The sequence below is a fragment of the Lampetra planeri genome, chromosome 50, assembly GCF_965212315.1.
Source record: "Lampetra planeri chromosome 50, kcLamPlan1.2.h2, whole genome shotgun sequence".
NCBI classification, from domain to species: domain Eukaryota; kingdom Metazoa; phylum Chordata; class Hyperoartia; order Petromyzontiformes; family Petromyzontidae; genus Lampetra; species Lampetra planeri.
In genome coordinates, this window is record NC_136156.1 from 1201851 (window position 1) to 1476811 (window position 274961).

The 274961-nt window shown below is 47.2% G+C and overlaps 3 protein-coding genes and 1 long non-coding RNA gene across 13 annotated transcripts; all 4 read left to right on the forward strand.

The window, feature by feature from the left end:
• The first annotated feature begins 2179 nt into the window (after positions 1-2179).
• LOC144734253 (rho GTPase-activating protein 20-like) lies at positions 2180-45122 on the forward strand. 3 transcript variants are annotated; one of them, XM_078616375.1, is made up of 15 exons: positions 2183-2659; positions 7175-7245; positions 12522-12773; positions 14557-14703; positions 22585-22626; positions 24461-24545; positions 29323-29400; positions 30412-30478; positions 33274-33495; positions 34062-34249; positions 35706-35867; positions 37813-37922; positions 40032-40221; positions 40530-40653; positions 41731-45122. In XM_078616375.1, the coding sequence occupies exons 1-15, from the start codon at positions 2588-2590 to the stop codon at positions 43302-43304; spliced, it is 3384 nt and encodes a 1127-aa protein (XP_078472501.1). In that variant the 5' UTR covers positions 2183-2587; the 3' UTR covers positions 43305-45122. The 3 variants fall into 3 exon arrangements, with proteins under 3 accessions (XP_078472503.1, XP_078472501.1, XP_078472502.1); XM_078616377.1 differs by lacking the exon at positions 14557-14703 and having other exon boundaries at positions 2180-2659; XM_078616376.1 differs by lacking the exons at positions 2183-2659; positions 7175-7245 and adding an exon at positions 7730-10706.
• A 12950-nt stretch (positions 45123-58072) lies between these two features.
• Positions 58073-68478, forward strand: LOC144734250 (uncharacterized). Its single transcript, XR_013588496.1, has 3 exons — positions 58073-58594; positions 67633-67840; positions 68002-68478. It is a non-coding gene; the product is annotated as an uncharacterized LOC144734250 (long non-coding RNA).
• Positions 68479-75960: 7482 nt separating this feature from the next.
• Positions 75961-140911, forward strand: LOC144734209 (radixin-like). Of its 2 annotated transcripts, XM_078616312.1 has the most exons (14): positions 75961-75988; positions 76105-76291; positions 98766-98849; positions 104699-104794; positions 113205-113479; positions 117200-117283; positions 124217-124363; positions 126737-126833; positions 128593-128756; positions 131558-131688; positions 132409-132569; positions 134905-134997; positions 136306-136734; positions 137694-140911. In XM_078616312.1, the coding sequence occupies exons 2-14, from the start codon at positions 76280-76282 to the stop codon at positions 137856-137858; spliced, it is 1938 nt and encodes a 645-aa protein (XP_078472438.1). In that variant the 5' UTR covers positions 75961-75988; positions 76105-76279; the 3' UTR covers positions 137859-140911. The 2 variants fall into 2 exon arrangements, with proteins under 2 accessions (XP_078472438.1, XP_078472437.1); XM_078616311.1 differs by lacking the exons at positions 75961-75988; positions 76105-76291 and adding an exon at positions 95256-95886.
• Positions 140912-149100: 8189 nt separating this feature from the next.
• On the forward strand, positions 149101-263089 carry LOC144734199 (kelch-like protein 9). 7 transcript variants are annotated; one of them, XM_078616285.1, is made up of 14 exons: positions 149101-149304; positions 164325-164444; positions 175704-175798; positions 181754-181974; positions 238131-238305; positions 241508-241640; positions 242893-243089; positions 244194-244676; positions 245934-246059; positions 247714-248028; positions 248735-248891; positions 249702-249815; positions 251283-251560; positions 256352-263089. In XM_078616285.1, the coding sequence occupies exons 5-14, from the start codon at positions 238171-238173 to the stop codon at positions 256718-256720; spliced, it is 2307 nt and encodes a 768-aa protein (XP_078472411.1). In that variant the 5' UTR covers positions 149101-149304; positions 164325-164444; positions 175704-175798; positions 181754-181974; positions 238131-238170; the 3' UTR covers positions 256721-263089. The 7 variants fall into 7 exon arrangements, with proteins under 7 accessions (XP_078472411.1, XP_078472413.1, XP_078472412.1 ...); XM_078616287.1 differs by lacking the exon at positions 175704-175798; XM_078616286.1 differs by lacking the exon at positions 164325-164444.
• Positions 263090-274961: the final 11872 nt, after the last annotated feature.

Sequence of the window (274961 nt, forward strand, 5' to 3'; positions counted from 1 at the left end):
ATTTGGACAAATTCTTGTCACGAATTTTGGCAGCGCGCCAATTTATTTCCCTGTTGTCCATAAGATGAGCATCAGCAAGGGGTCGTGGATTCTCTCTCGGCCACAACGCAATCCCACCCGCTCACTCACTCACCCACAGCGAGGTTAGGGTTCGGTGTGGCCGCGCAGATGGAGCAAGGTCGAACGTGATCCGTGGATTGAAAGTGGTTGAGGAAGCACTTGCCCTCTGATCCACTTCTTCAAGTGGAAAGTCACCAAAAGAAGCATCAAAAGGGTGGCTGGATATTGAGTAGACGGACTTTTTGAAAGTCGTAAGCAAATCTTCTTGGTTCTTTCGGTAAAGTCACGTAAAAGGGAAGTAATACAATAATATTTTTATTATTATTTTATTACTTCCCTACGTGACTTTACCGAAAAAACTAAGAAGATGAATCCCTGCAGTCACGAAAGCTTTAAATGGAAATCGTAAGCAAATGTCACAATGCAAGTCAGCGAATAATTGCGCATATTAGTCAGAGACATGCGGGGAGTGGTCGTGTAGTGGTTTAGCGCGCCGCGCGACAAACCCGGACCACCCTCGTACGGTGCTGAAAATCTGAAGCGGTCCTGGCCCTCCCCTCGGTAGACTCAGCCTCAAATAAATAGTGCTGTGTTTAAAGCTGAGCGCTGGGGAGTCAAAGTCGGCTGGGTGTGTGCCGTCTCGGCCTTCACAGGTGCTCACAAACAGCACTTGACTCAGCAGTCGTGTTAAGGATATAGAGGGGATATGCCAGCACATGTTCCTCAATGCACATGCAAACGCTCTCCCAAATCTGCATCATTTTTACTGCAGTGCAGTTCGCCAGATTTCATCGAAAATATCGTGTTTTATACGTTGGAAACACTGATTTGTGAGGGTCACCGCGATATCGTTTTTGACGATACGATATCAGATGTCACGATATGACGATTATCGCAAAACTGCATCGCTTTCCCACGACTTTATAATTGTGTTTCTCAATTTTAATGCGCCCTTTTGTGCTTTTGTTATTGTACTTCAAGGGCCGAATATGGATTGTTTTAAACGTTATTCAACCTCCTTTCACTCAACATAAACCTCCCATAAGCATTGTTAATCATTAACATCAATAACTCTTATCACGCCCATCATCCTGTCAGTTGCACGAATGTAATTATAATCAAATACATTGACGTATTAAACTGATGAAAGTCATACAATGCCCTTGCTTATTACTCCAGAGCAATATTTTACAACGCATTAATTTCACGGATCTATCAGAGTATGTGCAACTTTATTTTCAGAGTTGTTACATTAACGTAAATATTTTTTTCAAGAAATTAAACATTAAAATAGAGCAACGAGCAACGCCGACATTAGTAACAATATTAAGCGAAACAGATGATTAGATTATTTATTGGTGGCCCTCATATCCTAGGATAATACATCATTTGTACGGGCTTACATTACGTATTTCTGCGACAACCCGAGTTCCAGTTCGGGGAGCAGTGCTCTTGAGTAGGAAGCGGTAAACCACACTGCCATCTCTGGCCAGATCGCCTTCATGAATGTAAAACATAAAGATACCAGCCACGGCAGTGCGATTGTGGACATGCACCCCAAACCGTGGACCATTTAGTAAACCCACTGTAGCCTTTGCTCCTTCAAGATTACACAAACTCTCTTCTTAAGCCATCTCGTGGCTAGCAGACCACGCCATTTGTGTCTAGCTCCTAAACATGTTGTCATACGCAAGAATAAGAATGCTCTCTGGACAATGTTAGTCTGTGTGCAACGTAGGTCTATGGGACACATAGAGGAACTAGCAAAACTACACGAGCAATCAACTCCTGAAAGTCCTCTCGTCGTGGCGAACAGACCTCGAACTTGGCATCTGACCCCCCCCCCCGGACTTACTACGCCTGCCAATTCGCAAGCATAGACACCTCTGGGCGTGGATAACGTTTATAGCAGCCAGCTGGTAGCATGAGCAGCTGGTGGCTGGGTATGTAGGTAAGCAGGCAGGCGGGAGGACGTTGTTGTTGTTTCACTCGTCCAGTCGTTTCTCTCTCATTGGGGAGGGGTGGGGGTTGCGACTTTGCCTGTGGTTGGGGACTTTATGGGCGTGAGGGTCTGCGAGCGAGAGGAGGCAAGGCACAGAGAGAGAGAGTGGCGATATCTGCAGCGGGCAGCAGGGTGGACCGCACAATGTGCGGGGCGAGATAAAAGTCGCCGGGCTTCCACGCGGACTGGCGGGGTGCCGCTCGGCTCGAGGCGTTCCACAGTCGCCAGCGAAGGGGTCGTGCGTTGTGCGCGCGACGTTTCCCGGATTCGTTGTACTTGGTTCAAGTGTGTCACAGTGCCCCCGGGGATGTGATTGTGCGTCGTTAGTCATCGTTTTTGTGTGTCCCAAGCGATTTGGTGCGGTGTGGTCAACACTGTGCCGTGTGTGCGTTTCCACCACCACCACCACAGTTTTGTCATCCGTGTGGATGTTTAAGCATAGTACAGTACTGGAGTAATACTCGTACAGAAATGGCCCAGAGTGTACGTGTGGATACTTTGTAAACAAAAGACGTTGATGTCCATATGGAGGTGCTGGTGCCTCTGGATATGCATACGTTAAGCAGATCTACACATGGACACAAGATTACAAGCAAGGTGAGAGTGTTCATTATTATTGATATTATGCATCACTTATACAATGTTCTTGGGTCTTTCGGTAAAGTCGCGGAGATAGATTCAACGAAAATAACAAAATATAACAAAAAAACTACGGCGCTTGCGATCGAAACGTAGTTTTTTTTGTTATTTTATTTGAACCTATCTACGTGACTTTACCGAAAGACCAAAGAATTTGAATTCTTGCAGTCACGAAAGCTTTAAGTCAACACTTTTCCAATGTCCACAACTTATCATATTTAACGCTTATTCTAATTTCCAGAAAGGCATGTTGTACAAATGCAGCATTTACCGACTACCACTTAATAGTGGATGGACCACGGCTGGTGATAATGATGATGGGTAATCATTGCTGCCAAATTGCATCTTGGTTACTGTATTATGACTTTAAATCGGGTCAGATTTTGTGAGTTTCTTGACAGCGTCCATTGCCAATCCACTACTGAATTGTTACTTGGAACCTGATGTTGTTTAAGCCAAACGCCGGCCTCGACTCTAGGGCCATGTGGCGTAACAATGCCACCACATTACCGTTGTCTATATTATCTACGTTGTTAAATCGCTAGGGAACAACATTGTTTGGAGTGGGACGGTAGCCAACGAGCCAAACAAATTTGTGCTTTATAGGCAAAAAAAGTTTGCACGGCGGTAACTTCACGTACACACACAAGTGTCACGCGAAGCGTGTTTATGTAATGGTCGCGTGAATATTCTGTCACTCCCAAATGCGGCTGAACAAATTTTGTTTTGTGTGTTCGTCTGCCAAGTTCTCGCGCGTACAAAGCCTAACTGCGATGTACGTTCTAGGAAGAGAAGCGTAGTAGCGACGCGACCTATACCCATCACGACAAGCGTGTTCTTGCTGCGTGAGCTCTTAGCCACGGCATGCCTTTCCCAGATAACGACAACGAACAGCTCGCTGGCAAGGGCCGTGACAGATATAAAAAATAATTTCCGTTTGTGGGAAAGTAGAAAACAAAGAACTCCGATGGTTAATGGGCTTAGGAGACGTAATTATAGAGCACATATCAACACAAACAGCTTAGTTGTCATCTGCATCATCGAATGCCAGATGAGATCGGGTTACCCAGATTGACAACTTGAGTGGTTTCCAATTAAGTGGGCGAGCTTGGAGCGCTGTCACAAGCTAACAACGCCACTTAACCGGGTACAACTGTAGACTACACGGGAGGACACGTTCTTTGTGAGGGTGTCTGCGAGTATGACACTCAAATGAGTACCTGGTGCGGTGCGTAGAAAAATGTCCACTGGGGAGACAAAGGTGGCCGGGCGTGGTGCTGGCCACTCACCCCCTCGTGTGTGCCATTCTGGCCTGCGTAGGTGCTCGCTAACAGCACTTGCCGCAACAGTGGGTTAAGGCTATACGGGGGATCTTTGTCTTTGTCATTGTCAGGTGGTTAGCGCACTGCGCTACAAACCCGGCGACCCGTTGTACATATCAACAAGTGTGCACCAAAACATTAAATTATAATGATCAAACAGCTCAGTCGGTAGAGTGGCTGTTACCCCCCCCCCCCCCATTGGCAGAGTTGACCTGGCTCCATCATCATCACCACCACCCCTTCAGGGTTGCCACGTTGAGTAACCGCACGGTGAGACACTGAGAAGGTGCCTGCAGTGAAGGATGTTGCAGAGTGACGTCTCGCGACGTGGAGCCACAGCCACACGTGGAACACACAGTAAACACGTCGACTGTGTCTACCACCGTATACCATATACCTGTCAACACCTTATCAGTGGCCTACTTTATTACAGATCAAGTAGACCTTATTGCTCACCCTGTGCCCCTTATGAATCTCAAAGTTCATCCTGCAAAGCCCCATCACAATCAAATAGACCTGAAAACTCACTTTCCCTGTACAAAAACCACGGGCTACACCGCGTGTGTGTACGCGCCGTGGGCTTTCGCGTGTTCGGCCTCCATGCGTGTTCGGCAAGAGCACACGCGCGCCTGGAGAGAGGACGCCACCATCGCGGAGATGAAGCGATGGGGTCGGCTGCGGGAGCGAGACGGACGGTCGCGTCCCGAGACCGCGAAGCTCGTCCAAGAGGCAGGGGGGGGGGGGGTACGCCCGGGAGATGGAGCGGTGAAATCGGGATCATGTGCGCGAGTTTAGTTTTGTTGTCCTGTGCTGAGTGCGTTGCTCCTTCCCCCGCACCTCCGCTCAGCACGGTTGGCTACGTGCGGTGCGAAAGAAGTTCAACGTGCACCAGGTGTTGGGTGGGTGGATCGTTACACTGCGGAAATGTATTTAAAGATGCGTCGACCGCATGGGGGAGGCCTTCATCCAGCAGTGGATTGGTCATGGCTGCTGGTGGCGATGGTGGATGGGCACCCCTGTATTTGTGAACACGTTGTATACGATGAATTGTAATGTTAACTCGCCGATAATTATATAATCTGGCTGTCCGCTGATGGTGCTTGTTGTAAATACTGGCGAAACGTCGTACTCGGATTGTAAATGTGTATTTGCTCTCCAACACACCGGTGTGCTGTACTCATAACGAATTGGCATGTTCTGTGAACGTGACAAACCTTATTAATTGGCTGTGTCGGGTGATGGCGGGTTTAACGACACATTTATATTTACGCGATCTAACCCCAACAAAAACTATATGATGGAATATAATTTCCCTGTATTTTAATTATGAATTATTGTGCAAGGCATGCATTTGCATTGACGTCATTAGGTGTTGCACTAAATAAGCTGTCGTATGGAAAACCATCTGCGTGGATACAATTTGTGGGACTGCAGTTTCTATGTTATTTTATTATTTGCCCATTCCACATATGATCACGTGACTGGGAATGCATCCGACAACGTCAGATCTCCGAATGCTGAAGCCTGGATCGCGCTTGGATGGGTGATGACCATGTACAACGGGGCATCATAGCTTTTGAGACTATATTGTGAGCAGTATAAATTAGTGCGGCAAAATGCCATTGTTGTCATGTGCGGTACATGTATGCTGTCATGTCTATGCTGCCCGGTTTTGCCAACCCGCAAGTAACCAGCGTGGTGAAGTATAGTCACACCGTCATGGCGTGGGGAAGGCCTTCATCCAGCAGTGGATTAACAACAGGACTGTACATGGAGAGTACTGTTTATTCAAGTGGTCTCTTAGTATTGTGTCACGAGACATTAATGTTGGCTGAAAGCAACAATCCGTCACCCCATGTCAGGGTTACGGGCCTGAGAAAGTGATGTTACAGAACGACTTCTGAGGGCACCTCAAAGGCACTTTTTAATCCACCACTTTTTATGCACTCGCCTTTTGCCCGTCCAAGGACGAGTGTGTTTCAGTAAATCTGAAACTTGCAAGCGAAAAGCAGACCGCGACGTGAGATATTCATTGCATCAATTCGCGTGCAATTTGTAAGGCCGCGGTGACACAGACCTATTTCATTTTAAGGTTATAATCCCTTGTTCATCATGACGTCCTTTTTACTTCGATGTCTCAACAGCGTCACGGAGATCGCGTGACGTAGTGAGGGTTCTGCCTTTGTAGTGAGGGTTGGAAGTTGACGCCGAGGAGGGGGGAGGAGGCGCCTCGCCCCCCCATGTGGAGTGACGTCAGCCGCTAATTAATATTGATGGCAGGGGTGTCCATTTGGAAGACGTCACCTGCTCATGATTATTAATGAGGGGTGCTACATGTGGAGTGACGTCACCTGGTCACCTGCTCATGATTATTAATGAAGGCGCAGTCTATGTGGAGAACAGGAGAACGTCACCTGTTCATGATTATTAATGAGGGGGGCTGGTCGACGTGGAGTGACGTCACGCGCGGGACACAGACATTATTGGCTCATAGCAGTAAATTCCTTGCAAATATTGATTGCCCCGTGAAGATGAGTGCTAACAAACCAGTGAGTAGTTTTCTGTTAGTCACTATCTACACCAGAAGCTAACCCATAATTTATTCCCAGTGATATGCCATACAGAACCATTTGCTACACACTACGATGCACGTGTGCATAGTAAAGGTGCAGCCCTTCAACTGCTTTCCCGCGCCTCTGCTGACGGAAGGGCCTCCACTTAGAGGCAGATCTAGAGAGCCCCTGTAGACTCTCTAGTGTGCGTTGGTCTTCTCTTCCATGCTGGCCAGACAACTTGGAGGATATCGGAGTAACCGCACTTTACCCTACCAAAGGCAACTTGCCAATGGACTAACTGTGGTGGTACTCGAACCGGCGACCTGACGATCCCAAGTCCAGTGCACTGACCACTGCACCGCAGCAGCATCCCAAGAATACAGGACATGCTCCTTAGGCCTCCTCTCTGAACATTTGTACTTGTCATAATGCTACCGGCGGCTTGTACGTACGTACATTGAGCTTCTTTCGCAGCATACGTAGCCAGCCGTGGTAATCGCAGGTGCGGGGGGAGAAGGATGACGAACTGCGTTGGCTCCTGTGGTGTTGGTGGTGATGCGCTGCCGTGCCGGTGTTGTCTGCGTTTGTTGCACAAGACGAGGAAGATGCTGCTGCAGCGCCGGAAATCGGCACCCGCGCTCAACGACAAGCGCTACGCCGGCTTCAGGCAAGCCTCTCCACGCCGTCACGCACATCACACAGCGACCCGGCTGGCCACCTCCAATTTAATTTCGATAATTTGCTAAGTCTCCATCTCGTCTGGGGACGATTAGTCTTATTGAGCCGATTGATTGGGCGGAAAGATGAATAATGTATTAGTTTTTTTTATTCAAGAAAAAATGCGTGGCCACTAGCTTGGCAGTGGTGCAGAAGCGTAGGTCGCAAACACTTAACACTGTCGTCACTAACTCTGCCCTAAAATAGGAAAATATATTGAATTAACAATATATATATGATTGGTGCTGTTTTTCTTCTTGGTTTTTTCGGTAAAGCCACGTAGAAGGAAAATAATAAAATAAAACAATAAAATAATTCTCACGACGTTTCGGCCACAACGCAAGCAGCCGTCAGGTGAAGAACAGGTCTGTCGGGAAGGTGAAGAACAGGTCTGTCGGGAAGACAGAGTCTGTCTTCCCGACAGACCTGTTTAATTTTTATTATTTTGTTATTTCCATTGTACATGACTTTACCGAAAGAACCAAGAAGATGAATCCCTGCAGTCACGAAAAATGGTGCTGTTTTGTTTCTTTAAATGACACGTGTCATGGTTGATTACTCGGGGGCCCCTTTAAAAATGGCGGCTTCCTTTGGAAGCCACGCTCGGCATGACGTGTGTCCGATGATGCCAGTGACGTGATCAAACGCCCACCCATCACCTCCCGACCAGCGGCACACATGGCAACGGACGGACGTGAGAATTTTTGTTCCCAAATATTTTCGTGTTATCCGAATCAATAATCAGTAGAGTAATCGATTAGGTAAATAATCTGGAGTACCCAACTCTGCGTTCCGTTGACAGCCAACTCGGGTTCAGTTAAGTGCACTTGAGTTGACTCGACTCGAGTGGCCTTTTCGTGGTGGTTACTTGAGTTCGTACTCGGGTTCGTAGGCTCGCGGAAATATACGGTATGAGAACGCGCAAAACTACCGCAATAACATATTTAATTGTAACCGCCTTTCCGTTCGTTATCTCCACGTAACGGTGAAACAACTGAATGTCTTGTCGGCCATTGAGGCTTTTGGACTTAGGTTAAACAGCAGCATGTGTTTGACCAAGAACATTCCGGAGCGGCCTCTTCCTGCTGGGTCTCCCGATGATAAAGCGCCCTTAAACTGCGTCATTTGTATGGGTTAGCATTGTCGAAGAGTTCTGGTAGAAACGGGAGGTTATGAGTTGAAGTCTCGGTCAAGGTCAACCCAGCCCACTATCTCATCCCTGGGGTCAGTAAATGAGTCATATGAATAGACTGGCCACTGCCATAGGCACGTGGAGTTCACACAATCATGGCCACAAATCAAATCCGTCGGCATTCTTTCATACAAATAGCTCGTGAAGATCATTTGGAACAGAATAATGAACAAGGCTAACCGACCAGTTGAACAAGCCAGATCCATACTATTAATCAAATGCAGGAAAAGACCAAATCAATGGAAATCAAATAACATTATTCATAGCCACTGCAGACTATAACTTGGCATTTTACTCTGTAGAAAATGATGCGGTCGTCCAAGCTCTCAAAACCATGGCTTAAATAAGTAAATAAAGTGTTGGGAAGTTATGAAACAAAAAACATTTTGTCTCAAGCAAATTGCATATCAGGGGGGAAGTCAGGCAAGGAGATACGCTGCTGCCTCAAAGTTATTCACGGCAACATTATAAGTTGTTTTGTGAAGAATTAGTTTAGAGCTACGAGGGCAAACACAAACGTGTAGCATTATGAACCATCTCATTTGCTGATAACAAAACAATCGTCAATCTGGCAACCTTTTGGGAAAACATTTCTGGGGATTGATCGAAGAACTCGGTTATGAAGGCCGTCCAGTTGGGCTCAAGATGGAACCGCTTCGTGGAACAAATGAAGGTCATTGTTGGAGGGCCGCACCGAGCACACCACGTGGCTGGGCCTTGAAGGCATTTCCGGATCAAATTGGCGAAGTAAAGGGGCGGATGAGAACAAAACATCTTCTTGGTTCTTTCGGTAAAGTCAAGTAGAAGGGAAATAATAAAATAATAAAAATACAACATAATAAAATAATTCTCACGACGTTTCGGCCACAACGCAAGCAGCCGTCCTCAGGTGAAGAACAGGTCTGTCGGAAAGACAGCGTCTGAATGAAACACCACCAGGCTTGGAGCGTATATTTAAGCTGGGTTGGAGGGGGAAGAGCGCCTTGACAAAAGAATTTGCAAATCAAGAGAACAAAACACTCGTTTATTTTTTTATTTTACCATGGAAGGGCCACTGAGCGATAGAGCTCTTTTTCAGAAGCGAACCCGTCACAGATTATAGCTCAACGAAGTGGCTTATCACGTGGAAATTTATAGCTGCAAAATTCTCTAAACGCGTGTTTCTAAATGTGGAAGGAAAACCCGGAGGACCCGGATACAAATCCATCGGATGGGGGGGGGCGAGAGCGACGCAAACTCCAAATACACAGCAGGCATCTGGGTTGAGATGGAACCCATGACCTCCCGTATACCAGGCGAGGTAGTTAACTTCTCGCCACCGTGGCGACATGTTAACAGGTTGGGCAGTTTCTTAAAATAAAAAAACTTGAATGGTAACCATGAATGTGTATGGCTGAAGCAGAGTTACTTTTAAACTGGCTTCTTCATTGACCAACAATCGACGTTACCTTCTTCCTCAAAGAACAGCCTCGACCGGGTTTTGGGTAAGAGTGAGTTGATAGGGTTGCAATTAATCATATTATTGTCAGCGCAGCAGCAGCTCGGTTCAAATATGAGGCCATTTCAGCTTAATTAGGATTGTGGCAGCGGTTAAGTTGAAACACGTAGAGAAATAATTAGAATTGTTGCGCTTGATTGGCGGATTGGATGAACAAAAAACTCTTATTGCAGCCTAATTATCCGCTTGCCTAGAATTAATAAAGTACCGCAGGCAGATCCATTAGTCAAGTTAATGGTATATTTAAACCACGACAAGCATTTTCATCACTAGTATCAAGACGACTACATCGCCTTGTGCATTTTTACACAGGGTTATTAAAGGGTGATTTAAAGGCAGGCGAGTGGCTTATAATTCTTCAAATGTGTCTTTTGTTGCACAGTTTGCGCCTTGATGTGTGGCGAGCTCGTTATTCTTTTTTTTAGTTTTTATAAATCCTGTGGCTCTTGGGGGCGGTTAGAAGGCGGTTTTACAGAGAGGCGTTGTACCCTGCCGATAACCGGCCTCGCACAAGGAAGTCACGTTCCTGCAGGCCCCGACAGAAACGCAATCGTGAACGTTTGCCCGACGCTCCCACATCTGCGCGTGCCTGCCGTCGTTTTGAGACGTTCCCGGAGCCGTTTGCCGCCATGTGTCGCTCCTCGCACTGAACGTTGCTGTTCCCTCACTGGATTTATTCTCGATCGATCGATCGGACGAGAGTTGCCTTCATTACGATGAGGTACGTCTGAAAGTTTGTGGGGGGGGGGGGTATTCCTCGCTCATTATCGTGCTTTTTTTTTTTAAGGAACAGAGCTGTTTGTTAAATGGATTTGATCAAAACATTATGGAAAAAGGCAAAGGTGCAGCCCTGCAATTGCTCGTCATTGCTGGCGGAAGGGCCTCCACAACAGTGTGAGTTGAGGGCCCCTCTACAGGGTTTTCTGGCCTAATTCACACTATCCAGATGTGGGAATTACCCACACTATCCCATCTAACTTGTCCTGCCAAAGCACAATGGGCTGAAGTGGCCAAGACAAATGAGTGGTGTGTCGTTTTCATTAATCCCGAGGAAGCCCAGCTATTTAGCACTGCAGTCAGCCAATACAAATATTGCATATTGGAAACACAGGTGTCTGTGTCAGTGTGGCTTTCTTGCATTACCCACATACACAGAGTCTTTGCTAACCTGGCGCCTTTCGCAACCAAACCTTGTTACTCAACGCGATCATAAAAAATAAAATTATGCAATATTTAAAAGGAAATATTGACACTTGTTTAAACAAATATCAACATTTTTTTGAATGCCAAATTAAATGAACACAAAGCAGATATATGTGTATATGTCATAGTTTTTAAAATAAAGTTAAACTCTGTGCAGTTGCGCAGTCGTTTAAAAATATTGTTGTACAAGACTTTAATATACCTTGTCTGAGTGTACACATGTATATATAATGTGTTAGTTTGCCAGTGGATTTGCACAATAGATTGTGGGAAATTACAATGAAATCCCACACTTTTCCGTCTGCCGCTGAGTAAAATAAGATGTTGATGTTTTGACTGATTCCTTGCTGAGAAAAAAAAGATCTTCCTTTCTGCTGCTTTGTGACAAAATCCTGTTTTCATTTTACTTCACCTCTTACTTATTCCATACGCGTTATATGTAGACATGAAATATGCATGCAATTCTCATTTCTTTAGCATAATACTTCTGGGCTTAAATTATCACCGAATATTTTGCGGGTTCCTGGTCGACTGGAGGAGGCTGCATAGTATGAGCAGCCTCAGCCGCCTCTGAGTAGTATACTGGATGTGGTGTGCAGGGTGCTGAACGTGTTTTTCTCTCTTAGGCAACCAACCCAGGCAGACCCAGCTGAAATTAAACCCCGATCACACTTGCAAAGCATTTTGCGTATATCTGTACATTTGAAACGGCTGCACTAGAATAAAATAAACAACATTCGTTTGCGACGCACCCTTAACGTTACAAACATCTCAGGATTTAGAATTACACCCAAAGCGTGGCAGGGAGTGGGAGCGGGAGAGCATGGTAGCAATGAGCGGAGTCCAAAGGCACCGTTGACGAGGTCGGTTCTGTGGAGAGGCTTGAAAGCAAGAGAGAGAGAGGGGTGGGGGGCACATGGAGTGAACTGAGGAGGGTGCTGCGGTGATGAGAAGTTCACTACCTCGCCTGGTATACAGGAGGTCATGGCTTCGATCCCAACCCAGACGCTTGTATATATGGAGTTTGCGTGTCTCTCTCCCCCCGGTCGCTTGGATCTTTCTCCGGGTTTTCCCTCCACATTTAGAATCAACATCACCACGTGTTTAGAGTATATGGCTGCTACACAATTCCATGTGATAAGCCACTTAATTGAGCTATAATTTGTGGTCAGATCGCTTCTAAAAAGTAGTTGTACAGCTCCGTGGGCATTACATGGTAAACAAAAAGGTAATTCCAGAGGGTGGGAGGCCATAATGGCTAAGAGAGAGTGGCCACGAGCATCATGATTTGCTAATCTTAACTTCTTTGACCTTCTGATTAATTCGCTTGCAGCGACGGCGTCCTGTCGCAGAGCTCGCCGCTCCAGTTGGGCCCGTGGAGGCTTGGGGAGGCCGGGACCACGGCCTCGCCTAGCAGCCCTCTCCCCAACAGCGTGAAACCGCGCTGGACGGACCTCCTGGCGCCGATGCAGCCAGGGGTGGACGGAGTGCGGCTCGTCAGCCACGTGACGCTGCACGTGGGCCTGCAGTCCCAGGAGCGGTGCCTCATCCTCTTCCCCAGCACCTTGATCGTCGCAAAATACAAGTAAGCGAAGCTGGTCATTTCGGATTGTGGTGAATTTGTTTGTTGTTGTAGCCTCTAGAAGCATCCAGCAGCATCCCGCCTCGTGTGATGTTACACCGAGGCAGCCCAACAACCGCTTATTTCTACTGGCGCGACGTAGTTCTGTTCATTCAATCGCGTTATATCTAATTCGCATCCGCGTTATAAAAAATGTGTTCCCCAATAAATCCATCGCGTTGTGTTAAATTCGCATAATGAAAACGTGGCGTCATAGGGGAAGTGACTGTATGTATGTGTGTATGTATGTTGAACTTCTTTCGCACTGTACGTAGCCAACCATGCTAATCCGAGGTGCGTGGGAAGGACAACAAACTAAATGCAAAAAATCACTTGTAAGGAAACGAGTTGTCAATCCGAGTTGATTTAAAAGTGCATAGCTCCCTGTGGCTTCCTTTATATCGGAAGGAAGAGCGTTCCAGACGGCCGCAGAAGCGCACCTCAAAGCGCCGTGTGACGCGGTGCCCGCCATCTTGCTGCTGCATTGTTCGTCTTGACCAATCATCTGTCCCTCATAGCTATCACGTGTCCCACCTAAGCTCGCTTACATGTGAACAATGACGTGTTCGTTCCTGTGCTGTCTCTCAATGCAATTCGAAGCTTGCAATCTCGCCATTGAATTTGGCTTCTGAGCACCAGTCTTTTCAAGTGGGATGGTAAAGCGGCAAGGTCAGTTAATTAGAAAATATTACATTATTCTGAATAATTAATACTCTGATGATGTCCATCAGGGAGTCAGTGAAGTCCTTTGCGAAATGCTGACCATGCGGTAGAGAAGATTAGGCTGCACGAAAAAACGGGCTGTGTAAGGAACGCAAGTCACCGCATCGACCTTTCATAACGATGACGATGATTAAATAAAATTGGGGCATTAATCATTGGCTCATGTTAAGAGCATTGTTGCAGGCTAAGATGTTCAGGAATTGTGCTCAGCACTGTACCACCGGGACGACAAAACAAATGATAGTGTGACCCTGAAATCTCTGCCAACTCTGCCAATTTAAATCTTTTTATAATGGCGTAGCAGTTTCTCAAAGCTAAAATTAGAACAAAAAATGTATTATATTTTTTTATATATACTGCGTATATAAAGCACTCTCATTATCTTTGAAAATCGGTGTGCACGAAAAGGGTTTAAAAATCTGCAGCTTTTTGCTTCAATTGTTTTGGTTCACAGCAAAAGGTTAAAGCCGCAGCCATGCAACTGCTTGCTCGCTCCACTGCTGGCAGAAGGGCATCCACCAGAGGGAGCTCTTGAGAGCCCCTGCCAGCACCGTGCTAATCGCACCTCCGATTAGCACGGTTCGCTCCATACAGTGTGAAAGAAGCTCTACGTACATACATACTGAAGGAGGGTGTTTTTCCCTAGTCTTCCACACTGGTTCAACATCTTTCACCCCACCACACGACTCACTCTGGTGATCGACTCACTCCGGTGGACACATTTATACTGCTCGGTGGACAGAGGCGGGGGAGTTAGAAGAAAAAAAACTCCTGCTGGGGGATCCACCCGGCCAACCTCTGGATTGCGATTCCATTGCGGGAGACCATTACACCTCCACGGCTGTCGTAACTCGCTGATCCACCCATACTGGACGTCTGTGAAAAAAAGAGCTTCTTGGCTCATCGGATTCCTCCGGCCTAAATAATCATCTCTGATCCTGAGGTCACGGTAATGGCGCTAACAAGGGTTTACAACAACAACTGGATCCCGTGCGTTGCCGGTGTTGGGGGACGATCTCTGCAGGTCGGGCGGCGTGAAGCCCAAGACGGCCGTGCGTCTCTGCGAGATGTGGACGGCCTCCTGCCTGGGCGACGTGTGCGAGGCCACCGTGCCGCCGCTCGCCTCCTTCGTCATGGGGTGGCCCACCACCAACCACGTCGTCACCTTCAGGTTTGGCGACGCTCACGGAGAAACCCGCCGCGTCCCTGGGGATCTCATCCGGGACGCGCGTTGAGCTGTCGGCTCCCTCACATCGTCTCGGTTGTTTTTTTTCAAGGTTTTTATTATCTGGTTTTTACGGCTTTTTTTTTTGGGCTTCAAAGAAATTAACGTGAACGCCATTGTGTACTGCTACTGCTGCGTTCACATACACAACAACAAAAACACCCTCAAATACCCATCCCCTGCGTCAGCCCCATCACACACGAGAGCATCTTCTGTGGCCCAACGCGTCAAAAAGAATGGAACGCTCCCCCCCCACCGTCCCCCCCCCCACCATCCCCCCCCACCATCCCCCCCCACCTTCTTGTTACCTCCCGTCAACTGAGCGTGGCGAAATTCCAGCCAAATTATAACATCTCCCTGCCCACATTTACACTCAATCACGAGCACCGCGCACACAGTGAGCGGCGGCCTCACTCTCTCTGATGTTTGCTACTCCAATAGGCCCCCACTTACGCCTCTGCCATCCCCACCCCCTACTCGGACAGCCCCTCCCTTGGCCCGTAGCACGAGTCGAGCACTAGGCCAGAATTGTCAAACCGGGGCAAATTTCCGCCCGTGAAAATGGGACTGCCAAAGCCGGGATATACCTTGCCACGCTTTAGCTCACACCGCGTGAGACCAGGAGTCTAGTTGACGGATTACTCTGGGTTTCTTAGCGGTTACAGTGGGTTGTCCTATTGACTTACCCCTGTCCATAGGAATGTGGAGTCTTCACTGCCAGGCTCGGGGTTGTAAACATGAGATGAGATACCCTGCCTGTGTTCACTTGATTAGGATATCACTTCGTCTTTTCACTCTCGAATACGTAGTTCCAGTTTTCAGCGTTTGATTGTGAATAGCTAAGGAGAAGTTTGGTTAACCGCAGTCACCCCTCGCAGTGAGGTGACGCACTGAGAGAGCCAAATTACGGAGAATCGCGTGTGAATGTTCACGTCTGTAGTAATAAAAACAACACACACACAAAGTGGTGGGAAAAAACTGTCAGCGGCCGTCCACTTCTGCCGGCCACTTCGTGGCTCTTTGTTCACCAAGTTTACCAAACACAGGCCCCACATGCCAAGCGACCGGCAACATCAAACAGCACTCTCCAAGAAGATTTATTGAATGACGGATGATCATTTGCTTACATTTGAGCCAGGTTTATTAAAATAATTTGAGGAAAAAGAAGCGATGGGTGGGAGTGGATCGGTGTGCGGGAAGCAGGAGAGGTGTTGCTGCCGACAGCGGGCATGGTGGTTCGAGGCAGTCAGTCTGGTAGACCGTGTTCTCAACTTGGGTGGAAGAATCGATGAGCGAAGCTCATGGGAACAGGAACCATGATCGTAGCGATAGAAGAGTGATGAGGCGAATGACCGCCCGGTTGAGTGGATGACCGCATGGAATTGGAGTGAACAGTCTCGTTTCTGTATATGCATTGCATGTGACCAAATCATCACCTCCGATTAGCACGGCTGGCTATGTACTGTGCGAAAGAAGTTCAACATACATGCATCCACACTCCAGGACGCGTTCCATCTTGGTAACACGTTAATATCAAATTGGAGTGGAACAACGCGGACGCCCAGACAAACACATCATTCAAGACCCAAACATCTCACCTCCTGGCTTTCACTTCGTTCCTCAGAGTCGCCGGTGGTGGAACCATCAAGGGCATCAGAACATCAACAGCCCACTGCGCACAACTCCTTCACGATAAGAAAATTAAAGATACGAGCCACAGTAATTTAATTGTGGCCATGCAATCAAAACTATTGACCGTATAGTAAACCACTGTAGTCTGTGCTCCTTTACAATCAGAATATTTATTTTATACCGGAGGAATCCGATGAGCTATGAAGCTCTTTTCCACAGATGTCCAGTAGGCGCATGGGGTAAGAACGTTGTTATAACAACAAACAACACAAACACACGATGTTAGTGCAAAGTACAAGAAAGGTAAACAAATCACCCAAACACATTCAACGGAGGAGGAAGAGCAAAACTACACATTCTCTGATGCAGGCCTCTCGTGGCTGGCAGATCTCGACATTGGCATTGAGCTCTTGAACATATTGCCATCGTACGCAGGAACAGAATCGTAATATCTAATTCAATCTCAAAGCAAGTCTCCTTCTCCACAAGCTGTCGGGATATTCACCACCCCACTGCGCCGCTCAGTGCAGATCCGCTGTTAAACCATGGAAATACTTTGCCTTGGGTCAGTTTGCGGTTAATTAAATTGTGTTCTCGCCATCTGTGACGAATCGCATCCTGCAGTGGGCACGCTGTGGTATGGCGAACGTTGATATCTTCGTTACGGATCAAAAAGTTGTTTTGACAAACTCTCGCGCTATTTTTCGCTGAAGCTAAACCATCTTTTTCCTTATTTATTGGTCAGGAACAAAACAAAAAAAGCAAGCCAAAACAAGCATTCGTCTTCGACGGATAAGTTAGCCTGACCTTTTTACGTATGATATTTGAGTCTGCGGTAAATATTTTGGGTGCGTTCTCACTTGTACGGCGCACACCCTCCAGCGTAAAATGCGCTTGCCAAGTGGACCGGGTGTGCTCATAACGTATCACTTATCACGGTTTACTTTCACGTTTCTCTCTCGGAGCGCCGATCCACCAGAAATCCATGTCATGCGACTTAATTACACTGCCGCGTTTCTCTCAACCGTGAAGGGAATGGCGTTGGCACGTCTCTGCCCTTGTAAACGTGTCCGTCTGTCACAGCGGGCGGTTGCTCTCTGCCCGGGAGGGTGTCGGGATTGGCGATGCGGTCATGGAGAAAATAAATGTTGGAAAGAAGCAGTGAGAGAGACGCACGCTTGAAATGACATTGAGGAAGAGAGAGAGAGACGGAGGGGCACGCAGAGATGAGAGAACATACCCCGGTTGCCTTTGTTTATTCAGAATCAGAATCTTTATTTAGACTCCAGGAGGAAATCCGATGAGCCATGAAGTTCTTTTTCACAGATGTCCAGTATGGGACAGGTCAGCGAGTTACAACAACAATCAATACAACAAAAACGATAGAAGTGAAAAATAGAGAGAAAGTTTAGATCACTAAATATAAATACATAATAAATAAATTGATGTTTGCCACGCTTGGGCAAGGCAGCAAAAACAACAACAAAACATTTGCAGACCTCACCAAGATACCGCCACATAGCAGTAGCAGTCCCTCAATCAAGTGGCACATTCACATTGCACTGTCCATATTACACAGGTCGGGATCACAGTTATCAATCACTTGCGCAAATGTGACGCCGTTCAAAGCTTGTGCAGGGCACACATCGCGAGAAGGGATTGGTGGCGGGCGCTTTACGCGGGAGAACGCGCCAGAGAGGATGCGTCGCTGCGGGGATGCAGCGATGGAACGAGGTCCTGTGCAGGCGTTGCATCGCAGGATTCGTGAGAGATGGTGGCAGCCTTGGGGGCGAGCCTTCATCCAGCAGTGGATTGACCATGGCCGACGAGAATAATGTGCGCGCAACTACGGCACCGAGTGGCTTTCTCTTATTTTTGCCGGCAACATTTGTCCACCTGCGTTGGCACTGCTGGCTTTTAGCGCCCGTTCATGTGTGTATGTTGAACTTCTTTTGCACCGTACGTAGCCAACCGTGCTCATCGTTCAGAGGCCGCAATATATCAATGGAAGTAGCCGCAGTGTAGCGGTGACAATTTTGAAGAGATTTTGGAAAGGCAGGCTCTCAGTTTGGTAAACTTTTTTTTTTTGGCGATAGCCGGTGCACAGTATACAGCGTCACATGGCCCATATTTCGTTTTCATGGCCCTTAGTTGAGTAAACAGCGTTGCCTTCTGGGTCACAATCAGAATGTCTGCGGAAAATTATCGGTCGTGTGGGGTTTTTTTTTTCTCGGGACCTACTCGGGGTTCGAGAGTCTGCGGCTTGTGACGTCAAAACTTTACCGAAATCTGATCCAAACAAAGCGAGGCGAGGCGGGGTGGGTTGGGCTGTCGTAAAAAAGAATCGCACGTCAAAGAGAAATATCCGGCGGGCCTGTAAACAGAGCCCCGGGGGAATGGAAGGGTTCAGCTGTAAAGAAGATGAAGTTGCAGAGAAGGATCAGTGCTGGGGGTGGCGGCAGTGGTGGCGCTATCCGAGTAAAAGCAGCTCGATGGACTGCGGGCTCACGAAAATAGATTGTGGGTGAATTAAATACCAGGGTCGTATTCAAACATTCGTATCAACATACTCAACACATGCATCGATAGTGCTGCTTTAAAAGGAATACTACACATATGACAAATGTCACTTCAGGCATTGGCCCCCCCAGCAGAGAAATATTATTGGCTAGTTTGCCCAATTTATATATGTGGTATATGTGTATTTTTTTCACTTTTAGTTGTTAGCGCATGTGCTGAGTTGTGTTTTTTTTTGGTGTTATGCGCCACTGCCAATGCATTGTTTGTCCCATACCAGTAACGAGGTAATCAACTTGAAAAGAAAAGGAAATGCCCTCATCTCGAATCTTGTCCGCGTCTCTCTCCTCTCACCTCAACTCATCGCCACCTCTTGCCGATAGCTCTTCTGTCTTCTCACTAAGATTTTATGATTTTTAAGGGTAGTGGGGCTGGGGGGGGGCTAGCCCCCCAAAAGGAATCTCTGCCTTAGGGCCCCCGATGGGCAACGCGCAAACACCGCGTGTGTCAGCTGCTGCCCGCCCCAAACGGTGTTTTTGCGAAATCCTCCTCCTCCTGACTCGTTTTTTTTTCTCTTCCCTCCAAAAGCAGTGCTACTTTAGAAATGTGGACGTGAAACGGGGCTTCCTAAGTAAACAGCAGCAGCTGACTTTTTTGTTATTTTTGATGAGATCCCATGGAACAAATTGCGCCCACCCCCACCACCTCCATCGCCACCGCCGTCTCCATAATAGGAAGAGAAAGTGAACCGACTCCAAGAGCAACATCGCCGGGCTCCGGCATTCCGCGGCGTTCACGGATCGAGCGGCGTTGCGACTGTCGTCTGGTTTCCTGCGATAACGGCGGGACTAAAAAAAAGTCCCCCTGGGAAAGGGGGGGAGGGGTGGGGGTGCGAGGCAGGGGGGCACTGGGGGGGGGGGGGCACGAGGTGGAAGAAGAGTGGGGGGGGGGTAGCAGCAGAGAAAGGGCTTCAGGGTTCAACAGGACAGGTTTCTGCAGCTGCCTGAATTTCCCTTGAGAAGTGCGATTGCAAGTATGGCCATGGTGCTCTCTCGCTCACTCGCACGCTCTCGCTCACACTCTCTCACTCGCACTCTCTCACTCGCTCTCTCACTCGCACTCTCTCACTCGCTCTCTCACTCGCACGCTCTCGCTCTCATTCGCTCGCACTCTCTCACTTTCTCTCACGTGCTCTCTCTCATTCGCTCACTCGCACTCTCTCGCTCGCACGCTCTCTCTCATTCGCTCGCTCTCTCTCGCCTCACGCTCTCATGATGACGGTGCTGTCGGTCCGAATTGCAATTCCAATGGGCGGAAGGATTCCGCGGCCCGTGGGAACAGTTTGTGGAATGAAGCGGACCAGGCTCGGAGCGAGGCACGCAATCTGCCGCGTCAGCGACGAGCACACATCCTGGCCACCCTGGCAACCAATTCAGTCATCGTTAATAATAAGAAATCGTTATTAACAATAATACATCGTTATTAACAATAATAGAGGCACTGGGAAATTGAACGCGAGCGTTATGCAATCGCACGGCGATGTGTTTTTGTTGTTGGTGATGAAGCAATGCTCATAAATTAAATCAATTGAAGCGAATCAATCTCTGCATAAGATTGAATTCCATTCCCTGAGGCCAGTCCAAAAGAAGCATTGCGGTTATTTATGTTTTAGAGGTTTCATTATTTACTCATGTTGTGCATGCTGACGTGGTGCGGTGGTGAGCGCGCTGGACCCAAGTCCAACAACATCGAGTCCAAACTCGATGTTGTTCGTTCGATTTCCTGGCGCGGCAGCTGAAAGAGCAGTAGTTGCGGTGGCTAGGAGATGTTAACTCCCTCGGCTGGTATGCAGGAGGTCGTGGGTTCGATCCTGATCCAGACCCTGACGCCTGTATATTTGGAGTTTGCGTGTCTCTCTCACTGTGGTCGCGTGGATTTTTTCCGGGAGCATTTGACTGCTAAAAATTTCCACGTGATAAGCCACTTCGTCGAGCTATCATTTGTGATAGCCATGTCACTTCTGAAAAAGAGCGATACATCTCAATGGGCTGTTACCTAATAAAATAATAAACACAAAATTTAATATTCTTGGTTCTTTCGGTAAAGTCACGTACAAGGGAAATAATAAAATAATAAAAATTTAACATAATAAAATACAATTCTCACGACGTTTCGGCCACAACGCAAGCAGCCGTCCTCAGGTGAAGAACAGGGCTGTCGATAGACAGCGTTTAAATCGAAAAAGTTTAATAGTTTAGTCTTTTAAAGGTAATCAACGCATTCACCGCAGCGAGTCGATCGGTAGGTCGCGCATGTGGTGGGGTAAAGCGTGGGTGCTCCCCACCTCCTCCACGACGTGTGTCCCTGCGTGGAAGAGTAGGCCACAGATACCCTCCAGAGCGGCTCTCGTGAGCTCCCTCCCTCTCGAGGTGATCACGTTTTGTCAGCAGTCGCTGGCATCGCTCTACCTTTCACGTTAAAGTGATTCCGTGACGTTTTAACAAACAGGGAGTACAGGTTATGTCCCTAATCAAAGGCTTCTCATGATTTGCCTCAGCAAAGGTTTCTTATTTTGTATATACGTATGTGGGGAGCGGTGGTGTAGCGGTCAGCGCGCTGCGCTACGAACCTGGCGACCCGGGTTCGATTCCCGCTCACGGCTAACACCAGTGATGATTATCTGAACCGGTCCTGGGCCTCCCCTAGGTCGACTCACCCTTAAATGAATACCTGGTGCGGTGTGTAAACATCACCACTGGGGAGACAAAGGCGGTCGGGCGTGGTGCTGGCCACCCACCCCCTCGTGTACCGTTCCGGCCTTCATAGGTGCTCGCTAACAGCACTTGCCCCCTCAGTCTTTTAAAGCTATACGGGGGATCTTTATCTTCATATACGTATGTGCGCGGGCATGTTTACCTTCTGGCACATGTTTGTTGCTGATGCATGCGAATGGTCTTCTTGCACCGATCACCTATTTATGAATACTCCAGTAAGTTTGTACATGCCTGTGCATATTTGCATCTGCGCTCGTGGGTGCATGTGTAAATTCACCAAGGATTTTTGTTCACAAGAATATTCGCAGACAAATGTCATTTCCACTCAATATCACGGACACGTGTTTTTTTTTTCCGGCGGAAGTGATGATGTGGGAGCTTTCAACGCTTCGGCTGTGACATAGAAACCGGACATTAATCAGCTGTTTTCACAGGTATTGAAGCATTTTGGCGGAGGATATTGTGGTTCATACCATTGCACAGCGCTTTTGCCCTTGGGAAAAGATATGTTGCCAGTGCTGATTCAGTCAACATTTTATTTGTATTCTAGTTTTAGCCTGAGTCGAGTCGAGGACAACCTATTGATTTTTAGCCAAGTCTGCGCTTTAAATTGAGTCATTCCCTTAGTCCGTGTACGAAGCGCATGCCTTAAATGACTCTGAACCAGGCAAACTGAGTTTGATTCCCTGCCAAGGCGAACATCAGTGGTGAGTGTTATCTGAACCGGCACTGATCAACAGGATGACGTATCATCACATGACCCCCGTGACTGAACACGGATTGGGGAGATTTTCTTGCAACAGCAGCAGCAGATTGATAAAGGGCTGCAATTTATGACGACGGTGATGATGAGGATGACGACGACGGTGATGATGCATGCTCCTCTGTGTCGCCTACCCGATAGGTCTGAAGAGGACAAAGACGTATGGTTCGCCGAGCTCACCAGGTACGGCAGCTCTCACCGTTCGTGCCTCATACCCCCCCCCCCTCCCCCATCGGCAAGGGGAGCAACCCAGAACTTCGTCCGCACGCTTCGGTGCGTGAAGTTCGGGCAAGACTCGGTCGTCCGCCAGAAGCCCGAGGCTGTGTGCGTGATCGACACCACGTGATCGACACCGCGTGTGATCGACACCACGTGATCGACACCGCGTGTGATCGACACCACGTGATTGACACCACGTGATCGACAACGCACGCGATCGACACCACGTGATCGACACCGCACGCGCAAGGATAGATTGTCGTCTGGCCGACCGCGCCACCAAGCCGTGTCACCTTTACCTCTGCCCGTGCCCCCCACTTCACGTCGCCAGCCGTGTACTCGGCTGCCCCGTTTCTCCGACTCGTGAACGCAGGTGGAGACGTTTCCTTTGCCGTTGCCACTGCCGCGAGCGCGGATCAAACAAACAGAACGGCCGCCGCGACGTTTGCCGTCTCTCTTCTCCGCGCCGTAGCTGCGCGGTGAGGTAGCCGTGACCCCGCTAATTGGCGAGCTCGTTAGCTCGGCGGCGTGAGTTATGGCCGCGAGAATTGAGCCGACTCGCGCGCGTCGCGTTGCTTATCGCCGCTCGGTGTTAGTTTCAAACCAAAGCGTGCATTGCACCGATTTGGCCAACTTACATTTTATCCGCTAAAACACTTTAGATGCCTACAAAATATACAACGATCGTTAGATGAGTTTTTATTTTTATTTTACAACTTGCTGTGGGTATTTGGAGTTTTTATTTTTTTTAATGTGGGTTAAACAAAAAAATCTCGCGTTGGCCTTTCGCCGTCGGTATCCTGTTTGCCCAGACTAACGTTATCTAATATCCCCCTATACATTTACTGTAGATGAAAAAACAATGACCCTCCCATATATCCGTACGAGACTGGAGGGGCTGAGTGCTGTTCTGGAAGCCCGCTGTTAGGACCACTCCGCCCCTGGAGGTGGTACTCACACCGCTGATTATCACGGTTCGCTATATACAGTGCGAAAGACGTTAAACAAACACGATGGGATAGCACGGTCAGCACTGATATCACCACATTACTCATTTTAGTCTGAAATTGACATCGAGAGAGGTCCAGGACGTGAATCGACGGTGGTCGCTGATGCGTGCGGCTCGAGATGGAACTCTTGATCGCCGGGACCGGAGCGCAGCATGCCAATCATCGTAACGAGTGCGACAGCTCTGTGAGAAAAGGACGAAAGTTTCCCCCCTCTATCTCTACAGACTGTTGGGGCAAGTGTTGTTATCGATTATATCGACGAGGTACTCATTTAAGGCTGAGTTGACCTTGAGAAGGCCCCTGACCGGTTCAGGTATCCGCCGCTGATTTTAGCCGTGGCCTGGAATCGAACTCGGGATGTTAACAACCGTGCACTAATCGCTACGCCACCACTCCCCACAACACATATATGCACACGCGCACACACACACACTTATCAACCACTCTTACAAGACGTCCGGCTAGCGTTTCAGAGTCGGCCATATACCCTTCAGAGGGGCTCTCTGAAGCTCTGTCGAGTGGAAGCTGCACCGCCAGCATTGGCGTAGGCGAGCAAGCGCACACCTGCACCCTCTACATTTATATCCACTACTATTTTAATTTTTTTTTACCAGGTAAGGCTCACCGAGCTATAAAGCCCCTTTTTCAGAAGCGACCTGACCACCAGTGATAGCTGAACGAAAGTGGCTCATCGCGTGGACATGTGGGCAGGGCAGGTATTGAACACATCCAACCCACGTGTGCTCGCATGCAAACGTTAAAGGGCCGCGCTCATTTGCTGCCCGCAGGAGAATTGAAGCGGAGAAAGCCAAAGAGGAGCCGAAATCCATCCCGCTGAAGATCCTGGTGCAGGACATCCCGACGCCGGCTTTTGTGAGTCACCCAGCGTCTCTGTGCGCGATCGCGTGGCACAGCGTGCGATGTCTGCTGCTGCTGCCGCTGCTGCCGCCTTCGCTTCGCTGGACACGCTCTGCCTGGGTATCTGGGGACTCCCTCGACCTCGAAGACTTTGTGGTTTCGCATAACAGGCTGCGGCCTACACATACGGAAAAATTACGGATAGCTTTTGCACATGTAAACTAAACTTACACGACAAGATTTTGTATTTTACCAGCGAAGGCCCCGTTGAGCTGTTATAGTTCTTTTTCAGAAGCGACCTGGCCACAAATGATGGGTTACCATCACGTGGACATTTACGGCAGCCAAATACTCTAAACGCGTGTTGATTCTAAACGTGGAGGGAATGAAAACGGAGGACCCGGATATAAATCCACGCGACCACAAGCAGAATATGCAAACTCCAAATATCAAGGCGTCAGGGTTGGAATCAAACCCACGACCTCCTGCATAGCAGGCGAGGTAGTTAACATCTCGCCACTGCGTTGCCCCCGGAGGCTCAAGGACACTCCACGGTAGTGCGGTTGATGCGGCGAACATCTTCGCACGGTGGAACATCGAGTGAGCAACTCTGCACTGTCGCTCATTCCCCAGAAACGTCGGTGACGATCGCTCACTCTGTGCCTCCTGAAGCTCTTGGCTGGATGTCAAAACGTGTTGCGTAAAATGTTGTTGTTCCTCCAAACGATGTCATCGCCTAAGTGAAAATATGATGGCACTGGCTTGCAATTCAGTCTTAGTGCTATGAATAGTTGTTTTTGTCTTTTACCACATTTACAAAGTTGTTTGGGGAGTGGTGGTGCAGTGGTAATTGCATTGCGTCGTGAACACGACGACCCGACTTTCATTCCCGTCCGTGGCTGACACGAGTGGCGATTAATGTCTGAACCAGTCCTGGGTGCCCCCCCCCCCAACACTTAACCAACCTGCACTGACCAGAGTGGTGAAGTATGTTCAAACAACCCCCATGACCAACAGTGCATGGGGAGACCTTGTATCCAGCGGTGAAATAACAATGGCTGTGGAGAAATATTAAAAGGGAAAAAAATAATGCACATCAGCTATGTTGGCACCTTGTCATTTGGAACTCTGGCAGAAAGCAGCCGCATCTGCCAACCCACGTGGGAAGTACGGTCTCTGAAGGGTGATGTCACACGACTACTTCCGAATTCCTCGCAATTGATTCTACTATTGGGAACGTCCGTCGCACGGCGATGAAACTTGAAACATTTTTCGTCGAGTGAAGTCAAAGACGACGGTTTGCCATCCTTGGTGGCCGGGCTGAGACCACCATTAGCTCGTCGTCTTTACCGATCACCGTGATCATAGTGCCATCATCCTCCTCCGTCTACGAATCATCAGTGTCATCTTTGTTGACCATGTGACCATCCCTCCATTGTGGTGTTTAGCGTATAAACGTTAGAAAAGTCATTTCCTGCCCTAATGAGCATTCAGGCGTTGCTCATCTCCGGTTTACAGTGCTCAGCACAGTGGTGGAAATCCCACATTCCTATGGCAGGGCCGGGGGGGGGGTGGGAGTCTACGGGGAAAGTTTATATAACCAAGAACCTCATGGAAAAGTTTCCAACTTAATAACCTGGCTTGTTCATGGGGAGCAGAAATCCGGATTCCACTCCGAATGCCGATCCAGGTTTTCCAGCTTTGCTGGCGCGGTGTTCTCACGCATCAGATTATCCATCTGAGGCACGTGGCTGCCACCTCCATTGCAGATGTTACATTTTTAACGACTGCTGGCCATCGTCAAGGAGTCTGCGGCAGCTCCATGAGAGCCACAGGGCAAGCTGAGTCAGCCAGAGGCACCGCCGGTGTGAACAATGGCAACGTCTCTTGACAAACACCAAAATATTTCCCATTGTGGCTTGAAGATATGAGAAAGGTAAGCTGTAAATAAAGCACCCATTTTCTTTGAGCTAGTAAGTACATTTAAGGATAAACTTTAGCATCTCTCATGCCAATGTGACATTACAGTTGTCGATAGATCGCCAGGTTTATTTCGGTCGTTTCTTTATTTCGCCCCCCCTCCGTCCGCCCCCTACCAATGACTTTTGCGGCGCGTTAGTGCTCCAAGGCTGCCATTGCCCCGCGGTCTGCGTAAACACCCTCGCGCGATAACACCGCGTCGGCTCGACGTGGGCTGCCAGTGGCGGCAGGGGGCGGGTCGTCCTCAACCTCGTTTCCCTGCCACCGCTCCCCCCTGCTCTGTTGTGGCCGTGGCCGTGAGTGCGAGACGCTCAAGTCCGCCGTCAAAAACACTGCGGAGCCCGAACCCACTTCCTGCCGGCCACAAAGGGGGGAATGAGCGGCGGTGAATGCACGCTGACTCGCGTCAAAATTCGCCTTCCCTCCGTTTCCCTCTTTGTTGGCGTTCGTTTGCACTAACCTTCGGCCCCATGGCTGCCGGCGCGGGTCGCGTGGAGTCGCCCACGCCGACACGCCGACCCGCAAGTAGGCAGCGAGATGCCTGCAGGAGGCGGTGCAAAGCCGTCGGTGGCCGACCTGTCGTCGTAACGGGGAGCTTTTGATTCCTCGTCATGAGAATGGAATGTTACCTTACTTGCGCACGTGTGGGTGTTCTTCTGGAACTCGAGTTTCACGCCATTCTGAAAATATACTCGAGGTGGCACAGTTGCATTTTGGATGCTTGGTCAATCCAAATTGTAGCGTTGCTGTAATGAGGCATTGGACGGACATCTCGTGAAGAAGAGACTTGGCAGCCATTGAGGCCTTCCTGGATGAAGGACAATTGTATATGGGGGGGGGGGAAGAGGCACAGCAGGGGGGGGAGTGGTGGCACAGCGGTTTGCACACTGCTCTATGAACCCCGGCAGTCTTGAGTTGCGTGCATGGCTGACATCAGTGGCGAGTGATAGCCGAATTGGTCCTGGGGTTCCCCCTTGATCAACCTGGGCTGACCAGCATGGTGAAGTATGATCAAACAAACCTCGAAAGCATGGCCTAACAAGATGCGATTACCGATACGACATTGGGAGGTCTTCATACAGCAGCAGATTGACGAAGGGGCAGTAAATGATAATCGTTAATACGGAATGTACCAAACATCCAATAGCAGAAACTCCCTGAAAACGAGTCTTCAGACCCAGTTTTTTCTGGGTGAAGTACTATTTGTATATATGTACTGTTAATCGACAGACCCATGCAGCATACAGATTGCCATCCTCATCATCGACAGCCATTCTCTACCCGCTGATAGATGGAGGCCACACCAGGTTGCTGCGGTGGCGCGATGTTAACTCCCTCGCCTGGTATGCAGGAGGTTGTAGGTTCGATCCCGACCACGATGCTTATATGTTTGGAGTTTGCATGTCCTCCCCATGGTCACGTTGATTTTTCTCCAGGTCCTCCGGGTTTTTCTCCACATTTAGAAACAAGCGTTTAGAGCATTTGGCTGCTATAAATTTCCACGTGATAAGCCACTTGATTGAGCTGTCATCTGTGGCCAGGTCGCTTCTAGAAAAGAGCTGTATCGCTCATTGGGCTTTACCTGGTATATAACATTAACATGATTTAGTTGAAAGCAGTGTTCAGTGCTGAGCGCGTGCAAACCCTCACACTCCCTGCCCATTTGCGCTCTGCTTGTTTTCATTCCTGCTCGAAGGTTGTCCCCTTGACCCTCTTTCGGCTGCTGCTTTGTCATTGTATTTTGTCCGTGGTGTTTGGTTGTTGACGGTCCTCCGTCTGGACAAAACGGGAAACTCCTCTCTGCCGCCCCGCATGGCTCATTTACGCCGTCATTAAAGAGGGTGTGAATGTGAGGCACCGCATGACGACCACGTGTTCGGTAGGGGCCGATGCCTGTTGAAATAACACTAAAACTATTTGTTATTCTACCAGGTAAGGCCCACTGAGCTACACAGCTCTTTGTCAGAAGAGACTTGGCTGGAAGTGATAGCTCAACGAAGTGGCTCAGCATCACCTGGAAATGTAAAGCAGCGGCCAAATACTGTAAACGCGCGTTTATAAATGTGGAGGGGTAATCCGGAGGAGCCGGATAAAAATCTACGCGACCACGGGGAGAGAGACTCGCACACTCCAAATATACAGCAGGTGTCAGGGTCGGGATCGAACCCACGACCTCCTGCATACCAGGCGAGGTAGTTGACATCTCGCCACTGTGGCGTCCCCATACAAGTGTATAGGCGTTTAGATGTACCCTGAAGCTGGACGGACAGACAAACATGCAAACAGCTGTACGATAAAATCTTGATTTGAAGCTTTCGTGACTGCAGGAATCCATCCTCTGTGGTTCTTTCGGTAAAGTCACGTAGGTAGAAAAAAGCTGTACGAGAACCGGATTTCTGAATGTGCATTTTGAAACCGTACATTTACTTGGCTTCTGTATTTCTTTTCGCTTCGTTGTTGCGCTGGACTTGTGTTTATGTTGTTGCCTTTGTCCTATTTGTGACCCAGGTCACTCTTGCAAATGTGAGACTCATCCTGGTCTCGTGAGTTCTCACCTGTCTTCTTGGTTATTTCGGTAATGTCACGTAGAAGGGAAGTAATAAAATAATAAAAATAAAACATAATAAAATAATTTTATGTTTTATTTTTTTATTATTTTATTACTTCCCTTCTACGTGACTTTACCGAAAGAACCAAGAAGATGAATCCCTGCAGTCACGAAAGCTTTAAATCGAAATATAGTTCTCACCTGGTTCAACGAAATCAACTTGAAACCTGAAACCTTGCCATCATCGTCCTCCGTTGTCTGCAGGCTAAGACCCTGTGCGTTGGCAACACGGACACAGCACAGGAGGTGATCGCCATGGCCCTCAAGCAGTTCTCCATCACGGTGAGCGACGCGCACGCATTACGCACTTGGAATGGGCAGACGAACGCCACGGTACGATGGGCTATATTCAAGTCCCGTCTTGAAAACTCGCCCCTTTCAACTGGCCTTTACCCACAAGTTCTGAGCGTGAACCCTGCAGTTTCTGTTCATTTTCTGCTTTCTATGCATGGCACATTGGGATCTGTGGATGAAATGCGCCACTTTACAAATGTAAATTATTATAATCATTGTTACGATGTGGCCAAATCGCTTGGAATGCGCCCCTGATCTCGTCAGATTTTGGAAGCTAAGCCGGTTTGAGCCTGGATAACGCTTTCAAAGGGCGACCACTGTGTATACAGGGTTGGTGTAGGCTGCTGTGGAATTATGCGGTGCACAGGAGAGGGTAGTGCAGAAACATCCGTTGTCGCACCATACTTCTGTGCTCCCCGCCTTCGCCAACTCGCACTGACCCAGAGTGGTGAAGTATGGTCGAATAACCGCTCCGATCCGCACATTGTCCGGGACCTGGAGTCAACTTACACATTCCTGCGGAGGGAGCTGGTAGGAACGTTGGGTTGCTCGGTCAATGGCCAGGGTCAACGGCGGCGTGGTGTATTCCGCAAATATGCCCGACTGTGAGGGCGGGCACAAGCCGGCGTGAGTAGGTTAAACGTTGAGTTTCATAAGGGCACCACGGGGTGACCAGCCCCACCCTCCCCACCCAGCCCCTCCCCACCCTCCCCACCCTCCCCACCCAGCCCCTCCCCACCCTCCCCTCTTCACCCAGCCCTACCCCTCCCATTTTTAGATGCACGACGGACGGACACAATAATCCCCTGTGGGCTGGTGGAACCAGGTGGTTCCTACCAGTATAATTACTATTACAGCAGCTGGATTATCTAATATTGCCCTCATGTTGTAATTGCAATCTCATTACGAATGGCACAGTTAGGATGGTAATTGCGCTGTCGCGTCTGCTGGGGCCTGGGTGTGGTGGAACGTGCTGACGTGTGTGCATATTCTTTTCAGGGCCAATCCAGCGATTTCAAGCTGTGGGTTTACTCTGGCAAAGATGGGACTCCTTATCCACTCATAGGTAACGTTTGTTCTTTTCTATTTATAGCACCTGTTTAAAATATCGGACAGTATGACATGATTGCGATTTTTTTTATTCTATTTGCAGTTTGTGTACAAGGGTAATTCGAGGTTAAACTCTACCTATTTGTTCTAGATAATCGTAGGAGGGTGACGTCTTGATCATGTCGGCTGAGCGCTAGTGGCAATATTTATTAGCAACCTCTGTGTGAAATGATGCCACAGCTGCTGTGCAAAGCAGTTTGGGTATTTCCGAGATGACATTGTAGTGAAATTGTGATTCTACTAAAAGGATAATTTGGAAGAAAAAAATGAAAATTTTTAAACATTTTTGTATTAATGTTTGTGAAACACTTTAGTATGTAAATTCATATAAATTCAACTTGTTGACAATGTTGTTATCAGCGTTTTTGAGTGTTTACCCCTGGTGCCGTGGCTCACCCTGCAAGGGGGCAGGGGGGACGCCACTGCCACTTGTTGCAGGGGTGGCTCGTCACGTGGAGATGTCTTACAGCCAAATACTCAAAACGCGTTGTTCTAAATGTGGAGGGAAAATCCGGAGGATCCGGAGAAAATCCACGTGACCACGGGGAGAACATGGAAAAGCCAAATATACAGTAGGCTTCAGGGTCGGGATTGAACCCACCACCTCCTGTATACCGGGCAAGGTAGTAAACATCTCACCACTGCAGCACCCCTACTGGCAGACCATGTCCACCTGTTAAACATTGTGCCTTCGTGATAGCCTCTGCGCCACAGGACTGTTTGCATGCTCCTGAAAAAGTGGTTTTACTCTCTGGCATGCGCTAAATTCTCATTCAGAGTTCAGCCCAACATCCCAACGCAGTGTCCCTCGGCAAGAGAGCCTTGAAACACATTACAAGACTTGCTGGATAAATTAGAACCCCGTGGAGTGTTTCTGAATAAATAATGCGTTTGTGTATTCTCAAATTTTCCCAACACTGCACTATAACTGCACTCCCGCTCTCAGGCACGGACAGGTTGCGTTTTGCATTGTTAATCTTGGAGTCATTTTTCAATTCCGTATTCATTCTCTCCTCCCTGTAGGCATTGAACCACTCGCAGCCTTCTCTTGCAATGGTTTATATTTAGCATTAATCTAACGTTTTATCGCTTCGAAAAAAAAGAAGACAAAAACATTGCAAGCTGCTGCAACAGAGCGGCAGTAGAGATGCGCGTGTAATTTAGTCGATGTAACAAACGTTGGGCAGCATGGGCGATGGCGCAACGTGCTGCGCGCAAGTCACCACAGCCACCGCATTCGATCGCAACATTTGTATGTTGAACTTCTTTCGCACCGTACGTAGCCAACCGTGCTAAATTACTGGATAATAATAATGTTTTAACCAGGTTAGGCCCACTGAGCTTTTTATATATCCAGAAGCGACCTGGCCACGGATGATGATAGCGCGGCGATGACGACGGCACCCTCGTCGTTGTTGCGCAACCCCTGGTGGGGGCCGTGGAGAGACCGGGGGGGGGGCGGGGGGGGGGGCAGGATGTGTGCTCTCACTTCTTGTTCCTCTTTTATTTATTTTTTTGCTTTGCTTATCAAAAACAACGCACGCTTGCGTCGTCGTATCGGAGTATGTATGTATATTTTTTAAACGACCAAGAAATGGGGGGGAGGGGGTGTGTGGAGGGGCAGTGGGGGGAAGGGATGGGGAAGAGTAAAGGGGGCACGTGACAAGTAGACGCACAAACGGAAAAGAAATATAGGGCAAGTGTGATGTGATTAAGGAATCAACATCTGTTACAACACAAAACTCAGAGGCTCCAAGACCCTCTAGACTAACCAAATTTCCTTTTTTTATTCAGTAAGGCGCACTGAGCTACACGGCTCTTTTTACAGAAACAACGTGGCCACAAGTGATGGCTCGGCGAAGTGGCTTTTCAAGTGGCAATTTATAGCAGCCAAATACTTGATTCTAACGGTGGAGGTAAAAAACGGACCACGGGGAGAACGTGCAAACTCCAGATATACAGGCGTCAGGGTCGGGATCGAACACACGACCTCCTGCATACCAGGCGAGGTAGTTAACATCTCGCCACCGCGGTGCCTACAAACATTCTATCTGGGTGTTTTTCGGGTTGTGCCGTTGTTGCGCGTCATTGTTCGCGGTTGACTTCTGACCATTTCGCTCCCAAGTGCTGGCGGCTTCTTTCGGAACCGAATTGAAAAGCCTTGCAGGGGGTGGGGTGGAAGCGAAACGTCGGGATGGCACGCCGAGCGACGCAGGGGCCCGACCGGTAAAATGCCATGGGGCAAAACCGTAGCGAAAACCTCTATGCAAGTGGTTCCCGAACTGTGGTCCACGAAGCTCTAGTGGTCCCCTCATGAGCCCCTCGTGGGCCCCTCGTGGGCCCCTGGTGGGCCCCTGGTGGTCCCCTGGTGGGTCCCTAATGGGCCCCTGGTGGGCCTCTCGTGGGCCCCTGGTGGGCCCCTGGTGGTCCCCTGGTGGGCCCCTGGTGGGCACCTGGTGGTCCGCGGGCCTACTACCGGGGCAGGGGGGCCCACTGAAAAGAAGACAAACACTGTACTATCATCCTCACCAGGGAAATGTACAGCTTGAAACAACTAGTCGGACGCGGTGGTCCGCAACATTTTTGGAGGTTGAAGAGGCGGTCCGCGCACTCGACGAGGCTGGGAACTGTTGCTCCGCGCGGTCGCGTTCGTTGAGTAGACACAACGCCCACAGACCTCCAGTTCCCCTAAACGCGTTTCCGCGTGCACCTTCCCCCCCCCACCCCCCTCCCCCTGCTGTGCCCCACCAGGGCACGAGCAGCCGTACAGCGTGCGCATGAGGCACGTCCGCGACGCCGTCCAGTGCCTGGGCTCGGACGTCCGCGTGGGCGGCAGCTCCTTCCCCGTGGACGCTCGCTTCCCGGACGAGAGCCTGCCCCCCGACCTCCGCTGCCACTTCGTGCTCCGGGCCACGCAGCGGCGGCCATCGCAGCCGCCGCCAGCCGCGACCTCCGTTCGGGACGAGGCCGTCGGTGAGGGGAACGTGCGACCGCCGCTCGTGTGCGTGCGTGTGTGTGTGCGTGTCGACTTGCCGTTGGTCGACTCGGCCTCAATTGAGTACCTGTGAACATCGCAACCGGTGAGGCAAGGTCGGCCGGGCGTGGTGCTGGCCAACCACTCCCTCGCGTGCCGTGCCGGCCTTCGTAGGTGCTCGCTAACAGCACTTGCCCCAGTAGTCTGTTAAGGCTATACGGGGAGGATCTTTGTATTTGCGGTGGCGTAGAGGTTAGCGCGTTGCACTACGAACCCTGCAACCCGAGTTCTATTCCCGCTCACGGCCAACACCAGCGACGATTATCATGGGCACCGACACCAGTTCCAACACTGTCTGGCCAGCATGCCAGAGGAGGCCAAAATTCCCTCGACAGACGGGGGAGAGGGCTCTCTGGAGCTTCGTCTCGTCTAGGCCCTTCCGCCAGCAGTGCAAGTGCAGGGCTGCCCCTTTGGGCCTCGTACGTACGTGGAACCCCTTGCACGCCGTACGTAGCCCAACCGTGCTAAACGGAGGCGCGGTGGCGGCCTGCGTGTGTGCGCGCAGACTCGAGTGGCGGCAAGCTGAGGAGGAAGCGGTCGCTGATGTCGTGGACGCTGCGACGGAGCTCCTCGCGCTCCGACTCGGACGCCCCCCTCTCGCCCCTCTCCCCCGCCGCCCCCTCCGCCGCCGGCGTCTTCGGGGTTCCCTTGTCCCTGCTGTGCCCGGATGGGGCGCCCCCCAGATCGATCATGGTACAGTCCACGTTTCAGTTAAACCAATGCCACGAATGCACGCGCTTGTTTAATAGAGTTGAAAAGAAAACGTCAAAAAAGATTAAAAGAAATGCAGGTAAAATATTTTGTTTGCAATGGCTTTAATGAAAGAATGACACTTCAGGCATCCCACTGTTCAGCTATTGCTCTTCTCGGGAATGTTTTGTCTATCCAATCCACCTGTCCGTCCTGCCGAGCACACCTCAGATGGGTTCACGAAAAACCCCAAGACGAAACGCTCTCCACCTTACTGCAAAGCTCACCAATAATAATAATGCCCACGTCGGTTTATGTTTTTTTTTCGGACAAGATTCGCAATTAACTACCGTAAAAAAACTGCATACTTTTTTAAAGAAATGTCAAGCTGCCGTAGCAACACGGATACAACTCGGGTACATTTATCACTGCAGTGGCAAGGACGCGGCCTTGTCCACGGGAGTGATAAACTTCTCTCTCGGATTCGATTTTAAAATAAAGAGATGGGACTGTAACCCGGACAGATTTAATCTGTTTTAAGCAAATAAAGCAAAGTGGGGACTCAAGATAAATACGAGTAAAACAAAAGTCACGTACAAACATTTTTTCGTGAAACATTTGGGAGGTATCTCTCCAAGATACACGGCAACAACGAGGAAACACACCAGACTATACATTATATACACGTTACATTTGAGGTGGAAACATGATGGGGTTATTTGTTAAGGCTGGTGGCCTTTGCCCATAACCCTGACCCTCTTACTGTTTGAAGGAACAAAGCGGTTTAATTTGACCGTGTGAAGTTCTACAACAAAGCGATGACGCGTATAAATGTGTACACAATAGCACTCGCCCCTTGTGCATTCTGCAAAGAGCATCGAAAGTTTCTAAAGAACTGCATTGTGGTTCTTCTTGTCTGAGGTCACCCTCGAAGAACGCTGAGCAAATGTGACCGACTTACAGGTAGCAGTTAGATGGAGACACAACTGTCGACCGGTTTTGTCCCTTTTAGGACTCATCAGCTGAGTACCATCACCAGTGCTCGCTGATGCAAAGTCTGCCTCTGGGAACCATATATGTTGCAGCACCCACTTCTACAGACTTGGGTCCATAGCTTGGCTAATGCCAACCAACATTACATGTGTACATGACGAGAAAGCCCATCATAATTGCGTTGCGATGGGTTTTCGTGTCATCTACGGACACGCTCAATCGCGACGACACTGGTCTCTGTGCCGCAGCTAGATGGAGAGTGGCATTGCGGTACTGTGAGAGACGGCTACTGCATGGGGAAGCCTTCATCCAGCAGTTGATAAAGCTTGACTGATGATAATTTGAATGAAGACGGAAAATTAAATCGATCGCACGTTTAGTTTTTTCTTATCCTACGTAGCGCCGCAACGTCACGAGTCCCTTTAACGATGGCTTTACTAATCCCCCCCCCCCACCCGAAACTTAGGCCTTGCTGTCGGCAATATTCCGGGAGGGCCCCTTCACCCGGGGGATTTTCCGGAAGTCTGCGAACATGCGGCACTGCCGGACGCTGAGGGAGAGGCTGGCCTCTGGGGAGCACGTGGATTGGACGCAAGAGACGCCGCACGTCGCTGCGGCAGTCTTCACGGTAACTGGGAGAGAGCCAAGCAAATACTGGCCTGGAAGGATGCCGAGAGGTCGATGGACTAAAATTTGCAATTACGGGAAGTCGTACCGCACCCCCCGCCCCCCCCCCCCCCCGATTTAGGAACGGGTTCCGTTCCCCCGAGAGCCGTTCGTAAGTCGGAACGGTCCGTTAGTCGCAACAAAACCACGTGCCGTATTTAAATGCACGTGCGGTCAGTGTCATAAAATGTGTTACGGTTCAACAGACAAAAGTGAAGGATTGTTAAACTCATAAATAAGGAGAAATATTTAACAATTGCACGTTTTCCAAACCAAATAGTTCCACGGTTCGCAAGTGTGAGTTCACGTTCGCAAGTCGGATGGTTAAAAAAGAGTGTCTCATGGTAGCTCGTTCGCAAGTGTGGATATTTGTAAGTTAGGCGTTTGAAATTCGGGGACTGCCTGTAATACCTCGGTATACAAAGTAGATGCGTTCCCAGAGCTTTGTTCGTATTTTGAAACCTCGTAGATAGAATAAATTATAACATAAGTACTATGAGGATGCATTCCCAGCCTTCGAGACTTACCATGTAATACTGTAACACTTCGTAAATTACCATTCATATTGTAAACAAAGACAATTAATATGGAAAATAATATAATATACCGTACAGTATTTTATATTTAGATGTTTTTTACAAAGAGTGCAGATTTGATGGTAGTTCCTTTATAGTTGCTTCCAGGTAACAGGGGTTAGTTTAGAAATTAATATTTTTTTTATGTCGTATTTGTTAAATTCAATATTATTGAGCCCTGCGGCCTTATTCATAGCAGGTGCTTTTGGCTTCACTACACAGGAGGCATAGTTAACCTAGGCGCCTGGCAATAATTAGCTCTGTGATTAATAATTGCACAGCTGCGTAAACAGACGTTGATTCATGAGGGAATGTCGGTATTTTTATGCCTCGTCACCTGTAAACACCTCCGCTGATTCAATTTGGTCACCACATCTAGAGGTAGGCTGCTTATTGCGGTGATATTGTGGAAATCATTTCGGATAAATATCGGCCATAAGAAGTGAGTGTGGGAGACAGAGAGAAGGTCACGTGGATTGGAGAACATACACCGGTGACAATCTTGCTGACCATTCAGAAAATACTCATCGGCTTGGGGCAGGGCCCGTTGTGGGCTGGGACGATGGCCGGTGATGGTCAAGACTGACGACAGTGGCATCCAAAGGAGGGAACGTCGCAGAGATGGAGCAATGAGATCAGCTCGTGCGTGCAGGAGCTTGGGGAGGCCTTCCCCCTGCAGTGGCGAGATGTTAACTCCCTCGCCTGGTATGAGCCAGGGAGGGGTTAAGTAGTGGAGCGTGGGTTCGATCCCGACCCTGATGCCTATATATTTGGAGTTGCATTTTCTCCCTGGAGTCGTGTGGATTTTTCTCCCGGTTCTCCGGTTTTTCCCTCCACATTTAGAAACGTGTGTTCAGAGTATTTTGGCTGCAATAAATTTCCACGTGATGAGCCACTTCGTTCAGCTTGTATTTGTGGCCGGGTCCCATCTGAAAAAGAGCAACATAGCTCAGTGGGCCTTACCTGGTTAGAATAGAAATAGATGGTGGCCGACAATGATGATGAAAGGCCACAAATTGCAAACAATTAATAACACTCAGGGTTAAGATAATGTTGCAGGAGGATTATGCTTCGGATGTTTGAACCAAGTTTTTATTCATTCATTTTTGCTTGTGCGAGTGCCTGGAGAAAAGCCACGCATAGGAGGCGATGACGCCACTCAAAACCTGCGCATTAATCGCGAGGTACCTGCTCCACTGCCTCCTACAGGAAGATGCTGTCCGTGGTGGAACGTCCATCCCTGTGTTGACTCGACGCTGGTTCCCCGTGTCGTGTGTCGTGTGTCGTGTGTCGTGTGTCGTGTGTCGTGTGTCGTGTGCGCGACCGCCGCAGGACTTCCTGCGCAATGTGCCCGGGAGTCTCCTCTGCTCGGAGCTGTACCACGGCTGGCTCGAGGGCATTTCAGAGGAGCACCCCCAGGAGAGACTGCAGAGCGTACAAAGGTAAATAATTACAACCCTGGCCAAGTGGCTCAGGGGTTTAGAGCACTGAGGATGAAACTGCTGAAACCCGGGTTCTAATCCGTGAAGCCGCCTGTCGTTTAACCAGGTTTTTAAGTGTATCGGGGTAATGGACTTTGCCTGGTCACAATTTATTACGGATGATGGCGATATGTTTAGGAGCTAAATGCCAATGTCCAGGTTTGCTGGCCACGATGAGGGGGCTTCAGGAGAGAGTTCCTGTAGTTTTGCTATTCTTCCGTTGAAGGAGCGCAGACTGCAGTGGGTTTACAACATGGTTCGTAGTTTGGGTTGCTTGGCCACATTCCCACTGCTATTGTTTGTCTTTCATTTTCCATTCATGAAGAAGGGCGCATCGGCCTGTTCTGATGGGGGTTGATGGTTACGCCACCAGAGTGTTCGATTAGCAATGTCAAAGCCAGGAGGTGCGGTGTTTGGGTCTCGAAGGACGTGTTTATTCTGGTCAATGACCGTACAATAAAAACATCCATCAGGTAATCTACAATGTTTGGTTTAACTGCCATGTGACATATCTCCATAATGGGCCATATTTGTGAAAGTGCAGTGCCCCGAGTGTGGACGAGGCAAAGGAATTAACCTCAGAAGCAGTTCTGCGTTATGGCTTTTTTCAGGTTGTTCTTTGACACAGGGCGATGCACCATTGTCCGCAGTCGTTCCAAATGGATGTGTTGCATCTCATGACGTAATGCCGATGAGCGTAATTGGAATGTAATTCGGATAAAGTGGAATTAAATTGGTCTATCCCCTAAATCCATTATTAAAAGTGTCAATGTCAAAGTGTTTACACTCGTAAATGAGCAATGGACAGCGTATATCTCCAACATCTGTTCTGAGGCAGTAATACGAATTCCACGTAACTGTGGCAAGGGCCAGTCTCTCTCCATATGCAATACCCGCTGCTGTATACCCACAAAGCGGTCGTCGTTTTATTGACCAAGCATTGGCTCAACGTGCCGAGACCTCCGAAATGATTTCCTAGCAACATCTGAAGGCGTGTTTACGGAAATGGCAGTTTGCTATCGCTGCGATCTGCTGGCTCGCAATAAATTTTATAAACAAAACATGAACAGATTAAATACCATTATTTTTTTTCTACTCCAGATCATTTGCTACGTTTTGCCGACCCATTATTCGGTTTGCCCTGCCGGGGTTGCCGCGACACCGTTTTTCACGACGCCACGCGACACAAATGTCTCTTAACCCGGCCCGCCGCCGCCGCCGCCCCCCCGCAGTCGGTCTATCAGCAGGTCACGTGCGGTGGGGCAAAGTGTGGGTACTCCCACCTCTTCCAAGACGTCTGGCCAGCGTGGAAGAGTAGGCCAAGTTACGCTCCAGAGCGGCTGTCTAGAGCTTCCGCCAGCGTCGCCGTGAGCAGGCAATGCAGGGCTGAAATGGGGTGCCGCTGTGGCCAGATGTTAACTCCCTCGCCTGGTATGCAGGAGATCGTGGGTTCGATCCCGACCCTGACACCTGCTGTATATTTGGAGTTTGCACGTTCTCCCTGTGGCCGCGTTGTTTTTTCTCTGGGTCCTCTGGTTTTCCCCTCCACATTTAGAATCAACATCGCGTTCAGAGTATTTCGCTGCTATAAATATCCACGTGATAAGCCACTTCGTTGAGCTATCGGTTGTTGCCAGGGTGCTTCTGAAAAAGAGCCATATCGCTCATTGGGCCTTACCTTGAAAAATGAAAATTAGTTTAGTTTCGAGGGTTTTGGAGCCCCTCAGAGTTTAGTTTTGTTACAGATGTAGTATCCTTAATCGTTGACCTTTTATTCCTCCAATTACCACGGTTGGCTACGTTTAGTTTTATTTTAGCTCACGTTGAGCTGAAATGTGGCCTGTACACTGTCCGATTCGGGGGTTGGTGGCGGTGGAGGAGGGGGGTGGAGGGGTGGGGATGTGCTCACGTGGGACCGTAGTACCACGATCGATTAGTTGAGATTAACCTTTTCATTCATCGCTTTCTTCCGCGAAGTATTCGCCACCGTTGTCGTGCAAACCAACCCGGAGTGAGTTCAACCCCCCTCCCTCCCTGCCCCCCCCTCCCCCCTCACCGCCCCCGGCGCAGGCTGCTGCGCCGCGTGCCGCCGTGCCACCACCTCTTGCTGCGTGCGCTGCTCTGCGTGCTGCACCACGTCGCGGCGCTGGCGCAGCACAACCACATGACGGCGGCGAACCTGGCGCGGTGTGTCGCGCCCAGCCTGCTGTGGCCGAGCTGTGGGGGGGAGCAGCAGCAGCAGCGCAGCGACACGCTGCAGGTAACGACGATGACGACGGCGGCGGCGACTAGGAACGACGTCGACGACAACATCGACAGCTCTCTCCGCGTGCTCGCATCGTCGCGTTGGCTCCCCCCGTGTTCCCTCCAGACGAGTGGAATTCAAGATCGTGCTGCTTGTCTTCGTAGGCCTTACGGAGGCTGTGGCTCCACGTTGTGTTGAGGAGCTACTTGTCAAGTGGCTTCACACAAAAACGAGGGACTACTTTTCGGTTTCGTGCCTTCGGTTTTTACTCGCCGCCGTCGCCGCCGCCGCCACCGAGCGTGTTCCGTGTGCCGTGTTGCCAGGTGGTGGAGCTGGTGGAGTTCCTGATCTGCCACTGCCAGGAGCTGTTCGGAGAGGACGTGACGACGATCTTCGGTCCTTTGCCCGAGCCGAGCCAAACGGACACCGACAATTCCGACTCATCAGGTTTGGGGAGCGCGCGAGTAATTAGAAATTTTCAACTATAGAACAGAGTCGGCCATATACCTTTCAGAGGGGCTCTCTTGAGCAAGCTTGCTCCCTCTACACTTCTATCCACTACTATCAGGGAAGGCCACGCTGAACTAGACAGCTCTTTTTCAGAAGCGAACTGGCCACAAATGATAGCTCAACTAAGTGGCTTATCGTCATGTGGAAATTTATTGCAGTCAAATTCTCTAAACGCATGATGTTGATTCTAAATGTGGAGGGAAAAAACGGAGGAGGACCCGGAGGAAAGTCCACGCCACCACGGGGAGAGAGAGAGAAATGAAAATTCCAAATAGACAGCAGGCGTCAGGGTTGGGATCGAACCACGACCTCCTGTATACCAGGCGAGGTAGTTCACATCTCACCACCATGGCACCAACTGAAGGGACAGTTTCACATCTTGATGAAAACAATGCAAACACACGGCCGTGGCTATTTGCGCCGTCATTGGTAAGGGACACAAAAAAGGGACAAAATAAAACATTCACCTAACGCCTGAATTGGGCCTTGTTGTTTCTGCAGGGTTCGTAGTCTGGGCGTTGACGGCGTATGTCTTGTAATGCACGGGCCTTGAAAACATCAGATCTGGACATTGCATTTCAATGAGTTATAATGAAGTGTTAAATGTATACGTGTGTGTGTGTCATTCAGTGGGGAGCGGTAGTGCAGCGGTTAGCGTGCCACTACGAACCCGGCGAAGCAAGTTCGATTCCCACTCAACGATTATTTGAACTGGTCCTGGGCCTCTCCTAGGTCGACTCGGCCTCAAATGGGTACTTGGTGCAGTTTGCAGTTAAAAATCGCCACTGAGGAAACAAAGGCGGCCGGGCGTGGTGCCGGCCTTCACGGCCGCTGCTCGCTAACAGCGCTTGCCCCAACAGTCTGCTACAGGCTACACGGGGGTGGACCTTTGTGACATTCGGTAAGCCCGCCTCTCGTCAGATGTTCCGAACGACGTGAATTAATTGTAAGTGGCACGCTCCCGCTGACGCCACCGGCACGCCGTCTTCTCCGTGTCCCCCGTGACCGCGCTAGACGCCTCCTCGTCCTTGCGCCAGCGCGACTCGTTGTGCGACGGAGTGCCCGCGGACCTTCACGACGACGGCCGTGGCGACGACGACTCCCAGCTGCTGTCTGAGTGCCTGCGGGCGCTCAGCTTCAGCCGCACGGCGCAGGCCCTCTTCCCCGACATGCTCTGCCACCTCGGCGTCAACCGGTGGCCGAACGCCGGCGGCTCGCGGCTCGACGCCTCCCCGGTCGGCGGCGACGACGGCGATGACGGCGCTCGCGGCCGGAGCCTCGACAACCCTAACAGCGGCGACAGCCCCGAGAAGAGCGGGCGTCGGCGCGTCGTCGGCAACGACCGCAACGGCAACGTGGAGTACGGCGACGGCGGCGACGACGACGACGACGTGTTTCGCGCCAACGGCATCGGGGGCCGTCCCCCGGCGAGCGCGGACACCCCCGCGAGCCGGGCGGCCAGGAGCCGCGTGCCGTTGTCCAGGCCGGCGTCGCTGAGGCTGAACTTCCCCTCCTACGGGCCGGGCTCGTCCTCCAACCTGTCGACGGGCGGAATGTCGACGTCCTCGCAAAGCTCGGCGGAGAGCCTCCTCTGCCTCTCGACGTCTCCCGACTCGCCGTCCGCGCCCAAGCTCGCCGACGGCCGGACCCGGGGTCGCGACGCCGCCGCAGCCGCCGAGCCGCTGAAGCGCTCGCTGTCCGCCAGCGGCCCCGGGCTCAACCTGTCGTTCGACTCCGCGTCGACGTTCTACCGAACCGAGAAGGCGGCCGCGTGGCCCGTGACGAGCGAAATGCGGAGGCGGCTGTTGAAGTCGTCGCAGAGCCTGAGCCCGGGGCCGCACGAGCCCACGCGGTCGGCCATCTTTTACCGGAACCGCTGCACCCCGCCCCCCTCCTCCTCCTGCTCCGTTGATTCGCTGCACTCCGACCACCCCGCCGCCGACCGCCCCCGCCCAGGAGCGAGCGTCGCCGGAGAGAGACGGCACGCGTGGTCCGCGGGGGCCTTGAACTCTCCCGAACGGCGGAGGACGCCCGGGCAGGATGGCTCCATGCAGGGCGTGGTGGAGTCGCTGCTCAGCCCGCTGGTGAACCGCTCCTGGTTCCGCACGGGCTCTTACACGTTCAAGAGGATGCCGAGCGGAGACGGGCGGCGGGGCACGGTGGTGCCGCGACGGGGGGAGGAGTCGCCGCTCTTCAGGGGCGACTGCGGGATCCTGGAGGCCGGAGCGGCCGGTCGCAGCGCCGGGACGCGCCCCCTCCCCTCGCTCTCGGATTCTCCCCGCAGGGGGGCCGCCCGTGGATTTGCCCCAGAAGGGTTGTTCTTTAGTGGACAGCGCTCGCCTGACCAGGAGTTGGACGCTCGTCTCCTGGCGAGCGGTGGTCGCGGTGGCGGTGGTGGCGGTGGTGGCGGTGATGGTTGCGGTGGTGGTGGCGGTGGCGGTGATGGCCGTGGCTGCTGTGCTCGGTGTCAGGACGGCGGATTGGCGGCCTGCCGCGGGTCGCCAGCGTGCGCCGGTTGTGGCCAAACGTGGACGGACGGCCCGGGCGACGGTGCAGTGGAGAGCCACGATTTGGAACGCAAAGCTTAACCCCCCCGCCGCAGGTGCATTGAGCATGCGGTGCATTCCTAGGCGTGTATACAACACGTGTGTTCTCACACACGTGTGTGTATACATACACACGTCCAGTGAAAGGTGAAGGCGCAGCCCTGCAGTGTCTTGCTGAGGCCACTGCTGGCTCAAAGGCCTCCGCTTGAGGGAGCTCTGAAGAGCCGTCTGGAAGGTAGTTTGGGCTGATCTATCGCTCTGGCCAGACTTCTCAGTGGGGGCGAGAGTACCCACACTTTACGCCACCTGCGGACCGACTGTGACGTACCTGTTTCATGCCGCAGAACGACACACGGTGATGTGTATGCTTGTGTGGTTTTTCAAGAGTGACACGGCACTGGGTGCACGGCTAGCTTGTGCGCTCACGCTTGTGCCTTCCAAGCCAAATCAGGTTGTTGGCGTGCTCGGCATCGGCGCCTTCCTTGGAGCGCAGCGCTCACGCGAGCGCAATCTATTCCGCAGAATTGTGGCGTCTGCGGTAGTTTAAAAGGGACGGAGCGATGTTGCTAAGTGACTTCACCAAATTAGGTAACTTGTGAGGTTTTTTTCTCTCCCAAATCTGGCAAATTTGGGCTGCGGCACCAGCATACACGGTCTACGCGCATGTACCTCTGAGTGAAAATCACTCGCTTGGGGCCAATGTTCCGGTGTCTTTGCAAGATCCAGCCCTTTTAATTTAACAATTTGGCGGCATTGTACATTTTTGTCAGGATTTTATGAACCATTGTATTTTCATTTCAAGCTTAGCCTGAATCCAGTATTGTTGTTCTAAGTGTTCGTAATTATTTTTCTTTATTACGAATTGACCGCATCAGAACGTCAACTGGCCGATGGACACAACTCCTTCGTGAATGGAAGATTAAAGACAAGCCACAGCATTGCGGCTGTGGCCACGCAACCCAAACTGTGGACCATTTAGTCAACCCACTGTCGTCTGCACTCCTCCAATGTAGGAGGAGCAGCAACACGACACAAACTCTCTCCTGAAGCCCTCTCACTGCTGGCAGATCTCAACATTGGCATTTATCTCCTGAACATATTGCCAAATGCAAGAAGAAAATAATGACAATTTATCGGAGGCACGTAACAACAGTCTTTAAAACTTGGCAAATGTCATGTCAATTTAATTAACGTCTTGGAATTAAAAAAATGGCATTTACCATATTTCAGTTATTTTGTAATTGCCACAGCTGCGCTTGACGATTAAAATGTAACACACTTTGGATGGTATTAAAAAGAAAATAACTTAAGTAACTAGAAAAGAACGTTAACTGACTGTGTCAATCCACTGCTGGATGAAAACCGTCCCCTGCTGGGTGGATGAAGGAGATTGTTTGAAGGGGGAATGCCTGGGACCAGTGGTTAGGATATCACTCGCTACTCACTTGACCCACGGCCAGCAATCAAATTTCTGGTCACCAGGTTTGGAGCGCAGCGCACAAAACCACTGCATCACAAAATTGCAACTGCAAGATTTGTATAACTTTTTAAATCACGATTTGCTTTGAATAGTTTTAAATATGGTACTGTACATTTGCGTGTTTTACATAAATTACAAATTGTAATCTATGCGGTTTTGAAAAAAGCACGCTTGGCTTGAATGTTTAAGTATCTCTTGTTTTACTTAATCATGGTTGGCTGGTCCAAGAACATTTATATTCACGATATTTACATTTAAATGCTTGTGTTAATGTTCATATTTCGAGAAAATGTAATTTGCATAAATATATTTTCTTACGTAACTGTAAGTCATATTTGTACTACTTTAAAGCCAATAAATCCTTGTTTGAACCTTTGAAATTAGAATATATTTTAAATGTGAATTTGCATTCCGCGCCATTCCACCACTACGTAGATCCGGGCCGGCGTTTGCAGCACGCTCTCGTATTCGGTAAATCCTGGAATGGAGACTGTTCTTTACAGAGTGGAGTTGTGCTTGTCATACACGTGTGCGTCTTTCCTCGGGTTTGAAGTTGCTGTGTAGTGCTCTGCGTTGTCAGAGGAGGGAGCCATAGCATTGTCAGGCTGGGTAAGTTCACACAGATCACACCAACGCCCGGCCGTAACCAGTCAAGTTGAAGGCATGAAGACTGAAAGTAGTCCCTCGATTAAAAAACACGTGTTTTAGGAGACGGTTGCAATCAGATAAAGTCGCCATCATCAGTCATGGATGAAGGCCTGCCGCTTTTCCCTTGCGAAATGGAGTCATTGTCATTTCATGCCCATCAATAGGGGCTACTGTACTTGTTTTTTTTCCCACTGCTGCTGTTACAACTCTGTGTCGTCATGTTGCTTATTGTTCACCCGGGTGTCTTGAAGCATCTCCGTTGCTCTGTTTGGACATTCCGAGTGCCGTTTCTTGCTCTCATCTCTTTCATTGCCCTCTTTACCCTTGCGACGGTAATAACCTCTGCCGTGTTTTACCATCTTCGTGCATGCGATGATCTGTGCCTTGTAAATATCGCAAACTTGTGTCCGTTTGCCATGGTTCTACCTGGGCTTGGACTGCTGGTTTTAAATATTTGAGTTTGAAATGGGTTTGTATTTTTTCATATTTAAGTTTAAATCCCGGGTAGTTTCCTGGGTTTAAACTCAGGATCTCAACGGAACTTGTCAAGCCACCCGGCCGACGCTGACGTGGATTGTTTCAAACAAGGGAGTGTTCCGCCTCTTGTTGTCGATGGCTGTCAACACACGCGATTTGAATGCGTGCCTTTTAAAGCCACCGGTTTACCGTCAATGTCGCCATGTCTGGGGACACTTTGTGAACCCCGTCGCCCTCGTAAACAGGGTGGAACCGCCACCTAAAGTTGACTGTGTAGGGCCGAGTTGCTTAACAAGTGTTTACAAAAAAAAATATTGAATGTAGGTGTTTACACGGAGATGTCAATTGTGTTTTACGTCTTGGGGTGGAGCGGTGACGCCGCGGTTATTTTCGCATCATCGCTGTCAAGATGAACGTGGCAACCCCACCAAGGCAGTGCTGGATTAGCCTCGTAGCACAAGTAGCTACACGTGTAGTAGCTACACGTGTAGTAGCTACACGTGTAGCAGCTACAACACGTGCAGCAGCTACACCACGTGCAGCAGCTACACCACGTGCAGCAGCTACAACACGTGCAGCAGCTACAACACGTGCAGCAGCTACAACACGTGCAGCAGCTACACCACGTGCAGCAGCTACACAACGTGCAGCAGCTACACAACGTGCAGCAGCTACACCACGTGCAGCAGCTACACCACGTGCAGCAGCTACACCACGTGCAGCAGCTACAACACGTGCAGCAGCTACACCACGTGCAGCAGCTACAACACGTGCAGCAGCTACAACACGTGTAGTAGCTACTATATAGTCGCTACGGCCCCAGCACTTTCAAGGGCCCCGCGCTAAATGCTTTCAAGCTATCAATTCCGGTTCAGTGATTATGCACTTGCTCTATTATTATAGTACTATACCGCCTTCAACTTTGATGAACGACTGGGTGTTTAAGGTCAGCGATTTGTCATATTATATGGCTGTATGCCAAATGAAAAAAACACAATTACTTTACTATGCAAGTGAAAAATTTGTGTTTTAATATTTGTGTTATTTTTATTTAGGGCCCCTTTAACACATTCCTGTGGAGGGAGCTGGTAGGAACGTTGGGTTGCTCGGTCAATGGCCAGGGTCAACGGCGGCGTGGTGTATTCCGCAAATATGCCCGACTGTGAGGGCGGGCACAAGCCGGCGTGAGTAGGTTAAACGTTGAGTTTTATAAGGGCACCACGGGGTGACCAGCCCCTCCCCTCCCACCTCCACCCTCCCCACCCAGCCCGTCCCTCCCCACCCAGCCCCTCCCTGCACGACGGACGGACGGACACAATAATCCCCTGTGGGCTGGTGTAACCAGGAGGTTCCTACCAGTATAACAAACTCGCCTATAGCCCGTCCAAGCACGGGTGGACAATGCAGTTAATCTGAAATATGCAATCGACAATAGTGACTCGCTCATGATTATTAATGAGGGGGTGCCCCATGTGGTTTGACGTCACCCGCTCATGATTATTAATGAGGGGTGCGGCATGTGGAGTGACGTCATGCGCGGGACACATTCTTGGCTTATTACCGACTACACCCAGAAATGTCTCTCCGTCCTGCGCGTGACGTCACTCCACATGAGCCCCCCCCCCCCCCACCATTAATATTCATGCCCGCGTGGAAATTCACACTAACGCACAAGAAGGTCGCGCACTGCACATGCCGCACCCCTCCCCTCATTAATAATCATGGTATGGTGACGTCACTCCACATGCCGCACCCCTCCACAATAACGATTAGCGGGTGACGTCACTCCACATGCCGCACCCCTCCACAATAACGATTAGCGGGTGACGTCACTCCACATGCCGCACCCCTCCACAATAACCATTAGCGGGTGACGTCACTCCACATGCCGCACCCCTCCACAATAACGATTAGCGGGTGACGTCACTCCACATGCCGCACCCCTCCACAATAACGATTAGCGGGTGACGTCACTCCACATGCCGCACCCCTCCACAATAACCATTAGCGGGTGACGTCACTCCACATGGGGCACCACCCCCCCCCTCGTTAATAATCATGAGCTGAACAATTTTTCTGTTGAATATTTCAGATTGACTGCAATCTCCACCCGTCCTCGGACGGGCACGAAAGCTGGTGTTAGTAATGCTCCTGGCACCGCACGAGATGAATCCGGCACTGCACCAAGTGGCGAGTGATGTCTGGACTGGTCTTACCTCCATCCCCCCTTCTTTTCGCCCCCCCCCCCCCACTCGCTAGCTCATCATTGCTTCCAAAATGCACGCTGTTGATAACGCACAAAGGACGTGTAACTATACAAACGTTTAACTATTGTTTATTTTACCAGGTAAGGCCCACTGAGCTATGTAGGTCTTTTTCAGAAGCGGCGACCTGGCTATTACAAATGATAGCTCAACGAAGTGGCTTATCACGTGGACATTTCAAGCAGCCGAATACTCTAAACGCGTGGCGTTTATTCTAAATGTGGAGGGAAATACCGGGAGGTCCTGGAGAAAAATCTACGGGAAAAACATACAAACTCCAAATTTACAGCAGGCATCAAGGTCGGGATCGAACCCACAACCTCCTGCATACCAGGCGAGGGAATAAACGTCTCGCTTACACGCGATCAAGGACGTCCACTAATTGTGAAGGGGAAACCCCCGTTGATCGCAGAGATTTAGCGATGAGATCGACTCTCACTTGGAGCGAGATGAAATTAATAATCGTAACTGCAATGTATACAGCGTCTTTAAAAAAACACCGTGGACATCTCCAAGGTGATGTCCCAGGCAGTACGACAGCACGCACATCACGTTCAGATTAAAGAGGTGAAACGATTCAAAACGAAAACAGGAGCTGGGCAGATGGACCGGTGGCGCAACTCCCCTGTGGCACAAGCCCTATCAACCACCAGATTGTAAATGTTGCGGGTTTACTCCCCAACACACCGGTGGTGCTGTACTCGTAACGAATTTGCATGTTTTGTTTACGCGACAAACCTTACTAATTGGCCGTGCCGGGTGGTGGCGGGTTTAACGACACATTTATTTTTAAGCGATCTAACCCAAAACACTTCTTATCAACCACAATAGCTCGAAACAAAACTTTTATTTTACCAGGTAAAGCCCACCGAATTATTAGAAGCTCACTGCGCTGTGACCCTGACGACCCGAGTTCGATTCCTGGCCCACGTCTCGCATCAGGTGGGGAGTGAAACCGGTGCCAGTGCTGGCAGGGCCCTGCCATCGAATTCCCCCTCCACCGACCGCCACTTGCCGGCCAGGTGATGTAATGATCAAAGAAACATCGCTCATCCAGCAGTGAATTCACAAAGGGGCTGAAAATAGTAAATTTATATCATGAATATGCCACTGGTCGAAACAACGATTCATTCAAGAGGACACAAATTTTTTGATAAATTGTGTTTATGCCCGAATAAGTTGTCTACTCTCCCAGGTTGCGGACAACAACCCTGGGCTCCAGTCAACTACTTTTATATGGGTGCAGTGATTAGCAGAAAAAAAAGTCAGAGTTTCTGTGGGGCGAGCTGAACTGCACTCTGGCGAACAATCCTATTAGGACGGTCACGATAAAGCCACCCCCACCCCGTGACCTAAGAAACCCCAGGGTTCGCGATTAAATTCAAGAGTCAATTACTTTGTGAACATCGTGGTGCATAGTATCCTTGCGTTTACGCACTGCAGGATCGCCTAGGAATCGCAATGACACTGGACCTTCGTGAAGTGGTGGATAGATGGTGGATGATGATGATGATGAAGACGACAGGTTTATTCTGTTTGTGAGTAGGATGCCTTGTGTGGCGATACTCTCAACTCTTCCAAAATGCATGAGCCAGCATGGAAGAGTAGGCCAAATCTCCTCTGGAAGGGCTCTCCAGAGCTCCCTCTGCTCGTGGAGAGGCCCTGATGGCAACAGTGGGGTGAGCGAGTAATTTAAGGGCTGCACCCAATACATTTGTATTTGTCCGACCAATTTCGAAAGCAATGTATCTATGCATGAACGGAACTTCCTCGAATAAGAAGGTGAAATGTATTTAGTGTTGACATTATTCACCTACGAGTAGAGTGAGTGCACTTGCACTCAGTCGAGTGACGGTGTGGGTAAATATCTGCTACTTCTAACCAACCTGGGCAGAATTGCAGGCAAATTATTCAGACCACGCCTTCAAATCCAAACTGGTGTCCCTCGATTTGACGAACGTTCGGTTGAATAAATTTCGCGTTCACGCAGTTTAACGAAATCGAATTTCCGCGTGAACGAAATTTCCCCACGGAAAGCTGCGGCGTCAATCCCTCCACGATAGCGTCACGGTGTCCCTGTGGTGCCACAGGGAACAACACCTCCACATCGCCTTGCCAGTCAACCCAACATGCAGCCGATCGTTTGGTGACTTCCCTGAAAAAGGTCAACTATTTTTTTGTTTTAAACCTTAAAATGGATATAGGTGTACAGGAATATTTATATGCTATAAGAGAATAGTTGGAATGTAAGTCAGAAACACATTCCTAATGTTTAATGTGACATGAATAGGACATTTCGTTTTCCACGTTTTTTTTTATGAACGCATCCCTTTCGTAAATCGGGAGATGCCTGTATACTCTACATGCTCTCAAATATCTTAATTGCCATATATGTTTTTGAATTGACACATTAATTATGTGAACGGCTATGTTGCTATGTTTCTCATCGAAAACCTACGCAACGGACCGATCTAGCAGTTGTGCTTTAATATTACACGTTCAAATGTCATCCTTTGTGTCAATCCACCGCTGGATGATGGCCTCCCCACGCCGGATCGGTCACGGATCGGTCACGGGGGTTGTTTGACCCTACTTCACCACGCTTGTCCGTGTGGGTTGATGATGGGAGGTGAGAAGGCCGAGACCAATTCAGATTTCACCTGTCACTGATATTATCCGTGGCCAGTAATTGACTTCAGGTACCAGGTGTTCGTAACAGCGTCCTCACCGCTACGCCAACGCGGTCCCATGAGTATACTATTAGGCTTGTAAAAGCAAAAAAAATACCGTGCAAAATCGGAATTAAGTTTTTATCCAAATCTAGAATTACGTCTGTGCCACATGAACTGCAATGGATAGGAATCAATTGCCATTTCAAGGGGGAAAACATAGTTTTGATTATGTTGAAAAGTATACTACAACCATTTGATGGAAACATTTTAGAACTCCAAGGTACAGCGAAATATTGCTGCGGGAGGGAACTTTGCATTTTCAAAGGGCATACGAGATGGCATGTGGTCACATGTCGAAACGTCCCAGTGCTAACCAGGTGGGTGCCCTTTGATATACAAATAGTTCTTCCAAAAGGCATGTGGGGGTCTTCCAAGCACAATCAATAGATTGATTTCTTTATTCAAAAAGCAAGTTGCGGCTCTCTTTGGATAGAACATCTCATTTTGCAAGAGAGATACCTGAATCTTTTATATAGACTCGATCGATTGTGTGTTTTATTCACAGAGAGGCATGTGTGTGCTTTGCAATCGAGATAAAAGGGGGTGGGGGTGGGGTGAATACAATATATAAAAAACCTTTCAAATCAAGCAAACTCGGATGACCCGGCAGTATGAACTCACTCTCACCTGGTCTAACCCGCTCGAGGCAGTCATTGCCCGTGTCACGTTTGCACGATCGTTTGCCGATTGTGCTGTCGGCATCGCGCCGCGAGACGCGGAATTCATCGCGATCTCTCGCCGAGAGGTGCTCGCTGGCACGGTAAGGGAACGGCCCGTGGAAGTGGACATCAAAGAGCCACCTCTCAGATCTCTTCACGTCACCGGCTGGTCTCTCGCTGCCCTTCATATAAGTAAGGATTGTCACGTGACATGTCAACCCGATATTCAACGTACCACAATTAATGTTCGATGCTTATATGTCTGATACAGTCGTTGGTGACCTGGCCGAGACCATCAGCTCGCTGACACTTGAGAACCCGGCTTAATCACGGGCGGCTGAAACCTGGAATCGAACACCAGTTTATCAGCGGTGCTGGCTGAGCGTATCACACCTCTCATAGCCGCACAGCCACATTGCGGGAGACATTCATCCACGTTTCTCTCGCCGATTGAGAGACACAACGCGGTTGTTTACCGTCGCCGTCTCGCCCCGGTGAATGCGATCTGTCGTAATTAATCTGGGACCTTCAGTGGCACATCAGCAGCAAGGGGAGGTAGGGGGCGTCATCTCACGACGTGATAGATTTTTTTCTTCACTCACTCGTTTAGCTCGCAGTGCAAAAGAAGCAAATTGTCGAGATAAGAAATTCAAAAACAACATATATATATTTTTTATGGGGTATTTTTTTCTTATCTCTGTTATTTGTGCGGGTTGTACCGTGGTGTCGTTCGGCATGATGTCACGAGTATCATTTCACATGTCTGGTTAGCGCTGGGATGTTGAACGGTGACCACATCACGCCACCTTATATAAAGTAAACAAAAATAACTTTAATATTTTACCAAGTAGGGCCCACTGAACTATACAGCTCTTTTCATAAGCCACCTGGCCACAAATGATAGCTCAACGAAGTGGCTTATCATCGTGTGGAAATTTATAGCAGCCAAATACTCTAAATGTGCAGGGGGAAAAACGGAGGACCCGGAGAAAATTCCACGCGACCACAGGGAGAGAGATGGACACGCAAACTCCAAATATACAGCAGCTGGTGTCAGGGTTGGGAGCGAACCCACAACTTCGCGCATACCAGGCGAGGCCAGCATGGCGTCCCTATATGCCCCTTGAAGAAACAATTTCCCTCCAGCAGGATTGTTTTTCAGTTCCCTGGAGTTATAATTTGTTTCGGTTTTTTTCTAAACGGTTGTGGCATACTTTTCAAAAGAACAAAAAACATTTTTTCTAAGAATGCCGTCATGCCACTGGATCCCTAACCATTGCGGTTAATGTACCACAGATGCAATTATATATTTGCATAGAAACGTAAAACCGTTTTCGCATCGTAATTGTTTGTTTTGCTTATTGCGTGATAATGTAACATGCACACACACGCACACAAAAACACGTGGTAAATAAAACCTTCTCACGGTCGATTCGTTCGCACGTTTCAACGGATGCAGACCGTTCACGGCACCACTTTGTCGACGCGGAGGTGAGGATGTCAGCAGCGTCAACCCGTTTAGGGCCGACACATCACCACCCCGCGTTCTCCGGGAAAACACGCACCACAGAACAGCGCGGTGGGCCACGTACGGTGGGAAAGAAGTTGAACATGCGTACAGCGCAAATGTCCCACACACTGCCGCGTGCCTCGAGCCGTCGAATCGACGCCTAGATCGTAAAACGTTCGAGTGACTGAGGTATCCGGACGGACGCCAAAACTGGGGGCGTTGATTGGTTGACCATGTGGATAAGTCGAGGAACGGGGAGCGAGGGGTCCGCTGGAGTCAGTGTCAGGGGCGAGCGCTGAGCGCGAGATGAATGGACGCTGGGGTTTTGTGTTGAGGTGAAATAAAAAAATGAAGAGAGTGCGCGCGCACAGACATGGAGGGCGACTAAGCATCCTTAAGTACAATACCAAGGCGGGAAATGTTGTAGAATTAGTTCAATAAAGAGGGAGGGGGTGATCATTAGGGACCCAGGAACGCAATCCTCTTTTCCCCATAAGGTCTATCATTCTCTTTGTTTTTTTTAGGTAAAGTCACGTGACTTTACCGCAAAAAAAACAAAAAAAAACAAAGAGTATGAATCCTTACAGTCACGAAAGTTTCAAATCTAGGTCTATCATTATTTGTCGAACGCGGTTTTGCCCAACGCGGCGTTTTACAGGAACGTAACCCCCCGCACGATCGGCGAGGTATCATATCCAGGACCTCAAAGGTCGCTGAGTGCAACATTAACTGTGCCACGTGATCCCTGGAGCTGATTCTGCATTTAGAGAAATCATGGCGCGCACACAATCAAACAACAAAGATCCCCCATATAGCTTGAACAGACTACTGGGGCAAGTGCTGTTAGCGAGCACCTATGAAGGCTGGCACGCGACACGAGGGGGTGGGTTGCCAACACCACACCCGGCCGCCTTTGTCTCCCGATGTTTACACACCGCACCAGGTACTCATTTGAGGCTGGGTCGACCTAGGGGAGGCCCATGACTGGTTCAGATACTCGTCACTGGTGTTGGCCGTGAGTGGGAATTGAACCCTGGTCGCCGGGTTCATAGCGCAGCGTAGCGCTCACCGCTACACCGCCGCTCCCCCCCACACATACAACCACACACAACCACACGCACACGCTAAATGTTAAATGACACCGTCCATATTCACCGCGACAACATCTGTCGGGCCACGCGCGAGGCGTCTCGACGACACGGCGAGATGTGACCGCGCGAGGACTGCGTTGTGCGTGGGGAGGGTCCTCCTGTCGGATCCAACCACGCCCGCGCATCATCGTCTGCCATCTGCCTACGGAGGGCCCCGCGGGATTGACACGATATGCCGGTTTGTGTCACATTCCTGCAGATGCTGGACATTCCTTGAGCTTTCATTTAAAACGCCGGAGCCCCTTTGGGGAGCTGAGATCATCGTTAAGTTCCCCGCCTGCTATGTGACCGGCCGCAACCCCCGTCCCACTTCTGCGCAAAAACAACAAAGAACAACAAACAACAAAATAAAACATTTCTACGCGTGTCCAAAACGGTACCGGAGCGACGGCGTGTCGAGAGATGCGCGCAGCCTGGAGCGGAGCGTGGGTCTCGCTGTGACCTACGAGCCGGTGACGGAGCGGCTCTGCACTTCTGCTCCTTCGACTGCTGCTGCTGCTGCTGCGAGGGCGTCTGCTCGAGCAGTGTCTCTCGAACTTTTGAGTTTGGGATGCCGGCCGCTCGGCCGATGCAAAAGATTTCCCCGGACCACCCAGCCAGCCCCACACCCCTGGTGACAAAGCGCATTCAACTTCTCTCTCTAAATACCACTCATGCAAAATTATTCATATAGCCAAACACGGATATTTTTTAAACACGGAGATACTTTTTTTGTTAGGGGTGGCATGTAGATCTTACGATGAGGGTAGTTTACTCAGGGTAGTTTACACCGTTTGAGACTAGGCTCGAAAGAAAGCTGTCTCTGGTGTGGACCAATCAGTTTCAAAGACAATGCATATACTGTCAGAGTATGTTTTTGTTTGCATTCTGGCCACAGGCATTGTGGTAAATGCAGACATGATTCCTTGTAAAAGGTTTCAGTTTGGTGTTTTAACATCTTAACACCTGTTTTGTTTTCAGAAAAAAGTGGAAAACCTCATAGTTTACCTAACTTCATTTTTTTTAAAGATCATAAATTTTATATTAAATAATGTCCGAAACAAAGGGGGGTATTAACACGTAGGCTTTCGCGACCAATATTATTCATAATAAACGTTTATGGGTTAGATCGCGTTATTTATAAATGTGTCGTAACCCTCCACCACCCGACACGGCCAATCAGCAAAAAAGTGTCACGTTGACAAAAGACAAATAGTTCACTCCTCTAGCCCACCGGTGTGTTGAAGAGTGAAACCATGTTGTCTTTGTCAACGTGCCACTTTTTTGCTGATTGGCCGTGTCGGGTGGTGGAGGGTTACGACACATTTATAAATAACGCGATCTAACCCAAAAACGTTGATTATGAAGGGGGGTATAATAATATAATCGTTGCCGCTGTTGTCGGGATCAAGCTGCGTTCGCATCGCAGCCCCGCGGACCACCTGGAGGAGGCGTCCACGTGGCCCGCCACCCGCCCACTCTGTCGGCCACGCGCGTCGTGTGAACATTCTTCATGCGGCCCAGCGCAGGAGACCTCTGGGTTTACTCTTCCACGAAGCTCATGGTCCACCCTAAACCGCATCCACTGCACAAACCGTGACGGCAGATGCGGATACCTGATGATGCACAAATGGAAAATTAAAAACTCTCCAGCAGCAGTGTGCGACTTTAAACATCCAGACTAAACCGTAACAGCTTATAACGACACAATGCTCCGATCAACAAAGACAAAGGAGACATCACAGCGATGATGATACACTCCGCTACTGCTCCTGACGCTGTGGTTATCTGGGTCCTGACCACCCGAATGTGAATCACTGTAGTGGCTGCTCGGCCAGACGCGTGTTCCTGGCGCGATGCGCTAACCACTGTGCCACCACTCCACCGCCTTCCAAATTATCAAATCGAGATGGAATTTCGGTCGGGGATGGGGAGGGGGGGATTGTGTCAGCCAATCATCCCTCAAGGGTCGATAAAACGCATACCATCGTGGGGAGTCAACGGCGGTCATCCTATACATAGACTTGGCTCCTATTAATAGACGAGAATGTGGAACGCTCACGAATGGCTCAGAGACACCAGTGACTGAGTGCCTCCCTCTTGGCTGCCTTTGAACCGGGGAGCCACTCTGCCACTTTCACGAACTTCTCAACACCAATTTTTCGATTTAAAGCTTTCGTGACTGCAGGGATTCATCTTCTTGGTTCTTTCGGTAAAGTCACGTAGAAGGGAAGTAATAAAATAATAAAAATAAAAATAAATTGTTTTATTATGTTTTATTTTTATTATTTTATTACTTCTCAACACCAATCGATCTGCAGCGATCAACTCTCTAATTAGCCGGTTCACCTAATCAACTGTGGCTATACCAGCGAAACATACAATACGCACATCGCGCTATCTATATAAATATAAAGACCTTAATCTGTGTGTACGTCTCTACAACCTCGGGGATGCTTGCCGACAAGGTAGCAAGCTGAAATTGTGCACATAGGTAGCTGTTAGGACACAAACAACAGTAGGGGAAACCAGAGGTGTGGACTCGAGTCATGTGACTTGGACTCGAGTCAGACTCGAGTCATGAATTTGATGACTTGCGACTCGACTTGGACTTGCATAACAATGACTTTGTCCCACCTATGAGATGTGGACTCGAGTCATGTGACTTGGACTCGAGTCAGACTCGAGTCATGAATTTGATGACTTGCGACTCGACTTGGACTTGCATAACAATGACTTTGTCCCACCTCTGGGGGAAACACATACTAATTGACTGATTACTAACGTAGTTCTAGATTTGAAGCTTTCGTGACTGCAATGAGTCATATTCTTAGGTTTTTTCGGTAACGTAGTATACAATTACAATAACCCCACCTCCGCCACCTCTGATTTCTGCACCTGATTGGGTTTAGTGATTGGGTTCACTAATTAAATAATACACATTACGACTAATTACTAATCTACAACTGATTACTAATCATACCAATTAACCGATTACTAATCTATTATATAATTACAATATCCCCCCCCCTCTCCACATCTGATCTCTGCGCCTGATTGGGTTAAACGATGACGTCACCCTGCTGCTGCTCTATTTAAGACCGGGAGCAAGTGGAGGGCTTCACTATTCTGGAAAATCGCCTGATGATGCCGGATGTAATTACCAGCGAAACGTCGTACTCAAAAATTGTAAATGTTGTGGATCCACTCTTCAACGCACCGGTGGGCTAAAGTAGTGAACTATTTGTCTGTTGTCAACGTGACACTTTTTTTACTGATTGGCCGTGTAGGGTGGTGGAGGGATACGACACATTTATAAATGACGCAATTTAACCTAAAAACCTTTATTATGAATAATATTGGTCGCGAAAGCCTACGTGTTAAACTGAGGACATCTGAAATTTCGAGATTTTTCATTTTAAGGTCCCCAAATCTCGATTTTGTGCCCCATAAACAGGTTTGTGCGTGGTGTCATTCAGAAATCGTTCAAAATATAAGATTGCGTGTTTTGTTTCGTTTGATAGAGCGTTAAACCGCAAATAAAGTGACAAACATTGTTCTATCTTTTTTGAACGAAAAGATACGCATTTATGATATTCAAATCTGAATAATTCGAAAACGGTAAAAAGATAGGAGCCTCCCCTCACAGATTATTTAAGTTGATAACTTTTTGTTCTTTATAATAAAAAAATAACGGAATCTTTAAATTGAGCGGTTTCCAATGGGTACGTCGTTAAATATAACAAGTTGAATCAAGTCGTCAAAAATGTGTTTTCCGTGGAAAAATACATTTTTGGAGTAGTTGTCAGTGTCTGATTGCAGATAAAAATAGTGAAGAAAAGTCACAAGGTTGCTTATTACATTAAAACGTTTTCGTGTCAAAGACAGGCTTCGTGAACTCGTATATTATTTATTATTATCATATAATATATCGTTCTTCCCACACGCAAGGCTGACCATGACCCGGGGTGCAGGTGGGCTGGGATCGGTGAGGTCACCACCACCTTGCCACGTGGTGACGTCACCTTGCCACGTGGTGAGGTCCCCGTCACCTTGCCACGTGGTGAGTCTCCCGAAAGTTTGGAGGCCGGTTTCGGCCCCCAGGACGCGACGTTTTTTTCGTTGGCTTACGTCGGGGGGTGGGGGAGGTTTAACGTTGCTTGAACGTTGCTTGAACGTTGGGCCGATATCAACCCAATGTTGGAACCGACAACGTTTGGCACGTTCACTTGAATCGTCGCTGCTGCAGGGTGCTCGGTTCGTTTCGCGCGCGTCGTGGCGACGAGACGCGTGCAGGTGAGACTCACCCGGCCCGCTCGAGTTCCCGCCCGGCTCGGCCGAGATGAGCGTGAGACCGCGCTGCCTTTGTCCCGGTGGCAGGACGGCGATAGGACACTTCTGGTGACATCCACAGCTCGCCCTTGCTACCAAGGTATGTGCGGATATTCAGTTTCTACCGTCATAAAACACACACACACACTTTATTGCAATAAATATAAACCGACCGTTCGATTTAACCGAGTGTTTGTTTTAGCCCTACTCAACAGATGGCAATCAATTCACCTTGAACACATTCCTGCGGAGGGAGCTGGTAGGAACGTTGGGTTGCTCGGTTAATGGCCAGGGTCAACGGCGGCGTGGTGTATTCCGCAAATATGGCCGACTGTGAGGGCGGCCCAAGCCGGCGTGAGTAGGTTAAACGTTGAGTTTCATAAGGGCACCACGGGGTGACCAGCCCCTCCCCACCCAGCCCCACCCACCCCCCACCCAGCCCCTCCCCACCCTCCCCACCCAGCCCCTCCCCACCCTCCCCTCTCCACCCAGCCCCACCCCTCCCATTTTTGGATCCACGACGGACGGACGGACACAATAATCCCATGTGGGCTGGTGTAACCAGGAGGTTCCTACTGGTATTAAGTTCATTAAATAAATCACGCGGGGTTTTCTGCTCTTTACTGCAGTTACAGAGACCTCCGCCTGTGGGTGGCGCTGTAGCCCCAATTGTCTTACACCGTGCACGGGGCGATCCATTCGTAGATACCCCACTAAAATAATAATGATTAATACCATGCAGATCTTGCAGACAATGTGACTTTTCACGACAAATATTTCACGCGTCTACCACAAATCCCAATACAACCGATTACATCGTTTGACGCTCCGCTCACGCGGCTTTATCGATAGTAAATCACAATGTCCAATCATCCGTGGACAAGGAAGCCAAGGGGGGGGGGGGTCGTTGACATCAGTGGGACGTCTATAAATGGATCACCCTATATATGTCACTGCGTACATATTACTCATTTACATATTCCTCGGCAACTCGTGCCTTCTAGGAAATAAATAATATGGCCATGACTTTCTGTTCTGATGAAGGTCCCATCGCCCGATATAGACTATTACCGAGTTATGAATTGGAGGCATGGTCGTCGCAAGATCTCGCAGCTTTCTGCATCGACTGGGACCGCAGCTGCGCTAAGCAGCCTGGGTATTTTCAAGAGGGCAGCACGCGTGATGTCATGTGCTGTGTTTGCGGGGGGGGGGGGGCAGCAGCGTTGTGTAAACACAGTGTCATTGGTGAAGAATAATCTCACTGCAGAGCCGACGACTGTGGGGGCCGCAGGCAGCCACGTCCCAACAACAACAACATCCATGTCCCAACAACAACCACTTCCCAACAACAACAACAACCACGTCCCAACAACAACAACATCCATGTCCCAACAACAACAACAACAACCACTTCCCAACAACAACCACGTCCCAACAACAACAACGTCCCAACAACAACAACATCCACGTCCCAACAACAACAACATCCACGTCCCAACAACAACAACCACGTCCCAACAACAACCACGTCCCAACAACATCCACATCCCAACAACAACAACCGTGCCCCAACAGCAACCACCACATCCCAACAAAAAACAACTTCCCAACAACAACAACAACCATGTTCCAACAACAACAACATCCATATCCCAACAACAACGTCCCAACAACAAGAACCCTGACACAACCACGCGTACTGTGGTGGAACAAGCGGACTGCTCCACTCCGCTATCACCACGGATGCCGTCGAATGGCTCACAACACCAAACACACAATTGTGGCCTTGCGTTGAAACCTCGTGTAAAGAGAAGAATTGGTGAAGGATAAATGTCAAATCAGCTGAAATTACAGAAGGTTAGGGTTGGGTTGTCAGGCAGGGTTAGGGGGCTGTATGTAGGATTGAGTGGAATGTGTGTGTCTCTTGTGAACGAGTTTTGCGCAGATTTACAGCGGGGTAGTGGTAAAAATGCGATGATGTTAAAAAAAAACGACCTGAAATGGCTGCATACGCGGCGCTAAATGACCTCAATAATTATCTTGCCTTGTTGGCATTAAGACGTCGCAACACCGATGGAACACGTGTGCGCGTGTAGCACGGGAATACTCATCCGCGACAACGCAACACAACTGGAGGGGCGAGTTTTGTAGGCTTCACTTTATTTTCACAATTTATTCGACTAAAACTGCAGCTTCACCTCGAGACAACCTCCCTCGTGATTTGTACGCGTGATTGGATTTTTAAGAGTGGGGCGCCCGAGTGCGTTTTCCATGACCGAGAGTCTCACACGATCCTCCCACGTGGTGCACGACAAAAACAAGCAAATAAATGCATCGAGAGCCCCCGGACTTAGATGTCGAGTGTACAGGCGGTGCAACTACACGAGGGGTTGCCACCTGTCCCGGATTGACTCCCCAAGTTCTCTCGTCGTCGTCTTCTTCTTAACGTGTGTGCCAGTCTCTTGCACTGCAGAGGGTGGCAACCCCAACCCCATGGGCCGCAGGGCTCCAAAGCACCTGGCTCTGATGAGGGGTAGAATTTAGACAGAGGGGCCACCAATTCGTTCCCTTTTGCCCGATACCAACCACGCTATGCTACTGACGACAAGCAAACGCAATTCTTACTACTATTATTATAAGAGTCGCTGTTTCGCTGTTTAATGACGCAACCTTGAGAAATTATTTCGTAAGCGCTTGTCCCTGGGTGTAAAGGTACGAGTCTTAAAGTCTATCGGTGTGCGCGTATTAGACGCTTGATTATTAATACGACGCGTACCGAGTGACTTATGTGCAGTAATTGGCAAAACGCGCGCCACTAAAGAACGCCTACAGGACACGAGCCTGCGGTTACCACCGTATGCTAATGGCTCAAATGAGTTATAACACATCCGTGACATTTCCACTATTGGCGGTAATCATTCTTTATTATGATGAATTAATTTCCCTGGGACATGCCGTAAAAAGCCACTCAGTGCAATATCTGTTCAACGAGCATTGGTGACAAATAAATGTTTTCTCTCGCACGTCCGCAGACCACAGTCCTCCGTCAGCAACAGCTTGTAAGGGGTTTCAGCTCATTACTGCAGGTAACAAAAAACAACAACTTTATTTATAGGTTTTATGTCTTGGAATTCTAAAGCACAGGTGTGCAGGCATGTTGAAAGGCGCGTGCCGTCGTCCTCGTGGCACGCTTTTTTCGTGGCTCTATCGTATTTATTGCCGATAGTTAAATCGACAATTTACACCACCGCACAATGGCCCGGGCTGATGGAGTAAGGCAATGCGTCCTTAATGACCAAAGCAGGCAGATGTGGCCATTCGAGGCGTTTTTATTGAGCAATTCGTGGGATTTTTGACCCAGGCTACGAGGTCAACCCACCTGGCGGGCACATTAAGCAGCTCCCGCGGGATGACGGGTCTCCTCGTCCTCCACAGTAGACGGGACCTCTGTTCAATCACATCTCGTTTCGCACACCCACAGCGCCCTTCTGTGCGAGTGTGGGCGAGAGGGCCTCTGCTCTCCGAGACGGGACGAGTGCAGACAGCTGATCATTGCTGAGCAAAGTGAGCAATTGACAACGGACAGCAAACGAGGCTCTATCCCCCGTGCTGTCGCCGATCTCGAGTACATTCCTCTGTTCCCAGAGGCAATTACGGCTCTGCCTTGCTGCTGGCTTTGAGTCTCCCGTTCAGAGTGTCGTAAATTCACTCCTCAATTTAACAATGGCTATTATGTGGTGTTTACGGGCAGCGTGTGCGTGGAATGCGATGATTAATTACGTAGGAAATAGAAGTGGCCGACAGTTTTTGTTTTATTATCAGCAATGCAATGTTCCGCAGCTCGCAAAAAAAACAACCCAAATGAGAAGCGGGAATGGGAACGTGAAGAATAATTTACGGTCCTTATTTGTGAACCATTTCTGGATGAAGGTCTCCTCGAGCCGTCTCGGTTATGGGGGTGGGGAGCGGTTTGACCATACTTCACCACGCTCTTGAGTGCATCTTGGTATAAATGGCGTGGGGGGGGGGGCAGCAGAATATCGCTCGCCACTGATGATAGCCGTGGCCAGGAATCGAACTCGGGCTGAATGCACAGCGCCCTAACCGAATCCGATTACCGTACTTTCAGACGCGCTTTCTGCGGCCGTCTGGAACGCTCTGCCTTCCGATATTAGGAAGCCACTCGGAGCTATGCACTTTCAAATGATCTCGCTTAAAAACTAATTTATTTTAGAACTGCGTTTTTGTGTCTAGTTTGTACCCCCCCACCCCTCCAATCATCGCCGTTGGCTACGCACGGTGCGAAAGAAGTTCAACATACATACATGCGTACTGATGACTTCATTAGGTAAACAAACAAAAAAATCCCCATTGGAAGAACACGTGCAATTAGGAGCTTGCCAAAAGGCCACCGCGGCGCTGCGGTCATAGGCGGCACAGATCCAAACATTGCTCACACAGCAGAGAGAGAGAGAGGCAGATCTCATTATTCCGTAGCTGCTGCAGAGTTAAAATTAACGATGACATCTCTACGGATCGAGCGAGCCCAGGGAGACGACACACACACACATCGCGCGGCCAAAAGTCGACACACACACGCACATGAGTACATCAGTAGTCCGAGGCCCTTTTAAAATCGCGGTCCTGATGATGCCAGCCCAAACACACGCGGCTTGGACATATACATACACACAGAGACACGCAATATACACCTGCAAGCGACGCACGTTGGGGACACGTTTAAAAGTTTAGGCGTTCAAAACCACGGCGCGCCCCTTGCGTCCACGTATCTCGAGAGGGCTTTTGAGTCGTTACACGCACGCCCGCCCGCCCGCCTGCCTGACTGTCCTGCCTGCATGCCTCCTCCACGACACCTACCTCGCCAGGCGCGCGCTATGTATTTATATAGCCGGGCTATTTTTAGACGGCTGCCAGCCATTGGCGGGTCCCGAAAGCCGTGGGATTGGCGCTGCTGCCTTTGGTGTGACGCCGGGGCCCTCCCGGGCGATGATTCATTGTCCCGCGAGGCACAGAGCCGCCGACGTCGTGCACGACGCGGGCGGGCGGGGGGTGGTGGTGGTGGTGCAACGCGGCCGTCGACGGCGAACCGAAGCCACCACCCCCGAGGGCAAGGGGAGACCGCTCCCCACATCGCACACCGACACGCAGTCTGTGACACACCCAAACACGTGTGTCCCCATTCCTCAGTGCGCACAAAGACGCGCCCCCCCTCCCCCCCACTATCGCAATGCAACTGTCGGGGGGGGGGGGTGTTAGCGAGTGGCACCAGATGAAGGTCAATGACGACCAGGCGGTGGTGGTGGTGGTGCGGCTGACTCGTGTCACCCCCCACCAGCCCCCCCCCATCGTTGATGATGTTTCAACGCGTCACGTGCACCACGTGTGCTCATTTACGGCTGAGTTAACCCAGGGGGAACCCAGGTGGGGGGGGGGGGCGGAGAGATGTTCGCCCCACCTTGACCTTGCCCGTGAGCAGGTGGATCGAGATCGGCTCAGCGCCGATCTCGGCGCTAACCTCTGCGCCACGCGGCTACACCCACGTCGTTCAAAGACCCCCCCCCCCGCACTGAACAAGTGCTGTTAGATCTTCATTTGAAGCTTTCGTGACTGCAGGCATCCATACTCTTTGGTTCTTTCGGTAAAGTCACGTAGATATAAATAAAATCAAATAACAAATTAAACAAATCACGACGTTTCGATCGCAACACAAGCGGTGTTGCGATCGAGACGTCGTGATTTTTTTACTTTTACGTGACTTTACCGAAAGAACCAAACAGCAAGTGCTGTGAGGCAGTGGCACCTATGAAGGCCGGTACGGCACACGAGGGCGTGGGTGGTCAGCACCACGCCCGGCCGCCTTTGTCTCCCGCTAACCGCTACGCCACCGCTCCTGGTAGAGACACCCCCCCAGAGTCGACTGCGCGCTCATTACCAAGTGGAATGTGCTCAATATGCCTTGTGACGCACACAACACGCACAACTATTTAACATTCCAAGCCGATGTGCATTTGTGTATACAGTACATACCGTACGCCCATAACCTACGTGGTGTATGGCTACGGCCCAGGAGTCGTGTTTATCAATGTAATTATTGGAAGCATGATAGAGATTTCCCTTTAGGGGGGGGTGGAGGAAGGATAAATAATAATAATAAAGTGTCACTGTCAGATCTTTCAATGTACAGGTCACGCACCAGTGGTGGATATTCCACATTCCCATGGCAAGAGACTGGTTGGTCTCCTAAAAACTCCCACTGTTGATGAACCTTGCTTAAGAGTTACACTTGCAGTCTTACCAGAAGCCCCATCTGGTAAAGTCTTAGGTCCTACCAGCTGAGGTGTATCTTGGGAATGTTTAAACCAGCGGGGGTTGTGGTGTATGTGCAGTAAACACAAAGCGGTACCCAGATCATATAATGCTGAAAATCGATTCAGATGGCTTGGCCATGTCATTAGTAGAGAGGAACACCGCATTGGAAGGAAGGCGATTGACGTGGAAGCACCAGGGCCCCAAAGTGAGAGGCAGGCTTGGGGAGAGGTGGGTACAAAGCAGTGAACCTGGATATGAAGGAATGTGGAGTGGACGTAGAGGTGACGACTCAGGAAAGGAGATGGTTGGGAAATCGGGACTGGGCAGAGGAAACTCCACTCGATTTGAGAAATACCTGAAAGAAGTTGATATTTTTCTCGACAATACTCGATAATATTTGCATATGATTTTGAAGAGATGTTGAACGCTTCGTTCCGTGTCTGTGTTTGGGATAGGAGCCATACTATGTAAATGAGCTCAACACTGAGTGAATTATGCCAAAATCAGGCATCTTGCCAGATCTCCAGATATCTGCAGATTTACTGAGACATGTTTACACTCCTAGTACTTGAAACATCCATTTATTCTGATCATTTTAACATTCCATTTATTGTAGTGATGAATTACAAGCTCTGCCGTAGTTACCATGATGCTACATTACATAACAATGGTGTACACGCACGTGCACGCAGCTTAGCCAGGATTTATTTCATATTGCATTTGATGACGCTGGTACCAGGCTATTTGCCGAGTGGTGATGAAATGTATAAAATCTTTGTCAGATGACAGAAGAGATATTAACGAGAGAGAGATAGAAAGATGCAGTGAGGTGAGAAAGATATACACAAAAAACCGAGATGTCATGCGATTCGAGAAGAGAGATTCAGAAAAGATAGCATTTACAGAGAGAAGTTTACTTTTTAACTTTAGTCCTGATGTGTATTCATACATTAATTTGAGCTGATATTTTAACCCTTATTTGGCTCATGGCGAGATGTTAACTACCTCGCCTGGTATGCAGGAGATCGTGGGTTCGATCCCGACCCTGACGCCTGCTGCTGTGTATTTAGAGTTTGCGTGTCTCTCTCCCCGTGGTCGCGTGGATTTGTATCCGGGTCCTCCTCCGGTTTACCCCTCCACATTCAGAATCAACGTCACGCGTTTCGAGTATTTGGCTGCTAAACATTTCCACATGATAAGCCACTTCGTTGAGCTATCGTAAGTGGCTAGGTCGCTTCTGAAAATATCTATATAGCTCAGTGGACCTTACCTGGTAACATATAAAGAAAAAAAACTTCAAATCATGATAAAAAAAACAATTGCTTTGTTTTCGTTCACTTGGTGCGTTTTCTTGATTTGCTTATACTGCGCCTTTCGTTGCTGCCGGCAAGGTGGACCCAGATTAAAAGACTTGGGCCACACAGCACAAGGCAGGGATTCACACATTGGTGACATTGCCCTTGTATCTGTCGTGACCGATCAAAACCGAGGGCACGTTGCTAGCTCTCATCTACGCCTTGAGGCAGCCGAGTTAATGCGGAGATGCCTGTGTTTGATCATTGCCTTTGGCAGGATCGCAATGATGATGGTCGGCAAGACGAGAGGGCCTCCGTGAGAGAGGTTAAACCGGTGGCACTTCATGTTTTCTCAAAAAAAGAGCAAGGCCAGTTTTGATGTTAGCTACCTCGTGCCTTTCGCACTGCCCATTAAAACAAATCCACCGACCAATCATGAGTGCTCATCATCATGTTGAGCCATGATCAACTCACTGCTGGATGAAGTCTCCCATATCGGCCTTCCCCAACTCTCAATGTGAAGTAGCAATCCGCCTAGCACCTGCACGCGAGTAGATGGCATCGCTCCATGTCACACGTCTGCCCTAGACATCTTCTGGAGCACGGTATTCTCCCTTGGTTGACACAGTGAGGAGTGAGAGCTATAGGCGGATGACATGCGATACAATCTTCATACTGCAGCATGTGCGTTTGTATAGTTTTAACAGCCTAGCTCCAACTTCTAAGTATAACAGTTTTAAAGAGGAAGGCCCCTTTTTATGACACACTATAATATCCGATGGGGCGGCACTGCTTGAGTCACGAAAGTAACGCATCCTTGCTTACGTGAGACCTCGTTTATAGGTGTTGGCCTGCAGTAACATTTGCTTTAATTATCACCTCTTTATGTCACCACGGGCATAATATTTTTTTTAAACGACGCCGTGGCCGTGTGACATGTTTCCAGTCTCCGTATCCTCTGCGAACCGAGTGACGTCTCAATAACGGGCCCGCTTCTGCCAGTGCACGAAAAGCGTTTCCAATTTTAGAGGCAATCGCACGGAAACGGGTGAAGCAGAGACACGCGCGAAGGGCAGTTGGAGGTGGAATTTTTTGTTGTTGTGGTGTGTAAAAAATATAAAAAAAAATTGGCGCGATGTTTTTGGCTATGTGGTGGTCGAGGGATAGAAAATTAATCGCTGACATTTCACGTTTAACCCCTCTGCCGCCGGCGCCAAGGACCTTCCCAATGGCACCGGGTATTTCGGCGGAACGCTATCGATTTCTCTCCCATTCAATATGCTACTTTTGCTTCAGAGGCGAGCAATTGGTTCATGGTGCCACTGCAAAAGAGCCAAAGGAACTTCTTCCCTTCGGGCGATGGTTGATGCATTGAAGCAAAAGTCACGGAGTGTCAAGTATAAATCTCTTGAGATTATTTTCAAGAATGGTTTTTTTTTTTTAAATTGTCTTGTGCCCCGTCCAAACCACCTCAATGCCCCGTTTCATCTGCTCTGCCGTTATCTCGTTCCAGGCCCCTGCCTGCGACGGCAGATTCGGCTGCGCCTCCCAAGACAGAATCCACAAGGTCACGGCTCACATCAGATGACCCCGAAACGCAGAAGCTGTCCCAGTTGACTCCTCGTACATCGATCAACTCTGTGCTGAGCCATGGGGGAGGCCGTCACATTTTGTGGTTCTGCTCAGCCTAAGCATGGGTCAAAAGATTCTTGGAATCAAAGGTTAAAATCTTGACCTCCCCGTGCCATCGGGAACGACACTCGCACATCTTTCGGGCGAGGTGTATTTTCCACATTAAAACTTTTGTAAAGTTTTAGACTTGTACTCTGAGTGTTTGTGGTACGATTCAGAATACTAATAATAACATTTTCTATATTTCCAGCCCTCTGCCAATCCACTGCGAGATGAAGGCATCTTCATGCCGCTGTGTCCGTCACGGGCGTTGCTTGGCGGTGCTTCACCGCACTGCTCCGTGTGGGCTCGTCAAGTGGGAGGGGGACCAGAGGCTGTTCTAGTTGTTTTTGTTGTTGCTGTTTTAGTCGTCACTCTCCACTCCAGTTAGCCGGAGCTGGGAATTGAACTCGGCCTGCACGGTTCATCGCTCGGTCCGCCAACTACCGCACCATTGGTCCCCATGATTAAGAATGTTACACCTTATATTAATTGGCACGTGACTTCGCAGATGTGTAAATGCGTGTGTGTCTTTGTTTAAATGTTAACAACGGCAATGGGCGTTGAGACCTAACATTGGTAACCAGGTGGTTTAGAAACGAGACGTCTTTAAGGCGGACACCGACACTAATTTTGGAAATCACCACAGATATTGTCCTGTGACCGCGGTATAAAGAATTTTATAGCAATTACAAATGGTTATTCTGCGTGTGTTTTGACTATGGGTTTTGATTATTTTTTGAACCACTGGCTAATCCTGCAGACCGCTGGTGATTCGTATAACAAATTAAGTCTAGAAACACGTCTTTTAAAGTTACATGATACTGCAGCCGCACAAACATTCATGATAGCAGCGCCTTTTCTGTACAATTGGGGGAATACCATTGACACTAAATATGTAGTGGTTATTTATGAGCAGGGGTTGATCTCATTTAATTTCTCCTCAGTGACGTGAAAGGGCAACTTTAGAGGTCCTCCGTCCAAAGAATGTTCATCGCGCCTCTCGCTAAACGAGGCTTTGCCCTTGCACAGGATACATTTGACACCCTACAGACTTCACCGCCCTGTTAGAACATGATCTTAGACCTTGACTCTGGGAATCTATGGCAGAGTCAGCGTACAAAGCGATATCCTCGCTCAATAAATATGCATTGACCCACTGCTAAGCTGCTGCTTGCAGCCCCTGTAAGCTGTGGTGGAAATTGTACATTCCTTTGCCAGGGACGAATCTCTCCATTGCGACAACCGCTGGTTGACTTTCCCACCTAAAGTGGTACTAATTGTATCGACCCCGGAGTGAGGGATGATGGGCTCAGTCAGACTGCGCCCCCCCCCCCCCCCCGCTCACCCTCACTTCCACCCACAACCAGGAATTGAACTCGCCACGTTCCGATTGTGAGCCGTGGCTTGTCCTGCCGCTTGACGATGCTCGTACCGCAACTACGGCACGGTACAGGGCGATCCACTTACAGACGCCCCACTAATAGAACGTGACAAAATAAATGGCAGAGAAAAACAACTCGGGATCCATCGCCGTTCAATCAGCTGGTGATAATAAAGGTATGGGGGGGGGGATTTGAAATCATGGGTGTATCTATTAATGGATCACCTGTATGGCACAGTGCATTTTCACTTTGGGCAGGGTCGGTGTTTTTCGATCGGCGTTGCGCTCACCTCCCAGACTCGCTTGACCGGCTTCGTCACATATCTTTAAAAAACTTAAATTTGCATGATTTTCCTTTGCGCGAGCGAGTTCCGTAATTTGCCTGCGTTACATCAAATCGTGCAGCGGTGGCATTATTCGCTTAGGCCACAGAACCCGTCGCCTCTATCTAGAACTGGCTGCGCGGTTGCGTTCACATTCCATCATTCTCATTCACGTCACCGGCCGTGTTCGTACGAACGGCGAGTGAACCCGGGAAGACATCGAAGGCTTTGTTTGCACGCTTTTGGAGAATTCTGGCACTGACCGGACATTTCCTTAAAAGCGATTTCGCCGAATTCGTTGGGCAGGTTTTGGTCAGATTCTCTGTGCAGAGTGAGTTGAGCCAGAATTCGCATTCTATTCACATTCTGATAATAGTTTTTCCACTTTTTTCTGGCTACAAAACAGGTGTTAAGATGTTAAACCACCAAACTGAAATCTTTAACAAGGAATCATGTCTGCATTAGCCACAATGTTTGCGGTCAGAATGCAAACAAAAAACATACTCTGATAATACATGCATTGCACTATGATAATAGGGGGAAAAACATATTTTGGTACTGGCAAAGGAGATCCCATGATGTATTCCCATTCTGGCTGGCCATAGGAAGAAAGACGCTCAGTGCATCGCACGCTCTCAGATGCACTTCTGCGGCCGTCTGGAATGCTCTTCCGTACGATGTTAGGAAGCTATGCCTTTTTGAAATCTAGCTTGAAAATTAATCTCTTTAGAACTGCTTCTTGTGTTTCGTTTGTCGGCTTTCCCTCGCACCTCTGATTCGCAAGGTTGGCTACGTACGGCGCGAAAGAAGTTCTACATACACACAATACTCTTTGTTTTTTTCGGTAAAGTCATGTAGGTAATACATGAAAAAACTAAATTAAATCCCGACGTTTCGGGCGCAACACAAGCGTCCTTCTTCAGGTAGGGACAACGTAGCGAAAGCACAACCGCTTGCAGCAGCCGATTTTCTCCACCATCAAGCCTCCTAGCGACGTATCCTGCCCCAGCCCTCTGCTCTGAACGGCCACTGTGATGCCCCATGATGCTCTATCCACTGCTGCATGAAGATAAAACGTGTCTAGCTACGGCTCAGTCCGTCTCACTCGCTCCGTACTCATGCTTTCGTGCTTTACTGAACCTCCAACTTCCTTTTTTTGCTGCGTTCAAACTCATATCGCTTGTCATCACATCGCCATTCCTTTTGTGACAATGTGTTATGATTCCTTTCCTCATTCTTCATGCGTTGACAGTTTTGTATATTTCTCAACGTGTACAGATCGTTTGCCATTCGTTCCCCTTTCCAGATCTCCACTCTCCTCCCACGTGCTTTTAATACTTCCAGATAACGTTTTGCCCTTTGTCTTGTAAACTGAATTTGCTTTGCATGTAATTCGTGTTTGTCTCCCTCTGGCTACGTCGAAGTTGAATGTGCATTGTGATCAACAAGTTCCTGTGTTGGATTTGTCAAGGAGAGAGACGTCCCTCGCACAAGCCGGGAAGGTGCTGGCCACCCACGCCCTCGCGTGCCGTGCCCTCGTAGGTGCTCGCGAAGGAGCACTTCCTGCCCACAGTGTGTTAAGGCTGCACGGAGGATCTTTGTCTTGGTTTGTGTGTGTATGTGAGACTTTGAGTCAATCTCGTTCCTTAGGGTCGGTCAAGGAGCAGAGATGAGAAGATGATCGGTCAATTTTGCGTCGGGAGGCAGGTGAAAGGGAGGAGGATGTCTATCAGAGCTGCGAGCACGTGACGATAATTAACTTGAAATGTTTTCGATTTAAAGCTTTCGTGACTGCAGGGATTCATCTCCTTGGTTCTTTCGGTAAAGTCACGTAGAATGGACATAATAAAATAATAAAAATAAAACATTATAACGTAAAAATTCTCACGTGCAAGCAGCCGTCCTCAGGTGGAGAACAGTCTCCTCGACAGACCTGTTCTCCACCTGAGGACGGCTGCTTGCGTTGTGGCCGAAACGTCGTGAGAATTATTTTTATTATGTTTTATTTTTATTATTTCCATTCTACGTGACTTTACCGAAAGAACCAAGAAGTTTAATTTTTCTTCCAAAAAATAGAGATTCTAATCGATGGGTATGTTTTGACGGGGGTAGTGTGGGACGGTGTGGACCGCGTTCCTTTAACACCGCAGCGCAGCGGAAGGGAAGGGGAGCGTGCCTCACACCCACATCGTTATAATAACGAAACTATTCTTCTTGCTTTTTATTTCACCAGGTAAGGCTCACTGAGCTACGTAGCTCGTTTTCCGATGCGACCTGGCCACAAATGATAGGTCAACGAAGTGGCTCATACTCATAGGTTTTTTCGGTAAAGTCACGTAGGTAAAAAATAAATAATCAAAAATAAATAATAATAATAATAAATAATAGAATAAAATCACTTGATACAGCAATTGTGCTGTGACGATTCCACCTGAAGACGGAAGCTTGTGTTGCCTCCGAAACGTCGTGATTTATTATTTTATTTCTATTATTTATTCTATTATTTTTTATTATTTTTTATTTTTATTATTTATTTTTTACCTACGTGACTTTACCGGAAAAACCTAAGAGTATGAATCCTTGCAGTCACGAAAGCTTCAAATCTAGAAGTGGCTTATCACGCGGAAATGTATAGCAGTCAAATACTCTAAACGCATGTTTCTAAATGTGGTGGGAAAAACCGGAGGACCCAGAGAAAAGTCCACGCGATCACGGGGAGAGAGACACGAAAACTCCAAAAATACCAGCGTCAGGGTCGGGATCGAACCCACGCCCATCCTGTATCGAGGGACTGGGCATTTCGCCCCCGTGTTCGTCAAGGTCAAGTCGGCACGCGTGCGGGAGTTGGGCTCTGCCTGGCCAGGCTGTTGGCGACAGCATCGGAGACCCGGCTGCGCACAGAATCAACAATGGCGAAGTCGTTCTCATTACCCATGCCCCCGGATGGGCCCCTGAATGTCCATTAGGATTTTTTTTTGGGGGGGGGGGGGAATAGTGAGCGCTGTGTTCCTGTTCCCCCGCTGGCTGCAAGCTCTAAAAGACATCCTACACTCTCTCTCGTACCCCGCTCCCATCTCTGCTCAATTTACCTGCTTTTGTTGTCAAGTGCTCTGCCCTGATATATATTTTTATGTGTCTAAGAATTCCACGCTGAGTCGTAGCAATAATTTTTTTCAGGCGTTGTCCTGCATTTGGTTTATATTTTAAGATATTTTCAGCCAATTAATGACGAGTGTTTATTCTACAGCGTGGGAGGAAGCCCACGCCTTGCGCGACTGGGTTACAGTCAGCAGGCACGTGCAGCAGCGAAGCCACCGCCACGCTTCATAGATTTGGTCCGTCTCTATGGCTCAGTGTTGAAACGTACAGTTGAATTAACTTTAACTTGTTAACTTGTCTTTAAAAAGCCTTGATGAGAGCCGGGAAACTCTTATCGGAAGTGCTGTTGAGTCCTACAAACTCACATCTCTGTCGACGCTCTCTCTACGCTAGCAAAGATTTCCACTTTTTTTATGCGAATGATGTGGTCCCGTCCTCTTTCTTGTTAGAATGTCACACGTGTCTGGTGAGCCCCAGTCAGTTCGAAGCTCATGAATAAAGCCCCTTTGTGCTTGTGCATGAAGGATTACGCCGTCATACATCCCTCTGCATGGAAAGTTTCGCCTCTGGCATGTTTCACTCAGAGCAGCACATCGAAGGCCCTTTAATGTCTCAAAGCGAACACAAAAGTTTATCGGGGGAGGGAAAAAAACCCACCGTGGGCGTTGTAGGATGTCAGCGGACGCAATGGGATTTCTAGGAATGTCAAGGCCTGGTCGCATTCCCACACACGCGGCCTCTGTCACGTTTTGCCGATCTTACGAAGCGTTTCGCAAATCCACACTCCGATGGAGAGGACGGGAATGGGTGGACGCAGCTTTCTTGTATCGAAGAGAACGCCTCTCCTGACTCAGCACAGCTCGGTGGCGGGCACCCCGAGCGCAGTAGATTCATTGGAGGGTGGGAGGAGGGTGGAGTGTAACAATGCATGGACTCATCGTTTAAAAGTGGAATCTTGGGCTCTCGGTACATCCATTGAATTGTGAGAAATTATTAATTTCGATTCTAGGGTGGAGTGGTGGCGCAGCTGTTGTCGCACCGTGCCACAAACTCCCACGGCTTGGGTTTCATAGGCGGTCACGGCTCGTGGTGAGTGATGAGAGTTATCTGAATCATTCCTGTACCCCGCACAACCCCGCCTTCCCGCTCACACATTAACCAGCGTGGTGAAGTATGTCCAAACAACACCCACGGCCTACGTGGTGCGTGGAGACCTTTGTCCAATAGTCGATTTACAAAGACCAGCAAATTATTATTATATCGGAATGCCGTAGTGTAATGGTGAGCATGCTCGATCGGCAATCCAGAGGACTTTGGTTCAGCCCAATTTCCGGGTATGTCGGTTGAAACAACGGTGCGAGTTTTTCAATTCCCCCCGCCCCCCCCCCCAACAATTCTCTGTCCACCCGGTACTACAAATGGGTCGCACACAACGGCAGAGGGCGGTGCAGTATGTGGACTCGTCGCCATCTGTTGTCCATCTGGACGGAGCTGGCGCGTTGTCCCCAGCTGTGCGTGGGGTTTTTGTTTTCTCCGGGTGCTCCGGTGTCCGCTCACAAACAACTCGTTCGTTGGCTGACAAAGTACGAAGCTAAAACCCAAGGCAAAAAAGAAACTTCTGAAAAAAGGGCATACGATGCAAGTGTGGCTTTTTATGGCTAAACAAGTACATTGCCATATTAAATATACATTATTATAACGTATTATGAAGTGGAGGGTCCTTTACTCCCACAGCGGCATGAGCAGCAATTGCAGGGCTGCGCATTCCCCTTCATACTGCGAAAAAAAAGTTTTGCTGGCTGGATTCCTGGCTCGCGGGCACCACGGTGGCGACGGAAGGGCGTTTAGAGGGTATTTGGCCACAGATGTGATGCGAAGAGGTGGGAATACCCACACTTTACCCCACTCCACATGAAACGCCAAGTGATTGTCTGTGGTGTTTGCGCTCCTGTGCGCTGCTGGGAGGACCAGAAGGAAAAATCTGCCCCGCCGTTTTGACGTTTCAGTTCTGGCGCCGGTAGATGGAATCGAACCGATGTCCTGTTGGTTCGCCGAGTTCGGTGCGCTAACCAATCGCACCGTGCCGGCAGACGCATCAATATCGCGCGTCCAAATAACCACGCCTGAGGGCGCCCTCCATTCTCGATCAGTCCGTACGCGAGTTAAGCGAATGGCTTTGACCTCCGAGTATCCCCCGCGTGTGATTTTCATTCCGAGTGACTCACTCTGCGAGCGAGCGAGCCAGCCAGCCCGGCTTAGCGCCACGTGGGATGCACGTGAAACCGAATGCTGTATTTGCTCAGGGAACAGAGCCGGCCGGGTGAGTGGGCAGTGAACTCTTCAGTTTAACACACACACACAAAGCACACGTAGGACATATTTACCGTACTGTATATCATGACGTGAAATTAATATCACGCGGTCTTTTTTTTGTAATTAGGGGCCGTCCATTAATGACGTCACGCACCTAGGGGGGGGGGGGTGGTCAGACATTTGTGACGATGTGTGACGAGGGGGGGGGGAGTTGAGAAATGTGACGTCACATCAAAATGCGCAACTTTAATTAAATATAGACAACACGTTCTACTTAATTAAATAGACGTTTTAATAAATGTTTTCTCCTACAACATCAGAGTGCAGCGCCACATCAAATACGCACTACAATTACAATAGTTTAAAGCGATTTGAAGCATGTTTTTTTTTTGGGGGGGGGGGGCAGAGCTTTGTGACGTCATATTTAATGGGAGGTCTGACTTTTTGTGACGCCGTGTGACGAAGGAGGGGAGGGGTTCAAAAACCGTCCACAATCGCGTGACGTCATTTATGGGCGCCCCCTTTGTAAAGAGAACAACGGCACAAATCTGGACACCGCGGCGCGCAGTCGCTGTGGTCACTTCGACGTGGCGATGACCGTTGAGGTCTCGGGTCACCTGTGGGCGGACGAGAGTCGTAAAGCATCAAGCACGTGGGCTCCTGGCCACCGTTACCCCTCTGCGGATTCATACAAACAAACACAGCTGCAACCCAAAGACCTCTGTCATCCCCCAACCCACCGCCGCAACGGCCAACACGGAGAAACACCCATGGCTACGCATGTGCTCGCTCCCATTAAAATCAAGCAGCGAAAACAACCCTCGTCTCCAAGGGGACATGGGGGGGGGGGGGTGTGGAGGTGGTGGGGGGGGACAGGCGAACTGAGTCGGCCTACAGGGCGGGGATCTCCGCAGCGCAGCCCCGGTGATGCAATCACCTCGGTGACGCTCCACGCCACCAGGTGTCGGTGCGCAGCTGGGCGTGGACACGCGGGAGGAGGGGGAGGGGGGGTCGTGGGTCGTGGCTCAACATCGCCTGGTGTGCAGGGGGGGCCCCGCACGATCGGACAGTGAGGACAGGTGGGAAGGAGGTGGGGTGGAGATGCGTGGGATGGTTGGGGGGGGGGCAGGAGATGGTGGAGGGGGGGGGAGGGTGTGGCCGCATGTCCCTTTAACCACGGCGCTCCGTCCCACAGGTGCAGTCAGAGTGCTTGGAAGGTCGAGTGTTTGGAGGTGCAGCGGAGCGCATCGTCGTGCAGGCTACGTTCTTCGTCGAGGTCGCGTCGGCACGCGTGTGGGAGTGCGGCTTTTGTCTGGCCGGGCCAGTTGGCAAGAAAGCATCGGGAAAAGCGGCCGTGACCAGAATCAAAAATGCCTAAGCCGGTAAGTTGGAGACGTCGGTCTCTGCCCAGCTCAATGCTACGTGTATTTGCTGTGAGTGATATGATGAGTGTTCGCACTTTCAGGTAGCACCTTGTTTCTCGCAGTGTGTTTGTCCATAAACATCTCAACCTTCAACAAGTGTGTGCGCGTTTGTTTATTATATAGATCCAGCGGGTGGGATTTTTTTCTCAATTTTATCACGTTTAATATATTACCTGTGCTTGCTACATTGTATATGAATTTATATACTTCATATTATTTATTTTTCGTGCTTTGATTTATACTTTGCATTCCTATCGCTGTTTGTATTGTTATAACTTTTTGACCCTCCTCTGCTGAATGTATGTTGAAAAAGAGCTTCATAGCTCATCAGATTTCTCCAGGATAAATAAAGATTCTGATTCTGATTCTCTACATGGAGTCCGGATTATTAGAAACGCGTTTTAAAAAAAAATGCTTATTTAGCAATGGGGAGGCGCTCCTCCAACAGTGAATGTTGGTTTAAATATTTGTGCAATGGCTGGTCAGAAAGCCACTAAACTGGTTAGACGATGTAGGCACCCCCCCCCCCCCTCTGTATTCCTGGAATGGAAGCTGAGAACATCGCTGTGAAATTTACTTTGACGAGAGAGCGAAGTGGCAGTCCAAACCACACTTTTCAAATTCCATTCTCAAAAAAAGCGTTCGAAACTTGTGTAAAGAAGTAAGCGCGTGTGTGGACAAATATTCAGAAGACTTACTCTTCGGTTCTTTCGGTAAAGTCACGTAGGTATAAAATAAAATAAATTAAATCAAGACGTTTCGGGCGCAACACAATTGTCCGTCATCAGGTGGGACAACCACAGCAAGAAACAATGGCTGAAGTTATTTTAACTGAACTTAAAAAAAAATACCTACGTGACTTTACCGAAAGAACCAAAGAGTATGGATCCCTGCAGTCAAGAAAACTTCAATTCTAGATTCAGAAGGACTTGTTTTTTCGCACAGAGTTGCTCGCCACAAGGCAGCTCTGTCGATGTTTATCGCAATTGGCGCCCTTGCGCTGACAGCTTTTTAAAGTGGCCGCATTTTTGCAAAAACTAAAATTGTTCGACAATAACATTTTACCTTTTCCATACATTCATATTCGTGCCATCAATGTTTTTAAAGTGCGCACTTAAAAAAAAGCAAGTATTCCACTCATGCACCAACGATCACATTGAGCTTTCCTGCTTTATTATAACAGCGCGCGTACATTGTTGGGTACGTTCTGCAAAAAAAAACAGGTTTCCTTAATTACGTGTTTGACAAAGCATATCATATTTGCACAGTGCACTGTCATGTACACTCCCGTATCATTTGTTCTACGAGCACACACATAAAACACGCAGATCTCCCTGATAACCATGCAGAACAATTGGGGCAAATGCTGTTAGCGAGCACCTATTAAGGCCAAGCGGGTTGCGTCCCCCAGTGTTTATGTTAACACGCACACAGTGCACAAGGGCACTCTGTAAGCCTGAGTTGACCAACGTCCAGTGCAGCTAATTGCCACTATTGTCATCCGTGCTGCCAATTTATGGGGCTACGGTATCTGGTTTGTTGCGCTAACCACTGCTCTGCTGCTCCCTACACACCCACACACAAAAATAAAGTTGAAATATTGTTGTTGCTTTTGCTCTACAATGGGGAAAGCTGTTTTAGCAAGCGGCAGTTATGCTGGCGCTGTGTTCCAAGGCCATGTACGGCCACAAAAACCTGCACGGCTGCCTGCATCTGCTCAGCGCCGGTGTTGACTTGGTAATGTAAGGTCCATCCGTGCCAGCTACGGACACCAATTTCCACTGAACTTGCAGGTTTTTCTGGTCGCCTTCTGAACGCTCATAAACACGCTCCCCTTGGGGGAAGGTTGATGCCGCTGTTGCTGTTGCTGCTATTCTGCCAAAACCGATGTTTCGTACGTGTCTCTCCTTAATAAAGTTGCAACATAACCGGTTGTCGGGCTTTTAACGAGGGTCAGAACAACCCAACCCCGAGGCCGAATCGCGCGCGTCAATCCCTTTTGGTAGAGAAAAAAACAAGTGTAAAGTCGATCCGTGTTGCATCGCGTCTGGCAATTTACCTTTAAAAGAAAATGCCGCGAGATCAAGAAAGGCACTTTTGATTATTTTATTCTGAGCGTCGTGAAGTTTCATTCACTCGCCCGAAGCGCCCGTTTACGTTTACGACGAGAGATACGTTTCCAGCGTACGAGGAAAAAAAAGTATTTCGCAGAAACTATGCGCCGAGGAGGAAAAAAAATAACACGGGGGGGGGGGGGTGGGAGGGGCCCTTTTGTTGTTGTTGTAAACGCAGTGGAAATCCACCGAATTCAGCAGTTGTCAAAAAATGGCATGGTATATGCCTCGTCCCGCAGCGGTGCGTCTCATAATTGGTACAAGTCTCCAGATGGCCGTGTGTGCTTTCGTAGTGATTTTCAAACACTTTTAATCGAATAATGAAATGTACAGCTGTCAAGCAGGTGCTCAATAATCTACTCATTTGGCTACAATCGTCTGCCCACGTGCCTCCACTTGTTTATCGGTCATTTCTATTCGAATGCAATCTTTTAGCGGTAAAGGACACCCACGTGTTGACTTAACAAACGTGGGATTTCAACAGTGGCACATGAAGTGGGCAGCTCTTGAAAATCCATACACGAGACTCCAGCTTAACTATCACAAACGATAGCAATCACAACGTACAGCCCTTGGTCAATCCACTGCTGCATGAGGACTTCTCCCCACACCGCGTCAGCGATGAGGGTCGTTTGGCCGTGCCTCGGTGAAGCTGAGACAGAGTCAACCCGTTTTGATTCGGCTCAGCCAGGGGTTGTCAGCCTGGACGAGCGGCTCTTCAATGACTGCTTCGTGACGTTACTTATTAAGCACCCACCGTCTCCTATTCACGTCCATTGAGACTCTTGAACATCTTCTTGGTTCTTTCGGTAAAGTCACGTAGAATGGAAATAATAAAATAATAAAAATAAAACATAATAAAATAATTCTCACGACGTTTCGGCCACAACGCAAGCAGCCGTCCTCAGGTGAAGAACAGGTCTGTCGATAAGACTCTGTCGATAAGACTCCGTCCTCAGGTGAAGAACAGGTCTGTCGATAAGACTCTGTCAGGTGAAGAACAGGTCTGTCGATAAGACAGAGTCTTAGACAGAGTCTTATCGACAGACCTGTTCTTCACCTGAGGACGGCTGCTTGCGTTGTGGCCGAAACGTCGTGAGCATTATTTGATTATGTTTTATTTTTATTATTTGATTATTTCCATTCTACGTGACTTTACCGAAAGAACCAAGAAGATGAATCCCTGCAGTCACGAAAGCTTTAAATCGAAATTTAACTCTTGAAAATATTGAGAGGATTTTTTAGGTCTGGTTATTTTGATAGCCGATTCCTGCGCTAATCATTTAACATCTATTACTCACCTTGGAAATGTACAGGGGTATTTCTTTTTTCTTTTCTTTTAAATATGCTTTTTGGGTAAATGCGACAAATGTAATGTGAACTTGCTCCCTGATGTGAATGATGTCAAGGGGCAACCTCGTTTCCACTCGCTGAAAATGCTGACAGTGCACTTTGAGAAGTCCTTGTGGAAGTTCAAAGTAAGCGTAGGGTTAGAAGGTTTCCGTGGCCAGGCACTTGTTAAAGACTTGTAGGGGATAAAGAGGTCCTCTCGTGCCAGGCATCTGAAAATCGTACCCTTCGTATCCTTTGCGATGGACAACGAACGAATCCAATACTAAGAATATGAATCCAATAATAGTTTAAAAGCCATGGAAACTTAATTTAAACTCCGTACACAAATTAGCCTAGCTGGGTGTTGAGCCATGGGTGGCAATGTCACGTTCCTATGGCAGGGTCCAGTCCGTATGTTACTGTAGTTTAAAATTGTACCTTTATGAGTGAGTTGAGAATACAACCACAGCACTGCGCAGCTGGAAAACAATAATAATAATAATGGTAATTACAGTAATTCATAAGTTTACAGACTACCGCTGCGTCTGGATAGACACATAATGCTTTCATCTGTTCGTGTTAATTTATGCATTCATTAAATCTTTATGCATTCATTTCACTTGGTGCACAATTCTAATGATAATTGTTTACGCTCAGGGGTGAAGGCGCTGAATTAAAGTATAAACCCTTGGACGCAGCACGAGGTAACGCAGTCGTTTGCGTGCCGTGCTCTGAACCTGGCGGCCTGAGTTCTATTCCTGGCCATGCCTGACATCATACTGTGGATAGGGATGTCAGAACTGTTCTTGGGCTGGAACGGTGAAGTGTCGTTAAACAACCCCGTGACCAACAGCATGGAGATACCATCATCCAGCACTGTATTATCAAGGATTTTATTAATATTCACTTGACACTAGTGAATCACTACCACCCTGTTGTAAATATCCTAAACTAGCCACTCGTTAAAAAGCACGTGACATTTGGGGTGCATCTCAACAAATGTATTAGCTCATGAATGGGAGCACAAAAAATATTTGCTTTGGATCACAAAAATATTTACGAGCTAACATACGGGTGAATTTGCAGCCCTGAAATGTCTCGCTCAACGCCACGGCCGACGTCAGGGCCTCCACTAGAGGGAGTGCTAGCGGGGCTCTGAAGAGGCCCTCTCGTGGTTATGGGGCCTTCTCTCCCATGCTGGCCAGATGGCTTTGAAGAGGTGGGCTTACCCACATTTTACCCCACCACAGGTGGCATGCCAATTGACTACCTGTGGTGGACCCGTTTATAGTGCTAGGTGAGCAGAGGCAAGGTGGGATTTAAGAAGCTCGCACCCATATTTCAACTCCCATGCCAACGATCTCTGGATTGCAAGTCTTGTGTGTTGCTAACCAACATCGCCAAATACCGTCTGGCAATATCTTCTCAAATGCCCTCTCAATTCCGTTCATCGTTTGATACTTAACTTTGCTTTATTTGTGATTGCAATCACTGTGTCACGTGTGTGCCGAGCAGAAGTACAAACGTGTGACTTCTCTTCATGGATCGGGACATATTAAAGGGTATTTGATATTTAAATGCAAGATGTCTCACGTAGTTATTTGTTTTTACCTGTTCTTAATTGGGTCAGGTTTTACATCGGTCCGACGTTTGTTTTGTGGCAGCTTATTTTAGGAGCCAAAACGCCCAGCCAGGAATACCCCTGGCAAATAAAATCCAGTAAATGCAAACAACAACTGCACATCAATGATAACACGAAAATAATGCTGTACTAATGCTCACATTGCAATAACTGCATGAGAAAATTATAATAAAGATGACGTAGAGTGCTTCGGGAAATCCCCGCTGGATGAAGGCACAGTGTCAGTTAAGGTAAAGTTTTTTTTACCATAATTCACCATGCCGGTCAATGTGGGTTGGTGAAGGGGAGAGGGGTGTGTGGCAGGACCAGTTGAGATATCCACTCATTGTTAGCCACGGTCGATAATTATCAAACTCAAGTCTCAGGTCGCCGGGTTCAAAGCGGCATTATTTTAGTGGTTTAAAATTAGCGTTTAAGCGACCTTGTTCTCAGCGATCACGCGACACTCATTCGGATTTAAGAAGGAAGGATCTCAAAGGGCACTAGCGTCGTTTAATAAAGGACATCGATGAATAATAGTCACGCACCATACAACATGAAACGGATGGCACGGCAGTGGATACAATGAGCCCGTTTATTGAATCCCGCCGACCTCGTGGGCACACCGAGGCACACGTGGGCACACCGAGGCACACGTGGGCACACCGAGGCACACGTGGGCACACCGAGGCACACGTGGGCACACCGAGGCACACGTGGGCACACCGAGGCACACGTGGGCACACCGAGGCACACGTGGGCACACCGAGGCACACGTGGGCACACCGAGGCACACGTGGGCACACCGAGGCACACGTGGGCACACCGAGGCACACGTGGGCACACCGAGGCACACGGGGGCACACGTGGGCACACGGGGGCACACGTGGGCACACGGGGGCACACGTGGGCACACGGGGGCACACGTGGGCACACGGGGGCACACGGGGGCACACGTGGGCACACGGGGGCACACGTGGGCACACGGGGGCACACGTGGGCACACGGGGGCACACGGGGGCACACCACACCGAGGCACACGTGGGCACACGGGGGCACGTCGATTGGCAGGTTGCGTTTGGTGGGGGAAGTGTGGGTACGTCCACCCCATCGAAGACGTCTATCCAGCGTTGCAGAGGAGGCCAAAAATATCCTTGACGAAGCAGCTCTCTAGAACTCTTCCAACGGCAGTGCTATGAGCAAGTCATTGCAGGGCTGTACCTTTTTTGAGTATAATTGATATAACATTGAGAACGACGAATTTACGTAAGTATTTTTTTTATCGGAGTCCGACTGTAATGCTAAAGGAGTGGAGCCACTCGAGTGAGTGAGCGGTGTGAGTGTGTGAGCGAGTGTGTGGTTGGCCGTGTTCTAAATGGCAAGGTCTTCCACGCAAGAGCGGCGATCACATTCCTGCGCCAGGTGTGGTAAACAGCCCTGGAGGGTCTGGCCACTCGTGGGAGCAGTGTTGAGAAAGAGCCCCTTGAGTAACTGCTCCAGGCCGAGGATTAAAATAAACTCCAGCTCCACCTCCTTGACGTTTTGGGGGATAAAACTGTTCTTGTTGTTTCTTCCCGGCTTGTTCCGTAGCGCCGATGTCAGCTTTTTTCAACCGCACCCGTCTGTAATATTTACAGCACGTACATTTGCCAAAAATTCTAGTGCCCGTACCTTTGTGGTTAACTTGCCGCTGTGAGTCAAATATTAACGTGGCCTCCTTGCTCAAACAATAATGGAGTAATCATCTTGGCCGAAAGTCCTGATGCAATGGTGGAAATTTTGAATTCATAATGACAAGGCCTGTGGGCATGCCCTGCGCTACATACATCCGGCACATGAGTTTGAATCCTGGCCGAGGCTACCGCCGTTAACGAATGACACCTGAATCGGTCCTTGCCAGTGCCGGATTAAGCTAGCGCGGGGCCTGTAGTATATGTTATGAAGGGGCACTAAATAAATAAATAAAACACGTACATTTTAAAACACACATTTTTTTTACTTGCATAGTAAAGTAATTGTATTTTTTCATTTGCTATACAGCCAGATAATACGACAAATCGCTAACCTTAAACACCCAGTCGTTCATAAAAGTTGAAGGCGGTATAGCACTATAGTAATAAAGCAAGTGCAGAATCACTGAACCGGAATTGATAGCTCGAAAGCATTTAGCGCGGGGCCTTTGAAAGTGCGGGGCCCGTAGCTACTACATAGTAGCTACTACACATGTAGCAGCTACTACACGTGTATCAGCTACTACACGTGTAGTAGCTACTACATGTGTAGCTACTACACATGTTGTTGCTACTTGTGCTACTTGGAGAATCCGGCACTGCTCCTTGCCTCCTCTTCACCTTCACCAACCCGCACTGACCAGCATGGTGAAGTATGGTCAGTCAAACCCCGTGAACTACAGGATGGAGAGACCTTCATCCAACAGTGGATTGACAAAGGGCTGTAATATATAAATACAAACTCTTTGGTTATTTCGCTAAAGTCACGTAGGTAGAAATAATAATAGATCACGACATTTCGATCGCAACGAAAGCAATCGTCATCCGCCTGATGACGTCGTGATCTATTATATTTTCTACCTACGTGACTTTGCCGAAAGAACCAAAGAGTATGGATTCCTGCTGCAGTCACGAAAGCTTCAAATCAAGATATAAATACAAATTTAACACGTAGGCTTTCGCGAATAATAATATTATAAATTATGCCAAATCGCCCGATGAATCTGGTTGTAATCACCAGCGAAACGTCGTGCTCAATTGTAAATGTTGTGGGTTTACTCGCCATCACACCGATGTGCTGAAGTTATAGCGAATTGCCACGTTTAATTCACGTGACAAACCTTACTAATTGGCTGTGGTCGGGTGGTGGTGGGCTAACGACACAGCTTTTATATTTACGCGATCTAACCTAAAAAAAGCCTTTTATCGTGAATAAATACAAATCTTCATCCTTACAAGTCACATCAATTTGGACCGCAGAATAACTCGGAGAAGCCAGCGACGGGTTCCAGGTTGGAACCAACGTCCAACTTTTAGCGTTGAACGAGGCCCACGTTCCCAGCGGCGACGCCGACGATTTCGCTCTCCCTGGCTCCGTGCGGTCGTTCCCCAGGCGCGCCCTCTGCGCCATTCGCAACCATCCGCTTGGGCGTGGTGCTGTTGTTGACGTAATTCAGTGGTGAAGGGTCGGAGGAGTTATTCAAACACCAATGTAAAGGAACAATGACAGTCAATAGAAGTCTTAAGTGTCCCCCGTCGCTCGATCGAGAATTGGGGCGGTGCCCAACTCAGGTTGTTTGGTATCCGGGACAGTGGTGGAAATCCCAGGTTTTCTGCGGCAGGTGCGTGCGTGTGTGTACGTTGAACTTCTCTCGCACCATACACAGCCAACCGTGCTGAATCGCAGAGTAAACGCCACAATGTAATTTGCGCTCGGATGCGTTTAAGCGCTTGCCACAAGCGTTGGTCGGCAAGGTGTCCTACGGTTCGCTATGCGTTGTACAACCCGAAAACGCGTCGACACGAAGAATAACACCTGCAGGGTATCATTGTATTATTATTCAGGAAAGCCAAGTCAATTCCGTACAGTCTTTAACAGGAAGGAGCTGCATCGGTCAATTCTTTAGCGATCTGTTTTGCATGTGGGAGAGAAATGGGAGTGCCCTGTGAAAATTCACACTCAGAAATCTGTACAAACAGGTCTGGTCATTTATCGTCTGTGCTGATATATTGTGCCCTGCAGCTAGTCCAACATCCTGGGAGTCTTACACGTAAGATAACACCTCCGTGATCCGCCAACCCTGCATCTAAAGTGTTTTATGTAGCCCAGGAGAGCCTGACTGAGTTTCAAGAATCCTGCACTGGGAAGTTTTTGAAAAATTCCATTTGATAAGCATTTGGCTTGAGGAGGTGTAACACTCAAAGCTCTGCATGGGCCGGTTGAACAATCCATTGCTGTGCTTCCACCTCCTGGTCACCCTCGTAGCTCGAGTCTACAGCACTTCGGATTGACAGTCAGGTGCTGAACCTCCACAGCTCCAGCTTACAGGGATATATAGTAAGAAGGTAAAGATGCAGTCCTGAAATTGTTTGAACATGTCACCGCTCACAGAAGGGCCTCCATTAAAGGGAGCTCTAGAGCAGTGTTCTTCAGAGGGGGGCACTTTCACCGATCAGACATCATCGGCTTGAGGGCCCCCACACCACCTGCAAGGGCCGCTTTCACTCGTTGCGGATTGTCGGGAGGCCGCGCGCCCGGGGCTGCACTCAAGGCCACCAGGGGCAGCCAGTGGCCCACGGGCCTTGCGATGAAGAACACCGCTCTACTCTTCCATGCTGGGCGCCACGGTGGCGAGATGTTAACTACCTCGCCTTGTATACAGGAGATCGTGGGTTGGATCCCGACCCTGACGCCTGCTGTGTATTTGAAGTTTACATGTGGTCCCCGTTCTCTCGTGGATTTTTCCCTGGGTTCTTTTAAAAACATGCGTTTTGAGTATTTGGCTGCAATATGTTTCCCCATGATAAGCGCCTAAGGTGAGCTATAATTTGTGGCCAGGTCGCTTCTGAAAAAGAGCCACATAGCTCAGTGGGCCTTACCTGGGAATATAAAAACAGTAAATAAATGGGAGTACCCAGTGTTTACCCAACCACATTGGACCAGACGATTTGACTTGTGTGCCCCTTCGTATCCTGCTGAAAGGACAGAGGTGAGGGGGGGGGGTTTAAGAAACTTATACCATTGTTTCAACTGCAATATTCATGTAAAATTATAGAGATACAACTGCTTTAATAATATCGCCGTGTTTTGGAGTTTACATGCGGAATCCCCAAGTTGGCAAAGAAGCATACGTTTGATGATTTAAGAAGCATACATTTGATTGAAACGGTACGATCTGTGTCTCGGACAAAACAAACTTTCTTTGTAAAGTTGTTTTTGCGTTCGTCAAAATACCTAAACTGCTTTGAGGTTCATAGCGACTTTTCTAATGTGCACACACACTTTGTTTTCCAGAAACAATGGAGTTTGGCATCTTAATTCGATCACCGTGTGAATAAATGATTGACTTTTTTTATTCGAATATCGTAATTATTACTCTATGCTAACCATGGCAAGTTGAAATATATATTCCACACACTTATAATTGCAAAAGAGCAATTATTTGAATAAACATATTTTACGGTGGAGATAAAAGCGTGTGCGAAATTATTGTTCGTTCTTCATTTTTACAAAGCATTGTTTTAATCACTCTTGTCAACAGGAGCAAATGGCTGCTGTACAACTATATTTTACAGTTATGGCGTTATTGTTAGGCTTGGTTACAGACTTTATGAATATTTTACACGGCAGAGCATAAAGCAAAAAGTTCCATAAAATATGGAGCAGGTGGCTAACTTTGAAAATTGCTCAGCCAAATGCAGGCGGCGTCCAAGATCCCGTTAATTATTTAGATGGGACACATTAGTTGTGAACCCACGTGTTATACACAGAATAAGCCACTGAATGTTTGATCCACAGATAAAAGGAGGTTTGTCTCTTCAAGCGGTGGGGAGGGTGAGGCTGTGTTGTGAGACTGTTGTTGATCTCCATGAGAACTAAAACCACGGTTTATTACATGACACACAGTCCTATATGTATGGATGGGTATTCAACGTCTTTCGCACCGTGCGAATATGATGTGTGGGGGGGGGGGAGGAAACAAAAAATTCAAGACTATAAAACAATGAAAAAAAGATTTTAAAAGTTATATATAGCTTCTCGGCAAATAAGAGATGAAACAAAACAACGGAGCGTCTTTAATACAATGGCGCGAACGAGCGTACATTCACATAATAATATAAAGCAACTGAACCGTCGACGTTGTTAAATTGGGTGAGAAACGCAGGAGCGCTGGGCGAGTCTCATTAGCAAGCGTGGCCTGGGCCACCAGCATGACGCAGGCAAAGTACATCGTGGTCCCCGCCTGTCTTGTGACCTTCAATTAATTAATCCCTACCGTTTTTTGGCTTTTGTATATTCATTTCTGAGATGCTAACTACCTCGCCCGGTGTACATGAGGTCATGGGTTCGATCCCGACTCTGACGCCTGCTGCTGTATATTTGGAGTTTGCGTGTCTCTCTCCTCGTGGTCGCGTGGATTTTTCTCGGGGTCCTCTGGTTTTTCCTTCAACATTTCTAAATCAGCATTAACGCGATTTTATAGTATTTGGCTGCTATAGATTTCCACGTGATCAGCAACTTCGTTGAGCTATCATTTGTAGCCAGGTCGCTTCTGGAAAATAGCTATATAACTCAGTGGGCCCTACCATTGTAAAAAATAGTTAAGTTTTCTGTTTGAAATAAACCTTACTTTAAAATAATATATATTAAGCTTCAAAGAGTTAAATGTGGGTCACAAGACATCTGGACCACGCTGTCGAATACAGTGATTAAGTGAAGTGTTGCCCCCCATGCTGAGATGGCAACTTTCGCTGTCTGGGATCTGTGGATCGACGTGGCAGTAAATACCAGTGGGGAACCACCCCCAGACCGTGTGGGACCTGCGCTGGCACGGCTCGCTTGTGCCAGTGGAGAAAAGGGGGTGTTTGAGTTTGTTCATAAAAATGAAAAAAATAATGTATAAATTGTGTTGCACTGTGGAGTTAAAGCCACTCCATGGTCAGGCAGTAAATCCAGTTGCGTTGTGGGGTGTAAATCGGCTGCAATGTAATGGAAGTTCAAGGCTCACATTTAATATACAGCCCAGAGTGTTTGAGCTTAACTCTACAGCAAGGCGAATTATATTATGGGACCTCCTGCAGACACTACTGAATACTGTATCGGAACAATATTTTCCGTGATAATCTGAACTCATTCCTGTTAGTTGCCGGTGCTGCGCATACAAATTTCATGGACGTCCAACGACTTTCACACATTGCGTAGCCAATCGTGCTAATCGGCGGTGCGGGGCATGGCGAATAAATAAACTTCGTCATGTTACATAAGAATGGTGCATTTTCAAGCGCCGAGTGAATTGATGGCGCGATATTTGAGTGCCTTTCTAGCCTTTGGCAAACTGTCTGGTTTTAGTGGGGAACGTCTTTAACGCGAACACTTCGTGCGGCATCATCGCAGGAAAATATCGAATGGCGTCGGTGTTGCCATCACCTGCAGCGAACAGCGGCTTGTTTCGCGACTTCACGCGATTGAAAGTGATCGTAGATCGTTTTTTAGCCACCAGTTTACGACGGCGATCTCGCGCCATCTGTTGATCTCGTTCACACAACCTCGACAAGCATTCGTCAATAACACAGTGACCTTCAAAGGGAAATAATATATATAATAGGTGACATTTAGGGTTATTGTCCTTTCTTCAGAGCACATGATGTACCCTAAACTGCGCCTATTGTAAATACAAATGTTTCTTGTTAAGGCCACAGTGTTATTGCCGAACGTGAGTTTGTTGTTATTAATTGTGCTTGTGCATCGCTGCCAATGCATCGCTGCCAATGCATCGCCAAATAATAATCGTAATAAGTGCATCTCTGTACTATGCGCGAATCGCTAAAGGTGATCTTGGTGAAACACACACGGCGCGTGATTGTGTTCGAGAAATCTTACACGCACGCTGCCCTGCCCATCTTTGGTAACCTGCTCATCTGGTTTGGGTGCCAGTTCAGTTTTGCCTTTGGCTTAATCAGAGGAGGGGGGGGGGGTAGGAAAAAAACACCGTCCATCGGAGGTTGTTGGCTGGTTCGATGGATAAAAGAGCGATATAGCGTCGACTTGGTCTCAGAGTCACGTACTCTGACCACACTTGTCATCATAGCATCACCATCATCATCATATGCCGGACGAATGGCTTCTCAAGCCGTCGCAATCACTTGAGCGGCACTTCAATGCAACAATCCAGGGTGCTGCTGGCTGCATACCTCTCGACACGTCTGTGCACTGTAACAATGCACCCGGTACCATCGGGTGTCGGAAGCTAAGGCGGTTTGAGTCTGGATAGTGCTTGATGAAAGCCATGCGTAAAATAGCTGTTGTGGGGGGTGGGGGGGTGGGCAGGTCAATTTCAGCAAAATCAATTGTGTTATATATCTTGCTACGCTCCAACGTCTACGTGTGCACTTTGAACTTCTTTCGCACCGTACGTAGCCGACCGTGCTAATCGGAGGTCTACAATTCCCCACCGAGAGCACGCGGCAGTGACCCGCGCGGTGAAGAATTCACGGCGCTTGGCAATCCGCTGCTAGATGGAGGCTCCCCTCCGCACACTCTGCGCAAACTGTGTGAGTGCGAGCGGGGGCAGCTGTAAACTTCCAAGGGTCCGATAGCTACGGGCTTGCCAGGAGGCACTGCCAACTCTCACTGAAGCTATTCCAGAATATGATTATAAAAAAAAATCTCAAAATATCCAATCATTAAAATCTCCCCGGAATTGCTTTCGATGGTCACCCGGTAAGGAGGCTGACACCCATCCTGCTGGAGACTCCCGGACAGTCCGGGAGGGGCTGCTGACCCCGGCTGCCACACGGACATCGCCAGGGAAGAACTGCGCACGTGCTTGTTGCACTGGAGGGCGAGTGCGAGCATCTGGTTGTGACTTCCGAGTCCAGAATTTAGCCCCCCCCCCCAAACTCGCACTTCCCCCCCGAGAGGCTGTCAATCATTCATCTCTCTGGCCTCGCATATCTCGCATCAGGAATGTGGCAGGCAGGGCCGCGTTAAGATCCTCTTCCGCCTGAGCTCGCGAGGCAACAGGAAGGAATGCAATGTCGACATGCCGCGGTACATTCCGTCAGAAATGGAGACATCTCGTGGAGACCGCCAAGACGATTAAACCCGCACCTAAAGTACCACAGAACAATATAAAAAGGTAACTGGTATTTCATTGTCAAGCTTACAATGAAATATCCCAATGCTGACAAAAATATCTTGCGAATCACTCAATTGGGATAGTCTTAGTAGACTGTTGGGGCCTTTGTCTTCCCAGTGGTGATGTTTACACACCGCACCAGGCACTCATTTCAGGCTGATTCGACCTAGGGGAGGCCCAGAACCGGTGCATGTATTTGTCAACTGGTGTTGGCTGTGAGCGGGAATCGAACTCTGGTTGCCAGGTTTGTAGTGCAGCGCGCTAACCGCTGAACCACCGCTCCCCATATTGGGATCACGCAGTAGCAGCAAGATTGCCCCCCCCCCCCCCCGTGAAAACTTGGCAAAAGAGTCTTGGGACTCGGTGAGGCTTTCCTGGGCAAAACGAGCGCGACGATGGTCATCTTAATCTTAACAACAAAACGCAGCCAAAGATCGATCAGAGACGAACAGAGATGAACAGAGCCGAGGGATGCTGCCACGGTGGTGTTAGCGGTCAGCACGCTGGACTTGCAATCCAGAGGTCACTGGATATAATCTCCCGGCGCGGTTATGTTGAAGCAACGGCGCGGGTTGCACACACCCACGGGCTCTGTCCAGCCAGCGGTATCAATGTGCACGGTGGGGCAGAGTGTGGGTACTCCCATTTTTTCCGAGACGTCGGGACCTCTCTTGATGTTGCTCTCGAGCTGAGGATCATCATCTCGATTGATACTGGTGGAATCTGAAGAGCTATAAAGCACTTCTTTCCCCCTACAGATGTTCCCGTAGACGAGCTCCCTCTAGTGGAGAGGCAGGCCCCTTCCGTCACAGAGTGGCGTTTGCAAGCGATTGCATCTTTACTTTATTACAGAGAGAGGAACACGCGTATTGGTGGAACAAACGCTGGCTAATGACATCGCACTGACTGCTCAAGAAAATCGATTGGGCAGGATCGCACGTCGCTAGCAAGGATGATGGCCCACTAGTCGAGATTCACGATGGAGCGACAGTCGAGGGCAGGAACGCGCTCGAGGTGGAGCGATAGAATAAATTAATCCGCGTGCAGACGCTGGGGTGGATTTGCAATAGCTTGGGGAGGGAAGGCCTTCATCCAGCAGTTGATTGATCACGGCTCATAATTGGAACCAAGACGCACCCGGGCTGTTGGTGAGAACGCTTTCTACGCTCTGCGGCGTTTGCCATTCATTTGAACGCCGACCCGAAACGGCATGACCGCATGCCGCATGACAAACACCGCCGGTGAGATCGCAGATCAGCAGCTTTATTCAAATCCCGTTCAAACGAATGGCAGTACAAACATGTCTACAAAGACAAAGAGCCCCCGCATAGCCTGTAACAGACTGCTGGGGCAAGTGCTGTCAGCGAGAAACCTATGAAGGCCGGCGCCGCACACGAAGGGGTGGCTGGCCAGCACCACGCCTGCCCATTTATGTCTCCCTATTGGCGATGTTTACACACCGCGCCAGGTACTTATTTGTGGCCGAGTCGATCTGGGGGAGGCCCATGGCCGGTTCAGACAATCGTCACTGATGTTGGCCATGAGCGGGATTTGAATTTTAGTCGTCAGGTTCGTAGCGCAGTGCGCTAACCGCTACGCCACCGCTCCCCACAAACATGCTTACGCCCACACACACACAAGGCAGCACCCGAAATAAAGAATGCACCGGGCCGCACACACGGGCACACGCATCGCACGCACGCCCTGCCACCTGTGCAGAGCAGAGACCCACGATGCAAATGGAGCCCGGATATCCGATTTCATCAAGCAATGGATTTCCCTATTAATTGCCGGTTCGAGTATTCGACTAATTGGACAACACGAAAATGGGTTGTGGGGGGCGGGGGCGGAGTCTCACCTCAGGTGCACACGTGTGCCGCTGGCCGGGAGGTGTGTTGGGCAGAGCTTGGTAACAAGATGGGAATCAATAGCCACGTGGATTTTGCGTTGGGGCTCCGACCTTCTAGGGGCAGGAGGTCTGGGCTGCCCCCCATTTTTGAAAGGGGGGTCGAGTAATTTACCACAAATAAGAAGTAGTCGATTACAATCTTAAGTCGACTAATCCACTCATCGCCCCCCCCCCCTCTATATGTGTCTATAAGTGGACACAACTACCGCTGCACATCGCATTTCATTTAAGTACATGAAGCCAAGCCGAGCTCAGAAGCCAAATTCTTTGGGTCTTTTCGGTAAAGTCACGTTGATAGAACGTTTTGCAACTTTGTCCCTTGGGGGAAATGCTTACGCTGTGTTGAGCGACTGTGAAGAGAACATACAAACTCCAAAAAGGGGCCTTAATCCAGCAGTGAATAGGTCACGGCTGCTGCTGCTGCTCATGATGATGACAAAGGGGCAGCATGATATCCTTGCTCCAACGAGGATTAGGTGGGTGCTCCTCTCTTCTTTAGTGGTGCCGAGTCAGTGGTCGACATCCCACGTTCAGCAACATCGTGCCACTGCCAGCAACCCGACAGACGACGTCCACTCGGCTGCACTCGCCCCCCCTCATTCTTTTCTTTGGCCAGCGCCTCGGCTGCGTCCAGCCCACGGCGTCAGCAATTGCACAACGTGGGCACGAATGACGGATCGCTACACTGCTGAGACGCGCCTCGACTCGGCTGTCCGCCCAAAAAAGACCCACCCCCCCCTCCCACTCGGCCACCCAGTTGTGCGAGGTGTGAGACAATAACATGGAGTCTCAAGCGACGAACCTCACTGAACACCCGACGCAGGGACAGAGCCCCTGGGTTCTCTCTGCTGCCTCAGTGACAGCGGGGACCGCTCTCAAACGTGTCCCGACAACAACAGCAGCAGCCACACATGGAAGAAGAAGGTGCGAGGGTATTTTATTCATAGATGGAAAGCCACGGAGACGACCAGACTGTGAACGTGTCGAGGTGCAAACCACCCCTGCTGACTGCCCCATGCAGCACGCGTACTCTGGTGGGATGAGCGGACTTCCCCACTGAGCTATCCCACACGATGCCATGGAATGGATAACAACATTAAACATACAGTTGTAGGATGTTGGGTTTTTTTCAAACGCCATATGAATGAAGAAGACCGTTGAAAAATTCCCCAGCTCTCAGCGGCTTCAAATAGAAGTCTTTAACAACAAAGGAAACGTTTATCGCAGATTTCCATCCATGCCGCCAATTACTTTTATATTTTACTCCAAAAACGATATTTTTATGTCATATTTCAGTATTTTTTCTTGCGACTGTCCAATTTACGTAGTCAAACATTAAGAGCAGACTCCTATTTGGTGACTTCAAGGATCACATGTTTGCCCGTCGTCCCACGCACGGTATGTGACGTATGCCCTCCAAGTGGATTTGTCGTCTCCCACGGAGTTGTGGAATATTCAATTTCAAGCACGAGTGACGCAATCATGTTGGGGGATGTGCTTCCGGAAATTTTTCGGATTAACAAAACCATCCGAATATCAGGAACAGACATAACATTTTTGACTGTCAACCCCCCCTCCCCAACAACATTACTGTCAACCCATATGGGTTATTCCGTATTCTTATGCAGGGAAATTGAGTTTTCATGTCCATTCAGCTGAGAGCTGTTTCAATAGGGGCAAAAAACATTAGTTTTTGTCTTTGTGTTTCTCCCTTGTGATGGGACTTTGTAGGATGAACGTTGAGATGTATAAGGGCGCGGGGTGGCCAATAAGGTCTGAATTGGTGTAATAAGGTAGGCACTGATAAGGGGTTGACAAGTATGCAACAATAACTGATAATTTTGAAGGGAAGTGATGTAAATTAAATGGTAGCAACTTCCACTGTTTTCCCGCCGACAATTGTGTCACGTGGCATCATTTGATGTCACCTTTGCGGGTCAAACAATGCATTAAATAAATAACTTTAAGTAAGATATCTTTTTTTAATATCAAGCATTTTCCTTAAAATCCCAAATACTTTAAAATCCAAAAACTCATTCCAAAAGCATATGCATACATTACTTCAGGTTCTAGTCCTCATAATGAAATGTGACCTATTGATTTCAGACAAACACTTTACCCCTCTGACGATTCCTTCAAACCGGTCCCCATAACAACATCAGTATCCCGCGGTGTGAGGATATGTGATTATTGGTGGCGGGAGATGAGGAGACATGGTCCGAGATGTGACGACATGTGATTGGCGGCTGGGAATCGTGTGGCGGGGGATGGAAGGGGGTGAAATGAGAGAAGGCGACTGTGGGGGGAATAAGCTAGTGCGGGGCCTGTAGCATACGTTATAAAGGGGCCCTAAATAAATAAAAAAGCACAAATATTAAAACACAAATGTTTTACTTGTGTAGTGACAGATAATCGGTCACTTAGCAGCATAGCGCTGGCTGCTGGCAGGGAAGGGGATCTGCAGCTTGCAGCAGCCCTGACTGACAGCAAGCCACGTGATCGACCCGAGAGCGATCGAGGGGAAAGGTCACTGAAGGGGCACATCGAGAACCCGCTAGAAGGTTCCAGAAGGGGGGCGTGTCCAGGGGCGGAGCCAGCAGGCCACGCTGGCAGTAGAAGAGGGGACCCGGAAGGGATCTCGGGGCTGTCGTTTGGAGTGGGGTCCCCGTCGTGCTGCTGCTGGAGTCTTCACCGTCTCGGCGTCGCCAGTCAGGCAGTCTGCCAGCCGTGCTGACTGGGAACTTTAGTCACCAAGTGTGAACTGTTAAGGGCGTTTAATAAACAGAGTGCCTCCTACTCTTAGTGTCCCTAAGTCACTACACTTGCATAGTAAAGTAATTTTATTTTTCCATTTGCTATACAGCCAGATAATACGACAAATCGCTAACCTTAAACACCCAGTCGTTCCTAAAAGTTTAAAGCGGTATAGTACTATAGCAATAGAGCAAGTGCAAAATCACTGAACCGGAATTGATAGCTTGAAAGCATTTAGCGCGGGGCCCTTGAAAGTGCGGGGCCCGTAGCTACATGTGTAGCTGCTTGTGCTACTAGGATAGTCCGGCGCTGGGTAAGGGTGCACGTCGTAGGAGGGACTGGAGGAGAGAGCGGGGGGTGAAGGAGGGAGCTGCGTGCTAGGGAGGTGTTGGCGAGGAGAGAGGTCCGCTAGGCCCCCGCGACACGCGAATTGCCAATCCGGTAACTGTGAACTCGTTTATTCAGCTGGGTGGACAGAGCTGTGAAGGAATTTAAGAACCTCGCTCCCCCCCCACCATCTCTTTTTTTCCCAACTGCCGCGCCATCAGTTTTAAACGCCTACGTGGCTATTATTCATCGATGTCCATTGCTTAGCCAGTTTTGGTGCCCTTCGGAGGTCCGTCCTTCCCAAATCCAAATGAGTTGTCGCATGAACGCTTAGCGCAAGGTCACTTAAACGTGAATTTTACACCACTTAATTATGCCGCTATGAGCCCCCGTCGACCTGAAACTTGAGTTTGATGACCGGCCATGGCAAACAATGAGTGGTATCTCAGCTTGTCTTGTCACAGCGCCTCACCCCCCACCCCGAGCGTGGTGAAGTATGGCGGAATGATGCAAAGGTGCAGGTGGCCCTCATCCAGCAGTTGTGACAACATGGCAGTACGTGTGATTGTATTGCACACTAAAAAAAAAAGACGAAGATCCCCCGTACAGCCTGGACAGACTGTTGGGGTAAGTGCTTTCAGCAAGCACCAATGAAGGCCGCACTATACACCACACTACACACACATGCACACATACTTGTGTGTGTGTATGTGTGTATGACTCACGTCTGAATACTGAGCCAGTACTTCTCCGTGCCTGGTTCTCAGTCCCAGAAAAGGAACGTGATTTATTTGCTGTTATATTTATTATTTTAATATTTTAAAGCCCTTAGCAAAGCGCCCATAACAGGCAGTGACAAAATGAAAAATCTTCACTTTTTACCCAAAGCGGCCCCCAGAGTCGCGAGCGTCTCTCTCTATTGAGAGATTACGGGACTCCTCACAACATTTAATCAACATGCTCCATTACCCAACCCTCCTGCGTGCACCCAACTAGCAGGGGTCAGTAATTTCCATTTTCACTCTTGGTTGTCCTCCGTCACCTCCTGAGCTGAACCTGACCCAAGTCAAGTGACCCCCCCCCCCATGCAATCTCGAGACGGTTTTGTGCGCGATGGTCAGTGACCAAGCCCAGATCATCAAACACACACTTGCGCACACAAAATGGCCCTTTTTTTTGCCGAGCAGAGGGAGCGGTGCTAATTTTTCGCTTGTCTGCCCCATGGGATCTCCAAGGGGGGGGCTGAATCGGTACCCTTACATGGAGGGGCATTGCTTCCTTGAGCCTGCCCAGTCACAGCAGTGGGTGGGGGGATAGTAGGGGGGGGGGGTGAAGATTTATAGCGATGTATTTCTCTCCGGCGGATCTTAAAGGGACGTCTCGCGTGGAAAACGCCTGATGGCCTCGGCCCAGTCGCTCGCAACGAGCGAGAGGGGAGAGATTGAGAGAGGGCCGTGCAGTGCAGAGCTCTCCCCTAGGTTGTGAAATTTGCACTTAATTCAGCCGCCCTAGATCAGAGAGGTCAAATGAGGCTACGGGGATGTCACGGCGGGAATTTATCTTCGGCGGCGGTAAATGTTGAGGATTTTAGGGATCGGCGTACTGTATATTGGTAGGCCATGCCTGCGAGAGAACAAACGCCGTGGAGATGGAGTGATGAAAATCAGCTCGTGCGCAGGTGCCACGGTGGATTACTACATTGTAGGATTGTGGAAGAGGGTGGCGGTTTTGGGGGAATCCCTTCATCCAGCAATGGATGGACCATGGCTGGTGATGGTGGTGACGATAGGGTCCCATAAAATTCCTTCCGAGGTAACGGATGGCTCGTTTTCCGCGGCGTAACGCTCGAATAGCGATACAAATGTGTGCTCGAATATCATTTACACCGAGTCTTCTCTGCGAGAGTGATCGTGCAGCCGCGTGTTGCAGACAGATCTAATGCGTTGATGCTTTCAACCTCGTTGCCTGCACATCTCGTGTTATGAATATGAGGTCGAAGCGAATTTGTTTGAACAAACGTGGACCGTCGCCGCATTAAAAATGTGCAGTGTTGTTTCGAGTCTCGATTTAATGGCTCCGACATCTTACCCCGCAACACCCGAGCTCGCTCCGGACACTTAAGACGGCGCTCGTTACGGGCGAATCCGCCATCGGTCCGCTGATGCGTATTGTGTCGTACAACAGGTGACCCTTGTTCCTGCACATAATTGAGCGGCTTCTGTTCATCCAATGTCACTCTATACTGTAGAGTGTCGTCAAGTTGCTCCTAATAGGTAAACAAAACACATTAGCCTTCGGTGCAAACAGATGCCCGTGCGTCAACGATCATTCGATAAACACCGTGTTATTCTTACATACAGCAATTGTTCGATATCCGCTAATGAGGATGTTCTTACAAACACAACATGTCAGCGTTTGCCCGCGTTATCGTATTCTTGCACGTTTTCAAAAGGCCCTCGACGGTAAGGAGAAGCTCGTAAGTGTGATGGGACGTACACGTTGCACCGTGTGCGTGTTTGTGTGCGTGGCCTTTGTGCAACAATGTTAAGATTGCGTTGTGCTGTTTGTCAGTGTTTGGCATGACCGCACGCATCTACGAAAACCCATCTGCTAAAACTTTGATGCCTGCATTTTTTGTGTTTTTTTTTCTTTCCCCGATGCCAACATGAACTTAATTCCCTTTGCTAGCCGGTTTTTTGAGCCACCAAACATTGATACACCAACTAGACTGACAACTGTATTGTTATGCACAACAATGTGTTGATCGCCGATACCCAATAACCCGTTTCCGTGAGGGTCGTTAGTTTGAAATAAAGGTTGACTTCAGGTCATAGGCTTGAAGGCTTTTGTGCCAAAACCACGTTTGTCATTTTGAATGCGTGGGGTTATTATTTAGTGTAAACGTACGCATTGTGCATTCGCAAGATTTTTTTATGGGTGATAAAAGTCAAAGTCTCACAAGCAGAATGTCTGGCCGAATTGTTTATTGCCTCTGACCAAATCACCCTCGAGGTGCCCAATCCCCGACGGATCTCAAAAGCTAAGCAGGTTCGAGCCCAGCCAAGCCCTGGATATAGGTGGCGATGAAGGCTTGCCAGGTGTTGTAGGTGTTGGAGCAGTGGAGATGGCAGTGATGGGTGTTACTACCTCAATGTGTGTAGGATGTTCTCCGTGTTCCTCAGCTCCCTGCAGTAACAAGAATAGCAACATCCCAATGCAGAATCCTCCTGAAAGAGAATCTTGAGACTTGGCATGGCTTCCCGGATAAATAATTATTCAATATTTTGATGGCCCCCTTTCTTGCTCGTAACGCGTACACGTGACGTACCAAATGCGTGGACGACCACATGCAAAGCGGCGTGTGGTTATTATCCGTATGCGGCTAGAGCACACAGAGTATTGTGTAGAAACATTTTGTCCAGCGGCAAAACACGAGATCACGATTATTGGAATTCATGGGCTGACGAGGTTCTTCTGTGCTCTGTGCTCTCTGTGTCTGTTTGCAGATCAATGTTCGGGTGACCACCCTGGATGCGGAGATGGAATTCTCCATCCTGCACACCATTTACGGTCGGCAGCTCTTCGACCAGGTAACTCGCGGGTGTCTGTTGGTGGACGTGCGGTCTGCAGTTGGGAAGGGTGGGGGGGGGTGTGAGCGGTGGCGCAGTATGCACGGCAAGGAATGCTTGTCCGCATCGTCTCCTAAGGCTCAAGTGTGGGCTCTGTGCATCTGGTTCGTTGTGTCTGCGTGCGTGCGTGCGTGTGCGGTAGAAATTGTTGCATTAATCATTCGCCTTTTTTACCATCAAGTTCATGAAGAATAATAGCAGTGGCCCGCTCGCTGCCCATGCCTCCCAAACCTGGGCCGCCGTAACAGGACGGCCGAGCTCGCGTCCCTGCATGCGCATCGGTGCTTTAGCATCCACGTGCACATAGCCTGGCACCCGCGCCGTGGCGACATCACCAAGGCCACTCTATTAAAAAAAAATGTTTACCAGGTAAGGCCCACTGAGCTATATAGCTGTTTTCAGAAGTAACCTGGCTATCACAAATGATAGCTCAACGAAGGGGTTTATCGCGCGGAAATGTTTAGCAGCCAAATACTCAAAACGCATGTTGATTCAAAATGTGGAGGGAAAACCCCGGATTACCCGGAGAAAAATCCACGCGACCACGTGGAGAGAGAGAGAGACACGCAAACTCCAAACCAATACACTCAACAGGCGTCGGGGTCGGGATCGAACCCACGACCACCCGTACACCAGGCTAGGTAGTTAACATCTCGCCACCGTGGCGCCATTCACTCTCAAATGGCGGCGGTTGTTGTTCTGGTGGCGTCCACGTTAACCCCGAAGCCGCCACTACCCTCACAATGCACTCCACCTGCATCCCGCCCCCCACCGCAACTCCCCACTTCCCCATCTCCTCTCCACCCACCTAAAGGGCATCACCCACATTAACCCTGCAGCAGCTGCAGCTGCTGCTGCTGCTGAAGCTGCTGCTGCTGCTGCTGAAGCTGCTGCTGCTGCTGCTGATGGCAGCCGCCGCACTATTTACCTCCTCCTGCCCTTGCCGCCACTTCCCTTGCATCCGCTGCTCGCCCTTTGCAGCGCACACAACCCATCCCGTGCGCGGCAAGCACGCGGAACGGAACGATGAGGATCTCCCGGGGTCCATCCGGACGAGCGGGGGGTTTTATTAGAAATGAATGAATGACGTTCAGAACGGACGTTGTTCGTTGTTGGCGAGAGGCAAGATGACGTCCATGTTCTTGGCAGATTTGAACTTTTTCCGCAAAATTATCGAGTGACGGGAAAATATCATATTTAATTAAAACGTATTGCATTCGCATATTTTGATCAAATCGCCTGGCATGCAACCGATGCCATATGATTTCAGAAGCTAAGCAGGTTTGGAGCCTGGAATTGGGCTTGAATGGGTGACCACCACCGTGCATCACCAGGACCTACCACCCACCCACCTGCACCCCCTCCGCCTCATCCCAATTCACAATCTGCACTGACCAGCGTGGTGAAGTATGGTCAAACAACTCCCCTGACCGACACGGCCTGGCGAGTGATATTAGTGATACGAGAACAACGAGGCGTTCATTCGGCAGCGGGTTGACAAACGTCTGTAAATTATTATTATTAGTTGATGATACGCATTGAGACGACTGTGCACGTGGGTTACTAGACGGTAGGGATGCCACCTACACGCAACATTTATTAGGCAATGGGCAGCGCATAATTCGGGTGGAAAGTCCACCCTCCTCCGCACTAATTAGACGAATGAAAGAGCTCGTGAAGGAGTTGTTGACTCGATTGTCCCACACGCAATTGCCGGCCAGGATGCGCGTCTCTGCGTCGTCGTTGCCTGAATTTTGTTCAATCCGAGGGCGATAACCCGACAGGAGGGACAAATCGTTTTGCACTTAACTCTGCGACTCTGGATTATGTCCACACCCTGACCCCAAACGACCCAGAGGATTGGGCCCCCCCATTTTGCTTCCCCCTTTCGTCCTTCCTCGGCGGTGGCAGCGGCAGAAGAAGAAGAATGGTGCTGGGAAACTCAGAAGTCGCACCGCGTGAAGCGGTCATGGCGTTCGCCGAAGAATGAAACAAATAGCGACGCTCGCAAATAAATAAAGAAGAACACAAAGACGCACGCACACACGAATGCTTGCTCACAAGTCACGACTTATGAGATTATACCGGTTTGGCTGGAGGCACACCTAGGGCGTGCTTATTCTCAAACAAAGCCCCTTGGAGCCGCTGAGGCCTGCCATCGCCTGCTGTGGCTGGCGTCAAGAATAGCCAACCTCCTAACCCCCCCCCCCCCTTACTGCTGCCCGCTCACCCGCCCCTCACGTCCACTCCCAGTCGTGTGCCTCCCAGTTGCCATTTCACGGTCACCGCACCTCACCGCGTCGCACGGAGCTTCCAGGTGCACTTCTGCGGCCGTCTGGAACTCTCTTCCTTCCGATGTTAGGAAACCACTGGAGCTGTGCACTTTTAAATCATCGTCATCATCTGGATTGAAAACTCGTTTTTTTTTACTGCTTCGTTGTGTTTAGTTTGTTGTCCTTCCCCCCGCACCTCCGATTGGCACGCTTGGCTACGTACGGTGCGAAAGAAGTTCAACGTACACACGTACAGGTCACAGTTGTCTCTCTGTGTGTGTCACTGCTGCAGCCAGTCGCTTGAGAGGACCACAGTGCAAGATTAAAGTGTGGCATCTTTGAAAAAATAAAGCCCATTCGAGGGTTCACTTGTAACTTGCTGACGTGACCTGACTATAGACATTTGTGAAAAAGAGCTTCATAACCCATCGGATTCCTCTTCTAGTATAAATAAATATCCTGACTTCTAGCAGCCACGCTACTTGACACGAGCCCAGGGTTTTGTGTACGTGTGTACGTGTGTACGTGTGTAAGTGCTTGGGGAGTGGTGGTGCCGTGACTCGCATGATGCGCTACGAACCCAGCAAACCGAGTTCGATTCCCGCTCATGGCCAACGCAAGTGACAATTATCTGAACCGGTTCTGGGCCTCCCCGTGGTCGACTCGGCCTCAAATGAGCACCTGGTGCAGTGAGTAAACATTGCCACTCAGCAGACAATCGTGGTCGGGCATGGTGCTGGCAACCAACCCCCTCGTGCTCCGTTGTGGTCTTAATAGGTGCTCGCTAACAGCACTTGCCCCAAAAGTTTGTTGTGGCTAAACAGGGAATCTTTGCCTACAAGAATAAATTTGTATAATTTTGTGAGCGATTTAATCTATCAGAAGCACGATACATAACAACGCTGCCGCTTGCATAAACGTGTCGGATAAGTAAGCGCATAAAATTACGAATATTTGAAAATCCACTTTATCCGTCCGCTCGTCTATAAATCGCTTAACGTTTCCCCGTCCCGTGGCTCTTGACATTGGCAAAGAAACGAGAAAAGTTTTGCGTTTAATCAACTACTTGGTGAGTCGCATTGTAGCCAAGCCTCTGACGGGCTGACAAGTCCATGAGTAAACATTTGCTTTAAAAAATGACATCGCGTTCTCTCTCCCTTGAACGAGATAACGCCGCTGCCGCCGGATTACAGCAAATCCAGCAGGAGGGCAGTGCCCCGAGATTAAAATGTTCACGAAGTTGTGCATTGTTTAAAGGGCTGATTGAGGTTTTGCCGTAAAGCGGAGTAGATCAAATGAGCAGTTTAACACTTTCGCGACCGATGTTATTCATCACAATGGGTTTTTCGGGTTAGATCGCGTAAATATGAACGCTGTGTCGTTAACCTACTAACACCAAACCACTGCCAATTAGTAAGGTTTGTCACGTAAACAAAACGTGGCAATTAGTTACTGCTTCAGTACACCGCCGGTGTGTTGGAGAGTAAACCCAGCACAACATTTACAATGCTGGTTGTTATGACCAGTGTCGTACCCAAATTGTTAATGTTGTGGGTTTACTTTCCAACACACCGGCGGTGTGCTGACGTAGTAACTAATTGGCAGGTTTTGTTAACGTGACAAATCTTACTAATTGGCTGTGTCGAGTGGTGGAGGGTTTAGGACACATTTATATTTGCGCGATCTAACCCAAAACCCTTTATCGCGAAAATGAGCAGATTGAAATAGCAAATTGATTGTGTACCCTAAGTTCTATTCAATTTCTCTCAAACGATATTAACGTGGCCTATTTCTAGTTTCCTTTCACGTTCATTTAGCAAGAATGCCCTTGTATTTATCGGCCGCACGTTCAATTGCATTAGTATCAACTTTCAACACCACGCACCAAAAAAAAAAGAACCGAGTGAGTTCCGTGTCTCTGAAATATTGAGGTTTGCAACGCTTAACATTTGTTTTTTCGAAAACTACTTTACAAAAAAATTTGTACACAACTATATAAAAAAAAAACTGCCCCATAAAATTCGGAGCTGAAATGACAACCACACCTCCATCCCCAATGGATGCTAGAGTTGCAGCCCTCTGTGGAGGTTTACATCCTGCTCAGGTTTTACGAGCCCGATCCGCCATTGGGAAGCACGTGTGGGTAGGATTTTTAATCGACGAGCTACAAAGAAAAAAAAGCCAGGGACATATCGTCGGAAGAACCGGGAGAGTTCAAACATGTAAACACTTTGCATCGAGTGTCTTATCATCCATCACCGTCGGCCGTGATCACTCCACTGCTGGATGAAGGCGATCCTGGAAAAAGCAGGACGGGTGGCAACACCCTGACCTGTGGGATCAGTGGTGGTGTTTCGATGTAAAGCTTTCGTGACTGCAGGGATTCATCTTCTTGGTTCTTTCGGTAAAGTCACGTAGAATGGAAATAATAAATACATAAAAATAAATAACATTTATTGTATTATGTTTTATTTTTATTATTTTATTATTTCCATTCTACGTGACTTTACCGAAAGAACCAAGAAGATGAGTGGTGGTGTTGTTGGCCCAATTGGGGGCACCCTCGGGGATAGGAATGAGACGGGGATGTTGGTGCAAGGTGAGCGAGATTTCGTGAGATGAGAGAAGAGGGCTGCACATCAAATAGAACTGAGAGGGTCTATTTATCTTCTCCGTGTTCATTTTCTCATGTTCAGATCTGAATTAGAGCGAAATGTTTTGGTGCATTCCGATTCAAAATGTAATTTATCCGGAGGCCCCCTTGAGCCGCCTGGTTTTGCTTCGCCCCTCGTGCCGCCACTGTGCGGGAGCGCTGGGTGTCATGGCAGAGTTGAGGTGCTGACGGGGTCTCCTCTCTGTGCGCACGCGTGTGTGTGCGCATGTGTGTGTGTCCACGTGTGTGAGTGTGTGTGCACGTGTATGTTTGAGAATGTGTCTGTGTGCACGTGTGTGTGTGCATGTTTGTGTATGTGCATGTGTGTGTGCACGTGTGTGTTCACGTGTGTGTGTTTCTGCGTGCGCATGTGTGTGTGTGCGCGTGTGTGCACGTGTGTGTGCACGTGTGTGTGCACGTGTGTGTGCACGTGTGTGTGCATGTGTGTGTGCACGTGTGTGTGTTTGTGCATGTGTGTGTGCATGTGTGTGTGCATGTGTGTGGGTGTGCATGCGTGTATGTGTGTGTGCGTGTGTGTGTGTGTGCACGTGTGTGGTCCGCAGTGTGGAGTGATAGTGTAGTGGTTAGCGCTATGCTGCGCTACGAACCTGGCGACCCGAGTTCGATTCCCGCTCACGGTCAATACCAGTGACGATTATCTGAACCGGTCCTGGGCCTCCCTGAGGAAGACTCTGCCTCAAATGAGTACCTGGTGCAGCGTATAAAAACATCGCCACTAGGGAAACAAAGGTGGTCGGGCGTGGTGCTGGTCACCCACCCCCTCGTGCGCCGTGCCGGTCTTCACAGGTGCTACTCGCTAACAGCACTTGCCCCAACAGTCTGTCAAGGCTAAACGGGGGATCTTTGTCTTTGTATTCCGCAAGGTCGTGCGCACCATCGGACTCCGCGAGGTCTGGTTCTTCGGCCTCCAGTACACGGACCTCAAGGGCTCCATCGGATGGCTCAAGATGGACAAGAAGGTACTTGCACACGTGACATCTCCCAGAAGCCCACGCAGCAGGGCCGCGTTATCCAATTTAAATAATGAAGTGATCGAGTAGCCGGCCGATTTTATCGATCGGATCGCTCGCAAATTAGTTGGGGAAGAGTTGCACCCCTGTTCCCACGTCGAGTGCCGCTTCACGGAAGCCTGACATGGAGCGTGGCTTGGGGACGTCGTCGGCGTCGTCGTGAATTGCATGACGCACGGCGTCGCTCGCCGGGGCTCTCCTACCTTTGTTGAGGCAGCAAGGTGCATTGTGTGGGACGGCTTCCAAGTAATGGACCACAATAAAACAAAAACGTAATCCATTACAATCGTTAGTCGATTAATCTATGTAATCAACATCACCGTATAATGGTCCCTGCTCTACGACCACAGCCTGCATGGCACACAGGCAAATAAACTCACCCACACTTCATTAAGCAGTGTCGCGTGTGCTCACAGCTGCTGCTTGTAATGTTGTTGTTTTTCTCAATTCTCATTTCGGCTGTGTCCAGCGAAGATTTCCCAAGTGAAAATGGTGCTTGTGAGCGCACAAGTCAACCGTAATGTTTGGCCGGTCTTTTGGATTCGTACAAGGGTGAGAATTTCTAGAGATGACTGCTGCAATGGCCCAGCCCGAGTGGTGGCCAGCATCGTCGCTTTCGAGTTCTCATTCCCTCACTTCGTTGGCGACATCAGCATTCGCCCGTGAAGGCTTTCGCAGCAAGAGGAATAGCCGGTATCGTAAAAGTAATTTATTTTTAAATGTTTGTAAATTATGCCGGCTGCGTTGTCCTCATTAAAATTCCGCCTGTGCCGTCAGCTTCCTGCCATGCACTGAACAACAATTCTATTTGGAACTCTAGTTGTGCCAGAGTACGGCCCCAGAATATGATGAAACAAAACTTCTTCCTTATCACCACAGTGTTGCTTCCTTATATTCCCTGCAAAAAACCCATCTTTGTCGCATGGCAATCAAACCAACATTTCGACATCTCGGAGCTGAAACGTGCCGAATTAAAGTGGAAAAACGAAAATTGGATGTGTTGGACACTGGCGAGACCATCAACGCACTACCCTTGTGTGTCCAGTTTAGTCACGGACGGATGAAACCTGAATTCAAACCCAGACGCCAGCAGTGTTGGCAACGTGCTATGACCCATTAGCCACTCTGTCGCTACCTGAGTGTGCTTATTTTTGTGAAACGTGAGTTTGTATTGAGCGGCTAAACTGGTATGCCCTCATTTGCCTTCTAGATACTACCGGCTAGCCGCTGTTGCTATGGAGATTGCACAAATATGTTTTGCTTGGGAAGAATCTGAAATATGATGGCCGTTTCGGCGCATACAAGTGGGTTCGAGTGACCGTGCATTTCCCTCCCAGGTGAACTTGAGAGACAAAGAGTTTCCAAAATGTATAGCTCTATTAACGTGTAAATACTATGGGCATTGTGAGGCTCGGAGTACGATTTCTTCAGCTGCAGTGGCGTTAAACCCTGCACTCATGAAACAAATGCGGTTCAAAGCGATACCACTGTTCACGATGAAATTAGATTTTTTTTTGGTCTGCATTAATTTTCTTATCCAGTAATTATCTCAAACATGCCTTTGTTCTGGCGCCTCTGTGTACTGTACGGGTGGCGTGGTATCAATAATAAATGATGGCATCCCCGAACTGCCAAATATACTTATTTAAGCTTGTTACGTGGTCACAGTCCACCAGCCAGTGACAACAACACAGGCATCCTGGAAGAAACATCCCATCACTCTCAGCTCAGCCACCACCAATGACTGCACACACACAAACAAACAAATGACCCATTGTTATTCAATTTGGTTGGGCACAATTTGGCTCCATCACAGCTCTGGTAATGTAACATTACATAGGGTTTGATTGTCAGGCAGAGTGTTTTAGAAAGTGTGTGTTAAAGATACGCAGGCGACGAAGATGCTCTGTCAAATATTTGTTGTGCAGTCAATCACGGACACGTGGGGGTAGGATATTTTTCAAAATTGGATTTTTTTTCGTGTCGGTGACTCAACGCTGATAGAGCACCAGGAATAGTGTTGAGGAGAAGAGAAAAAAAAATCACCCAAAAATATAGAAGCAAAATAAAATGTGGACGAGCCGAACAGTGTGATAAATTATTTTTTAATATTTTCTGAAGATTGAAAATATTGGATGTCACGCGATGCTCTGCTGGCTTTGAAATCCGCTCGGGAATTATTCTCATGACATGCTTGATTGGCATTGTAATTCGTAAAGAAGTCCAGAGACACGTATTATAAAAAGAAGAGGCAGTCGCCTGGAAAAATAAAAAACTCCATTAACGAATCTGTTTAGTTCTCTCGTTGTGGAGCGCTGTTCTCCCATTATAGCAACAACAACAAAGCAATCGAAACTCCTCATTTTTTTAAGATGGCCATTAAGAACCACATTAAGGAGATGATACTCATTTAGGAGGCATACTTATTTTTAAAAGCCCTCGCTGCATTCCATAAGCAACGGCTACACGAATCCTCCGATTGGCTATTAGGGAGCGCCAATTAGCCTGACAGCACCGTGCCGTTGCTGTACTCTCCGCTGTGCCTCTTTAAAAGACCCAGGTGTGTTACGGTGCGCGCAAAACGGCCGCGTGGTGTTCGGAGCGGGAGGCCGTCGTCCGGGGGGCAGAGAAGGCGACGAGCGATGGGCGCCTCCCGGGGGCGTTCGCATTTCTCAGGGGGCAGTTGGGGCCTGTCGGGGAGTGAGCCCGGACCCCAAATCGCCTGGCATGCAACCGATGCCATATGATTTCAGAAGCTAAGCAGGTTTGGAGCCTGGAATAGGGCTTGAATGGGTGACCACCACCGTGCGTCACCAGGACCTACCACCCACCCACCTGCACCCCCTCCGCCTCATCCCAATTCACAATCCGCACTGACCAGCGTGGTGAAGTATGGTCAAACAACTTCCCTGACCGACACGGCCTGGCGAGTGATATTAGTGATACGAGGACAACGAGGCGTTCATTCGGCAGCGGGTTGACAAACGTCTCTAAATTATTATTAGTTGATGATACGCATTGCGGCGACTGTGAACGTGGGTTATTAGATGGTAGGGATGCCACCTGCACGCAACATTTATTAGGCACAGTTAGCTGCTTCGCCGGAGTATATCGAGTGTCACCACGACACAGTCCGTTGAACGCTCGTTGGACACAATCCGAGCTCTGTGCAGCAGGAGAGTGACACTGAATAGCTCTGCAGGGGGTGATCTGGCATCGATGGCTGCGTGGTATCTAGCCGGCTGCTCTTCCTCGCTTAATGCCCTCCCTGTGAACTCCTGAGGGTAACGCCAAAAGTTTCAGGGCATCTTGCTTTGATGTTGATGAAAAGGTGAAGATTAAGGGGCACCCCTGTAATTGCTTGTTCACGCCACTGCTGGCGGAAGAGGCCCTCGCGCTCGTTGCACACAAAGTGCTCGCCACAAATTAACCACGATCTCAGCTAGGAGCATAAACCATCACGCGAACTTTGGTCACCCTCGCAGCAGCAGCTTTTGGCTGGCCGTCGAAGAAAGACGGTCAGCGCATCGCACGCTTTCAGATGCGCTTCTGCGGCCGTCTGGAACGCTCTTCCTTCACAGATTAGGAAGCCACTGAAGCTATGCACTTTTAAATCATTTAGATTGAAAACTCACTTCTTTAGAACTGCTTTTTGTGTTTAGTTTGTTGTCCTTCCCTCCCGCACCTCCAATTAGCACGGTTGGCTACGTACAGTACGAAAGAAGTTCAGCATACATAGCAAACAGGAGAGAACACTTTCTCGAGCTAAATCTTTTCCTACTCTGCCACATGAGACCTGTCGATAGTCTAGAGGTGGTGGTGGGCGAGTTATTACTGCTGGGTGGAGAGAGGTGGGGGTATTTTAGAAACTGGCGCCATTATTTCAATTGCTGTGCCCAAATATTGAACCGGTGACCTGGATTGCAAGTCCGGCTTGCTAACCATGACATTCCAGCAGCATCCATCGCCTTTGAAATTGATGAGGCCTTATAATAACGCTGCTAGGCAGTAGTTTATTATTGTTTCTGAGGATAACATTTAATATTCTATAACTTTATCAACAACATAAAATTAAAAGTCCCGTGTGAGGGTGAAAAGTCAGTGTTGTAAATTACAATTTGTACTCATGTCTGATACACTTTTGGTATTTAAAGTTCACAAACATAAAATAGATAAAAACTTTGAGGCACATATTAACCTGATAAACTTTTTTAGGAGTGTAAATAATTCCTGAACACACAGCTACCAGCACTCAAAGATGCTAAAATATTTAGACTGGAAATGTGTTTAACTTTGTATTAATTTTAAAAATATTTTTTGTCAGTTTCATGAGGGGAAATATTGTTATTCCATCCTAGTGAGCTCCATTTCACATAAATCCCACGTAGTCGTTTTGGTTATTTTTTTCACCTCTTAAATGTCAAAAGAAAAGGTCTTGGGTGTGAGATTATTTTAAAATGGCGGTGGCAGCTGTCTCATTCTGAAACAACAGTATTGCCTCGTGCGATACTCGCAGCAAACTGCGAGCTCTTCCATGAAATATGTGCTTGCCATCTGCACTTACCCTTCACATTGTCTTGGGCTATTTTATTTATGAAATGTCCCCATTGGGGAAACAATTCGGCGAACACACTCGTGTAAGCTCACAGGTCTTACTCGACTCAGTCCTTTTAAAAAAATATGTAACAAATGGGAACTCTTCCCCATGGACGTTCACTAAGTGCATTTTAGAAAACGGGAAAAAATAATTCGAATACTTTTTCCTCGCTGTTGAAGCCAGATAAGTAATATTTAACACGAATGCACATTCCCATTTGTCAGAGATCACCAAAGTGCATCGCGTTAGTTTGCCGGCTCAGCAGGAAAATCCGAGGCTTGTCTCGAGTAGCAATGTTTCATTTTCTAAAACTGCTCTCTTTCAAAAAGAGATTATTATGGACAGTTGTGAAAAAAATACTGCAAGGCCTCGTTGTGGAAGTGAAGCGTCTCTTTGATGTCACCTGTTAATCCATCAAAGGCCGGCTCTGAGCCTTGGCAAAACCAAGGTAACTTAGACAAAATACAAACCACGCATGCTGCTACTGCTATGATAATTCTACAAGTCACTGGAATATATATTTATTACCAAACCAGAAATATCTAGCTTCAACATCGTCGTGCTCCAATGGGCCAGTGCACCGGACTTGCAATCCAGAGGTGGTGACCAGTTTGATTTTATCTCCTGCCATGGCAGTTTAAATATTTGAGCCTGTTGTGTTGTGAACCACCCCCTGCATCTCACACCATCTGCGCACCCAGCAGTACGCCAAAGTCATGGGTGGTGGGGTTAAAGTGTGGCACAATAGCCCAAAAACACCTTCTAGAGGTGCTGTCGAGTCGGTGCTCTGCCTAGTGAAGGCCCTTCTGCCAGCAGTGACATTATCAAGGCATTTTAGGGCTGCACCTTTACCTTTTACCATACGCAAACGTTTGAAGAAAACAAAATATGACAATCAACTAAGGCAGATGTAACAGCATCTAAATACGGATTGCAGCACTGTACACACTGTCCTGCCGTAGGAGGAGCTAATACTTGGCCTTCAGGTATTTATTTGAAATCTGGTGCTTGTGACCTAACTGCATTCCACTAAAATATGTCGCAGAACTGCATGTTTAGAATGTTTTCTAACCCAAGTTTATTGCCGTGCAAAGATGCCTAACGATCTTTTGACTATGACAGATGTTGAAAACAGCCTCGGGCTTCTGTTGTCTCAGCACACGTTTTAGCTGTGGTTGCTCCACACAATAGCAGCAGTGCGGCCTACATCAGGATATTGTTCCTGGGTTTCTGCGCTGTACAAAGGAACTTGCCGATAGAGGCATGAGTAGCAAAGTACATTGATCCTGCGTGAATGGCTCGATTTGACATGGAGGGTAATCGGTGGGCAGTAGAGGCCACAGTAGAGGTTTTTTTGGGGGTTAGATCGCGTAAATATAAATGTGTCTTTAAACCCACAACCACCCAACACGGCCAATTGGTAAGGGTTGTCACACAAACAAAAAGGCCAATTCGTTACTAGCAGTGGCGGCTCCTGCAAAATCTCTCAGGGGGGGCAAATGTCTGGATGATTGATAAGGATAAGGTCCACCCATGCAATGGATAAATTAACAGCTTAAGCATGTAAAGGCAACTTCACTTCTTTAATATTAATGAAAAATAAAGTGACTCTTACAATACATCTTGTTTGTTTCTATACTCACTATTAATACAATCCACTCCAGTTTCTTTTATTAAAGATTCCACTAGGTGGCGACAAATAATTTTGTTGGATGAAACGTGCTTACGTATGATGACGTAAGCACGTATGATGACGTAAGCACGTATGATGACGTAAGCACGTTAGTGCGAGCCCTCCCGGAAGCCATAGAGAATGCATTGCAGCGCCCCCCGTTCGAAAAAAAAACATCTTTGAATGTAAGTCTATGCGACCACTCTGGGCGATTCTCAGCCGGAATGAAATCGCCCAAAAAGAGGCGGTACTCCACAGAACGGGACATGACGCTGATTGGACTATATCCAGAGGCACAGTGGCTGCTAGCGTGACTCTGTGGTTGAATGACATTGGTGGTGCGTCGCCCAATCGCCCTAATGAAGAAACCGCCCCTGGTTACTAGTACGGCACACTGGTGTGTTGGAGAGTAAAGCCACAATATTTACAAAATGTTCTGCACTTCGAAACACCCATGTCAATGTGCCACACCTTTCCCAACCAATGCCACTGACCAGCATGGTGAAGTATGGTTAAATATCACCCACAACCCCACCCCACCCCCACCCTGTGTGGTGTGGGGAAGACCCTACTCCACCAGCGGATGAAGCAAAGGGCAGTTCTGTGTGTTATTCAACAACGTTTAAAAAAAGAAACATTACAAGTCAGTTGTTTTAGTTAGAAAATAAAATGTCGTATTTTTCGCTTCGGCATCGGCACATTTTTTTGTCGTTGCGTCGGTGTGGGTTGCAAAACCCTCTTACGGGGTCGTCACCAGTTGGAGGGTGTGGTACCCAGAGGTATGTTGCCCCGAGGTATGCTGCAAGGGTTGGTGGATGTGGTCCAAAGGCCGCCCGTTTTGTGTTTTGTCTCTTCACGTAAGTCGTGAAAAGGAATGCGCCATCGTCACCGTCCCAGCATCGGCACGTCCCAGTGCATCCGACGCTCTGATATTTTACAAGCGTTTTGAAACGCAACTAAAACTATTTTTATTTTGCCAGGTAAGTGCCCGCTGAGCTATATGGCTCTTTTCAGAAACGACCTGGCTGTCACAAATGATAGCTCAAGGAAGTGGCGTATCACGAGGACATTTATAGGGGCCGAATACCCTAAACGCTCGTATCTCCCATATAGAGACAGGCACTCAGCCCAACTGTGCTCATATTTTTCTTGAGTTCAGGTCACTCTCAACAACACTAATATGCGGAGAGAACGTACGGATAAATCATTTACATTTTTCCCTCCGTTTCAGCCAGTGGAGGAGCTGATGACTCTACAAAGTCTCTTTTTCAAGTAGAATTTATAATGAACAATAATGTGCATTGTTCTTTATAATAAAAACTATAACACCCAGAAATAACCCATGTTTACAGATACCTGCATATTGATATGTCGTAGAAATCCACACGGAGGAATCCAGAGCCTACTTGGTGGACTAACAGGTGGCGGCTGCTCCAAGGGCCTACTCTTTGAGAGATCTCACGATGATTATTGCACCGTGAAACTCTACTTTACAGTCCTAAAAACTATGCCAAAGTAAATAAGCCACTTTCACGATTATACGAATGATTGATAATTACCAAACAACTTTACATTGCCTGAATAATCCTGGAACTGGCCACATGCACTTCCACTACTGGCCACCGGATTAGTTCCCCCCCCCCCGTCTCCACGGGCACATTCGAGCCGTGTCAAGACAGGAACCTCGCAGTATTTTGCCGAGTTGGGAACCGAACCAAAGCGCGAAACTCTGGCCTCACGGGACGCGTGTGAATGTGGCTCGGAGGGGCCCAGCGGGGCCAGGCGTGGAATAGGAATGCCTTTTTAATGTCGGCGGCTCTAGATTATTTTTCACACTGCAGAACGCGCCACCACCACCATCCCGGCGTGGATGACCAAGTCGGCACGGCCGAGTACATCCGATGGCGCCTTCTGCAGTAGGAAAAAACAATCTACAGCCAACATCCCGATCTGCGCCGGGCCGGCACAGTACGGGTCCCGGGCACGGCTCGGTTGTGTGGTGGAAAAAGAAAGGTGATGAGAGGGTGCCCACCTGGCCTGACGGAGCCGGCTAATTTCTCACCCCCCCCCGCCCCAACCTCCCCTCCAAGGTCTCCTCGCATGACATCCGCAAGGAGAACCCCGTGCAGTTCCGCTTTCGCGCCAAGTACTTCCCGGAGGACGTGTCTGAGGAGCTGATCCAGGAGGCCACGCAGCGACTCTTCTACCTGCAGATCAAGGAGGGCATCCTATCGGAGGAGATCTACTGCCCGCCTGAGACCGGCGTGCTGCTCGCCTCCTACGCCGTGCAGGCCAAGTACGGCGACTACAGCAAGGAGAAGAACCAGCCGGGGTACCTGGCCAATGAGAAGCTGCTGCCCTCACGGTGAGAGAGCGTTTTGTGTTTGCGCGTGTGTCCGTGTGTGTGTGCGGTAGTGAGGTCGATTTCAGCCTTACACGAGTACCTGGCATGGTGTGTAAAGAGCAGCACAGCCTATGTTGATGACATGGGGATGTTTGCCTTTGTTCTACATCTGCCTATTACCTCGCCAACCGTGCTAAACGGAGGTGCGGGGAAGGACAACACGGCATGTTTGCCCACGTGACAACTTGATTTTATTGGCTCTGTCGGACGGTGGAGGGTTATAGTTAAATTTTTAAAAATGACATTATCCCTACACCATCTAGCCCAAAATAAACTATGAATCAAAGTATTTGTTGTGAAAGCCCGTGTAAGGTTAAGGTCATTGGAACAAAGGGTGTCAAATATAAGCACACGATGCTAATGGTAGAGTAACAATAACAACAACAGCAACAAGGGTGACGAGGGAGACCCGTTGAAGGTAGGCTACGAACGCTGTCAATTTAACATTTTACATGGTGGTCAGTCTACAGCTTGCGTGGGGTAAATTGTGGGTACTCTCACATCTTCCGAGATGTCTCGCCAATGTGAAAGAGAAGGCCAAATTATCTCTATAGGGGCTCTCCCTAGAGATCCCTGTAATGTAGCTGTGTCCCTTCTGCCAGCAGCAGCGGCAATAGCAGTAATTATTAGGGCTGCCCCTTTGCCATTCACGTGCCAAACTTGTGGAGCGCACTGTGGGTCGTAGGATGACAAAGGCAATGTCATGCGCGGGCTATCTACACGATCGCGCTTCTATTTCAATGTGCTGACACGACAGACTATGTTGATGGCGTAATAATTGCCCAGGGACTATGCCGTTCAATTAGACTGGCGTTGTCGTCCACAGGAAGGCACGCATTTCCGAGACATAATCCGGTTTATGTGCAAAGTAATTACGCTCTCTGTCGCCTTCGCGGTTACAACCCAGAGTGGGTGGGTGGGCAGGGCGGGGGCGGGTCGGTGGGGTGGCTGGGATTTTAAATGAAAGGTTCTGTCATACGACCGCTTGCCGCTCTCGCAGGCAAAACCGGGCCACGCGGCCGCCGTGAATTTGTGGGGCGAGGCGGCGCGGGCGGCAGTCGCTTGAACGCGGTCGCGCCATGCGGTAGCCCGTTTGTGTTTTTTTGTGCTCCCGTCGTAAAACGAGAAAATCGAGTGCAACGCTCAGCCGTTGGCGCCGCTCTTAAAACGCCGTTGCATAAAATGTGAACTCTGGCTTGGAGCGTGGGTGCCGGGACTCTAGGCCCGTTTCTGGGCGCGTTCCCCTGTTCCCTGTAAACCTCGCAGCGATGAACGCCGAGGCTTGCAGTAGTAGCAAGCCCACGCTGCTAACACGGCACCGCGCTGACCGATTTACAAGACGAATGCAGTGGGGCTCTGTAAGTGAAACGATAATTATCGTTTAATACTTCACCTACACGCACCACTTATTAGTGGTGCGTGTAGGTGAAGTATTAAACTTCAGATTTAGTTTTTTAAATGATCGTTTCTTTTATTTTAAATTTGGCTTTCACATAAGCGACCCAATAAATTTTTTTTAACCGCCGAGTGTATCACGGAATTGTTTTAGCTGTCGCAGCTATTAAAAGGAGTGCCCGCAACTTCAACGGCATAGTTGGCGTGTATAATTGCATGTGCTCGTGTCTTCGCTGTGAGTGAGGATTGTGTTACTTGTGCGTGCATCCCATTGTGGAATTGAATCGCAACACCTGCCATGCAGACCCCCACATTCAGTATGCGTACAGCAATTTGGCTGGCTTACACGATATGTTCTTCATGCAGAATTGATGTCATGCTGTAATGTAACCTTGGAAAGATTGACAATTGCTGCTTTGCACGGTTGTGTTATTGTATTTAATTGAATGCTGTGCCTCAATTAAGACGTCCGTTTGGTTTGGCGAGGCTCTGAAAAGCTAACGCGTATGCATTACAATGATTAAAATGCGAAATTATATTTGGCATAGAAAAATGTATATACGTATTACAAAAAAAACCTAATTAATATAATCTTCTGTCGCTACACTACAGGATCTTAGCAATCGAGCGCAATGGCGATTGCAATGCTGCTCCGTCACCGACGCTGCCCCACGGTGGCCTCGTGGTCAGATCACTGGACTAGCCATCCAGAGGTCGCCGGTTAGATTCTAGCTCCCAGCGCGGCAGTTTAAAACAATGATGCGAGTTTCTTAAATAACCTCTGTCCACCCAACGGTGTTTACATGGGTATGTTTACACGGGTATGCCCGCAGTTAGTCGGTCGACTGGTCGCGTGTGGCCGGATAAAATGTGGGTACTCCCACCCATTCCATGGCTTCTGACCAGCGTGAAAGAGTAGGCCAAAATACCCTCTAGACGGGCCGTCTAGACCTGCATCCAAGTGGGAGGCACCTTCCGCTAGCAGTTGCGTGAGCCACCAATTTTCCATGCCGGGGATTGAGCAAGCAGGAAATATCTTTGCCACGAGAAGCCAAATTTTACTTTCAAATCGGACATCTGGAAAGTGTCACGCAAATAAGCGGCAGACGGGTTAGCGCATTTGACCTCCTGTCGTGCCATCCAGATTCCTGCCGAAATCCCACGTCGCTTGTCCAAATGCCGCAGGTGTTAGATTTGCGTGGAGGGTTTTCTTTCAGCAGAATTGAACCGATTTATGTCGCGTCTCTTCCTGTTCACGTGAGATGCTCTGTCGCATTACCGCTGACCCGCTTGCGTACGTTTCGTTTACGGAGAACGTATATAATCATTTATGGCGGGCGTGCATGTGTTTTGGCTAACCGCTACACCGGCCGCTACAAACGCGCCGGTCCGAATTTCATGCCCGCCCACCGGGACAACATCTGCGGTGAACGTCTCAACCAGTCCCGGCCCACCTTTAGGTTGACTCGACCTTAAAAAATGAGTACCTGGTTTGGTGTGGGGAAAAGAAACCACCCCCCAAACTGAGGAGATGAAGGTGACCGGGCATGAGCACTGGCCACACTCGCACCCTTGCGATGTGCTGTACCAACCTTCGTAGGGGTGCTCGCTGACAACACTCGCTGCCCCCACAGCTTGGGTGGGCTACGTGGGGGGAGGCGGGGGGGGGGGCAATTGGTCTCTCTTTTGCGTGTGACAAACATCCCACTGTTGAGCGAGCGGAGCCATTTCATTTTTTAGCGCGGCATTTTCCGTTTGCGCCTCCGTTTTGAAAGGTCAGGGGTGCACCCATTTTTGTGTCACCTCGCACAACGCCTCCAGGTGTTGACCATGGTAAGTAGCCATGACAATCGAGCGGCATTGTCACACCCGGATTGAAGGCCCCGTAGAAGCGCGACACAGTGGCACACCGTTCCAAGAATTTATGGGCAGCATGAAACGATACATCCCGAACGTTGAGTAAGCGTTGTGCACAGCGCAAGAAGCCGCTTGCGATCGTTGCAGAGTGAATCGGCCAACTCCGCATTACTCCAAAACGGCAGCGTGGCACCGTCTTGGAACGTTACCTTGTTAGCGCAAACATCCCGCAATGTCGATCCCACTCACTGGCACGTGGGTTCCAATGTCTAAAAGCGTGCAATGCAATGTGCTCTTTTGCGTGTGTGTGTGCGCGTGTGCGCGTGAGTGTGTGCACGTATATGTGTGTGTGCGCGCACGTGTGCGCGGGGAGGTTTTAATAAACTAAACCTTTTTCTTTCTCCTTCCCCCTACTCTTTGAATGTGCAGTGTGTTGGAGCAGCACAAGCTATCAAATGCCCAGTGGGAGGAGAGGATTCAAGCGTGGCATTCGGAGCACAATGGGATGTTGCGGTAAGAGAATCGTTCCGCTGCGTGCGCGTCGGGGACCGTGGTGGAAAGCTGCGGCATCGGGGTTTGCGCCCCAGACCCAAGTTCAATTCCCGCTCGCCGTCAACACCAGTGGCGAACATCTGAGGCCCTCTTCAATGAGTACTTGGCGCGCTGTATAAACGCTAGCACTGGGAGACGAAGGTGGCTGGGCATGGTGATGGCCACACGATATATACATTTGATAAGCTGGCCTTAATCGGTGCTTCATAATGAAGGTTTTTGGGTTAGATCGCGTTATTATAAATGTGTCGCAACACTCCACCACCCGACACGGCCAATCAGTCAAAAATGTGTCACGTTAACAAAACGCCAATTCGGTGCTTATCTACCACATTGTTATTACAGTTCTCTGTCAATCTACTGCTGGATGAAGTGCCTCGTCCATGCCGTGTAGGGCCATGCCATGTAGACCATGACGGTTGTTTGACGACACTTCAATGCACCATGAACCCTGGTGACCCTGACTTCGATTCCCGGCCACAAGCTAAGATCCAGCGGTGAGTGACATCTGGACTGATCCTCGACACCTGCCCTCAGACAATCCACGCTACCCAGCGTGGTGAAGTATGGTCATGCGACTCTCATAACCACATTACATTCATCCACCCATCCATCGGCGAATTGTGACAATGGGCTCTAAACTCGGAAGGTGTTATTGGAACGTGACCAGAAGCGGCCGCTACGAGGGGTGACGTGCACGATCCAAACGTACTGACACAGAACGCGTTTATCCGTTAATGATGTTTTCATAATTCGTGTTCTTGATGGAGCGCCTCGGAGCGCTTTACACGGACACGCGATGGGCAACTTGCATCACATCTCATCTCAACACATTTGAAAGGGCACTCCCAGTGGCAGATGTCCCGGTGTGGCGCAAGGTGACGTGGCACCTGGCCCTGCAAGCGTTCGTTCCTTAGTCGGCCAGTCGGGGGCGATGGTTGCTATGTGGTTTAGCCTAGGGGCACCCCCAGTGGCAGCTGTCCCTAAGGCACAAGGTGACGCAGCACCTGGCCTGCAAGCGGGCCAGTAAGGGGCCGATGATTGCTGTTATGTTTAATCTCAATTGATTATATTTGCTTGGTCAAATATGCGCAGATGAATGAACGTGCATACTGTGCAATGTGGCTGGAAATATAAATATGCATGACAACAAGATGGGGGGGGGGAGGGGTTGGAGGTGGGGGGGGGGTCCTTCCAAGCCTTTTATTTAAACGAGCAAACCGACATCTGAGACTAGAGCAAGGAGATCGTAGTCATCGTCCGTCCCAGGAAATGTGCTGGCTTCGTTCGTGGCCTCGGTTCGGAGAGCCGGCCCTGCGTTTTCACGGCGGTGGCTGCCCTGCCAATCCCGGACGCGGGGAGCGGCCTTGGTGAGGCGGCTCGCTCGGCTCCTTCGAAGTGCGGGAGCCACGCGCTTCACCCTGGGTCAACCGCCAAACCAGTTGTGAGGTCACGGGGTCAACGCAGAAACGGGATGCGCGCCTTCCAATGACGCCGCTTAATCAAGCGTGTGAGGGATTGCGTGAGTGCACAAATTCTATTTTCTATTTTATTTTTTATACACCATGGGGAATTTGCTCAAATAATAGTGAAGCAGCCCGACCTAATCAAATGCGGGTTCATAGCACAGTCGTGCGCCGTCAATACGTTCACATTCAAAGCTGCATGGAGACCTGACACAAGACGATATTCTCACTGCTCAATCAGCAGTCCTGCTCCTCCGTGCCACTTTCCCGCAAGGCTCATATCTCTAGCCTCAAGTGTTGACCGCTATAGTACGACGGCGATGCGGTTTGATAATTTAAAAAGTGAGATTATGGAGGTGACTGTGGTGGTGGCGACGGGGTCAGAGCGTTGAGCCGGCACGGCTGAGAATCGAATCCCGGGTGTGTGTGGGGAGCTTTCAGCAGCTCCTAATTCTAACTGGGCTCTCCAGTGCAAGCTCCCGGACCAGTCACACCAACGGCTTGCACAATAAAAACCATCAATGCATTTGCTTTTGCACTTTAATACCTTGGAAGATAAAAAAAACGAATTTGGTTTCAATGTTATGCACAAAAAAAGCAATCTCTTATAGGGAAACTGCAACAGCAACTGTGTGAGGGATTCTAGATTTGAAGCTTTCGTGACTGCAAGGATTCATACTCTTAGGGTTTTTTTCGGTAAAGTCACGTAGGTAAAAAATAAAAATAGAATAAGAAAAATAATAGATGTATTATTTTTATCTCTATTATTTCTATTATTTGTATTTTTTATTTTTACCCACGTGACTTTACCGAAAAAAAACCTAAGAGTATGTGTGAGGGGTGAAGATGCCGCTCCAAGGAATCTTTTTTGAGGCGAAGCCCCGCGAAAAACGCCTTCCACGGCCGTCCTCTGATGCATGGGTTTCAAGTTGGTGATGAGGTGCAGAGATGAGGATACGTCACTTCCCATTAGCACGGTGGGCTACGTACGGTGCGAAAGAAGTTCCACGTGCAGTGGCAGCAGCCTTAATTTGCGACGGCGACGTGAGCCGTTAGTGTGCCGGTAGGGGGCGATGTTTGCTGCCGCGTGTGTGCGCTTTAGCCCGACCACCGAGTGATTTGCGTTGCGACTTTCGGATGGGGCAACGTTGGAACCCTGACGCCCGCCTACTCCAGCCCGTGGCATCGGTGGATCTTTCGAGTCCGCCGCGAGGCAGACGGTGTGCGGAGTGGTCACAGGATCTTTATGGCTATTGCACTCACAGCGGTCGCCATCGGGGTGGCCGAAACGCGCTGCCACCGGTCACTCCACCGCCAATGGCTCTGCGAGATTCCGAATGGATTTCTTCATCTCACGACACAACGCCCATCGTAGGATAATAACACATTGGTAAATAAACCAATATAACATATCCATTATTTATAAATGTGTCGTAACCCTCCACCACCCGACACGGCCAATCAGTAAAAAAGTGTCACGTTGACAAAAGACAAATAGTTCACTGGCGAATTGCCCGATGATGCTGGATGCAATTACTAGCGAAACGTCGTACTCAAACATTTTAAATGTTGTGGTTTCACGCTTCAACACACCGGTGGGCTAAAGCAGTGAACTATTTGTCTTTTGTCAGCGAGACACTTTTTTTTACTGATTGGCCGTGTCGGGTGGTGGAGGGTTATGACACATTTATAAATAACGCGATCTAACCCAAAAACGTTGATTATGAATAACATATCCATGCGAAGTAAATCGCACTTTGTGTGTCATTTATCTTGTGACGAGCATTGTCCACAACGACACCCAATGATCATTTTTTCGTAACAACAAAGGAAGGTTGTGCATCTCATCTGAAGCGCATCTGAAGGTGCACATGTACGTGCAGAATGCACTTGCACGCCCTCAGATGTACAATCACACACGCACATACGATAGATCGTGTGGTTTGGTGGGAAGCTGAGCACAAGCCTTTGGCCCTGAATAAAATAGAAACACAACCGCTCCGTGGTATTTCTAAAGGGAGTGAACTTTTCATTACGACCGTGCACAGAACATTAGTCAAGGGGGCACTGGAGTGAAATGGTTAACGCGTTGTGGTGTCCATTTGTGTTTTGGGTTGATGTTCCATTACATGACTTGTCTGTTTTTTTGCGGAGGCGGTCTTCAATTGATAATGTATTACGCCGGTGTGCGTTCATCCCCTAGGTCAGGGGTCGGCAACCAAAATAACAAGTAGAGCCATTTCTTTCCAATTCGGTACACAATTCAGTATTTCAAGAGCCGCAATGCATCTGAGTACATACTGTACATACGTACATATCGTCAAGAAGCAGCCCGTAAAGAGCCGCAGGTTGCCGACCCCTGCCCTAGGTGTTAAAGTTTGTGTGTGTGTGTGTCTGGTCATATATGTGTGTGCTGTATATATTTGTGGGGAGCGGTGGGGGCAGTGGTTGGCCCGATGCACTACGAATCAATCAACTCCAAGTTTAATTCCCAGCCACGGCTGTCACCAGTGAGGAGTGATGTTAAGAGTAATTCTGGACAATTCTCTAACAAAATAAACGATCGGACAATGTGCATCCTTCACATGTTTTTACATAAATGCCACCTTCCCATATATAATCCCTGCACGTACCATATTTTAAAAGTATTTTTTAACGCATCTCATCAGCCACACACACGGCTGTCTCCGAGAACATAGCTTCCACAGCAACACAAGCAAACCCTGGACCGTCTTCAACGTTCATTGCTTCACCAGCAAAGCCAGACCATCGCTACGTTGAATCGGCCTTACATGTTCGCCTGGCGCTGCATTTGCACGTAAGCACTGGGGAGGCGACAACGGTGGCTGGGTGCGTTGGCGTGTACATCAACCACACGTGGACGTAAGAGGTGTTCGTTTCAGCGTTATTTATTTATTTACCCCCACGGTTTGTTAAAGACGACAACTTGTGGGTGGACTTTGTCTTGTTTTTGTTCGTGTAAACCGCGTGCCAACCCAAAATGCATTGCTATAATCCACGTGAGTATAATTAATGTGGTTATTATTTTATTCTTAGGTTTTTTCGGTAAAGTCACGTGACTTTACCGAAAAAACCTCAGAATATGATTCCTTGCAGTCACGAAAGCTTCAAATCTGTGGTTATTATTATTCGGATTGTTGACACTTGATGCCAAGGACGGGTTGAACTGGAGCCAAGAAATACTGCTGCTGCTGCTGCCTGCACTTTTGCATTGCTCCTCCCTGTTTTGATTTGATAACAGTTGGGGGGCCTTGGCATAAGTGCTTATTATTGCACTGTGCCTTATGAAATACAGCTACCTGAGTTAGATTGCCAGCCATGGCTGGCATCGGTGCGTATCTCAAACAAATTCACGGCCCGCTATTTCACGAACTCTCAATGACCAGCACGGTGAAGTATGGTCAAACAACCCCCCTTTGACTGACACAGTCTGGGGAAGGCATTCGTCCAGCAGTAGCTTGATTAAGGGCTGTGAAATGTGAATTATGATATCGCCTGCTCTGCATCAACCGAAACTAAATGCGCAGATCCTCACGAACGTGACCTAAAGTTTGTGGCTAGGTGTTCTAATTTTCAATTTGAGGCGTTACAAAGTAAAGGGACACTTTGTTTTTGCTGGGAGCGTCATTGTCCCAATTAACGGCTGAAGCTTTAATCTTAGCTTTGTTTCGTTTCGCTTGTGTTGTGGGCATGCTTTTACAGAACCGCATCACCCGCTCAACAGATCATATACATATTTTTTCCATCCAATCGCCATTATTTGCCGTTTAGCAAATGCATTACGTTAGATCATTGGCAAATACTTCAAAGCTCTAACCGATACGCATTAAAGAAGAATTTGCACTTTAATACAATAGGGATGGATAAGTACAAATATAACTGCACGGGGATTAAATTAAATCCATTACCGTTGCGCAGAGATGAGAGCCGTGGGTTTGAGCTGTTTAAACCTTCCCCTTTGCAATAAGATACTTTATTAAACGGCCTTTCTGATTCTCCCAGCAGACATGCAAATGCCCCATTATGCGGAAAGCCACCGGTGATGCCGACGGTCCCTTGTAGTGTATTTTATTTGGTTTTCAAATGAGGGTATTACCACCCCTCGCGCGGGGAGAGAGGAGAGTGCTTGCGTGAAGAATGCACGGAATACATGTTCTTATTTCAACCCCCTCCCTGCCCACTGCCTTACCCCACCTTCCTGGCATCGTAGCGCATGCTTCCAATTCGGTGCTTTGGAATTGGTGGTGGGGGTGGTTGGTGGCTCACACAGGGATCGTTTTGTGTTTGAGACTCCCCACTTTGCTGGGCCTAACGATGATGTTTATAGTATTTGGCTGCTATAAAATATCCACGCGATGAGCCGCTTCGTCGAGCTTTCATGTGTGGCGAGGTCGCTTCTGAGACAGAGCTACCTTACTCAGTGGGCCTTAACCTGGTCGGATAATTATAACTAGCGCCACGGAGATTGCAGCGCCAATAACATCGTGAGCGCCGTCTTTTCGCCCGCGCACGAGTCTCGCTCCACTTGATCCCGGTTTCCTCCCCCGTGCAATCTACTCGCTAAGCGGGCGATCACACGACCGGTTTGTTGCAGAGGTTCGTGGTTGAAGCTCAGCGGCAGCCCTGGTTAATGCTGCGGGGGTATTAACCGGCCACGTTGGGGGCCATCCCGTGACGTTATTTGAAAAAAGAAGATCAAGCCATGTGTTGGTCCCAGCATCACTTTCTGACTTTATCAAGTTCAAAAATGACGCACGCAAATTAGCCAATTGGGTAAAGCCACAGAGCAGCAACACCATCATAGTTGATGATGATGACGACCTGATGTTTGTCTGTTATTGTTATGTTTTTCACTCGCGTTTGTATTTGAGGAGTGAGACAGAGGAAATAATCACACAAACAAATATTCATTGTATATCTTTAGACCAAATGTCAGGACACATACGTTTAATTAATGTAAGTTAACACTGCCACTAAAACATTTAAATTATTAATTTAAGGGTAAACATTCTAATATAATGAATATCTATTTTTCTTTTTCCTTTTAAAATCACATTTGAAAATGGACAGAAAATGACTCAAGACGAACGAGTTAAATTAGTTTTTAAAAATCCTAACTTCATTGCAAAAGATAATTCATATTTGCGTGAATGTTAATAGAAGTCAGTTTAAACATTTGTTAAAATAAATGAAAAACCCTGCTTGATTTCTTACAATAAATATAAGAACTCCTGTACAATAACCCGACGTGTCCTGACTTTCGGGCCACGCTGTCCAAGCGCCCGATATGAGGCTGGCCACGGCACGCGAGAGCGTGGCAAGCGCCGTGCCTCCGGTGCGTTCCCCAGTGTTGCCCAGTCCGTGATGGCGCAGCGATTCACTGGGTCGTGCCCTCGGTGTCTTGCAGAGAGGACGCCATCATGGAGTACATGAAGATTGCTCAGGACCTGGAGATGTACGGGGTCAACTACTTTGACATCAAGAACAAGAAGGGCACCGACCTTCAGCTGGGCGTCGACGCGCTCGGCCTCAACATCTACGAGAAGAACGACAAGTACGACCCCCGCGCTCCCCCTGCTTGCTAAAGGGGGACAGTTTCGTTCGCGATCCCCCTGCTTGCTAAAGGGGGACAGTTTCGTTCGCGATCCCCCTGCTTGCTAAGGGGGACAGTTTCGTTCGGCCCGTTTGGCGATCCACCGCGGCCGTACGGAAACTCCCGCGTGCCGGGCCGATTAATTAATAATCGTGTGAAAATAATTATAAAGTCGGTTTTCTACAGCGTAATTCGCGCAAAGGCCTTCAAAGCGCCTGACATGATTCTTAAGGTTACGGAAAAGCCTGTTGTAAAAACAGGTGAGATTTAAGACAACGACACATTTATATTTACGCGATCGAACCCGAGTAAAAACCCCTGTATTTTGGATTTACGATGCGGTTTAAAAATCGTAACAGACTCGGGTTCCCTCGTGTACTGAGGAGGAAGGGAATGTCACTTCCGTGGGCCCTGGCTTCACTTCTTCAGCTGGGTCTGTCCGGGTCTCCGGACCCATAAAGCTACTTCTACACCCGGCACACCACGCCCAGTATACCCGCAGCTACGACTGTGGCTACCAATCGTGTGCCCGCTCCAGCCTATTGCCGTGCCAGTGGTATCCACAGCTGCAATCAGCTGCCAGTGATATGAGGGGCAATGACGTCGCAAGTGGTTAGTGCACCGCGCTGTCAGCTGCCTCAAGTTCGATCCCCAGCCATGGCTAACACGGTGACGAGAGTGACCATATGAAATGGGTTCTGGCACTGCCCCGTTCACCAGACCCGTCACCGCCCCCCTCGCCACAACCCGCACGACACCAGAGCGGTGAAGCATTGGTCGAAACGACCCTCTGGAGTGCACTCAGAGATAATGCCCTCGGTGTGATCTCTCCACACGCGACTGCCTCCGCGGCTCCGTTCCTTCCATTCACGAGGCATCCGGTCCGGGCTTTGCAGTGAGCCGGTACGCGTGTCGGTGTGTGCAGGTTGATTGTCGTAAAACATTCACGAGCGGATGGAGAGCGCTAATTAGGGGCGCGTGAAAATGACAATCAGCGGTGCGCGCGTGCAGTATTCATCATGGGCTGCTGGGTATTCAGCGTGACCTGGCGGGATATAGTGCTGCGCAACATGAAGAGGCATATATTTTGTATTCAACATGTTCTATGTTTATTGGCACACCGAATCATTAAATAATTTGCAACCAGACAGTAGTTTGAGCTAGGACGATGGAAGTGCAGTGCGCACGCACCTGGCCAGCGGTGTGAAGGCGGTGTAACTGCACCGGAGCCCACTGCCCCCAGGTGGGAGGGATACAAATAGTGGGGCGGGGATGGAGGAGGTGGGACTGGGCCCCGGTTTGGTGGGGGGGGGGGGGCATTTAATTCCTTGTACCAGGGCCCTACACCAACCGTGCCGTGCCAGTGTGCCACTGGGCACCGCGAAGGATTTATCGCGTCGAGATCGGAAGAGGGTCCCTCGCATTGGTCAGCAACCGCGACTGCGGCTGCTTCCCCAACGCCTTGCGGTTTCTTCCAGTGCTTCTGCTGCACGCTGTTGAAAATGACGTTGTTTGCGGTTCACACAAACGTTTCGCGTGCATAAGGGAAATGTTGCCGAAGTTTGAAGTTGCTCAGTTCAAACTCGGTCGAATTGTAGTTTGTTCAATATTGGACGATACCTTTTTTATGGACAACCCTGGACTATATATTCGTAGGGGTGCCACAGTGGTGAGATGTTCACTACCTCGCCTGGTAGGATCGATCCTAACCCTGACACCTGTATATTTGGGGTGTGCGTATTCTCTCTCTGGTCACGTGGATTTTTTTCTCCGGGTCCTCCAGTTTTCCCCTCCACTTTTAGAATCAACATCACGCATTCAGAGTATTTGGCTGCTATAGATTTCCACGTGATAAGCCACTTCGTTGAGCTCTCATTTGTGGCCAGGTCGCTTCTGAAAAACGAACTGCATAGCTCAGTGGGCATTACCTGGTAAAAAATTAGTAGATATATTTGTGGGCGTCTGCTTTAGTTCCCTTCCGGCTTTGTTTCGAGACACTGGGGTCTCTCCACCTCTGCCCATCTTGCGCCAGCTGTGCGGCTTCCTTGGAGATAATTTTCTTCAAACTCAAGACGCACGTTGTGTGCCGGGCCCCACGTGACCTTTTTTTCATATCGTTGTTTCAAGAAGCTTACTGTTATTTGTGCGCAAATTATAAAACGTTTTATTTGTTGCCTCCCTTGTGAAGTTCACATTTCTAATAACGTCCACATTTCCAGCAAGCGGTGTATGTCGCAGAGTGACACGTTGTTATTTGAGCAAGGTCTTCCGACTGCAGAGGGTGATTTCTCCTTATTACTGGTAAGCCTCAGCTTTATCCGATCTTGCACACAGGCTGACTCCAAAGATCGGTTTTCCGTGGAGTGAGATCCGAAACATCTCCTTCACGGATAAGAAGTTCTGCATCAGACCCATCGACAAGAAGGCCCCGGTGAGTTTCCCTCTCAAGCCTCCTGATCTGCCACTTACACGGCTTGTTGACTTGACAGATTTAATGACTAAGTCAATTCTGTGTGTGTGTATATATATTTGCGGGGAGGGGTGGTGAAGTGGTTAGAGCACTGCGCTATGAACCCGGCGACCTGAGTTCGATTACTGCTCATGGCCAACATTGGTGACAATTATCGCTTACCTGAACCAGTCCTGGGCCTCCGCTAGGTTGACTCAGCCTAAAATGAGTACCTGGTATGGTGTGTAAACATCGCCACTAAAGGCGGCCGGGCGTGGTGTTGGCCACCCACTCCCTCGTGTGCCGTGCTGGCCTTCATAAGTGCTCGCTAACAGCACTTGCCCCAACAGTCTGTTAAGGCTATACTGGGGAATTGTTGTCTGTATATATGTAAAGCGATATGTTTACTGAAGTGGGAAGAGCCAGCAAGGTGACTCGGCAATAGAGCGAGAAGCAACTTACGATCGTAAGGCTGCGAGTTCAAATCCTAGTTGGGGGTTGACTCGGCCCATAATTCCTCTGGGGTCGATACAATGAGTACCTGTACCACTTGTTTGGGAAAGTCAGCAGCGGGTATTCTTTGAAGAGACTCCATCCACACTTTGGGAATGTGGAATTTCCACCGCCGTGTTCAGGGCTGTAGACAGGCAATGAGTACCACCACCTTGATGCTCATTTGATGAAGAGAATCACTTTCAAGACCATTTTCATTCTAATCAATACAAAACCATTCACCCTGAATCTGCCTATTCTCTTCTGGTCTCAGAAGCTAAGCAGCACAAGTGTCTGGTTTGTAGGTGGATGAGCGGTTACTTGGGAATTCTGGATTCTTGAATCTATCTGTGTGGAACTTTGGTGGGTTTTCTCTGCTTTCCCAGTCTTCCTCCCACATGGCACCAAACTCTCAATCCTGGCATTGAGCAAACGCCTCGTTTCAGGGCCCTACTGAAATGTTTGAGACTGAGTGAGGCTTTTATGGATAAATATGTGGCACAATTACCATTATTATTTTTCTGCCCATTGTTGTAATTAGTCATTTCTACAATGTCACTTTGAGAGTGCTGCTTTCGGCTCATTAGAGCAGTGAGACTTTTTTTATTTTAATTTGGCAATTGCCCCAATTTTAAAATAGCCCATTAAAAGCTCGTGCAAATGGCACCAAATTAAAGGGATAAAAGTCGCCACGGGTTTGGAAATATAATTTCACTGAAGCATTTGGCGACGCAGCATTGTAGATATTATCAGCGAGTGGAGATTGAGAGGAACGAGGCAAGTGCAGGAAGGAGGAGGGCAGATTATTGAGACAGCCATTGGAGTGACACTGGGGGAGGGGGTCGAGCAAAGGGAAGACACAAAGCTGGATGGTTAGATACTGTGAGAACGGACCATGAAGGTCGGGTACAAACTACTAAAACGTTTTTTATTTTACCAGATAAGGCCCACTGAGCGATATAGATTGTTTTCAGAAGCGACTGGGCCACAAATGATAGCCCAATGAACTGGGCCTATCACGTAGAAATTCATAGCAGCCTGGTAAAAATAAAAATAGTTTATAGTTAATATTGGCATAAAGGGAATTATGCTCGTCACAACTGACCCCTAATTGACGGAACAGTTGCGAGCACATTGAGACCCAAACCGAGGACGGACGCACGTTGAAGATGGCCGCGTCAGCCCGTGCGCAAAGCGTCGGTGATTCTCGTGGTGTACTGACCGTGCCCCCCCCCCCCACTCCGCGCAGGACTTTGTGTTCTACTCGCCGCGTCTGCAGACCAACAAGCGCATCCTGGCGCTGTGCATGGGCAACCACGAGCTGTACATGCGGCGGCGGCAGCCCGACTCCATCGAGGTGCAGCAGATGAGGGCGCAGGCCAAGGAGGAGAAGCACGTGAAGCTACAGGAGAGGTGCGTGCGCCCTGCGCAATCGAAACCCGTCGGTCCGCCGTGTTGCCACGGAGTTTTGTGAGGCCACTCGGGAAGTGGTCGGGGGTACAGCCGGTGTCAATAAAGTTGTGCAAATCTGGTGGCTCGCGCGCACGGACACACGCGCGTGCCCGCGCGCCTACCGGATTATGAGTGCATCATAATTCAGAGAATGTGGTGGATGATGGAGGGAGTGATGGTGGGGAGGGTGCAGGGTTGACGAAGGTTCACCCTCTGCATAGGACCGGCTGCCCTTCAGGCTTCATGATAAGAAACTTCATTTGTCAGCGAGTCGGTCTGTTAGTCACGCGCTTGCTTCGGTAATTTTCATAACATAAAGTCCAGCAAGGGCTCTTTTTATAATTGGAAGGAATCGTGAACTCGCGGTATTTGATGATCATCATAATGATGATTCACAATCTGACGTTATTACCTAGGTCACAAAAACCTTGGCAAAACAATTTCACCGTCTTGAGCTTTTCCGGTTTAAACCGTTTCTAGACTCCCTTTTAATTCTCCTGATTTTTAAGTTGAGAGTTGGGAATAATTTTGTAAAATGAAGACAATGTAGGGCCCACGATTATTGGAGGAGGAACTAAACTGTAAGATTGTAGAGGAATTAAGGCCCTTAAATGTTTGGTGACAAATATATTGAACTTTACTTTGTTTGTTTTTTGAACCAAGGGGTTAGAACTTTTTTTTTTACTCGGATGCTTTCTGGGTTGCCGAATCGAAAAATTCCGGCGTCATCACACTTTTAAGACTCCAGTTTTTCAGGCGCTCGTTGTAAGTGTGTGACTTCGAAGCCAATGGAAAGCGGGCGAAGCCCAGCGCTCGTTAGGAGCATGAGCGCACAAGAGGACGTGAACTTTGGAATGACACCCAGAGGTTGTGACCACGTCCATGTGATCAGTGTGCCCCCTGTCTGCAGAACTAATGTCTCTAGCAAGCAATACATCAACTTTACTTTTAGCCCTAACCTGCTGTCTGTTTTTTTAACCTTGGCCTATTTAAATACGTTGTTATTGTAATTATTAACGATCTGTTTTTTTACACTGAAGGTTAAGTGTAACTTTTAATTGGGGTGGTGAGGCATCATGTCAGCTAGTGTACTTGGCAGATTTGGAAAGGTGCATCTATGGGTCCTTTTTTGCCAGTTTCAAAATTACAAAAAAATATAAGAATAGGCTTTACCCTTTCTGGCAATAAAACGCCGAATAGATACCTTTTTTCAAGGCATCATGTCTGCATTAACCACACATATTTGTGGCAAAAACATTAGCCTACATCTCGTAACGTCTCTCTCCGTCGTGCCTTCCGAACGTTGCCACGTGTTGTTCGGCACGATGTCCGACGTTTCGCAGCACAGTGCTGAGAGCTTCTTGAAGAAGCTTCCAGCACGCCGTTGTTTTTACACAAACAACGACAACAACAACCAAACAACAACAACGTCGGAGAGTCGAGCCGATCGGCAGCATCAACAGCGGCCGTCAATCCGATGTTATCGAGGGATGAAGTGAGCGGCTCATTTCGCCTTCCGAAGGAGCACGTGGAGCGAAGTGTCGGATCTCTCGCGGCGAGCAGCGCGCACGCGCGGTACCGACCTGGAGAGGCATCGGTAGACAGCTGCAGAGCAGCACAATGGCCAAAACCCCCACAAAGGTTGTGTCGTGTAACATCAAATGTAACACGAGGTCGTGATTTCCGTCTAAGTCCATATCCCATCATTAAAAACAATCTCTCGCGAAACAGCAGCACATTAATAACCGCGTTCAACACTGAGGCTTCCCTTTTTGAGGGACAATGGGCCTTAATAGCCTCCCAGCCGGGTAAATGAAAGTGCAATTGAATTATAAACTGCTACGTGTTGAGACGAGACAGATGGTCAGGCATATTTTTTTTAAAGACTCTAATTCGATTACAACTCTTTGCCTGCTGGTTCAGTGCGAGAGTTCCAGACTTGCGATCAGAAGGCAGCGAGTGCGAGTTCACATGCCAGCCGAGGGTCAGATCAGGCCACCATTCATCTAGGATGATTAAAATGGGTGCTGCTTTTAAGGAAGTCAAGAGCTGTTCGAAAACGAGGAGACGGGTTCATGGCCTGAGGTCGCCATGTGGCTCAGAGCTCAGGAGCAGCCCAACCTAATCAAATGCGGGTTCATAGCACAGTCGTGCGGTCAATACGTTCACATTCAAAGCTGCATGGAGACCTGACCCAAGACGATATTCTCACTGCTCAATCACCAGTCCTGCTCCGCCGTACCACTTTCCCGCAAGGCTAATCTCTCTAGCCTCAAGCATTGACCGGTGTAGTACGACGGCGATGCGGTTTGATAATTTAAAAAGTGAGATTATGGAGGGTGATTGTGGCACGGCTGATAATCTTTGGGTGTGTGGGGAGCTTCCAGCAGCTCCAGATTTAAACTGGGCTCTCAGGTGTGGAGAGTTGAAGGTCCTCAGATGAGTCGCACCAACGACTGCGAAGGGAAAAAACGGGTGTGAGAGAGATCAGCGATTGTCACATGACAGTCGAGCCGTTATTCTTACTTCCTAGGGTTAGAAGTTCGGTGTGTGTTTCGTGCTGTTAATGGTGACCATTATTTCACTACACTCAAAAACCTGAATTAATAACGGGGCAGTGGAAACCTGGATTCAAACCCAGTTCAGGCTCCGCGCTCTGACCACTTGGCCGCTTTTGCCACACCTGACGGCTTCGCACGGATGATGATTATTATTATTTTACGAGCGGTGTAAATGTGTCGACCCCCATCCTGGCGCCGCAGGGCTTTCCTGGAGAACGAGAAGAAGAAGCGCGAGAATGCCGAGGTGGAGCGGCAGCAGTCGGAGAGGGAGAAGCGGGAGCTCATGGTTCGCCTGCAGCACGTGGAGGAGCAGACACGCATCGCCCAGAAAGGTGACGGGGGAGCGCTCGACGCGGGGTTGTTGTGTGCACAGCAACAACCGCCATTCACCACTAAGTGGCGGTGACGCCAGTTATGCGCGTGATTAACTTGCGTGCACTTTGAGGCCACGTGAAATGTCGAACGCCCGCCGGTGGAAGGTCACGGGGCTGACTGAGATTACCAGCACATGCACATGCGCTCCTTACTTACGCCGCACGCGCAAAGACAAAGATCCCCCGTGTAGTTCTTAGCAGACTGTTAGGGCAAGAGCTGTTAGCGATCACCTACGAAGGCCGGCACGACACACGTGGGGGCGGGTGGCCAGCACCGCGCCCAGCCGCCTTTGTCTCCCGAGGTGGTGACGCCGACACCGTCTGCTTCACGGCGGACTTTAAAGATCCATCGACACCATTGGCAGGAGTAGGCAATTGTGTGGCGAGCGTCAGGGTTCCAACGTTGCTCCATCCGAAAGTCGCACCCCAAATCACTCCATGGGGGACTAACGCGCACACACGCGGCAGCAAACATCACCCCCTACCGGCACACTAACGGCTCACGTCGCCATCGCAAATTAAGGCTGCTGCCACTGCACGTGGAACTTCTTTCGCACCGTACGTAGCCCACCGTGCTAATCCGAGGTGCGTGTTCCACGAACAAAAGATCTGGCCACACCAAACTTCCCAGTGCAGGGGGCCCTCCGTGAACCGTGCCACCTGTCCTTCCCCACGTAGAGCTGGACGAACAGATGCAGCGTGCCGCCCGCCTGGAGGAGGAGCGACGCAAGGCCCTGCAGGAGGCCAAGAAGCTGGAGGACCAGAAGAGGGCGGCCGAGGAGGCCAGGGCCAGGCTGGAGCACGAGACTCACAACCAGAGGATGTCTCAGGAGCAGCTGGTGAGACGCGTTCAAGAGGTCGACTAGTCAGGGGCCCAGAGGGAGTTTGGGAGTTTGAAGGGGGGGGGGGTGTCTGACGTGAATTGTTCCCAGGAGGGATGTGTTCCCGATATTCTGATGAATCATTGTTTGGAAAAAAACTAAAATAGTAGTTTTGGATTGATCACGAAATGTTACGTGACTTGACAGGAAGTGACATCACTCCCATGATTTCATGTGCGCGCTTTTCCCGCCAAAGTTACCGTCATGCGATGTCGCTTTTGCTTAAATGATCAAACTGTAAAATGCGTAGACTAAAAAAAGGTAAAATTTTTAAAAGCTATTTACATATTTAAACAGATCATATTTCACAATGAAAGTTAATACAACTTTAAGAATTCAAATCTAAAAGTGTAACATCTTATCTGTGTATTGGGCCAAGAAAGTCAAACATTCAAGATCTAAAAAAGTGACATCCAATATACATTCTGAGTTGACGGTGGTTTTTAGTTCCATTACTGATAGGAGTACGGGAAGTTTGCCTCCTCCCACTCCATTGCAGATAAGAGAAATTCTACAGAACGAAAATTAAATTGACTTCACTCCACTACTGGCTACTGACTCGGTACCGAGTCTGCTCTTTTTGTGCTACGCACAAATCGTCAGGATTTCTGTCACTTTGTTGAAAGTAGAAAAAAAAAGACTCGTAAATATCACTTTTTTTTTTCAAATTGTGCCGGTGTCGCTTGGCCGCTTGTAAAGATGTTGGGGTTGTCTGTGATCCCACGACACCCACACTGTGGCTGTGCTCGTGCTGTTTAGCAACACTGCTCCGCTTACCCCACCACCGCACGCTTGCTAGAGAACATCACGCGCGGTGTCAGAAACGACGCGCTTCCGTGGAATTAATTAACTTATTCATCGATTTTTGTCGACTGCCTGGTTCGTCGCCTGATTGCATTGAGAGATTTGTTTGATTGATTTCGAGCGACTGTGGATTTGACCGATTGCAAAATCTTTACTCGGGGCGGCTCCGTTAATTTTCATGGAGCCTGGCTGGTGATGAGCGCTTGCATCGTGTTTTGTGCCTCGGTCCCAAACCGCTACTTATTTGTTGCAGATAGAATGCTAATTCGCCCGTGAAATTCAGCACGCAAAATAATACCATTTCAGGTTCTAAGATCCATTGCATAGGCAAGACATTATCGCGAAAAACGCATCACTCTGTGGTTTGTCATTGCGGAGGGCCGAAGGGCCCATGACCTCTCAGAGTATTGACCTCGTGTCGTCGCCCTCCTAAGTGCCCTCCATAAAGAGGTCACAATCCTGCAGACACGCCTCTGTGCACTTCAATTACTTAAGGATTCCTGAACCAAAAAATTCATATTTCTTGATTCGATTAATCCGTTTAGTGGTATGAATAAATAACGGCCATCTCAGTGAGCGGCTTGCAATTGGAAGGTTCCGAGTTCAATTCCTGGTTGGGGTTGACTCAACCCATCATCTCTCCTGGGTCAAGAAAATGGGTACCGCTTTGTTGAAATTTCAGCAATGGTTGTCATATGGACATACTTGACCCTTGTCATAGGAATGTGGAATTCGAGCGTTGTAAACGGGGTATGAGCACGTCTCAACGCTCATTTGAGCAGGACATCGCTTTTTTAACGTGATAGTTGTTTTGTAGAAGCGTGGGCGTGTGTTGCTGTGTGTGTGTGTGTCTACAGGTCGTGTTGTTTAATTTATTATTTTAAAGTTATCCCTCGCTGCCATCAGAGATTAATTTAGATTGGGAATCAGTTATTTGGTAAATAAGCCAAATACATTTTGTAATTGCTGTAAGCAGTTAAAACAGTGATAACAAAACAAGATAAAAGCTCACAATATGGAACACCACATTATATATTTCGATTCTGCTTGTAGATTAAATACAATGTTTAGACTGGGAAATGTTGAGGTGCAAGCAAATTAAGGACCCAAGTAATTTGAACAATTCGATGCAACTGGGAGTATCGAATGCGAAGTAGTTCTTGAGTAAATTTCATGAACGGAGCTAAATGGAAGGCCGCGATCGCTGGCGTCATTGAGAAAGGATGTGGCACATGGAGATAGATTCCTTTTTAAGCAACCACGGCTAATCTACAACTCTGGTAATAATCCGTCAGCGGAAGATTGAGCGTTATCTGTGTGTGTTCGTCTGTGTAACGGGTGTGCGGGTTTGAGAGTGGGCACTGGTTGTAATGCGAACGGCCTCACGGTAAGTAATGAGTACGCGCGTGAGTGTTGCGTGCTTTCAAACAGCCTCTTGCCCCCTCTGCAGCCTTGATGGACCGATGGACCTTTTCCCTTTCGTTTGCAGGCAATCGAGTTGGCTCAGTACACGCAGCAGATCTCCTTGCTCGAACAGGCCAAGCAGAACAAGGAGATGGAGGCCAAGGAGTGGCAACAGCAGGTACACGGCACAGACAAACACACACCGATCCAACAGCCAAGTCCACCCACCACGCTGAAAAACAGTGGTATAATCCGAATCGTATAAACCAGCGTATGTGCGGCAAAGCAGTGTATTGGATTTGGAGTGTACCATTATTTTTGTTTGTTATTGCAGGAGCGACAGGAATTCAATTGCGTCCGTAAATGATCGTTTGATTTGCTGTTATTTGACCCCTCGAGTCACCGCATTGCATTCCAAACTCAGTTCCGTGTTTATTGGCCCACAGGGCTTTGGGCATAAGACAGCCCCCTTAAGCTTGTGCGATGGATGATGTATGAATGCAGAAATTGTGTTTAGCTATTCAACGATGATGACCACCGAATTTAAATCGGCTATTTAAATCGGCTAACTGTTGGTGAATGCCAACACTTGGACCCCCTGATTACACGTGACCTCTAGATGCCAATGAATGGGAAACTCACCAGATGGGCGTGGGGGGAGGGTCTATTAAATGATATATTGGGAATGCGGGCTATATAAATGATTGGTAGTGCTTTTGAATTGTAGCAAATTGTGCAATTCTCGTGTGTGCCTGAACGCCGTCTGTTAGCTAAACACAATTGTTACGTTACGGCTGAGTAGGCCTTAGATTAAGCACATTTGGAAGTTGCACCATTACAATTTTGAAATATTCACGTTAAAATGAAATAATGTTCTCATCCGAAGCACATTTAATCCTTGTTTTATTCTGGTTGAACCAACTTGGCCAAGGTCTTTGATTTGAATGAGTTCTGCTTTGTGGAGGTGGCTGGGTGAGAGGTCACAGACACTAAGCTGACAATGGTTGAAATCATAGATTCAACTTCAGTCAACCTGAAATTTGTCAGGCTCCTCAAGTCTGTGGATTGTCTCATCCCAGTCACCGATGACTTCAAAACAACATCAGCCTTGTTTTTAAAGTTATGGAGGTGTGGCTCTGTGATTAGAGTACTTAACTTACAAATAGATCACATTACATTCCGATACATTCCAGCTCTCAGAATTAAAAACATCAGTTTGGCTGTCATGCTATGAACATTACCCAGGGCGAGTGGGAAAGTGCTGTCCCCTATTGCACGGACCAGAGATCAATTGAAGGGATCTCAGTAGTAGCTCTGTATCCGCTTCCTTCTGCCATTATCTATCTCATACAAAGGGTTGCACTCATCTGCGAGGTATCCAATCTAATGGTTGTCTCACGACACCGATAACACCCTCGCGATGAAACTGCTGGTAAAATAACGCCGTGCGTTTTTGTAACTTTCGTTTCGCTTTGACCATTCGTAGGCCGAGCTTGCTCAGGACAACCTCCTGAAAACCAAGAAGGAGCTTGACGAAGTGATGAAGGCCCCCAAGGTGGTGCCGCACAACAACTCGGCTCCCGCCCAGACCCTCATCCTCGTGGGCCAGCCCAACGTCCACTCGCCCGCTCCGCACGAGAAACAGTTCGGCTTCTCAGACCATGACATGATGTACGAAAACGCCCACGGCCGAAACGGAGGCTACGTGCAGCAGCACCAGCAGCAGCACCAGAATCAGATGCCTGGCCTGCCCAACCCACCGTCACCCTCCGACCTCTACGGGGACTACCAGGAGGACGGGGACGAGGGCAGTGCCGAGCTGCCCTCGTACGGCTACGGCTTCAACAACGACCGCAACGAGGAGAGGCGCGTCACCGAGATGATGAAGAACGAGCGCGTCAAGTTGCAGCTGCAGGTCCGTACAAAGACAAAGATTCCACCCTCCCTGTGTAGCCTTCGACGAGCCGTTAAGGGAACAAGTGGTGTTTGCAGGTTGGGCGTCGTGGTGGCGAAATGTTAACTCTCTCGCATGGTGAACAGGAAGTTGTGGGTTTGATCCCTATTTGTATATTTGGAGTTTGCGTGTCTTTCTCCTCGTGGTCAAGTGGATTTTTCTCCGGGTCCTCCATTTTTCCTCTTCACATTGAGAATCAAAGTGCGTTTAGAGTATTTGGCTGCTGCTATCAATGTCCCACGTGACAAGCCACTTCGTTGAGCCATCAGTTATGACCAGGTCGCTTCCTAAAAATAGCTGTATAGCTCAACGGACCTTACCTGGTAAAATAAAAAATAAATGTTGAAAATGGTTAGTTTAAGCTGAACAGAGGTGCCCTGTTGGAGAGATTGGAAATTACCAGACAAAGTTGGGCTAATGACAGCTTTCCGGTTTGATGGGGAATGATAGCAGAAGAGATGGGGGCAGGTGTGCAGATTTTTTAAGTGACTGAAGCATGGTATTTCAATTACCAGCTCCACTTGGTATATACACATCTATACGTGCTGTAAATGTGCTGAATATGTATTGGCATGTTGCCTTAAGGACGGCGGAGTGTATATTTACTTTTGAAGTGATATTTACACGCCTCTTCAGCAGTCACGCCGGTAACAGAAAACGGTGTTGCGTAAATATCGGTTACGGCTACATTAGGTTGAAGAGAAGCCGAATAAATTATCGCAAAATTGACAGGCCTTCCCCACAAGGGCAACCACTTTTTTTTACTTCAACGTACTCTGGCACAGAGATCTCATAAATTATTTTGTGCTTGCCTGTGTGCGAGCGTGCCTGCGGGTGTGGCGCCCTTGACCTGTGTGATTAAATTTTTTTGTTATTCTGTTTGTGCGTGTGCGCGTGCGTGCGTGCGTGGCTGACCTCAGGCACTCAATGACGAGCTGGCCAAGGCACGGGACGAGACGAAAAAGAATCAGATGGACATCCTGCACAGCGAGAACGTGAAGGCGGGCCGCGATAAGTACAAGACGCTCCGGCAGATCCGCCAGGGCAACACGAAGCAGCGCATCGACGAGTTCGAGGCCATGTGACGGGATTTCACGAACACAAAACGATTGCACAGCCCACACGAGCACCGACGTGGGAACACGCGCGCATCGCCAACGTGCCGTGACGGTGTGAGCACTCAAATTCATTCCGCACGCCGGTTGATTCAGATACTCGCAATGCACGTCCGCTAAAATGAGACTTGTCCTGGTTGCTTACGTTCACACCGGGTGAAACAAAATATAACCTTGGACCAATCGCATTATGTTGGAGTAGTGTACATGACATATCCCGTAGTGATTCTAGGACATACTAAACAGGGGGCACGAACAGGGCTACCAGCTAATGCAGTGCTTGCGACGCGGACTCATTTATATATTGTGTACATGCAAATTGTATTGTAATGCAAGCTGGGGTAGTGGTGGGGGTAGAGGAGGCACCTATGTACTCGGTGTGAAACTTCCTGAACATTTTCCCGTTCCGATGATGTACGTGTACGTCATCAGTTTTTCTTCCGGCTCTGTTCCAATGACGTTTCCAATGATGTACGTGAACGGAACAGGAAGAAAAATCTAATAACGTAACTTGATCGGTACTGAGGCTCCCACAAGGCCATGCGGGAGGGTGTGTAGCACTGTTTTGCGCAAGCTTTCGTAGAGTGCGGTCGTGTCGCTACGGTTCTCTGCGGTGAGTAACAATGTGTTTTAAAAACAACGGCGCTACCCCTCTCAATAAAATGAACAGTGAGCCGCTTGCGCGTTCTGAGATTCGGGTAGGGACGTCTCGGAATGGGAAAGGGTTAGGTGGGGGAAGTCTTTAACAGCAGACATTGGTGATGTTGTCTGCTGTGCGCCTGCAGCAAGATCTTGGAGGAGGAAGGAAGTGATGGAGACATTTGGTAGCCCTCAGCCACACTGTGACCCCTTGATGACCTTTTTAGATTTCACTATAGTGCCTTCCCATCCTTCGTGGTAGCATGTTTGCTCCTGCTGCAGAGGTTCACGGTTCGAATCCAGCGGGCTGCCCTGGATATTACTGCAATTGTATAAACCATACTACCCGTCGTCTGCTTCACAGTGGACTTGTAATTCGCAAGACTAGGCCATCGTGTACCGGCGTCATTGTCAAACATTGGTCACTTGTTTATTTTAACCTTCAAATTACTCAGTTAGTGACTATCCCTAGCAATCATTGCTCCCCCTACTGCGAATAATGTGGCAGTACCCTCTTGAACTATAGTCATGAGACTCGGAGAGGCTTTTCTGGGTTAAACAAGCGTAATAATAATATGAATACACCAAGAGGAGATCTTTCTGAATTTGGGGGGGTGGGCGGTTTAAGTTGGGGGGGGGGTACTGATCTTCATTTTAGAGAGGAGGCATGTGAGGCCCCCCCCACCCCCCATTAGAATCGCCACTCGCGCTAAATTGCATCACGTAGGTTCCCACGCGCGCTTGCACGAGTAATCGCGCTGCTGCACAATGCAAAACAGTGCGAGTGTTTACGCTTTGCTCCCGTCCATGTAATCTGAGCAGTGAATTTATGAGAGTGGGCTAGCAGGGGCATATGTTTGCGCGTGAACCACGTTGTGCTGTGCCTGTGCAAATACCGTTCGGCTAAGAAGAAGTAAGGTTGAAAATTGTCCGATGCATCAATTGCATTGCATGCATGCGATATCGTTGTGCCTGCATACACACACCACCAATGGCCTTTCAAGTAACCAAAAATTATGAACATTGTATGCAATTTGTCCTATTTGGTTATAATATTTATATGTTCGTTTGGGTTTTACGGTGTATAATAGTTCACATTAAGAAATGTGGTTTTTTTAAATATAGCTTTTATATATGTTTCTGTTGGTTTAGTAGAATTAAGGGCTTTCAAATGGTTTCATTTCCTATTCGGGTCTAGCCATTAATATAAATCCTCCACTAAACGTAAGATAATTATTATATCCAGACTCAGTACAATATATAGCATTGGGTAAATGTGTACATACACAGCATGCATGTACATTAAAACTGTGTCTATGCTTGCCTATATATGTGAGGAGCAGTCAAAAAGATGTTTAAAATCAAACCCCTAAAATAAAGTTGCAATTACCTAATGATAAGCTTATGTTAATACTCACGTTTGTATGTTATGGTATAACTTAAGTGAATATTTTTTGACTTTCTCGTGTTTACACACACATTTATGTACCCTAACTCCAATACTGTAATAATAAAGGGCTTCTCAGGCCATGTCGGATAAGGCAGTTGTTTTACCATACTTCACCATCCTGGACAGCGCAGATTGGGGCAACCCAAAACCTATTCAGGTATCATTCACCACGTATTAGTTGTGGCCAGGAATCGAACTCGGGTCGCTGGGTTCATAGTGCAGTGGTGCGCTAACCACTGAGCCATCACTCCACCAACATATCCTTTGTGTGCTATTGCCCAGATGATCTGCTTCTAATATTTGATTAATTACTTTAAAAAACACATTAAAAATATTTTAAATATTTGCTAACATTTGTGGGAGCTAATGGGTTTAATCAACGATATATTTCTGTTTTTTATTGTAAAGTTAAATATTTTACAAATAACTTGATGATTAAGAACATTTTATTTTAACTATACGATGGTTTTTATGCAAATATATGATACTGTTAAAGTAACATTGATGATGATGATGATGTTGGCAATGAATTGAACAATATCATAACATGAGATCATCCGAGGTCCCAACGGTCTTAGCACCCCTCTACGAGTCTGACAGGCACAATCCATATTTCATGACTGTCAACTACAAGAATGTTACAATGATGACGTGCCTACTTGCACACGGGGGTGATTGTAGTATCGCCGTGTCTCCTTAAGAGATAGCAGTGACATTCTTACCCCTAGCAAGTGTAATGTGATCAGCACATCCTATTGACCAATGCCAAACAGCGCATGTATCATTTATTCCCCAACCTTGTCAAAAGGCTGCCAAAAACAGTGTAAATGTTTAATGCTTTGATTTGGTTTTTACTACTTTTTACGTGCATTCAATCGTCTATGACATGTACCGTCGTATTTCATCAATAAATGATGGCTTGGCATGCATATAATTACGAGTGGCACTAATGCTTTGTCGTTGCAAAGAGAGGGAGTTTGTTATTTTGCTACTGCTGTGATTTCGCGGCCAGACGGGCTACAAACACAATGCAGACCTCTGGAAGAGAACGTTGCAGGAGGTATGCGTTTGTAGATGTGATTAGGTGAGAAGTAATACACTGTGTAGCAAATACGTGCAGGCTCGAGCAGGGCTGATTACACTGGTCAACACACTTTTTCTGGCATAAGGTATTCCAACGGTGTGCTGATTCAAAATCTGGCATCAGTTTTTGTCTATCATATCAGGTTTTTGAGATATCAAATATTGCATTTTCAATAAAAACTGCAGAAGAAAAATATTAAATAAATGTGGATATCTACATAAAATTATATTATAAACACACTATCCTAAAAATACAGCACCATATTTTAACACTAAAGCAGTCACTGACTCGCAACAACTTGCAATCATAAGTGACAGAGTTAATTTCGGGTAAAATCAATGAAAATGGGGTATGCCGATAGCATAAAAATGATGTGATAGAGCAAATCTGAGATGAGATTTGGAATCAACACCCTGAAATTAGTCTAAAACAGCTGCAAAAGTCCAGGCCAGAATTTTTTTTTTTTGACCATTGTTATTAAGACAGGTATTTGAGTCGTCTTGTCGAGTGCAGCGACCTCGGAGCAGACATGTGTCTATATGTAATGCGAGCAAGGATTGAGGGGGGGGGGAGTCTGGGTCACGTGGGGAGTGGGCGGAGTTAGGGTCACGTGGGAGAGAGGATTTAGGGGGAGAACCGGAAGGGGAAAGGGGAGTTGAGACGGAGTGAAACAGGAGGAGGCCACGCTGGGCAGGACGGAGAGAGTGGCGCGGTCGCCACGCGGTGGGAGACGTCGACACCGTCAGCCATCGGTGTCAGACGCAGAGAGCTAGCGGCTGTGGGAGGCTAGCTGTATACGGGGCAGCAGTGAAGCTAGAGAGCAGAGCAGCGGTGTGGCTGCAAGGCGGAGCAGCAGGGAGACTGCATATCGGAGCAGCAGGGAGACTGCCTAACGGAGCAGCAGGGAGACTGCATATCGGAGCAGCCGAGTGGCTGTGGAGAGATCGTCGGAAGGGACGCGGGCCTGAGCGAGGACGCCGTGGTAACGAGATTCTACGAACCCAATAAAGGACAACGGAGATCGACATCTGAGAGAGAGTCCTTTATTACATATATATCTAAAATTATGTGTGTGTATGTAAAACTGATTGGCCGTGCAAACGTGTTTTTGAATCGAGGTAGTTAACGGTATTGTCTTGAAATGGCACAATTTGCAAATACCTCAATTCTATCTCCCCGGTTTTCCGTGTTAGGGGCCGTCCATAAATGATGTCACGCGATTTTGGACGATTTTTGACCCCCCCCCCTCGTCACACGGCGTCACAAAAAGTCAGACCCCCCTCAAATATGACGTCACAAAGCTCTGCCCCCCTCCCCCCCCCCAAAAAAAACATGCTTCAAATCGCTTTAAACTATTGTCATTGTAGTGCGTATTTAATGTGGCGCTGCACTCTGATGTTGTAGGAGAAAACATTTATTAAAAAGTCTATTTAATTAAGTAGAACGTGTTGTCTATATTTATTTAAAGTTGCGCATTTTGATGTGACGTCACGTTTCTCAACCCCCCCTCGTCACACATCGTCACAAATGTCTGACCCCCCCCGCCCCCCTAGGTTCGTGAGGTCATTTATGGACGGCCCCTTAGCATATACACCAATCTACCAATTAAATAGGGCATTACACACTGTTGATTGGCAGGTCATTTGCCTGCTAGCAACAACGGTATTTTACATGCCTGCCAAAAGATAGGATGGGCAAAGTGCGACATTTTTACCTCGTACAAAAGAGGACGTCACAATGAGCCTGGTGTTTTTTGCCTTTAACGAATAAGGGCGAGGGGCGTGGTTCTCTTCCTTGTGCATCCACTAACCTGTGGACAGCCCTGGTCGTTTCTGAATTACCTTTATCAGTGTGTAATGTGACTGGTTTGCACAAGCAGGCCTGTGACATTACATCTAGGGGGTGTGCGTGCGTGCTGTGAATGCGGTGGTTCGTGCCGAATGTTACCCCCGGACGCGTGTAACTTTTGGCAAGTTTACAAATGCACATGAGGATTTAATTTAATCCCGACCCACAGCAAGAAAAATAAGTGCACCGCACCATATGTTTACGTGTTGGCTTTAAGCTTCGTGCGTTCAAGTTTGCTTGCCCCTTCGGGGCCGTCCATAAATGACGTCACGCGATTTTGGACGATTTTTGACCCCCCCCCTCGTCACACGGCGTCACAAAAAGTCAGACCCCCCCTAAAATATGACGTCACAAAGCTCTGCCCCCCCCCCCTCCAAATAAAATATGCTTCAAATCGCTTTAAACTATTGTCATTGTAGTGCGTATTTAATGTGGCGCTGCCCTCTGATGTTTACCCCCCCTCGTCACACATTGTCACAAATGTCTGACCCCCCCCCTAGGTGCGTGACGTCATTTATGGACGGCCCCTTCAACATTCTTCTCCCGAAACTGGACCGCTCTGTTGTTGAATTTTAAGGCCGAAGCTGTCCTGTAATTCTCTGTTTGGGTGCGTGTGTGGAAGGCGCAAGGCAATAACCTTAAACACTATCAGCTGGAGTACACCACGGATCCAGAGATATTGGTCATTGCTCTTGTTTTAAGAGATTCACCATAAAGAGAAAGAGGCTATTAGATTTTTTTTTTTTGCAACTCACCCCCCCCCCCATCAAATATTGATTTTCCCCGTACAGTAGTAGGTGGAGCAAATGATGATTTGTGTGCGCGCACCTTCCATAAACTGGATTAGCAGAAAATATACGATAACTGACTTGCATACATGATGGGGCACCCTTTGTGATGTATGCATGTTGAACTTCTTTCGCACCGTTATGGCAATCCTGTCAAGATGGTTATCGGGTCTTGTCAATAGAGTTTGGGGACTTTAACCTTAAGCAACTGCAATTCTGTGAATAAATTACAGCAATGAACTTGACCACATTTAGAATTACAATACAACGGTTTAACACACCAATGAAGGCATGCATTGTGTAGCTAAGTAAATTAATTAATATGAATTAATACTTCGGCATGTGAATGAATGCTAAATATATTTCTAATAATAATGCAATTTATAACTCGCGCAAATTTGCGGATGTAACGGCCGCAACTCAGAGGCGCGGAGCCAAGCTCAGAGTCGCTCGAAAGCATGATTAAAGAGGTGAGTCTTTAAGTGTCTCTTGAAGGAGGCGATTGAGGTGATGCTGCGAATGTGCAGAGGGATGGCGTTCCAGACTGTTGGGGCTGCCACCGAGAAGCGGCGCATAGACGTGACCATCCTGGATCTTGGTATCAAGAGCAGGTCGTTAGTCGCGCTGCGCAGGCATCTGCCGTGTGCCAAGCTGCAAGTTGTCAATAATGAAGAGAGGTACGGCGGGCAGGCAGATGTGAAGGCATTGTGGCAGAGGCAGGCGATCTTGTATATGACCCTACTGGCGATGGGTAGCCAGTTGAGGGCACGGAGACAGGCAAGTGAGTCGAGACGGGGATGAGTGTGGCCAATGATGACGCGTGCTAGGTTGTTTTGTAGTCTTTGAAGTTTTTTTTAGTTTAAAGTAAATGTGCAGCTTTACAATTGCTTGCTTATGCCACCACTTTTGGTAGAAGGGCCTTGCCTTGAGCGAGATCTATTGAGCCCATCTAGAGAGCATTTCTCTTACTGTTTCACGCAGGCTGGATATATTAAATTAAATTATTGTTTATTTGATCAGATAATTCTAGATTTGAAGCTTTCGTGACTGCAAGGATTCATATTCTTAGGTTTTTTCGGTAAAGTCACGTAGGTAAAACATCAAAATTAATAAAAAATAAAATAAAGATCACGACGTTTCGGAGGCAACACAAGTCTCCGTCATCAGGTGGGACCGTCACAGCCAGATTAGCTGCATCAAGTGAGGCAATGATTCAAGATGTAATCCCTTAAAAGCGAATTGAGGGGGGAGGAGAGGGAGGGGGGAGCTCATCAGAATGTGGTAGCCAATGAATGGAACGTATCGGGAGGGAGGGGGGGCGGGGCCAAAAGGGTGGGCGACGGCGTGGAAGCGATTGTGCGCAAGCGACAAACTGCTGCACACGCCAACGCATTGGACAATGCAGCAGTTTGTCGCTTGCGCACAATCGCTTCCACGCCGTCGCCCACCCTTTTGGCCCCGCCCCCCCTCCCTCCCGATACGTTCTATTCATTGGCTACCACATTCTGATGAGCTCCCCCCTCCCTCTCCTCCCCCCTCAACTCGCTTTTAAGGGATTACATCTTGAATCATTGCCTCACTTGATGCAGCTAATCTTGCTGTGACGGTCCCACCTGATGACGGAGACTTGTGTTGCCTCCGAAACGTCGTGATCTTTATTTTATTTTTTATTAATTTTGATGTTTTACCTACGTGACTTGATCAGATAAGGCCCACTGAGCTATATCGCTCTTTTTCAGAAGTGACCTGGCCACAGATGATAGCTGAACGAAGTGGCTTATCATGTAGAAATGTATAGCAGCCCAATACTATAAAAACATGTTTCAAAATGTGGAGGGAAAAACCGGAGAACCCAGAGAAATATCCACGCGACCATGGGGCGAACATGCAAACTCCAAATATACAGGCATCAGGGTCAGGGTTAGGATTGAACCCACGACCTCCTGTATACCAGGTGAGGTAAATAACATCTCGCCACTGCGGCGCCCATCATTAGAAAGGTGAGGATTACCCACGCTTTACCCCAACACACGCGGCCTGTCGATCGACTAACTGTTGGTCATAACGTTTTTGGGTTAGATCGCGTTATTTATAAATGTGTCGTAACCCTCCACCACCCGACACGGCCAATCAGCAAAAAAGTGTCACGTTGACAAAAGACAAATAGTTCACTACTTTACCCTGGCCAGAGTGGATTGGTGAAGGAATTGAACTGAGGTAGCTGAGTTTATAGCGGGCATAGCACTATCCATTACGCTACCAGACCAATGCTGTACAGTACGTGACGAGTGGTTGAAAAACAATTCTGTGAGTACATTCTGTGAGCGTAATGAAAGGTTAGAGACAAGTCTTTGAAGGATGGCACTTTAATTATTCATGACATGCAGTAACACCCACACATGTACACACACATTCAAAAGTATGCACACATTGTAGCAAGAACGGATAACTACGTCTTAAATGCAATTAGCTCTCAATTTCAACCATGGATCTGTGTTTGAGAGTTGGGCAAATTGAAAATCCGTCTATTAATTCCGTTATACTTTCTAACATTAAGCAATACATTGGATAGTTCAATTGATTAGCACTGTGCAGTTACTGTAGTGGCAGCTAATGAAACGGTGTTTAATCAATGCATTTTTTTCATTCATTTATGTATACATACAATTAGAAACACATAATAGATCGTTTCATTATTTTTTCATTCATCCAGTTTTTGGGTAATTCTATTATTTACTTGTCATTCGCGCAATTAACGATGTCTTATAAATGTTGCTTAATCTTTCACGAATGTATTTTGTTCAAGCCACTTGAACCATTCAGAAATGACACTGCAATTTTACACACAAACATGGCCAAACGGAGGTAACAACTTCTGAAACAAATCTTACATGTGCAACGATTGGGTAATGCGTTCCAAACGCATTTGTCATTGGAAGCATTTCATTCCCATTACGAAGGCAGTCAGGGGCAAAACCGTTTGCAAATATTAGCTGTTGACGGCCCATACTGACGTCTGTGGAAAAAAGCTGCACAGCTCATCGGATTCATGCAGTCTAAATGAAGATTATGATATTTGAACACAGCCCTCTTTGCTCTGGTTTATGTCCACAAATTTGGTGCAACCGTTTGATCAATATGGCCGGTTGTCAATGGGGTAAGTCCCTAATAGCGACACAACTTCATACGATAGTTGGGTGCATATTGGACCATCATGAAGAGAGTTATTGTGTCCTCCGTTACAGATGGATGGAGCAAGGTGATGCAAAAACGATTTCAACCTTGGTTGCAAAATGTTAAAGGCTCCACATCATTTCCTCCCAGGAGTTATTTTGCGAGTGTCCACGGTGTCATTTAGACGAATGTCCTCTTTCAAAGAGTATGCAGCGGCAGGCGCTCGAGCAAACTTTGCATGCATGGCTTGGCGACGATGAGGGAGACGATGACTGCGATTGCTGAATGAGTGCCTTATAAGTAAATGTCACTGAATGGTTAATGGTGTAGGTATGTGGCAGTGTGCAATGATAATCATGACTGATTGGCTGTGTAAAAGTGTGAACATGACGGTGCTGATTACGGCATTTGGTCACCTTTTCAGTTGCTACAAAATGAATGATGTCGTAACGATGATTCATTCTATGGGCATTTGATCGTAGAAAAGATAATAACGGCGATGTTAATTGTTATGGAATCCTGTACTTACAAAAAAAATATTCACAATTACGAATGAACGCATTTAAATAATTTTACATTAGAAATTATTTGGATGATTAAATTAAATATCCTTCTGACGGATTTTAGTTTTTACAAGAAGTATAATTGATTGCACACTGCCAAATAATGAATGGCTGGATTAAGAAAAGATAGAATCAATGCAAGCATGATGTAACATCCTTTAATAAACGTCCACAATTATGATACTTAATACGGGAATGAATTAAACGTTCCTCGTAATTATCACAAAGTGCATGATTCTTATGAATGGTGGAACATTTGAACTACTGGGTTAATTAATGACTGAACGACTTAAATAGTTACGGTGTTAAAACCGACAGCATGTACATTCATGAATTAATCTGTGACTAAATGCATGTTATTATTAAATAACTTAAGTAACGACTGAAAAAGGCTGAACAACGAAAAACGCCACACAATATATAACAAATGTTACTAATTACGTGAATAAATAATTTACTGACTAAATCCATCAGCGACTGATTGCATCAATTAAACACTCCTTTATAACTGCCACGAAATGCATGATACCAGTGAAAGAACCATTGAATGAATTGCAAATCTTAAACGTGAACAAAAAAATCAATAAATTATCAAAATACCAAATAATTACTTGATTAACACGTTGGCTTTCGTGACCAAATATGGCTGCCGCCTGATGATGCTGGTTGTAATTACTGGCGAGACGCCGTAATTTAATTGTAAATACTCTATGGTTCTTTCGGTAAAGTCACGTAGGTAGAAAATAATAGATCACGACGTTTCCATCGCAACACAAGCAACCGTCAGCAGTTTCCCTGCTGTGATTGTCCCACCTGATGATGGTCGCTTGTGTTGCGATCGAAACGTCGTGATCTATTATTTTCTACCTACGTAACTTTACCGAAAGAACCAAAGAGTATGGATTCCTGTAGTCACGAAAGCTTCAAATCAAGATTGAATTGTAAATGTTGAGGGTTTACTCTTCAACACAGCGGTGTGCTGAACTAGTAACGAATTGTCACGTTTTGTTTATGTAACAAACCTTGCTAATTGGCTGTGTCGGGTGGTGGTGGGTTTAATGACACATTTTCTTTTATAGATTTGAAGCTTTCGTGACTGCAAGGATTTATACGCTTAGGTTTTTTCGGTAAAGTCACGTAGGTACAAAATAATAGAAATAAAATAATATAAAATGAATCAATAAATTTAATTGATTTATTTTCATTTATTATTATTATTTTATTTCGATTATTTTTTTACCTAAGTGACTTTACCGAAAAAACCCAAGAGTATTAATGACACATTTATATTTACGCAATCTAACCCAAAAACCGGTATTTATTAATGCCTTGACAAATTGATTGCACATATCAATAACTTTTAATTAATACATACATTAATGGAACACAATTCAAACAACTTTCAATCATCACATGAACGTTCCACGAATGTTGAAATGCCTTGAGGTGAATAAACGAGATACCAATTGACGGAATAACTGAACGACAGAAGGGCTGAACAGATTAATGAATGACCGAATGAAGGACTGGAAAAACAAAAAACCCGAACCAATTAACCCACCAATTAACACCGTAAGCTGATGAATAAAGAAGTCGTCAGTGACAAACCGCGTGCGCCAATGGGGAGGGCCCGTGTCGGTCACGTGCCCCCCCCCCCCCCTTGTACACCACGAGGGGGGAGAGGGAGGAGGTAGAGGAAGCCCCTAAAGCCGTCTTCGCCGGCTACAACAGCGACGCTCTCCCGCGTATCCCCCCCCCCGCCTCGTCATTACCGTCCTCCCCTCCCGTCTCCTTTCCACCCCGCGTAAGCCTCGGGACGTTGGTGGAACGTATGCGCCATCGCGCCACGTTGAGTGCAACTCGCTGCGAGGTAAAGCGGAACTTTTGTGGCGTGCGGCCTTGCACGGGGCGCAGGTTGTGACGGGCCTCGGATAAATTCCCCCGCCGGGCAATGTGCGTCCTGGTCCGGCCGCCGAGCACCCCCTACAAGGGGTGGTGTTGCCAATCGCCCTGGTGGTCGCGCCTTTGTGATAATCTTTGTGTTCTGTCGGCTGCTATGCGAAGTAATTCATACGAGCGAATTAAGCTCGTATCGGGTACGGTTAATTGCGGGTTTCACTGAAAACTGGTGCAGTTTAAGAGCCCTTGTTACTTTTTTTTTCGATGCTGTATGCAGTGACAGGCGAGCTGAACCACGGGTCCACCGGTTTAACGCCCTCTTGAGTCCTGTTGGTTGTGATTGGCTCCAGAGTAAGGGTTATATATGTTTGTGCGACTTGTGTACATTTAGATTGGTTTTTCTTAATAGTAATGTCACTTCTATTTCAATACTGTATATGCTTTCATTAGGAGTTATTCAGTCAAATTAAGGACTCAAAGTTAAGTCATTCGGAATGTTTTACTGCTCAAATGAGCAGTCCTCAACTCTGTTGGATACCCAAAGCGTCATGGTGGAAATTACACATTCACACGGCATTAATCAGTCTATCAATAGGGCAAACAATGTGGTCGTCTTAGCCACATTGGAGCGGTGGCGCAGTGGGTTGCGCATTGCGCTCTGAACCACGAGGACAACGCCGTCAATGGCGAGTGACGACATATGATCCAGTCCACTGACCGGCGTGAAGTACTTTAGTCGATCGAACAACACCAACCAACCACGCCAGTGTTGGCAGGCATGGAGCAGTGGATTGGTAGAAACATGGCTGAAGAATGGCACCCAAATTTACTTTTCATTTTAAACTTTTATGTAATTTTGGAAGAAATGTGGCTATGCAGTATCACCACGCCCCAATAATCGCAAACGTTATTTTGCATTTTATATTTTACTTTGATAAAATGAAAGGTCATGTTAGTTTGAAGCATGTAGAGATGCATACTTGGAATCGTCCTAAGATAATGAACACTTGCTTCAGTGAACACACACAAATCAGACATCTTTAAGTAAAGTGGGTATGGCAGGACACATCATTATAAATGGTGGTGGCTGACAGATAAGAGTAATGATGGGATGGCAACTGAAGAAGAGGATGCACCTCAGAAGGAGGCTGTCGCAGAGATGGAGCAATGAGATCAGTAAATGTGCAGGAGTAAGATGGATTGTATCATCACGGTACTTTCAAGGATTGCAGTGGAAAACATTACTTTGAGACCAATTTGTCGAGTCGTGCATGATAAGTGAAGTACGTAGTCTGTCTATGAACGGATTCTGTAAGCTCTTGACTCCCATTATTCCATGTCCTGGGGTAAGTCACTGAATCACCTTCACAGCCAGACTACCGCTACACAAAAGGGCTATATCAAAATAGAACATTGCACCCAATAGAAAAGCGAATGATGCTCTCATAGGGAATTTCATGTTCAGAAACTTGTAAGATTCGTTGCTCATTTGTGGAATTGAGTTGTACATTTGCATGTGTAGAAACGTTTCTTTATTCGTGTGCAATGGATTAGTCTGCTTCCCTTTAGAATGTTGCATAAGACATGAGAATCAACTCCATACCCTTTTGACGAAAAATGGTACGGATTTTAACAAAGCGAACGCTACTTGGCCACTGAGGTTTCATGGGTTATATACTATAGTTTATTTATATCTAGCCCTTGCGATTCACCAAATGTATTGCCTTCATCGAGAAATTAAGTACTAACAATTTGAAATTAAGAGGTACGTTATGTTTTCAGTGATGTCCGATTCATCTTCATGGGGAAGACAGGCTGACAATTTTCTATCATCAATTACTTTAGCTCAATTGCTTGGCCTGGACATGACCAACACCGCTTAGCTCAGTTGCTGGTATCCGGCCAGTACTTGGTAATACTTTACAACGGCAGCCAGGGATTAGACACATGAATATACATGCGAATAGTGAGTATCACTATTTATCAATTGTAATCTTCATCAACCATCGTATTTCCCTGCTGGACGAAGGCTTCCTCCCTATGGCATTGCCATGTCTCACTGCACCGATCTTCTACAATCCATCTCACTCTCCTGCACATGAACTGATCTTATCGCTCCCATTTCTACTGTAGTTATCGTCTTGAGCACGTTTTCACCTTACCTTTGCCTTTCTGTCTCTAGTCTTGTTCATCAATCAGCCATCGTCTCTTTTTGCGATGTATCGTGCTCAAGCCCACATTGTTAGCAGTCGTGGTGTCTGATTTGCGTTTTCATTAATTCCGTGCTTCTCAAACTCCACGCATCTGCTGCACAATTCTTTGTGCCCTTTTTCAGCTTTTGTTCCCTTTTCTTTGTCAATGGCCATGTTTCAGGGCCATAAGTCAGAATGCAATGATAGACGATTTTCTTGTCAAGACACATCAGTGTGCTCTGTTCATGAAGCTAACGTTTACAATACATTTTAAATAACATAGGAATGTATACTGTGCAGGGCATAACGTACAGTACTGTATCTCAAGATAGTACACGAAGAGTCGGCTTTCCAAAATCTCTCAATCTTGCTCTTGTTTGCCTCTATTTAATAACTCCGATCCCAGTTCATCTTCAGTAGTTGCCCTCTAAATATTTTTTTTTTCATATATTCATCATCACCGCCATTAAGTCGACATTGTTAATTCAACTTTTCACATCAGCAATGCAATTTTCACCACGTACATTAACTTCCGTTACAAATTTGGTTTGTTTATAGAAAAGTAGATATGCGGTGACTACTTAGGTCTATCATTGTTACAGTTCTCTCAATTGATTCACTTAGGGCTTTCCATTATGGATTCAAGTGCGGCAGTATGTTTAAAGGGTCATATATGTTGCTGATGCTTTGAGAAAATTTACTTGCACAGCATATGTTTTCTCTCGCGTCTTTCCAATTCGCTTCATTGGCTTTCTGAAACTAGTCCACTTGAACCTTCATGATCTTTATCGAAGAGCAATTTAACTTGCACTAGTTGGCTTTAGTTTTCCCCACCCCACTCCCGTATAGAGTATATTAAAATCAACTTTCTAAGGCCAGTGTTTGGAGACTTGCAGCTTTTGGTACCAACAGCCGACTTGTACACAGCCACCTTCGGATCATAGCTTTAAGTTTGCTGTTGTCTGCTTGTTTTAAATTTACTGAACCTTTATAGGGGAAATAAATACAAGTTTACTTATGTTTTGAAGACTCTATTCACAGCTTAGCTTCCTTTTGCCATCGGTGTTGTTCAAGCGAAGCATTTAATTCTCACACTTTTACATAAGAAAGGCAGCATACATTTTTATCTGGTTTATTTTTAAAGTTGTTTGGTTGCGGAAGTGCTATACGTCACGTACTCCAAACCATTTCTAATATTAGCTTAGCACGCACTCATAAATTAAGTGTCAACGGGGTTATACCTCCCCACCTCTCATGTTAAAGTGAGTGTGGATCAGAGCGCATCTCCATTGGCAGTCCCAAGGCAGTGGAGGATATTCCACACTCCTATGCTGGGGCCAGACTCTTTATAGAACAACTTCAAAGTGATACGTTATTTAATACAATAACAGGTTATTTGTGTGGGCAGGGTGTGTCACTAATATTAAATCCGAGGTTGCGACATACCGATGAATCACCATCACTCACGTGCTTGACTTGGTTCGGACTGGTTATAGTATTCACACGCTACCCTCTGAACAAAATGTCCTGTGACCATGAGAGGCTGAGCTAGTAACCTCTTGCCAAGCGTCACACTTTATTATTTGTTACCCTCCTTCATACGGTGTGAGCATGTGTTGGTGGTGTGTGTTGTAGTGAGTGGGGAGTCGTGGAGCCGTTCGCGCTGCGCTACGAACCGGGCGACCCGAGTTCGATTCCCGCTCACGGCCATCACTGGTCACGATTATCTGAACCGGTCCTGGGCCTCCCCTATATCAACTCGGCCTCAAATGAGTACCTAGTGCGGTGTGTAAAACATCGCCACTGGAGAGACAAAGGCGGCCGGGCGTGGTTTTGGCCACCCAAGCCCTCTCGTGTGCCGTGCCGGCCTTTAAAGGTGCTCGCTACGAACAGCACTTGCCCAACAGTCTGCCAGGGCTATACGGGGGATCTTTGTCTTTCTGTTGAAGCGATTAGCGCTCCGAACCGGGCAAGCCACGAGTTCGGTTTGAGCACATGGCCAGCATCAGCTGCGAGATTGTGTGAACTGCTCTTGAACCTGTTCTCTGGTCGACTTGGCCTCGTATGGGTGTGACTGGAGCGGTGTGTAAACATCGGTAAAGTCCTGGGGAAATGCCGGGGGTGTGATGCTGATCACACAGCCTTAATAGCTGCTCACTAACAACACTTGCTCCGACAGCTTGTTAAAGTTTAACACGTAGGATTACGCGATCAATATCATCCATAATACAGGGGTTTTTTGGGGGGGGGGGGGGTAGATCGCGTAAATATCTAAATGTGTAACGACACATTTATATATTTGTGTAATGACACTATTATATATGGTCCGTGATCTAACCCAGAAAAGCTTGTTAAAGGCAATTCGGGGGGGGGTCTTTTTGTGTACGTATTGTCGGCTGATAACTTGACCGAGACAATGCCGAGTTAAGGATTAATGAAGCAGATGCATGAGTATTGATTTTCGCTAAGAATGTAACATTTCAATCCCTCCCATGAGTCATTGAATGTTCATGATTTGGGTTCGTTGCTTGAGTCACAAAGCGAAAAGGTGTGTTTTAGTGTTGGGCGAGTGGGGTGCATGTAAGATGTAGAGGCTGCAGGGTTTATATGAACCGATGGCATGAAATATATATAAGAATACAAAATAATTGATTCTTGCACGCACTATTCAGTGTTAGTATGTGTTATGAGTGCTCGAATTGATTTTAGTTGAGGAATTATAATTAGATACGTTATGGCAGGCTTATCTAAATATAACTATATTTGAAGACATTTTAAGTGATCTTATGCATACTAGATGTACATAACAGTACAAACCATGTATGTACATGTTTAAAAAAAAGTTATTGGAAATGTATATCTTGATGATCGTGACTTTTAAATGCGGTGTCGTATCGTATTGTGTCAAATGATAGCGCAGCAGCCCGAGTGGTGGACGTGTTAGGGACAGCGCTTTGCTGAAACGCGCACACTTAAGTCCGCTTCATCGAGATGTTCTGTTATTGGAATGTTCGTAGTTGTAGGACACTGATTATATATCAGGATGCCGCTTGCCTTTTAACGGTTGGATGATCTGTAAAGAAAATAGTTCCTCCTTAATTAAGGTTGGCGACTTATTAACGTGACGCTTCCCACCCCCATACATTTTTTTCGGCGCCGCTTCGTTTCAAAATCGGGTCACAAATGGAACGAAAACAAACGACGTAAGTCAACATTCTGTGGGTGATTGCCGCCTGTGACTCTAACCACACCCACGTGTTGTACAGCGCATGGACATGGCGTTGCCAACGGGGGCCGGTTGCACAACTTGAGATGTTATAAGTGCCCAGGAGTGTTCGTCACCCTTTGTACAAAAAGGTAAAAATGTCTTGCAAGAATTGTGAACGGCACCCACAGTGCTGGCTCGAGTAAGCGCAGGGCTCTGAGTCGGTGAGGGTGGGCACGGTTGGTAGAATTTGACGAACGATGGCGAAATGAGTTTGTAGCTGCGAGCCCAGCCGACATCTGGAAAAGATGGTTTTCCCAGTATTGGCGCAGAGGCCTTCTTATTTAAAGCCAATAATTTGTTTTATTTTTTATATACGTTTATCAGAATGTGGTCAAATGGTGTTTTTTTACAAACTGTTGATTTGTTTCCAACCTGCACACACTTTTCTTTCTGAGCTTTTGATAATGTACGCCAAGTGTTAGAATATAATCAGTTCGAGTACTTATTCGAAATTGTATATTCTTAATTGTAACCACGAAAGCGCACATCAATGCATGATTTGTATTTAAGATTAGCCTTGACATTAAGCAGATCTGTTGGAGAGACACCAGATGTTATTTTTGTGCTGTTATCCCTTAAGATTATTTCTGATGAAGATGTCACTTTTCTCTGAGTACATGTATATCTGCAGCGCTTTTGTAAATCCGCTGCTGGATGAGAGTCTCTCCATGCCGTTCATGTCATCCGGGTTATTTTACTGTACTTGCTCAGCCTGGTCGGTGTGGGATGGTGAAGGCGAGTAGAATACACATTGGAGCATAGTACAGTACAACAAACAATGTTGCTTCTTATGCCCTCGGTTGCCGACAATGCAGGCCAAACAACAACAACAACAACAACCGCCATTCGCCACTAAGTGGCGGAGACGTCACAACTGCGCTTGTGCCAGGCTATGGTCACGTTAAGGCCGCGTGAAGTGTCGAACGCCCGCTGGCAGGAGGTCATGGACAGACCCAGGTGCCATGAGTTGCCTGACTGAGATGACTGGCTGATGCACCACCTGTTCCCCCTATTGTGTCCCAACTTGCTGTGCTTTAACCACCCGGCACTCCGCTCTTTGTTGTGAGAGTCGCTCCTCTGCCCTCCGTTGTTGTTGGAGGGCGACCGCCTCCAACTGCCCAGTAGCAGCGTCCTTCACGAGCCTTCCACAGAGGTTGATCTTGACACCGCTTGTACCAGTCATCGGCAAGTCCACTCAGCTCCACATCCTCCTGTACCACGTCAATCCATCTCTTCTCTAGCCCATGCCGTACCTGTTTAGCCACCTCTATCCGGCCAAACAAAATCTGTTTAGGCATGCGGTGGCTGGGCATGTGAACGACATGACCCAGCCTACAACACACACATCTGAAATGTGATTACTTTGAGTGCTGTGGTGGCGATGTTAACTACCTCACCTGATATACAGGAGGCTGTGGGTTCGATCCCGACTGACGCCTGCATACTTGGAGTTTGCATGTTCTACCCGTGGTCGTGTGGATTTTTCTCCGGGTCCTCCGGTTTTTCCCTCCACATTTAGAAACACGCCTTCAGAGTATTTGGCTGCTATACATTTCCACAAGAGAAGCCACTTCAGCAATAATTTTTGGCCAGGTCACTTTAGAAAAAGCGCTATATAGCTCTGTGGGCCTTACCTGGTAAAATATTAATAGCATTCTGAGTGATTTGGTCATAGGCTTGTTTCTGTCAGTAATGGACCAGAATAAACAACTTTCATATAGTTCAAAATTAGTTTAAATGGCTCTGTACTCAGATGTGCTGAGGAGTTGTTGTGTGTGCGGTTTGATTATGTGATTGAGGTGATTGGAGATTGGTGATGTCATTGTGATAGGTGGACATAGTTGATGTTATTTCAGTGGGTGGAGATTATTGTTGTAATCCAAGTGGATGCGAATAGATGTCCTCGTCGTCACTGTGTCACTCTGGGCGTGCATCGTGGTGACTTTGCTGCGTTTTGGTGGCCAGGTTCCCAGTGGCTGCCAAGTGGCCGTTATTAAATTAGAAGATATGTAATATATGAACGATTGCTCACTTGAATCCAAGAATCGTGACTTATAACAAAAACATGTTAAAATTGGCTTTTTAAAAGAATTGCAAACCTATTTTACCAGCTGTGATGTATACGTGGGTGTGTGTGTATACCGAGTTAGCTAGTCCTGTTATTTTATCTTTGTGGTCATCTCTCTCACCACTTTGGGAGCGATGCAACAGATTGGTTGGCATCTTGGCCGAACAGAATTTTGAATCGCGGCCAACAATAACAACACACATTAATACTAGCCAGATGGAGTGGCTTGAAGGCACACACGCACACAAAAACTGCCAGCGTGCTTTGAGCTATTTCTGTATTATTTTGGTGTATGTGGCAAGAGCCACAGATGCCTGTGCGCTCGCATCTGTTTATCATGAGCGGCAATGCTGGCTCGCCCCGACCAAGTGGTGGCAGAAACAAATGTCTTCAGTTGGAAACTGTCAGGCTATAAGTGATCAAGCTCACTTGGTTGGCTGGTGTTGACTGATTGGATAGCACTGTTAATAATTGATGCCAAGTGTCAATTCACAAAACCGTTGGTTACTATGCATGGTGATTGCAACCACAAGGGATGTAGAGGCGTGCGCGTGTTTGGTCTTTGGACAACTCGTCAATTAAATGTATTGATCGACTGATCATTTTAATTGACGACCCTTTGTGGTCAGTTATTCGAACGTTTTTAAAAATGGTGGCCACCCTGACATGCTGTATCCTGGAGGTGGGAAACCCCTGACAAGCCACGCCCAGCATGACACGGCTTGTGATGTTGTTCATGTCACCTCCCGTCCAGCGCCACGTGGGAGAACAGAGATGTGCCTTTTTTTTCCCCAACCATTTTCACGTTATCCTACCAGTCGGATAATTGGTAGGGTAATTGCTTGCTTGTATGAACGGATAGGCCCCGCTATAATTTGATCTGAGTGCTAAATTGAACAGAATGTGGGCTCGGCATAACCTTTGCTTGCTTTGTGACCTGTATGAGAAAAGTGCCACCAAGGCATTTTCGTTTTAGTTGGAAAACAGCAAAAATGTAATGGCAGATTGTGTTTTTTTGGCGAACATAAAAATAAAAGCCGGTAACAAATACTATTTAAAGAACTGCATAAAAAAAACTTGCGTTTTAAAAAATGCACATTTTAGTGTAGTTAAAGTATCTACTTTTTTTGTTGAATGCCATTGAAGACTCTACTGCTTTTTAGAAATGTGGTCGTGCCATTTTAAATTTTGTCCTTCTGGATAAGGGAACCCTGACACCATCTCTTCAATTTATGTATGGGCAATATATATTCTGTCTCTTCTACTTTCTCTCCTGTAACCCTGAAAGATAGCGCTACATAAACACACCCCAACGATCCTCATAACCTCACATTGTTTTTTTTTCAGAAACTTGCTTCGCCACCACAGCGTTTACTTTCCTGAAATTGTGTTTAGGTTTACTTGAATAATACGCGTTTATTTAACATTTCTCATTTAAGCACCAAAATGGTCATGGCTGATTGCTGTTTAAAAAACCGTATCCAAGTGGCATGCTCCATCACTATTAAAAATGTTCCGATAGAACTCTGCGTGTCCGTTCATTATTACAATAGTGGATGCGCACCATTGAGAATTGGGCCACGTTTCAGTCCCTGGAGTCTTAGCAGTTGAGGACACGAGGAGGAGGAGGAGGGCCTTGCTATGTGGATTTTATGATGGGTCAGCAGCCCGCTGTGATGGTAGCCTCTCAGCTTCTGCCACGGAGTCGCCCACAAGTCTTTATGCCTCTACACATATAATAACAGCAATAACCACAGTAATTACTCTTAAATGCCAGTGAAATTGAATTATGCTTGCGTGTGTGTGTCCTCGCCGGGAATGACAAAGGCAGCCGGGCGAAGTGCTGGTCACACCACCCTGTGTGCCACGATGGCCCTCGTGTATGTATGTTGAACTTCTTCCGCTGTGCAATTCGGAGGTGCTCGTAAACAGCACTTGCCCTCTATGGCTATACAGGGCATCTTTGTCTTGGTGTCTTTGACCGATGTGTATGTACTGTACTGTTGGTGTGGACAAAACAAAAGCTGTTCAAACTGCCCACCCATTTGAGCAATGTGTGTTGTACGTGTAGGACAGTATACGCACACAATGGGGAGTGCGAGCCAGACTCTGGGATGCCAGTGGCACAGGTTTGAGACTTGGTCATCCACACACAAGTTGGATTCGGAATCTAAATCTGACCTGGGCAACGATTAGGTTAACTCCCGCTTAAAATAAGTTACCTGTGCTGTGTGACAAACACTGGTGCTGGAGAGACAAAGGCAAACTGGACGAGATGTTGGCTAAATGTACTCTGCTGATGATGAAGCCAAACGTGGTTTGTATAATTATAAAAACAAGCCTCTGTTGCTTGTAATGATATTGACCTTGGTGATTGGTGAAGGTCCATTAACTTTGGAGTCCATTTAATCTACGCTCGTGTAACTGTATCTTGTATATAGCTCAACAAACGTCGTTTATTTGAGAAGGTTGTATTTGTATTATTATTTAAGGTCATTATGCCAGTATTGTATATCAACTAAATTTAGAAAAGCTTGACGAGAGGGTGCCCCATTAATTTATTCTGGCTGTTTAAAATAACCAAACGAGGAACCCTCATTGATCGCGGAATGCCGATGAAGCAATTGCGGGAAGTTCACACAGTCTCTGGCGCCCTGCACGTTTCTAACAGGGTTCACCTCATGGCCACGTGCATGTAAATATAGTGCATCGTGCAACTAAGCGGGGGGGAGGTTGTGATGCAGCATGATTAATGGGGGCATATATCGGGGGTTTTATTAAAAGCCTGGTCCGTGGGCTTGGAGCCTGACTCCATAATTTTAAACCTGGCCAAGGAGCACTTAACCGCTTGTGCTGCACGCAGCTGTTTGCGTTAGACCGCCGGTGACGGTAAACCATTGGAAGTGCGGTGTGTGTGCCGTTTGCACCGATACTTTTGGAGAACATGGTTTACATACAGGCTGTTGTCGGATTCGGGTTTTACATTAATAAATGAAAACCATGTGTGTTTTGTGTTATGGCGTCTTATTGTACCACAACAACAACCGAGGTTATTGCATTCTCAGAAATCAAATACCGTGTTAATTATTTAGTGAATCGTTAAAAGTAAAAGATCATCAGGTCAAGTCAACCATTGTTTCTCCAAAGAGGGAAGTAAAGGGATGGTTGTGTGACACTGGAGCGTCAGGTTTGCCTACATTTATAGACGTACACACACCATACGCGTTGGCACAAATGTTTGCACAACTTCTCTTGCCACAGTGCGTTCCATGCAACAAGCAGTGGCCACACAAAAACAAATAAAACACATCACCCAGGGTACAAGAATCTAATTCTAGATTTGAAGCTTTCGTGACAGCAAGGATTCGTATTCTTGGGTTTTTTCGGTAAAGTCACGTAGGTAAAAAATTAAAATTAATAAAATTAAATAAAAGAAAATTTATTTTTATTTTACTTTTATAAATTTTAATTTAAAATATAATTTATTTTTATTTAACTTTTATTAATTTTAATTTTTTACCTACGTGACTTTACCGAAAAAACCCAAGAATCTAAACGGTCACAGTTGGTAGGAACGACCCATCCTGCTTCCTATTTTCTTAATATTTTGTGACGTGAATGTTGAGGTCTTCTGACCAAGTATAGCTCAGTTGTAACAAGGTTGTTTTTATTTTTGTAAACTGAACACGGTTCAAACTAAGACTTGCAGAGTGCCGTGTGGCCGAGTGACGAGAGTGTACGTGCAGTATTTAAGACTTAAGAGGAAGTGTGCTTTCACGCGAGGCTGCCCCGATAAGCCCTTGGGGGCTGAGGCTTCCGTGGCGATGAGGCCTCGTGACAGCTGCACTCGATGGGCCGCCAAGTGACTGATATCGCTCCGCACGTAGAGGCCACGGACCCACACACACAGGATGTGGGGGGGGGGCGGTGCAGGGGCGGCATCTGTAGCAGTCCTGCCAGACGCAGAAGAATATTAGGGTACATATTTAGCCCATTGATTCGTTTTGTTACGTGGACTTATTATGCCACGGTGTATTGCTTCACACAGTGGACTTGCAATCCAGGGGTCATCGGTTTGATCCAACTTTCCGTGGCACCGCAGTTAAAACAACGGTGCAAGTTTCTTCTATCACACCCCCCTCCCCGTCTCTGTGTACTGACACCGCAGTTAGTCGATTGGCAAGTCGCGTGCGGTGGAGTAAAATGTGGGGGTACTTGCGCATCATCGAAGACGTGTTTAGCCGGCATGGTAGCGTAGGCCAAATGCCCTCTACATGGGCTCTCTAGAGCTCCCTTTAGTGTACGCCTTTGATTCAGCAGTGGTGTGAGTGAGACATTTCAGGGCTGCAACTTTGTCACTCTTACCTTTTTATGTATAGTGATAGCAGCGTTGTACAATACTTATAAGGGCCCATATGTTTGTGTGACTGATCATCACATTAGCAGCTGGACGATGCAATCTAGTTCAATAATGTTTGGCCCAGTTTTAAATGTAGACAAGAAAGACTGATGGTGGGTTTTATTCCTGGGCTCCTTGCCGAGAACAAATGAATTTAGAATTAAAATCTAAACTGGTTCATATTCTTGTTTCTTTCGGTAAAGGCATGTAAATAGAAAACAAATACAAAATAATAAGACGAAATTTAAAATAAAATAATTAAATAAAAATAATAAATTTAAAATAATAAAAGAAAAAACCCACGACGTTTCGATCGCAACACACGTGGTCTTCATCAGGCGGCGGCGAGATGAAGACCGCTTGTGTTGCGATCGAAACGTCGTGGGTTTTTTGCTTTTATTATTTTCAATTTTTTAATTTTCATATTTTTATTTTATCTTATTATTTTTATTGTATTTTTTGTGTTCTATCTACGTGACTTTACCAAAAGAACCAAGAATATGAATTCCTACAGTCACAGAAGTTTTAAGTCTAAATCTCAACTGGTTGTCATGGAAATGTGTAAGTCTTCGATGCTAGGGACCAGTTAACAACACACAGCTTGGAAATTATTTTACAATCCATGGAAAATAATGTTTTTAATTTGCACTATGTTATTCTCTTTGGTTGCTTTGAGTGAGTGTTTCTTAGAACATGCCACAATATTTATAATGAGGCATTTGAAATGATCCTTCGTCAAAGATTATCCCATTAGGCTGTTGTATCAGACAGATATTCAAACTTAAAAAATTGTTCATGAATGAAAGTTGGTTGCATTTGTACCTCGGTTTAAAATGGAATTTTAGGATTATTTCTATTTTAAACAAAGGTGGTGATTTTCCAAGTAAAATTTTGTCTCAGAATTGAACCATGTTCAATTACATTTAACAAATACATAATTTTGGTCACAGACGGATTTAGGATTTAAAAGTTGCAACTTGGATGTTTTCCGAGTCAAAATTATTTTTTTTAAGTGTTTGAAATGTATTAAAACTAAACTTTTCTGGTAGTATAACTGAAATATTGAGTGGTGTTAAGTAAGATGTATATATTCTATATTTCCACTGTCATATGTGCCAAACATCCTAATTGAGGGCCACAGAGCTTGGGACATTGTTGGTGCCAATTCTGGCTGCCCTTTCCTGCTTGTATGTGGTGTCTCGCTTCTCTGTATCTAAGGAAAACTGCGTTTTACAAAATTTGCGTAATATACACCCTTTTTACCATATTACGGTATATAATGTTCACACATTATGTACCACATGCTGGTACGTTGTGTTTATCGGCCCACTACCGTACACTGTAGAAAACCAATGATAATTAAGTTACAAATGAAGAAAAGTGCTTTGTCGCTACAGTTATTAAATAACATAAAATCATGTTACTGCATTGCCAGTGATGTACAAGCATACATAACAAAAAAATTCGTCACGTTTTTCAATACAATTGCCCTTAAAATTGGAAAAAAATAGATAATAGGCTGAGTTTTGGGCCATGGCCCTTAACATGAATGGCCGTTCTCTTGTGTGAAGATAAGCCATTGTCCAAAATATGTCCTATTACAGAGGTATTGAGTTTTCCCTCTGCAGTGTTTAACTTAAATGAATATAATATTATACTCTTGGGTGTTTGCTTAGAAATATATTGTTTGTGAAATGAGCACTTCCAAAAAAGTGATAGTTGATGATTTGTCCGCGATGCTCGTATGGTCCTAATCAGTCTCGAGTCCTCGACCAGGCTGCAGCCCGGAGCTGGGATGGTCTCACAGCTCTTGGTCTTAATGCCTCATGGATGTGGCCTCGGTCCCAGGGATTGGCTTCGAGGCACTGGCCTTCATGCCGTCCCTCAGTCTAGATGATCTATGAACTAAACTATTGTGAGAAAGTAATTTGCATGACCAATTGCCCGTTCGTGCCACAGCTATAGCAGAAGGGCCTCCAGTCGAGGGAGTTCATGAGAGCCTCCCTCAAGGGTATTTGGCCTACTCCTCCACACTGGCCAGATGTCTTGGAAGATGTAGAAGTCGTCTAAACCGATACACAGCTCTCTTTCAGAAGCGACCTGGCCACAGCTGATAGCTCAACGAAGTGGCTTATCACGTGGACTTTTATAGGAGCCAAATACTCTAAACGCTTGTTGTTGATTCTAAATGTGGAAGGTAAAACCGGAGGACCCAGAGAAAAAAATCTACTCGACCACGTGGAGAAAATGCAAACTCCAAATATACAGGCGTCAGGGGTCGGTATCAAACCCACGACCTCCTGTATACCAGGCGAGGTAGTTAACATCTCGCCTCTGTGGCACCCCAATCTGGTGTTAATTGACTGACTTTGACACTAGCCTCCTGCACCTTGGCCACGTGATGTTCAGCCTCATCGTCACTTGGCCTCATGGATTCTGTTCTTCAATCCAAGACCGGAATTAATAAAGTAGAATTACTGCAAACGATCAACATTTTTAACCTGTAAGTTTCACAATGAAGTTAGCTGCAAAGTAATTGCTGTATGCTAATGCAGTATGTTAAAGGCATTTGTTGTTTTTTGGCAAATTAACACACTCACAGATGATTTAAGTATAAGATTTTAGGCTTTTAACAAAAGTTTGATTACTTTTGTGGTGCGGACATGATTTCCATGTGAATTTTAAAAATGTAAAACAAACATTAGTATGTACTCATACATTTTAATTAGGGTCTGATTGCAATGAATGTCTTTATTCATTGACCAATGTAACATTGCACTTGTTATTTTTTGTTTACTAGGCAACTAACTTGTAATAGTGTGTGCTTTTTGTGGTTAAAATATACAATATTTGTGTATTGTCAAAATCTATACGAAGAATACTAATGTATCCGAGTCTCATTTGGAGTACCAGAGCGTAACAATAATATCCAGTCTGTCTCGTGTATATAAGCTGATGCGAGTTTCCTCTTCCTCTTGTACATACATGGTAAGCTAAACAAAACACCCATGCTAGATTAATAATACATATGTTGAATAATACTGTTGTCATGTTTTATTTGAAGGTTCTGCATTCGGACACGTGTGCATGAAGAGAGCTGCTCCCTCTGACAAATGAACTGCACCGCTTGCAGTTTTGATATGCCAAGGAGTAAAGTCTAAATAGGTCACCAAGAAAGAAGGAGGTAAGCATGGCGCTGCGTCTTTACTCTCTCGGCGATGCATAGTGTATTTCTCTTTCGAGTGTGCTTCTGTCACAAGGTATCGAAGGGGGCTTTGAAGACAGCCCGTTGCAAGCTCAAATGTAGTGTCCGTAAATGTGAATTTGTGAAATTAACCAACGAAACGAACGCATGCTGTACCCATTTGTACTCTATGGGTGGGCGGGCAGAGGCGTTAAAGAGAATTGGGAAACTTGCTCACGAGTGAAAATGTATTTCTAGATTGAAAACTGATTTCTTTAGAATTGATTTTTGTGTTCAGTTGTCATTCCCCCGCATCTTCGACGGCGTGAACGAAGTTCAACATGCCTACGTAATCATTTACAGCCTTGGGGGGGATTGTTTGACCATTCTTCAACATACAAATCGGTGTGGGTTGGTGAAGGGGAACGTGTGAGGTCAAGATCGATTCGGATATCACTGATCAACGGTGTTCGCTAAAACCCGCTAAGCAAACCTCTGTTTGCGAGATGCACAGTACAGTGTGATAACCAATGCATCGCTGTTCTCTTTGATCTTGCTATATGTATGTGAAGTACAGCATTGATGCAAGTTACAATGTAATTTGCATAAAAAATAAGTTTCCATTCTATCAGTCCCATTCTCTAGACTAATTTTTTATGCACATGAATATTTTCTTTCTATCATTATGTCAGTGTGATAGCCCACCTCCCCCCCCCATAATTATTCTCATTCAAGCTATTAAATGAGGTGCAAAAAAGCGGAGGTGATTTTGACATCCATTCTATTATCTGCACGGGAGAAGAATAAGTTCCGTGGAGAGAATGGAGAAATCACTGATGGGGCTGTGTGGCTTTCATTGTGTTCCTGTGTCGAAATCCCCTGGGGACTTGGCTGAGTTTAAAGACGTTTCTGAGCTTCCCAGAAAACGCCACGGAGCTCGATAATGGCACGTCATGTGGCAGCAGCAGCTCAGCAGTTTTCAAGGATTTGTATTTTTGTGATCATTAAAATAAAAATAAAATTTAGTTTAAACACCGTCTGGCTTGTCAATCATTTGGTCTGCAAAGCTGTGTTTGTGTCTGGCTTTAATACTTTTTTTACAATGATTCATACTTAAATAGGTTTATTATTATTATCACACATGCCCTCTTTGTACAAGCCAGAAAAAAAAATACAAATGAATGTATTTTTAAAAAATCCCATCGAAATGATCTTTTCTATTTATTTTAATTATTTGCTACTTACACCGAATGCAAATCCATGCTGTGCTCCATGTTTTGGAAAGCAATCTCAAGTGAAATAGCGTCTGCCCAAGTCCACACTCCTCATCGTAAGGTTTTATAATTGGCTTCTAAATTAAAATTGCTCCGAGTTTGTGAGCGCCATTCCCAATACGCATATCGTTCTGTCAGACCGGCACATTGTAGAACTACCGCAGCAAAGCCCCCGTTGAGTAATCCTACATTTTAAATTATCGTCATTTCATCCAGGGGAGCCTAGCTTAAATTATGCAAGTCCTTCTGATCTGCTCCCCTTTTAAAAACAAATACACGAATAACATTGACTTTTGGGAGACGTAAGTATGTATGTACCGGAGCGTGAAAACACACATACAATGAGAGTTCATGTTTTTCCCCACCGTTGGCAATGCCTGCCAATCGATAAGCTACAGTTTAAGCTTTGAGATGTTTTTTTTTGCCTCTGGGATGATTCGGTCACAGAAGCAGCAGCAGCAGCAGTCTCAGACAGATTGAGAGATTACGTGAAGGAATACCAATACCCCCTCTGTGAACCCTGTTTGTGCAGACACCCCATAGTATGCCAATTTAATACCAGTTGAAGGTATCCATTTGCTTGCTGCTAATCCTTTTGTTTGCAGACATGAGCATGTAGTTCTGAGATGTTGCACAAGTTGCATTTTTTGTTGTAACGCTGTGCAGTTTGATATATTTTTTTATAGTCTTCAAACAAAACATGTCCCATGCTGAATCGTTCGAAAATGGTGGTCTCTGTTGGGGTTACTGGAGCCATTGGTTGAAATTCCATATTTGTGGGATAAGTCTGCCACCTTATCATGACCACTTTCATTCATTACCACGACCAGTTCCCACCAAGTGGTGCCCAGCTGTTTGTGCTCGTGTTATTGACCCCAAGGGGTTTATGGTTCGCTTTGACTCTGGCCATGAATTGAACTCGTGAGCGCTCATGTTTGCAAGCGCCAACCTAACTCTCTGTCCTGACTCGTGTGAAGCCATATGAAGCTAGAATTTCTAACGTTCTATCCAAGCGGGTCTGGCAGCACTCTGCATTTCAGAAATACATTTCTAAATGTCTAGGCTGAGAACAAGCTCGATATTTAACATCACAACTTATATTAGCCCAGCTATACGAGGTTGAGATTTTTTACGCTGGAAATTTACTATTATCGTAAAAAATGATATGGAATTCCTGCATAGTCTTGCCTCAAACATGAATAAGGCTGAATTAATATTGTGAAGAGGGATATAATTATTATTATTATTTAAAATGTTAATGTTTAAAAAAAATGAGCCTCTATAAGAGTCACTGTTGCAAGTGACCTGCTTGAAATTTTTAGTCATGAGGCACAATCACAGAAGCGATTCATGCGTGCACCACTGCTATGGCAACAGTTTTATGAATCCGCCTTCTTGGTGATGAGGTCATAACCGAGGCAGTAAAGTTTTATTAATAGTCGTTATCTGCATATTCCCTGCTTCATATCTGCACATCCAATGTAGAAATTTGACTCGTGTGGATATGGGCCTGGGTGGTGGATAGTGTTGAACATATAAATCGCGTAACGTAATTCCCTTTGATAGCTAAGCGACATTGAATTTCAAGCCTAAATTGCTTAGGATTATATTTTATGAGTTCATTTTGATCAATGCTGGAGGTGCTAAGATTGTTGAGAAATGTAGCACACGTAGCAGTCCTTTTTCTGAACTTTAAAAACCCATTGCCTTTGTGTGAGTTGGGAGAGCCATTGTTTTCATTGTGAAAAAATCATTTGCACGACCAAATTTTGTGCTCATGCCACAGCTAGAAAAAGGGGCCTCCAGTCGAGGGAGTTCAAGAGAGCCTCTCAAGGGTATTTGGCCTACTTCTCCACACTGGCCAGACGTCTTGGAAGATGTGAGAGTCGTCTAAAACTAAACCAATTTTATTTTACCATGTAAGGCCCACTGAGCTATAGAGACCTTTTTCAGAAGGGACCTGGACACAAACGATAGCTGAACGAAGTGGCTTATCACGTGCACATTTATAGCAGCCAAATACTCTAAAGGCGTGTTGGTGTTGATTATAATTACGGAGGGAAAAACTGGAGGACCCAGAGAAAAATCCACGCCACCATGGGGAGAACATGCAAACTCCAAATATACAGGCCTCAGGGTTGGGTTCGAATCCACGACCTGCATACCAGGCAAGGCAGTTAACACTTTGCCACCTTGACTTGCTTATCAACTAAGTGTGGTGTAGTCCAATTTATACTGGACGTACAGAGGTGTGAGGTATTTAAGAAATTTGCGCTATTGCTTCAACTGTCGGGCCACGAGATTGAATAGACCCAACGACCTCTGGTTTGTAAATTCGGTGTGCTAACCATTCCACCGTGGTAGCATCCATCTCCCAACCCCCCCAGTGAAGAAGTTTCCTTGCGTAAAGCCGTATAATAGACTGCAAGTCTTTCAGCTGATTAGTTATTCCATTAACATTGTGGTAAGGCAATTTCAGTTATCGAGTTCACATTACGATCATTAATATTTAACGCTGCTAATCAATTTAATTTATCTACTTGGTCAAAAGTTAAATCACCCTTAGGTGTCAAAAATCGAAACTTGCTTCAAGAACCAAAACCATAACATACTTATAGAAGTTAAAGACCCCCCCCCCCCTTCCCTGCGTGTATTCTACTAGGCTGTTGGGGAAAATTCTGTTAGTGAGCACATATTAAGGCTTGCCTGGTGCTAGTGTGTAGTGTGCCAGCACCACACCTGACCACCTTTGTCTCCCAAGTCCTGGTTAAACACTGCACCAGGTATGTTTTGAAGGTCGAGTCGACCTGGAGGTGCTCCAGGACCGTTTCGTATAGCATTTGCCACTGATATTAGCGATGGCTGAGGATTGAACCCAGGTTTCTGGGTTCGTAGTGCACTACGTTAACCACTACGCTACCACCCTACATACGCGCTCGCACACAACGACAGCTTCCCTGTATAGCCATTACACACTGTTGGAAAGTAGTGTTGGCGAGCACCTATAAAGGCTGGCACGGCACGCAAGAGGGTGGTACGGCCAGCACCACACTCAAGTACACGGTGTCATTGACCAATTGCTCTGCGCTTTTTGAACAGTGGTGAGGGTTGTCCATTGAGAATAAAGACACACTGCCATGGCCCCCCAGTGACTTTTCTGGCATTGCCCACTGCGGGGAGAGCATGGCATTCATTCCCAGCGCAGTGTTGGTGTTGTACCCCTTCATTTCCAGGTGACCCCATCGCAGGGCACGTATTATGTCAACTTCTCGTCTTACGGCACTTGCTGGGTATTTTTGGCGTTATCCTCGCGTCTCGGTTGTGGTGGTTTGGGGGAGGGGGAAATGCAGAGGGGCGCGTTAGGTAGTTCACGCGCGCGCGGAGATATCCTCTGCAGAATCCTTCAGCGGCTGTGTATCAGTGGGTTGTCACCTGAAGTGGCCCGTTCAATAATGAGAAGCTAAATATAACGGGGGGGGAGTGGAGGGAGTGGTTGGCCGAGTCGCTGTGGGGGGGGGAGGCTGGTGAAGTGCGTAGGCAACATGGGAGGGGGGTGCTCGTGTTGGTGGAAGCAGTGGTTGTTACCAAGGGGGAGTGGCAGCCAGGGCATGTTGGTGCACGGTCCATAAGTGTCAGTCTGACATTTTCCAACTTTAATCTCCAAAGCAGCTTACCAGTCATAAACCATAACATTGCTTTCCGTATCATAGGGGTTATTAGGGGGGGGGGGGAGGATGGGGTGGGTTGTGTTTACGTTTCCTTTTGAAGGCTTATTTATTATCTTTGCTGCTTTTACGAGTACACTTGCATCTTTATTTCGGTATTCAATGTAAGGGATATTCTTCCGAAATGTGCAGTGATAACGGCTAAGCACTGCTATCACATGACGTGCGACAGGAGCCTGTTTGGCAGATTTGGGTCACGTAACAATGCTCTTTAGAGATATTGCGTGTTGAAGGCACACTCCATAAAATGACGATGGCATTGTAACTGATGTCGATATTTAACAATATTCTCAAGAAGAAACAGTATATATATTTCTCGTAAATGCCATGAAATATTATTCCATTGGGTTTCGAAAGGTGATTATTTCATTAACGAAAACATTGGAATTGCTCCTAAAAATTAAACAAGGGCTCTCTGAAAGATGCCTGAACATGAAGTGGCAACAATACACGACACTTGAGTCCTGTAGGCCCAGAGATGATCTATATCGGAGCAGGTACATATCGTGGACTGGTGAGTCCCACTCTCTGAGCTGGACCAGAGACGTCTTCTGATCGCGGTGGAATTGTCCCGGTGAGGGTGGAAATTGAGCGGCCACGGCGCTGGCCAGGATAGTGCCGCCACACTGCTGCCCTGGTGCCTTGATATGCATCCTCCGCCGCCTTATCGAACGCCGGCCGCTTGTCTTTTTTTTTTATTCCAGCGCTCCTCGTCTCGCAGAAAGAGGTGGGGGCACAAGCGTGCGATATTTGCCCCCCACCCGCCTACCGCTCGATGGGCTCCACCTGGGCTTGGGGCTCACGGCATCGCGTCTCCATGCACTGCGCCGCGATTGTTTTGTCCGTTGCCTGTGTTTTGCGAGCGTGCCTGGCGTACCGTCCGCGGCAAAACGGCTTGGTCCTGCCGTGCCTCGGCTATTGGGAATACAGTGAGGCAAGCATTTGGCTTGCTAGGGGGCTATGACTCTGCTTAAGTCGAGCTTAAAATAGGCCATATTTCCGTGATGCCGCATTGCTGTAATGTCTCCTACTGTCTCAGGGGCCCACCGCTCGGAATATGCGTGGTGGTGTTGTTGTTGGTCGTCTAATACCTGATTCTTATCAAATTTAATGACGCCACAACCTACATTCGATAGATCAGTGGCGTAAGGTAACAATGGTCACGCGTCGCCGGTGACGGAGCTTTTGGAGGTTTGTCACCAGAATGCACCTGGTCTGTAGAAGTGCTGCTCCCAGCCCTGCACCGTGTCTGCCTATTCCATGGAAGCTGTTGCATTCTTGAAGCATTTTTTTTCCATTTCATTTCCTGCCCAGTATTAATCAGTGTTAGAGCGAAATGACAGGAAAGTGACCTTGCTATGTTCCCACTTTGAAAACATAGTTTGTTTTTTTTCACGAGAAAATCAACAATATTTGTGCAATCTAACATGATGGCAGTGCTGATCAATGTTGCTTTGTTGCCTTGAGTCGGGCCATTATTCAGGTTTTTCGTTTGTAAATACATTCAGCATTTTTTATGACACGCGAGACATGTTATCAATCACCTTAATACCACCATGCATCATGGGCTACAGACGGGCACAGCGCTGTGCTTCTGAATTGGATAGGTCAAGTCCAATCAGGCGGGGTTGGGGGGGGGTCATCCCTATTCATGAGCAGGGTCAGATCCCAGCCGCCTGGGTCTGATGGTCACGCGACTCTTCGCATCCTCCTCTACGAGTTGCTTTTCACAAATAGACCTTTGCCAAAGGGGGCGGGGCGTGAGTGGCAAATTGATTGAAGTTGGGACTGAACGCAAATAAACCACGCTGAACCGGGCATGCTTTCCCTGCACGCAAAGTCACCCTCGGTTCTCGCTATGAAATATTTACGTTGCAGAAACATTCTTAGGCAGACTTTTATACATAAGGTCAAATTGTCTCCCATGCTAAAATGCGCGCAAGTGTGGCACCCTATCTCAATTGGTGGCCCCCGACCAAGCTCGCGGTGGAAATTCCTCGTTCCCATGGCCGGCGGCGGGGGGGGGGCATTCTTTCAACAGGATGACCACAGGTTAACTCCTCTCCCGTTCTGAGATGCCTGCAAGTGTCCCGTTCACCACTGAATCTCGGAACAAGCAAGCGGCTCGGCGTAAATTTTATTTAGAGGCATAGCGCTGTTATTGTTAAAGACCTTGTCCGCCCCGCAGATAACTGTAGCGAAACGACCGCACTCTTCGATATCTGGAGCCAAACTGTGCCACGCGCCCTCCTGCATGGCCTTGTGGGAGCCTCGGTACCCATAAAGTAATTTTTTTTTTTCTGATTCTCTTCCGATGACATGCGTCGTCACACGTCATCTGAATGGAATCGGAAGAAAAAAACCGACGACGTACGAGTACGTACACGTACGTCGTCGGAATGGCGAAGGGTTAAACGTGTGCCGTCCAAAGCAATGCTCGTTTTTACCGACAACCGGCGAGTCCGAGCGCTGCACCAGCAATGCTACCTGGCCCTGAGAGAGAGAGAGAGAGCCCTTGAGGTGGCAGCGGTGGCAGCAGCGGTGGCGGCAGCGGTGGCGGCAGCGGTGGCGGCAGCGTCGTACACGTCGACCGTAAAGATGGGCCTTGCTAATGGTGATGACTCGTGCGTCCCCGGCGTTCTCCCCTGTAATGTTGATGGATGTCTCTGCACGGCTTTGTTGATCGTGCACAAGTGTGCACAACTCATGTTGTGCCTGTGTACAGACGCGGAGATTGCGTCCACAGCAATCACACCATCTGGCCTCCTGCGCATTGTGTTTATTGCCTCTTATCTAGGAGTGATCCCCGCTGAAATTCAGATGTCGGCTGTAATGGGTTTTATGCAAATGCGTGGCGCTACGCTACCTGTGAAGGAGGACGATGTAATCATCTTACTAGGAAGGCGCTGCTATTAAAAAGCGCAAGTGAAGGTTAACATAAATGCTTAGAATTGAAACTCCTGGGGATAATTAATTAATTGTATGGCATATAGAGGTACTGTATTCCAATGCGTCATCTGTGCAACGAACGCTTGCTTTTCCACTCAATTAAAAGTATATTTACTGCGCAGACCAGTGTATAATATCCGTGTACTTGCTGCTATCCATTTGCTAATAAATTGGAATGTTCATATTGAATACATTTGTAAGTGTCTTGTAATGAATAACGATGAAATATTTCCTACCTCTATTTTAACACGAAGGTCTCTCCTCCCAGTGCAGTCATTCGAATTCAATCTCCGACTTTGTTTCGAACGTGAAGATTTTTTTTATAAAAAAAGCACCGATGTTTTAGTTGGTAAGACATTTCCCAACATCATCCAATTGTAATGGCATGTGTTGGCAAGGATTTGCATTAAAACGAAAACAAAATGTTTAATTTAGATGTTAATGTTTAACACCTTCGCAGATCAATTATTATGATATAGCGTTAAATGTGTTCACTAAGGTAAATTTGAAATGTTGTGAGATGATTTAATTTAGAGGAATTTTTTCGAGAATATACTGCAACTATGCGTCAATACCTTTTTCTCAGAGTTTTTAATTGCTATTTATGCGATAACATGTAATTAAAGGCTGAGAGACCTTGCAAATGGCAGGTATTTGCTCATTTCAAATATATCTGTGTAATTCATATTCCTCACTTTTATAATAAGCAATGCATCTCGTACCAACTAATTAACTTTTTCGCCGCACCAAGCAACTTGAACGATTTTATAATTTTAATGCTTCCCAATTTATGAAAAAAATTACTACAGCCTCATTCATAATGCAGTATACGTTAATTGATTTTTTTTTTACATAAAGTCAATTTATTGGCATCCTTAGATTTGTGCCTGGCCAGCTGCCCCATGATTAAAAGCCATATTCTCAAGTGTAGCAAGTTGATGGTCCTCAACCTGGTGACCAGTGGCTGTACAGAAATCATTGTGTGACATCTCGTTTCGCATTTGATATGGCCACAGTCCAGTTCTGAGCAAAACTAACAAAATATCGACGTGACTGTCATGTGACTAACATTCTCTTCGCGGAGCCGGTTGGAATAGTGCACCCTCTTGCTATGTAGAGGGTAAAAAACATGAAGAATGCAATTTGTAGCACGCACAATGTTTCACGGACATAATCGACCGTACCTCTAAAGCGAGGACCCAAGCTCAGGCAGGAGGTGAGCCCTTTAAGTGTTTCTTAGAAGTCACAGTGGATTGAATGCTGCTGCTTTTTATGTCTATATTTTGAACTTAGCCAACCATGCTAATCTGAGGTGCGGGTGAAGGATAACAAACTAAACACAAACAGCAGTTCTAAATAAACAAGTTTTCAGTCGAGATGTAAACGTGCATAGCTCCAGTGACTTCCTAATATCGGAAGGAAGAGCGTTCCAGACGGCCGCAGAAGCGCATCTAAAAGCGTGCAATGCGGTGACCACCTTTGTTCGATGGCTAGCCAAAAGTCGCTGCTGCTGCTGCTGCTGCTGCGAGGATTACCGGAATTCGCTTGCTGGTTTATACTCCTTGACGATATCAGCAAGGTATTGTGGTTCGTTTGTGGCATGCACTTTGTGTGTAATGCTTGCGACCTCGTAATGTATTCGTTCGGCGACCGAAATCCATTGCAGCTATGAATGTGCAGCAGCACCAGTAGGATGATGATGATGATGGCCACGTTCCAGATGGCGGTGGCTGCCGCGGGGAAACGACGGCCGGCTGTGATGACGGCCCTGCTTTGGGGTGTAGAGACGAGCGTGTGAGTTGCGCTGCGGAGAGTTGAAAGAGGCCAGTTGAATTATGTTTTTTTTACGGAGAGTGCCGTGAAACCTCACTTTTGCGGGACCCATTCTGACCACGGCTTGCGCTGCCGTGCGAGATTTAGAATCGAATTCTTTATCTCGTTACCAGACGCTGATTGCTTGATTGTTATCAATTGGGAAACAATGAAATCATAAATTAAGGCGTAGATTATGTGGTTTTGTTTGGAAATATACAAAACTAGAGGTATGCGTGCTAAGTTTAGAACCCACAATTTTTTCCAAGTTATATTTTGCAAAGGCATAAGACTCCGCCCCCCCCGATTTGGGGGATGCTAGACATCATAATTATGGATTTTCTTTACTTACATGGGTGGCAATGTTCTGAGTGATTCGCACGTCTTGTGTGCATCTTCCTGCACAGAATCTGAATATGTATTTATACTGGAGGAATCCGATGAGCTATAAAGCTCTTTCACAGATGTCTGATAGGGTCACGGGATCAGAAACTTACAACAACAAACAATTCAGAACATCACAGGAGTGCAAAGTACAGGAAAGGTAAACAAATCACTTAAAAATATGCAAATAAAACGTAACAATTGTTTATCTTACCAGGTAAAGCCCACTGAGCTATTTGCTTTTTATCAGAAGCGACTTGGCCACAAATGATAGCTGAACGAAGTGGCTTATGTTGTAATTTATAGCAGCCAAATACTCTTAAACGCATGGTTCTAAATGTCGATGGAAAAACCAAAGGACCTGGAGAAAAAATCCACGTAACCATGGGGAGAACATGCAAACTAGGTGTCAGGGTCGAGTTTGAACTCCAGACCTCCTGCATACCAGGCGAGGTCGTTAACATCTCGCCACCGTGGCACATCTACCACTGACTTGTGCCCGTGCGTGAGTACGGCCGTTCGTGAATGCACACCAACCCGCCGGAATGCATTTGCAGCCATGTCCACCGAGCAAGGGATTTGTTTCGAGCCGTTTAGCAGCATCGTCAGGTTGCCTGCGCTGCGTGCGAGCGCACAGACCGTTTAGCGCCATCCGTGTGCCGTGGGAATCCGGGGCAGCGAGAAGTGGCACCCGCGTCGACCGCCTCTTATATTTAGCCGTGTGAAGTCACCAGTGCACATGCTGGCTACCTGAGCTTATATATATAAACCCACTCTTTCTGCCCTGCAGCCTTTCAGCCCGGGGAAAAAGCACTTCGCCGTGATTTCTTGCCACACGTCGTGTTGTTGGGCGCTGTGTTCGTAGGGCTCCAGCAGTGGGACAGATCGACCGCACTTGCAGACTCCGAACCTTGTCGAAGTGAGGTCAGCAACAACACAAGGGGGGGGGGGGGGGGAGTTGAGTATTTTTTTTTGACGACCGCAGAAGTCCGTTTTGTGAGCGAGCAGCTCCGTTCGCGCAGGAACGGCTCTTTGAAAACCCATCTCCTTATCTCTCGCTGCCTGTGTAACCTTCACCGCCCCCCCCCCCCATCCTTTCTTCCTTTCTCTTTCAGCGCCACGAATGAACGCAGCTGCTCAGGACGCTCAGCGGGATTTTCTTCTTAACCCGCGGCGGAAATACTGGCGCACTGGAGTTCCTCTGAGCGCCGTGAGTACGAGGCAATTAGAGCAAAAACGCACAGCACGCGGTCCTCGGCGGAGCCGGCGTGCACGCGAGCACGGCCGCTGACGTACGCTCCTATCGATCCGTGCCCTCCTTCCTCTACTCGTGCGCACGCACGCACATGCTCTGCATGCACATGCATGCTGTAACGACAAAAACTAAACGCGCGCATTGCCGGCCAGTGAACACTGTTGATATTGCCGGAGTTTGACGTTTGGTGCGCGTGTTCGTTTGAATGCAAGTTTTTTTCGCGCATTCGATAAATTGGCCTCCGATTTCAAAGTGTGCGGCCTTTTCACTAAAATGTCAACGACATTGAGTTGTAACGTGAAATAATTGCCGTCATTTCCTCCCGTCGGTCTCATTGGTACATCGTTCAGCGACGTCTTGCGGGGTATGCACCTAGGATTTTTTCGCATCTGGAAGCGTTGCCAACAACTGACACTCGGCACTTTGGCAAGGCGGGAGACAAAAGGATTCCGTCTTAATGTAATTGCATGGATACCGTTTTATGATGCAGCGCAATGAGTGAGCGAGTTTTGGACTGTGTCGATCCTCGTGAAAGAAATTTCCCAATTAGGGGAAAAAACTTGATGCATTGACCCAAAGCCTTTAATGCCAATAGCTTGATGTTGTTGTATGACAGTGTTTGCATTCGGTTAAAACCAACAGCAAAGTGAGGGTCAATATCTTTCACTTGTGGGATGGTGCTCATTCGTACCCCCACGAAAGGTCACCATCCGTGTGGCAGGGGCAAGGTTATCCTGAGCACGACGACTCCTGTCAGTGGGTTGGTCCGCGGGACGAACCGATGATTGGGATTTTGTATTTGCGACCTACACATGGGGTCAAGTCTCCCAGCCATAGCTCACCCAGCTGCATCGATCTTTAGTTGGCGGCATTTCTGATTCGCAGAGATGAGCTGTTCTTCTCGAACTGTCTCTCGTCAGTGCTTCAGTGGCACAAAGGGCTCGTTGGGATCCTGGTGCACACGTGACCAGCGGTGCCCGGTGCCCAGCGAATTAACGTGATCTTATCTTCTTATCTTAAGGGAATGTATATGGCGCCTTAATCAGGCGCTTTACAAAAGGAATTAACAACGCTGCAACATATGAATGTAATGGCGGCGATGAGGTGGATGAAATAGATGAGAGGAAGCAATCTGTGGCGCGTGAATTCGGTGAAAGCGAAATTGATGACGGTAGATTATGATGATGATGAATGGATTGAATGAATGGCGAATGAGTGAGCGAGAGCCATATAATGAGACTATGAAGAGGGAAGAGTATAACGGTGGTGGTTGAGGGGGAGATTAAGGGGGGTCGTGGGGTGAGCTAGAGAACAAGTGAGTTTTGAGTGAGGGGTGGAAACTAGTGAGTGAAGGTGACTTTAAGAAGAGAGAGAGAGAGAGAGATTGAGCGTGATTGAGCGTGAGAAGGAGAAACGGACAGAGACGGCAAATTATTGGGCGGTGTGCGGTAGTTTGCTCGCGATCCACTCGCGGCTTTGGCTGACAAATGTGAGGTCGCAGTGCTCTTGAAAGTATGGGCAAAGCTCGTCTATAACTCCGCAAGTGGACTCGTGAAGGTTGAAACCTGTTGTGCGTGCACGGTGTCGGCATCTCGTGTATAAATAATTATAATCCCCGCATCACTTACCCCGTCGTGAATTGCATCGATTCGGTCAAATTGGCCTGTCGTTCATTGACCGTCCTACAACCTCGTGTGGTATTTTTTGTTTCTGTATTTTTGTTGTCTCGTGTATAACTATTGTTCTTTGATTCTTGAGCCTTCAGCGGTCTACTGCGAAGTGAAACCACCAGAGCTGTGCGCCTTTAAATTTAGATTGAAAACGGATTTCTATAGAGCTGCTTTTTGTGTTTAGTTTGTGCTTCCACCGCACCTCCGATTCGCTCTGTTGGCTACGTACGGTGCGAAAGAAGTTATACACACATACATACATTTGTGGGGCTAAATTCATGCGTTCATTCTGTGAAGGTTCACAGACATCTGATAAATGTATTCCAAATGCATAAGTGAGTGAAGCCAAGCTGTGGCCAAGTTGAGGGTGCTTGTGAACACGAACGTCACCGTCCAGCAAGATGAAGGTTTGTCTGACAGAGAATTCAATGTCATCGTCGTCGTCATCACTATACTCGGCAATGATCAATCCACTGCTAGATGAAGGCCCCTTCAAACTGTCGGCATCTCTTATTACGGTCCTGTGGTGCAACAATGGACCTAGCACCTGCGCTCGAGCTGATTTCATCGCTCCATCTCCGCAGCGGACGTCCTCTTGGGCACAAGTCCTCGCTTAGCTGCCACCGTCCTTGGTCTCGAACGCCAATCGTCGTCCCGTCCAGCGACCAAGTGTGCTGCCGAAGCCCGTTTACTTTTCTCAGTGCTCAAGAGTGCCTTTATTTACTAACTTTAAGATGAAGAATAACACCTTTGGGACGTGCTGATTTTTGACATGTTTTCCAAATTAGTTTTTTTTTTATCAAAAGCAATTCAGAAGTGTCAGAACATGCTAGGATATTGCTCAAAACATCCGTCCGAGAGCTTTTCAGATGAGATATTGATCAGAACGGTCAAGTAGTTGTGCAGAGTGAGATTCGTACAAAGATTAAAACTTCACCGTTACAGTACTTCATTGCTGTCATCATCATCATCCTGATTCTTGTCATCAATACATCATTTATCACAGCAGTTTCGCAGACGGATTGCAAATTGCTATAAGTAATTTCAACCATCGATTCAATTTAAAGTAATCATAGTGTAATACAGCTAAGCTGTGTTCAATTCATTCGCTGTCCAACTCAGTTTTTACTTTAATGTACCCTGTGGAATACATTTTTTTAATGTTTCCAACGGAGATGGAAACTGTTGAGGTATTAGCTCTGTCCATCTGCCTAAACCGTTGGGGGGGGGGGGGGGCGGGAGACACGGTTACTCTTGTGAAGACGATCCAATAGGCAACAACAACTTCAGTTGCTATCAGGGTCTTACCCTGCAGAAATCCGGCCACATTGATCAAAGGGTTGCAAGAAACATGAAGAGGAAAGCAGCACCACGAGGATCCGCCTTGCCGTTGATGCATTCTCTCGTTATTCGCGGTGAGGAATACGTTTTGGACATGTTTGTGATTTTAACACGGAGGCTTTCGCGACCAATATTATTCATAATATAGGTTTTTGGGTCAGATCGCGTTATTTATAAATGTGTCGTAACCCTCCACCACCCGACACGGCCAAACAGTAAAAAATGTGTCACGTTTTTCAAAGGACAAAATAATTCACTTCTTTAGCCCACCGGTGTGCTGAAGAGAGAATCAACAGCATTTTGAAATTTGAGTAGCACGACGTTTCGCTGATAATTACAATCAGCTTCATCGGGCAAGAATGAAGTCACCCTGATGCTGCTCTATTTAAGACCGGAAGCAACAGGAGAGCTTCACCATTCTTGCCCGATGAAGCTGATTGTAATTATCAGCGAAACGTCGTACTACTCAAATTTCAAAATGCTGTTGATTCTCTCTTCAGCACACCGGTGGGCTAAAGAAGTGAATAATTTTGTCCTTTGAAAAACGTGACACATTTTTTACTGTTTGGCCGTGTCGGGTGGTGGAGGGTTACGACACATTTATAAATAACGCGATCTGGCCCAAAAACCTATATTATGAATGCTTGTGAATAGCAAATTTCGCAGATTATGATATTGGCCTAGGAAAACGTTTTATTGAATACATGAAAATGACATATCACTTAATCTCATCAATGTCTCGCATCACTTTATCTCTCATCACTTTACGCTCCCCATGCAGTGGTATGTAGTTCCGCATGCGGTTCGCGGGGAGCCAAAATTGCGGCTCGCAGGTTCGTGAATATCGAGGGAATACTGCGCTGTGCATGCCTCATCATCGTGTGTGATGTCTCGTGACGTCACACTTCAGTCCTCCCTTCCCCGCGTTCCCGACGACGTCGTTACGTGCAATGTTCACACGCTCGCGCGCTGTTTGACATCTCGTTGCGCAGTCGTCAGTCCGAATTAAATACTCCATAGGACGTAATGCGTGCTATAAATTGTTACAGATTGATTGCACGGGCGCGATATTGTATCCTATGTTTTTAATTTTGCGTGGGGCTAATTGGTCCTTGACCTTTGCACACCACCGAATGCTTCCTGTGGCGACGGAGGGGGGTTGTGCTGTTCCAAGCAAGCACAACAATCGGCTGAGCCCATCCCCCTTCAGAGGATGAAGCAGCCTTTGATTCGGTGCCTGTTTTGCATGACCGAGGGGTAGCCCAAGCACGTGTTGTTGTTGACCTTTTGTTTGTTGTTGATTTTGCGTTCCCATGCTGCACACCTCCGGGGCCGCACCCCTGGGGAGTCTAGACAAAACGTGTTCATTTGCCCTGTTAATGTCTCTTGCATTCCGTGATTCATAAGGAGGATTTTTGTTTTAATTCCACGCAGTTTAAGCGTTTATTCACGCCGACGTTGGCAGTGCGCGTCTTACGCGAGTATCGTTGCTGTTGCTCTCCGTTTATTGTTGCGTTGTTGTTGCAATTAAAATTCCATTAGTTCACACTTGGGCTGATAAATACAAATCACACAGCGCGCAGAAAGTTCATTTTCAGTACGTATATTGGGGGATGGTGAATGTGGTTTTTATTGGGAAGCAACAATTAAACTTGTGGTCAAACAACACACATACCAATCGGCCCTGACCAGCACGGTGAAGTATGGTCAAACAACCCCATCCACATGCCGTGACTGATACATTTACTGCCCATAGTAAAATCAATGCCGGGTAAAATTCTGTCCAAGTTGGTCGTGTGGGTTGTTTGACCATACTTCACCTCGCTGGTCAGTGGGGATTGGTGAAGGCCTGGCTGTGGCCATACTGGGTTCTATTGTAAACTAGCATTTTGCCCATCCTAGCACGGAAGCTGTAATATTAAAGAAAATTGTATCTTGTGTAAAAAATTTATGGCAGTGAATCTTGCACGAAAGTATGTCATCAAACACTTCACTGCATTTCACTGTAGCACTGTATTAATGGCAGTGAATCCAGCACAAAACGAAGTACTAAAACACTTCACTGCAGTTCACTGTAGCACTGTATATAACTGACCTTCAATTTGTTCAAATTCACTGCTCTGATACTTTATTCTCTTCTGCTTTCGGTCGCTGGGGTTTAAATAATTTGGAATTCGATACAATATCTGGAAAATCACCGAGAAATGTCTATTTTACCATAACGTAGAAGCATAAATTAGACTTATCTTTTGGCTCAAGTGCTGAAGAAATAAATAAAGACACTAAATCCACTTTGTTGCTGCGTAGATTTGTTTATTAGATTCACTTTCAATAAAGAAACGTCAAAACTTAAAGCGAATTTGCGACTTTTTTTATATTTCCGCTCCACCTTCTACGTGAGTTTAATAATCCACCCGCTCATGAATATTAATGACCGGGGGGATGGGGGGGGTGCGGCATGTGGAGTGACGTCACGCGCGTTACACACAAACATACATTCTTGGCTCATCAAAGTAGCAATTGCCAGTAATGCAAGATGTAGCCAGAAACTGAACTCGGGCTACCGGGTTCATAGGGCAGTGGACGTACGACTACCCCACTGCCACCCCATCATATTGGAATATAAAATACTCATTAAATGTATTTAAAATCACTCATTTTATGTTTAAACATGTATACATGTACATAATGCTCATTTGTGTGTATTTAGAGTGTTTTTTTTTCTCCTTCATACCATGCACTTTCATCAAGAATTAAATTGGTAGAGACAATATATACGTGCATTACTAGGCAAACACTAATATCGGTATTGTTTAAGTTTTGGATGACATTTCCAAGACCCATGCAGGAGCCTCTGTTCCCTTGTGTTGTTTTTTTGTCCCCATCTACCTTTGCACAGGATCACTTGATGCGTAACCCGCTCCCCGCTCTTACGCCCGGGCATCTTTATTACGGCAATGCACAGCAGCGCGATCTGCAGCTGGGGGGCCAGCCGCTCGCCATGAAGCTTAACCTCCAACCTTGAAGCAGCGCCACGGGCCACGCTGCCCCCATCGCTTCCCCCCGGCTCTCGTGCGGCGAGCTATCAAGAGCGCCAGCGCCTACGTCTCTTCCACTCGGGTGAGCTGGCGCCGCCGTCATTGCACCTCGCCGCGGCATTGACGAGCTCTGTGGATTTTACCCCGTGCCGGGTCGGTAGATTGAACCGCGGGGTTGTGAGGTAATGTTTCGGAAGCGTGCTCCGAACGGAGGGACGCCGCGGGTTGGCGATTCAGAGCCCATGGTACGTGGGGTGTGCGGGAATGGGAAAAAAAGATGGTCAGACAAATCAAATGGAGCCGTCGCTGAGATGTGGTTTTGCTCGTTAACCTCGGTGACTCCCCTTCTCTGAATGCATGCGGAAATATAGTTGTAATGGCTTACATTGGCAGCTGCAACCGGTTTTCATTTTTTATTTCTTTATATGCCACAGCAAACTGTTCTTGAACCTGCATCCATCATTAGACACGCTTATTCGCTTGCGAGCGCTTGATAATAGACACATGCAGCAGGCATTTAAGTCCAATCGTATTCATTTTCCCTTCTGTTGCTCGGGAAAATGTAAGCACAGATGGCGGGAGAGGAAATAAAAACGGTGCCGTACGAGAAACGGTTAAACCCGCGTTAGTCCTGGGGCAGCCGTGTCACATGCGTTCTGTCCGACGTTAATTAAACGTGCCTCGGAGCCACCGTTTCATTGGGGGCAAATTGGACGATGTTGTCTTCGTCTCGGCTAGCGGTGCTGGGGCCATACTCGGAGGCTCTCTCCCTCATTGGGGAAAAATGCGCAGATGGTGCTCATTCCCATTTCCCCGTCGCACGCTTGCTCGCGCGTGCAGAAGCATGAAAGAAAAAAAATTGGGGCGCGGCTCCGACGGATGAGTCGCGTTCACGCAGAGAATAGTGAGGAGGGCTGCCTTCGAAAGCCCTTTCCGTGACGATGCCTTCGGCAAAAGGCTCAATTGCGAGACCTCCCCGGCGGTCCCGGCGGACTGAAGGCGATTCGTATTCAACTCCGGGAACCGCTCGTAAAAGGCGGCAGATATGGGGGAGAAGGACAGACCCCCCGCCCCCAGCAACCTCCACTCCCGCCACCTCCACCGACAAGTAAGCAAATAAATTCATAATGCTATAAATAAAAGGGGACAAAATGGCTTTGAACCATCTCGACTATGATAAAAAGCAATAATTTATATTTCGTCTCCGTGCTCACCATAAGCTTCAATTCTCTTAAGCCTCATTGCAGCTTGCCCATGATTCGACTTGCGAGATAAATCAGATGTTGGCGGCTGGCAAATGCCACTGTTTGGGGCTTGTGGCTGGCCTCCCTGGCAAGGTGGAATGCTTCCGGCAGGCTTTCGAGATCACACTGCTGCCTGCTCGCACTTGCACAATGTCGGTGATCTTTTGCCAAAATCAGAAGATATGTTTTTCTATTCATCATTGAAGGCAAAAAAATCCCCAAAACTAATATTTTATTCGGATTGATATGTCCCGTAAGCTCAATTTGGTATTCCTTTGGTTCAATATGTAATTACGTTGTGAAACTTGATGAGGTGTGTGTCTTGTTTACGGTGGTCATTTCAATTAAGTATTTATTTTTCTTCAGCTGTACATTTCTTCTGCATTGCCTCAAAAAGCACATTAACTCAAGCACTGCATTACCACTGGCAGAAAGATAACAACAACAACAAGATCAACAAAACATCTCCTTTGTATTTAATGCACATAGAAAAACAGGTCACGTCTGAATTCCGCTTACGTACCGTCTACCTCATGCGTAACAAGCTTGCGTCTGATGCAAATGAGATGTGACATCTTCAGTCTGATTATGAAAAGAAACTGCATAGAAAGAAATCTCTCAAGGGTTATACATGAAAACTAGAACCAAGCTGCCTAATTAGGAAGCTTTGATGCACAGCATTTTCACTCGTTTAAAAATTAAACCGTTTTCTTCATTTTAACTTTGTATGCATTTTTTTAGTAAAAAAAAATCCCAATAAAAATTAAGATTATACCTGCCAACTTGGGATTGTTGGCAGGCATGTAAACTAAACAATTGTATTTCACTGAACTATTTTTTTTTATTTTACCAGGTAAGGCTCACTGAGCTGTACAGCTCTTTTTCAGAAGCGATCTAGCCACAAATGATAGCCCAATGAAGTGGCTTATCACTGTTGCGGTTTAAATTTGTGCCCTTCATGAGGTTGGCACACCCTTCAACAGTGGGATGGTGGGCTTGGGTTAGTAAAGATGAAAACAAATCTGTACAAAAAATAAAAGGACTAATGGAGATAATCTGTAACAGGTGACTAGCCTTATAGTGGTCACCCTAACTCCCTCGTGCACACAGTAGGCATAAGTGTAGTGTGTGGTCTTCTGTGTGTAGGGATTACGCTTCTGTATGTTGTTATTTTAAAAGGCTCAGGACCTGCAATTTCTTGCTCATGCCACTGCTGCCAAAAGGGCCTCCGCTAGTGGGAGCTCTGGAGAGCCTCACGATAGGGTATTTTGACCTGCGATTCCACGCTGGCCAGATGTGTCCCACACTTTACCCCACCACACGCGGTCTTGCCGATTGACTGACCCAGTTATATACTGCCGGGTGGACAGAGGTCGGGGGGGATTTAAGGAACGTGCGCCGTTGTTTCGGCTGCCATGCCGGGAGGTTGAACCGGCGACCGCTGGATTGTAAGTCCGGTGCGCTCACCATTACGCTTTTGTGGCAGCAACTCACTTGTGTGTGTGTTTTTATATGTTTTATAATTCTCCCTCAAGGTACACCCTGCTTCTAAGGGTGGCTTGCGACATTGGCAGATGACATTGGGGGGGATGGGTGGGGAAATAAACCGCAGAGCATTTATCACATGATAACGCTCTTTCGCACTTTTTCAATTTCCCAGTGAAACAATAGTGATATTCATCTCCAGATAGGCTGAGAATATGTAAAGGAGCGTCGCTATGGGAATGCAATGTGATTTGTTGGCTTTTAAAACCTAGCACTGACTAAATATGCTGAAAACGACACTTCTTTTTACATGATGGATAAAGGTGAAATTGGATTTTGCAGCTTTCCTGCTGTGAGACGATGCTTACTCTTACAGTTACCAAAATTAGATGTTAAGTGCATTATTTAGATGCAGTTTTACATAACGTTATTACCTTGATCTTCTTTCGAACTTTCTCAGAATTGTCCTCCCCTTGGGCACTAAACGGCTGTATAATTGACCGATGTATTGTATGCCGTTAGTAATTTACGCGGAGCAGAGCACATGAGATGATGATGATGATGATAATGATGCATGGGGGTTTGGCATAGTCGCTCCTCGCTGCTGGAATGACTGACCAGAGCGAAGTTGTTTTAGCACTCGTGGTCAAATGTGGTCCCGTACAACTGGTTCAGTTTTTGCCAATTTAAATAGAAACTGGCAGCCACTACATTGGCCACATCCGAAACTGTCATTTTGAACAAACTGAATCGGGCTTATTCGTTTGACATATGTGTTCAGTAATTATGTTCTGAGAATAATCTGCTTCTGACCTTCTACATTAGTAAATTGCTCGGCGCTCTGTAGTATCCAAGCAAATTCCAACAAATGCCTTTACAGGCACCCTTTGGTCAATGACTATATATTAATTTATGTGGCAATGCGCCACTGAGCGAGGCCAGCATTGATTCAACCAACCTGTGCATTACAGTCGACAGCTGTGTGATGTTTGGTTCATCTTTGGAAAATGCAGTGTATACTCTTTGATTCTTTCGGTACACGATCATCATCATCTGATGATCTAATGATCATCATCTGATCATCATCTGATCATCATTTGATCATCATCTGATCATCATCTGATGATCTAATGATCATCATCTGATCATCATCTAATGATCATCATCTGATCATCATCTGATGATCTAATGATCATCATCTGATGATCATCATCTGATGATCTAATGATCATCATCTGATGATCATCATCTGATGATCTAATGATCATCATCTGATGATCATCATCTGATGATCTGATGATGGATGCTTGTGTTGCGCCCGAAACGTCGTGATTTATTTTATTTCATACCTGCGTAACTTTACCGAAAGAGCCAAAGAGTATGAATTCCTGCAGTCACGAAAGCTTCAAATCAAGATTGAATGCAGTGTATTTCAGATCAGGTCAATATGTATATTACAGTGCTTGGATTTAAACAGTAGGGCAGTGGAGGGATGGATAGAACAATACAAATTGGTGCAGCTCTGAGACGGTTTATACGTTAAGAGCACAATGCAAGTTGTTGTTGTAATTTGTACATTGGGGGCTGTGCAGTACTATTAAGGACTAAGAATAGGCGAGCATTACTTAAATATTTTTTTCCCCTTTCACTGTTATTACCTGCGCAATCAAAAATAATTACACAAAACATTAATAGGACGCTGCCGCGGTGTTGTGTCGCAGACGATCACAATCACGATGACGATGATTGTTATCCTGAGCAATGTCGGAGGCACACACACACACAACCACAACAACTCCGTCAGGTGCCGAGGGGAGCACTGCATTCCCCCGGTGGTGTTGTGGAGCAGCGGCAGTTGCCGGGCACTTTCCAATGGTTGGTGGCCCTGCCGGTATTTGCTGCCCGGCAAGGTTACAGCCAGGCGGGCGCTGGAGGGCTGGGGGGGGGGATGTCAACGTTGGCGAGGCGTCTCTCGCCGCGTATCGGGTTTCGGTTATGACGTGCGTAGCCACCCCGTGCGCCTGCTCGTCACTTAAAGCCGTGCTTATGGCAGGAAAATTATGAGAGGTATCCATACGCGCTCGTTATAGTCGCAGGGGGCGGGCGGGCGGGGGCAAAGATTACTGTGTTAATCCCGCGCCTGGTGCCTCGCTAAAAAATAGCGGAAATGTAGCCCTCGGTCTGTACGCTATTAAGTGAGTGCTTGTTAACACATTTTGCCTCCCGTGTGGAATCGGCTGGGCACGTAAAAAAGCATGCGGCCGCGGCGGTCCCTCCGATTCGATAAGCGGTCGTCCTGCGCGCTTTCGTCGGGGTTGGTGGTGTTGGGTAATTAATTTAAAAGGTGAATTGGAAATTTTAAGTTGCTCATCGGATGCTTGTGTATTTGGTTCCACGTCCCGAGCAACAGACCAATACACCTGGCAGAAAACCAAGTGAGAGTGTTTTCAAGACAGCCTGCTAGCTGTGCACGAACTGCCGGCTATTATCGGCGTGCACCGTTAATCAACGGCTCGCACGAACTTCGAAAGGTAGCGCCTAGACTGAAAAACCTCTGCTGATCCCCAATTCATCAAGTCCGCGCTAACTGACATCACGTTTGCCCGCCGTGAATTGTTACCGTTATGTTATCATTACTGTCATTGCTGTTGGTAGTAATAGAGAAATGTCTCTCTCCGTCTCTCTCGAAACAAGAATTTGCGGCATGCCAATACAAAAGGAGGGGAAAGGATAGGAGGCGATAGCAAGAGAGACATAGAAGAGAGGTGGGGTGTAGGTGTTCCGTAAGGAGCACACTATTGAGAAAGGACTGTGATTGAGTGCGAGTTGGAAGAGATCTGTGTTTTGAGTTCCCATTGCTCCGTCAATCCCCACGTGTCAAGCCGCCCTCGGCATCCATCCTCACCGATTTTTCATTCAATTGGTGTTCCCCTCTCGCCCGCCGTAGCCTCGTCCTGTTCGCAATGCGTGCAGGCAGCGTCGAGGATGAGCGCTCTCGGCCTCGCTGGTCTCACTGATGGTGTGCTGTCGTAAACCTCTTGTGGTGCGGTAAATAACTTTCTGCATACAGTGTATGTAGCAGCGGCTAATCATGGCAACATGATTCTCATAAGTCGTGTAGACTAGGCACACGTGTGTCTCTAGGCACACTTGCGTCACTGTGTCTCACCCCTATTAGTGGCCTTCAATCAATAATGGAATTGTCCATGTGTGTTAGAAAAGGACGACCAATCTTGTCTTCCCACAATTTAGCATTGATCAATGAGGCTGTTGCAGTTTACTCTATGCTTAACACGGTTAATGCCTGGTTTATTGTCTTGAAAATATCCACTTATTTATTTGAAAGATGCAGAGAAGAGTCCAGTTTAATAATGAAGATGGATAAAGCCTTGACAGGTCGTGGAATAACGGGGAGAGTTTTTTGCAGCGAAGGAAGAAAAAAAGGCTTAGGTGTTTAATCTCAAACTTCAAAAACCTATGTTGGCAGTGTGGTATAGCAGCACTGGCTGAGAAAGAAACCGTTTCCACTGTCATCATTAGCTAACTCTCTTCTCTTCTGCTGCTCTGAAGTGAGCAAGATATCGACAGGGTGACCCAGTAGTCAGGACACAAAGGGTTATTATATTAATTTCAACAAATCAAATTCTTCTTCTTTCGTATGGCATTGTGAAAAGCAACAGTTTTTTTTTCTTAATGATCGTTCTAATTGAATGCAAAGGTTCCTCATCGAGTCCAATGATGTGGTTGACGCATTGTGGATTTCAGCGATACCGCCAGGATGTGCATGGATGGAGCATTCATCGGCGACGTGCTTGGATGGTTCGGTCTTCTCCACAGTAGCAGTCGGGCGATTCTTTGATCTTCCATTTATGGAACGTGTACGCGCATCTGCCGTGTCGTGTTCGAGCGCGGTTCAGCGTGGTCCATAGTCGTCGTGGAAAAGAGAATCCCGGTAATTCCACCGTCGCATCGTGAATTAGTTTTTGTTTGCCACGTCCATAGCCGCCCACGATTCAGAGCACCGAGTGGCCGTGTCTTCAAGTTCTGCTGCGAGAGCTGAGGCGCGTATCCAGAACGGTTTCCAGGATTTTAGCCTTGGGCAGCGTGGGGGTCCCTTTAGATGTTGACGGAGCGGCAGAGTGAAGTTCTTCATTATCTTGTTGTTGTACTCCCGTGTCCGTCGCATCATCGCGTCGCACGTTGGCCGGAGCGATCTTCGCCAGCACAGGAAGCCACGGGAGCGGAGTAGGCTTTAGGGAACCGCCGATGATACGAAGCGCGTTGTTTATTTCGGCGTCGACGAGGTTCGTGCGAGGGCTCGCACCCCACACCGGGGCACGGCGCTCCGTAGTGGGGTGAACGAGAGGGGCCTGCGTCGATGACTTCAACCTGCTGGCGTCGCTTCCACCAGGTTGTTCCTGCAAGTTTCTGAATAATATTCACTCGTGCTTTCATTTTACCTTCAGGGTTATTTAACTGTTCAAATTGACTTCCATGAATAATAATGCAGGCATTAATTTTCTTTTTAAATGAAATGAGGACTTTTTTTTTATGATTACAGATGTACCATTTAGATGTTTGTCAAATTATTATGTTTAGTCTCCAGGATTTTGGGTAGAGTTTTGTAAACGACGGAATTGAGGTGACCCTCACAGGCAGAAGAAGAAATAGAGATATTGATAATGGGAAAAATAAATAAATAATTACCTACATCGCGCCGGTGTTAAAATACATGAAATAATCCTCTGTGTCCTGATGTTTGGGCCACCCTGTATATGTGAGAACATTGTTTGTCCAGGGGGCCTTCAGACATTTTCTGTTCTGAAGCAGAGCTGCTGCTGGGAGCATTCATCACTGTCATCATAATCAGCCACGATATATCCACTGCTGGATGAATGCCTCATACTTTCTTGCGTCGCAACCATCCATCCATCCGTCCGCCACCTGCACTCAAGCTGATTCCATCGCTTCACCTCCACGGTGGACGCCCTCGCTGGTACTTTTTCTGCTTTGGTTGCCACTCGGTCGTCAGTCTGAATAGTCGGCCATTATCCCTTGTTGCGACGTGCCCCGCACAAGCCCACTTTTCGTTTTATCCGTGGGCTTTCGCGACCAATATTATTCAAAATATATTTGTTTTGGGTTCGATCTTGTCGGTATCGTAGTCTTTTTGTTTTGCTGTAAGCCCCCCCCACCTCACGACAAAGCCAATTGAACGAGGTCGTCACGTGGGCAAGTATTCCAGTTGATTAGTTTTTTCAGCAAACTCGTGTTGAGAAGCAAATGCATATGTTAATTTGGAAATATTTTGCTTACTTTTCTTAACGGTCAATATGATGTCTTTACCTTGCATATATCATCGAATTCATTTGTTCCTCATTCTGTTTCTCGGTCTCATTTCGATCGTGCACCTCTTCTTTCCGCCTTGCACTCTTCAACTTTTGTATCTGTTTTACTTTTCCAGGTGTCTGATCCTTATATCGCAGCCGATAGTATGTGCTGATTAAATCATTCTTATTCAGGTATACTGATATGTTGCATTTCATTGCGAATTTCAGTTTTCTAAAAGCACTCATTCTCGTGTTTTTCTCTTTATTTCATCACGTTGGTGCCACTCCACCTTCAGTGACCGCCTGCGGAATTTTCCACTTGAGTCATTGCACGAATATTCTTCCGTCGTGGAGGCAAATTGTCGGATGCTACTTTGGTTTTGGTCGTATTGTTGTTGAGCCCCACTTGGCAGCTGTTTTTCTCAAGTTCTACTTGCAATTTCCTCCGTGTTTGTCTCTTGACTTTTTTTGAACATGTCATTCGCGAATCTGTGGTAGTTAACGTTAACTCAATTTCTTTTTGCGCCTTTGTTTCTCCAATCTAATTTTCGGAAAGCATCTTCGAATGGCGCTGTGAAAAACACATTTAAATTGTGTCTGCTAATTTTCTATTTGGTGCAATGTCAGTATATATGTTCTATTTTTAAAAAAATGTTGTTATTTTAAATATATTGTTTTATTTAGACCTTGGATTTTTGGAGAGCGTGGATAATTGCATACATTTCTATCGTGGTCTACAAAGGATGGGCATGATGGTATCTTAAATTAATTTGCCTTTTCCTGAATCTCATCTTATGGATGTATTTTATGGTAGATGAAGCCTTCATAAGTCCAGCCTCTGCTTATATGGTTCTCTGGCCTTGACATTTAACATTTATCTGTTTCCAATGAACTTCGTGAACAATTTATGTGCTTGCGATGAGAGGCTAATATGTCCTTAAATCTTGAGGTAATTTTTTATCTACCTTTTTTTGCATAGACATATGCACGAGAAAATTAATGTGGAGTAGTCCAAATGGGGACATTAGAAACACGGTTGACGTGATTCTAACAGGCAAACCCCACATCGTCAAGAGATGTCTCTCTACTCGACACAATTTGATGCAGCAAGTGACCATGACCTTGTGTGTGTCGCAAGTTTAGGGAGCGATAGTGTTAGCGGTTAGCGCGCTGCGCTACGAACCCGGTCACCCAAGTTTGATTCCCCGCTCACGGCCAACACCAGTGACATTTATCTGAAACGGTCCTGGGCCTCCCCTAGGTCGACTTAGGCTCAAATGAGTACCTCGTGCGGTGTGTAAACATCGCCACTAGGGAGACAAAGGCGGCTGGGCGTGGTGTTGGCCACCCACCCCCTCGTGCACCGTGCCGGCCTTCATAGGTGCTCGCTAACAGCACTTGCCTCAAAAGTCTGTTCAGGCTATCTGGGGAATCTTGGTCTTTTGTGTCGCAAGTTGAATTACGACATAGCCAAAGGGAGAGCAATGCTAATTACAGGCAAAAAAAAATCGTGAATATCAAATATCGAGGTTAGGCGTTGGAAATTTTGTAACTCTCAAGCAACAGATTCAAATGCCTCGAAGCAAAATCATTAAATGGAATGTCACTATTTCAATGCAATAACTATCGTCGTAACAGATTGTATAACTATTGTAGTTACAGTGTCTCGCAAGTGATGGAAAAAGTTCAAAAGAACAAACCTGACATTTTTTCTGAAACCACAAAACACTTGTTGAGGAAGAGGAAAGATGGAGATGCCTTACAAAATATGGAACTTGGAGATGGAGAAAAATTTGCTCGGGAAAGAATGAGGACAGTAGTCGAACTCAACAAACAATTTGCAGATGTCGTTGCAAGAAATGGGGGAAGCGTGAAAGCAGCAAAAAAAGGAGGATGACGATTGGCAATTCCCAGGAACCAATAATAATCTGCGTTTCAGATGAAGAAGAGTGTGTTCAAGATGTCGCACTTGAATGTGTAGCCAATGGTCTTCAGCGTATGAAAACATGAAATGCTCCCGGATAAGATGGTATAACGGGACATCGTTAAAGATGCACCACCGCTTCTTGGAACAAAGTTAGTGAGCCTGTTGGCTGATTTCACGGAATCCAGAGAAATAAATACCTCAAGAATGGAATTATGCCGATGATACCTCGATCATTATTTCTGGAATCATTAGCTTGCAATGAATGTTAGTTTATGACGCAGCACGTATTGCAATGACATTGGTCAAGGCTTTCTTTTGTTCAGCCAGAGGTTACTTGAATTGTTGACGTTTCCCTGCTATGGGGGGGGGGGGCGGGAGGGACATTTAGAGTGGTAGCGTAGCAGAGTGGTGGCAGGGAATTTTTAATTAGGCCAAAACTTATCCCTGTGTATTTTTTCTAAGTTATAATTAGGGCACATTTGGTCTTTGGTGAATGGGTACTCTGTGTATAATTAAATAACGAATGATGCACACTTCCCTTGGGCCAATGTTTCTCCAACTAAGTGCACTGGTGATGTTTTTCATCGCTCTCTATTAAACTGTAACACCATCACATGTTTGGCTCGTTAGCCATACACCGCCGATTTTGATGAATCCCTAAATATTAACAACAGTTTCCTTTTTTTTTTTGCTTAAGGATAACCCATAAATGTGTGTGTGTGTACTTGTCTTTGTGTGTAGGGGAGCGGTCGTGAAGCGGTTTGCGCACTGCGTGACAAACCCGGCAACCCGAGTTCGATTCCCGCTCGCGGCCAACACCGCCAGTGACGATTTTCTGAACTGTTTCTGTTCCTCCCCTTGCCACAAATGAGTAACTCGTGCGGTGTGTAAACATCGCCACTCGGGAGACAAAGGCGGCCGTGTGTGGTGCTGATCACTCACCCCCTCGTGTGCTGTGCTGGCCTTTGGACGCGCTCACTCACAGCACTTGTCCAAAAAGTCTGCTAAGGCTATACGGGGGGATATCTGTCTTTTATTTTGTGTGTGTTGGTGCATCTACCATTCATCTCAAGTCGGTCAACCCATGGCACCTGGGACTGTTCCGTGACCTGCCAGTGGGCCTTCCACACTTCACGTGGCCCCAAAGTGCACCTAGTGTGACGCGCCGTGGTGACGTAACCGCCACTTAGTTGTGAACGGTAGTTGTTGTTGTTGTAGGTGTGTCTTTGGTGTAAAAGAAAGCTCATTGCCAAAACGGGTGTAATGGGGCTGGTGTAAAGTGAACTTAACGAGTTACAGACCAAACCTATAACTCAAACCCAAAAATAAACCTTCGTGTAAAGTTGTTAAGCAAAGATATTTCACTAACATGCATTTTACAGCACAGCATTGTTTATTAATGTTTGCTGTCAGCATAAGGATAAGTTGGGCACATTTATAACTCTGTTTGAGCCTCCTGTCACACTTTTATGTGCAGTGGATGGCTCCTTTTCTTTCCTCTCCTCTTCCCCCGTCCAGAAAGCCTTGCCTATATAGAGCTTTGAACATTGTGGCACATTGTGTTCCATGATATACCAGCCTGTACGCGTGTGCGTGTGTGCTGGACTCAGAAACTCGCCACAAGAGCACTTGCGCCTACAATCTGCAATACTAATTGAGGTTTCTTTGTGTGTGCCTAGCCGATGGAATTATACCGAACATATACTCCCTGTGGCTACTCATAATGTCTTTACTAAATTCTCATTATTAATCATTTGAGGGCTGTCACATCCGTATAATTACTATTTTTTTTTACTTTGTCACGCGGTGTGTCGTGTGGGCCGCACTTCTTTCACTTTTCCACCCGTGTTTAAATTAGTGTGCTGTCCCTGAGTAAATGTTCCCAGTGTGATAGAACTGTTTCCACACTGTTTGTAGCACTGGTTTCAAAAAGAAGAAAATGCACGACTCAACTCGGTTGGTTCTTTCAAATTCACCTTGTCCGCGCTGGTACGGAGTGTCGCGACCCAGCCAGCTGCCCAGATGCATTGCTCTTGTGCCAAGGTATTTTTGCGCAGCAGCGCCCAGCATTGCGTGGCCTATCTAAAGAGAACAGATGGTGCAGTGTTCTGCAGTGCCCGAGGATAAAAACGTGGGCTGCTCTGGCTGCTGCTCGCTCACCGTCCAGTTGTGTGCGCATGTGCCTCGCACATTGACCTTGCTAACAACTCTTGTCCCATTAAGACGGGGGGGGGGGATAGCTTTATATTTCAACAAGGAAGGAAAACAAATATTAAACACCATACACATTACTACTTTTACGTTTCCTCATGGTGTGTTAACCTTAACCCTTTACAGCAGCTGTGCGATTTATTTTAATTGATTTGGCTGCAAATCCAAATTGTCATTTAATTGCATATTAATAGAAAATTGTGTAGTTGTGGTTTAAAAAAAATAATTTCCCCCCCTAGGTGCAGTGTGCTTTGTATAGCGGCTGTAGATCTGGTGTATGAAAAAACACACGTGCATGGTGACCAATATCCCGACTTCATTTGTTTTGGGCGCCCAGAGAATTGTAAACGAAATGGTTAATGTGATTTTCATGGTGTTCCTTAGCACTACACTGAGAACAACATTGCAGGGAAACTTCAGAGCTCTCTGCACCCAGCATTGTATGTTAAATAATTTAAACTACAATGCTGCCAACATTCCCACCAACTTTAAAGCATTTGTGCCAATGTGCATAGGTGTGCGCGTAAGGAAATATTGTTCGTCATGCTGGATGTGTTGAACCCAGCTTGCCTTTCGCATTGAGCCGACATGCGGCTAGATCACCATTGCCATGATTTTTTATTGTGCCTTCCGCTCGTAAAACAAGTCTCGAGGCCCTGCCGTGGCATCACAGCAACTGCCAGCAGAGCACAGGATTGCAAATCGTACAGCGAATGGTCCGCTTGTTTAATTACAATTCATACTCGTCATCGTCATCATCCATCCTCCGCACCAGCTTCTCGCCGGGTTGGTCGACGTACACAGCTTCTCCAGATCAATGTATCTTCCCACACGTCCCTTTCCACCATTCCCCAGTCTTAATTTCCATCTTCTACCTCAACATTTCAATCCCATCGCTTTCTTGGATGTGTGTGTGTGTGTACGTTGCTCTTCTTTTGCACCGTACATAGCCAGCACTGCTATTCTGGGGTGCGGGGGAAAGGACATCAAGTTAAATGGATGACCCCTTTGGTCTTGTCCACTTTTTTCCGCTTGATCCATCTCTGTTTTTTGACAGCCTGTTGCTTGCATTCTTATATATTTAATACCGCAGTTATCTTATTCAGTGTAAATCTGCAATTTGCATTGCGACCACGTAATGTGAATTGCATGTGTTTTGGCATTTCTGATTTGGCTTATTCACTCTATACATTGCACTTTAAAGTCAGTTGTAATCTATGATGATACTTTAACATTATAACGAATCTGCATCAGTGTGTACGTATTCTGAATTTTTATTTTGCCGTTTGATCTGCTCAATTTGCTTATACATTTGTTCGTAATGTCCTCCTGCAAACGCCCTTAGTCTTGTAATTTTTAAATGTTTTGAACCATTTTTACCTATCAAAGTCGGCAAGCAGCAATTGGTTTCTTAATTTTTGCCGTTTGCTTGACATTATTTTAAAATAAATACATTTCACCAGTGTATCAGCCGTGCTTCCAATCACTGCAGATTGCCAAGCACATTGGGTGTCCCATGCCTAATTAAGTATTCCTTAATTAAGTGAAAATGCCCAAGAGACAAGTCAGAAAAGATTCCCGGGAACATGCGTGTGCTGCACTTTTTTGACCAAGGCATGTTCATGAATATTAAAATTCATACTTATTATTGCATGTGTTTACTCCATTGTTCCGTACCCTGTACCGCTCTCTGTTGTGTGTTCATGTTGTGCCGTGTGTTGTTCTCCACGATGTCCGACATTTTGCTCCAACTGCTTGGCGCTTCAGGATTTTAACTGAAGAAGCATCCAACAAGTGGAGCTAATTTTGATGCTGGAAAAAGGTCCCATTTTGTAGCTGCTCACCCCGAGCTCTAAATGCTCTGATAGTGGCATTATCTTTGTGCTTGTTCGCCTTTTGGCGTCCTCTGGTCTTGACACTGGTGAGGCTGTCTCTGGTGTAGGCCAATCAGTTTCAAAGACAATGCTTATACAGGTAGTCATCTACTTACGATTGAGATGCGTTACGACGACCCCATCGTAAGTCGAAAATATCATAAGTCGAAGATGGCCTAGCCTCGATTTAAAGCTTTCGTGAATGCAGGGATTCATCTTCTTGGTTCTTTCGGTAAAGTCACGTAGAAGGGAAGTAATAAAATAATAAAAATAAAACATAATAAAAAATTCTCACCATGTTTCGGCCACAACGCAAGTAGCCGTCCTCAGGTGCCTCGACAGACCTCAGGTGCCTCGACAGACCTGGTTTTCACCTGAGGACGGCTGCTTGCGTTGTGGCCGAAACGTCGTGAGAATTGTTTTATTATGTTTTATTTTTATTATTTTATTACTTCCCTTCTACGTGACTTTACCGAAAGAACCAAGAAGATGGCCTAGCCTGCCCAGGAGTCTTAAAGAATGGTGATAATTTAGCAAAACAGAGCCATTTACAGTACCGTACTTTATAAACTATATACTGTATGTATTTATTAATTACAATACTGTATTGCACAGTAAAATTTAAAGTAAAAACAAGGTAAATTCTTAGCCTACCTATATGGACTGCAATTTAATAGAAAGTTTTTTCAGGAAACAATCCTATCTGATATAAAAACTTTTAACATTCATTGAACGTATGTATCGTATCGTGGTAACCCTAAAATAAAATCGCTAAAGCTACGTATCACACATGCATTGAACGTATCGTAACGTATCATATTGTATTGTACTCACCAAGATTCTGTCCGTCGTCTGCATACTTGAACGATGCGAGGTTGTTGATGGCTACATTAACTTAGTTGTCCGAAGAGGAGGATGGCAATGATAAAGTACAGTATCGTACCTCGTACGCTGCTGCGTTTGCCTGCCGCGCGAAATGTAAAATATTTAACAATTTTGTCATATCGCTATCGCCATCGTAAGATCGAAATATCGTAAGTCGGACCATCGTAACTCGGGGACTTACCTGTATTATCAGAGCATGTTTGTTTGCATGTTCACCACAAGTGTACGTGCGGTTAATGCAGACTTGAGGTTTCTGTTTGGTGTTTGAACATCTTAACACCTTTTTTATTGCCAGATAGGGTCAAATCTGTTCTTATTTTTTCGTAAGTGGAGCTAAACTTAATACGATGCCAAGCGGCATGTGCGGGACGACTGGAATATATATCAGAGAAATATTAATCATTTCTGCGTGGCTGCTGTAAGTGATCCTTGCCCTCATTCTAAAACCTCCTTCTGAGTGGATTTTCTCAATGCAGCAATGGAGAGGGGCTCGGTCTGGAAGTGCTCATTTGGCGCTTGACAGCCTATGAATGTTAGGCTCCTACCAGGCCGATTGCACATTCTCAAACACGGCTTTAGCCAAGCCACCTCTGGAAGATCGCAGGTTAACCACAGAACATTGATTGCATCTACTATTTTACATTGTTGCCCATGAGTAAATTGGGTGAACTTTATGGTAAACTGTTAAGGAGTGGCAGCCAAGGAATGGAACACCTCTGCTTTGTTGTGTTTGGCTACGTACGGTGTGAAAGAAGTTCAACATGCATGCATACAGATGTAGTGGTGTAATCGGTCTCGTGTGAGAATGCTAAGTGGATTGTTGCATTGCAGAACCGTGAGAGATGGTGACACCTTGTGGAGGCCTAAATCCTGCAGTGGATTGATCATGTCTGATAATAATGCTTTGTGTAACAATCCATTAAAAGTGTTCACACATATGGGGCAAAAGGAGAGTTAAATATATGAAGTACCTGCTGGTAACTTCATGTTATATGATTTCACTCTCACTAGCTTTACAGCCTTCAGCCGGCAGTGGATTGACAGCTGATTTTTTATTGCTTTTATTTTATGTTATCCATTTTATGGAAAGGAAGCCTTTGCAAATACCTAACCGTGTTCTCGCTATTCTTTGGTTCTTTCGGTAAAGTCACGTTGATAGACAAATAATAATAAAGTGAATAAAAACAAACCACGACGTTTCGATCGCAACACAAGCGGTCGTCATCAGGAAAAGGGGGTTAGCCTCTAAAGGCAAACTGTTTATAAAGGTTTAAGATGGGCGTAGCCCAAGTGTCAGCAGCATGGGCGGGGCAGCGACGGCGCCGGTGGTGGGTTTCCACCAATTAAAGGGCTGCCAGGTAATCATTGCACCTCGCTTTACACACTCACACTGGTGACGGTGGAGGTTGCTGCTAGAGGTGATGGTAGTAGTGGGTAATTATGGTGCTGGTGGTGGGCTTCCACCAATTAAAGGGCTTCCAGGTCTAAAATGGAAACACAACAGCCAGTTATTACTTAGACTGGTTAATAACGTCCTTCCAGTGATTGCTTAGTTTGTACCCATCTTCTCAGTTGAAATTGTGTCCATCTGTATGGATGGCTTCATGAATTAATATTTGTTGATAGCCAGTGGGTTTGCAAAGTACCTTTGTCTTGGAGAAATCAATTTCGTATGATCCAGCCGCATTAAATTAATGATCGGCCATTGCAGAAGTATTAGTCGTACCGTGTTTCAAATCTGCCTTATGCTCACGAACACGGTCCGAGACATGTCGCTTAGTTTCCCCAATGTAACTGCTGCCACAGATACAGCTTAGTTTGTAGACGCCGGGGTATTGCATGTCAGGGATCACATCCTTCACAGATGGGATAGAGCTTTATGGTGTAGATTTTTGATGAGGGAATTCTTCTGGGATGGATGGTGGTGGGAGTCAGGTTTTAGGTAGGCATCAGTATGGGTTGCTTTCCTGTAGACAGAATTGCTCATTGAGTCACCTGGTCTCTTTTTGATTAGGACATCCAAGAAAGGTAGCTTGCCATCCTTTTCTACCTCCATGGTGAATTTGATGGCTGGGTGTATGGAATTGATGTGGTTGAGGAATTGGTTCAGAGCCGGTCGGCCATGTGGCCAGATGACGAACGTGTCATCTACGTACCCCTTCTACAACGACGGGTGTAGAGTGGATGCCTGGATGGCGTCAGTCTTAAATTTTTCCATGAAAACATTGGCTACAACCGGAGACAAGGGAGAACCCATTGGGGTGCCTTCAGTTTGTAGATTGTTCCTTTCCAGGTGAAGTATGTATTGGTGAGGCAGTGTCTCACCAGGGCCGGTACATCAACATTCAATTCATGTTGGACCAAATCTTCAATGATTGCAATGGTGTCGGATACAGGAATTTTGGTGAACAAAGAAACTACATCGAAACTAACGAGCAAATCACCTGCGGACATTGAGATGTCCTTAATTGACGATACCAGGTGAGTTAAGTGCAAAAGAGGTGGTCTTACCAGTGAATGGCTGTAAGGTCTCAGACAGATATCGGACCAGTTTGTAGGTGGGTGAGTCAGTGGTGGAGACGATGGGACGAAGGGGTGTACGTACCTTCTTTATGGATTTTTGGTAAGCCATATAATCTGGGTGGTCTAGCAGCAGAGGGTTTTAAGGAAAACCGTTGGTTCTGTTCAATTAATGAAGCTGAATCGGTGATTATACTGTTCGTTTTTGTAACGAGGCTGTTGGTGGGATCTCTTAAAATGTTTGTGTATTCACCATTATTAAGTAGGTTCTGTTGAGGCTATTTGTGACCTGGGCGTAATCGTGCTAACATCAGAAATTTTGATTGACTGAAATTTCATTGGCAATTGTACCTTTTCAAGCCGTGGCCGATACGTTGGCGTTAGGCAGTGAGTGGTACACGTTTGAGAGTCTGCGCTCTCGAGACGCTGCCTGACGTTGGGCCACTTGCACCGGGGCCCGTTGAGACCGCTCAATTTTGATCCGTGGCTTTTGGAAGTCATTCACACGCGAGATTGCTGTGTGTCGGATGTGGCGTGGCATAATGAAATCTGTCGAATATAGCCGCTCGGAGGTCGTAAAAAGTGCTTAGGAGAATTCCACGATCTTGATCTGTACACTCGAGAGCTATTGTTTGAATATTAGCCTTAATGGGGACATTGTGCTTTCCTACCAATGAGAGCGCATTTTAAAAGATAAGCTGTGCTGCCCTAAGATGGTCTTCTAAAGACCGAAGTGATTCATGTGAAAGAGGCAATAGCAGGTGAGGCAGAGGCTGCGTTCCATCTCATTGTAGTTTATCTCGGTGGAGCACTGGGTGGCTTAAGATCAATGGAGCATACATATTCTATTGTCTGCCTGCAGCAAAAACAAATTGCTTTTGTGTCTAAGCTGCGGAAAAAATACAGAGGATGTTATAACATAGGCTTATTTAAATTGCTGTTTGATAAGGTAAATAAAACAAATATTAAACGAATACACAAATTGCGAAAATTGCTCCGGCACTTTCTGTCTGGATACAAATTGGCGTCGACTGGAGTGCAAGCAGACACATTAACAGGGGGCTGGCCAATTCCTTGCTGCTGAAGAGCTTCTTTTTCTGAATGCCAATCTCTGGATTAGGGTTACAGACCATTGAACCGCCCACAGACGAACCCACGTAATCACCGCTTGGGTTGTGACTCACTTAAATGAGAGCTACATCTTGAAGGAAGTTCCTTAATCTGTGTCATGCCCTATCATCAGTTTAGCACGCGGTGTTAGAAGACGCGCCGTTGGCTCCCGCTGTTTGAAACCATTGGAAGGAAATACAAAGTGAGGTTTGCTTCATTGTTTTATTGCATTTGTTTATTGACGTTCCTTTTGGCCCATTAAGGCAGTGGTCGTCACTCATTTTAAGAGGGGGGGCCACTTTCACTGATAAGACATGACCGACGGTTTCAAAGACATTTGAAACCGTTGGGGTTGACAGCACTATGATGGGGGGGGAGTGTTTTCACGTGTGTATTGTCGATTGCCGCACGAAAGGTCACCAGGGCCACTAGTGACCCGCGGGCCTTGCAATTAAGACCACTACATGAAGACAAACAGCCCAGTATTAAGGAAGCCCCGTTCCTCCCTCTAGTGGAGAACTTTGACGCTGCAGGCAACATTTAATCGAGAAAAAATTGACTGCCGGCACACGATTGCCTATGCTTGTGAAGGATGTAGTGCGATCTTTATTCCTTTTGACAGTGAAGTACATTTGGCAGCAGTCTCAGCATCGGGATCGCTGATGGAACTTGTGTTCTTGTCGTAGCACAACTTTGTGAAACCAAGACAAATTCTCTTAACCACAGAATAAGTGGAGAGAGCTTGCAACCACTGCACGTTCGGGCCACCAATCTTGTCCCCACGTTAGAGTATAATTGAGAATTGCATCGGAAGCGCGAAAAGGCTTCTTTTGTTCATTAGACACAAGGCACCTTGGTGTTTCGGCCCAGCAATTTCGTAAATCACATTGTGCCACGATGTAAATAAGTTACGGGGCGGGCGTGATATTTGTGGCCTGGACAAGAACGCAAAGATAATTTCTACTGCCTCATTTGCCAGCAGCCAGGGTGGCGGCACACACGAAGCGAAGCTGGATAAACCCACGTGGGTAATTTAATGGCTCCGCTCCTATTTCCTGCTCCACGATAAATTTTGCCAAGGCCACTAGCCCTGAAGAAACTGGGCGACTAATTAAATGGCTTCTTCCCGCCCCATATATTTTTTTCTTACTCTAATGATGAATGGTAGCCTGGGCGTGCAGCTCCGTTTAAGCCATGCAAATGCGGCGATGACATGGGGCAATCGTAAACGGTGGTGGTGCCTCGAGTTAAAATGCAGCGATCTCCAGGGAGATTGTAATCATTGTTTTATTTGGGTTATTGAACGGTCGCTACATAGTTCCTCGAAAAATCGAAGATATAAAAATTAAGTGAATAATTGAGGAGCAGAGTTTCGGCAAAAGTAAAGCTGCAATTTCATAATCGTGCTTTTACGATGGTGATATGATCCATGCTTGGTTGGCACCATAGGCTACATCTTTTTTAACTACGTTACTTATCAAAGAAAACGTATGCAAACTTATATCTGTACGCAAATGGGGCATGCATTGTGTTAAAAGGTAAAGGTTCAGCCCTGCAATTGCTTTGCCATGCCACTGCTCGTGGTGGAACAGCCCCTGTTGTGGAGGGTATTTGTCCGACTTCTATGCTGGCCAGACATCCAAACTAACTCAATTTTTATTTATTTAAACAAATGATTAAAAGGTGTATCCTGTGTTTTAGTCTTGCTAAATATTGCATTACTGTGCCAAAACGTGCCTGAAAAAGTGCCGTTTGAGCCTGATTTTCCAGGCTCTGTAACGTTTACAAATGGTTCGCTGTGCGGTGTTGTGGCAGGCAGTGTGATGGTAGTGGCGGCGGAATGAATCCTCGCGCTTGCCACGTTTGTTGATTCGCTTGATGTCGAAGACGGGAGTGCCCAGAGGCAAAGAATTGTCCGGTGAGTAATTATTTCCAAGTCTGGCAGAGAGGAGACTAATGCCCCTCGCAGCCTTGCCTGGTGTTAAAAAAAAAACTCTTTTGAATGTCAGGTTTTTGCCTTGTGACTTCACGCGCATGATTTAGCACACCTGTCCACTCAGATCCGAGGGTCCCTTTTATACCTGTGTTCGGAGACTGAATGGTTTTTCTTTCTTTCTCAATGCGAGCGCTGCAGGCTGTTGCCGTCGCATAAGAGCGAGCGTCGTGGCTGGAGCCTGCGTGGCCGTGCCGCGGCGTTCGCGATTTACGCGCTCGTCCGCAGGCACCGGCAAACGTGTGCGCCAAGCCGCCTGTATAATCAAGAGGAAGGGGAAGAAAAAAAATGGATACAGTGGGCCCCATTAGCACTTACAGGTTGTCATTAGAACTGTGGCCGTTCGCTGACGCCTGGCTTTGTTCTGGCGCTTTCCTGGGCATCGTCGTGTGTGTGGTGAGGCCAGTGTGGGGAGTGGTAGTGTAGCGGATTAGCGTGCTGCGCAATGAACCTGGAGACCCGAGTTTGATTTCCGCTCATGGCCGACAGCAGTTACGATTATCTGAACCGGTCCTGGGCTTCCCCATCGGTCGACTCTGCCTCAAATGAGTACCTGGTGCGGTGTGTAAACATCGCCACTTGGGAGACAAAGGTGTGTGGTGCTGGCCACCCACCCCCTCGTGTGCTGTGCTAGCCTTCATAGGTACTTGCTAACAGCACTTGCCCTGACAGCCTGTTAAGGCTATACGGGAGATCTTTGTCTTTGGTGAGGCCAGTGTCCATGCTAACAAAGTGTCTGGTCAACCCAATGTTTACAAGTGTTATATTCCAGTGCACTATATTTGTCTGGAACCTCAAGTGTTTTCCGGTAGTTTGTGACTTGATATATATTCGAGGGAGAGAGTGCAGTGCTGTCTTTTACAAGCCCGCCACAAGATTACATTTTTGGGCTAATCGGAAAGGTATAAATTAAATAACCGATGACGCATTGTTGCAGGGAAGAGAGAAGGAGCAGTGGGGGACTGGGAAAGTTCATAGCGCAAGTGTTAAACAAAATTTCGTCTTAAGCCTGGCACAATGATAATGTACTGCATGAAATTACAGTCGTTTGAGTATGTTATGGTTTTTGAGTTCAAGAGAGCATAGCAGTTGTAGCTCTCCGCCTTAATTTGTTGCACATGGCTACGTGGCTATTGTGCAAGTGTTGTGTTTTTTATTTTGATTGTTTAGTTCCAGGTGGCATTCGCCGTTGGTACAAAAACAAATATTTTTAGCAACATTTAAAACACAATTACTGGCTCTCACAGGTGTAGAGGCCACCTGCTCAGGTAAAACGATACAATGTGGGCCGTACTTTGCTGACAGCATTAATACTTGTCAGAGTATTAACATGCTGTGGTTTAAATCGGCCGAGGAATTCTAGGAATTGGCGTAAAATGGATGCTTGCGTTTTGTTTCCCTCCCTTCGCACGGAAACTGAGAACTTTGTGAAAAATATAATAATAATACAGTGCGTTCACATATTAATGGGATTAAAGACATGCGGTTATGTTCTGCTTCCCCCTCACTAAATGTGCTGTTTAAATCTACGGCACTTATGGGTTTTCGTCTGTTTTATGTACATTCGGGCCTGTTGGCATCGTGCTTGCCTGCCCTTGGGATGAGGAGCTTTTGAGAGAGTGTTCGTCTCATTGACGTATCCAGCAGATAGGCTCTCCCGCTAAATTTGTAACCGCCTATTTATAATGGCTCATATGTAGGCGCCTTGAAATGAAGGTGGGCAAAAGCACATCGTGTCCAGTGCCATATAAACTGGAATAGCATAAATGTAATAAATGATCGATTGTTCTGAAACCTTCGTAAGATCGCACAACTGCTTTAGGGTGTTTTTACAAATCGAGGGTTTCTAATCATGCAATAAGCATGGCTGTATTTTCTATTCCATTGATTTCACTCTTGAGTCAGTAATGTCTCTACTGTGTGCGGCAATATATTCAGTGTTGTGCTGCACTTTGAATCCACAAACTTAATGTTTCCCTGCCGCCTTGACCAAGCCGCATTGACTAGGGTGGTGAAGTATGGGTGAAAATAACCTCCACAAACTGCACGGTCTTTAAGGCTGTCATCCAGCAGTGGATTAATAAAGGGCTGCACAGAAATTGACTGCCTTTATTCTCTTCACAATTTACAACGAGGTTTAGCTCAATTGATTGACATCAACACACTTTCAAGCCAAGTATAAATTGTGTCTATTTTGAGATTATCTGTTAGTTTATATGTACATGTTCAGCCATTTCTCAATTTATTGCAGGATGAAGGCCTCCCCACACTGCGGATCATGGGGGTTATTGGACCATAATTCACCTTGCTGGTCTGTGCGTCTTGGTGAGGGCGTGGAGGATAGACGTGGGAAGCATAGGGACTTACAGTACTGCACAGAATTAGATCTTGCACCACAGCCGTACGTTGTCCACAAACATGGCCCTGCAGCCTATAACAACCCGGTGTACATGGTGGTCACCTATCCAAACACTCTCCGAGCTCCACCCTGCTGCTTGGCTTTTGAGGTCCGATGAGATCAGGCACATTGAGGGTTATTTAGTTGATAGGCTCTTCTACTTTAATAGTATAAAATGAAGTAATAATTGTGTGTCCAACCAAATTATAAAGACATCACTAATATTCCAAACCCTTGCTGTTGCCAGACGAACTCGGCTCCACCCAATAGGCTGAGTCCTTAGGGAGTGTTCATGCTTCCTAGTGGCTCCACTTTATAAATAAGCTGTCTGCAGCACGTAAAGGAAAGTGCCCAGCATGCCATGCTTCCTGTTGGCAATGTACAAGCACTGGCATTGCCCTTCTGCCCTCTGCAAATACAAACGATAAATGAATGTCAATTGTCCTGAAGATTTTAACATTGTGGCCCGTGCAGTTCACAGTATCTTTGGGCCACACGCTGCCAGGGAACACTTGTTTGTTGGCGTGGCCTCACCTCCAGCTATTTTAGTTTCCATTTCCACCAGTGTTTTTTTGCAGTGGTGTCTATTCATTTCTGGCTGAGTAGACCTGGAGGGAAGCCCACAACAGGACGCCGGAATGGAAGCCGCGCAACTGGCTTGAACTTTTCTCAGTGCCGTGAGCCACTGTGCCACATCGCTACTTGGTAATTTACTTGGGGGTAAAATCATGCCACTATGTCAGCAATATAAATTCTAAAGGTCGTGCTTGCTTTACTGTCTCGCTATCATATCTTTCACGAGGACAGCAAAGAAAATAAGACAAGCGTGCGAGTGTAGTTGCTCAACGTTGGAAACAAGCACTTGCCGATTTATTTTTTTAATCCATTTCCCTGGCTTCTGGTATCGCGGTTTCATCGCTAAAAAAGGTGCGATCTTGGGAGGGCTCCTGAATAATTTAAATGCAAATGCATGAAATTGCTACGCGTTAGCGGGCCCCCGTAATATTGCGTCTGGCCATTCCTGCGCCGCTCTGTTTCTCTCATGATTTTGATTGAAATTTATGAGGAGTGACTTAAAAAGAATTCCCTGCGTTTCCTTGCCACACCAGGGAAGCAGGAGCCGGGAAATTGAGTTTACGTGTTTTTTACGCCACTGCTCCCCCCCCCCCCAATGTGTTTCCATCCTTAAAACCGTTGATGCATGCCCCTTACCTCGAAGACACTTTTAGCCGCCAGTGTTTTGTTAACCCTACTGCGAACGCCTCCGCCGTGAGGCGCCTTTCTTGTTTTGTTTTGCTCTTTTGAAAGGGGTTGTGGCCCATCGGGGCGGCGTTCGTGTTTGCGATTGTCGGGGAGAATCGTCTGTGATCACGCTGCTTAGGGAGTTGTGATTAGACCGCAGAGCGAAAATTGCAGACTGTACTCTCGCTGTAATCGCCGCCAATATATTTATATTTTAAATAGTGCATGGACATTACACACGTACAGATTCACGTGAGCCATGTTGTTGGGTGTATGTGTCGGCACAACGTAGGGCTATTTGTTTATTATAATAATTGCACATTGGCTGCTTTAATTACAAATTATGCTGATGAGTGAGCTATATTTGTCCATCATTGTAAATGTCTCCAATAACAATTAGAGGCTGTGGTGGCTTAAAACTGATCATCCACAGCAGCTGTGGGGCTCATGCTAATGCCGATGTGATGTATAATCAATTACACATCGCATCTATAAGTACTTAATGTATATCTAAGTGCCCAGATTAATATTAATCAATTCTAAAGTATCTGTTCTAGTTAAAATTGTAATAACATTATTTCAGTGGAAAATTAGAAAATGATGCAAATATGTACAATTTGTAATATATTATGATATATATGCAAGGCCTGTCCTCCAATCCGCATTATTTGTTCTTTTCAGTTTAACATTTACTTAAGCCTGATTAATGCAAACGGATACGTAGATAATTTGTGTAAGGGATACCGCGCCGACGTTTGTCAACGACCACTTCAATGTCAAGGGTAAATGTAAATCTGCAGAGTCCTGGCTGGAGGTTGCGAGGTCTCTCTTTGCCTTGAACGCCAGTCATCCTGACCTTGCTCATAATTTAGTGCAATCTTCGCACGTTACGGATGGGTTAAAGAGACAAGTGAGACTCGCAGTCGTCCTCCCAGGGCTGAGTGACATTTTCCAAGGCAACGCACCCTGCTGCACCCTGCTGCACCCTGCTGCACCCTGCTGCACCCTGCTGCACCCTGCTGCACCCTGCTGCACCCTGCTGCACCCTGCTGCATCCTGCTGCACCCTGCTGCATCCTGCTGCACCCTGCTGCACCCTGCTGCACCCTGTATAAGGTTACGCAAGGGGGGGCATCGCCCAAGTTGGAAGCCGGGGATGTGCATTGCTCATTCTGCCGCAAGTAGCAAGCCGGTCGCACGCGTGCCAATTCAGACGGCGGACATCGGGCGCCCACATAAGGAACTTGCCTTACAAGTGCGTGGCCGCAGTCAACCACGTGTGTTTTGTGCATTCATATGGCATTGTTTACCACTGCAATTGTTTACTGTTTAGCTGGCCCTATGGCTCGGCGGTGGAGCAAGCGGGTCGCAGTCGGAAGGTTTGCGGGCTCAAATCCTGATTGGTATTATGACTCGGCCCATCATCCCTCTCGGGTCAATAAAATGGGTGCCATTTTGTGGGTAAGTCAGAAGTGGTCGTCCTATGGAGAGACTCACCCCCGGCATAGGATTGTGGAATGTCCGTTCATGCCCGAGGGCTGTAAAAAGGAGATGAGCACCATCAGAATGCTCATTTGAGCTGTAAATCACTTTAAATTTTACTCCAAACCCAGCACTTTAGACTTGTCTTCAGAGACGACAGCCACCTGCGTGCTATTGGCTACATACCCCCCGCATCCTCCGCAATCCGCTGCATGGGAGCCTGGGTGGCCGCGGTGGTGGAGGTGATGGGCGAGGGGGGGGGCATGGCGGTGAAGGGGGGGGGGGTGCGCGACCTCCCTCTTTAGCCCCGTCCTCCCGCACGGCATCTGTGATGATGTCCTCAGGCAGTAACAAACGAGAACCCCGCTGCCCCACGCGCACCCGCTTCCCTGCTTAACACTCTGCCGGGGTTATGTCCCGGGGTTTTTTTTTTTTGGCCGATCGATGGCGGTCAATACGGTCAAGACTAATTGCCTGTCAGAGGGCCCTGTCCCTGAGAGACCGCCGCTTTGTAATGGCACATGCGACTGTTTTTGTTGTGCCACACCAAACTCTGCTGGTTGAATGGGGCTTATGAAGTTTATTTTACTTCAGCGGCGCGGTGTGTCGTCATGTTATTTGGTTTTCGGGTTTGTCCACTTTGCCGGCTGCATTTGTTCACCTTTGAAAGAGTCGAACCCAAATCGAGGGTGTATTGATGGTTTTTAATGTGGTCTACCTCGTCTTTAACATTGCACAATAACCTTGTCGATATGTCCCATTACGGTGCCTTAGTTTGGTTCATTAAACCGTAGCGTGTTACAGCGAGTTCTAATAAACAAAATAACCTTTGTGTGCTAAATATAAATTGATTGCTTTAAACCAGTATGATTAAGTGTAACTACTGTTTTTTCAGAGCATCCTCTTTACCTGTGTTTTTTATATACCCAGTTACATGGGTATATTCTTAGCAAGCCCATTATCACACGAAACTTATTACATTTTGTGTTTGTGAGTGCTGTAGAAACCGCTATTATTTAGCCCTATACTGCTTATAGATGAAGGAATATTGGTTCATTAAAACAGCGTGCCCTACAAAGCGATATTTCCTGTTTAGTAATTACTTAGGCATGCACTGTGGGCGTTATTCATCTTTGAAACTGTACACGATATTTTATTTCAGCGTTTACAAGCTAATTAATAAGTGGGTCACCATGAAAACAACCTTATTTCCTTCGGGCACTTTTATCAGTCGGATACATTATTAATACACTAATGTTAACATAAAATATATTTCTTAAATCGCCAGACCGTTCACACATTTTCCAGATGTGCACCTGACATTTTCTGCTTTTTTCACCTGACGCATTTTCCAGCGAATTCTTAGCAGCGCAACGGTAGTCGGTTGCGGTGCCGTTGCTTCCTGTTTTCATTTTCCCCGCATGAGAAACACAATTGCTCGTGCCATTAAGAAACTAACTGCGCCAATAAATCGTGGACGAGTGTTTCCGCCTGTCTGTGCTCTTTGAGGACACATTAATTGAGAATAACTTTTCTATTGGCGATCAAATAAATACATAACAGATGGAGCTGGAAGACCAAAAGCACTGGGCCTTATGAGGGAGGCAAGTGTGTGTGTGCTTAGTTCAGTTGTGCTTCAGGGTAAGCGATGCATCACATGACGGCGATATGGAGTGACTGGGAGGATGGCAAGTGTTAAAAATAACGGCATATTTAAGCATGTGTTACAATATATTGTTTCATATTTCTTCAAAATTGCGTCACAATCTTGAGTTTTTCCAATTCATATCGGTGCACGTTTGGGATTACGCAGGGGCAAAAAGAGCAACACGTGGATTCGAGAACATAGATCGATTCATGATGTAATGTTGATCTTTAAAAGCGGGGCCGGTGTACGACGTGTCGCTGGAAGGGATGACGCCTGGCGGGGGATGATAGCGACAGAGTGGCAGCCGAAGGAGGGAACTTGTGCGGAGGTGCGTCCGCCGCACAGATGAAACGATGAAATTGTCTCATTTGCAGGCGCTTAGGCGGATTGTTACATCGCAAGACCCTGTCAAAGGTGGCGTCGGCTTGGGGAGGCCTTCATACAGCACTGCATTGATTATGGCTGGCGATGGTGGTGGTGATGCATGTTCGATATGAATCTTGGATGTTTTAAATGGAAGTCACAACTGTGGACGTGCATACAGGCGCGCACGCTTGTGGAGCGATGGCAGTGGAGATCACTCCGGTGCATGCGCGCGGCCGGGCCGGCGCTTGCGGGTGCTTGGGTCTGGGGCAGGTGGCCAGGCCCGGTACTTGCGGCCAGGTGGCAGGAGCCATCGCTTGCGCGGACGGGCAGACCGCACGCGGGGTTGTTGGCGACTCGGACGCTCGCGCGAGCGGTCACGTTTCTGGACGTCGAGCCAGCGCGCAAGTGGGTCACCGGCTCGCTCGTTCGCACGCACGCGTCGTGCGCTGCTAGGGTGGGGAAGCGGGAGACGGATGTGTGTGCGGGTGTAATGAGGTGCTAGACAGGCAACCTGCGGGCAAGCTCGCTTGTTAGATATTGGCCGGGTTGGCGCGTTCGTCTCATTGCTCGCTGCCGCCCGCGCCACCTGAGCCTCTCCTTCTGCAAACCCCCCCCCGCCCAACGCTCCGTTTTTTCCCCCACTGTCCTTGCCCGTGTCCCCCAGCGTTCGCACCGATGCTCTTGTCCACCTCTGTGACCGACTGCTTTCGCTGCATCTGCATGTGCCTCCGCCCCGTGCCGCGGCGGGTGCTGCTGATGCTATTTGTGTACGTGAGTGAGTTATAGCGGGTCATACCACAAGGCCGTAAAATATGATGTATCGTGTTGAGAGAGTGCAAGTGTAATTCCCACAGGACATGCTTCTGGGCACCGGCACAACTAATCCACATTCTCTGTAGTCATATTTTTCATCAGCCCCTGTGACTTGCAATATTAATGCAATGAATTCATTTTTCCTGGTTTTATTATTTTTTATCAGCCACGTTTGGGCACAATGAAAACTGCCAGTTATAATTTGCCCTTAAAAGCACCTCTATATTTTTTCTGTTGCTTTTGATTATTTGATGGTATTTGTGATTTTATTTTAGTCTGGAAGATAGTTTTTTTTACTTCTTATTTACCCATAATCAGCCATTTCTTCTACTTCTTTAAATGTGCCCCATCTCCCGCTCCACTTTCTTTACCCACCAAAGCGTCGCCACTTCTATTTTTCTAATCTTTTCAATAGCCTTATCGCAGTTGTAAAGCAATTATAGACGTACGACCGCGTTATTACGGCGCGCATTTATTAACGCTTTGGAGAAAGATGTCGACTGGAACGCGTCTCTTGTTCCAGTTGTCTCCGCCCCTGTGTGTCGGTGAGAGATTACGAAATATTGATGGCTATTACACCAAGGAGATAAGCCTTACCCCTCCGTGCCGACGGCCTGGCGGTGGAGCAGTACAACCGTGCGGCGGAATCTCATTAGCAAGACGCCGGCAATGCCTTTAAAAAAAAAAAGAACCTCCCTGAAAAAAAAAACCCGCGTCGTTGGGTTCTGTTGAAGGCGGCATGGCCGCGTCTCGTGGAGTGGGGGGGAGAGAGACAAGGGGGTTGGGCTACTTCTACGGGAGGGGAACCAGGGAAGGGGTAGAGAGCGGTTGCGGCAGTCTCGGTGGCAACAGAATGAAAAAACCTACGGTCGGTTAAAGCCGCTCGCTGCGCCGAGGGCTCTCGCTCGCTCGCTCACTCCCGACACGCCGAGTGCCGAGAGGGATTAGCCAGCGCCGGCAGCGACGTTCCCGGCGCGGTCGTCGTGTCGCGAAGCGTCTCGCGAAATCGGCCCCCCCCCACCCCCCCACCCACCTCCGAAGGGCAGACGGTGCAACTCTTGATGTGGCCGGCACGGGGAGGGGGCTGCCGGGTGGCGGTGTCCGGTTCCGTCGGCGGGTAAATATGAAGAAAATCGTACCGTGCCTGACCTGCTGTATCGGCGGCACTCGCGAGTTCGGCGCACAAGACTACATGTACGTCTCTAGCAGGTACTGCTGGCACGCTACCAGCGCCGGTGTTCCTAGTGAGGGATTGCGCGAGAACTTGTGTGTGTGTGTTGGTGAGTGCTCGCTCGCAGCACTTGTCCCCAACAGTCTGTTTGGCTATACAGGGGGGGGGACCTTTGTCTCTGTAAAATAGTGGGAAGCGGTAATGCAGCGCTGAGCGCGCTGCGCTACGAACCGGGGCGACCTGCGTTCGATTCCCGTTCGTGGTCACTATCGGGGATCAATGTCTGGAGAAGCGGTCCTGGGGCCTCTTCGTTTGACTCAACCTTAAATGAGCAGTACCTGATGTGGTTCTTAAACATCGCCACTTGGGAGACAAAGGTGGCCGGGTCTGCTGCTGGCAACATCATCCCTTGGCATGCAATGCCCGTCTTTATAGGCGTTCGCTAACAGCACTTGCTCCAACAGTCTATATCCCTGTGTAAATGATGTTTGTGTAACACAGCTGTGTGCATAAAGTAGCACTTGACTGTGTGTGTGTGCGCGCGTGCGTGTGGCTTTTGAATGAGTTCAGCTTATACACAACTGCCTGGGTGTGCGCGTGTTTCTCCAGTACGTGTGCGTGCGTAGCAGTTCCCATTGCGCAAACACGTGCCCTTGCGTCCACTCGCGTCCGCTCAACATGATTGCCACCTTGCTTTGTTCCCTCGTCAAACGCAGGCGAGCGCTTGCCTCTGCGAAATAAATTACGGGGGGGGGGGGTTGAAAACATACACGAAGCGCCTGCTTTGCTTAGTTGCATGCACGGTGGGGGGATAATAAGTCGAGAAAAATAATGAAGATGATGGTAAGATATCAAATAAAAATGGTTAACTACTCGTGGATTCGTCTTGCTTACGGTCAGGGTATTGGTTTTTGTGGCTGGCTGCCATCGTGTGGCCCTCCCCTCATCGCCCCCACACTCCCAGTCTCCCATGCATCTGTTGTTTTGTATGTTGCGATGCCTTAACATTGAGCACATCTGATGAGGCGCATCTGCTGCCAACAGCAATCTCACACTCATCACCGCCCAAAACTCTCCCTTGTTAGGTTTCAACTCCCGTTGTGTCGCCACCTGAAGAAAAAAAATGTACAGCCGATCCTGTTTCTTATTTTTGTTGTGTTTAATCCGTTTCTCGTTTCATCTGGTTGTGTGTGCTGTCGTCACTATGAATTTTCTGGGTTGCTTTTTTTATGAAATAGCTCACGAAATATATTTTATTATATGATACTTTCACGAAACATCGGTGATGCTTTGCATAGAAATTTACATTTTGCGCGTGCTCTTTGTGGCACTCGTGTCGTGTGTGCCGAATAGATTGGTGAGATGTTTGTGGGTTGGCCTGTTTCTGCCTTTCCGATCGCAATTCATGAATGGCTGTGTCATAAAATGCCATTTATTATCCCCTTGAACATTTATAACTTTCACGGAGAGCTTCTGTGATATATCGTGCAATTGCTATGCAGCAGAGCAAGCAAACTATAAGTCTTGTGCGCCTTTCAAGACCTGTGTCGCTCTCCCGTGATGGAGCTATCCCAGACAGATTGGAAAGACGTCGCTCCTCGTTAACATCGTCTGTTCGTTGTTTTCCCCGGTGTTGCGTTGGCAGCTGCTCCAGAGTCCGAACGGATACGCATGGCGCGTGCTTTGGAGCATTTTAGACCCGGGTCATGTGCCCAGTCCAAGTGTTGCTTTGGCCTCTCCAAACATAAATATTCCATTCAGCTATGATGCCGAATTTAAAAATACGTACGCACGCGCACACACACACGCACAGCCCCCCTCGATAGATCTCTTAAAGCACGTATCCGCAGCGTTTGTAAAATAGCTCGTTGGTTTATTATCTCAGAAGCATAACAATAGGTTGATATTTTACTAAGGAGGGTATGTGAGGGTACGTGCTATTTCTGGTGGCATGTGTGACCAAATGAGCTAATGGGAATGCACATGCACAGTAATACATTGGAGACAAATATCACCGTGTCCCATGTGCCCATTTTCTCTGAGATCAATTGATGTGCCTGTTCCGCTAAATACAGACACGCTGGCTCCGATTGTTACGGTTAGGGAAATAATATTCTTCAAAATGCAACGCATTTCTTGCCCTGTTGTTAGTCTTCACCTCTTACTTAAATGAGGATTGTGTTACACTCACCGCTGTTGGCAGTCCTGAGATTGTGGAATAAATTCTACAGTACAACACAATGTGTAAGCATTTAGTGGGACCACAACTCAAGATTCTGTACAGAAACAGTGGGTCTAATCATTTTATACGGAGGTAGAGTAAAACAAGTTAAGGTCATGAGGCCGGACTTCAAAATGGACAGGAGGTTGACAGTTCTGATAGCTGTGGAAATTGGGCTCCAGACTCTGCGGTCATCAGAGCAGAGCATGAGCAACCTCCCACAGATCGAACCTTATATGGGGGCTTCAACAGAAAGTTACTGGAGCTGAGAGTCCACGAAAGGTAGCAGAGTAAGGTGAGAGGTAGGCAGGGGTGAGTTTGTGTAAAGATTTTGAAGATGGTGAGAGCACAACCTTAAAATTGATCCGGGATTGGAGTGGGAGCCGGCGGAGTGATCTGAGCATCGTCTTGACATGGCCCCGTTTACAGCATTTGAGATGATCTGGAGTTTGGCGATGGGGAGATTTGGTAAGGCCGCGGTGGGGAGGAGAGGGAGTTGCCAAGCACAAAGTGGTACTCTTCAACCCAGACTGGGAGTTGAACTCACGACCCCCTGAACCGGGTGCTGCAGTGAAGTCAGATTGCATGATGTTGTTGTCCATACATCTCAAAATGTAATGGCTGTTGTAAACTGCTGTTAGATTGCGGTGTGAAGAGACTATCCTAGGGCTGCCAGGAGAGACTGAAATCACAGGGAATTGTAAAGTACTTCACTAAAAAAGGTCCTCTGTGGCTTTGTCCCTGCGTGGACAAGGACAGGCCGACACTTTGAGCAGGAAATACGTTTGAGGCTATTTTTCTGCAGCTGCAGACCGCATATGTGTGATGTCTTCAGTTAAACTGCACATACATTTTTTTGCCAATATCCTCAAGGGCTTTGGAGGGGACACCTTGTAAATAAGAATGTGCCGGACTGTGCGTGCGTCTGTACATTTGGTTATTTTATTTATTTTAATGGGGTATTTTCTATTTATTTGAACATGTTAAATCTGACTTCCATTAACATGAATGCACGCGTTAATTTTGTTTGGAAAGAAATGTAGGACTTTTTTTTTTAAAGATAGGTATAATATTTGAACGTAGATGATATTTTGTCTCAAGCCATTCAGGGATCTTGGTTAAGTTTAGTAAACAACAGATTTGAGGTGAACCCCACAGGTAGAAGAAAAATTAGATGTGAAAATTATAAAAGATTAAATATTAACCTGAATAATAATCAATTCAAACGTTTTAATACCTGTGGTGAAATAAATGAAATAACTGGGTCCTGACTTTTGGTCCACCCTGTATGCACGGTAAAATTTCCGTTAAATAGATGTGGACAAATTGGGCTGTAATTTAGCATCCAGACTGTGAATCACAATGGGATTTGATTTGAAAAATTATCCTTGCGTCATCTTGTTTTGTATTCACATAATAGGTTGTGACTGGTAAATATAACCGCACGTATTGATTAGTCTGAATCGATTCTTATAGTCTATGATAAAAAAAATTCCCACTGAGCTATATCTCTTGAATGTTTTTGCACATAGTGAGGACTTTGCTAATAATATGTTAGGTCGATCCCGTTTTTTATGCATACGCACAAGCATTTTTCGCTTTCAGTACGTAGCTTGCAAATTTTATAAATGAAGACCAGCTTCCAGTTGACATGACAAGTCTGTATTAATGGTTCTTGTTCTGGAAGAAATTAGGGAGTGAGTGTTCAAGTAATTTCACTTTTTTTCTACAGCATGCTCAAGAAGTCTGCACTGAATCATTGATTCAAGCTCAAGACTTACATATCGTATCTGTATTTTTATATTTACTGTGGATGAAAAGAATATTCTTCAAAAGACTTTAAATTATATATTCATTGCCTGGTCTGGGATTAATATTATGACAATGGGATATTTCATACGATGGTTTTTTTTGGCGTACACATCTGATATTGCTCCCGATAATACGTTATAATCACATAATGGAGCGTCAGAAAAAGCATGCTATTAGGTGTATGATACTTTTATGGACACTGCTCCAAATCCAATGGATAGACTTCGCTTCTAGATCTTTCCATAAGTGCGTAGTGGTCAGCATATGTGCCAACTCGCAACAAGGTGGTGTGTGGAAACATTTCGCACGAACACTTCCTCATCAGCTGAATTCTGCAGAACCTCGCATCAATATTCTCCAAAGTGTACAAATAAATTAAAAAAAATTTTCTTACACCGGAAAGCACCAAAGGGTGAAAAGACCGATTTATTTTAGCAGTCGACATTGTCTTGTCTTACATTAATTGTTTAAGCGGCGATCAATTCAAGAAGGCGTTTGTTTTATTGTGAAACTGCAAACGCCGCTGTTTGTTCCGGCTATTGCCCGGCTCATTGGCATGCTGGATGGACTGGGCTTGTGTGACGGGCTACAGCCTGGCCCGGCGAGTGATTGACGCTCCTTTCGAATGTGATCATGGCCAGCTTAGGCTTGCTGCCGGCCCCACTTCCCCACACCGCACCGCGCCATGCCATATACCGCAATACCACCCTCATCCTGGCCTCTTCGGGTAAATGGTTTTCAAGTCCTTGAGGTTTCGCACATGGGTCTGCCAATAGCCCGCCACTGTCTTGGGTGCCAAATGTTGCACGCGTCGGCTGCGTGAGCCGTCACGTTGGAGAGATTCAAAAAGCCCCTCCTCGCTTTCCCCCCCCCCCCCCCCCGATATTTCAAAGCAAAAGCGCGAGAGCGTACACGCTTGTTTACTAATTTAGAGAAAGAAAATTGCGGAGCAAAATTTAAAACGCGCGTTTTTCCATGCGATTGAAAAGGTAAATGAAATGTAAAAAAAGCTAATAATTTTTCAAAATTATAGTAATAAAGGCTGTAAAAAAAATAACGTTCCTTTGATCAGTGAATGCCACACTAAAGACATGGCTTTGAATATGGGAGATGTGTTGATTCCACCTCAGACAGCATTTCCTTTTGTCTTTCCAATGCCCAAGCTGCTGTGCTGCCATCATCTCTTCCCCTCCCCACTTGGAAACAAATATTAATTTTTACCCCTATTCAATGCCTTTCATTCTCGTAGAGCGTGTGGCGGGAGGGAACGACGCGCTAAATGTTATCGTTTTGCGTGCCTCTGACCATGTTCCCGGCTTGTGCCGTAAATTATTCATTTGGGATTCTAAAGCGGCTTGCATAATTTATGCGGAGCGCCTTGTGGGTTTCCAGTCGGGTGTCTCGTCGTCCCTCCAGACGGCCGTGCCTGTAATGCGACCGTGTTGGCCCCACCGCAAATATTGATTGTTTTTGCGAGGGGGCATCTTTATTTACATGACAACATTCGCCGGTCGCGTGGCCGCTTGCTTGTGCAACGCGCGATGGGTTACCGAAGCCAGCAGGTCTCATCGTCGGTCTGAATTCCTGTTCGTGATGGCAAGTTGCAAGGGCAAAACATTCCCATTTGCCTTCATCCCTGCTGAAAATGTTATTGAGTGATGGCAGTTTTGTGGTCTCATGTCCGTCATTGATGGGCTCCACTTTTAATGCTGGCGCCCAATGTCTCTTATTTTGAAAATGAGCCATAAACGAGTAGCGAGAGAAGCCGTGTGCGGCGTTATTGGACAAAATGCATTGAGACGGTGCCCTCTGAAACGATGAGTTATAAAAGGTGGATTTTGACTTCAAACTTTCGTGACTGCAGGAATTAATTTTTTTGGTTCTTTTGGTAAAGTCACGTACCAAAAAAATATAATTAAACATTTTTGGAAAATAATCAAAGCAAAAACCCCACAATAAAAATAGTAAAATAAAATTCTAAATAAAAATAATGCAAAATTATAAAAGCAAAACATTTTTAAATTTCTTTTAATTTTTCATTTTATTTTATTATTTTTTATTTTTATTGTGGGTTTTTTGCTTTTATTATTTTCTATTTATTTATATTTTCACTTTCATTTTATTATTTTTATCTATGGGATTTTACCGAAAGAACCAAGAATATTATTCAAGGTGGCATTAATTACGTATTCATCTCAGTTTTGCGTGGAGTTGTGAATTGACCCAGTGCATGACTTAACAGTTCACAAATGCAAGAGTAACTTACTATTGTTTAATTTTAACACATTAGAAAATATTTATTTAAGTAAAATCATGTCACCGCTTTATTGAAATGAATTAATCGGATGGACCAAATTTGTAACTGTTAATTATTGTGAGACACTGATTGTACCTGTTATGTAAATAACTATTTTTTTGACACACATGACTGAAATATTTAGCATTACCATTTAAAATAAGTCGTTATGGAAGCATATGTCATCTTCTGTTCTTTCGTAACTGTTCTTATAATTTGGCATCTTAGTATTTTCTATGCAGTTTTTTGTACAACATTATCTTGATGCTTCACAAATTTCCAATTAGTCTGCACGAGTTTACTTATGTTTGTGCTCATGACAAGCAGTACCATGTGTCCAAGCAGCATTTGAAGAGTTCAGTTTATCACTCATGTTAAACCCACACATTTCAACTGTAAAATAAATGGAATAAACACATTTTGTTAATATTTAATGCTCCATGCCGAATTAGATTTCATGTCGTCTGGCGGCGGATCCAACCAGACTGGACGTCTCGAAGACAGGCATGCTGTTGGGTGTAACAAGATATCTGCATGGAGTGGTAACCTGTCATTGGCATGAACCTTTGCCAACAGCTTGGCTACTGCTTCTTGTCGACGGAGATGTGGCGGTGGGATGTTGCCGAGTACTGGCAGCCATGGTAGTGGAGTTGGGCACAGCGTCCCAGTTATGGTACTCATAGATGTATTGAGTTGCACGTCAGCTAGCTTGGAGTGGGACGATCTGGGCCAGACTGGAGCACAGCAGTTTAACACGTAGGCTTTCGTGACCAGTATTATTCATAATAAAGGTTTTTGGGTTAGATGGCGTTATTTATTATGGAGCACAGTACTCCGCTGTTGAATAACACAGAGGCAGCGCTGTTGTCTGGGCGCCCCAACTTGTACCAGCCAGTTTCCGGAGTAGATTGTTCCGAGTGCTGACTTTTTCTGCTGTTTTCTTCAGGTGTTTGTCAGCGATGTGTCCAAGGTCACGCCTATGTGAACCGGATTCGGATCACGCTTGATACGCTGACCTTTGAGGGTAGATGTTGAGTTCCTGCTTTGCTTTCGCGTTGTGCAAATGAAAAACACTGGAGACTGTTTTGATTGCGCTTGGTTGTCATCGCCATCTACTGAGGTACCTCCGCCATCATCTCCACGTCTCTCTCTACCTCGGTGAATGCGCGACTTTGGGTTCCAAGGCAAATATTCATCGGCATAGATGAATTTGCGTGACAGTCACTGGAAGATCGTTGATGTAGACGTTGAAGAAGCTTGGAGATGGGACTGAACCCTTCGTTTGTCTTCTCCAAGAGCTGCACTTGTTTCCCATGTGCACTCGAAATCGTCTATTGTGGAGGAAAAGTTAGAAAATTTCTACTGCCCAGCGTGGCATCACTCTGGATAGCTTCAACAACAGGCCTGCATGCTATGTCAAGTCACCGATCAAGATAAAATATAGAACTCTGACGTTTGCACAATGCTTAAGTCAAAGTGTGCCCTATACTCACAACATTCTTGGGGCAGTGCACATTTGAATGTATGGTTCTGAGCAGGTGGCAAAAAAAATCCTAATTCCCTTGAAGGAGACCAGTCTATCCATTGCTAAACTCCTTTAAGCGAAAACAAACTACGCATTTTAATTTTAATAACACATCCCGTGGATTTTCAAGATAACGCACAAATGTACAACTGCAGCTGCCAAGATATGAAATTGCTCATGTTCATGTTTGGCGGCAGCAGTGCTGTAACTCACGCCAAGGGCAAGGAGAGCGAGAGAGAGAGATGTGCTTCCTGCTTTGCCTTCAGGGCATGGAGGGGGAGGTGTTTGAGCAAGAGGAGAGTTGAGGCCGGGTGGTTTACGGTGGGGTAGGGTGCAGAGAAGGACCGTCGGGTTCGGGTGAGGAGGCGATGAAATCTCAAGAGCTCACGACTTGCCGCCTCGCTCGCTCGGTGTCTGCGCGGTGACAAATGCACCGAGCGCCCATCCCCTCTCGCCCGCTTTCACTTCCTTCAAATGGATGTCCTCGCTGCCAGCGAGAACCTGCTTCACCGTATCTTCATGGGTTTCTATTTATCGTTGCTCTCTCATCGGCTTGAGAAAATGTTGGCTTGTTCGACAAGCTCTGCGCTGTTCCTCTACTCCTTTTTTTTATTTGAAGCCCTGGCAATTTATGGTCTGGGTGGGTTCTGCTTATCAACTCTACTCAACAGCATTGGATGGAAGGGTTGGCAAAGATATACCGCAGTGGTGGTCTCCAGTGAAAGATGAACCTGGTACTTTATACTAGTGCTGTGTCGATTTACTGCTGTTAAAATTAAAATGCCACATTTGTTTAAGGGTTATTTATGGGAGGTATCTTGAACAAGCTGCATGTGATCTGATACGGGCTTGCATGGCATTGGGGTTATTTAACATGACACTTTCTGGCTAGTTTTTTAACGTTATTTTCTATTACTTGGTAGTTCATGTTCTTCGCCTGAACGTGTAGAGCAGGGCCTTCCGCAGGTCGATTAAATCGGATGTCATCGTTTTTATTGTCACGTATAATTTATGCAAGTGTGTCGTCTCGTAGCCTTGTTGAAGCTCATTTATGAGTTTCCTCCACTGAGCTAATTCCATAATTTAGGTAATTATCCGTAGAGAAAAGCTTGCCGTTGTTGGGTCTCACCCTTAATTTGGCTGGCAAAACGAAGCAAGTCCGGGCTAGCAGTGTGTGTGGTTCACAGACTTTGTAATTACTCATCATTGGCAGAACCGTTAATTGAAGACATTGAAGACCAAATATAGTTATTACATTTTACTATTGCTCTTCGAGTTATGCGGGTGGGTTGCAATATGGGTAGATCAAATATATATTGTCAACGGTTCATTTTGAGATTTATTTTGCAATACACGTATCCTATTTTCGACATTTTAGTTTTGTTTGATATCAGCGCATCAATACAAAATGTGAGCCTTGAGGTATTTAATTAAACTATATTTGCAACAAACATCAATGATTGGCCTGCAAGTGCATTATTGGGTGTAGTTTTCACCATTTTTGACATTCAACATTAACACTACAAGCCAGAAATTAATGCATTTGAATTCATAATTTTTGAAACGCACAGCTGGCCCACCTTAATCCCATCCCACCTGGATCTCACGAACGTGCGAAGATAAATTGAGTTGTCACTAAACGGCGCTGAACCAAGGTACTTATTTGAATGTCACGGAAGTATTTTTCTTCGTCCCACCATATCGCATGCATACTCTGGCTCGCTAAACTGCGCTATCAAGTCACGGGCAATTCTGCTAATTTTTTGGAGCCGAGCATTAACGCCTTCTTAAGCCATTACTTAAAATCAATTTCGATGGTGCGGTATTTTTAAATCCCGGTCACGGCTAAGCAATGTAACTAATATTGGCAGGCTTTGGTATTTTTTGGATTCGGCCTCGTTGAGTGAAAGAAGGATCCTCCCACTCTGGCAGCAGTTCTTAACCTTTACTGCAGCCTTGCACCCCTTGCTTTCTCAATCGTTAATAAAAGTACAATGTTAATAAATACAGAGGTTGGATGAAACAAAGTAGTTGTACTTACATGCCCGTGCTTAATTTACCTTCTCAAAGAATCTGGCCATATCTCGCACCCCCAGAGCGTGTGTGGACCCCAGCTTAAGAACCACTGCAGTATGGGGGTCACGAGTTTGACGTGCAGTGTTGGACCTCAAGGGTGCAGAGGTTAATGAAGGTGTAAATTACACGCACGGCCGATGCAGCAATGCAAACGTAAACAGACATGAGCTGGGTCTTCCCATCTCACCAGGTCACCAGGTTTATGAATGGATTTATTAATCCTATGTGTGTCCACCCATACCCTTGACATCCCACCCCAGTGGCTAATATCCTACACATTAGTAATTGTTTGCATTTGAATGCATTGACACTTCACTGTATCACTGTGTTCACATGCAGTGCATGCAGCGTGCATGTAAGCTGTCCATATAGCAAGGTTTCGAAATAAAAATGGTCAACGAAATATGAAGCTATATCGAACCCAAACATTTTTTATTACTTCCCATGTAACAGGAACCACTTTGTTTTCCAGGGTTTCAATATTACAGTATATAGCGATTGATATATCGGTGTGCAGTTTGGAGCATTTTCGACTATGTATTTCCTAATACACATGTATAATATAATTAGGGCTGGAACAATGCATCAATGGAAAACGATTCTTGACCCAAATGATACATCCATCAAATTCCTTTACCAACATCCCCCTCCTGTCCATCTCTGCAAATATAATGTATATGGAAATATGCTAATGCTATTTTAGTGTACGCACCAACGTGGCATTGGGAGCCTCGCGACGTGTGACGGGGGGTAGAGATCAAATGGGACAAAGTCCTGCAGGGATGAACGCAATCAAAAAAATACCAAGTACAAAAGACAAGAGTAGACGATACATTAAAGACAGTACAAAAGGCGTGACGGTGCACGAAAGACGTTTTGATAAGACAGGACGGTACAACACGGACGGTCGAAAAATATTACGGACTAGACGAAATATATAATTCAAGAAGGTACGAAGGAGACGTCGCAGCAACAGTAGGCACACATCACAGCTGTCGGGGATCTATCAATCCGGACAAGACGGCTGTAAGTATATGGTAGGAAACGCCCGAGGCCAATGTGTTCAGTGTGTTTTTCTGGTTGCAACGGAATTCGGGGGATATTCGTTTAGTTTCCTATTGTGTTCTTGCGTACTCGTATTATCAACAATACATAATATCGTAAAACAGTTCACTGCAATTCACTGTCACTTAGAAACAAAAATATGTAATTCCATGATCGCCTAGCCAGGGGGTTAAGTTGTCCCGGCTGTCGTTATAATAATATCCTAATAAACCTATATGTGTGCAAAGCTCCATAGATTCTGAGATATGTGATGGGGAGCAGGTGGGGGGGGTGTGATTGAGAGGAAAATAACAACGTTCTTTTGCATCTCAAAATGTTTCCAGGCAGTCAACTGGGCACTATTCATCATGTCTGAAACACCTTAATTAAATTTGAGGAACATTTTAAGCTTGCGGGATTACAATTTAAAATTAAACATAGCCTTTGCGGATTGTTTGCCGTGATGTTTTAGGGTGGCTGTCCTGCAGCGTCGTCGCAGCGCTCTGTGAATGGGCCTTCTTTTTCAGCATTTGGCTCCGCAGGTCTCGGAGGTAATTGCATCAAGCCAGAGGCCAGTGTGTCTCATGGCGGTTTCATGCGTATAAATTTGATTCTATGAAGGCGAAGATTTTACCTGCTCAAGACCAATGCTCTGTATTGCACATTAAAATCATACTGGGTACAAAACGTGAAAAAATACTTCTCTGCTATCAATCAGTTGCCGTGAAAATATAACACAGGCTCGTTTTACCTAATTTCCAGGGACACAGTGTCATGATTCGTAGCGTAGTGGGTGATTATAGGTGCATGGTGCGCAAGAGATGTAATAAAAATGCAATGTTGCTTTGATACCACCCTGAATTTGTAATTTCATTATGCATCCACTATGTACATGATTGAGTGTGGCCCCTGCCTCTCTCAAATGTGAAGGAGTTCTTCTATTAGTATTGCTCTCCTTTGTCTCCACCTCTCACTGCCCTGCCCCCCCCCCATCTTGACCCCCTTCACTTCATTGAACATTCCACGCAATGACATTGGCATTGTGCTCAGTCATTCTCCCAACAGTCTTCTTGAGCAAGGCATAAAACATATTTATTTAGAGCTCTCTAGATTCTGAACCCAGAGCCGTACCTTGAATGCAGTTGCTTTTCAACCGAGTAAGTGTTGTTTCCCAAAAAGAATATGGAAAGCCCCGCACGCACACATGTGTACGTCTGGGATATGCGATGTTTATAGATTAATAAATAATGAAACATTTCTATACATCAGTCCGGATGCAGCCGCTGTATTGAAGTTTCCTTGCATCCTGTTTGGCTAATGGGCAAGTTGAACACATTTTCAAATAGGGGGTAAGGATAACCTCAGCTGTGAAGAGTTCAGTGTTGAAATAGTTGTTGTTGTATGTGCTGTAAAACATCCTTGTTTCCATTCAAACATTACACTCATTGTATTTTCCACCATTTGTATTTTAGCATTTTGTCTGTGCAAGAATGTCACATTGGGTAGTGAATTGTAACTCCATATTGAATTGAACTTTGAACGCAAGACCAATTTTGCGCATTCTTAAGTCGTAGCCGATCACGAATTCATCAGCAATGTCAGGGCTGAACGTGTCACGAAAAACCGAGCTCATTAAAACTAAAACGTGATGACACAGAAGTTTTGCCACCAATAGTTTTGCTGACGAGTTGCGGCACGCACTGCTTGATGTGATGCTCGGATGAATTTAATTTTGTGCTTTGAGGCTTCTCAACGACTTGACCCCCTCGGTCTCAAGGCGGGAAGTGGGGGGGGGCTAAGACTTTGCACGTGAAGTTTGGAAAATGAGTTGTAAAAGCGCAGGTCACATGCTCTAATGAGACAAACCATAGAAATGTGCCTTATGCTGTTGTCATGCTTGGGTTTGAGTTTGGGCTGCAGAGGGTCTTTGGAAATGGCAATAATGTGACTTTTAATTGTGGACATATTATGCCTTCCGCCGAGAATAAGATACTGTGATGGTAATATCATGTAGACTGAATGTGATGTTTAAGAACGTTCACTTTTGGTCAACGGTGTTTATATAGAGAGTAATTAAAATCTCGCGCATTGTCAATTAATTTCATTGCACCTGAATGTGTTGGTGCGACAGTTTAACCCGGGGGGTAACGATGCAATATTTAGCTGAAGCTACGGAGCAAGAGTTCCTATCTCTAGTGCTCAGGGCCAACACATTCTCACTTTCAGCAACAAGTTGTAAATAAATTAATTACAATTGTGTTATCTGATTTACATACAAATGTGGGTGGCTGGTTGGTACGGGAAATTGAACTGGATTTTCTCATTTTGGCATGGAGTTGTGCTCCTCCACTTGACAAGCCAGCGCGTAAAATATTTGATGAGCATTTATTTGCGTGGCATGGGAAATGCTCCCCACGGTAAGGCTGTGGTGGGATTGTATTCCAATATTTTCAGTGGAACTGTCCCTTTTACAGGAGCTGATTATTATATTTATTTTGCCGGATGGTGCATTGCAAATGATCGCACGCACAGCGTCTGTGGCCAAATTTTAAGGCCATTGTCTCAGTGCAGAATGAGGTTGGGGTCTGGCAGGATTTTCGATGCGTTTGGCATTTATGCCATGCGTCGCACAAATGGAACTTTGGGGATTTTGCAGGTGTCTCATCACCATTGTGATTGTCTTCAGAATTTGGTTATTCAGCATCACATCCCCATTCCTTCCACCGATAAGTTGACGAAGACTCAGACGTGCCCACCACAGTGTTTGCAGTTCTTTTCATGGATGTATGTTGAACTTCTTTCGCATCGTGCATAGCCAACAGTGCTAATCACACCCCTCTCCACCCACCTACAACCACGACTCCTAAAAATTTAAATCAGCAAAATGAGTACGGTAATTGAAAAGCGAACATAAATTAATGACGGTGTGGAAATAATATTTTGCCACCGAATAGATTATTGCGTGAGGTGGTGGTGTTATTATTTACTGACACTTTTGAGAAGCAGTGAAGTGGATGTGAACGGCTGTAACTATGGTTATAATGCACACGCGATATCCCTTTCGCTCTAATAAATACCTAGAGCCGTTCCTGTGGGACCTTTAAACCATTGTCAGCTTCACATTTTCGGATCCCTCCAAATATCCAACGAGATCCACTTGGACCCTGGCTTTTCAAATCCTTTTTTCTGTGATCAGTACTTACCCTGTGAGGGTTAACTTGCATACCATGCTGTGGCCGAACTTTTCTAGTCGGTCGCCTTTGGGACTTGTCAAAGGGGTGACTGCAAATAGCTCGGACTGGCTATTGATGGTACCCCTTGGATTCCGACATAAAGCCTGCTGAACAACACTGAAACATTAACCCATTTCTCTCATCTCACTTGATTTGATGTTCCTGCCCATTGTGCGTTCGAAATCTTTGCTGTCTCTTGCTGTTCCTCCTCCGTGCGCACAGTCTCGGTTTCGGTCAATCTCTCTTCTAGCCCCTCTTCACTGGAATCAACTGCCCTTGCACGTCAAACAATCACCCCCCTCTCACTACCTTGCTCTCTTCTTGCCCACCCTTCCTTCGCCCCTCGTTGTCCTCCCCATTCGTACTAACGCCTTCCCTGTCCCCAACTTCCCGTGGTCTCACCCATCATCAACCCACCCACGTGATTTACATCTTCGTTTACTCCACGCATCGTCACCACCGCCTCACTTTACACGCATGTCACATCCACTCGTCTCACTTCATCTCGCCAACCGTCTTGTACCGTAGTTAGTTCACTGTACAGTGCCTTAGTTAAGGCGCTATATAAGTGTATGATAAGATAATATTTCATTATAGCCACCTCGGTTATTTTTCGTCTCTTAAGTAGACCATCACTTCCGCTGAACCTCTGTAATAGAAAAGTCTACCTGCAGTCGTTTCTGCTTTTTCAGTTTTGGGGCCCAGTGGGGGAGGTATGAAATATTGTTGTCTTCTGACCGGCACAATGTATGATTAGAGTCGGTTTTTCAACTATGAATTGATTCAATCCATGTGGTCATAATGAGCCTCCTACAGGTCGACTCGGCCTCAAATGAGAAGTTGGTGCGATATGTAAGCGTCGCCACGAGGGTGCTTACCACCGACCGCCTCGTTTTGCGTGGGGCTTTCATAGGTGCTTGCTCATGGCACTTGCCACAATAGTCTTATAAGGCTATACAGGGGATCTTTGTCTTTGTATACATACATATGCACAAGGGTAAACTGACTTGGTATTAGAAAAAAAAATGCCCTCCATGCAGATCATTGCTATTCATAAATATGAACCAAGTTGTTTACCACGTTTGTAATGATTTTTTTGTGCCGTGGTTTTTTTCCTTTAAATTAGAATTTTTCAAGGTGCCCTTTTGTTTTGTGTTTTTTCTTTTGAGTACGCTGTGGATTTTTTTTTATACAAAGGCAATGCTGCTGTGAGCTTCCCCCTACCCCAGCTCCTGCTGATGTGTTTTGCCGGTCAGCAGAAGACCATCTCTGTAAGGAGGGGCTTGCCCCATTCTCAGCACTGGCTGGCCCTTCTGGCTCGTAAATATTGAACGCTTTCATCCAACGGGTGCTTTCGTGACCACGGCAGATTTGAGCACGCTTTATTTTTACCCAACCTAAGGCAGCAACGCTTTGTACAACCGATGGATAGTGTGTGTTTTGTGGTGCGTAAGCGTGCTGATGTGCAAGTTGAATTATGATATTTTGCATGCATATGTATGCATCTTTGTATTAACCTGTTGAGGTGGTCACGTGATTAGGTATACCTATTTAAGAGTTCCTGCTTAGAGGGGACCCCCAAACAATGAATTCCTTATACAGAAGATTGATACCTGCTACTGTAACTCTGTGTTGTACAAATATTTACGTGCCTTAATATGTTGTGACACAACAATGCTAGTTAATTTTGAGTCTTGAGTTATCAATATTTATGAGTGATGAACTGAAGTGTTATTTAAACCAGTTTAGGCAAGTTGCATTTGGGAGGATGTACGAGTCTCCTGTACCACCGGATCTCAGTCTAAACACACAGCGTCATGCCTGAATCCGCTTCAGAGTTGAATATTAACAACTTGAGCACATTCGGAAGGAGCCGGGTGCAGGTTTTCAAGGAACATTGAATAAAAAAAAAAGCCCAAGATGTAAATTTTTTCGCTCCGGTGGAGTGATCGAAAATGAATACATGTCGCAAAAAAAAAAGCCACCTAATTTCTTCATCTCTATTCCGCGTGTTGAAGCGAGGCCTCCATCGAAAGGGCTAGTGTAAATTTTCGGTCATCTGACACGAATAGAAATCGTTGAAATGTGCACTACAAAGATGCTCTGTCGGAATGCTTTTGGCCGTGCGTAGCAGCTGTCCATATGCATTTTCATCGCCGGAGCGCTAAGTGCAAGTTGTAAGAGAGAGAGAGGGGGGGGGGGAGAGAGAAAGCAAAGGCTTGATCATTAAATCACATTACACTCGATACATTTTATTTTTTCACAACAGTGTGGCCGCTCGTGTGTCCATCTTCATCATCCTCAACGATAGCAAATCCTCTGGCGCCACAGGTGCTGTCGTCCGCACACAGATTAAATGGGCAGCCCACCCCACCCGCACTGTGTGGGGAGACTCCCCATCGCTTTCACCTCCTGGCTTCTGCGCATCTGGACGTCGCTGGATTTCCCGCACTCCTTTTGCACCGTTCCTCCACCGTTCTCTTAACAGACTCGAGATGTCCCAGAGACCAGTGCAGGGAAGGGCTTCTACTTGTCGCTAGATGAGAGCTTCATCGCACATTGGATTCCTCCAACATGAAGAGAAAACATATTCTAGATATATAGATTATTCATACGGTAACCGCCGACACACTGCAAATGTAGACATCGGAACACCATTCTGGTATCCAGTACTTGGGGAAAACCCAGGTAATGCATTTTTGTATATGCATGAACATTAGGTATAGGGGGTGGCCTTCTATTTATGTGAGCAGGAAGGGCCCAACGAACTGATCGTCCCTGTTTCACGGTCATCCTGCAAGGGTACAGTTGTTGCAAGGTACAGATATTAGTGACGCAATCATGACTTGCATATCTCGCGATACAAATGGCTATTAGTATTGGCATGCACATTGCTTGTTACAGCAATAAGGAACCGTTAAAAAATGCAAAGCAAGACCAATCTTTTACAAACAAAAATAAAGGAAGAGGAACAAAAAAAATGCCACGAAGCGAGAAAACACGGACTGCCAGCAAAGAAAGTGGGAGGCTTGGAGAGAGACACTTAATTTATTTTGCATCATTTATTTGTACGTTTGGGGGGATTCTTACGTTTAAAATGGAATCCCCTCCATCAGAAAGACACTTCAACCAGCCGTGTGACTCGCAAGCCCGTCTGTCGAGGCACAGTCCCAGGGCAAACATTTGATCACGGTTGTGGTCTTTCCTATTGGGGGGGCCGGCTTCAACCCCCAAGGGTAGTCATGATAATTCTAATCGTACAAAGTAGGATATTTGAGATTTAAATAATTCAACGTCTACCCATACATACCTCGATGAGCTCCTCGTCAGAGCTGCCTCCATTTTATAAAGTCCGCGCGGGACTACCCAAGTGGATCCTCAACCTCCCGCGTGTGCACGATAGCGCTATCTCCTTCACCCTATGCCGATCCCAGATGTCTGTAAGTTGCAGGTCAGGTGTCCCGTACACCTCTGAATCTCGCAAACGCGCAAGCGGCTCAGAATCGCGGTGTTTACAGCAATTTTGCAGACACGTGGCTGAGAACCACTGCTCTCGAGCAAAAAGATGCGTCCTGAAAGAGCCTCTAAGGTGAAATTGGCCTAATTTCTGCAGGGGCAGTGCACTGGTTTGTTACCAGCTTGGTGTGCCAAGATGACGCTTTTTGAGTGGTTCAGGCTCACTCGCCAAGAGGGATTGTGTGACATCGCCGGCGGGGGGGGGGTGTCTTTAGAAGGCTTTATTGAAAGCAGGCACGCGGCACTTTGCCAACACTTGAAGTACGTTGTTACTTCCTGGATTCACACTCGCGTCTCACGACGCGGAATGCTGCATGGTGGGCACTATCAGCAGCCGTGACTTGACCGTCTGTCTGCCTCAAGCGACTCAGCTCTGGAACTTGCCGTATGTGAAAATTAAGCAGATAAATGTGGACATCTGCTTGAATACAAATGTGAGGAAAATGTTTTATGCTTCCGTTAAATGTTTTTTTTTTCAATGCCGGCTACTTTGTTACACCTTCCAATTCTCCCATCAGCAGAGAGCTAATGATTTAACATTGCATGGTTGTTTGTTTAATGACCATATATTATATTCTACAGATTCATTTTAATACTAGATTTGAAGTTTTAATGACTGCAAGGAATCATACCCTTTGGTTCTTTCGGTAAAGTCACGTAGGTGAAGAAAAAGAAAAAAAGAAAATAATAAAAGTTTAATTGAAAATTAAAATAACTAAATTAAATCACGACGTTTCGGGCGCAGCAGTATGCCGTACTCCAGCGATTGTTTTCTCGCTGACGGACACTTGTGTTGCGCCCGAAACGGTGTGATTTAATTTAGTTATTTTTCTTTAAACTTTTATTATTTTTTTTTATGTTCACCTACGTGACTTTCCCGAAAGAACCAAAGAGTATTTATTTTGATAGTTGGATAATACTCTGCAATATTCGTAGTTTATGTCGCTGTCTTATGCAAATACTTGATGCAAGTTTTCAAGTTGATTTTACCAGAGTAACCTGGTGCATTAGTCTGCCAGTAGGAGGGCGGTGGTTTGCTGCTGTGTGTACAATCCCAACTGAGTAAGTAATATGGTGGTATAATTTTCGAATTTGGAAAATTGGTAACCCCCTGACACCGGCAACGTCACGAGCCACTCAGGGCATTTTCTACTCTAAAGTAGACGGCTCGTTGTATGGTTACGGCTATTGCACCCACCGTGATAATAATCGATGGTAAGCATTGCAGTAAATGTTTACGGTTCGTATATTCACTATTTTGTTTATTATCAATAACTTTGATTTTCGCAATATACATGGAACACAAGTGGTTAATTTTAATACCATCCGATGGCCGATGACCAAATTGCCCAGAATTCTCGCAATCTTTCAGATCTCGGAAGCTAAGCAGGGTTTTGTAGCCTGTATAGTGCTTGGACGGGTGACGACAACTATGCACGCCAGGTTTTTCGCAGGTTTCAGTTCAGTTTCAGTTCATTTATTAGGTATAGCCCTGTGAGCCATGCGCCTCTTGAATCGGGTGCAACCGCAACAAACAAAAACACGAACACGAAACATCTCAAAGTGACTACGCAGGTGACTGCAGAGCAAAAGCAAATGATAATTTCAGGTTACAAAGAAAGAGGAATACCATCACAACCGGAGTAAGTTGCCACGGTGCACACCAGGACCACGCTTGGGATGCTTTGGCTCCAACCAAAAGGCCCCGACTGCCAAAGAGCCGCAAACGGATTGAAGGTCCGAAGAGTAGCGGGAGCCGTGCCGTGCCGAGTGGCTGCGCTGTCTTATCTGTGGCTCAAATGAAGTACGGCACTTTACTCAAAAAAACCCCATCGTTCATCCAAAGTGGCATTCCAGTGATAATCGTGCATTTGCAAAAATGGGTAAAAGTTCTAAATGAAGATGTGTACTAAAAGCGTTGGCCTAATGGTGGCTTCATTAAAACGAGTGTTCACTGGTTATTTTATTTGACGGATGGTTGGTTTATGAATTTCAGCTGTCCATTTATATGTTTAACTCACATTTTCCATGCGGTCTTTGTTTCCCTCGTGTTCCCCATGTCTGTGTTGCAAAGATATGCATTTAATTACGTTCATTCAAGACCTGAATGTATTTTCATATTAGAGAAATACTTGCTTAAAATTATTTATAAATAAAATTGCTATCTTTAAACAAAATATGAATCGGGCAGCCAGACCAGTTCCGTGTGAATAGGAAGCATGGCATGCAGCTTTTCAGGCTTTGCCGGTTAAATTCACACTTTCTCTGATTTCCACCACAAAAAAATTAAGGCCTCGATTGTATGTATGTTGAACTTCTTTCGCACCGTACGTAGCCAAGCGTGCTTATCGGAGGTGTGTGGGAAGGACAACAAACTAAACACAAAAAGCAGTTCTAAAGAAATGAGTTTTCAATCTAGATTATTTTAAAGTGACTAGCTCTAGTGACGTCCTAATATCGGAAGGAAGGGCATTCCAGACGGCCGCAGAAGCGCATTTGAAAGCGCGTGATGCAGTGGACCGTCTTTGTTCGATGGTCAGCCAAAAGCTGCTGCTGCGAAGATGATTAAAATGAGAAGAGCTGAATGGCAGAGGTGTGGACTCGAGTCATGTGACTTGGACTCGAGTCAGACTCGAGTCATGAATTTGATGACTTGCGACTCGACTTGGACTTGCATAACAATGACTTTGTCCCACCTCTGCTGAATGGTGATCAAAGGAATAAACAACCAGCAGCCCATCGTTCTTAGCCCTCAGCCATTCCACACTCGCAAATGGCAAAGCCATCCAGGCACCCGACAGAGTAATGGAGCATTACCCCATAACTCAAAACTCACTCGGCACCGCTGGTGTACAAATTAATTACCACAATTAAGCAATTTTGGGGTTGTTTTACTCCTGTGTTTCTTGTGGTTCTTCAGACATTGGTTTCGGCATGGTTGGGCTGTGTATTTCTCTTCCATGTGTCTGGCATTTTTGCTTTATTAAACAAGAAATTGGTTGTTTTTATTCGTATGCATTTGAGCACCTGCATACTCGAGGTTGATTTGTAAACACAGTGCTTCGTTTGTTATTGGTTTCTCAGTAATGATCAAAACCTTTGTCGTTGTACTCTAACCCTCTGGACTCAAGCAATGAATGTAAAATTTGTAAGATAACACAAAACAAGCAAACAAATAAATAAATGGTTCATGATAGGAAAAAAATAATGATCAATTTCTGCCTCCATATAGGAAATTTTGATATGCAAATTGCATGGAATTCAAGCATGCAAATGTGATTTTGGAAAAACCCCGACTGCCACCATCAATGCCACCTTGTTACAGAAAACACATATATAGCGGACAACGGTCCTTTTTCTTGCCACGCGATATACATGTCTTCGCCTGAAATATTACGCGGGTCGTATGATTATCTGTCGAGGTTAAGATAAAGGTGCGGGCCTTGCAACTGCTTGCTCACACCACTGCTCGCAGAACGGCCTTCCACCGGAGGGAGCTCTAGAGAGCCCCTCGATAAAGTATATCTTGTTATTCATTGTTGACAGTGCTAGTGTTGTGGGGGTTGGGGGGGGTGCAGTCACATCTTGGGGTATGGAAAAGCGGTTGAGAGGGGTGTCGTAGGAAGTGGTTAACTCAGATTGCTGGAGCTCGCGTGAGAGTGTGGGTGGTTGATTTTGCATTGCCTTGACGGCCAGTAAATAGGGTCTCCCCGGGTTCCAGTGGTGAAAAGTAGAATATTACAGGAAGGAGATAAGCCAAGGGTGGTATTTCCACTTAGTTTTGCCGCATTTGAACACAAAGCCTGCATTGATGTCTGTTTCCAACGTATTGCATCCAAGGCAGATTCGATTTCCATAATCCCCTATTTCTTTGCAGCTGTAAAAATCCCATTTCAGACTTACAGTAATGTTATCGTTTAGTTACGCCTGAAATTCTATGGGATTTTCTTCCAAAGTAAATTGTTTTTGCTACCTGTTTGTAATATTGCAAAAAATATATGTTGTTTATCATGCTTTATTAAGTGTCAAAAGAAAAAGGTTGAGTATAATTGCCTTTTGCTAAGGAGTAACGTGTTTGAATAATGTTCTTATTGGTACACAAACATCAGAGTGGACGATGTTAAAATCCTTGGTGAGCAACAAAGGCTGTGAGCCGTCATGGCAAGGCAAGGGGTGACGCACAATGAGCTTTCAGCGGTGACGTGGCTGGAGCGGCAGCGGCAAAATGGACGTTAAAAAGCTCGTGCTGTTATTCTAAAAAAGAATAGGCCAATGTCTGTCTCCGTCCAAATTTGACAAATTACCCTCGAATTACTCAATTGGGTAAAACCACATGGTCCCCTACGTGTTTAGACTGTACATGTCAGTGTAACAGTACCGTCATGGTCGCCTCCGTGCTGTGAGAATGGCACACATACTAAATGTGGTGCTAAATTTAATAATGTTAAAAGTAATGCACTGCACGCAGCAAAGAAAACACATGCTGCATTTGTTTGTAACCATGCTATACAGACGCTACACAAGTAAGAAATCCCTGCTGGATCCAGACTTACGACTCACGATGGAAAGTCCTGAGGCTTCACTTCCATAACTTGTGGACTCGTCTGAAAACCAAACATGGTGGTTTATTCATACAATGGTTCCATTCTGGTGGCTGACAATAGCAGGGGAAAATGAGTGACTTCCAATCGCAGAGAGACCCAGGCAAGGACTTTTTTTTTAGCAGAGAGAGTATAGATAGAAGGAAATTCATGCATTTTTTGTAGGGATTGTGGAGCGAAATTCATTAATTTGTGTATGAATTTAAGCTGCCCCACTTGATACAGTAATTTTGCTGTGATGGTGCTACCTGAAGACGGAAGCTTGTGTTGCCTCCGAAACGTCGTGATAAAAAAAAAAAATAACCTACGTGACTTTACCGAAAAAACTAAAGAGTATGGACCCTTGCAGTCACGAAAACTTCAAATCTAGAATGAATTGAAGCGTTTACTCTCGGGCTTTTCCACTGCACCTTCCATATTCAGTGTCTTGTAGATTGGGGCATAATTACATTCTTTTTCAGGAATGAAAGTGTGAATAGCCATTCTCGAAACGGTTCCGCCCAAGTTTGTCAGACTGCTGAGTGATGATACTGGGCGTAAAAAAAAAAATCCATAAATTATTTTTGGAGTGTGCGTTGTTGAATATGTTTGATATAAATGAGTCGCAAATATTAATAGCAGCCATATATCATGTTTTTGCAAGGGTGGGTAACCATCGCTATTTGAATTTGTGTGTATTTGTAGGGCGCCACAGTGGCGAGATGCTATCTCCCTCACCCGGGATGCAGGAGGTCGTGGGTTCGATCCCGAACCCTGACGATGCCTGTTGGATATTTGTAGTTCGCGTGTTCTCGCTCTCCATGAATTTTTCTTCAGGCCCTCTGATTTTGGTCCCCTCCACATTTGCAAACATGCTTTTAGATTATTTGGCCGCGACTATCAATTCCCACATCTCGATGAGCTGCCGTGTGTGGCTAATGTCACCTTTGAAAAAAAGTTGAAAGCTGAGTGGGATTTACCTAGTAAAAAAAAGTTGTTGAGTTTTAGTTGCTTTAACACGTGGAAAAATCACCACTTTTAAGCTGACCACTGTGGAGGAGATGGGTTTGTGCAGGTTATTGAACAGCAGCAGACTGCAAGGGATATTCATTACAGTGTACCTTATAAGAATGCTAGTTGGTGGCATGCCCGCACATTTCCAAACCTTGTAACAAAATCGGTCAAATTCAGCCTTTAAAAGTGTTCAATATCTGTAAGCGTTGGTGGAGTTGATTTATTAATTAAACACTATATTCTAAAATCCCTATGCATGGGTGTGCGGCTGCACACTGAACGTTGACTTGAATCCAATACTTTGGTTAACAATTTTTTGTTGGTAGCCGTCCACCTGGTAATGTCCAAAACTTTTTCAAGGTGCGGATGAAACCCCTTTGAGCTGTGACTTAAATATTTTGAGATAAACAAACAAAGTTACAATCAAACGAAAGCATTCAGAATGTAATTATAAGATATGCGTACATTTTCTGATTCCTTATTGGCAACTTTGTTAATTAAATTACCACGCAGTTCAAGTACGCAAATTGACTTGCACGTCGCGTACGGTTCGGCAATTGACAACACAGCAATGATTTCCAAAGATATAATTGAAGCAAAGCCTGCACCGTCACCCCTGTTAGCAAGGCCCCCATGTCCCTGCAGGGACCGATGCTTGGCTGGACCTCAGTGCTCATCGACCCGTTCCTTGAACTACATGATCCTGCAGACGCTGCTACCGCCACCGTCTCCGCCAGGATCGCACAGAGCCCTCTCTCTTGTCCCTCGCCCCTCTGTGAGCTCGGTACCGTCATGTTCTGAGCTTTCACGGCGTCCTCTCTGCTGCATGCCAGCATGAGACGGTGTGAATGGGATGTCTGGCGGTACGCAAAGATCCCCCACCCACTCACGAACGCACGCCCCATTGTGCTGCTGTTCCATGAACCCCTGCCATGTCTTTTTATTTCTTATTTAAAGTATCAGAATATGTATTTATACTGGAGGAATCCCATGAGCTGCAGGTCAGAACGATAAAACAACAATCCAAAAACACGATTGTGGTGCACAGTATAGGACAGGTAAACAACAACAAAAATATATACAAATATCACAAAACTTTTGTTTTCTTACCAGATAAAGCCCACTGAGCCATTAGCTTTTTCAGAAACGACCTGGCCACAAATGATAGCTCAACAAAATTGCTTATCACGTGTAAATTTATCACAGCCAAATACTATAAGTAATCTAAATAATTTGTAACGTCGGTCATTGGGAGAGATGATATGGTGGCCGGAGGTGGAGTGGTGGGCAGTGAGGCAGTCACTCGTGCTATGAGTCAGACCGTTTTTTGTTTGCCAGGTTTTATTTATTTATTCCTTGTTCCTTCGTTATTGCGAGCTGGCTTAGCAGAGAGATGTGAAGGACATCCCGTCGTCGTCGCTGCTGCTGCCCTCGCCGCCGCCATTGCAGATGCATGCGTCATCGTGGCGATTCGAATCACAAGGCAACAAAATTATACGTCCACAAATATGCGTGCAATTGGAGCGATTTTAAAGAGGCATCGCCAGCCAACGCAAATAATAATGACCAATGCAGCAAGGTGCATTCAAATAACGCTTTGTATTAATAATGTAATAATTAATAGTTTTAATGCATTATTGTTGATATTGTTATTTGTGTTGTTATTTACGTGTTATTTTTTTCCGGTACCTCCGACGCGTTCTGATGTTACCCGGTCCTCCGTGCAGATCGCTGATGATGATGATGATCTTGTTCTGTGCACATGCACCACGGGATCTCCCTTGCAAACTAGCTGGGGGTAACTGGCTGCTCGGGATTTTCCATGTACGACATTGATTTGTTCATTCTAATTTAATTGTTCAAGGCTATTGTAATAAGCATCAGCAGACATAACATTTTTCTATGTATTTTTTTAATGTAATAAGCATTTTATGTCGTTTAACCTGCGGTTACTAAGCAGTGTTTGTCATTTCACACTTCTTTGCCTTTACACGCAAACACAAGTTGTTAAATACTTACTTATTTTGTAGAGTTGTTAGAAATTATTTTAATCCTGGTTCTTTTTGTGGCATGGCAACAGTTATAGTTTGCACTCGTTCCTTGTTTTTTCATTTTCTAGTTAAGTAAATTGTAGTTAGCAAATAACAATAGAAAAAATATTCACGTTGCGTAACATTCACCTCACCCCCCATGTGATAAATCCCATCGGTTTTATCCACTTTGGTGGGATGGGGGGAGGAACCGGTTAAGGTGGTGGTCTGTTTTTCTCCGTTGGTCTTGCTGGTGATTCGGTTGATTGTGCTTGGGGTTGCAAGGAGCATTGGTTAACATCGTTTCTTTGAATTGTGTGCGTTGTTTTCGACCCGTTGCGTTGTTGCACCGTTGTTCCCGATTGAACTGAGCCCTACGCGGTGCGCTGTTTAGTTGTGAATTATTTTCTGGTTGTGAACGATGATGATGATAATTTTTCAACTCGTGAATGTTGCTTAATAGTCAGTGTCGTGTTAGAAACTACCGTCGCACCGTTACCCCCTCATTGTCATTCCTTTGATAATGGCAGAAATTTTTTTTGCCTCGTGGCTTTCAAAGCATCGATTTAAAAAAATAATTGTTGGACAGACACAGTTGGAAAACACAATTTATTTTTTAAAGGCTGGATGGGGATCAAAATGATGAAATGAAGGGGTGAGGCAATGGAGGTTGGATTGCTACTGAATAATTAAATTTGATCATGAAAAGCAACAAGCCAATGTGCCTGAAGAGGAAAGTTTTAAATCGTTGACTGTTACACTGCTATGGCAGGGATCGAAAACACAGGATGCTGACAGAGGTAATGGGACAGAGCTGAAAAGTACGCAAATAGATTTGCATGCTCACAATTACTCTTAATAGACGGAGAGAGATGACCGCAGATCAGAAAATCGAAACGTCACATTGACTTTTAAGAAACGTTAGTGGTCTTGGGAAAGACGCTTTTATTCGAAGAGATGATGACCATCGTGGAGATGGAGCGATGAGATCAGGTCATGTGCAGGGGCGACATGGATTGTGGATTTGCAGGGCGGTTAGTGATGTTGACGACATGAGGAGGAAGCCATCAGGCAAGTGGATAGATCATGTCGACCGTTGATGATGATGGTTTTTAAACGCACGGTGTTGTCGAACAGATTTCGTAACTGCGACGCTCTCGTGTCTTCCCCCCTCCCGCCCCCGTGTGTCTCAGGTCACTGATAGATTCTGGGGAGGGCGAGTCACTTCTCACCATGTCGCTGGCTAGCGAGCCTGGCGTCGTGAGCCGAGGCCAGGCCGGCAAGCCCCCCGGGGGTCCCATACCGTCGTGCCCTCCCAGCGGCACCAAGCTCTTCACCAGCACCGTCCACTGCACTGCCGTGCTGGAGGTAAAGCCGGAGAGCGGTGGTGGTACTCGAAGTGCGGTCCCCGGACCACCGTCGGGGTCTGTGATGCTCCTTCAGGTGGTCCGCAGGGCTGTGATGCAAACGCAGCTTGATGCCGACAACAATGACAACGCTTACACCTTTTGCTTTGGCCGTTAATTTATATTTTACTCGTGATATTTAATTTTAAAATGAAGTTAAGTAAATTACCCTGATTAAACTACGCTCACCCTAAAATATGAATGCCCCCCCACCCCGAAATAAAAATTTAAAAAACCTTGCTGCGTAAAAAAACTAAATTCGATGGTGTTTTGTGTCCAGTCATTTGTGACTCGGTTTAAATTTGCTTTAGTCACAGGGGGTTGAATTCTAGATTTAAACCAATAATTCTGCAGTGTTACCGATTGCTCTTGACACCTTAAATTAACTGACAACCCACCCGCAATGTGACATTTACATTTTATTCTCGCGTGTTTCAGCAACAACACTAAACAGAGTCAGCATGGTTGACAAAGTAAAACACAGTAATACAGTACAGCCAACAAAAAAATGTGCCTTAACCGTGTCCAAACATGCAACATCCATGCCTTACTCCTTCCCATCGGATTATCAGGCGTGTAATTAACAATATCCAAAACACAGAATAATCACTGTCATAGATTACACAATATCCAAAAAATTAATGGAGAAAGCCTGCCATGCAATGCCATATTGTTGTGGATTGCATCTAATTAAAAGGGGCTATAGATAAATGAAGCGTGTATCAGAAAAATAGATATTACGTTCAAAATACAACAATTGTCAATTACAGTACCCTTGAATTGTTAACCTAAGCATAGATGTTGCCTTGTGATCGTTCTGCTAGAGCTGTAGAGATGTTTTTTGTGGAATGGAGAAACCCCCCCACCTCCCTTTGGATCCTGTAAACTCTTGTGACAATTCCACGTCAATTTGGGGACACGCGCACTAAAGAGTCGTTGAAACGCTGTTTAACTGGAGTAGCCACAGCTGTGCTTGTGCATGCCGCAACGTGCATTCGGCCGGCTGATTGCCACGCGGCGCTGCACGCAGCTAAGTTAGTCGGTAATATCACTTAATCAGTGTTTGCTCTGCGTACATACGCACTGGAGGATGTTGCATGTCGCAACCTGCATTCAGTCTGCTTGTCACACGGTATCACACGGCGGGGTGGGGGGGTTAGGTTAGCCTGCAGGCTTCCCGGTTTAACGGATTTTAACTTTGTTTAAAAGGCACGAAATACGCAGTGCAGCTTGAAAAATGAGGCTTAGGGTGCAGCGGAGGAAGAGGTCGGTGATACTTGACCCTTCATCGCAAGTCCACGTGATGTCCCCCAGTCCAGCGATTTGCAACGACAAATGTAATGATCCTGGTCTTTAGAAGTCTCGCCTTGTAAAAAAAATACACTTGACTTGACACTTCCATTTACACATTGCACATTCTATTTTGCAGGGCATCCATAATGGTATCGACGAGTATTGATGAGTAGTAATTAGGTAGCAGTTTCAAATACACGGTTGAATGTTGCTTATGGGAAGCATGTTGGCGAGACGTTATCTCACTCGCCGGCTATGCAGGAGGTCGTGGGTTTGATCCTGAATCTGATGCCTGTATATTTGGAATATGCCTGTTCTTTTTCATGATGAATGCATTAAATGACATCATAGTTGAAGTTGATTCTTTACTTATGGTGACGGATGTGACCGAATGTCCGTGACCAGGAGGAATACACCGTGCACTCCAAAAGCTGTGATCTTTCTCTTCTTGGTTCTTTCGGTAAAGTCACGTAGAAGGGAAGTAATAAAATAATAAAAATAAAACATAATAAAATAAATCTCACGAGACGCTGTCTCCCCGACAGACCTGGTCTTCATCTGAGGACGGCTGCTTGCGTTGTGGCCGAAACGTCGTGAGAATTATTTTATTATGTTTTATTTTTATTATTTTATTACTTCCCTTTTACGTGACTTTACCGAAAGAACCAAGAAGATGAATCCCTGCAGTCACGAAAGCTGTGATATTATTTGGCGAGCATTTCTAGAGACGAAACTCAACACTCGCTGAAAATGATAGGTTGCACATTTTCCTTGAAACATTTCTTGTTTTGGTTACACTGGATAGGAGTCCATTCCATAGCTTCGGTGCAACCACCGAAAATTTGCCCGCTCTGCAATTGTGCCGTCGGTCCGACGCTGCTGCATTGCTAATAGAGACATGCGTTACAGCTAAGACAATCTGTGGCAGGGTCAGCAAGATTCTTCGTGTTGCATTATCACAATGTCAAGATACCTTGTTGGGCTGCTGAACCTTGGTGATAGAGGGCAGAACACTTGGCTCCCACATTGCTTTGGCCACTTGGAAAAAGAGTCGTTGGCTGCAGTCGACTTTTAAATACAGCTTAACTGAAGTAGTGGCACATTTTCTGCTTAAATGTTGCAACTGGAGGTTAATACACATGTTAATTGGTGCAATTATCCTCAACGCAATGTAAATTGCACTTAAAGTGGCAGTGTTTAACCCGAAGCATTGCAGTGAAAAGCAATGTCGCACAGCGCATTTACGTGCAGTGTGCCGCAAACCCAACAGTGCAATTCACGGCACGAGCAGCATTGTTTCAGTGATCTCAATACAGATGCGCACATTTCTGGCAATGGCTTTGCACTTGACTTCATAGACGACCTCTGTGCATAAATCAGCTATTCATGCAGCTCTACAATTTGTGAAGCTGCCTTTGTGACTGCTCGCTACGTACGTACGTACATACGTTGAACTTTTTCTCGCCGTACATAGCCAACAGTGCTAATCGGTGGTACAATGTCCAACAATATCACAGCTGGCAAAGTGTTCCCATTTGACGATGTTTATTTGTGCTTTGGGTGAATTCTCTGTCCGACCTATCGTTTGCTAATGTTTAACATTAATTAAGGGGCCCAGAGGCACCGTGAGAATAATTAACATTCGACCTGCACACTTGTTCAAATCCTTACGCATAGCTTGCGAATAGTTGCCCCTCCCCAAGTGTAAAAATAAAAGTAAGGCAAACCTGAGCTTCGAGCATTGTGACTTGTCCCGTGTTGACGTCTGTGTTTTGTTTGAGGCGTGTGTGCTTTCACACAGCAGTCAAGTGCATTTCGGAGCATAAATTGTTAATGTTTACCGACTGTTACTCTCCTTTGTTCTCCAATAGGGGTTTGAGCGTTTGAGGCAGGACGGTCTGCTGTGTGACGTGTCCCTTCTGCCGGGCGACGGGGAGGAAAGTTTCCCCGTGCACCGTGCCATGATGGCCTCGTCCAGCGATTACTTCAAAGCCATGTTCACCGGTAAAGCAACCTTTCAGCTTCCGACCCGCGCAGCAAAACACGCAAAAACACAATTGCGTTGGATTTTTTTACGGTGTGGTTTTTTGTTGTTGCGTAAAGTGTGAAACTAACCACGGCGAAAAGTTTTGTAAAAAAAATGATTTGCGCGTTTGCAGACTCTTTTTTAAGGAGTTGTATTTAGCTGATTCCGTGGCGGAGTGTTTATTTGTATGGTTGAGGATCACGAAATGCAATACGTTGCAATCGTTGTCCACGGAAGCCGACTGCCGTAGCGCTAGATTGCAAACACACAGTCGTGGATCCTCATGACATTCTTTTTTGCGTGATTAATTTTTACTGCAGTAAGTGAATCAAGGCCACCCAGTGTGTGTGGGATTAAAGCTGAGGGTGCTGTGTTGTTTTCAAAAAAAATTTAACGGAGTCTCGCAGGTTACAGCTATTGCCTTATCAGTCCGCTTTTGAAAATGAAAGTTGTTTGCGATTCTAATGACATCGAATAAGATCTTGGTTTGCTTCATCAAGTAATTAATTAATGCTAAAATAATGTTTTGATTATGAAAAAGTTATAGAGTGCAAATGTTTCATATCATGTTACACTCTTATGTAATGGTCTTGCAACAACATAGGACAGAATTAGCAAAAATAACGCTGCCTTAAAAAATTCACATTTTTACAACAAGTTTTGGGTAATGGCCCCGCTTCCCTGAGCACATGCATAGAGGAGGGGCCAGAGTGATGGTTAATGAGGGTTGGAGACTGCACTTAACACTGGGGCCTGATGAAAGAAGATCAATGGCCAGTTTTTTAATTGGCATGTGGATAGTTACTTAATAGCCTCTAAGTAACATACCAACCCTTCCACTAATCAGAACGTATGACTGAAATAAATTCGTATGAAACTGCAATAGCAGCTTGCAGTATAGAAATGACCTCCGCATGCATTATGCACTCTTGAGTGAAAGGCCGTTTCCATTCATACCGGAGAAGAAACGTTGTCCCAATGCATCCCGAATCATTAATTAAGCACTTCCCCTCTCCTCTGCCTTTGAACCACCGTCAAAACTGTCACCCCTATGGTGACACCTCTCGCCTTGCCATCGTTTCTTGTTTAATTACCCACATTCATCTTTGACCTCTGTAAAACCGTATTGCCTTGCCCACCCTTTTGCCCTCCACCACCACCGTGTCACGTTCCTTCGCCCCCCTCTGACACAACCTCCGTCGGCCATCGCGTCGCCCCCCCCCCACGCAGGCGGCATGAAAGAGCAGGACCTGACTCAGATTAAGCTGCACGGGGTGAGCGGCATGGGGCTTCGTCAGATCATCGACTTTGTGTACACGGCCAAGCTGTCGCTGAGCATGGAAAGCCTGCACGAGACGCTCGAGGCAGCAAGTTTCCTGCAGGTGCTGCCCGTGCTCGACTTCTGCACGGAGTTCCTCATCTCGGAGGTGAGCAAAGCCGCACACGACAACAGCAACGACAACAACAACAACAACAACCTTCTCAATACCTCGCCGATCTCGTCAAAGGGGCATGAACCACCATCACGGGAACCCGGTCATTTGCTACTAAGTGGCGGTGACGTCACCACGGTGCTTGTGCCGGCCAAAGTGTGCCTTGAGGCCGCGTGAAGTGTAGATGGCTTGCTTCCAGGAGGTCATGGAACAGGCCCAGGTGGTATGGGTTAACTGACCGAGTTGTCTAGCGGACACAAATACAAAGAATCCTAGAAAGGCCGGCACTTCTCATGAGAGGGTGGTGTAGATGTAGAACCACACCGTACCAGGCACTGATTTAAGGCTTAGTCAATCTAGGGGAGGCCCAGGACCGGTTCATATTTTCGCCACTGTTATTGCTCGAGAGCTGGAATTGAACTCGGATCGCCGGCAATGTGGTGCAGGGCACTAACTACTACAGTACAGCTCCCCTTGGGGACACACATGCAATTGCACGCTAGCTGACCGGCAGCCAGATATTGCATGTTACCAACCCTCTGTTATCTGGGGTCAGTGGGTTAAGGATACACGACCGTTCATGTGGCTTGGTGAATACTTGCACCTCTTCCTAGACATCTAGCCAGTGCGCAAGAGTTGTGGTCAAAGTGTCCCGTAATGAATCAGAATCAGAATATGTATTTACCCTGGAGGAATCTGATGAGCTATAAAGCTCTTCTTCACAGATGTCCAGTAGGGACGGGTCCTAACGTTACAACAACAAACAATACAAAAAGCACAATAGGAGTGCAAATTATAGGAAAGTAAAAAAATAAGATACAAATAAAACTAAATTATGTTTATCTTACCAGGTAAAGCCCAATGAGCTATTAGGTTTTTATTTAAGTAACCTGGCCGCAAATGATAGCTCAACGAAGTGGCTTATCACCTGGAAATACATAGCAGCAAAATAATCAAAACAATGAAGACTCGGTAGGAAAACAAGAGATGAACGCAAGCGATTGCAGGGCCCACACCTTTACCCGCACCCCCCTTTTCCCCTTTATCCACGTTCCACCCTTTTCCCCTTTATCCACGTTCCACGCGGCGCTCGCCCAGACGACGCTGGAGAACTGCGTGGAGGTGGGCCGCATCGCCAACACGTACCACCTGGCGGCCGTCGACCGCTTCGTCGACGGCTTCATCCTGCGCAACTTCGGCGCGCTGTCGCAGACCGCCGGCTTCCTGCGGCTGCCGGCCGAGCGGCTGGAGCGCGCCCTCGCCAGCGACTCGCTCAAGCGCTGCACCGAGCTGCAGCTCTTCCGCGCCACCTGCCGCTGGCTGCGGCACAGCGAAGCGGCCGACACTGGCGACGCGACGGTGGTGCCAGCGGGAAGCAGCGGCGCCGGCGCTGCGGGCGGTGCCGGAGGTGGCGCAGGTGGCAGTGGCGGCAGCGGTAGCAGTGGCGGCAGCAGCAGCAGCGGCAGCAGCAGCGGCAGCGGCGCGTTCGGGGTGGGCAGTGGCACGGGCAGCCTGGCCCGGCACAGGGCATCGAGCAGCGACACCCTACCCAGGCAGAAGACTGATGTAGACTCATCATCCGTGGGTTATTTGTATTACTTTTTCGTTGATTTATGTTTTGAATTGGTAATTTGTTGCTTTTGTTAACGCTGTGTAAATTTACTCGCGTGCCTAATGTTGGTTTTGTTTGACTCTCACACATCCCCTGTGTGAGAGCACTTGACTCAATCAAATCTTGGTTGGGGGGTGGACTCAATTCTTCATTCCTCCGGGTGAGAATTTAAGAGACCACGATGAGTCTCATTTGCAGGAATTACCCGGGGAATTTAGTCCGCTAGTTAGGGGTAGATAGATAGATGATTGCTGCTGTGTTTAATCCCAATAGAGTTATTCGCGGTGTCATTTCCAAATTTGGTGAATTTGCATCCTGGCACCGGCACACAGTTGAACTGCTCTTTCCGAGTGACATCTGGGGATCTTTAATATCCACTGTAAAACAGGACGGCACCTATTATGGGTATTGCATGCACAGAAATTGGTCGGTAAAATCTGTGATCAATAAAATGAGGAATTCATTGCAGGACCTTTGTAGGAAATCACTTGTCATCCTATAGAGAGACTCATGTGTGTTGATCCCCAGCAATGGGGATGAACACAATTCAAGTTTATATGAGCTTGCTGGTAATTTTTTTTTTAACTCTTGAAGTGCATAAAGTTGGTACTTTCAATTTCTCACGTTTGCACGTGAGGAATGACGCACCATTTGAGCGTGTACATATCCACACATTGCCATATAAATCATATAAACTTGAGAGCTCACTCGGCTGACTGTCCGTCAGCGGAAGTGAGTGCAATAGTGTCACCAAACCGGTCACACTTGGTTCGTTAGCTTTGTGGGTCAATGTTCCCTGTAAGTGTCGGAATGCTGATAGTGGAGGCACATGACAGTGGGCCAATTTTGTAATGCCGCAAAATTATCGCGCGCTTTCAGGTGCGCTTCTGCGGCCGTCTGGAGCGATCTTCCTTCCGATGTCAGGAAGCCACTGGAGTTACGCATTTTTCAATCATCTAGATTGAAAACGAATTTCTTTAGAACTGCTTTTTGTGTTTTATTTGTTGTCCTTCACCCGGCACCTCTGATTAATACGGTTGACGTTCAACATACATTATTCTTGATACATACGAGTGCATTTGCCCCCCCCCACCCCCCCATGGGCGTGTGTTCCCCTTTTGTTCGTTCGTCCCCTTGCAGGCCGCTAATCCGTTCGTGCGTCTGTGTGTGTGTGTCCGCGTGCGGCTATCCGCGTGCCCCTGCTCGTCTGGTTTGGTTTCGTGCAGACGATGTCGCGCTGCAAGGGGGACGGGGAGCCGCACGGAAGCCGCATGCGACAAGCCTCCCGTCTCATGTCCCGCATCCGCTTTCCGCTCATGTCCCCGCAGGAGCTGCTGCACGAAGTCCAAACGGTCAGTGCCACGCCGCGTCGCTCCCCTGCCGTGCCCCTATTACCGTCACAGATCTGTTGGCGGGGAGAGCCGACTCTTGACCACATTTGCAATGTCAGGCGTAACGTACGCGCTATATCCTGTCTGTTTATGTATCCGTCTGCTTTTATTGCCTCTTTTCATATCCCTTTTATAATCTTTTATCAGAATCTGTATTATTTAGACTGGAGGAATCCGATACGCTGTGAAGCTCTTTTTCACAGATGTACAGTATTTAAATGCTCACTCGCACTGTCCCAAGTCGTGGCCGAGACGAACACGTTAATTTTTGGTAAAATCTCGCGACGCCCATCGCCACGACGTTTGAGCAGAAAGCGGCCGTCCCTGGAAGACGCCGCAGCATTGTGACTTCGTAGTTTGCCCCTAGACACACCGGCTTCTTCACTCCCCACGAGGGGACATCTTTTACGTAGGCCCTGCAAAGAGCACGTGCCGCCTAGCAATCGGCGCTACACTTTTCCTTCTTGGAACTGGAATAAGCTTAATTCCGTGAAGATGAAGAGGAAAAAAATGTAATTGAATGGCTTTTGTAAAGTGATTTTTGACTTAACTGAGACCATCGGCTCCCACTCCACTTGGCAACTTGGTTTGATCAGCGGTGCCTGGCTCGGATGCAACCGCCAGATGTAAGTGGTGCTGACGCGCGGGGCTCTGAGCCACCCGATCAGTGGCACGTCCTCGTTAATTAATGCATTTCTCGGTGCCCGTGTGCTGGTTATTGCAGTGAAATTGCAGAGATTAAAATAAAAAAGCCACCTTGAAATGATTAAAAAAGTACATGCTGAGCTGAGGAAATGTCATTTTTTTATTCTTTTGCCACACAGCATTTTTCTTGTTGCAGAGTCAGCACTGAAGTTTTGACGGATCAGTCTTTGCTAAAGTGGCCGCGATGGTTTTTTTAAGAGAAAACCTTCCATGTTTCTCCCCCGGGTGTCAATGTCTGTTGAGAGTAATTAACTAACTTGGAATATTGTAATACATGTATACACCAAGCTTAATTATACTGGAAAGTGGAACGTGTTTCATTAATTTTTATTCCATATCACCAAAAATGTGGCTATACAGCCTGTGGGGGGGTATGCTTGATCGTTGTGCAAAGCTCTCTTGAGGCACCTGCTTCTGTAAAAGCTATTACAAAGCACACCGATGACAACTGGTGAATTTACACTGACAACTTTGGCTAATCCCATTCATCCTCATCATTAACACATTCTCGGCCGCGGTCGTCTTTGTTCGTGGACAGCTCGGACATCTTGACACTGAACCAGAGTCTTCAATATTGGTACACGCCGAGAATGGTAGGGATTTTATTGCAGGGTAGGGTAAGAAACAAGCAATGGAAATATTGTCAGTGTAACCTGAGAGAGGAGGTTGTTGCCATGGTGGATTACATGCGCAGGGTGGAGGAGGGCAGCTTTCCAAGACAGGCTTGGGAGTTGCAGCCAAAGGGAAGCCCTGAAGCCAGATGATGTGATTCTGTAAGATCAGACTTTGGGAGGACGGGTGTCAACTCTTCAACAGTCGACGGTGTGGCCATGGCGGGAATACATTTTTGGCCGTGCTGACCTTTCGACCTCCCCCCCCCCCTTCCCGAACCCAACTGCTCCACGCGCAGGTGGAGTTCATGCGCTCAGACGCCGCCTGCGTCAACTTGCTCCTGGAGGCCAGCAACTACCAGATGCTGCCGCCCATGCAGCCGGTGCTGCAGTCGGAGCGAACGCGCATCCGCTCGGACGCGACGCACCTGCTGGCGTTGGGCGGCGTGCTGCGCCAGCAGCTGCTCGTGTCCAAGGAGCTGCGCTTGTACGACGAGCGCACGCGGCTCTGGCGCTGCCTGGCGCCCATGGAGGCGCCGCGGTACCAGCACGGCATCGCCGTGGTCGGCAACTTCCTCTTTGTCGTCGGTGGGCAGAGCAACTACGACACGAAGGTGAGTGCCTTGCCTGCCTGCTAGCAGTGTGACGGCTGCAAAGGACAAAGGGGGCCTTTTATCAACAAGCTCCTTTGCTGTTGCGCGTCTACTTTCTACTCTTTTCCCTTAATCTATTTTGTCTTTGATTTTCTACTTTTTAACCTTTTTGTTGTTCTCTCCTCCCCCGTGGGCAAAGAGAAGGCTCACTCGCGCTGTCCCCTACAATGCGGGTGTCTGCCCAGTTGCAAAAAAAATAACAGCTTGTGCTTACAAAGTTGTGTCGTGCATCTTGTTCAGTGTAACATGTCCATTAGCGTCTCATTACAGTGATTTGTTTTGGCTTCTGATTATCTCCGAGCCTTTGGCGATTCCTCTGAATGCCAAGATAATTGTTTTCTTCCACGGCATTGACTCAAGCTGATCAGCAGTGCCAATATCTGTACAGCGGTTGAGTTGGTCTGCTCTTGAGCCTGTAACGCCATCAAAATATTCCGAGTTTACCTTGATAGCTTCGTTGTTACGGAATGGGACGTCGGGATTGTTAGCAACAATCGACAAAAGCACCGTGGATAACACAGTTTTTAGATGCCTTCATTGGAGCCGTAATTAATCTTGCGCATACCTAGCAATAATGCACCGTGATTATATTTTGCTGGTTGCAGTCATTGGTAGCAGCTGTCGTGAATGTCTTTACGTTTCGCCCGCTGCGCGCTTGGGTGGCCAGGGCAAGACGGCGGTGGACACGGTCTTCCGGTACGACCCACGCTACAACCGCTGGGCGCAGGTGGCACCGCTCAACGAGAAGCGCACCTTCTTCCACCTGAGCGCGCTCAACGGGCGCCTGTACGCCGTGGGCGGCCGCAACGCCGCCGGTGAACTGGGTACGGAGCCGCGTGCTGGCACACAAAGACAGTGATTCACCCGTATAGCCCTTGGATAGACTGTTGGGGCAAGGGGTCTAGGCGAGTACTTTAAAGGGCGACACTGCATACGAGGCCGTGGTGTTGTCTTGGATGAAAAAGAGCTTTATAGCTCATCGGATTCCTCGAGTATGAATGAATAATCTGATTTTGAGTTTCTGGTGCGGAATGCAAACGTCCGCACTCGGGAAACAAACACGGTCACGCATGATTCTGAGCACACCACCACTCGTGTGCCGGCCTTCATCGGTGCTCGCTAACAGCACTGACCTCGACGGTGCACAGAGCCCAACTACATAAAGGATCTTTATGAATGTGGAGCTCCAAAACATGGTCAGGAACTTGCGAGAGTTCAGAAATGTTTGTTTAGCAGCAACATACAATTTACATAATCAGCAAAAAAGTGTCACGTTGACAAAAGACAAATAGTTCACTACTTTAGCCCACTGGTGTGTTGAAGCGTGAAACCACAACATTTACAATTTTTGAGTACGACGTTTCACTGGTAATTGCATCCAGCATCATCGGGCAATTCGCCAGAATGGTGAGGCTCTGCTCTTGCTCCCGGTCTTAAATTGCAGTATACATTTACGGGACGCCTAACTGCGACCGCGTCTCGCGTCGTTGCAATGGAACGCAGCGTAGACTCGCGCAGCGTCTCGTTGCAACGCGCATCCCGAGCACGCACCTGCCGCCGAGTTTGCGGCTTCCCCCCCCCCCTTCCGTGTGCACGCACATCACGCTCGTCCGCGTGCGCGTTTTGGCATGCAGCGACGGTGGAGTGCTACGACCCGAGCAGTAACGAGTGGACGTACGTGGCACGCATGGCCGAGCCCCACTACGGCCACGCCGGCACCGTCTACGGCAACCTCATGTACATCTCTGGTAAGCGACGCCACGCGTGCGGGGGCCAGCCACCGCTGCTCGCACTGGGAGAGATGGGAGACGGAGAGAGAGGATATTTCCTGCTGCCCACTGCCGATCGCCCAAAGCCAGAGCGTGAACACACCACAGGCCTGTCGAGTGAGCGGATCCTCAGCACCGTCCCCGGCAACGCTCGGGGGGGGGGGAGTACCTTGTGGGTGGAGGAAGCCGAGGGACCAGCCACAAGGGAGAGATCCCTATGAAGGGAGTTCACTTTGGGGGCTTTACCAGGTGGGGACCCCGAGAATGGGAAATCGCTTGTGGGGGCTTAGGGGCAGAAGGGACCCCTAGGAAGGGGGCTCACTTGGGGACTTGCGGCTGGGAGGGGTCTCCTTGGAAGGGGACTTGGTTTTTGGGGCTTAAATCTGGCAATTGAAGGTGGACCTGGTGTGGTACTGGCCACACCTCCACCTTGCATGCCACACTAGCCTCAATAAATATAACCTGTGGGTGAAGGAGCGCCAGTGCGTTGTGAGTTGTGGGAGTTACTTGACCATGCTTCACCACTCTGGTCGGTGCGGGTTTCTGAAAGCGGCGGGGGACCAGGGACTGGTTGAGACATCACTCGCCCCACCGATGTTAGCCGTGACCGGGACCCAAACTGGGGTCTCCGGGCTCGTAACGCAGCTCCTTGAACACTGCACTATCTCTCCGCGCGCCAGAATGAATAGCGCTCCCTAAAACCTCTCCCGCCAATATCAATGCAACTCATTCAATACTTTAAGACTCTCCTGATGTGCTTTGCCCAACAGAGCCGTTGTGATATCCTCACTACATTTAATGACGCCTTAGCCGAGGTGCAGTTACCAATCACTAAACTGTAGCCCATGGAGTACGCACTCTGCCCCCCTTTGATCATTTGCCAGCAGCTGTGTTTGGGACATTCACGAGGCTACGTCTGCAGCCGTCCCACCGGCTCACTCGCCAGCCTCGACGTGAACGTGTAGAAATGCTGCCGGTCAAATCCCCACCAGGCAAAAGGAAATGAGAGGGTCATCAGTGGGACCCTTCGTTTGATTCGTTCCTGATGTGACCCTCCCCCACTAATGCAATCTCTTCCATCCGTTTCTGTTTATTTATTTAGTTTCCCCTATTTCTGCTTTTGTCCTATTTCTTTCCCTCTTGCTCTCACTCTTGCCTACTCCTGAGATCATAGCCGGGGATTTCTACGACTATGCGCATTTGCGTTGGTCACTTGGAAGATGTGTACCTCGGTTCCTTGTTTTGCTGTATCGTTGTGTAAAAAAAAAAAAAATTCCTAAAATAAAATTGGAACAATGGGGGGGGGATAGCTATGTTGCCCATAGGGTCCCGTGTGGCTGGACCGGACGTCCGTGTGTTTGCGTCCTCCCTTTGTTCACGCGCCCACCACCCGCGTACTCAACTTCCCCCCCCCCGCATCCGCACGCGCCGCCCCGTGTCCCGCAGGCGGCATCACGCACGACACCTTCCAGAAGGAGCTGCTGTGCTACGACCCGGAGTCGGACCGCTGGACGCAGCGCGCTCCCATGTCGACGGTGCGTGGCCTGCACTGCATGTGCACCGTGCGCGACCGCCTCTACGTCATCGGGGGCAACCACTTCCGCGGCGCCAGCGACTACGCCGACGTGCTCTCCTGCGAGTTCTACTCGCCGGCGGCCGACAACTGGACGTCGGCCGCCCCCATGCTGCGCGGACAGAGCGACGTGGGAGTGGCCGTCTTCCAGGTGACTCGGCGGGGGGCGGGGAAACCCGTAGGGGGGGTGCGACGTTCGCGCCTCCCGATTGGCGCGGTTTTGCTACGTACGGTGTGCGGAAGAACGAGTCGAACGCATGTGCGCGTTTACGCACATCCTTCGCGCTTGATGAACCAATCGTTTATTTTTACGTGCCAATACCGGATGCACGAGTCGTCCGTGCCCCCGACATATTGTGTGTGTGTCTCTGTCACGGCTCGCTGACGGTCTGTCTAGGAAGGGTGTGCTCTGCTATTGCTGACCCGTTGCTAGCTTTTTCATCGGTTCACCCTGTCGTGAACTCAATCAATCAGTCAATCTTTACTTTACATGCCAATATCGCCCTCAGTAAAGTAGGCATCAGTGCACATTACAGTGGAACGGGAACGGTTACAGGGAGCATGGAGCAACGGGAACGAAAAATAAAACCCGTCACGACCTCGGCGGCTAACGCCAACCGAGCAGAGCAAATTGCAACCGTGCGCAAAATAACGCGCAACCTTTAAAACTGATTGGCTTACACCAGAGACAGCCTTTTTCATGCTCTTGACTCTGGTGTAGGTCAATCGGTTTAAAAGACAATGCATATATCATCAGAGCATGTTTGTATGTTTTTGCCAGAAGTATGTGTGCTTAATGCAGACTTGACGCGTTGCAATAGCGCTCAGTCTTTGGTGTTTAAACGTCTTTAACACAACTCCTGTTATATTGCCAGAAAGGCTAAAGCCTGTTCTTTTTTATTTTCATCAAAAGTGCAACCGTTCCCCCACATGGCGTCCCCCCGTACGCTCTATCTTCCCCTACTTGCGTTTTTTCTCTTAAATAAAATATTTCTGGTTAAGGGGGGATGCTTGCAAACACTCTGGACCGATAACAGACAAATGTGAGCCCCATTGCTTGCTTGAGCTGTGGGACAAGCTGTGACTTGGAGTGTTTGTAAAGATGCAAGTCTGAGAATAGCATTGGTCTTATTTGTTTGTTGTTTGCACTTTGTGTATATTTCGCGTAAATACGTGAAAGCGGTGAGCTCATTCGAATTATGGTCCGCGCTTGATACGCACACACGCGTGTGGACTAAAACTTTCGTGGTTTTTTTTGGGTTGTCGTTGCAAGCGTCCACGGAGCTCTCTTATTGTTACGTTAGCATCGCCCCGCAAGGTCACGAACGCTACGTTTTACCTGCATTTAAATTACAATTTATCTTTCTGTTAAAATGCATGTCACGTTAATTACAAGCCAGCGCTCTTAGCCATGGAGTCATTTTAGCACGTGAAAATGTGCTTGTATCTAAAGTTATGACTTCCATGTTTTACTTACACAGTTCGTAAAACTTTCATGTTTTACTTGCTCAGTTCATAAAACTGACCATGTATGGGATTTGAATTAACGACGTCGATTTAGCCTCGATGGCGATATTACTTGTGTTTAAGGTAGCACAAGACTCGAACATTGAAATTCCTCGAAGACACTATAGGTGTGACCATTAACCGCACAAGAACATCAACGGACTGATGCGGACCTCTCCGTCATTGATTCATGGAAAATTAAAGGCAAGCCGCAGTGCGTCTTTGGCCATGCAACCCAAACTATGGAACGTATAGGAAGTAAACCACTGTAGTCTGCGCTCCTTCAACAAGGGAGTAGCAAAGCTACACGAACTCCCGACAGAAATCCTCTCGTTGCGAGCAAACCTCGACGTTGCCATTTGGCTCCCTGAAAAGAATGTCACGTGCAAGAAACTTTATAGCGACTTATCGACGGTCCTACGAGAGTAGCGGGAGCAACATCCCAAACTCCCCCGGCAGCTGCCTTGTAATACAATCTTTCTGGATAGGACAATTATCTTCGCGTCAGGCGAGGCTTGTCCAGCCCACAGCATCGTCAGCACCTTGACTTCTAACACCATTGCCCTGCCAGTGCACCTCTATTTGCTCAGTCGGGAGATTGCCCCCTTCCCTGCTCTACTGCGTCCATTTCCAGTGCACAATTTGGTCCTGTCTGTTGATCTCCCCCCTCCCCTCCCGCCGGCCGGCCCACCCGCCCCCTTCTGAGCCGAGTACAATCACACGGAGGGGACAGATTAAAGCCCGCACTTGTCCTTGAGACCACACACTCAACGGAGCTGGTTCAGCGCTCTGGCGGGGCTCTCATTCGCGATGGCCGTCCGACCACCGAGGTTTAATGTTGACTTCTAACTGCATCGGTGTGTTTTTCAAATCCCGCTTTCCCCACCCAACGAAGATTATTTTTTTTATTTGAACATTAAAAATCGTCGTTCGTCGCACTGAATTAGCTGACATCGCGACTCCAGAAACATTGGATGATGTGTTGCCGCAGAGAACAACACACACTTGAAATAAAGTGATGAATTATGCATATTTGTGGTGCAAGATAAAAAGTTATAATTTTGATCTAGGAGGTGAATTTTATTTTCATTCTAATTAGTTACATTTGCATTCAGCTTATTTTCGTCCATCAAATTTAAGTATCACTTGCTTTTTAAAGCTGAGAAGGTGAAATATTATGAATAATAATACGAAATTGTCTTTCGTGGGACCGGGGAGACATTTCTTGCGATAATAATTTCACCATTGGTGCCTGGAAGCCAAGTAATTGTTAAATAAAATTGTCAAAAACAAGTTGAAGTGTAGGGTTTCGCATCTATAAATAGGAAGTTAATCTTCTGCATATTTTGCTGGGTTTCTGTTTACAAAAAAGACAATACATTATATCTTCTATCAGGCTTGCTGTAGGCTATGCTGACTTAACAGCCCGATCATATATCATTGCTGTCTGTTTACAAGTTCGTGTCGTAAATTCTACTCCTGATTTACAGATTTCTGTTCATCAGTTGCCAAATTATGCTCCAGTAACAGAGTATATAATTATCAGAGTGTTTTTTGTTTGCATTCTGACCACAAGCATTGTGGTTAATGCAGACATGATTCCTTGTAAAAGGTGTCAGTTTGGTGTTTTAACATCTTAACACCTGTTCTGTTGGCAGAAAAAAGGGTGAAAACCCTATTATAATATTATATAACCTTGGGCGCAAATAACCACTTTCACATTTGTGCACCCTCAATGCCGGTTGCAGCCGAGTCGGTTATAAATACTGGGCCACGAGGCGATTTACCCTTTGGCGGCCGTCGGCAATGCTTGCGTAGTCATAAAGTTGACTCCGTGGCCCGCATGCCAAAAGTGGAACCAGAGAAATGGATGCCCTGAGGGGGTTACCTGCCAGGTCTGAGGGGCCTCCTGCCAGGCCTGAGGGGGCCACCTGGCAGGTCCTGAGGGGGTCACCTGCCAGGCCTGAGGGGGCCACCTGGCAGGTCTGAGGGGGTCACCTTCCAGGCCTGAGGGGGCCACCTGGCAGGCCTGAGGAGGCCACCTGGCAGGTCTGAGGGGGTCACCTTCCAGGCCTGAGGGGGTCACCTTCCAGGCCTGAGGGGGCCACCTGGCAGGCCTGAGGGGGTTACCTGGCAGGTCTGAGGGGGCCACCTGGCAGGTTTGAGGGGGCCACCTGCCAGGTCTGAGGGGGTCACCTGGTAGGTCTGAGGGGGCCACCTGGCAGGCCTGAGGGGGTCACCTGCCAGGTCTGAGGGGGTCACCTGCCAGGTCTGAGGGGGTCACCTGCCAGGTCTTGAGGGGGCCACCTGCCAGGTCTGAGGGGGCCACCTGGCAGGTTTGAGGGGGTCACCTGGCAGGTTTGAGGGGGCCACCTGCCAGGTTTGAGGGGCCACCTGGCAGGTCTGAGGGGGTCACCTGCCAGGCCTGAGGGGGCCACCTGGCAGGCCTGAGGGGGTCACCTGCCAGGTCTGAGGGGGCCACCTGCCAGGTCTAAGGGGTCACCTGCCAGGTCTGAGGGGGCCACCTGGCAGGTCTGAGGGGGTCACCTGCCAGGTCTGAGGGGGTCACCTGCCAGGTCTGAGGGGGCCACCTGGCAGGTCTGAGGGGGTCACCTGGCAGGCCTGAGGGGGTCACCTGCCAGGTCTGAGGGGGTCACCTGCCAGGTCTGAGGGGGTCACCTGCCAGGTCTTGAGGGGGCCACCTGCCAGGTCTGAGGAGGCCACCTGGCAGGTCTGAGGGGGTCACCTGGCAGGTTTGAGGGGGCCACCTGCCAGGTTTGAGGGGGCCACCTGCCAGGTCTGAGGGGGTCACCTGCCAGGTCTGAGGGGGCCACCTGCCAGGTCTGAGGCCCAAGCCGCCACCGCTCTTCTCAGAGCCGTCAGTGCTTGGCGGCAGCACGGACGTTGAGCGACCCCCTCCGCACCGCGTCCGTTTTCCTGATTTTTGCACCCTAAGAAGCGAGAGGTGTCACGGAAGTCGGCAATGACAAAGTAAATATGAGGCCGATAATGATTATTTGCCTAACCGCGTGATTCGATAAATTGTCACGATTCGGCAAAAAAGGATTTATTCCAAGAATATATTCGTATTGGTTTCGTTTGTACCGTTTCGTTTGTAATTGTTTTTGACGTAAAAATTATTCCTGTTACCCTGAAGGTAACATTCAAATGTAATATGACCAGCATATGTTTTAAAGCAATATTGCCAGTTAATTTGATGTATGTATCGTGAGAGAAAGAACCTATTAAATTCATGAATAGGTAATGAATATGGAAAAATTATTTAGCCAAACGTTGCAAGGAGGTCAGTAAATTTATTTTAAACGTTCTTGTAAAAAAACAAAACGAGTCGTGTAAAAGCACCTTCTGTTTGGTGTTATTTGAGAGCCGTTTTTGTAACATCTTGGTGTTTCGTTTACTCCGATGCCATCGCCAGGGCCGCATCTACGTGGTGGGCGGCTACTCTTGGAACAGCCGCTGCATGGTGGAGATGGTGCAGCGCTACGACCCCGAGCGCGACGAGTGGCAGAAGGTGTTCGACCTCCCCGAGTCTCTGGGCGGCATCCGCGCGTGCACCCTCACCGTGCACCCCCCTCCGGACGACGACGCCCAGCACCCGGACGACGACGACCGTGGAGGCGGTGGTGGCGGTGGCGGCGGAGGCGGTGGCGGCGGTGGTGGTGGCGGCAGCGGCAGTGGCGGCAGCGGCGGTAGCATCGGCGGCGGTAGCATCAGCGGCGGTAACGGCAGCGCGGGAGCTGGGGGAACGGGCGCCGGGATGGGAGACCCGCTCAACACGCCCTAACGCGGGGGGCGCCCGCTCATCGACGGGACGATGCGGCAAGCTGAGCGCGGCGCCGGCTCGGCACCGGCAGGGCCTCTTCCCCCGAGAGGTTTTGGGCATCCGAGGCGTTGCGCTGCCATCTCCGCGAGGGTGTCCCCCTCCTCCCGCCCCCCCCCCCCCCTGTCCGATGACTGCGCCCGAGTCAAAGCAGCATCCTTAGTGACCACACCCCGTCTCTCGAGCGGCCGTCGACGCTACGGAGGAAGCCGGCCGCCCTTTTAGCGCGCGCTGAATCGCGTGGGGGTCACGCAAACGCCTCCCCCCAACCCCCCCGCTGTGCTCGCCGTCTCGCGCGACGAGTGTCCTGATTGAATTTGCGGACACTGGCAAGCGGTGCCGTCCCCCACCCCCCTCCCCCCGTCTCTTCTCACACCACACCTCTCGCTGTCGGCGTGAAACTGCACTTACTTTTATATTACCTGACAATGGGGTGGGTCGCCCCAATGCATTTCAGATTCCAGGTTATTTTTTTTTTTTCAAATGCAGGACAAAGAGAAATTGATCCCATGGCCCCGTGAACGCTTCACCGAGCGTGTGATGCACTTGGTCGTCGCGCACTTACGGAGAGGAATTGGTTCTGCGCTGGTGCCCTATAAAAATAAAATGTCCAATTTTAGCCCCAACCAATGGTCATGTAAAATGCTTTGGTTGTTCTCGATTTCCATCCCGCGGGGGCGACACCACCATTAACATTTCAGCTTTCCATGCTGGCACCTATCTTTCATTCATTCATAATATCAGTGTCCCCCTGCATGTGCAAGACGCATACCTCGGCGCATTGCTGGAGGGACATGGAAAGCCGCCAGATGAGTGTGGTGGTCTCTGAGGAAGCAGTTGGCTTCCACCTTGTGAGCACTGCTGGACATGTAGGGTCACTGCTACGGCTGAAGCCCGAGTGAAGCTGTGCACGCATGGAATGCCTTTTGGCCTTTTGAGAATGAATGCGACAATTCATTGCAAAACTAAATCCAACTCTCCACTTAGGGTTGGGGGGACCCTTTATTATCCCTTTTGGAAAAGTTTAATTTTGCTAGACCACTGCCTTCATCGGTTCATTGTTAGCAAATTGCAATGTTAAAAATGCTATGATGGTTAGTACATAAGATGGTTTACTTGGACAAATCGATAATAAAATAATACTTAAATCTCGGTTCATGTTTAAAGCTCTGTCAAAGCCATGTGACTTAAAGATTTTCACGTACAGATTTGCTGTTGGTATTTTTTTTTACAATTTTTTTCTTCATATTTTTCATCTCATTTTGATACGAGCTGCTAATTTGCAGCAGTCGCATGGTGCTCGTAGAATTGGTGACCTTCACCAACAGCTGCACTGCAGAAAACTTTGCGTTCAACTACCAGTGACTGATAAATTCTGCATTTCCAAAATAATTGTATGGGGGCACGGTGGAGGAGGGTGGGGGGGGGTGGTGTGCATTGAGTGCTCGAGGCTGCACTGACCGTTGCATTGCAGTTAAATTCCTGGCCACTCTTAAAATACGGTAATCACAATTTGGGGGGTAAAATCATCGCAGAAGTGCTTGGGCTCATCCATTCGCCAGGAAATCTCGATGCATCAAGTTCCGAGCCCTTACCGCCACAAAAAGCGTGAAAGACAGTCATCCGAGTTGCAGCGCGTGGCTATTGTTTCTGTTCACGGTGTCTAAAAGCAACGTACACGTTTCACGTAAAGCAGCGGGGACAGTATGTGAGTTGCAATTCAATGTTGTTATCTTGCCGATGTTGTTATCACCTGTTCCGTGTGTGAGGAGCCCAGGGCCAAGAGGTGTCACCTCTTCCCTGGGATGGTTGTTTGCCGGTTGGAGTGTTGTTGTGGTCCATCTATTGTCCATCGCTCGGGCGAGATGGAATTGGTTAGCTTCGTGATTACCACACCGCTTGCCATAGAGGCAGCCCTCTCAGGAGTCTATTACAGCAGCGAGGCGCGGACGCGAGAGTCGATTGCGTCTGAAATGTCACAATCATAACAGGTTTACGCGATCGCTGGAGGGGACCACGTCCCGGTGGTTGAGACCAATGGTGGAATGGCGACCAATGGGGTGAACGTGCACGAGAGGGCCTCCATGGACAGGATGGAGCCAATTGATATCAGCTCCCTTGCAGGTAATAGATGGACTGTGACAGGCAGACGCAGGGCAGAGAGATTGGAACATCTTGGGCAGGCATCCATCGTGGCTGGTGATGATGATGATAGTCGCTGTTATCCTGGTCTACCTTGCGATAAAAATTATCTCAATAGACTCTCTGATAACGTAATCACGATAAATACAATTCATACTTCTCACTGCATTGCTCTTTGGCCAATTGACAGGCTGCAACCATTGGAAATGTAACATATTTTAAAGACAGAACATTATCTCTTGAGGCATATTCCTTTTTGGTTGCTTCGGTGTGTTAATTAAAGGATTGGCCGAACAAGAGTGCGTGATTGAGTTAAATAAAGCTACGCGAGGGGGAACCTTGGACACGGCCTTGGCCACCCACTGAGCAACTCGAGTGCGGTGGGATCAAGCGTGGCTACTCGCACCTCTCCCAGGATGTCTGGTGAGTGAGTGCCAAAGAGTCGGCCGGCCCAAGTGCCCTCCAGAGCCACCCCTCTGTTGGAGGCCCTTCTGCCTGCAGTGGTGGGAGCAAGAAATTAAATGGCTGCGCCTTTTACGTGAGAAGTGCCCAGTGGCTGAACTTTTGTCACGTATTTAATTTGTTTCAAAGTTTGAAGTACGTAACTAAATGCTCCAAGATGCCTGCAGAGCCCAACACTGTTCCAGTGCTGCACCGTGTGTGTAACGAATTGGTGCCGTGGTTTTCTGTTGTGACGGGGCGCGTATTTGTGTTATCTCGTCAACGTCGGTAGTTGTCCTCGTTCCACATTGTGCACAAACTCAACTTGTGTGCGGATGCCCATTTTTGTTATTTCAATTTTCTGCTTTCTTTACCGCAGGCCCTTAAAAAGGACTTGTCTCGGAATAGAGCATTGACACGTTTGAAGGCGGTGGTCACGTGTTAAAAATAGCGCGCGTTTTTATTTTTAAGTGTTGTCCCTCATGGTTTCGTAATGTCTTATTTTACCACGTCCCCTTTGAAGAGTGTACAGGCTGCGTGTGTGTAATGGGATGTCCACGCTTTGTTGGTGTAAACTTTACTTTGGCATTTTTCAAGGAGAATCAATGTTAGCCTGCGATGAGAACAAAGACCCCGGTACAATTCCGTTCCCCTTGTCGTAAAAGAGATGCTGTAATTGTTACGCAAAAAGAGAAGTGTCTCTCCTTTGACCTTACATGCCTTCTTTCTACGTTATCGCTTTATTTTGCTGCTGTTGTTTTGCGCTTGGCAGAGTTTAACCGCTTTTGCCCGGAAAAATGTTTTTATATGAAAAAAAAAAAGTTATTCGTTTACCGGTTACAAGAGCAGGTGGAAACAATTTATTGAAAGTTTCTAAACAATTAATAATAGTACAACAACAAAAACCCTATACGGTAGTTTAACTTGAACGCGCGTTCACATGGCACCGCAAAAAAAAAGGACCGCAGCTGTACGGAGTTTGAAGGACTGCTTTGACTTTCACAAGAACTCTTTATTCTTAGTTTTTTTTTTTAAAGCGCTCACTGCCGCCGGATGGAGGGGAATCGTGGATTTTGCGTTCCCCCTTCCCCAAGCGATAAACCCGCGTGTGCGCACGGCAGCGTGAAGTACGAAAGCACGGGGCGTTATTTTTAAACGCCTCGCGGTTTACTTGAAGGTCAGACACTGTGGGCGGCATGGATGAGAGCGTCCCCCTTCCCCACAACCCCTCCATCAATTTAGTCTCTTTTTCCTCCTCCTCCCTCGTCTGAAAATAAGAACAAGCGTGCACTCCGAAATGGTGATGAGCAAAAGAAAAACTAGAAACGGAACGCATTCTTTCGTGAGAACTCATGTAACAAATATCACAGGACCCGGGAAGCTCGACGAAGGATAGGTGTACATTTAAAGCTTCGCGGGATGCAAGTACAAAGCCGTGTCTTCTGCGTTCGACAAGACTTCCGCAGGAGGAAAACGAACGATCGTCAAATCCGCTCTCGTGCGAGGACGGGGGTGGGGGAGGACCTCCCTTGCATGGTTTGCCGTAAAAAAAAAGATTCTCTGAACGCTGCTAAAAAGTGCCAGTGCCATTTTTATTTCGGTTTCTTATTTTCGTTGGCCTTTTGCTGACGCTCTCTTCAATTTTTATTTGCCAAAATGATCTTCAGAAATAAGTGGCGGGTTGTACAAAACGCGACGTGTCCGAGAGATTGACGCGAAGAGAGTTGCATCGCGCTCATCTTTGCGACGCAGCATTTCTGCATGTCCTAACATCGTTTATTTACAGACGACGGATGCCTGCGTGTTTTTTTTGCGAATGCTTAATGAGGACGTTTGAAACGGGAGCCGGATAAGACGAGACGATGCGGCAGTGCGATGGGCAGATCGGCCACCGTGATGACCGTTACTCTTCCGCGGATGGTTTCGAGGTCATATCGTAATGGTGCATGATGCGGTGCCAATGTGGCTTCTGCGATATAGATACCAAGATGGTTACTTGTCCCTGCCCCATTCGCTGCTGATACTATAAACGAGGCATCGTCAGGATCCTTGGTTGCAACCGTGAGTTGCCACCAAATGTATATTAAGTGCGAAGAAGTACGCGCATTTCGCAGTTGGGACGTTTTTACCAACAGTGATATTGCCAACAGTAAAATTCACCCATCGCGCAAATCAAATGTTGGGCAGAGAATCTCAAAGCGGCATTTTGTCTCCATCCAGTTACAACGGCACATGTACGTTAAATTCGTTGTATCGTGGTGGAGGATTTCCACTTGTAACATGCTTGCAGGTGGCGGTGAAACAACCGCGTGTGGACACACATGGAGAGCCACGTCTCAACATGAGTTTTCAAAGCTCGTGAAGGCTTGGGATCTTGCTGGCAGATGTGCGCACATCAGACTCTTAACTTTGCCTTTCAGTCACATCCGAGACTGCATTATTCACCCGCTCCCCCTGGAGAGCTCCGGGCTTGTCGACAGGAGTGTGTGGCTCTTAATAAGGTGGTCGCGAGGAGCTGGCAGTGGGTGCCTTCTGTTTAACCCCGTTACTTAAACCTACAGCTGAAAAGTTCAGGGCTTGGGGGGGATGCCCGCATCGTTCATGCTCGGATTGTGCCGTGGCCACATTTCCATGCGGCGTTTGTTGCACACGATCTGTTTTGTCGTTTATTTCTAGACTTTTGGAAACACTGGTTAAAAAAAAAACCGAAAGAGAGCTTATGTCATGGCTCAAAGGCAAAGTTATAATGGTAGAAGTGTCTATTTTTAACATCCACCAATAATTGACATGCAAAGTGTCGGCGTGGCTCTAATATATTTACGTACCAGACTGCATTGTGTGCAAACCTATGTATAGTGTGCTCGTGACATGCATTGTACAATTGTTGCCACCAGTCAAGTGCTAAGTTATACTGTGTATGGATTAAAAGGAAATACTTGCAATTTTGCATAAACGTATAATATATAGGGTAGTGTGCTTAAGGCCGTGTATATAGAGCTGTGTTGCGCAAGATGGGATTATTGCCAAATCTGTTTAAGATATATCTTTTTATGGAAAGTTTGCAAGACTGGGAATTTTGAATTAAAACTAAGGAGAGCAGAAAAGAGATTGTATCAAAGTTGCTGCGTGGTCTACTGTGTTCAGTGCAGGTTGTGAGTAGGTCTCTCAAGGGGGAATTTCACAGATGCCTTATCGTAACAACGTAGCCCTTGTAAATTACGTAACCCTGCAGCACATAGCAGCTGCCTGCACCATTTCTCGTGAACATTGGCGAGTTGTGGATCTCTGCTTTGCTTTGGTAAAAAGTTGTGTCATTGCCCGGCGTCTGTACATAGATTCGTTCTAAGCTTTATCGATTGCAGTTGGGGGGTATAATAACAGTCGAGCGACCATATTGGGTCGTGTTGACATGCACTGTGTAGCTTGATCAATGACAGCACTGTGTATGTTGTATGTTGATTCGGGGCAATATGTGTGTGTTTGCTGTGCGATCAGTTCATGGGATGGGTATATGTTGCACAGGCTTGTGGGTTGGTTATTGATTCTATATCTCCCGGGGTAGACAGGTTGCGCTTATACCATTTTGGCTCCAGACAGTGCAATCGTAGTCGTCACGTCATAGACTGGGCACGCGTAGAATCGGCCCAATCATCCTTCGCGTCTGTCCTCTGGAACCCTGTAATGCTCTGGAAGTGTTGCTTGAGTTGAATTATAATAAAAAAAAATGACGATAAGAATTAATGAAATATACCAATGTGTTATTGTCTTTTTTCTATTTTGCTTGAATAAACTTCCCAGGATATACAGCCATTGTCAATCCCACTGCTGGATGAAGACCTCCCCCACGCTTGCGTCCGTGATGGGTGGTGTTTGACCATACTTCACCGAACCGTGCGGGTTGGTAAAGAGCCGGTTGAGATCGCTCGCCACTGATGTTAACCATGGCTAGGAATCGAACTCGGGTCTCTGGATTCGTAAGCACTCTACTCGAACCCATTTTTTTTATAACTGTGGACTTTAATATTGGGGAATTGTCATGCTGAGTATATGAAATTTCGGCGTATTATTGGTGCAACAATTTGCCTTCACGATTCAATGAAATGTATATGCGATTCAAGCATAGATGATTGCGCCTCTAGTGGATGCAGGGTTTACATAAACACATTGCAGTGTTGATGAATTACTAAAAAACATCGATCCTTACATGATTCAGTGCGCGTATCGTGACATCGATATTAGTAGAGGAAACGTTGCTTCGTTACACTTGTGATATTTAGGGTGACACGAGGCATTTTAGGATATGGTTAGCCACTCACCCTGCTGCTGATGTGTGGGTGAATTTGCATCCGGCATACGTCAGTCCACAGTGGAGCTGGTGGATCACACACGGATGGAGCCATCGTGTGCATGAGAGACGCCAATATACAGGACGGAGAGAGAGAGAGAGAGCGGTGTCTGTCGGACGCAGTACACGAAGTCAGTCCTCGACCTCAAGGATCTGCAGAGATGTCTGTCCACACATTTTCCTTTCAACATTCAGTGAGAGAATTTCGACGAGACGTACTCTCCCAAACGGGGTCTTAAAGGCTCCGCGAGGTTTCTCCGGGTTGAATAAACGGATTGGTTTTTTTTGCAATTGGCAGCGACTGCCTCCCACGGCAGTATTGATGGACTTCTCTCGTCTACCTCCGGTTGCTCTGCCCTTCGTGGCAGCTCATTGGCTGCGGGGACCTTCTTTGCGTCCTTCGAGCATCAACAACTTCGCCGTCCGATTTCCACGCGCTCCCACCGCGCCCACCGGTTCGCTGCGGTGAGGCCGCGGGTTGAGGTCGCAGCAGAGGTTGTTGTTGGGTTGAGGCAAGGCCGGAGCCATGGAGTCAACATTGGGGGGGACCAAATGTTCCAGGGGGTCTGGGGTCCCCCCCCCCCCCCAGAAAAAAAAATCTAAATTTGAAAACTAATTTCCTGCCTAAAATATTTAAAATGTCACTAACACATGGGATGGACTTTTTATTTATTTTTACAATAATGTCTAATAGTGTATTACATTGCTCTGTTTTTTTCTTTCTTTTTTACCTTTTCTTGTTTCGTTGTATGTAATGGCAGAGATTAGGGATTAATAAAGTACAACCATAACCACAATGATATCAACAGAAATCTATTTTATAGCGATATTGGGGGGGGGGGGGGGCATTTTTAGCATATTTGAATATGGGGGGGGGGGGTGTGTGTCCCCCCACCCCCAAATATATATTATGATTACGGCCTTGGGTCGAGGTGTCCGTGCGGTCTCCGCGTTCGCCCCCTTTGCTTGCTGAGGTTCGCGGGGATTCGAGAACCAAACGGTTTCTAGCTTGGCCCTGGGTGAAGACTGGCAGGCGTCTTCGCCGTACATCCGTGCCTACCGCCGCTTCGTAGCGGATATTAAAGATGCGACGTTATTCTCGAAAATGCTGAGCCTCGTGGGGCGACAGGCATCACGATACAATTTTTAAAATAGTAACCGTAAACTCTTCTTGGTTCTTTCGGTAAAGTCACGTAGAAGGGAAATAATAAAATAATAAAAATTTTACATAAAATACAATTCTCACGACGTTTCAGCCACAACGCAAGCAGCCGTCCTCTTGTGGCCGAAATGTCGTGAGAATTTTATTTTATTGTTTTATTTTTATTATTTTATTATTTCCCTTCTACGTGACTTTACCGAATGAACCAAGAACATGAATCCCGGCAGTCACGAAAGCTTTAAATCGAAATTTAACCGCAAATTAGTATACATTTAAGTTGCGTGCAGTAATTGGTCAGCACCTTAGCAACATCGCTCCTCCCCCCCCTTCTGGCTATCACAAAGGTGCGAATGAATGGTGCTAATGCCAAATGAAGTAATTATTTTGGCGCAGCGTTAGACATTAGCAAAATTGGCCCGGGGTAAAAAAACAATAATCCACAGGATCCTTTAAAAAGCTCCACTCTTGACATTCGCCTTGCTCTGCTGCTGTTACTGCACCGCAGAACGTATCCCACACGCAGGTAATGAAGTCGATAAATAATAACAATAATAGCCGCCCTCTTCAAGATTGCCGTGGCTCTCGACAGACGCGCGGACTCGATGATTACGGGGCAATTCATTTCGCACGGGTCGGCAGAGTTCCAATTGCGACGGGGTGGTAACAGCGGCTCATTGGAGCAGCACCACTCATTAATTGAGCATGTTTACCCTTAACTAGGGCGTTGTAAACCTAGAGATGCTTGTATAGGAACAACAAATGTAACCATTAATAACCGTGGCAAAATGTATTCCGCTGCATGTAATCATATTAATTTAGCACCAATTAAAAGAACTTCGAATTTGTTGAGCCGAGGGCCGCGATGATTGACGCAGCACCAGTGTGCCGTGTTGTTTTAACGACTGAAACAATCGCGTTCTAATTAGGTTCGCAAATAATAGTTGTACTGGTTGGGGAGGTGGAATGAACTCTTTAGTTCAATACGCCAGCTGCGGCTTGCTGCTGCCGCTATGATTATTGTCTTGTGCGTTGATGGCTCTCTTCTTGGGCAACGTGAAGGGTTTGGGCAAGTCGCATTTCACGTTCGTGTCCTTTGTTGACGCATTCAAATGCCAGCAGCGCGCGTCACCAGAGACATCTCGCCGACGAGATGGAGCGATGAAATGAATTCATCTGTGTGCAGGTGCCACGTGGATTCACGACATACAGCCCCGTGGGCCTATGAGAGATTGGCACCGCCGAATGGAGAACATCTCCACAATCGAGGTGTTTGTGGGTGAGATCGCGTGCATGTGTCGTTCGACCCGCCACCACCACTCTACAGCCACATTGTAAGGTTTGTCACGCACACACAACGTGCCAACTCGTTACTAGTCCAGCACACCGCTTGTGTGTTGGAGAGTTTACTAATTGGCTGTGTCGGATGGCGGGCGGGTTTAACGACAGATTTATGTTTACGCGATCTAACCCAAAAACCTATTATGAATAATATTGGTCGCGAAAGCCCACGTGTTCAACTGGAGCAAATCTGTCATAGTACCGATGCGTTCCTATGGCTATTTGATAATCCCTACTCATTTCAAACTCGTATCACATACATCACTGTTGTTGACCACATGAAGAAATTGGAACCGCTAAAGTTACGCCGCCCAAATAAAATATATGGTTATGGGCACGTTCACTAATCACAGGACGATGACAGATTGCAGAAGATTAGGGTAGCCTTCATCCAGCAGTCGATTGACCATGGCTGATTATGATGATGTGACATTTTTTAACAGCAGAGGTTCGCGAGCTCCATATGGCCCTCATGTGGCGTTGCTTCTCTTGACCACTCCTCCTCCCCATTGTCCTGAATTATCGACAGCTTCCATTGAGGGCAAGCCCGCGACCAAGAGGCAACACGCATGGCTTGAGAGCTTCGGTTCTGTATGAGCGTCACGCCAAGCGTACACTCACACGGGTATCACGTTACCGTACGCGAGGCTAATGTAGAGAATGCAAAAGGAGGAGAGTCAATTTGCTGACCTTTAGTTTTAGAGCGTGCACATGACTGATGGGGGCAATGACGGTGGTAATGATGGTGATGATTAATATAATAGTCAAGGCGGTGACGACGATGACGAGAATGATATTGGCAGAGGCAAGCGGCTCTGGCCAGAACCATTTTAACGTTCCTTAAGCAATTTTCTCCGCACCTCGCATCTCCAGTATTTCCACACACAACCACCAATTCCCAAATCCATAATAAATCTCTTTAATCAAGTCAGGGGCGGGAGAGAAAAAAAATTGCTATTTTAAGCAACCTTTTTTGTTACTTTACAATATTGATCAAGATATTGATTGCGTTATCAAGGGTTGAGGATTGGGGGCCTGACAGCTTATAATTGGATCGTGGCAACGGAGGTTCCCCTGGGATGTGTGTCTCGGGTTGAGTGTATTGGCCTCTGAGCCGAGGGATCACAGGCTTTAGGAAATTATTCATTTATTTTGTGCTAAGTAGCCAATGTATGTAGATTGGCCGCTAACATAAAAAAAATCATCGTTAAACTTCCATTGTGGGTGCCTGCACGTTGCCTTGATTATCTTTTAGAAATGCATCCTCGACACTTTCAGTGATTGCAGGTCCTGCACTCAGCTGGGTGTGCGTTACGGTGATGATGGAAGACAAATGGTGAGGCGATGTTTTGGACAATTGATCTTTGTCCTGCAGAGGACCATCAATTACGCTGCTATTAATTATCGCGGCCATTTATCTCCGTGTGTGTCATTCATTCGCCCTGGCTGTGACTGCGATTATGTGAACGCTCCTGTTTCATTATTCATTGCTGGAGTGTCGTGGAGTATTTCAATTAGGGTGCAGAATGCGCCTTTGGTAAGACGTCCTCTAAAAAAAGACAAAACCTCCAAACATTTTAATTAGAGTCCTCCTGGAATGAGTAATTTTAATTTACGCGGGACGACTGGAGCACCTCGGGTGGGAGCTGTCGCAGTGGTCTGCGCGCCACACAATCAACAGAGCGGCCTGCGTTCGAGTTTCAAAGGTTTAATTTGAAGTGCAACAATAAAATGTATTCACATTTGTAAGGCGCATTTCATCCGCAGATACAAATGCGCCTTGTAAGGAAAGCCAGGCATTAAATAGAACCTGCAGGGTAAACGGTCACAACGAGCGTACAAGACAGATTGAAACGGCTCTCACGACCCCGATTGTGTTGTTAGCAAAGGCACAAAGCGTTGCTCCATAGTCCGAGAGCTGCACTGGCAGAAGCGCGACCACCTCAGGAATTGAGCCTTGGACCTTAGAGTACCCCCAACCACAGGCTAACATTCATAGTGGAATCCTGAGAAGCCCTCTTCACCCATCTGCACGGACCAGCGTGGTGAAGTATGGTCAAACAACCTCCCACCCCCCACCCCGTGAGCAACGTAACACTGTGAAGCCTTCTCCAGCAGATGATTGAGGGCACGAGCTGTAAATGAATCACGATTTGAGTGTTCCCTCTTGGATTTCCTTCAGGATGAAGTAAAGAAAATGAGGTTATGAGTAACTTTGCCAAAGGGTATCATGTGTTCTTGCATTATCTGTTGGCACCCACACAATCCTTAAGGCTAACATAGAACAGAAGTCAGTTGCAGCCCGCTGTCAAATTCATAGCGGCCTGAACGTCAGTTTGCGTTAGTTATTTCGACCGTACTTCACCACGATGGTCAGTGAGGATTAACAAAGGAGGTGGGCAGGACTGCTTCACATATCGATATGGCTGCTCAAGTCATGTCAACTTCTTTCGCACCGCACGTAGCCAACCGTGATAATCGAAGGTGCGAGGCAAGGACAAAAAAAGCAGTTCTAACAATGAGTTTTCAATCTAGAGAATTTAAAAGTGCATATCTCCAGTGGCTTCCTAATATCGGAAGAGCGTTCCAGACGGCCGCAGAAGGCCATCTGAATGCGCGCGCTGTAGTCGACTTTAAGTGGAATGTACTTGTATAAATGCCCTTATCTGCGTGTCTGTTTCGCTACTTCGTCTTTGTTTCTCTCCTTTGTCTTATTTGCCATCATTTATTCATGGCACCGGAGCCAGCGTGCGCAGCTGGGTGTTGTAGCAGCACGCGTTGAAGCTGACACGCATGGCCAGAAGGCCCAGAGCGATGGATGTGATGTCAGTCTGCTTCCCTCGTCCTGCATCCTGACGAGAGGCGAGGGGAGGGAGGTGAGTCGTGATGGCATCGAGGGTGATTTTCAGAGGGTGGCGCTCGGTATTACAGGAAGCCAAGCAAAGCCCGCGGGGCCCCAATCAATTCAAGGGACTCTGGGTTCATGGATCTAGGGATAAAGGGAACACAAAATCGAAGTCAGAACCGTATGAAAATGAAAAAAAAAGTTCGTAATTCTAATAACATAAAAATCCGTCAATATACAGTGTGCCGTATGCTTCACAGCCGACCTTCTATGCCCAGTGGCGTCACTCACAAGAGTTGGCCACCATGGTGTGCCGGCGTCATTCTTCCACATTATTAACTATAATCATCAAGAAATGTCTGTCCGTCCCGCGCGTGACGTCACTCCACGTGAGGCCCACCCCCCTAATTAATATTCATGAGTGGGTGGATTTTTACACGAACGTATTGTCGAGCTGAAGTGAATAATTTAATAAGCAAAGTCGCTTCAAATGTGACGTTTCTTTACAGAAAGTGACGGTAAAAAATAAATCTACGCAGTGCTACATTAGTGCGTGACGTCACTGCAAAAGAGCCCCCCCCCCTTCATTAATATTCATGTTCGCGTGGAAATTTACACTAACACACAAGAGGGTCGCGCACTCCACATGCCGCACCCCTCCGCTCATTAATAATCATGAGCGGGTGACGTCACTCCACATGCCGCACCCCTCCCCAATAACCATTAGCGGGTGACGTCACTCCACATGCCGCACCCCTCCCCAATAACCATTAGCGGGTGACGTCACTCCACATGGGGTAACCCCCCCCCCCCCTCATTAATAATCATGAGCTGAACAATTTTTCTGTTGAATATTTCAGATTGACTGCAATCTCCACCCGTCCTTGGACGGGCAAAAAAGCTCGTGTTCAATATTCAAGAGGGATTATATACGGTACACAATGACTCCTGCCTAACGAGCATTGTAACAACATATTTGTAACGACTGTTAGTCTATGAACTGAATTATCTCACACAACTGTAATATACTTAAGTAGCTTGTACATTATAATGTTTGAAATCACGCGACGCATCCACACATCACTGCTGCTCGTGGCCGCACCTCCGATTAGCACGATTGGCTACGTACGGTGCGAAAAAAGTTCAACATACGTTACACGCGTACAGAGGGCCCACTCTGGACTGGTGGTCTCGCATTGAACATTCCACTCTGAGACTCTAGGCTCAGAAGAGGCTATTAATTCTAGATTTGAAGCTTTCGTGACTGCACTGATTCATATTCTTAGGTTTTTTCGGTAAAGTCACGTAGGTAAAAACATTAAAAAGTAAAATAAAATAAAAATAAAAATCACGACGTTTCGGAGGCAACGCAGTCTATTCTTAGTCTCAAACCTCACCTTACCATATTAATAATAAGTATGCGGCCCTTGCCCCACCACCTTCTCCAACCATTATATAAACGCAGTGGTAACTCCTGCAATCTCTCATTTACTTGATACAGCTGTCGTGGCTGTGACGGTACCACCTGAAGACGGAAGCTTGTGTTGCCTCCGAAACGTCGTGATTTTTATTTTTATTTTACTTTTTAATGTTTTTACCTACGTGACTTTACCGAAAAAACCTAAGAATATGAATCAGAAGAGGCTGCTGGCTGGAGCTTGCAAGGGGAGGCTGCCCTCTGCTGTTATCAGCCAGCTATTGCGAGTTGACCCCCATGCAGTTTGCAAAGCTGAATGGAGTTCAAGAGAACACCTTGTGAAAGATTCAACCGCAGAAGATCCCTCTGGGTTTGATCTTCCACGAAGCTCATGGTCCACCCTGAACCGCATCCACTGCACAAACCGTGACAGATGCACCAATGTAAAATTAAAAACTCTCCAGCAGCAGTGTGCGACTGTAATCATCCAGACGAGACCGTGCACCTTATAACGACGCAATGCCCCGATCAACAGACGAAGGAAACATCACAGCGATGTCTTCTTGGTTCTTTCAGTAAAGTCACGTAGAAGGGAAGTAATAAAACTAATAAAATAATATAATAATATGATATATTTTATTTTTATTATTCTATTACTTCCCTTCTACGTGACTTTACCGAAAGAACCAGGAAGATGAATCCCTGCAGTCACGAAAGCTTTAAATCAAAATTTATCACAGCGATGATGATGCACTCCGCTACTGCTCCTGACGCTGTGGTTATCTGGGGCCTGACCACCCGAATGTCAAATTGTAGTGGTTGCTCTGCATCTACGTCAGCCGTACGAAATACGAAGAAGGTATTATCACGGCCTTTAAACTAAACGTGTTACTTTACCAGGTAAGGCCCACTGAGCTATACGGCCACAAAAGACTTCACGTCCTTTGCTGGAGATGTCTAAGCTGATGCGGAGCAAGCCGTCTCTGTTAGAGGCTGGGATTTGGTGGTGCTGTGAAAACACCCGCGGATTATAATTGTCTAACGAGGTTGAGTTGAATTCCTTCAATCGGTGGCTCGCTACTTAAAATTAACTTCGGTTAAAGGTAAAGTCGCGGCGCTGCAATTTCACCGTCCGCACCACTCCTCTGCGCTTGACAGATCTCTTGTAAGAAGTGTGATCACCCACGCCTTCCCCCACCACCACCCACCACACGTCACCTGCCGATCAACTCGACTGGGGTGCCCCCAATTATTCTGCTGGGTGGACAGGCGCGGTGTGGGGGGGGGGCTGTGTTAAGAAACTCGCGTCGTTTAAACTGCCGCACCGGGAGATCAAATCGAGCCGATGACCTCTGGATTGCAAGTCGAGCATGCGCTGCTGATTGTACAGCCGTGGGCAGCATGAAAACAAAAAGGGGCGTTTGTCAATGATGTAGTTCCACACTTGCTGTGTATAACACCGTGGGAATTCAATTGTTCAGATGTGTTGAGTTGCCTAATTAACGAGTACACGCGTAAGGAATGTTGAAGTTCCCCGGGGGGCACAGGTCAGTGATGGTCAGCGGAGATCGTGCCACGCAACTCTTCCAATCTAAATTACATTCATTTCATTTGTTAGCCTGGCCGCGGATAATTAGGGCATTTTGCCCCACCTGCAGGAGTTACAATTGAAAAGTTTGCAGCTGCCACGATACATTAGTGTAATTGGTGCTTAGTTGAATTTCCTCGGTTGGATTGTGCCAAAGAACACAACTTTTACATTCATTGCACAATACAGAAATGAGATTGTTTTTTTGCTAGACGGTGCTGCAGCATCTACGATGCTTGGCCAAGTCTATAAACGACTGTTTGGAATGTCGGCAAGTGACCTGGAGGAGCTGGCAAACAAATAATCCACGCATACAAGGGGATTCACAACCTCAGCACTGAGAGATGCAGGCGTTCCTTGCTGTAATGTCATCTGGCAAATTTCACTTCGAAACATTTAACATCTGGCATTCGCAAGAGCCAACCTCCACGACCAAAAACCTTCATCCATGGTGCACATCGGAGTAAGTCCAAGAATACGTTTTTTTTCTGAGGCACAATCAACCAGTTTTTATTTTCTTACATAGTTGCTGAGCCACAGGCTAACAGCGTCTAACGGACAGTAACAACGCAGCACTTTTGATTTAAAGCTTTCGTGACTGCAGGAATTCATATTCTTGGTTCTTTTGGTAAAGTCACGTAGAAGGGAAACAATAAAATAAGAAAAATATAAAACAAAAAAATTCTCAGCAAGCAATCATCATTAGCTGTGAAAAACACACCTGATGATGATTGCTTGTGTTGCAGTCGAAACCTCGTGAGAATTTTATTGTTTCATATTTTTATTCTTTAATTGTTTCCCTTCTACGTGGCTTTACCGAAATAACCAAGAATTTGAACGCAGCACTTCTTACACTCGAGCAAGGCTAAAGGGATTGGGGAAGCAGACGATGGGAGGGAATTCGAACTCAAGAGGAAGAGAATCAGTCTGCCCTGCAGCGTGGGTGGTTGAACACAGCGCGGGCGAGATGAAAGCCAGGCACGGGTAGTAGATGCGTTTCAAAAAATGGGCGTAGCAAATCGAAACCGCTCAGCATGAACCGCATAGAAACCCAACCCGCAATGCTGCCTGCCGAGTAGCACACACAGTACACACACAGCACACACAGAGCACACAGCACACAAACAGCACGCACACACAGCACACACATCACACACAGTACACACACCGCACACACGCAGTATACACATAGTACGCACACAATATACACCCAGTAGGCACACAGTGCGGTGTCTGGGTATGTGTCACGCGCGAGTTCGATTCCCGCTCACGTGGCGAATATTTGTCGACTCAGCCTCAAACGAGTACCTGGTGCGGTGCGTAAACATCGCCACTAAGGAGACAAAGGCGGTCGGGCGTGGAGCTGGCCACCCATCCCCCTCGTGTGCCGTGCCGGCCTTCATAAGTGCTAACAACACTTGCCCCTACAGTCTGTCTCTGTGCGTGTCCGTGGGTATCTTAGTGTGTCCGTGGGTCTCTGTGCGTCTCCGAGTCCAAAGTGTCCACGCATTGTAAGCATGAAATTGGACGCAATAATTCATGCAAAGTTGCACAACAATGTTTTCCCCATGATAGATCTAACAATCACGCTCTCATACGACCGCCAGACGGCGCTCCCTCACTGTTCAGTCGGCCTCAGTTTCACTCAAAGAGTCAGAACCACAAGGGGCCATTTCATATTCGCACACAAGCACCAAGATCCCCCCTTAAAGCCATTGACAGGCTGTCTGGGGGGGGGGGTGTGGCCAACAACCACTCCCGATCACCTTCGTGTCCCCAGTGCTGATGTATGCACACCGCACCGGGGATTAATTCAAGGCTGAGTCGAGATGAATATCTTGAGTGGTTCAGATATTCACGACTGTTGCTTGTGAGCGGGAATCGAACGCGGGTCGCCGTGTTCATGGTGGCGCCGCGCGATAAACCGCTGCACTGCCGCTAGCCCGTGCCGCCTTCACAGACTGTTGGGGCAAGTGCTGTGAGCGACTAGCACCTATGAAGCCCACACAGACACCCCCCCCCCCATTCACGAGCACACGTGCGTGCAATGAATGACATGCAGAGTCTTCATGCCAGACACGTGTGAAGTAACGCATGCAATAAACGTGTCCACGCGTTGCAAAGTATAAACACAACGTGTGTTATCCATCTGTGAGCAAGAGCTGTACAGCTCATCGGATTCATGCAGTGTTTGTAAACATTCTGATTCTGACGCATTCTAACGATGGCACAAGTGAAGATGAAAGTCTGACGTTGTTTGCGCACGGAGCCTGCACTAGAGAGAGCTCTGCTCAGGTGCAGGCAGACCTCGCTTAGCGCACAAGATGACTTCCTGGAGAAGGGAGCGCTAATCGAATCAGCGCTACAAATTGGGCCATTATAGCCACCGCAAACATGGAGTTGTATTACTTCTTACGTATGAGCAGCGCTAATAATAATACAGATGGTAACGATTTTATTTTCTGTAATTAAAACGAGTATTATCATCATAACATCAGTGCGCGCTGGGGTAATGGGCTATTCATTCAGCCTGGCCACAGATGTGTCGGAGGAAGAGGGAGTAGACCCACACTCTTCCTCACCACACCACACAGACACGCACAGACACACTGCCACAGTTACATTGAGCAGATCTGGTTTGGGCCACAGCTATTGCAGTGTCTAACATTTGAATGTTCGCACCGCAAAGGTGTATACGATCGAATGTCCATTTACACGACAAAAACAAGAACACCAACAATAACAGCCGTTCCCCAACTAAATGTGGTGACGTTATACGACTTCGCTCGTGCCACGCTTGGCTTGGTGCCAGGCTAGGTGTACTTTGAAGTGTCGAACGCGCGTTGGGCTGGTCACAAAGACAGACCCCAGGTGTTGCATAAACATTTACACAACAAACACCAATCGTCAATCACCACCACCAACTA

Bases quoted from the DNA above. Each gene is read 5' to 3' on its own strand.
- LOC144734253 (XM_078616375.1), top strand. From the start codon at position 2,588: ATGGAGGTGCTGGTGCCTCTGGATATGCATACGTTAAGCAGATCTACA. The intron at 12,774-14,556 runs GTAAGCGAAGCT...CGATCTCTGCAG, and splicing joins TTGATCGTCGCAAAATACAA to GTCGGGCGGCGTGAAGCCCA. The intron at 24,546-29,322 runs GTGAGTCACCCA...CGTTGTCTGCAG, and splicing joins ACATCCCGACGCCGGCTTTT to GCTAAGACCCTGTGCGTTGG.
- LOC144734209 (XM_078616311.1), top strand. From the start codon at position 95,683: ATGGCAAACAATGAGTGGTATCTCAGCTTGTCTTGTCACAGCGCCTCA. The intron at 128,757-131,557 runs GTGCGTGCGCCC...CTGGCGCCGCAG, and splicing joins CACGTGAAGCTACAGGAGAG to GGCTTTCCTGGAGAACGAGA. The intron at 132,570-134,904 runs GTGAGACGCGTT...TTTCGTTTGCAG, and splicing joins GGATGTCTCAGGAGCAGCTG to GCAATCGAGTTGGCTCAGTA.
- LOC144734199 (XM_078616283.1), top strand. From the start codon at position 211,543: ATGAAGAAAATCGTACCGTGCCTGACCTGCTGTATCGGCGGCACTCGC. The intron at 243,090-244,193 runs GTGAGCAAAGCC...GCGCTCGCCCAG, and splicing joins CGGAGTTCCTCATCTCGGAG to ACGACGCTGGAGAACTGCGT. The intron at 246,060-247,713 runs GTCAGTGCCACG...CTCCACGCGCAG, and splicing joins TGCTGCACGAAGTCCAAACG to GTGGAGTTCATGCGCTCAGA.